Genomic DNA, 288,358 nt, shown 5'->3' with positions numbered 1-288,358 from the left:
GTTTCCCCCCCCCTCTCTTTTCTCCCTCCTCCCCTGTTCTCCCTCCACTCTCAGAGTGATGGGCCCAGGTTTTCCAAGGTAGTGCATTTGTCTGTCAGGAGTCTTGGCTGGCTGGTGTGATTTAGCTGCTGTCAGATGATGCTCGTGTCAGCCGATGATAGCGGCTGCTGGATGGGGGGAAATTTGTTACCTTTAGCTCTGACAGGGAGATAATTGCTGATGGTTAACAGAACGGTGCGGAATCCAAAAGGGTTTGGAGCAGGGAGCAAGTAATGGAATACCCCGCCAAGAGCGGGCTCATCTCTAGCTCTCTTTCTCTCTCTCGCTCTCCCTCTTTTATTTCTCTTCCTCTCCCTTTTTCTATTTCTTTCCACACTCTATCTGTCTCTCTCTCCTCTACCCTCTCTCTCCCTCTACCCCCTCTCTCTCTCTCTTTCCTTTCTCTTTTGGCCCTTCCTCTGCCCCTTTATTGTCACCTCCAAAATGGATCCCTTTCCAAATCTTCCTTCAGCCTCTGGCCCCCTCTGAATGAACCTCCCCACAAGGCCAACGCTGCGCTCTGCGAGTGCTCAGTCCTTAAATGACTCTGTTCAGTGTGTCCACGGGCATGGCCTGCTCAAAGTGTTTTCACACTCGCTGCAGGTGCAATTAGGAAGGAGACAGAGAGAAAGAGAGAGACGGTGCTTCTCCAAAATGACACGCCTCTCCTGCCACCCTTTAGCGGCACTCACCCCCCAACCCTTTCACCCCCCACCCTTTTCACCCCCCCACCCTTTTTTACCCTCCCCAACCCCTTTCACCCGTCCATCCTAATCTCCCCCCACCCGTGTCCCGGCCGTCCTAAGAGATGTCTCCCAGAGGCCCACATCAGGACAGCTGTCTATCAAGCCGTCCAAACTGCCAGCGGCATATCACGTCGGGAGTTAAGGAGGAGGCGGGCCTGCGTGAGCAGCTGTGATAGGTTGACAAGTGCAGATGGACAGGTTAAATCCCGGGTTCATTGTCTTCTCCTCCTCACATTGATCTGGATTAGAAACTGGTTGTAATTTAGGGGGTTGAGATGCAGTGCTGTTTTGGCAAGGTTCTGTTGTGTTTAACATCTTGGTTTTCCTTGCCAGGAACAGTCACAATACTCACAATAACACATTCACATTCTCTGCCTTACTGGTTACAATCAGTCATTCCACGGGAGGATCACGGAATAGTTGAATTAGCAACAGCTTTTCCATCTTTAATCTTGAACGAATGTCTGTTCGTGCGTAGCAATTTCACAGATTCCTTCCATACCTCCATTTTTCGCCTTTTCTGGAAACCTTTGACGTGTTAAGTATGTTCTTGGAAAATGCCATAGCTGCATCATTCGGAACAGCAGTGCCCTGTTTGTGATGGGCTATCTGCATTAATGAGAAGAGTTGATAGTGCCTTAATGCCCTTGCCAATCCCAGTTGACCTCGGCATTAGATTTGTATTTTCTCTCTGACAATGAGAGTAATAGGAAATATTGATTGGCAGCGCAGTTAAGTTGTCAGCTCTGCCATTTAATGTGTCTGGAGAACCAGTTAAATTGTCAAAAAAAATACTTGAAGACGCTCTATCTAAAACGTCCCCCTTGCAGTCATAGTCTGGAATGTTCCAAAAGCTCTCACCTTAACGGAATCCAAATGCATTTTTCTTTTATTTTTCCCCCTATTTTGATAGTACCCTCCCCACAATTGATGAACAATCGCTTAGGATAAAAGTATCTGCTGAACGAGTTCCTTATTAATATTTGTAATAAATTGGCATTAAGAAGATTAATGGTTATTTGTGCAATCATTTGAACCCCCTTACCCCCTCAGGTCGGGTGGGGCGCGTACGACCTGGGTGGAGACCCTGATGATGGTGCTCCGTGGTGGGGTGTGGGTGGCAGGAGGCCTGCTTGTTATGGTCCTCCTACTGGGGAACTCCTGGATGCTGCTAATAGCCACATGAAGCCAAGGAGGGGAACCTGTTGATTGTGATCTGATGATCAGAGCTGAGCCCTGTGAACACCAGTTGGACAGTCGTTTGTATGTTGTTGATGGACTTTTTGTCTCCTGGGGCTATCTTGATGCTATCTTTCAGATAGGGTGCACGATGCAATACATTAGCCTATATGGCAATGCTATTAGAGGAGGTTCATATTTTATTTCATTTTTTATCTGGAAGTATTATTAGAAAGACAGGGCAGAAAATAATAATCTTTTCCTTTCACTTGCATAATCCCAACTGCGAAACACAGCGTGCCATGTATATAAGAAACAAAATTGCATTGTGTTTTGTTTTTGCTGTATCGCAGAAACAATGCGTTCCTGAAGATGGTTAGTAGAGAGTGGGCTCCATTTTGCCCTTGGTGAGGACAGGGCCCATTAGCTAGCAGGCTGCACAGGACAGGCCAGTTACAGAGAGGACAAGTAGCTGCTGCTTGTCTGGCCCACAGACCCAGGACCCAGAGCCAGGGGTTTGGGGAATAGAGCTCCAGAATAGCTGATCCTGGGTCAGGGGATATGTCCCCCCTCTGCACCCATGTGTGTTAACTAACACTCCCCCCAGCACTGGGCTGAGAACACAGCCCACTTCAATAGGTCAAAGGCAGGGAGGAAAAAGGAGGGGGGGGGGCACAAGGGAGATGGAGATAGTAGGACATTGAAAGTGCTGCACTTTGCACTCGCTAACTCACTAAAGATGATATCTCAAAAAGAGCATGAAGTTTCTGTTACATTTTGCTTGACAGTCGCAATTTGCTGGGCGTGAATCCTCCAAGTTGACGTATTTAGCGTCCAAAATGGACGTTTCCTAGACTATTAATGGACACCGCACTCACTCCTGGCCTCAAAGGCTGTGTTGAGAAGGGTTGAGTACCATGACTGTATCTCCCCCCTCCCTCTCATGGCCCATGGCCCCCATCACCTGCTCCCCCACACTTCTGAGAGGCACCTTAAAGGAGCAGGGTGCGGGTGGCGAGGCACCACAGATTAGGTCAGTGGTACGAACTGGCGGGGCTGAGCATGATGGATGAGGGCCAGAATGAGTTTCTGCCGCGGCTGTATTGTGAAATCTTTTCATTGTCACCGACGGGGCCTATGAGGGCCTGATGAATGAGGGAGCAAGTGTCAGAAACGCCCTTCCCTGCTCCCTCCCTCAATGCTTTTAATATCTCCCCAAGCTGCCTGCCCCTTTCTCCCTGCCCTCACGACTGGCCCTGCCAGACAACTGCTGAAGGGTTGATGAAGGTAGCATTTTTTTTTTTTAAATAGCCCAGGTCTAGAAGAACGAGGTAGCTGTGTGTGATGTTGGCGGTGGGATGATTAAACTAGGACTTGTCCTGAAGTACTTTGTACACAAACAATGTAGCCTCTTCCTCTCGTGGGGGGATGAGAGAGAGGGAAGGATAAAAAGTGGGAAGAAGGCTCTGCATCAGTGCTCTCTCTCTCTCTCTCTCTCATATCCCCTCCCCTTCCTACCTCCTTCCCTCCCTTGCTCCCTCTCTCTCCTCCCTTCATGCGGGTGGGTGGACTTCCCGTATCCAGCGAGAGGTAGAGGAGGGAGGCCTCTTTATGGGAAACGTTTGTGACCAGGGTGACAGCTCTGCTTGATGGATGGGCCTTCTCCATCTGGTTGCAGTGCATGTAATAAATATCCATGCTCATGTTTGACCTCTCTCACTTACCAGACACATCTTTCACTTTTGGGACATCCAGGGGGGGGACTCACAATTACGTCGGACGCTGAGCGCTAAGCCTGGCGGAAGGGGGGGGGGGGGGGGCGGGGGGGGGGGGGGGGGGTGGGGGGGGCTGGTGTTTATGGGCCGCAGCCCAAGGGCAAAAGAGTAAAAAAACAAAGATTGCTGTAAACAATGCTTCCGTTGCCAGGCGAATTTTCCTGAATTCAATAACCTTTCACACCTCCTCGACCACGCCCACCCCACCCCCATCTCCCCTCATCTGGCCCCACAATGGCCTTGCGGTGCGCACAGGCTCACACGCAGCCCGCCTCCATGTGTTGATCCCGCGCTTTAGCCGGGTCGTGTGGGGTAGCCTCACAGGTCTGGTTGTCAGTCCCCAAACCCAATCTGTATTTGCAGCTGAGAACTAAGAAACATGCACCCTGTAGGTTGTGTATGAAGACTGAACAGTAGCTGTTTGTGCTGTTTCGTTCTACTCCCAGATTGAGAGTCAACTTGACTTCAAGCGAGATGTCGTTGACCTTGTGCCCTGATCCAAACGCCGACCGACTGTTTACTGTAAACAGCTGACCTCAAAGATCCAGCGGCTTGGGGGTTATATCGAAGCTACAGCACATGCAGTAGATACTGTGCTGCTTGGGGCGTGAGCTGTTTGTGTTCAGCCTAATTGATTCCACCTCTCTTTCTTTCACTCTGCAGGGAGCAGATACAGCCATGTTCTCATAGCTAGCATTGCCCTACCACTGCTCACAAACAGTAGTGGAGTCCCCTCAACAGTGACCCAACACATTATGCCGGTCAGCTCCACAGTAATAGAAATGGATGGGGGACAATTGGATTTTAATAAAGCGGGATAATAATGAGGCTAAAAAGCCGAGTGAATCGCAAAGGGGCAGGCTAATGAAGTGCCTATGTGGGCAGTATGTGCGAAATAACCTATAACCTCTGAAGGAGCAGCCAAGTTAACTCACACTGGCCCGAGTCCTGCACACTGATTGAATTAGCGCACTCTTTAATTACTGTGCATTCACTATGGGAGCTTTGAATCTAATTGAACTTTTTCATGCTCCCTGCTCCCCCAGCCAAACAATTTGTTCGATGGAATAAGCAAAAAAAAAAAAAAAAAAAAAAAAAGAATTAACCACCCTACTGTTTTTTTCTTCTTTTTTTGCACTGGTTATTATAACATTAGGAGTGTCTCAGGAGTTTACAAGCCGTAAAGAAGCAAAATCGCACAGCATTACTCACAATAGCGCATATGTTATAATCGCACAGAGAACTTACTTAAAATTCAATCCACTTTGGCATCATTATCATGTATCAACATAATAAATGAGCCCTTCAGAGCATGGTAATTATAATTTGATAAATCATCAGCAGAAAATTAACTGGATGTCAAAACATTCATTGGAAAGGGTGATGAATGGAGGATGATTGTGGTGATGAATTGTGTTAATCTGCACAGTATGAAGCCAGCGAAATGGCTAAGCAGCCCAAGATGGATGGGCCATGGAAGCTGCAAGGTCAGGACACAGGACTGCAGAACGGAGGGAGGAGAGGAAGAGGCGGGGATGAGAGAGAGGGAGAGATAAAAAGTGGGAAGAAGGCTCTGCATCAGTGCTCTCTCTCTCTCTCTTTGTATTCTCACACACAATCTCTCTCTCTCTATTCTCACACACAATATCTCTCTCTCTCTCTCTCTCTCTCTCTCTCTCTCTCTCTCTCTCTCTCTCTCTCTCGCCCTCTCTCCCTCTCTTCCTGCCCAAGGCCTTATCTCACCTTTATGCAGGGACTCAGGCAAGCACTGTCATGTGACATCCATCTTCTTTCTTTCCTTGTTAAAGGCATTTCTCTTACATGATATTCGCCATACTCTGTTACAGCATGCACACATGGAGAGGACACACGATGAAGGGATGGATATTGTCTGCTGAGTATTTGGGCTTTTATTTTGGTATTCATTGGGGGGCGGGAAAGCCGTTATCAGTCCGTCAGTGACCCCATCAGTAACTTCCTCTCTCCCCCTATTGGAAACTCCCTCGCTGGGTTGGTTAGTGCCATGCCCATGCTTTGTATCAGTCAGCACCTTGCTCACAGTAAAGCTCTCTGGAGCTGCATATCTCGGCTGCTCAGAACCCTCTTTCTCTGACTCGCTCCTAAATGAGACGTCTCGCTGTGCTGGCTTTGACATGACTACTTGTCATTTGTGGCCCAAGCGCTGGAGGGGAGGAAAGCAGGGTGATTTGCGGACGTTTGCCCTTTCACACATGGGGGAACAGGAAACATTGACATCCACTTCCTGTCTTGTGGACATGACGCCAAACCTTCAAATGTGGACTCTCGGGTTCAGCTGCACTGTAGCAGAAATCAAATGTTTTTTAATGGAATTGTTTATTTCTCGTCAGGCATGGCTTAAAGCAGACATCTTAGTTTGTCCACCTTTGGAACAGAGTGGCCCTGGAGATGGTAATGAGGGCTATTTCTACAGATAATGGTAATTACATGTCACTGCCTTTGATATGTGACAAACCAGACATGGTTGCTTTTATTGAATTCATTACAGTTGACAGGCTTCTCATCCCCTCGCTCGTCTTGTATCTGTCACGTCAGGGAGCGGAACGTGCGCCAATCCTGACAAATGCACTTACTGTTGTTGTTGGCGAGGGGACTTTCTCCCATTTGTGCCCGCAGACAAAATGGCTGCCTTGTAACTGCCTCAATCTCCCGGGGCGTGTACTTATCTCAGAACATGGCTGACCCAAGGTGTCTCACAGTCGGTCGGTGATTCACAGGTGTGGCGGTCGCCGCCAGGGCTCCCAGAGATCCGGAATCCTCCCTCCCAGCCCCTCCTGCTCCTGCGGCATCTCCACCGAGGGGGAAGTATTAATCTCATAGAACGGCGCAGACACCTCTTATCACGCTGGCAGGTTGACATGGAAGGGGGGAAGCTTGTCTTGATTCCCACAATGAATGCAGCACATATCGAATGGCCCCCGCTGCATATGGAGGAGGAGAAATCACACCTCTTTTTCCTGTGACGACCCTTTTATGTGGCACTCCCTCTCTCTCTCTCTCTCTCTCTCTCTCTCTCTCTCTCTCTCTCTCTCTCTCTCTCTCTCTCTCTCTCTCTCACTCCCTCTCTCTCTCATACTCCCTCTATCTCTCTCTCTCTGTCTTTTCCTCTCTCTTTCTGTCTCTCTCTTTCTTTCTCGCTCTTCCTCGCTCTGTCTCCTGGAAATTATCACCAGCAGCCCTGTCAGGCGCTCTCTTGGATGGGAGAGGAGAAATGTGTCACCCTGCCTCTTAAGTTTCTGATTGTCTAAATGACACAGAATCTCATCATACAGCTGTCTCCTTTTCTGACACTACAATAACCCACAATTCCCTCTGTCACTCACTGTTTCAAGGTTAGTATTTTCTAGCTTGAATTGAGGGGCGATCACATTTACATTCTGGAGGATACAGAGAAGGGAGTTGGGTATTGTAGAGGATGGAGGTTTTGGGGGGGGGGGGGGGGGGGGGGGGGGTAGTAGAGTTTGTGTCTTATGTCACTTCGGATTTGACCATTTCCACCGTAGTTCTGAAGGAATCCTTTTAGGATTGGTAAAATAAGCTTGTAGGGGGGATCTGTGGTGTTCTTATTGATTCCGAGCCTGCGCCCACATAAGAATGGGAGCACAGTAATCTGGAGAACGGACAGTGAGTGCCGGCCATGAAATTGCAGAGATTTGTATTAAAAAAATATTCACTGTATAATTTTTTTATCGCATTGTGTTTTCCTCTCTGATGGTGCGGCGTGGTAATACGATTTTCAAAATGCAAAATTAATTAATTATTTGGGTGGAAACCGTCGAGGCAGATAGCCTTGTAAGTATACATCAAATATCTTTCAACAACCTCAGGGTTTCAGTGGCCCAACTGTGCGAATGGTCCATATCTTGGCAGTTTTCTTTGACTCTTTCTGCTCCTATCATATTTTCTTATGGCACGGTCTCTGAGTTAAACAGGACATCTTCCCCGGCCCTCTCCCTCATCCTTCCTCTGAACTGTTCTTCAAAGGTATATATATCATAGCAGGCTGACAGGCTTGACACCATAATTGACCTGAAAGCTTCCATCTTCCTCTTTTAAAATTCTCCGTTGTAATGTGTGTCAACTAGATAACATGATTACTGTCTCCACCTTTCTCCCCATTTCCATTTGCAGACCGCTGACTGACTGGCTGGCTGACTGACTGACTGACTGGCTGACTGGCTGGCTGACTGGTTGGCTGACTGACAGGAGCACAATTATCATTCAGTTAGAATGATTCATTCTAACTGATGGTTCCTGGACTACAGATGTAAGAGATTTTATTGTTTGAAAAAAAGGGTGTTCGCTCCTCCTTCCTGTCATTTACATTAGTGAGTCAAACAGTGCTTTTAGAGGGGTTAAATATTCTCTGGTGTACTTGGGCTTTTATCGTCTATAATGTACTTTCCACAGTGAACCCTTCTCCTCTGGATTCATACTGTAATTGTTCTGTCAGATATCAGTGTGTCGGTGTTTCATTTAGGCAAATTAGCTTTAGACTATCATTACCTGTACTAATGACACCCATAATATTCATACCATATTACTAAACTTGAAATCACAGATGTTGTGAACGTCAAATGAATTGGAACCTTTTCCCCCTAGACATCTCTGACGCTCACCGAGAGCCCTAAAGTCACGTTTGTGACACTAATGATTCGCGCGGGTAGCCTCGGAGTGGTGATGGTGGCGGGGAGGGTGTAGGGTATCGTCCTGGAGGATCACTACAGCAGCAGGGTGTTAGCCCTGGTGCCAGTCCTACAGGTTTTCTGCGGCCTCCAAGGTTGCCTTTGTGTCTCTTCTGTTGTATTTGTGGTCACCATGGAAACGACGTGTTCACCGCAAACATCACGTTGTGTCCAGGACACTTGGTTGGACAGGAGCTGAATAGAGAATGCAACAATATGGCTTCTCTCTCCCCCCCCCCCCCCCCCCCCCAAAAAAAAAATAAAATAAGGAAAAAAAAGAAAACAACAATACCTTCAGCATTTTTCTCTAAATAGATCGGCTCTGCTTTCGTGCGCCATGTCATATCACGGAGCTTTAGGAACTCGAGACGTATCCTCATCTCTCCGCTGACTAATTAGAGGCTGCTGAAGTGTGTCTTGACTCCGACTATCATGTTCCCGACATGTGAACGTGCCGCCGTGCCGTCACGAGGCTCCACGTCGTCCCGTCAGCTCTATCTCCAAGCACTTTGTTATTAGATTAATTAACGCTGTATTGACTAACCGTGATGGGGTTGTGTGATCTCCTCTCACCTTCACATCCACTCGCTCTTCTCGCGCCTTCAGTCAGAGCAATAATGTAAAATCTGTTTGAGGCGCGCGCGCGACTGGAGATGGAGAATTAAAGGTTTTTTTTCTTTCTTTCTTCTTTTTTTTTTCTGGTACATACTTTATTTATTAGGTGGTATTTAGCTGAATACCTTTTGTGCGGCTACCCTTATAGATTAGAACTACCTACAATGTGTTGAGCAAATATGAGCCACGTGTTTATTTTACTATTGTGTGTACACAAAGTCGAGGGAGGGCAGGGATGACCGAGTGAAAGGGAGGTTCAGGGAGGAGAAAAAGAACAACCCTTTTCAGGGGGCAAAGCCTTGAGGCTGGAACAAGCTTTACTGAGCATCAAATCTCCCCCTCAAGTTCACTGGTAAGCCTGTTGGACATCCGGCTTTGTTCGTCTTATGGGCTGCTTATCGGGGGGCTGATGCGGTTGTCCTCTCGCATGTTCCTCTTGTACCTCAGCCCAGCCAATTCCGACAGCCTAAGTGCTCAAATTGAGCCATTTTGTCTCACTTTGAAACAAACCGGGGCCTATTATGCGTGATTTTTCATTCATAGCCTCCCCTTCCCCTGTCCATGTTGGCCCCAGCCTCTGTGCCGTTTCACTCCCCCCTGCCTCTCTCTCTGCTCCCCGGTTCGAAGGCCCGGCCTTGTGAGGGGGGAGGGGGGAGGGGGCAGTGTTTCCACTCCGGCAGTGTCAGCTCCAATCTGGACCGATTTGCTGTGAAATGTGCGCCATGGTGTGGTGGGGCCTGCAGGTCAACCCTCCCCCCCCCCCCCCCACCAAGTAATTGATGTTGCTTATTCATCTGCTTTTCCGTGTCTCCTCTCCCTGGCACAGCAGTGCTGTTTTGTTTGTCCAAATGGTTTGAAGATGTACTGTAGGTCTTCGGGCCCTGAGAAGCATCCCTCCCCAGCCCCGTCTCTCTGGCCCCGCCTGGCAGGGGGCTCACCACCACAGGGGGTGGGGGGGGGGCACAATGGCGGCCACACAAAAGGGGCTTTCCCCCCCCATCCCCCCCACACCCGAACACAAGGCCTGGAGGACATCTCATAGCGTGACACTGGACACTGGGGGACACACAATGCCACCGGCACAAAGGGGGCTTCTCTGAAGACAGGACTTGGAAGACATCTCATGGCATGACAAGCAGGCCAGCTCTCAGGATAATTAGCCACGGGGGCCCGTGCGCGACCTGGTGAGGGGAGCCATCGGTAAACACCTCTCTCCTCTGCACACCGAGGGAAAACGCGGCCGTCGGCCAAAGACTGAGGTGGATGTGCAGAAAAAGACACCAAAGCGCTTCCTTCCTGATATCGTACCGATCGTTCCTTGGATGAGAAGGCAGTCTTGGGAGGAAACCGGATATCCTTGCCTTTTCCAGTCCGCAGCTCTGCTCCGTGTGAATAAGAATACCTGCCGGTAGGAGCGCAGGCCCGGGCGGAGCTCCTGTTGTGACAGAACCATGTTTAATCTAGGTTTCTGACATGGCAGCCCTGCTGCGTGGGTGGTATGTCCTCCAGGGCTTTTTAAGAAGGGCGATTTGGGAGAGAGATTTGAGTCATTACACAATAAAGAACACTTCTTCAGTACTCAAGAGGGGCGGGGAAATGACAGTTAATGATGTTGACTGCTATTTTACCACAGAATTATGACTAGGCTTGCCGCCTTTAATGAGCCTAGCTCGGTAAAGGTAATGGCCCAGCGGTGAGAAGGGGGGGGGGGGGGGGATGGAGGGAGCCCAGACGCTCAGGTCTCTTCTTAGAGACTCGGGCCAGCAGATAGCGCCATGGAGATACCGACAATCACACGCCTCTCTTTATGCCAACTGTCAGTGAACCATGAAGGAAGAGGGGGCCATCTTCAAAAGAGAGTGACTGTGTGTGCAGGTAGGGCCACCCTACTGCTTCCGAAGGTGTGTTGAGGGGAGAGTATTAGCTCTCAGCTCACCTCTGAGTCACTGACTGTGCCATGAAGCTTCTGATAGGAATAAACCATTCCAAAGGTTTAAAACGGCAACACGTAAAGTTTTTTATTTGTATTTTTAATGGCCTAGTTAAAAACGATATATATATATATATACACATATAAAGTGTCTTTAGTTGTCCATTGTACTGTTTATTTTTTCTCCACATTGTTTGATTTGAATAAACCTATTTATATAGTTGTGCGAGGACAGAATTTGCCTCGCAGCCTGTTTGCCATGTCTAATCATATGTGTTTATGTGTGAGCTTGTGACAAACGACTTAACTGACAGAGTGACAGTTTACAGTTCTCTCCCCCCCCCTCCTTCATCTGACTGTTTTGTCATCATGTCTGTCCTTGCCTCTGTGAGTCTAACACTGAATGATAAATATGTAAGTCCAAGCCAGGATTCAGTGCCAATTATGCATTCACAGAGATGTCTGTTGGAATGTTGCATTTGCATTAAAAGGACGGCGTTCAACTTCAGGCAGCCTTGTGCAATGACATACCCTATTATCCCAGTACTCGGTGTAAAACTAGACACAAAACAACAGTGATGAAAGGAAGAAATTATCCCAACGGTCAAATCAATATCTCTCTCGTTCGTATCCATTCCTCTTTTGTTCTTTTACAAAAGACCGACGTCGCCGCTCTGCTGTACCGTGCGTCAGTCAGCATGATTACTGACGGGTCGGGTGAAGATCTTTCATTGCTAGTTACTGAACCTTTTTTTTTTTCAAGCATGCCGATGCCCTCATTACTAGACCGGATGACTGTTTATTGTGCAGTAAACAAGCAGTACATAATATCTCTTTGTTGGTTGGTTGGTTGTGGACTCGTCTGATTGAACCGTCCCAGTTTTAGCTCTGAGTTTATTATGCAGTAAATCATTTAAACAGCGGGTCCCTGCTACATTGGAAATGGAGGGCAGGATCAAGGCTTTAATTGGTATGAATACTTGTCTAATTATCACTTCCCTGCCTGGTCCTGATGCTAAGATTATGTAATTATCTTTCTGTAACATTGTGGGAACGATACGTCTTTTTGCGTGTCGTCCCTGAGACGTCTCTGTTCCTGACACTTAGCGGGCTGCTTAATGATATGCTAGAAAGACAGCTAATTATGCCATAATAACAGCTTGATGAAAGGCAGGGCAGACCGACAGAGGACGGCACTGCAGAAGACGCAGCACTTTGTAGTACTGGTGATCTGAGGGGACAATCATCCATGTCATTGCACATACAGCACACTGTGGGTATGAATGTACGCCGGTGTCTACCTTTTTCCCTCAAGATAAGTAACGACAAAACTGAGGACCTCCCCGCGCAAAGGCCCCCGTGCCGTGTTGTACACCATGCTCCCAGCCAGGTGCGCGTTCACAAGCGCCACGCTTAAACTCCCTATTAGAAACTCCACCTGATCCATGTCGTAGCAACGCGGTTACACACGCCATTACACTGACCCCCGCTGAGCCCCGCTTTGTTCAGGAGGTAGAACCACCAGGTGGACCCCTCCCTGGGCTAGCAGGCTGCTACACCCCCCCTCCCCTCCCTCCCTCTCCTCAGTACTCACTATCTAATCTGACGGGTGGAGCCCCACAACTCGGCATCCAACTGGTGTGAACACAGGAACAGGGCTGACATGCATCCTCAGGACACGGGAGGGGGAGGAGGGGAGAGGGAAGGGGGGGGGGGGGGGGGGTTGATGGGTAATCTCACGGAGGGCAGGGCTGAGCGACGGTGCCCCCTCCCCCGACTGCCTCGCAAACTTTTTAATTAGCGCTAATTACCTTTGCCGGGGAAAACGTTGGGGCTTGAAAGGATTGGCGTCAGCAAGGGAGAGATCAAAGATTGTGTTGCGGTGCATTTTAATGGGAGGTGTGAGGAGGAGGAGGGGGAGGAGGGCTGTGCTGTGGAGCCCCAGAGAGCTGCCCAGGTGGCTCTCTACCAGGCCTCGCTCCAGGCCAGGTAGGGACGTCTACCGACCACGCCCTCCCACCCCCCCACCCCCACCCCCAATTTCCAATGTTCAGAGGTTGGGATTGGAAAGCCTGTGTTGCCCATGTCTATGTTTGCGTGGGCGTGCGTGTGCTGCCGGGGCTGAAAGATGAATCGAATGCATGCGTGGACATTGCTGTGTCAGGCTCGTTCGTCAGACGACTTCCATCATTTGCCTTGGAAGTGACGGAACACGTTGTGATTATTTGCTATTAGGTGGAGACTGAGGCGTGCGCATGCTTGCAAGATAACAGTTGGCCCAATGAATGGCTCACTCTCGCAAGGAGACGTCGAACTGGCAAATCAACCAAAGCCAAACCTGTTTTCCGTGTGTTTAAAACATTTCCGTTGGTTCATATTTTCAATATATGTACATCCGTTCCTGTGCATTCTTAACTCTGTTGTGAGTTGTGTGTGTGTGTTTCTTTGTGAGCGAGTGCGAGAGCACACTTTAGCGCAATGATGTACGCACTGACTGAGGTGCCATCTTGGAATTGATTTTCAGCTTAGATTCACTGGAGGGAGAGAGCGTTTGTCATGTGAAGAGACAACTAATCTTTCAATACCAACACTCACAGGAGGCATAGCTGCACTGCCAGCGCAGAGATCAGGCCGAATGAAGAGGAATGTGTCCATGCGGCGCTGGAGGAGCATGCTATTGCTACGTACTGTTGATACGCCTTGCCAGTTCAGCCATCAACCATACGTCCCTGAGAGAATGACATCACCCTTTCTCAACATCCCTCCCGCCCCTCCCTGCTCACCATCGCTTCCACACAGAGGCCCCTCTCCCCTGACAGACAGCCTCCTATCAGGTCAATGTTGAAGCTTAACTTTTTGTCCCGGGCCAGGGAAGGGTCAAACCAGGCTTAGAAGGTCAGAGCTATTGGGCTGTCAGTCAGGTCTTTTTCCTTGTGCCTGTAATCTACATCTGGGCCTGCCTCCGTCTCCGGGCCTGCCTCTGTCTCTGGGCCTGCCTCTCTCTCTGGGCCTGCCTCTGTCTCTGGGCCTGCCTCTCTCTCTTGGCCTGTCTCTGGATCTGCCTTTGTCTCTGGGCCTGCCTTTACCTCGGGACCTGCCTCTACCTCAGGAAGTCCACAATTGCCGAATGACACAAATGAAGGTCTCTTTCTGTTTTGTATATAAAAAAGGGGAAAAAAAGGTCTTTGTTTAGATTTGAAAATGATGTAAACCTCTGCAAAGTTCAGTGTGTCATGCAACGTGTATTTAATGATCCCTCTGTAGTCAGTAACGCTTTCAACATGTGATAAGGGAGACCGGTGTTCAGAGCAGATTAAGCCCACATTGAGGAGTCGCCGCCTGCGGCTCACAACCCCCCCCCACACACACACACACACACATACACCCCCCCCACACACACACACACACACAAACATACACACTCCCCCACCCCCTAATGATTTGCATCACCATTAATAGTAATTTACAGCTGCCAGGGAGAAGAGGCGTGTAAATCCTCTCACGTGTGAATTGACATGCACCCAGGAAGAGACGAAACGAGCGTGTGTGTGTGTCCTAGACGTGTGATCTTTAAATGACTGCCACCTGAGGCCTGGGCGATGTGGAGGGATCCCAGACACCCACACACACACACACACAGAGAGAGAGACGCACACCCGGAGAGCCGAGAAACAGAGAGCTGACAGAGAGGGATAATGACAGGCTAATCCACCACCTCTCCGCCAGCCACCACCATCACACTTTCACAGCCCCCGCGGTCAATGGCCATAGCTGATGGAGGAGGGGGGGGGCAGTGGAGCTGGAGCGAATCAGAAGAATGTGGAGGTGGGGTGTGGGGGCATGAATAACGTTGCTCGGTTCCCCCTCGTTACGGCCCCCTTATGTCCTCACAACAACTCTTTTGTTGTGGTGGCGGTGTTGTTGCACAGACCGCACCTGTTGGAATCACTTCCTTCTCGGTGATATCATCAGTCTGTGACGCCCAACTGACTCTCCATGCTGATAAGGCAGGAGGACAGTGCTTCTGTCTGTCCTTCTATACAAACACCTCCTACCTTCTCTTTTCCCTCTTAGGTTTATTAAAGGCGTTACGGACTCTCACCCCCCCCCCACCCCCACCCGCTCCCATTCGTTATACTCCCCTTTCCTGGCAGGCAATCTGAAGTGGCCGCTGGATAGTCCATTATGCACATATGAAGGCCATCACGGCCCTGGTATTGGCCAATTCATCAAACGTTTATCTGCTGCCCTCTGAGCGGCGTGTCAATTTGCCTGTCAGTCCCCCAGACCCCGGCCTTCCTATTGGAATAAAAGCATTACTCCTCCACCGCGCCACTGACGGGCTCTGAGGTGACACCTAAAGCATACAGACACACACACAGACACACACACACACACACACACACACAGGGGAAATGAACATCCCGGCTGATCACATGAAGTGTTAAAGCATGATAATCTGCTATGCTGGCCTCTGGGAGCACTCTCATTAGTTTGTGCCTTTGTTGGTTGTTTGTGAAAGATGCTATGCTGGAACATAACTTACTCGTGTTGGAAGTCAAGAGGCCTCGTTGACCTCTTAGGGTCAATTCGCCACTCCGAAAATGCCCAAATGTATTTCCCTTTGACGTGTCGAGGCGAACAAAGACACCATGCCACAGAGCGATGTGTGGAGGTGAGATGACTGCCCTGCGTCGCTCGTTAGCTCGGGAAGTTGAAAGAGTGACAGACGTTTCAGCCAATAATCACAGAGGGTTTTTCTCCCAACGCTGTCAGCAATGATTTATCAATCAGTGTGTCTGCGTTCGTATTAGGCTATTGATCCAGCTGTCTGTATTCGGGGTCCGAATATCTGTCCGTTTCTGAGATTCGGGGGTGGTTTGGTGTGTTGGAATACTCAAACCACCATGCAGTTTAATATGGTATATTCTCTACATACTACAATTTATGATATAATGGCTAATGGGATGCACCAACTTTAATTTAATATCCTCAGCTCACCTCCTGGATCTCCTTATCCTGTACATTGTTAAAGGCAGGGTAGGTAATGTTGTTGAGACACACTTTTTGTCATGTCTACTGTCATAAACTTCCCATCCTGATGGCAACCAATACATCTAAAGGTTTGACAGTAAAATGTATTCAATACGATATATGTGGGCGTCGCAAGACTGTAATAAACATGACCAATCATAAAGTTCAGACCGACCTTAGTGATTAGACAGCATTCGGATAGAATGCAATGATTGGCCGGGCTACTTGTCTGTCTATCTACCTTCTGGCAGTCAGGCGTTCATGTGGTTTAAGGGAATGTCTTTGAAGGGACGGGGTGGGATATTATAGTTTGAATCCTGTTAAACGCAAGTAAAGATTGCAAGGTTTGCAAAATGTACCAATCCTGCCTTTAACCATTTATTCTCTCTAGCTCTAAACCAGAGCTTTAATATTACTGATTATCACACATGCGCACACACACACACACACTCACTCACTCACAGTGTACGTGATGTATGGCAATGAGCTAACCCTGGCTAAGTGGTAGGCCTAGTGTAAAGACAGCGAGGGTGAAGTATGAGGTCTGACAATGAGCCTGATCATAATTATCTTAACAAGGAGAGGGATTCATCACTGCACCTCGTTAAAGCTACCGTCTCTCGCTCTATCGCCCTCCCTTTCTCCCTCCCGTGCTCACGCTCTCTCTCTCTCTCTCTCTCTGGCTCGCTGTGTCTCTTTGCCTCTCCCTCCTCCAGCCTCGCGCACTGTAAATCCAATGTAACCGGTGGTATTCCATTTTTGGTTTTCTTTCTGCCTAATCACTTCGGCTATGGGACACAGCTCAATTACACTCATTAGGTTTTCATCAAAACAAGGCACGCCGCTCAGATTTGGACACAACGTAATTTACAGTACTAACCGTGTTGGTTCTCCGAGCACCACTTAAACAAGAGCACACCAAAAACAACCCTTTAAAGTAATGAAACCAAATGCGGGTGTTAGCGAATAGGGAAATATAGAGAGAGTAGCAGACTATTAAATTTCCCCTACTATAGTTAATGCTAGAAGGGACTTTGACTCTCCCCTGGCTGTGAATTTAACTGATTAAATCAGCCGGTGGTGACATGAACACAACAATTAATAAGCTCCAACCACCCCTAGACACCCCCCCCCCCCTCGCCCCCCACCCCAGCCACGAGGCTCCCTTTAACCGAGCAGCCAATAACATAACCCACGGGACTGCAGACCTGACACACGCGCGCACACACACACACGCGTAGGGAGTTTTCAGTCAGATGTGGCTCTGTGCAGAGCGACTGCACCGTGTTTGTATGTCTGTGTGTTGTTTATTCGTTCCGTGGTCTTTGTCCTTCGTGCCCTGTGGTTTGGCTCCTTTGCTGTGGCCAGTGTGTGTGTGTATGGGTTCCCTCTCTGACTCTCCTTCTGACTCACTCACTCACCCACACTCACTCACTCTCTCTGTCACATACCCCCCCCCACACACACACACGCACACACACACACGCGCGCACACACACACACACGCGTATAGACAGAGACACCAGCACTGCTTGCCATCCATTTGCATAAATCATGGTATGTGTTAGAGTTTACATTGTGTGGCTCGGTGTGTGTAAAGACACTATCCAGAGCAGAAGGCCGATCGGTTCACACAGGGCTGAGGTGCTGACTGGTTACATGTACCTGGAGCTTGTCTTGATGGCTACAAACTATTAAGCATTTCATCAGTTGTTTCGCTTACATGGCGGTAAAACAGTTGAACTTACAAGCAAAATGCATCAAACGAGCCTTTTTTTTTTTTTGCAATTAAAGTTCAAACGAGCCTTGTTGAAATACTTCTTTAAAAAAGAAATCCTTTTCGTCAAAGTGGGGTTGTCTGACAAGCTGATCCAGTTCCTTCTCAATGGTCCGTCTCGAGCCAGGTCTTGGCAGATGTAAATGTCAATTAAGTCACCCAGGACACATTAACATGGTGGGGTGACAGCCAGTGGCGTGTGAAGGATTAGACAGCACACATACTGGCTTTGTGCACCTTCAACGGCTTGAACTTTGCAAGGCCCTTACATTACCCTGAACACTCCTCTCCATCATTTTGATGCGCTTGTGTGCGTTAAGGGAGGAGGGGCATTTGAGTAGGAGGGTGCTGCAGTGCTTTATAAAAACAAATGGTGTTGAAGGAAAAAAAAACAAAAACAAACAGCTGATAGTCTTTGGTGTTAGAACCTTAAACTGGCCCCCATCACGGAAGAGTCGCAAAAGTTTCCCTTCGCCGTTCTCCCTGTGATTGTGAGAGCATATTCCGGTTCTGCTGTGAAAATGATGGATGACAAGTTAAATTTGTGTCCGGGGAGTGAAGGTGAACTGTGACAGAGTGATTTGTCTTGGGAATGGAGGGTTAGGGTCAGGCGAAACTGGGCGCCTCAAGGCACGAGACATTGACAAATTCATCCTGCCCGCCGCATTTCTGAAGCCTTTTGTTTTGAATCCTGGCTACTCACAAGTGACCCCCCCATCCCTCATCCTGCCAGCGGCTGAAGGGATGCATCGCCATGCCAGGGGAACACAGCGCCACTAATTCTTGTCATTCACCCCCCCCCCCCCCCCCACCCCACCACCCCCCGCCCCTGACAGGCCCCAAACTCTCCCAGCCAGACGTGGAAAGAAGGAGGCTGAAATATTTATTTCTCCACATAATAGGCTGGTCATATTTAAGGCCATATAATTTTTTTCCTGTTGCCTTATCATTGCAGGTCACTGGCGGGCCTCAAAGCGTTCACTGAGCTGGAAGAGCTGGTCGTCGACAACAATCTGCTTGGAAATGACCTCCGGTTGCCCAGGTTACCCAACCTCCACACCATGACGCTCAATAAGAACCAAATATCCTTCGGAGCAAGGAACTGCTCCCTGACTATCGCTGCCCGTCACCAACTCTCACCCTGATGGAGCACATACATAAGACAACATACTTCCAGTAGTCACTGTGAATTTCATTTGTCCTTTGTTGTATACGAGGCAGGGCTGTTCTGTGACATTTGTTGAGAACTTAAAAGTAAATGGAATAAAGCAGAGAGGTGTTTATCACTGACCGACAGCATCCTCAGCAGACGTTGTTTCTGAGCCACAGGGACCTCTAGTGGAGACAAAGGCAGGAGTTAGTCTTGCGTTCGACATGAGATGTCGTAAAGGCAAGACATGTCATCCATTTTTTATTTATTTTTTACTCTAGGCAGAACGCCAAACTGGCTCACAGTCTAACTGAGACACAAACATTGTTGTTTTTCAAAATCCGGGAGCTGGAACCAGTGAATTGACCCAAAACAATAGATGGTAAAGATTGGGATTCCAGTAAATAATTCTAGAGCAGAAAAACTCTTATTTTCCTTTGTCTCTCATTAGGCCTACTAGTAAACCTTGACCTGAAACCGCCACACACACAATTCAAGACACATCATCAAAATGTGGTGTGGCTGCTTCAGATCAGTCAGGGTAAATGTGAGTGAACTAACTTGAGCGCAAGTTTAACAATGTGTCCTGTATTTTTATTGTTTTCCCTCTGCATGGCTACATCAACACAGGGGCTAATGATGCTGACACTTACCTGCACGGTCGGCATTTAAACCGATACTTCTTGAACGACACGTCAGGGTCTCAAAGCCGAGTTTGGTTGTGAAGTGGTCTGCACATGCTAATAGGCCAATTATGTACATCCTGTCCCGGCGCGGTGCCATTTTAAAACTCAAGCGCTGCATTAGTGCAGTTGTATTTTGACACGTTAGTGCTCCATTTTCCAATGAAGTGAATGTATTAGTGATGAATGTGACTGCTTAGGGGCTGTTTGTTATTTTTTTTCCCCCACATTTCACAAAAAAAGTTTTCCATCGGCGCAACGCTGGGAATCACTGACTGTTTGAACCACAGGGCATCCATCATGTTGTCACTGCTCTGTACTTGGCCACCTATGAAATGAGGGAGAGGGAGAAAGGGAGAATGGGATAGAGAGAGAGAGAGATGGAGGGAGGATGGGATAGAGAGAGAGTGAGGGAGAGAGACAGGGAAAGTAATAGAGGGAGAGAGATGGCGTGTGAGATGCAAAGGGAGAGAGAGTCTAAGAGAAGAATGGGTGTAAAAGAGAATGATAGAGAGGAGGAGAGTTGAGGAACTATACAGTCAAATTCACTCACACCCCCCCCCGTCCCCGTCCCCCCCCCGTCTGTCCACTCAAACAAAGCCCTGGCCTGGGTGGTAAATGTGACAGTGACATGTTTTAGTGTGGGTATAAAGGGGTCGGGTAGCCTATAAGGGAGGGGTTGTGGGGCAGTAAATGCTAATGTAATTAACAGCACCGGATCCTTGACCTCTGACCCCTGACACCTGACTGATATCGAGGCTCTGCTGGAGCACTTGGCCGAGGAGACCCCTGCGCTCGAGTACCTAAGCTTGCTGGGAAACGAAGCCTGCCCCAACGAGCTGGTCAGTCTGGACAAGGATGAGGACGACTACCAGAGATACAGGTCAGTCATTCAGGTGACGTCACACACTGTTGTCAGGATTTTTGCGTGTGTATATATACATATTGTAGTGTTCTTTTATTTGACATTTTTTTTGTTGTAGATTTTTTTACATTAATTGTTTTTGCCTGGAAGATTGTTAAAATATATATTCCAGCGCAGTTCAAACACTTATTTTTCCTGCAAGATTGAGTACTCGACATCTCACGACTAGATTGTAGATGTAACCACGTTGCACTAAAAGCATTGTGAAGCCACCCCACTCTACACTCTGTTTTGCAAAATGGATTTCATGTGTGACTAGTCACTGCCACAAATGAGTGTTTACTGCCCTGCCTTACCAGAGGAGATGATGCATCGCACATCAAGCCACTCTTTCAGCCATGCAATCTGACCACATTTTGTCAGGGTCTTTTACATGAAATGCGATAAGAGGTAAAAAAAAGCATCTGCTCTCTTTTGTCTGTTTGAGCTCTAAGTGCTTGTTTCTGACTCTGTGTTGGGTATGAATCATTTACCACCTAGCTTTTACTTAGAGGGCCTCTCTCTCCCTCCTCCCCCGTCTTTCTCCCTATCTGTATTTCCCTCCCTCCCTCCCTCCCATGCTTGTGTTAGTGCTGAGGCGTTCTGTTTTGACTGACAGCGTCTGTGGCCTGTGATGTAATATTCATAATGTGTCACATAGTAATACATCAATTTGAGCGTGATGCAGATTTCCTGTCTGACAAGGTTAGGCGGCAGGCAGGTCGTGACAGGACTGGCCCAGGGCAATGCATACCCCCAGCCCTCTGCCCTGGGACAGGGGGTTCTCTCAATTACCCGCGGGAAACACACCATCTCTCTCGCTCTCGCTGGCTCAATTAGTCCACTGACACAGATGCAAACGCACACGCAGACAGACACTCTTAATGTGTGTGTGTGTGTGTGTGTCAGGGATAGAAAGAACACCGTCATCACTGTACAGTTTCACTGTGGCGGTAGAGATGAGCCGTATTGTGACACCAGCGTGTCTCTGTGTTGAGGAGGAAGTCTGACCCGTAACCGTGGAATGCCCCGGTAACAAAGCCTATTGTTGGCCTCCGTGTTGACATCTTGCCTCGGCTGACACAATCAGGGTTTCAGATCTCTGGTTCCGGCAATGTATCAAAGAGTTCTGGGATTCACAGTTTCGCCTCAGGGGTTCTAGCCACACAGCACCACCCTCTGCACCCAAGCCACTAGTCACGCAAGCCTATCTGCTCAAACATGATAAATACACACACAAAATAGACTGTATTAATAATAAATCATCCTTCCTAGAATAATGAGCAGCTAATCTCAACAAAGGCTGACTTGTAATCAAGTCATTGACACATTTATTATTTACTATAGTAGCATTTGTGTCACAGGTTGGAATCGAACAGTATTTTTAGTTCAATGTCCTCATGACACAGCAACGGTGCACTCCGGTAAGAATGCTGAAGCCATATTTGTAAGGCTACCCAGATATGTTTTGGAAGCCAACCGGTTCAAAAGCCACACCACTGCATAACAAAGCGGCAACTGGGGTTTTCCTCGTCTTGCAAACGTTCACCTGCAGTCTCGTAAATATAGTGTGTCATACTGTACATTATGTGCCCTGTGGTTGCTCCGCCCCTCCGCCCCGCCCCTCCGCCCTGACCCTCCCCTCCTGTGTGGGCTTCATCATTAATATCCAGAGCAACTGACAGGACCTTGTCACTGGCTGTGCCCCTGTGATGTGGGGTTGACTATGGAGAATGACCTCTCTGCATATCTCCCAAGGGCATGTTCACATCTCATCGGGGTGATGTCATCAACATGAGCCCGAACAGGAAGAGCGATGCAGACGGCACCGGGGAACTACAGTCCATCCAGAACAAAACTAGCTACATGTACCCCCTTATTCTGCCGTATTGTATCAATACACATTTTATATGTTTATATAATATAGATACTTCTTATTATGATTAGTAGTAGTAGTAGCAATCATTATTCATTTCCTGGTGCAATTACACGGTACTGTATCTTCATATAAATGTTTAGGCCCTTTTCCAAATGGGATCACTTAATTCCTTGTAATCCTAGGGTGCTGAAAAACCAATGTCGTTTCAGCATCTGCCCTCCTCTCCATCATAATCGTCCTCATCCTCCTCCTCCTCCTCCTCCTCCTCCTCGTGGTTTGGTCACACAGAGCTTTTCGTGGGACTCGTCTATCCTCGCCCTATCCTCGTCCCTCCTCACCCTCCACTTACGTGCTGTGTGTCTGTTCAGTTGCAGGGTTCTCCCACCCTGCCCTGCTAGTGAAAGGATCTGTTGTCATCTGTGTATTCCAACCATTATCTCCTGTCGTTTTTTTTCCCTCTCTCTCTCTCCCCCCCCCATGAAAGATGGAGAGCGTGAGAGCTTAGAGAGATAGCTGTGATGTTGGCGGAATGACAGTTTTGGCAGATGGGGCGTATCTCCTTTCATTCTATTTATATTTTGTCCTTATTTTTATCCGCTTTGAAGGTTATTACGTACACGGAGATATCATCAACATTAAATCTGTACTTAGTAAACAAGACTGCTTTTCATATGTTTCCCCCGCTGGTGGGTTTTACTAATTGAAATCTCGATCATTTGACTAGCATGACTCCATTTGGAAATTATTCCTATTTCTTGAAGTACAAGAGCGGAAGGGCGACACAATATCCTTTTGTGTTTGTTTGTGTCGACCATTTCTGTACCATAACACCACAGATCGTGTCTGGTGACATAGCGTCTTTCCTTCAGGTACTTTGTTCTACACAAGCTGCCCACGCTGAGGTTCCTGGACAGCAGGAAGGTGACCAAGGGGGAGGTGGATGAGGCCGAGGCTCGAGGAGCTTTCATGAAGGTGGTCAAGCCCAAGTCAGACATGGTGAGTCACCGCTGGGCCATCCGATGCTCTTCTCCAGTCTGTATGTCACTGCCCACCTTCCACTGGCTGTTGGATTGGTAAATGCAGTCACTGTATCCGTCCAAACTGCCATTCAGAAGAGTATCCATTCAGACTAATTGGAGGGAAAGGGGTGGGTTGGGGGGGGGGGGGGGATTTTTCAAGCAATTGACTGTCCTACCCATGTGGATGGGTAGGACAGCTAAGAGGTGGGGTTGCTTACTTTCATCCCCCCTCCCTCCGTCCCTCCCTCCCTCTCTTCTCTCTCTTTCTCTCTCCTTTCTTTTGTTGTACCCTCTTTTCTTACTGTGTATGTTGGTGTCAGTCTCCCCATGCAGGGGCTCTGCACCATAGCCCTTTGAACAGTGGCTCTTACAAGACCCCTCGTCCTTCTCAACCAAGCCTCTCTTGAATAAATCTGCAAGAGTGTGTTTGTCTGTGTGTGTGTGTGTATGTGTGAGACCACGACCTGACCTCATTCCGTATGCATGAGCCCCAGATCAAAGTCGACGGGCGGCTGTCCGGTCGCGGTGGCATCGGCAAGCGTGACAGCGCTGGCCATCGAAGTGACAGCTCACGTACACGCCAGCCACTATCGCTTAATTATCTCTGAACCATGCACTTATTCTGCCCCCAACCCCCAACCCTCGTTTAAGTTCACATGGACTAATTAGAGTTTAGGATTTCATAGAGTCTCAACCTCCTAGACCTCCCTCCCCCCTGGCACCCCCTCCCTCCCTCCCCCCTCCACCATTTGTTCAGGGCCAGGGTCGAGGAACAGCTTTGTAAGATTTGATTACATTTAATTGTAGCGCCGTTAAATATTCAGTCTTTGGGTCAGACGGGAGTTGTTCTCCCATTCCTTAGAGCCGAGGAGTCTGGGAGATGGAGTCTGGGATGTACCCATGGACCCAGAGTGACCGGACAACAAAGAAAAAAAGGGTGCAAGGACATCGTTTTAGACAATCATGCAAAATACTCTTCACTTTGAGCATCAGCTCACTCAAGGGCTTTGTTCTTGATCATTGGTGGCAATGTGGCAAATAAGAAAGTTGAAAAGATTGAAATAATTTAACCCCAGCCTGTCATGTTTGGTAGATGTAGGGAAGCAGAATGAACCCACTGTTCACCCACTGCATGTAAAAAGAAACGACAGCACTTTTAGGATGCATGTTGGCAAGTAGGAGTTACTCGAGAGGAATCTGTTTACAAAGCTTGTCAGCGTTGATGTAAAGATTGTCTCGGTCCCTTCAGATTTACTGTAGATGAAGCTAGGGCGGACTCAGCTGATTGTATTGCATGTTTCTGAATGTTGCACGTGTGGGGGTCACGTGTGTGTGTGCACGTGTGCCCGAGTGTGAGTCGAGAGTTGTTGAGGTTTCTACACAAACGGATCTCGGAAACATTCTCTCCTTCATGTCCATGTGTTTGTAACCCCCTTCAAGAGGTTTGGATGTTTACATCCAGTTGATCTGGGCTGTCCTGCGTCCTGCGTTCTCCAGCTCCGCACTGAGTCAGCGGGGAGGTGGGCGACGTCTCGCGCCCCAGCCTGAGGACGTCACGCCGGCTCCTCTGCTCCGTTTGTTTTGAGTTCGATGAGACGTGATGCGTCAGCCCCAACGGGCTCGACGGGGCGTGCGTTCCCCCCCCCCCGCCTCTAATTGGCTCCATCAGCAGAGCCATTGTGTTCCGACCAATAGTGCGGGTCGCCAATTAACGAGCACCGCCAACAAACGAGGGTGTAAGGAAGGATGATGGCGTAATTAGATATCTGTGTTTGCTTTGATGTGTCGTACGGGCAGGGTGTCGCTCATAACAGTGAAGCGTGGCGTCGGGAGTTAGCTTGGTTACAGCAGCTGATAATTAGCCGTCGCTATGTCTCTCAGGCGACTCCCACAGCCGAAAACAGTGGCAACATCTCTAACAAAGTCACTAACAATGTTTAAATTATAAAAAAAGTGCTGTAACCATAACTGTGTATACAAGAAAAGAGATACATCAAATAATATATAATAGTAGTTTCTTTAATCAAGCCAGACCAATGTGATGCAGTCCTTCACATAAACCACTGGGCTCTCTGTCAATGTGGAGGCAGATACAACTTTGTCTGGCCTTATCGGCCGAGGCCTGTTCACTGCATGTTGAGAACAGGCAGTACATGTTCAGGTTGATGCAAGCCCTCTTGTGGTAGATCAAATCTCGAAAGCTCATATAACGTTCAGTCGTTTCATGCTCTGAGCGTGATGTATCGGAACAGTTAATGGGCACGCTATGAAGGAAGCTGTGTTGAACTTTGGAGACCTTCTTGAGTCACATTAGAATCGAGTGTGACCACATTTTAAACAGCTTTTCAATCATGCCATTACGGCATGGCACCGCAGGACAACACATGGTCCTGATAAAACTGTAATGGGCTTTAATACAATACGAATACCATATCTTTTCATACATTCTTAATCATTACCAAGTCTCACAAATCATATCCAGAGAGCCGCATGCTGTTGTTTTCTGGAAACTCACACAAGTAAGCATTAACAGGCCATTTTTCCGAAAGCTACAAATATTTGTAAGTACGTGTTAAGTTTTTACATCTATTGTTTTGTCGTTCAGGGTGAATAAGGGATGGCCCGCAAGAGGGGAATATCGAGCCTTTCAGTCTAAATGTGCATGCTAAACATGGACAGCCTGGTTAACTGCGGAACAGAGAAGTATTAGCGAGAGAGAAATGGAGAAATGAACAGAGACATTTCCGCATATTGCATGGACAGGTAACCCAACTGGCTTTTTCCATGCTGGTGGGCCTTGGAAGCCTATAATGCTGTAAGTGGTTGCTACAGTAATTGAGCTGTCTCGGTGTTGTTTGTTTTATTGTGTGAACGCCGTCGGCTGTAAGGATTGTTCTCAGCCATAGTTTTATGAGGACAGAAGGATTCTGTCTGTTTCATTCAATTTTGCGAATCTTAAAAGGAGAGAAAGAAAGAGAGAGAGCAGGAGAGTTAAACTATCGAAAGATGCAAAGAGTGTCTGAAATAAACAAAGTGAACTCAGTAAGAGTTATTGATGTTTTCCCCCCCAAACCATGACAGAGGATAGACGTGGTGGAAAAGCCCGGAGCTGTGTCTTGGGAAATTGAGTGTGTTGGAATGTCATAATGTGATAATTCTCTTTGAGGACTTGGGGGTCATGGAATGCAATGGCGTTAAACCACATAGAGCCATTTGGGCCGTCTAAGTGCCGCTTTTGGAAAATACATGTGGCTCTCCGTGGTTTGGTTCTCCAACCTCCCTCAGCCCCGCCACAAAAGCCTTGACATGTTGTTGGAACCATGGGTTTCACTGGCCATGACTATCAAAACGCTTTCCGTTTTCAGGTCCTCTCCATTGGCTTGGTCGTAACCATGTCGGATTTGACCAATATTATAACATTTCAGTCCTTCAAGAACACTTTACATTGGATGAAGTAAGCATTCAGGCCACTCCACTAAACCCAGCCTGGAAGCTACGTCAGCGCGCATAACAGTTCCTCAGATGTCACTTTGATTTCACCCGGGCGGTGAGCTTGACTACGTTTTCTTTCGGCAGGGGACACAAGTTCTGCCCAACCTTTCTTTGCGTGTAATAGAAAGCAGACAGTGTCGCCAGGTGGTTCCAACCAGTCCCAAACTCCCATGAGCCTCTGCTCTCAGGTTAACAGCCATGCGATGGAATTGGGGATGACAGAGCCAGGAAAGTCCTCAAGTGGATCTTTTCACTCCTGTTCTTTTTCCTAACCTGTTTTACTCTGCGGCGGTTCACATTAGGTTTGTCACAGAGGAGAGCCAGCCCCAAAAAGCCAAAGCGTGATCCCAGAGCCGTGGTTGGGAGTTGTGAAACGCAATACTTCACTGGGGAAAAGAGGGAGACGGGCTTCTCTCTTTTCCTACTCCTGGTGCATGCCTGTAAAGTACACCGACACGTTCGTCTTAGCTCTGGAGATGAATGACTTCTCTGAATCTTTAGAACATAGCAAACGGCTTATAGTTCACTGTGATTGTGCCATCAAAAGGTTTTTGGAAACATTTTGCCGGATAAATAGGGAAAGAAATAGTACCATAAAGATTGTTGCAGAAGCAGGTTTATTACCGGTCCCCCCCAACTTCATTGCCAAGTTAAAAAAATTGATACACATGTCTCTTCATCTTTTATAATTTTCTTGTTGCACCTGTCTTGGTGACGTTTGTTTAAGGACAACACAGACTTGTGGCTGGTAGAGGATGTGTAAACGTAATCATCTCTGGTCTGCTTTGACTTCACAGAAATACACACACTGACAGATCTGCAAACACTCATGCATGGTTTTCTGTTTCCAACGTTTAACATCTGGCATTCTGTTGATTGCATCATTCAATATGTTTTTCCTGCCTTTTATTGGAACCAAACTGTCATTGGCGAAAAGCGATGTTCTAAATGTCTTTCAATGAGAGTTTAACAAGATATCTGGAAGTCTTATAACGGCACATTATGTACAAATGTACCAAACGGATCCTTACTCCCATTTAGGGTGTTCTTTCCAGAGAGCATTCGGGTCTGTGTTGGTCCTTCTGACCGTGTGTGGGGATCTGTGGTGATGTATAGATACGGCCTGTTCAGTGTTTGGACCAGGACTGCGGACTAGAGATCTAGCAGCAGCTGGAGTGGAGAGGTCACACGGAGGTCACGGTCCTGGAGAACAACAGCAATTAGAGAGGGAGTGACTCACACTGTCCACATAAATCACACAGGCACCCCACATCATAAACACACTGTAAAACTTTAAAGCACATTTAATTGTAAGTAATAGTGCCAGGGTTGATTTACGACCTTGTTCAAAGCGAGGAGACATGGGGTGCCTGACCCAAGTGTCACGTCACTCTCACGGAAGAATTGATAGATGTATTTTTCCTTTTCGGCCAAATGCATAAAAACAAGCAGATGTTTTTAATAGTTCTTTTACCAGTTGAAGTGGTACATTCGTACTGCCACTTAGAACACGAGTGGAAAACCGTCCGTGGTGAAACATTTGTTGTCTTGATGTCTCTTGTGTTTTGCTATTGAATTTGAAGCCTGTAACAAAACTGACCATGGCTAACCAGTAAAGGAAGTCAAGTCCTTTTATTCTTTTTTAACAATGTTTTCAGAAATGTTGACAATTGCTTTCAATTTTCTTTCTTTACACAGCTATTCTAGCATGATATTAGGCTCTCAGTTTGGATATGTTAAATAGCCTTCTTGCTCTTGGTGAAGTACACGGTCCAGGAATGTTCCAGATATGGTTAAAACCCTCAGAAATGTGCACATTTTTCTCTTCCAAAGCTTCCTTTGGAAACAGGAAAAGTCAGGAAAATTGAATGTTTCCATGTTTTCAAAACCAAACTGTCAGTTAACTCCAGTGTTCGGGACATAAATAGCGGTCCTTCGTCCTCTCTCCTAGACAGACCTCACAGAGCCAGCCCAACCACGCAGACTTTGGTCTTTTAACCAGGACACGGTTGCCTCTCGTCAATTACACTACTTATGAGATGATGCTTCAAGCTATTACGGAGTACAGGCGTGCAAGTCCCACAGCGCAGACACTATCAGTCCAATCACAGCTCATCTTCTTTGCGTGTCTCTGGTGACGCAGAGATGTTGCCAGCCTAATGAGAGACAGCTGGTGGGGTTCTGAAGAACCCACTCTCTCTCGGCAGTGTCTCCGGCAGCCAAGCCAAACTCTGGATCCCTGACAGAGATAGATACCTTATTTATCTGTATCTTTTTTAGTTTACGACAAGCGTGCTCGTTAATCAACAGCTCTGTTCTCCCATTGGGGTTAAAGGGCAGGAGTCGGCTTTGATGTTCGCCATCCCTTGGCTGCATCATCCTAAGACTTCTTCTGATTTGATTAGATAGAGGAGTTGTTGTTTACAGTTTTACAGTTAACATAATGAGCTATTGCTGATAATGATATATATAATTGCAGCTCATAATCCCTATTGATTTCAAAATCTGCTATTACTCTACTCAACTTCAGATGTTTCGTTGCCTGACAAACAGAAGCATATCATTGCCGTTATTATCTATTTCCTTTTTATATCTTTAGGTTCCATTTGCACAAAGTCTTGGAATCCAATTTGCAGATTTGCCAATTGGCATTTTGTCTAATCGTTTGGCCTTTACTTAAATATATTATATATATATATCTCAATTAATCTTTTAGTCATGACACAGTGTAGGTTTCATTGAAACTCTGAGGTCTCAACAGCAGTTGTTGACTCTTTGGAGAGGGAGGGGAGGAGAGGGAGGGGAGGAGAGGGAGGGGAGGAGGTTGTCGAAGGACGCCAGAACTGAGAGTCCTCTTCATTGAAGTTTGTGCTTACACAGGCCCTCTTTGTGGTTTTTAAAGCTTGTCAGACATGTCAGGCACGGCTAGAAAAAGTATATTGTTTCCAGCCTCTTGGATTCCTTTCTCCCCCCCCCCCACCCTCGACATCTGCCACTCTACAGAGATGATAAATTCTTGCCTCATTAAGCGTGGGTGTGGGATTACAGGCTGACAACACATTAATCACTGGGCTGGATGGCAGCAGACCCGCACCAGCTACAGGCATTGTTAACCAAACTTTTCTAATGTGTCACTCTCCCACCCTGACAGCCCATAATCAATCATTCTGATTGGCAGGTCTGATAGATTACACTATTTATACTTTGTGTAATGAAAGATAGCGTTTCCACCCACTGTCATTGCAGAGACGATGATAGGCCCGGCAGCAGAGCTGAATGGGAACACATACAAAAAAAAGAGAGAGAGAGTGAGAGGGAGAGAGAGACTGAGAGAGACTGAGAGAGACAGAGAGAGAGAGAGAGAGAGAGAGAGAGAGAGAGAGAGAGAGAGAGAGAGAGAGAGAGAGAGAACAGACAGACAGACAGACAGACAGACAGACAGACAGAGAGAGAGAGAGAGAGAGAGAGAGAGAGAGAGAGAGGAAAAGGCAGGATAGACAGACAGACCTTGGTGCGGCATTGTGAACTTTTAAGTAGACACTGTTGAGCTCCTTGCTGGGGGAGTTTTCATGTAAGGCAGCATTGTTCAGGAACACGGTATAGCTTTAAGGCAGTCTTCACACAGCCTCTGTGCTATTGTCATCTGTGTCGCTATCAGTGGCAGGTCGTGCTCTGGCAGGTAAAACCAGGCTTTGTGTGCCAGGGGATTCAGTTTCTCTGTGACCCCGTTGGTAAGGTTGGGCTTTTTGTTGTCAAGTTCAGTTTTTCTTTTTTTTGTCTGCAAGTGATTGATTTACACGTGTATGACAACAGAACGACAAGCCACAATGTACCTTATGTGGTTTTCAATACTTGGAGGCTGTCAGAATAACGGATAGCTGTCTTTGCTCATTCACCACTCCCGCAAGTACAGAATGCAACGTTACTTTACTTTACAGTCCCCTGTATGGGTCCATGGGAACTTGTGGATGAAATGACACACGTCTAGTCCTCCCCAGGTAGCTGTCTAACATAATAAGGTTATGTTTCTGGGTTTTTTGTGTCCATTTTCACCAGTGTCTCTTTGTCTAGAATTAGAGACCCTCTCAGCCAACTGCGGGGGATATTGGATATGAGGTTTTTAGTTGAGAGACTGCCAGTTTTCTGAAGAAAAATAGACACCAAATATGCGGTCTATCATGTTTTTGACAGGTAGTAAATTGAGGAGTTTTTCAGGAAGGCAGCACACTGTCAGAAAATTAGTTAACTAGACCATATTATGGAGAGCCAAGTAATTTACCTTCGTAGATGCCATCGCAAATAACTAGCGAGAGCCCACATCCCTGACCTGACATTGCTTTGTGTATAATGCAAAATCTAGTGACATGCTCAATGGGTTCTGTCAGCCGCAGGATTGAATTCTCTGCCTACTGCGTCTCAGTTTGGAGCATGCTGGTCAATTATTTCTGAGGCTGTCAGCGAACGGGGGGAGACACTGTTATTTAGTGTGTGTTAACTTGGCATCGTTAAAACGCTTTCTCGACAGACAATGGCCCACCTGCATGTTATTTATTTCGATTCGGGAGACGAAGGTAACCTTCAAATCCGTTGACCTCTCCCCCCGTTTGGCATGACGTGAAACCCCCGCTCCGCTTTCGCCCCATTAGAAACAGTAGCTGCCGAGACAAAGGGAATCGAATGACTGACTGCCATCTAATCTAACATGCTAGCACTCCAAACAAGCAACACCCATTTGTTTAGACAGATTGCTGTGATCATGTGACAGTGCTGCGCAGTTTTTCTCCACACCATGTAGTCGACAGGCCTGTCCACATGCTATCTCGGTGTACTTTATGAAGCCGCATTATCATGTGTCTCGTCTCCCACGCGAAGAACCGCGCTGCCTCCGGGGCCGACACTCCTTGAGGGATTGTTCAAACTTGACATGTTATCGGTGTTTCTCGTTGAAATGGGTCCTATCTTGTTACCCGTCTGTAATTAGCGTTGTCTGTTTCATCAAAAGCATTTACTATTCTTACTGTGGAGTGCTGAGCTCATCCTAGTCAGTGCCTGTTGCGAGGATCACTCCGCCAATAAATATACCGTCGCTTATTTGAGAGGAGGGTTGACTAATTTGTGTGTGGCCGGCACAGAATTTCATATGAGGAGTTAAATGACTCTGTCTGTGCTTCCATCCCTAGCGAGTGGGGGGCCTTCGGAGCCAGGCTGGGCACGTACTCGGGAGGGAGAGGTGGGGGGGGGGAGAGACTGACAAACGGTTTCAAGTTTAATCTAGGTGAAAAAGAAGAGTTGAAACATTTGCTTTAGCTACCGTGGTGATGAATAGGGAAACCTGAGCGAGTAAAAGCCCCAGACACGTCACAGCACATGGTTAGCAGGTGACAGCCTCTGTAACCACTTCTCTCCATTTCTGTTCTCCTTCTCGCTCGCTCTTTTTACTACCCCTCTCTCTCTCTCTCTCTCTCTCTCTTTCTCTTTCTTTCTCCTTCTCTCAACAAGTCAGACTGTTCTATAATTAATGTCCCCCAGGGGCCATCCGTGGGTCAGGCGCAGAGGGACTGCGGAGAGACATGTAGGGGCCCTGACACCCTCTGCGGGCTGGCTGATGCATGCTCGTGACTGCGGGAGCACGGTGAGGGTACAGGGTGGAGGGGGAAGAAGGGATGGGGAGGAGGGGGGGGGGGGGGGGTCTGAGTACAGGTGGAGGGATTCCAGATATCTCTGTTTTACTTTTCCAACTGAAGAAGCTTTCCAAGAGATGGAGTACAATCGGGTGAATTATGGGTTTAGATTTTAAGGGAGGCCGTCATGTTTTGAGTGACTTTTTGCTGAAGCTCTCTTGACGTGAATTATTGTATGGATTTATCAATCAAATGTCGGTAGGCTCTAAGTTTGTTTGTGTGTGTCCGGGGGGGGGGGGGGAGGGGGGGTTGCTGCGAATGTAAACAATACCACACAGAATTGGTATGGCTGTGCAAGAAACAAAATCATTATTCCATCCAACTGCAACCGATTTGCTTTCCTTTCACCAATCTTTCTTGGCGAGCGGGTAACTGTTTCCCTCACACTTTCAATGGGCTTTCATTCTTTTTTTCTTTTTTTTTTCTCTACTCAAAGTGGTTAGATGCTTTGCAGTGTGTTATTGGTTCCCTGTTGTTGAAAGACTTCAGAAGCCGCCGTGCTGGAGGGCACTCACCTCACACTTCGACTGGATCACCCTGTTCCCCGCACACAGACTCTCCCACACTCCGTCTCCCAACCACACCGGCCCTCCAACACCCTCCATCCCCTCCAACACTCAGCTGCCTGTGGCCCTGCTTCACCTTGCATTCTCTGTGTCATATTCAGCCTGTGAATGGAAAGAACCAGAGAGGGAAGAAAAGAGAGAAATCCATATACACACAGAGCCCCCCCCCCCCCCCCTGCACTCGCACACAAACACTCCGCACCAGTCGGATTTAGGGAAACATATAGAATGCCTATTGCTGTCCCAGCATGCTTGGGAGGAGGGTGTGGAGGGGGAGGAGGGGTCATATTCAGGGCAGAGAGGTCAAGTGACACTCACACTGCATTCATACCCCTCCATTCACTATGGAGGTGGAAGGATGGAGGGGCTAAGAAGGGGTTGTGAAGGAGGGGGGCACAGATGGGCAGTGGAGGACAGGATAGGGAGCCTAAATACCACAGCATTGTTCCAGGGTTTCAAAGGAAGGGTCGGGCTATTTAGAGAATTTACTGTTTTGGCTAATGACAATATGGCTCCCGTGTTTGGTCCCATGTTTGGTCAGGTCATGGGGTTTCACAAAATCTCAGATAGAAGAACACTCAATGCACACTGCACAACTACAACAAAAAACGCTTATTATTTAATTTAAAGGAATACCCTCCGTCTTGTATTAAATGAAATGCATACCTTTGTGGTGGGCAGCTGTGTGCCGATCTCTGACATTAGAGGGACTCTATTAATATCAGCAGTCTAACCTTCTGCAGACTGGCATTGCACAGGAACCTGGCAGATTGATTGTCCCATGAACAGGCCTTTCACATATTGCACTGCAGGGCTTGAATCAGAGCCAAGGGCCCATAAAGACCAGTAATAAGATACCCTGGAAGATGTTAGTCATAATTAGTAACACAAATGTTCTTCCTTCGACATCTCGACCACCGCTGAAAAGGAAATGTTGCCCGGAAAAACATTGAGGCTGCTCAGCTCCTACAGGGTGAGCCAGTAGATGGTTAAAAGCTCTCCAGCATGGTGTGACAGAAAGCGAGGAGTTTCTGAGGAGTTTTCGTCTCTTTCACAGTGCCAGTCCCTTATTATCTCTCTCTGTCTGTCTATCTCTCTCTCTGTCTGCCTCCCTCACCCCGTCACACTGTGTCTATAGAGCAGATCACTGTATCCTTACTATCTAGGTCGACCCGACATGTCTGTCTATAAAACCCGGCCTGCCAAGGAATGTCAACGCTGACCTCGCAACGAAAAGACGTTCCTTTTTCTGGAAGCTTCTTTTTTTTCGGGGCCATGGAGTGAAACCTACAACTGCAACCCAGAACCCTGAAATCCAATCCTATAAAGTATCACTGGTCTGGATCACCTGATATGGCAGTGGCAGGCAGCAGGTAGATGGCAGGCACAATAGGCATCCCACCCCGTCCCATCTCGGTGTCTAGAATGCCAACTGGCAGCGTCCATCAGCAGACGTGTTCAGGGGTAACGTGAGAGGCAGGGCGACCTGCCCGGCCCCCGGACTTACTTTCATCACACCTCAGAGAGAGAGAGAGAGAGAGAGGGGGGAAGAGTGAGAGAGAGGAAGCGAGTCAGCTAAAAGCACAAAGAAGTCCAGTCGGCCTGTAAGAGAAGAGTCGGACGGAAGATCAGGTGCCCTCACATCCTGTCACACTCTTCAGGATCCAGGGCGTTCGAGTGCTTTTTTTTCTTTCTTTCTTTCTTTCTTTCTTTCTTTTCCTCCTTCTTCAACTGCATTCCAGACAACTGCTTTTTAGAAGGGTTAGATCATGTGACCATCAACCCAGCCTTTCCTTAAGGAACAATAGTGTGATTGATACTGTATGTTCACGTACTTCGGAAAGTTAAAACTAATGGAAGAACAGGAAGGGGGAAAGGAAAGATTTGACCCTAATAGGCTGACACTGGTGCTGCAAGTTGACCAACAACTGGCTCTGAATCTGGAAAACATGGGTATTTTTTTATATATATATATATTTTTTAAGAAAATTCTTTACTCCACTGTCTTTTTTTTAAACTTGCCTTCAAGATGGCCTCTGTCAAAGATGTCATCCCTCACTGACACCTGTCTGGCCCTGCCTCTTGTCTTTCTGTCCTGTCTCTTTCTCGGTGGGGTGGACCGTTTGTTTTTTGGGGTTTGTTTTGGGGGAAGGAATATCCCGCTGCTCCCGGCCGGCCGAAGTCTTTCAGCTCATCACAACATAACATGACAGGCCTCCTTCTCTTTGGTGTTGAGATGAGCTCTTATGTCCCCACAGGGAGTGAACATTGCTGCTTCTCTCCTTCCACCCTGAACCACGTCTGGGGTAGATCAATACCGTGCTCGCTCACCCACTCTAGCTGCTTAAGGCAGTGTACACAAAACAGTGTACTTACAGTACTGTGGTAGGAACATCCTTATCTATCCATCGCAACCAACATCATTATATATATAAAAAAAAATAATAATACTCAGGAACGGTATCTTTACAAGCTATTTACAGTTTCGTACATATTTTTACGTCTGGCTGTCTCTCGACCGAGAACGATGAGTGCGCTATCTGTGATGTACAGCATCTGTTATTTGCAGGCCGCAAGAGAAAGTGATTTAGCTTCGGATTGCGACGTACCATCCCTTTCTCCGGGTCTGCTTCAAGACTCTTCATTTGCCCCAGTCTCATAAGATATTATAATCATCCCTATAATCACCTCTCTCTGCCCTAGCCACACAGACTGGTGGTGTCTAATTATCAAAATGAAATTAGATCCTAACTCTGGTAAACAAGTCTGGCCGAGCGACCATGATTGGCTTGGAAGTGGAAACGATATCTGAAATCAGTCGTAGACAAGTTGTACCTTGTAATTACATTTCTCCGACGTGTACCCTCTGTTATTACCATGCTTTGTCTCGCTTCGCTGTGTGTAACACTTAGTGTTGTGTGTAATGTCTGCGTGTGGCGGGCACAAACAAAGCTCATAAGCAGTTGCAGCATGGTTTTGAAACGAATAACAGTGAAATCAATTCCGACTACCTCACCACACCACAGACGGATAATTCAAGGTCGGGGTTTTTTTTTTTTCTTCTCTTTCCTTCAGAAACCCTTTCAACATTCTCCGGGGTCCATATTTTGGAGGGTTTTGATCTACATGCGTAGGTCGTGTGGCATAGAACGTGCCCCGGGTCCTGAATTGATCGTAGTTGCTGTGAAGCACTCTGTAGTCCAGACTCAGCAGTGTGGACGGGCTGGCTGGGGCTGGCTGGGGCTGGCTGGGGCTGGCTGGGGCTGGCTGGGGCTGGCTGGGGCTGGCTGTGGCTGGCGATGCTGTACAGGTGGTTGGTGGTCGGCTGGTGTGGCTTGGGAGTCTCCGCTCCTCCAAGAACACACACGGCAGGCGTGTATTCAGTCAGGGGACATGTCTGCCTCTGAGGGTCTGTGGTGAGGCAGATTCAGCTGCTTTCCATGGATCCTCATGACCAATGGCTAGACAATACATCTGCCTTCCTTGGTCAGGGAAAGCGAGGGAGATGGAAACTACTCCCTCATAGATGCTGGGTGGTCTACCACTGACCTTCCAACCCAGTGGCCTCCATCCCCCTTCCCTCCATCTCTTCCTCCCTCCCTCCCACGCTCCCCCGCCACCCCCCCGCCACCCCCCTCGCTCTCCCTCGCTCTCTCTCGCTCCCTCCTTCCCTTCCGGCCTCTCATTCCCTCCCTCCCTCCCTCCCTCCCTCCCTCCCTCCCTCCCTCCCTCCCTCCCTCCCTCCCTCCCTCCCTCCCTCCCTCCCTCCCTCCCTCCCTCTCTCTCTCTCTCTCTGTCTCTCTCTCTCTCACTCTCTCCCTCTCTCCCCTCCCAGTCACTCTGCCCCACACTCGCTCCTTATGCCCGTCCGTCCCTCCCTTTGTTAACTCTCATTTGAGCGTATCAGCAAACCGGGCGCCCCGGGGTGGAATTCTCAAACCTGGAGAGTGAGAGCTGACTTTGTTCAGGGATGCTACGGTGGCGCTGGATGCTGTTGTTGTTGTTGTTCTTTTAAAGAGGTCTGTTGAGAACAGATCAGCTGTTTACACACTCCAATCTGACATCAGCTTTAATTCATGGGTGCCACACACACACACGCGAGCGCGTGCACGCACACACACACACATGCAAGTACATCACGCATTTGCACACACTCCTCACCTAAAGAGGGGGTTGTGCCTTCAGGGGCCATGTCAGTTACCTGCTGACACGCGGGGTTGTGATTGATGAGACGCCAGGGGCGCTGAAGTCGACTTTGTCAGCTGCTCATAATTTATACATCTTATGTCTGTCAGAAGGAAAAGACGGAATACGCTGCATCGTGTACATGGAGATGAACGTGGCGCTTGTTTAGGCGGAGCCAGCCGTCTAGCTGGGAGGGTGTGCGGCAGATTGCTATCTGCTCGTCCTCTCACTGGTTTCCTTTGTGGTCTGGGGCTCGGTCTCTCGCCGCCCCGTGTGGATTTCTCTCCTTGGTCCGTCTCCCTCGCTCTTTCTCATCTTTTACCTCTCTCTCACTCTCATGTATATCTCTCTCTTCCCCCAGTGCCTGTCATCTTCCAGGGTGGGGCAGACCCAAACTCCTGCTTAAAGAATGAATGCTCCTCTGGCCATTTTGGACGGGGGTGACCAAAAAAGTAGCCGGTGTTCCAAGATGGCCGCCATGTGTCACGACTAATCGGGTCTGCAATAGCTCTGTATGCTTTAGTTTGTAATGCAATTTGGGTCCATGTTCAGCGCTTGAACACGTGCAATTTGGGCCTCAGTCTTTTGTACGGCGTCCATCAGCCCTACCAGAATAGGACTCGTCTTGTCATGTGCACTGAGTGTTGGCCAGTGCCTGGTCGGAAGCGAAAAGAAAGTTTACAAACCCACACAGCTCCATCCTATTCTTTTCCATGTGTTTGTGAGTGTGCTTTGTTCTCCCAGATTGCAGTCTGATGCCTCAGCAGCCTCTGTAACTGCTCCACAAACAAAACAGCTCTGATTCCATAACCTCTTCTCACTATTGATCTATCACGGGAGATGAAAGTTACTCTCTCTCTCACTCTCTCTCTCCCCCTCTCTCGCTCTAGCTCTCTCTCTCTCTCTTTCATATCATGCATTTTTCATTGCGGTATCAATGGGGTTCAATTGAAGCCTGCGCGTTTGGCATCTAGGTTTGCTTTAAGCTATACTTACAAATGCTGTGTGTTTGGCTCTATTGATTCAGCAGGGTTTTTTGCATCTTGGATATTGGAGGGATCAGTCCCTTGGTATCGTTTTACTCTGGCTTTGATCAGAGTGATTGCTGTAAGCAACCGCAGAGAATCAAGTGAATTAGGCTAATGATGGTGTTTTAAGCAAGACGGAGCATTGTGTACTGTATTAAGTATTCAAATGAGATCGTTCTGCATCAATCAGGCGATGCGTGTGCGTGATCTGAAGACAAACACCACACACAGTGTCTTGATTAAAATGATATCTGGGTAGTTTTAAATCATTTCAAACTCAGAATTTGGTATACAAAGGTTGGAAGGCCTGTACTTTAAATCGGATATACTTTTAGGTGGATGTTTCAGCGCATTCTTGCCATGTCACAGCTTTTAAATATTTCTTCCTTATCAAAATCAGTTGGAAACATCTTTCACGTAAACGCGCCTCACCCACGATCAAATATTTGGAAAAATCCCTTTTGTTCCCTTGCGCTCTTTTCTCTAAATCGATGTTGGCATTGTCACAGCACTGTTGTCAGGTGTTAAACAACACTTTGGACCAAGGACAGCCAAATGACAGTGCTCTTCAGGAGAATCTAAAGATATGAAAAGTATAGTGCAGGGAGGCAGGAAGGACTAGTCAAAGAGGTGACCATCAGCCTCTTCGGACTGCCTGCCCGCCCGCCCGCCTGTCCGCCAGCCCGCAAGCCTGCCATGGTGTAATTGGAGAGAAAACATATATGGGAGCAAATAACCCCCCTGTCAGGGGCATTAAAAGGAGCTGTTCTGACGCGTCCGAGGCCTGCCAGCCAGGGAGAGCAAAATGGAAGGGCAGAGAAAGACCCGTCAAATGGAAAAAGCTCCTCCGTAGCTGCGCCACATCCAAATATGCCGGATAATTGTCGACCACTGGCGAAGCCCAGCATCCTTATTGTGTGTGAAACTTTCCCTTAAGAACGTTTCTTTATTTATTTTGGGGGCAGAGGGGGGGGGGGGGGGGGGTCTATTGTTGTTCTTGTCTTTGTTGTCACCCTTTGATGGATTTGACGTGTGGTGTGATATGTGTAATTTGGAAGTGTAACATAAGTGGGGTTGGGGAACAATGGGTCTTCAGCGTGTGGGTGTGAATGTTTGTCTATTCTTGTGGGGACCAGAAATCTGGAAGAAATTGACTTGGGAGGACATTTTCTTTGTCCTTTCTAGGGGGTATAGGAGGGGTTAGGTTTAGAATCAAATGAAGGTTTGAGATTAGGACTTTGGGAGGGTTTTAGCATTAGGGTGAGGAGCTAGGGTTAGGTTTCGGGTTTCGGATTCAGGTTAGGTTTTTGGGTTACGAAAATGATTAAAGTTTAGGGAAAACAAGATTTGAGTCCCACAAGCATACAAAGCGTGTGTGTGTTTGTGTGTGTATGTGTAGGAAGTAGATATCTCCAGAACCATGGTGCTGGGTGTCCTCAGACAAGGAACAATAATCTGATCATTAAAGGAAACATAATAGACCACTTTAATAGCCATTATTATATTATTCTCATAAGAGAAAAAAAAAGAACATACCACATAAATAACCCTGAAGAGTTATGTTGCATGTTCCACTTTTGTAAATATGCTGTGGTGAGACTGAAATGTCCATTTACAGTATTTAACCCCATGGAACAATCCGTCCTGTTTGTGTTTTGATAGGGGCAAATAAACAGAAAGGGTGGGGGCTTCCCAGGGTCTCACTGTGCAGCTGAGGGCCCCTTGCAGAGGCCCCTGTGGTGCCATTTAAAGACCTCCTCAGCCTGTCTTTGTTCAGCTTCTAAATACCTCGGCAACACAAGTCAGCTTTTGGCATGCTTCACAAAGTGGGAAATCTCCAACTCTTCACTGGAGTGATCCTGGGGTCTCTGCTGGTGCTTCCCCTCCTCTCCTCCGCTCCCACGTCTTCCCCGGACAGCGTCGCCCGAAGAATGCGTCTCTGTCTAACCGAAGCTCCCCCGCATTCGCAAACCCGGCTGACCCACCACCATTCATTCAGGCGTGTCAAAATGTTCATTAGGATCCCCCCCGGAGAAGTGCGGGGGTCTCAAATAAAGGCGTCATAAGCCGTCAGGCGAGACGTATGTATTTTATTTCTTTATTTACTTGGCGTGTATGCCACTCTCTCTCGGTTCACAATTTGACTCCTGCACAGGGCTTGTCTTGTGTGGTTTTCTTCTTTATTTTTTTGGGGGGATGTGCAGGCAGCTGTGCGGGCAGTCATTGTCTGGGCCTCAGACTGCAGCTTTAGCTCGGCGGCCCCTCTCATTAATCATCCAGTCAGACTATTTATAACAGCCGAGCGGAGCCGCCACCTCGGTCGCCATTGGCTTTTGTCGCCGTGGCACCCCGTTTGGTGGCAGGAGGAAGCCTAATTATTAACTGTTCGAGTGACAGCCAGCGCTGTTCCGTCAGCGCGGCCGGCTGACAGTCGGGCTGAGGGGAGCGGACTCGGAGAGGCGGCGAGCCCCCCGTTCGTATCCGCGTTCGGTTGTTTGTACACAAGGCCGGCTGCGTGCGCTGCGCGCCCCGCCGGGAGCCCTCCATCACCGTTACAGGTGGGGGGGGGGGTTCCGAACGGCGAGGGATCCCCCTCCGACTGCCGAGGCACAGATGGTGGACGTGCTGCCGCTGGCGAGGGGGAGCGATGGCTCTCCAAGGCCCCGTGGTTCTGTTCTTCACCAGACGCGTGACGGAGGACGCCGACCGTTTGCGACGTGCGCGTCGTTCGATAGGCATCCTGTGAATTCACCTCTGCCGCGAGTTCGTTCTGTGTGTGCGTGTGTGAGGATGTTTGAACATAGACGTGAATGAAAGGATTTTGCGGCACTCCACTTTTGTTTACCATATGTTACTTGTGGATTTATCATGATGAGTGCCAGACATTCAGATTCCCCTTTTAATGTGGAAGCCAGAGAACCACCATGGATACAGATATCGAAACAGGACCAGATACTTCCACCTCAACTCGCTTCCAGGATTCTGGAGAATTCCAAGTGTTTACCAGTTGGAGAGGGAAGTGGACTTGACGAAAGATGTGGTGGAAGATGTGTCTAAGGGATATGTAGACTAGCCTGTAGCTATGTGGGGTGGCGACGAAAAAGAAATAATAAATGTGTGAAATCCCACTCCAGGAGGATGACAGTCTTTGTTATTGTCTTCTGACTTTTTGGCAGACAGCTATCATGAAGAAAGAGAACTCACTGAGCACCGGAAAGACAAAAAAAAAAAAAAATCTGACTGCCCCCCCACTCACACCCCCCTCACTCTCTCTCTCTCTCTCTCTCTCTCTTTTTCTCGTTTCCCCCAAAGCTTGAGATCCCCGAATAATGAAAAGGATCAAGTCCCTGTCACTGTCAGCGAGCAAACATAAACTTTTCTGGCACCTAATAAATAGGCAAGGGTGGCATTGTTCTCAAAGCCAGACAGGTGTGTCTGCTCCAATGCTGATGGATTCCATTATTCTGGATGGGAAGTCTGTTGGCTTTCTTGTCATATGTTGTCACACATCTTTCTCGCTCTCCTCTGGGGAAAGCAAGCTATGAGAGATGGCCAAAAAAAGTAATTACTCAGGCGTTTCCCTTGCACTGTTACAGTGTGCAACCCTGCCCCCCCCCTCCCCCTCCCTTCCCCCCCAACCTCCCCTCAGCTAAATATCAACCAGAACCATATTTAAAGGGATGAACACGTACACCTGTGTTCTTGTGTGCTGCCCCGGTGCTGATTGCTAGATCATTAACCCTTCAGCAGTGTATTTTGGCAGGGGGTGGAGGGGAGGGAAGGGGGAACAGGGCCCGGGGGCCATCCCTCTCATCTCCAGAGCAGAGCACGGCACACGGTGATGACACGGTTTGCACCTGAATGGCAGGTACATCAACATCTCCTTGTAGGCGCAATCAGAAGGCAGACAGTGGCGCCTTTGTTCTCTTCCCGGCCCACTTGGGTTGCTGACAGCGCGCTGATGGATATTATCATTCTTAATGTCAGTAAGTAGTGCCGTGCCAGATAAGGGATCTGTTTCCTCTCCACTCCGAGCCGGAGAGCTCATCTGTCTCTCTCCACTGCGCCTGGCTCTCGCTGGCACATGCCGAAACTGGAGCCGGAAGTCGTCTGCCACTTCACCGAGAGTGGGTAATCTCTCTCTTTATCAATCTTTAGCTCTTGCTGTCTTTCTTTCTTTCTCTCTCGCTCTCTCACTCTCGCACTCACTCGTTCACTCTGACTCGTTTCCTCTCCCTCACTTTCCCTCCGTGTATTTTTTCGGAGTCACTCTTCCTCCCTCTCTCTGTCCTCTCACTGGGTGATTCTGGCCGAGACTGGTCTGAGCAGAGATAGGGTTGTAATCCGTTGGGAGATGTTAGGACGACTCATGATTAGATTCTGTCGGTGAGGCCTCTCCGTGTCGTTCCTGCTCCCTCAAAACCATGTTATCTTCCAACGAACGCTTCCCAAACATGGAGACAATGCACCTATCAGAGCTCAGATAGCCCAAATCAGCGTTTTGGCTCAACATGGAATCCATGCACCTTAACTCGTATCTGTGTCCAACCGAACTAGTTCAGAGACGGTGATATCCCGTTTATACCCTCCCTTACTGGGGGTCATGGTACGTGAAGAAGGCACAATTATGTAAGAAACCCAAGTCCCGGTCGCCCAACATGGTGCCAGCGTAGATGGTAAGCAGCAGCCGCAGCAGTGTGCGACAAGACAATGGCCACCCCAGGTCTGGGCGACTTCACGTTGAAAAGGTTAAACACTGGTCGCAGACAAGCTCGACATGACACGGGTACACAACCTTTCCCCGCACAGCGCAAAGCATGGCATTTGGAAAAATCCAGACGAGTCTAGAGAGCAAACGGCATAATGTTGCAAACTATTTTAAATTGGTTTTATTCATGTTTTCTTTTTCCGAAGGACGGTGGAAGCCGGTGGCAGGCGTTTGGAATACAAAATGGATGTCACTGTTTCCCTCTCCTGTTCTTCTATGGCATTCCTCTCTGTGCATCTCTCTCTCTCTCTTGTGTTTTGCTCCCTCTCTCTCTCTCTCTCTCTCTGTTTCGTTGTTGCTTTGTACAGCGTTTTTTGGTACTCCCATAACACAAATACAGTATACGTCTCTGCCATGTCCGCTAAAGGGAGGGTAAGCACGTCTTTCATTTCATCTGATCTCTGTGATGACTGAGCGTTCAGGTCAGGAGCAGGACTGAGAAGCCGACGGCGTTGACAGCAGGTGATGGCGGACGTAGACACACACACACATCTGAGTGATAGGGTGGGGCAGTGAGAGGGAGATGAGAGGACATGCACAGTAACAAAACGAGGGCGAAATTCACAGGACTCGAGGGTGGTGGTGGTGCCGGGAGCACAAGCTTCCCCAGACAGTTTGGATCGACCGCCTCATTCGGCTATGCAAAGGACCCCCCGCGCCCCCGCTCCCCCCGTCTCCGCTGTTACGATGACAGACAGCACTGATATCCGGGGAGGCGTTGATAAATGCGTCGTATCTCTGAGATGCGTCCCTCGTCCTACGCAGGTGTACAGTGCGGGGCTTACCTCTCCCACCGGGGGGGGGGGGGGGGGGAGAGAGAGAGAGAGAGAGAGACACTTGTGACACCTTTCGTCACTAACCCCCCACACCCTCCCTCCCTCCACCCGGCCTCCCCTCTATCTCCCACCCAGAGATAGCTCTTTGGCATGCGGGCAAAAAAAAAAAATCAAAGGGGACGTCTTTCACATACAATTAGAGGGGAAAATGGAGGCGGTGAAGTGCGATGCACAAAGGCAAGCCGGGGATCAAAAGGCTGCAGTGAAAGGTGATTAGAAATGAGTGCCTGGGTCGAGGCGAAGGCAGATGGAATGACTCATCCGAGGAGGACAGTCTCCACTCTAGACACTAACACATCTCATCCTTATCAGATCTCATTATGACAGACAGACAGACACTGACTGGCAGACAGACATGCAGACAGACACTGACTAGCAGACTGACTGACTGACTGGCTGACTGGCAGTCTAACCGGCAGGCTTTTCACATGGGTAGGGTAAGGTTGGGTCTATGAGATGTGTGTGTGTTTGTGTTGGTGGATCAGTAAGTTTGACTTCCAGGAGGCTGAGGCGAGGTCTTCCTTGCCCTCACACGCCCAAATATACATATATATATATATATGAAGCCTGGTAAACACTCTTGTCAGTTCTTCGGGTAACTCCTGGAAGTTCACGTGAAAGCTTAATGAGTCTCCCCTACATGTGCACTGGCCAGGAAGCCATCCTTTGTCGTTCCCTTCACAACTGTACAGAAAAAGCAAAAAAAAAAAAAAAAAAAAAAAAAAAAAAACATCTCTTCCCTCCTGCTGGGCTGTGAGTGACGGAGTGATGGACGTTTGCCTCTCTCCACTCTGGCTTCGGTGAAGGAGAAGGGATCCCAGGCCTGCAGCGCTATAACCAGCCGTGAGTGGCTGTCAGCCAAGGAGCGGCTCCACTGCTGTGTAATGGGCCTGTCTGTCTGGGTGAGTCGCTCTGGAAGTCCCCTTCAGACACAACTCCACCTGTTCTGGAGTTAACCACCAGGTGTCTACAGGACAGCTCGCTGGGCTTTCAAAGAGGAAAGAGTGTCAGGAGTCAGGAGGAAGTCTTGTTTTGTTGACCGCATCTCTTTGGTTGCATACACCTGAACTTTAGACAGGAAGTTGTGCAGTACAGGAATGTTTGCGTTTTAGGTGGGACCATCAACAAACAAACAAGCAACACAAAAACAATGTTTTAGCGACACAAAACTGACAGTCAATCTCTGGAAAGATTCTCGAGCATCTGGTGAAATGGGTTGCCTGGCAGCCGTAACCAGAAACGGCCCTCAAGACCCATTTGGGTTCGTCATCCACCGGTCTGGGCTCTGAGAGCAAGGTGGGCGGCTTGGAGGGGGCCGGTGGGAGAACGAGAGAGGGTGGGGGGGGGGTGCACTGGAGAGTTTGAACAGTGCTACAGCTAGTACAGAATGTCAGCAAATGTGCTTAATTGGAAATGATTAGGATTCTCCTAAAAGCCGCTGCGCTGAGCGTGGTGGTGGTGGTGGTGGTGGTGGGGGGGGGGGGAGCGTGATTGTCCTGCATAATCCCACTCCGGCGCTGCTTTTTCATCTGGATGAAGAGATCAACAACAACGGGGAAAAAAAAGAAGGGATTTGTAAAGGCCAGACCTCCCTTGTGCAGGACTGACGGAGCTCAGCTCCCTCCCTCCCTCTCCAGCTTTCACTCTTCTTCTACCAGACAGCCTCTCGGCGTTCCTCTCGGCTCTCCTCGGTGTGTCTCCGGAGATGTGCCGTGGCTAGCTCGCTCTTGGGTTGCTAGCTACACGAGGTCAGTGCTCAGTGGTCAGGGCTCGTGTCGGTCGTGCAGGTGAATCGAATTGAAGCCATACGGGTGCCGGACAGACGGGCCACGTCGCAGCCTGCTGTTTGGTGCATCATTGCTGTTTCGACAAGGAGAAGGTGAAGGCAGAGGGACTGACAGGGGATTTACTGATGAACAAGGAGAAATGCAGGGCGTAACACACGCACACACACACGCACAGGAGACAGCTGGGAGCAGAAGAGAAGTGCGTCGGGGCGAATCTGCTGCCCCTTTGCCCTCTCTTTGAAGCGAGGCACAGGCTGTGTGGATGGGCCCTGAGGTGAGGGAAATCGGTACCCGTCCGTGGAGGCTGCAGGAGGCAGGGGGCCCAGTTGAACACAGAGCAAGTCAGGCCAGAGCCAACGATGCTTCCCTCCTCAAGAACCTGCAGACATCACACAGATGTCTCGGTGTCCACAGTTTATCCAACACAGTTTCGCCTTCTGCTGGAAGTCTTTTCGAAAAAAATACACTAGTTGCGTGGACACGTTGACTCGATTTTCCAGAGCAAAACCTTGATGGAGGCAGCTGACTTTATTTCACACACAAGTTGCCCTTTGAAAAGACCCGCAACAGCACAATATTTCCCCAAAGATTAATGCGAAATAAATTCGCACAAACAGCTGGTGACGGATGCGTGTTTAGCCTCGGCGATAACAGTTCCGTGTTTGTCAGCGGATGAAGAAGGATGGCGTCCATTTCCTTTGAGTGCACCGCCGTTTAACAGGGAGGGGGGGGGGGGGGGGGGGGGGGGGGGGGGGGGAGAGAGAGAGGCTTGCCGGCCTTTTTGTGCCAGGGCACCTCTGTGTTAGTGTGAGGTCTTCTCTGGTGTTGGAGGAATGCTGGCTGGAGATAAGGCGGTGCTTGACAAGGAGATCCAGATGCTCCCACGTTCCAGATCGTCACGGCGCGGCCCAGATAAAGCTCTGGAAAGGCCCTGTCGACCCGCAGCTCCACACCACACACAGACACACTCACGGAGGAAGATAAATGTTTACGTGCGCTGTCCAGCCGCCAGCGCGGACATGCCGTGGCCTGTCAGAGCTTTTTGCACATTTGCAGCTGAAATCGAGCGTTATGCGGTGTGTAAACACCGCAAACAAGTGTTTTGGTTAGGAACACAACATATCTGTTCACTGCATAAGCGACGATAGCCTCGAATAAAAGACATGTAGGTCCTACAATGTGACTTTCTTTCAATGTGCAGTTAATGTGACTTTGTTTGACTTCAAGATCTTAATCTGTGGACAACTGCTCAGGGCGGGTTCTGGAGTCATGACCCAGACCTCATGACCCAGACCTCATGACCCAGACCTCATGACCCAGACCTCATGATCCAGACCTCATGACCAAGACCTCATGACCCAGACCTCATGACCCAGACCTCATGACCCAGACCTCATGACCCAGACCTCATGATCCAGACCTCATGACCAAGACCTCATGACCCAGACCTCATGACCCAGACCTCATGACCCAGACCTCATGACCCAGACCTCATGATCCAGACCTCATGACCCAGACCTCATGACCCAGACCTCATGACCCAGACCTCCACAGCTGTACTGTAGTCCTCATTGCCTCGGGGGATCACGTGGGTGTACAAGTGCAGGCCCCTGTGTGTGTGTGTTTATCCACACCTTGACAAGGGGTCAAGGTTTGCCATCTTTCCGAGTGCAAATACGATACAATAAACCCTTCCTAGTTCCATGACCTAAATGCAATGTCTGAGACTGTCGATTCACCACGCTCTTCGAAAACAACTTGTGTAGCGCTCTCCCTGACTGGCACACCTGCTCTTCGGTTTATTGTCCCGAGATGGATTTTTACTGTAGAACAGGAGTTCGACCAATTGGGTCTGAATGTACCCTCTTCACCTGACAACACTCAAGTACTGTAACAGTGACCAGAGACCTATTTAGGCCTCTTCATTTTTATCCGGGGGGGGGGGGGGGGGGGGGGTCATATCTAGCAAGCCATTTCTGATTACATACAGTATTGTGATGGATTTAAGTACTGTAGCAGTGGGAGAAAAACAGGTACGTAGCACATCCTCCCAATCCCTAGTGAAATCTGGGGGGGGTTTATATGGCTGAGCTGTTAGGGAGTCGGGCTATTAATCTGAAGGTTGCCGGTTCGATTCCCGGCCGCGCAAAATGATGTTGTGTCCATAGGCAAGGGACTTCACCCTACTTTCCTCTGGGAAAATGTCCCTGGACTCACTGTAAGTCGCTCTGGATAAGAGCATCTGCTAAATGATTTCATGTAAATGTAAACCTAATGCCGACAAGCCTACAATACAGTACATAGATTTGGTTCCCTCCCAAACTCCATTGAGACTTGACAGCTATTAGATATTGCGTTGTTGTTGATTATTTCTCTGTTAAACCAATCTCCCATTTAGTCTGGCTATCCCTACATTCCCTGGGAGGTAAAGCAGGCTGTTATATTATTCGCAGGAAAACGGTGTCTTTATTTGTCAGGCTTACAGAGTGGGCAGTATTGTGTTTCCTGAAAGGGAATCTTTTTTTCCCCCGCTCAGCCTACTGGGAGCACAGACCAGTGCCTGCTCACTGGTGCGTTTCACATGCAAATGTCACGGTCCCACGTCTATCTGTCACCCCATTAGGTTAACATCATTATGCACTGCGGCCTGTCTCTCCCATTGAACACAACAGAATCATTCCTGTCTAATTTTGAAGCAAATTGTTGGGGGGGGGAATTTTCTTTCTTTTTTTTGTCAGACGGTAGCGGCAGGCCAATCATTTTTGCTTCGCTTCAGGAATGCCAGATGAGGGAGTTACTCTGTGGTGAGACCAGCCGTTGTATTTTTCATTAGCTGGATGATGTAGCGGAGTGTGGTTGGCTAGCAGATAGGTCAGGTGACCCAGACACCTGCTGGAAGATAAGGATGAGGAAGGATGAGTGTGACGTGACGTGTCATACCTGCAAAATCTCTGGAATCATGTCAGCGTAATATTGCATAGGAACGGTCAGATCAGTCCCCCCCCCCCCCCCTCTCCCACACACACACACACACTCTACCTTCTCCATTCAATCAAATCTTCTAATGGTTCATAATCCAGGCAACAAAAACATTAGCCTCTGTATTTCGTTTCCGGCAAATGAGTAAGGTATTGTTCATGTCTACAGTAGGTACATTGTACCTCCCAGCAGAGTCCATGTTCCGGTGGTTCTCCTCTGCGCTGAGGCCTCTCCTGGTGTTGAGGCGTACTAACGACTCGGACACCTGCTAATTGATAAAGTTGTAATCAGCAGATCTGACTGGGGAGACAAGTGGGCCGTCCTCTAATTGCCCTGATGACAGCTTCAGTGGGAAGGGTAGGGTAGAAAAAACTCTTCCCAGTCGACATTTACACAACATAATGAATAGGTTAATAAAATAAAATACTTTAATTATAGCTCAGTTGTCGTATTGTTAATGGTGCCAGTGTAGCTCAATTGAATAATATCGTTTCTGGTATTAATTATCTGCAAGTGAACTTGTTTAAATGATATTTTACAGCCCCTTGATAAAATTACTGCTAGAGGCAATGTAATGATAGACAGACAAAGGCCATGCACAAATTATCATAAACTATTAGCTTGTTTCCAAAGGGTTTTATGTTAATCTTTTAGCGCTTAAGTACCCTGCAATTAACATATCAGGAGGAGCTGCCTTCCAGCTAGGCTTGCAAATTGAAGTGCCTAGATAAAAAAGCTATTGAGATGAAACCCTGAAAGCAAAGAGGAGCTATCGTACTGAAGTACAGGATTTCTTTTCACGTGTGTATTACAAGGAGGAAGACTGTGTGTGTTTGTGTCTGTGTGTGTGTGTGTGCGTGTGTGATTCTGCCAGTGTGTGTCTGAGTGTGCGAATGCTCATGCCTTCGTGTGTGTGTGTGTCTGTGCAATCGACCAAGAGAGGGTGTGTGTGATCAAATACCAATTCTATTATCTCTCTTAGGTGATGACATGAGATGTCTCTTTCAGACCCCCCCCCCTTTGTCTGATGCTAAACTGCAGAGCTATAGAGAGAACCAAATGATGCTCTCTGATTGGCCGAGACCCCATTTTATAGGATTCTTTTACGTATCGGGGCTAGTGGCTTGATATGCAAATGCGCCTTGTTGAAAAGGCTACAGGGAGATATGGTTTCATTGTCAAGTCCTCTCCGTCTGTGTTGCCTTTTATGCTAAACACAATTCTATCCACTTTGTGAGCTTCTTGTAAACCGCCCGCTGCCTTTGCTGAGTTAAACCCACAAAGCAGGCCCCTGTTTTGGAAGACATGCATATTGAAGAGGCTAATTGACGGCTTTGATTTGCTCTTTTCTGTCTTGTCCTGCCACTCACTAGCTAATATTGTTTACATTGGCCATGGGAACAATGCAACACTGCGACAAGATTACTATTGTAGCGCATGACTTTATTCTGTCTATGTTTTCGAAAGGGAATTTTTATCTTGCAACACTACTGTATACTCGCAGAGCATTTCTATTATTTGGCTACTTCATTGTAATGGAGTCAGGTGACTGAGGTGTTAGGGAATCGGGCTAGTAATCTGAAGGTTGCCAGTTCGATTCCCGGCCATGCCAAATGATGTTGTGTCCTTGGGCAAGGCACTTCACCCTACTTGCCTTGGGGGAATGTCCCTGTACTTACTGTAAGTCGCTCTGGATAAGAGTGTCTGCTAAATGTAAATGTAATGCTAAAACTCATAAAACAAGACACTACACAATCTTTGTTTTTGAGTTATATCCAACACTACATAATGGTTGTTTGCTGGATCATTACGCTCCATAATGACCTATAGTATGCATTTAACCATCCCAGGTTTTTGCAGCACATCGATACTACATTACCCATAAAGCACTTTGAGAGCTGTTTCTCTGTGATAGATGATTCTGCTGAGGCCTTAATCTAGTCCATGTTAAAGAGTTGCTGCCCTTCCAGAAGTCAAGGCCAGCATTGAGATGCCTGACCTGATTTATATTCAGTAGCATGTAGAGGAGCCAAGTCCAGGATCTGCACCGGTTGCCCTTGTGTTGGGGGCCTCACATTTGGGCCTTGGATAACACCTCCCCCACCCCTCAGACGTTTATATTCTACACACTGCACTGTAAATACATAGACAAAGAGATGATGTGTGTATCCAAACAGGGAGCTACCACATAGATTTCTACTTCCCTAGTTTAAAATATGGGAGCGCTTGGACACACAGGGCCAGGACAGGCCCCCCCCCCCCCCCCCCCCTCCCAAAAAAATCCCAATGAACACTTTTGTCTTCAAACAAAATTCCTTTCTGTCAGACCCCATAACTTATCAGGCAGAGATTACAAAGCTACCGATATAATAAATTAGGCTGATGGACAGAATTATGCCCTGTGCTTCCTGCTTTCCCCAATGACGCACACTAGCTTAACGCTGGCTGACAATGAGTGTGATTTAGCACCCGGGCGGGGGGGGGGGGGGGGGGGGGGGGGTTGGGGGTGTTGGGGTTGGGGGGGGGGGTGGACAGAAAACATTCACAGGCAGAGTGGTCCTGGCCCCACACTGGCCTCCAGCCTAGTGTATAAAAGCCTGCTTTAATTCACCCACAAACGTGTCGCCATTAAAAGGAAAAGAAAAGAGATCGCAGATCATAAATAAGGCCTGATTTATTAGCTAACAACAGAGTGTATGAGGCCGGCCAGACAGAGGGGGCGGGGGGGGGGGGGGATTGTTTGACAGAGCGTTGTCAAGGAGGAAAGGAGGGAGGAAAAACACACTCACTCACTTTCTTTTTTCTCTCTTTTTCTCTCTCTCTCTCCCACCCACACACATTCTCACTCGCACTCCTTCTTAGACACACTCTTTCTCTAGCTCTGACCAGGGACGTAGCCAAGCCTATCTCGTGCAGTGTCGGAGGAGCAGATGTGTCTGCTCTGCTCTCAACGTGTGACAGACGGAAGAGATAAACAGAGAGAAAAGCAAAGAGAGAGAGAGAGGGAGAGGACAGGGAGGAGGGAACTGGCACGGCAGTGGCTAATTTATCTCACTGAGAGACAGATTAAAGAGAGAGGAGAGTGAAACAAAGTTCCACAGGCTTAATCAGAGGACAGCCTGCTAGGAGTAGACATGATAAATCAAGAGCCTGCTCGCTAGTGGAGAACGCCTGTGCTCTGAGAGAGACCAGACTGGCATTGCCTAGACTGTGGGCACCCAGACTGTGGGTTGGTGAACGGCTTATTATGACGTGCATCTGAGTGTACTTTCGATGAGTCCTTTTTTCTCTCATGTGACGGCAAAGAGAATATCACTTGTTCCACTTTAGCCTAGCAGCTCTGTGTAGCCCTCTCGCTGAAACTTGGTGTTGTGTAAACAGGAAGAAAGGACACGGCAGGGTCTTGCTCCTCTGTCTGAGACGGGCCTTTCTTCAGCCAAGCCTGTGACTGGGGTGGGGGCGCCAACCCAGGAAGAGGAAAAGAGGGCTTGGATATCCTTGTGTCATTAGTTCGACGCGGGGTCACCAGCAGGCCGCTCAGAGCGTGATTACACCTCCTGATTTATACTGCTGCGCAGCCCAAACACAGATATATCTCCCGGCTGATTTCCGATGTGGGATCCTCAGCTTTTGATAAACGACCGGGCCAAATAAATACTCCTGCGGTACTTCATGAATTATTCATTCAGATAGCCAGGCCTCTTAAACATGTACGGTTTATTGTGTGTGGGGGGGGTTTAAACAGCAAAGGTGTTTCTATGATTTCTTTCCCCCCCAGCCCCCCCCAATCCCCACCCCCTTCTCTCGCACATGTCTTTGATGAAACAGAGTCAGGGCTTGGCGGACATTTTGTTTTGTCAGTAATAAACTTTATTTCCTCGCCCCGGCCTTGTCACCCCCTCAGGCGGTTTCCCATAAATGATCTCTTATGCAAATCTGTCAACGGTTTGTCTTCCACACAGCTTCCGTGCAGGTATCGAATCACTGCCTTTTACGGCGAAGTTAAAAACCCGTTTATTGAACAGGTCCTCTGCGGTACATCTCCTTAGCCCCCAAAAAAGAAGCCTGCCGAACATAATCAAGGGTGCATTTTCTAAAACTTAATTAATTGACCATTACTGTTGTCACAAAATTTATGCTGTAGTAATTTGCAGGAAATGGACGCCGTGCACAGGAAATGAGATATCCATCATGGCGCTTGTGCTCCGCCAGCTGCACCGCGGCTAATATGAAAGTATTTCAGCCGGCTCAGACCCCGCTGTTTGCTCAGTCAAGATTATATATACCCACGATCCATTGCCTGCCTCCGAGGCACTCATGGAGGTCTATGATAACAAAGACTTTGTGATTTATGGCCTGCTGTGAAAGCAGAACTTGATGAGATTAAACAATTTCATAGCACAAGTGTTTCTCCGAGGGCCCCCCCCCTGATTTGTGGCAGCGAGGCCGACAGTAAATCAGGTTTATATATCTGAAAGCATGCTCAGCAAAGGAGTGCAATTACTGTTTAAGACAGCTACTTTTTATTTTTATTCTTTTTATTTTTTTTTACCCCTGGTTTGTCTCTTTATTCCCGGCCCTGTCACACGGCCACTCACCTTCATAAGTCCTTCTGAGGGGAGGGGGGAATGCAGGGGAGGGGAGGGCAAGAGGTGTGGAGGGGAGGGGTGAGGGGAAAAAGGAAAGGCGGGGCTGGAGAGCAGAGGGGGAGAGAGGAGGAAGGGTGGGCAGTGCAGGGGCCACCTCCTCCTATCTCTTCCTCTGAGCTTTTAGAGAAAAACGACAACAGCAGCAGCAGCCACCGGCACGGCCACCCTGCACCCTGAGACTAGAGCTCAGCCTTTTGAACGCTGCTTGTTTGTCTGCTGTTCAGTCCCCGTCTGGCTAAACGGAGGAGTTACAGTGTAATTAGAGTGTCGGGCATTGCTCCTTGCCATAAAGATGACGTGGCAGTAATGATACAGCTTACAGGGCACGCTGAGGGCTCTCTCTCTCTCTGTCTCTCTCTCTCTCTCTCTCGGCGGATGTGGCTCGTTCGGCTGTGACTTATGATATGTTGGGAGGCTGATGCTTCTCATGGCTGCATGGAACCTGAGGATTGGGGTGGGGTTACTGTAAGGGGGGGTGGGAGGTGGGGTTACTGTAAGGTGGGGTTCGGGTGGGAGGTGGGGTTACTGTAAGGTGGGTGGAGTGGGAGGTGGGGTTACTGTAAGGTGGGGTTCGGGTGGGAGGTGGGGTAACTGTAAGGTGGGGTTCGGGTGGGAGGTGGGGTTACTGTAAGGTGGGTGGAGTGGGAGGTGGGGTTACTGTAAGGTGGGGTTCGGGTGGGAGGTGAGGTTACTGTAAGGTGGGGTTCGGGTGGGAGTAGGGGTTACTGTAAGGTGGGGTGGGAGGTGAGGTTACTGTAAGGTGGGGTTCGGGTGGGAGGTGGGGTTACTGTAAGGTTGGGGTGGGTGGGGGGGGGCATGGATGACAGTAGAGTTGATTTTATTCTAACAATGTCACAAACATAGATGTGGTTCTATAGTCGTATGCTATTCATTTCAAGTACCCAGTGTGCACATAACTCTGTTTGAACTGTATTTGGAGTATGTGTACATCCATACCGTATGTAATATTTATGTCATGTAGGTCGGCCTCCTCTTTGTGCAGTGCTAGGCTTAATAGTCTGCCGTGTGGCGTGTGTGGTTGATGTGTGTGTGTTTGTGTGTGCCGAGTTGTGCAGTTGTGTGTTTATGTTCCTCCTGTGTGTGTCTATGTCCTTGGGTGTATCTGTGATTTGTGCATCTGTCTGCATCATCTCATATCTTCCCAGAAAACATCAAGAGATCTCATTATTTCGACACGTCTCCGATTCCCCCCCCCCTCCCCCTCCTCCTCCCGTACGCCCTGAGTCAAAATTAGTTTTCATTCCCTCTGTGATCTTCCTGACTGAAGCTCGCTGAAAGTAAAGAAAATCGCAGCCTTCATAGCAGGGCTGAGTCAAATACACGCTTCACATAGGCACAGTCTGAGTTAAGCATTGCTAAGTAACCTTCACATTTCACTCGTGTGAAGAGCTAATTTCCTTTAAGTTCACATGTCACTTTTTCTTTTTTCGTGGCTCTTTTTGTGGGTCCTCTTCAAATGTCTCCCGGCGTCTAATTGCGTAGAAAACATTCCAGACAAGCCAGTGTGACAGGCCCGCTCGGAGACTCTTCAATTATTAAACATCCCACACTCTTGAAAACAGCCCTGACGTTAGCTACAGCCCCTAATCGGAACAGAAAGCCTCATGATATGTCACACTTCTGAGTCTGTTTGTGTGTGTCTGTGTGTTTGTGTGTGCGCGTGTGTGTTTCTGTACTGGGAAGCCATGAAGGATACAGGGAAGTGAAATTCCAAGAGATTCAGAAAAAGGTACATTTTAAATTCAGCAGAACGTGTGGCAGCAAGTATTCTGGAAATGGACTCGTGGTTGTTTTGAATAATGTTTACAATGGTCATGTGAAATTGGGGTACTGGAAAACCCTGTGAGCTTTCAAATGGACTTTAAAAACATGTCAAGATACATATCAAGACTGAGTTATCCTGACACATGATTTTGTAAACAATTTTCTAAATAAAACCACAAACTATTATAATTTGTATAATCTTACAGACTACATATCATATCGACATAGCACAGTGAAATACCATGCAGATCGTCGAAACCAAAGAGGGAAAGGTCACGGCGTGAGCATAACAAAATAAGTACTAGCCTCAAGCTGGCTCTCGTGTACCTGACTGTGTTCTGTACACTGTAATAAGGATTATGTTTCCGGTTTAGATAAGCTTCACGATGCTTATTCTGAGAGCCATTCAAATGAAAGGTCAGGTGGCTTTTTAAAATTCAACTTTAAAAAAAAAGAAAGCTAAACGTGGGCTTATTAACATCTGAAGGCTACGGATACGGGCGATTAACTGCCCAAAGTGCGCAACCTTTTCTTGTCCAACACTGAGCTTGTACACAAAACGGTGGCCTGGGGCTTGCTAGTGCTTCCACCCCCTGCCTCACGCCTCAAGCCAAACCCCAGAACAGTTGCACTTGTGATCTGTGATCATATGATGCATTTACTCAGAGCAAGTTCATCCGAGTAGAACTGGTAAATCATTAAAGGCGCGCTCAGCGTTCTTCCTGCTGAGAGGAGACTGTTTTACTACCCACGAGTGCAGGCACCATCACTTCAAATGTACTCCTCGATGCCATTACCTAAGAAAACAGAATTATTACATGGTAGGCACACAATAGCAATTTAAAACACATTACCATCTTTCCCTACACATAAGAAATGCCATTATGAAGGTCAAAACCATAAACCTTTCTGTTTTTCTATCTCTTAAGTACTTACCGTAGTTGTTCCCACTCCCAGACTTATTTTCACCATTTGAAATGTTCCAGTATAAGTCAAAGTAAATGCACAATAACATGATTTTAAAATCCTGCACGTGCTTCATTTCATCAGCAATGCAATTAGTTACGTTGAGAACAAGATTTAAATAGTATCTTAACATTTACAATTGTTAAAATGCAGTTTGTTGCTATTTTCAACCCTCTTTGCCATACAGACTGCCATAAAAGTTATATGATTAATCAGCTAGTTTTTTCTTCAAATGTAATCTTTGGGTTTTCAATTTAATCTTTGGTGGTTTTTCATTTTTCCTTATTATTATTTGTAACCCCTAACTTTAGATACATGAGGCACAAATTATTTTACAGAAGAAATAAATATGTCAGGGCAGCGTTAAATGTTGACTCAAATAAGTTTACAAGTTTTGTCTACTCTGATCTCTAAAATCATCAGAACGCAACACAAGTGCTCAAAGAGAGACAAGTAGAAGAAGAAAAAAAAGTTTCACACACGCGCACAAAAGAAATATTTTGATATAGACCCAAAGAGAAAACATATCAAAAGAAATCTTTACACATGTCTTTTGCAAGCACACAAAGCAGGAATGGTGTCAAGAGAAAACAAAACAGAGAGCTTGTTTCTTCTAACAATTGCTTTAAGCTACACAAATCTCATAGAGTCCCTAGCCTCCCCTCACTGTCAGCTCTCTCTTTCCCTCTCCCCCCCTCTTTCTCTTTTTCCCTCTTCCCCCCCCCCCCTTCCCTCTTGTCTTTTTCCCCTCTTTGCCCATCTCCCTGTCTACTCCGAGGCAGGACAAGGCCCTCTCTGCACCCTGATAGGTTGCGGGCTGATGCTTAGCAACAACATTCCTGTGCCCTAAGTAGCAGTAAGCCTCTGGCTGAACCCTTTGATGTGGCTGTCAGGCCACATCTATTTCGTTTTAGCACTTTGTCTACTTGTCCAGATGTATAAGGAGATAAAAAAAAAAAAGTGCTGGTGTTTACACTGGTCTCCCTCTGTAGCGCTGCTGTAATTAGATTGTATTGCTGGTCAGTCTTAGGAGGGGGGTGGGGGAAGGGGGTGTGAGGTGAGGGAGGGAGGTAAGGGCCAGCTGGGTCAGGGATGACGGTCTCAGAGCACCACTGGGCCCCCAGACATGGACATACTATGGCTGACTGACCTCCGTGTTGGCTCTCGGTGCGACAGTCCCATTCTGATAGGACTGGTGTGGAACAGCACAATTCTGTACTCTACTCTTAATTGTACCACAGGCCTGTGTCTTCATTTCACCTGAAGTTGCCCCAGACCTGCAGGAAATCGAGTCCAATGTGCCTCCCTCACGTTGGTAGAGGTACATTGTTTGGTCACGCTCTTCCTGTGATCCATCTATCACCTTGTTTTCTCTCCCTCTATACCCGTCTCTCTTCCTTCTCTGTTTCAGAGGCAATAATCACCATTTGCCTTTGGGTTTATCAGCATTTATTCATACAGCCGTGCAGACAGAGAGGAGACAGCCAGTACTGTTGTGATGTACAATCCACTGTGGGAGTCATCTTTCATTATGACATTTAACAGAGCTCCCCTCCATCTTTTTCCCCCCTCTCTCTATCCCTCCCTCCACCACCACCACCCTCCAGTTGTGGAGCTCCTATAGGGAGGAGAGACTCTCGGCTGTCCTCTGTGTAGAGTCATTATCAGAGATTTCAGCCTACTCCCCAGCCTGTAAATTTGTTGGCGCATTATCGTAAGCTGTGGTGATAACTCACATAGCGCAGAGACAATAATGATGTGAACACTCAGCATATGCCCCGGGCCCGGCAAATTAAAACAATACTCGGCTTGATGAGCAGACTTCTCTGGACAGCACAGACGAGAGAGGGGAGATGAAGAGGGAGAGAGAGGGGGAGAGAGAGAGATAGGAGAGAGGGAGGATGTGAGAGGAAGGCTCTAGTTCGATGACACTGCAGCACCCCCCTCTGCTCAGTGTAGGTACCACCACAACAAATGCGGCATGAGAGAAAGGGAAAGACAGACAGACGGACAGAAAGAAACATAGAATAAGACATGGAATGGTACTGGAATACAGTATGTGTCAATTGTTATAAACTAATTGCTGATTGATGTGAATTGAAATGTAAAACTGATGTGTGGAGTTATTGGATCAAACAGGCCTCTTTTACATAGGAAATTAGTACTTCACAATGTATGTATTGCAGCTCACAATGTCACTTTACTTTACAAATATGACATCATTCTTAGTCGCCAAAAATGTCCCTATATTTACTGTAATGACATGCAGTTGGAAATGTGTTTTCGTTGACTTAGCTTCCAATAGTGTTTGTCTGGTAAGGTCTTCTATATAGATTTTAAACTCGGGTCACGATAAATCAGTTTTATCGTGACCCGATGATAGGGAGTCAGTTGGCTGAGCGGTGAGGGAGTCGGGCTAGTAATCTGAAGGTTGCCAGTTCGATTCCCGGTCATGCCAACTGACGTTGTGTCCTTGGGCAAGGCACTTCCCCCTACTTGCCTCGGGGGAATGTCCCTGTACTTACTGTAAGTCGCTCTGGATAAGAGCGTCTGCTAAATGACTAAATGTAAATGTAAATCAATCTTCACCCACTTTGATCCTCTTCTTTATCTCAACATTTCAAATGCGTTCCTTTACTATTCAAGGTATCGTACATCACTGTTCCAGTACATGGAGACAGTAGCTACCACAAGGAAAAAATACATTCTCATTCTCTACAGCTAACCTGTATTTGCAAATGGCGATATTAATGCAGAGTAAACATCGACCCAAATTCCATATGTTAGCAGTGACCCTGCTAAGTGAATGAGTCCACTGCGGGACTAGCAGTCGGCTTTTGATTATGCTTGTGTAAAATCGAAAATGCTTGTGATCAAAGCCTGGGCGCACTTTTCCAGGGGCTGTTTTACACAGATGGAGAAAGAGTGTGGGCGGGAGAGGAAGAGGGAAAGGGAGGGAGGGAGGGAGAGGGAAGGGGTAAAAAAAGGCAGAGAGAAAGAGTGAGAGAGAGAGAGAGAGAGAGAGAGAGAGAGAGAGAGAGAGAGAGAGAGAGAGAGAGAGAGAGAGGACAGAGAAATAGAGAGGGACAGTGAGGGAAACGAAGAAAGATATGAAGGTGGGAGAAGACATGGATAGGGGGAGCGAGAGATGGAGGCAGAAGGAGAAAGAAAAAGACAAAGAGGGGACAGAGGCAGTCAGGGGCAGGGTGACAGGGAGACGGAAATGGAGAGAGGGACAGAGAGAGAGGGGGGGGGGGGGGGGGGCAGAGAATGAGGGAAAGAGAAGGGATAGAAGGCCCTGATAACAGCTGCGATTCAGATTGAGGCTTCCCCGGGTTTGTTTCATAGGCTTTCCCATCAGAGGCCTCGCTGCTCTCTCTCTGTCTCTGGACGGGTCACTGAGAAAAGGGAAAGGAGGGGCTTGGAGAGTGGGTGGATAAGGGGGGAGGGGCCTGGGAAGTGGGCGGAGAGAGGAGAGAGGAAGGAAGTGGAAGATCAGGTTGATTCATGTTCTAGGGCTGGGTTGGGATGGTGGTGGAAGGGGCATCAGGGCGTGGAGGCGGTATTTGACCCCCAAGACATGGTGCTGGCAGGTGAGGTGGAGACACAGGGGGTGGTTTCAGATGTTGACAGCAGGACACTTTTGGGGAGCCTCTGGAATAGACATCCCCCGACAGCCTGTTTTCGGGGTGAGGGAGGTGCGGTCGGAGGGCACAAGCCCTGTGTCCGTAGCCAGCCAACCCTCCAGCCCTGCCCTCTCTCCCCCAGCACCCCCCCCTCCCCCAGTCTGTGGGTGGTGGTGTTAATAATGTGGCAACTGGGAAGATTAATTGTGGACAAGCAGCAGGATTAGGAGGGGCTTTGTGGGGCCAGTGGAGGGCCCAGGCCTCTGATCTCTCAGGCAGGCCAGGAAATGAGTTAGGCTAGGGGCACAGGGGGGGGGGGGGACCCTTCTGAGCCGTACCCCTGGAGAACAACCTCCCCTTCAGATCAACCACCCAGTGCATGGATGACTCCCCTGTGTAGTGGAGTCTGTGCGCTACACTGACTCAACATGTCCTCCTTTGAGAGAGGAGGAGGAGATAGGGGACAATGCTGACACCAGGGAAAGTCAGAGACCCCCACGCTGTCATACTTATTGTGTGACTAAGGATTATTTGTGGGTGGGAAAATAACATGTACTGCATACTGGGACACATTTCCTAAATTGGTTATAGTTCTTCTAAACTTGCATTTCAGTTTGAATCATACTGGCCCAGGATAGCACAGTTTCGAGGCCACATTCCCAAATCACCCTCCAAAGCAGAATTTAAAACATTGTTGCTTCTTTAGAACATATTTTTTCTAGTCATATTTTGTTCTTTGCTCCTTTGGGTTCTTTGTGTAATCCAGCCCAATATGCTGACCCGACTATAATTTATTTCAGCGATGTTATCGGAACACATTATGGGATCATTATCAATTCATTGTGCTCTCTTTGCCAATGAAAAATATGTTTTCACTTAGAGATGTTTTCACTTAGAGAGTGTCCACCACCCCATTTCTCAAGGTTATGCATGGTGCTGTAGAGCAACAACAACAGCAGAAGAGAAGAAATGTAGCTCTAAACCGTCTCTAATATGTATTTGTCAGTTTGGTCTCTTGCTATGATTAAAGGTCCAGTGTATTCCTTCCTGTAGGGGAGGAAAGTATTTCTGCAAAGGCATCAGATATCGCTGTGTCATGATGAACTGCCTGTTCAGGCTGCTAAAAGGCGAAGGAGTAGGAAGGAGGATGTTTTGGTCCTTGAGAGTGCACAAAAGAAAAAAAAAGTGAAAAAAACAACTCATGAGCTGTTTTGAAAGCTACGGCTAAGAGCAGGACTTTCCTCCTCTTGGTCTGTGTCTTCCTGTACTTTTGTCAAGTACAAATGTTCCTTGACCTTTGTGACCTGTTGAAAGTCACGGCTTGGGGCCACATCAATCATTCGGCCCGAATCCATCACTCATTGTTTATCTATCAACACCCCGTATTTGTATAATATAAGGGAAGCAGTCTATGGAAGCCATCTGGAGGGCAGTTAGCAGAGCGGGTGTTTCCTGCCACCTGTTGGCCTGCATCGCCCCACATTAACGCCAGCTAGCAGCAGCGCTAAGGCCTGTTGGAATGAGTGGCGTCTGACCTTGAGGTGACCCTTCCCTTGGGTCATGGCTCGGTGATGCAGGGCCCTCCCCTGACCCCCCCCCCCCCACACACACACACACACACACTCCCCTAAACAGAAGGGCGTTAAAGCCAGGGTCGTAGCTCCGCTCCCAGCTGCCTCCACACAGCGTAATGAAAACCTGCCCTGCCACTCTCCACCATAAAACAGCAATAGTGCTCCAACGCATCCTGTCCCACTCTGGTGGAATTTATGACAATTGGTCATGGCCATGAAATGTACCTCTCTCTCTCTTTCTATCACTCTCTCTCTTTCTTCTTCTGGTTTTGCTTTGGGAGCTATCTGGTAAGAGCTTAACTGATTATGTGTGTTGGTTTGGTCCTCCAGGCCCCAGGAGAGCTTGGTGCAGAGACCACCGCTATGCCATACACACCCCTACCCAGAGGCTCCAGGGATGGCAAGAACCACAAAGGTACTTATTATTAGTTTTTATATATATTTGTATATAATACGGAAACAATGTGCGTCCTCGCTAAGTGATAAGGTGAGTATAATTGAGTGATACAAACCTATACTTCCACAGAAAATGCATGCCAAATTCCTGCATTGAATCATGTTGAGTCCCAGGTGATCGGCGATGATCCAGGAAACTTTGGTATCGCTGCTTGTTACACGGGTGTATCGTGTATGTACATTGTAATGTATCAATATCGCTCCCGTTGCCTTCTAGAACTGACTAAATGAGACAAACAAAATCTAATTTCACCTTTTTACAGGAGAGGTACACACTTCCTCTACAGTTCAAAAGTCATTAACATTTTTAAAGCAGTAAACCCCAAATCTAGCATCCCACAGTAAGTTTAACATTCAGCATAAAACGTGAACTTGCGTCTGAATTTGTGTAGATTGAACATAGACTTTCCATACAGAAGGACAAGAGAGAGAGAGTTGTGTGGAGTTGAGATAATAATTGTGTTTCTGTATTGATCTTGTTTTATCTCATGGATACGCTTACACATGCCAAAGTACATCTGAGTAATCTAGGTTTGACTTTAGTTTTTGATATTGATTTGAATATATGAGTGGGAGTGTCTTTAGAAGAAACCTCCATGATCTGTTGATACCAGCCATTGATTAGGCCTGTTTTAATCCACCAAAGAAGAAATTACATCTAGTAATTTATTTTGTATTTGCATTTTGAATCCATAGACCACAAAGAGGAATTAAATCAGATTTGATCTTTGATCTAAAGCTTACTTAGTTACTCTGTTACAAGAGAAAAGTATTGTTAAACTAAAATCGTACTTATTTAACGGCCATACAGTTGTATTTACAGTAGGAGCACATAGGCGGCAGTCAAACAGTGCTATCATTTCTACGTGTCTTTACATTTAGTCATTTAGCAGACGCTCTTATCCAGAGCGACTTACAGTAAGTACAGGGACATTCCCCCCAAGGCAAGTAGGGTGAAGTGCCTTGCCCAAGGACACAACGTCATTTGGCACAGCCGGGAATCGATCCGGTAACCTTCAGATTACTAGCCCGACTCCCTAACCTCTCAGCCACCTGACTCCCCTCTCTAGTTAGCTTAGTGGGTCTGTAACCGTCAAATGGGACTGGATGTGCGTATATGTTGCTCCGTCTTGCGGGTAGTCCCGAGGCGACGACCCCAAACTATGCACCAAACAGAGGGATTCTTCTGGATCGCTTCAGCTCCATCTGTGAGACAAAGAGCACGGTTGAGACATTAACCGTGCTCTTTGTCTCTCCGATGCTAAACAGTGCGTGTGCGATGTGCTGGCCTGCTCTCTGCAGTGGAGCTGAAGCGATCCATTTCATGCATCCCAACCTCCCACATCCCCACTCCCCTGTGCCAAGGACAGATCTATTTCACAAAGGGTTGACCAGCAGATTTCACGTGACGTAGGCAGTGAGACAAGCCCCCGTGCTTCGTCAAAATCAAGCTGGAGCAGAGAACAGTCCATTAAAAGGTCAGCGGACCTGACACGCCAAATATTCCCCCCCCCCCCCCCCCCCCTCTTAGATCTGGGTGCCGGTGACAGTCGCCATTTGTTATTTTTACGGTGCGGGCGCTGCAGCCTTAGATAACACTGCGCTCATCTTCGCCCTTCACCTCCTCTTTATGTCTCCGCCTCTAGCCTACACAGCGACGCGCGCTTATTTATCTACGCGCTCCAAGCCTACTCTATTTGCTGAACGTGTGGGAGCCTTTCACATACTGTATAACGCCCCTGTGTTCGTCTCCACGGTGACACGCCACAGCAAGCCAAACAATTTTGTTGCCCACTGCCTATATAATATATATATATATATATAGTGCCACAAAGCACTACTGTGTACATGTCTAACACTGAACAATTACACAAGTCATATGATAATTGTTCAGTGTTAGACATGTACAGAGTAGTGCTTTGCGGCACTGGTGTTTTAGGTGCAGTAACTGGTAACTTCCAGTCAGTTTTGGATAGGGGGCAGTAGCAGGTCTGACAGCACACAGTCGCTCCTCTCTCTGGTCCCCCCTCCTCGATATCACCTATGTGGAGGCCCCGGAGCCCAGGTGTGCCTGTTAATTACAGCAGCCTGGAGCTCCCTGTCAGGGCCCTGTCCAGGGGGAGACAGGATGGCTGGACCGCAGGGTTCAGCAGATAGAGGGTGAGGGGGGGTGGGAGAAGGCACGGTCTGAAAAGAGGAGCACGCAAAGGGAAAGAGAGAGAGAGAGCGCCCTGGTCTCCCAGCAACCCTCGTGAAGGAAACGGTGGTTAGAAGGCGAGACGGCGAGATCCAGGTCGCAGGAAGGCCCGCGCTGGAACTGGAGGGGGAGAGGGAGAGAAGGGATGGAGGGGGGTTTCCAACGTGTCCTGGAGAGGATGTGACACAGAGTGGAGTTGTGTCACCGGTCTGGCAGGAAGGCCTGAGGACCTCACCAGTACTGTCCTCTCCAGTTGAACTCTCAGCCCGGGTTTAACTGTCAGCTCAGGTTTAAATCCAGAATCTAGCATCCCACGGAAGGTTTGCTCCGTACAGACTGCCCTAAAACTGAGCCCGGCTTTACTGTACTGTACATCCTACAGTCGTGACATTTACTTATTAGACTGCAGGGAATTGTCACTCATCACGCGCAATTATATTTAATAGTATGTCGCCAACGTGACATGTTATGATTGTCCGCCTGTATTTTAATACATATGATCCGCTAGGACGTATTAGACACCAGCCAGCGCTATTACAGGATTAGTGTGTTGATGTGGCCATTCATCAGTAGTGACAGGGACTGAATGGAGGGGGGATCCCTCCATGCAACAGAGTCAACAGAGAGGCAACAAAGCTCTGTGTCTGTCTCACATGAGCCGTGAGGCCCCCGTTTGACGTTGTCGTTCTGGGAGCTCCTCCAGCTGCTTTGTATGTATGCATTTGAAATGGCGCACAACTGTTCTCCAAACCCCTCCGGAGAGAAGCTGCAGCCTTCAAAGGCCCAGGTCCGCGCCAAGGACGCCCCCGGGACGCCGTCTCTGCGTTCACCTTGCAGCGTGCTTTCCCCCTGCTACGCGTCGGGGAGCGATCCTGCTCCGTGATGTGGCCTCCTCCCCCCCCCCCCCCCAACCTTCCGCACCCGCCTCTTTCTCCTTAACCTCCTCCTCCTCCCACCAACTCCCACCCCCCCACACCCCACCGATCCCCCCCCCCCCCCCCCCCCCCCAAAAGAGGGAGAACGGGAAGAGATCCAAAAGTACAAGTAAACTGGTTTACTCGCTGCACAACAAATAAACAAACATCTGGAAGCGTTGGGAGCGCGCTATTAGAGGGGCTGTTTTTTTTTTGTTTTGTTCTTTCCTTTTCCGCCAGCGCGGGGCCAAACGATGAGGAATGTGCTGTCGGGGTGGGGGTGGGGGGGGCCGGAGGGGGCCTCGCCAGAAACCGGGGAGAGGCCAGCTGACGGAGCTCTGGGTGCTAAGCACCGCCTTTTAGAGCTCAGCTGGGCTCACGGAGAGACACACCTGCTGGTATCACGCTCCTCCTCCGCCCCCAGACATCTGGATGGGGTGGATGACTAATGGATGACTAAACTGGTGGTGGGGGACTGCAGGGGTAGAGGGGGGGGGGGGGGATGCGTGTGGGTGTTGGTACTTTGTATGACATATAGACACTCCCAAGACACTGAGGATGGCGGTGTGAGACGAGTCGATTAGTATGAACCATATAGTGTAGTACTTTAGGAAACAGGAGAATGACACTTTATTCACCTCTACCGATGAATGGCTACCTATTGAACATAGTAACAGGATCCATGAATATTTATTTATTTTTTTTGTAAAGTTGTGATTTTCATGTGCCAAGTACACGATGTACTTGTACGTAAACATATAACACATAGTCAATTTACGATAGCCTAGTAGCTCTAACATGAAGCTAGGATCGACCAGCTCAGCTCAGACCTTCAGTTCTGTCTGATGTTAGTCTCTCAACCTAAAATACAACCCCCCTAACAAAAAGCCCCCTTCTCCTCCATCAATAATGTTTCCCTTTATCTCTGGCGTTGCCTCGGAACGTTTTGTGTTATTTTTTTTCCCCCCTCAGAGTATGGAAATGTTAGCGGTGCAACTCCAGTGAGAGAAGACAGAGCGCTCCCTGGCAGCGCCCATTAAAGAGGGCGTACGTGCTCCCAGAGACATTTCACTCGGTCTCATAATGGTTCTACCAGCGAGATCTCTCCCCCGATAAACATCACTCTCAAACGCCTCGACAAACCCCAGTTACCTCTGCCGAGGCCCCTCTAAGTCTGTTATTAAAGCAAGACGCATGCAGCAAGCGGGCCGTGCCATTCCTCTTCGTCCCTCTTTCTGCCTTTTTCCCTCGTCCGTTATCACATTTCTGTCAGGCCCTTGTATACTCGAGTACGCACGCTTGGCGTCTGAGGTTTGGACGGACGGTTTTTTCGACGGTTTGTCATCCGTCCGTTGCAGACACAGTGTGGGTTACACACTCACCTAATTATTATTCTTTTTTTTTTACAGTGAAGCGCCTGGGAAACTGAAGCTTGTGTTTAAGTGCCTGGTCGAAAACACCCTGTAAGATCTTTTATGTTCGAAATCGCACGACCTCTGTTGTTTGTAGATGAGGTTCTGTCTGTTGGTTACCCTGGGAGACACGCTGATTATACAAAGACACATGGCTTTAATCCCAAGATATGAGTCCATAAAAATGTCTCACACGTACTTGTCACTGCGCCAGGGTTTTTTTGATGGGGTGTTTGCCGTTTTGTGAGCTGATGGGGCTTTTCAGATTCATCTCTAACAACAGTTTTGTTTGTTTGTTCCCTCCCCCCCCCCCCCCCCCCCATTGAAGATATTCATATAAAAGGTTTCTAAAACTTTGACTCTTTGTCATAATGAGCTCTCATAAAACTGACAAAAGAAGTACGTGTGGATCTTGCATAGTTGTTCCTCCAGGCTCTGCTTTAACATTGTGGCAGAATGTGCAGTAGGTGGACTGGAAGAATTCTCAAAAACATTTAATAGGGTGTATAAGACGCTCGTGTTTTTGGATTCCCAGTATGTCGTTCGGCCATTTGGGATGCACACTTTGACGGTTCTTAACAATTTAGCTCTGAGTGGTGGGGGATATTTGTGGTGCAAAATTGTATTGCACGTACCAAAATGTGTACGTACAATACAATCAACAGTACAGCGCACAGTAAAAGGCCGACTTGATTGAAAAAATATCATGCATATCACATGAGCCGTAAAGCAGACTACTTTGGGTTAAAACGCAGGGAAGGTGTTCTAGGTTTGGATTGAATGTGGATCTCTGGCATATCTCTCCCTCAGCACCCGACAGGCGGTGTATGTCTGTGCCCCCCCCCCCCCCCCCCCCCCCCCCACCAGCCTCCTGAGGACAGGCTCTGGTTCCTTTATCGGAGGCAGATGATGTGGTATTATTCCTCCCAGGAGTGGATTGGCTCAGCAACATGAATATCCATTAGAGCCGGGCTATGGAGATGGATGAGGGAACCGAGGGGAGAGGCTAACTGGGCCGGCTATCCCTCACCGCACCACGGCGGCTCCGAGCCCTGTCCTCCCCGTGATGAGGGCTCATTGTGGAGGCAGAAGCTGTCCCTGCTGTTACGAGGGACTAGCACTCTGTGGCCGTTCTTCCTCTCTCCGTTTTCTAATTCTCTTTCTTCCGCTCTCTCTCTCCCTCCATCTCTCTCTCTCTCTCTGTCCTCGCTCCCTTTCTCTTTCTCTGTCCTTTTCTCTCTGGCTAGATTAAAATACCAGGGAAGCCTCGATAACTTCCCTGACAGTTCTCGACTGCTACGCCAGCTCTAAACTGCCTTTGAGATGGCTGTCTTCTACCAAGTGTCATTATCTCTCCCTTATCGGGTTAGGTTCTCTGTCTCTCTATGTCTCTCTCTCTCTTATATTCTCTCTCTATGTCTCTCTCTTTCTTATATTCTCTCTCTCTTTCTTTCTCTCTCTCTCTCTCTTTTATTCTCTCTCTCTGTCTTTCTCTTATCCTCTACCCTTTCTCCAACTCTTGTCTCTCTCCCTGTCTGAATAATTCTGTTTGTGCTTTGGGGGAAATGTCACTGACACTATTGTTTTTACCTTCCTGTTAGATGTGCGTACTCTCCTGAGAGTCTGGAGTTCTTAAACTGACGTTGGAAGTCTACAGCCGGAACTTCAAGAGGAGAAATGACACTGTCAAGTTCTGTGTCAGGACTATTCTTGATTTCATTTAAGATATTTGTTGTTTTATTTGTGCAAACCTTCCTTAGAGCGTTAAAGTAAATATTTCTCTTTTTGATTTTGCCTTAATATGGCTTGCGAGTCAAGTAGAAAATGTGCTGAATTTGTTATGACTAAAGAACTATAAAGATTCTGATAACCGTGCCACTTAAGTTTTGTAGATGAAATGAATATTTTATTTCAGAAATTGCTGCGTATCAACAAAATGTTCAGGTTGCGGAAAGTCCTTAATCTCTCTGCCAGGGTATGATGTTGTATCATTGCGTAAAACTTTTTCAGAAACTCATAAACACTTTCATGTGTTTTAGTGTCTCAGATTGAGATCTCTTACTCAACTGTCGACCATCTTGGAATGATAGAAGTCATACGAAACGTGAACTCTTCCTTTTGAGCGATGGTAAAATGACTGTCTATACTTTCCATGACCATAAGCTACACGCTCATATTATTTATGAAGGCAGTAAGTGTCGTGGCCTCACACGCTCATATTATTTATGAAGGCAGTAAGTGTCGTGGCCTCACCAATTTAGACTTACACATGCGTGGCGCACTAAGTGTGAAGCGACACGTTGGCCTCTACAGAGACAGTGTCAGGGAGACGGACAAGGACACGAGCTCTCGCCAAATCCGGACCAGTTGCGCCGGTCAGTCTCAGGAAAACGACAGAGCGTAAATCAGGCCCAACTGGCGATCTTTGATTGCCCTCTGAGAAGCGGTGCTAATGCGGTCGTGCCATCATTCATGTGGTGGCCGTGATTTGTAGATGCAGTTCAGGACACCGGAGATGCGTTCTAGTGTTTCCAGTGGAACTTTGAGTCCTGTCAGACGCCAGAGAAGGATTCTGCAGCACTCCTGCTCCTCACACCAAGGGAGGCCATCATGGTAATTTATGACAGAAGCTGGGCGTCCAGGAGGTATGGATATTTTTACAGCAAGATCGATGCTGGGTCCTCCTGTGCCCCCCTCCCCTCTCCCCCTCGACCCAGATGGGGAGTCTGTGTGATGGGCCTCCTCGTGCTGATGAAGGGGTATTAATGGTTTGGCGGATGCGCTGCTATTTATCTTCCTGAGGGGACCGCAGACCACAATGAATCCTGTCATTACCATCCATAAGTGGAGATGTGTCTCCAGCTATGCATTCCTGATAGAAACGGAACTGTGGCAGCGATAACAATGCAAGTCATGAACGCTTGTTTATGTTAGCTGTGTTTCCCGGGGGGCCTTGATGACGTGCTTCTTTAATCAGCCCGGATCAGAATAGATGATCGCAATGCCGTAATTGAGGAACCCTTGTCAATGTTCCTGTCCTAATCAGCCAAGATGAAAACGGGCCGTAACAGCAGTCAGGTGATCGTGTCTGCCCGACGAGAATGTAATCCAGCTGGCTGCGTCGCCGTTCATCATACCGGCCGACAACCCTGATCCACACGACTTAATGACGCCACTACATCACCCGTCCCTTTGTTACGCTTGCTTGTGACACGCGCCAAGCAATGGCAGTGTCATCAGAGCGGTGAGGGTGGGGGTCGGGGGCGCACGCATGGTTAATTTACTCAGCAACATGAAAGATGGAGTCCGGACGCCGTTAGGAGACGGACGGCGTCTGTAAGTGACATATCAGGCTCGACGTCCTTTCGTGAACACGCACACACGGACAGGTTCACATATCTTATGCACGGCAAAAGCATTGCAAACACACACACACACACACACACATTTGCCGTATAGTCTCAACGCTCCAAAGCTATTGTGGCGGAAGAAGCTGAGCTCATCTGTCAATTACGTTAAGCTCCATTGGGCTGTTGTCTAAACAGTTTTTCTCGCTCGCTGCTGAGTCCAGTGATTTATTGTCAACTGGCTCCACATCAATATACAATCAGCAAGACACTAAGCCATGATGTCTGAACACCAACTATTGTCTTGAGTATCAGCATAGCTCACATTAACTCCCATTTAGATTATTCACTGCATCGGGGCCGTCTGGAATGCTGGGCTTGGATCAGCCGCATGTAGGGAACTGAGAGCCACTATCCCTCCAATGCAAAGAAACCAAACCTGTTTCGAGGCAGAATCGGAGCATTGCGTCTGCGAAGCTCTCCGACTGAAGGAGCTAGCTGGAGTACCGCCGGTTTGAGTAGGCCGGCATTTACGCCGAGGGTCGTTGTTTGCAGGGAAAACGTTGCCGTGAGCAACACCAGGCTAGCTGCTCAGAAGTGATGTGCCTGTTGTGTTGAAATGTCTTGTGGGTTATGTGTCCCGTGAATCTAAACGGTTCCTTGAGTTTCAGGAAATAGCAGGTCTTTTATAGTCTGCTCCTACACTAATATTGCAGCCCCGCCAGACGCAAAAAGAGAGCGGAGAGTTCATTGACATAAATGCTTGGGAGTTCAAAACAACCTTTTAATCTGTCACAAGGATTCCCAGGTGATGTCACTTTAAAGAGAAAAAAGGGTTTTCTTCTTCACATTGATAAGAGAGGACGAGTTGTTTTGCTGGGATCATTTGTCATTTTTGACATGCTGTGTCAAAAATATTGGCTAAAAAATTTGCCGTTTAGGTTGACTGAATAATGTAATCCATGAGTTTTAAATGATTATCTCCCCTCCCCCAGGACAGTATTCTTTACAAGTAGAACTCCTGAACAGCCCTGAGGCTGTAGTCAGTAGATGGTATCTGTCTAGCACTGCAGAGATGTGTGGGGAATTTGAACCTAGAATAACTGCCACAACTTATCTTTTAGTTAGTCATATAAAAGGCCATTTTAAATGTGATTATATGCAGTATAATGCATTGTAGCACGCTACCAAATTTCAGAAAAACAAATATGACCTTTTGTTTAAATGCTTAAAAAAAAAAAAAGAAAAAAAAAAGCCTTTTTGAAAAGCCTCTGAAAATAGCTAAAATATGTCTCCCTACTTGACACCATTAGCTGGTGCTAACATGCCAGCCCTGGGAGCTCATCCCAGCAGCCCCTGCAGTGGAGCTTTTCCAACGTAGCAGGCATCATCTGGGGGAACACACATGAGCATAGGAACACAGGCCAGCAAGAAAGCGGCCTATGGAATGAGATGAACCGAAGTGAACACGCCAGCATGTCTAGCGGTGCTGTATGCTGTTTACATGCCATGACCCTGAGATACAACGTTATGGGCGTGACTCTGGGCGTGTTATATCAGGGGGACTACAGTAGCTAAGCGCCTGTCTTTGGATGCCTTTTGGCACCAGCAGCGTCTCAGTTTAAAAGGGAGAAAAACAGACTTTTTTTTTTTTTTGACAAAGTAGCATAAAAAAAATACTGTTTATTTCGGGCCAACGTATTTAGTACTGAGCAGACACCTACAGCAGGAGATGATTTGCGGCATTATCTTTCCCCCTTCTGTGTAGCAGGCTGTACTGTAGATCCTAATGGCCAGCCAGAGAGGAGGATATGAAGATAACCTTGGGAGAGTAGAGATAACACAGCCAGTGGGCCTGCCTCCCACCATCACTAACCAGCACTGACACATGGGCCGAGGAGGGGCTCCAACAACAGCTCCTATCTGCTGGACTTGAAACACTACTTACAGCACTTCTTCCGGGATTAGTTGTTGTCCAGTTTTCGATCCGGACACGCGTCGCCGTTATCGTGTTGTCCGCTATTTGGCTCCGGCTGCCAGTCGTTCAGGGCCTCGGAGACGCGAATGAACCGATCAAAGGCATTAGTCCTGTGATGCGCGGTCGACAGTATTTGGCTTCATTAATTCCCATGCCCTGAGATGACATCCAGCACCTATTACCGCAGGTTGGCGATCTCATCCCCTTCCCCTCCATACCTCAGCTGCGTTCAGCCATGCAGCCAAGCACATAATACCCTGTGAGCTCTGAAACATGTACCATTCTATTAGCTTTGTCAGGTCCTAGCCCCTACAAGCTTCATGCAGATAATATGATAATATGTCTTCATAACCGGCTGACCTTCCATGCTCAATATTTCTCCCCCTTATGAAGATTACATGTCAATAAAGTAATTGAGTCCTGGGGTATGTGGCAAGTGAAGATTTAGGTTATTGGACTTTCAGGGCGGTGATGTACGAGCGTTATTATAGCGCCTGTCAGGAGATGTGCAGAGGGCTGGGGACAGTCCGAGGGTGGAGGGCAGGGGAACTGTGGAGAGACAGAGGAGAGACAGAGGAGAGGGGGGAGGAAGAATGAAAAGGAATATGAGGGGGGGGGGAGAGAGACCGGGCGCCGCTAGACAGAAATGAAAGGAAAGAGCGACAAATGAAGAAGCGAGACCAACATGAAGAAAAGACAGAAGAACAAAGGGTGGGTGGAAGGGGGGGGGGGGGGGGGGGGGGGTACTAGGATGCAAAGGAGGAAGAGGCAGGGAGGGGGAACCATCCCTCATGGGGAGGGACAGGCACGCTGTTAGTCATCCCTCCCCTCCTTGCATGTGGAGGAAGGATGTGTCATATTAATTAAGAGGAGTAGAGTTACAGTAAGGCCATCTGTCTGACTCGCCACAGTCAAGGCCAGGGGGAACGAAGCACTCCACATGAGCCAGGCCTTTTATCACCTCGGCCTCTCAGCTGATTGGGTAGCGCTCGGATCATCTGTTTAAATTCGGTCGGTTGTGTGGCATAATGGGATTTCACACTCAATTCAGGGTCTCGGGTGTCATGTGACGTCACTGGGACGTCATGGATTATCGGCCATCTCAGTTTACTGTATCTCATACTGTATTTCAGTTAAATGTGTCACAATACACAACATGCATCAAACCTGATAACGATTCATGTAAATAGTGTATCTGCAGCATTCATGTAAATGAGTATCTCCGTTCATCTCCAATGATTGTAGTAAATGTAATTCAGTCATAGTAAATTGTAATAATGATGGTAAATAAATTGCTAGTTGCGGTTCGCCCTCAGCCGCATTGTTTGATTGTGAGTGCTGGAGACAGAAGAAATGGGATGTGAAAGTGAGAGTGTGGTCAATGGATCCCTGACAGTTATGGTTACTGATGAAGCCGAACAAAAAGAGAGACAGTGAGAGGGAGAAGAAAGACAGGAGAGGAGGCCACTGTGAAAGTATAGTTTGCCGTGTCCTTTTGTATTAGACCGTGAGATTGATATCTCCCAGTCAGATGAAGGGCTGATGTGAGCCATCCAAACCCTCCATCATTGTGACACAGCGCTTTCGGCTAACATTCATCTGTGTTGATGGGCACACCCTGCACCACGAGGGCTCTGGCCAACCTACCCACCCAGCATCCCTACCTCTCTCCCACTGTCTCTACTCTCTCTCTCTCTCTCTCTCTCTTCCCCCCTCTCTGTCTCCCCTCCTCTCTTTCTCTCTCTCTCTCTCTCTCTCTCTCTCTCTCTCCTCATCTCCCTCTCTGCTATCCCTTGTTCTTTTGTTACCCCCCCACATCCCCCTTTCCGATGTTTTCTGTCACCATGTCATGTCAAATCACCATCCGGCCGGCCGGGCGGCCAGGCGCACAGCCCCAGGTAGCAAGCTGCCTAGCAGGCGTCAGGATCCATGCTGAAACCAGTCTAATAACAGGCTCCCGGAGTGCTGCAGACAGGCCAGTCACTTAGCAGGGCCAGGATGTGGAGTAATAAGTGTTGTGTTTGCTGTCTGCAGGGGGAGGTGGTGGGGAGGGCAGAGAGCCCCCCCCCCCCCCCCTTTGGCCAGGCAGGTGCAGCCAGCCAGCCTTGCGTAGGGGACAGCTACAGTGCCAGACGTCAGATTACTATTGATATGTGTCACTCCGGAGGTTGCCAGAGCGCTTGTTTTAAGAGAGGGTTCAGGGCAGCTCTGGACAAGTGGTAATTGATGTCTCGGAGAGGAGGAGTTAGTTGTACGGAAGGATGTTTACGCGGTGCGAGGCAGGAAAAGTGCCAAACAGGAATTGTACTGCTGTGTCGCAATATCGCGTGTGTGGGTAAAGTTTTGTAAAGGTTTATGAATGTATTTTTCTGTGTCCTCTGGTCCTCTGCAGTTTGATGAGAATCCAATATGACAGGTGCTGAGGTGCCATTACGCTCTTGATGCGTGAAGTATTTTATTGTCTTTTGGATAAAAGCTCCTAAATGACTAACGTTTGACAACCACAAAGCTTTCAGCTGCTCTTCTTAACGTAACCCTCCTGTAGCTTCACCCTTAACGGTAATGCTAAAACCGTTTTTATGAACAGATACTTGACCTGAATCATCTGTTTTGATGATAATGTCACTATTGTCCTTCCCTACATGGCCGTCTAGTAACTACTGTCTGGTCTTTGAACAGTTGATGCGGTTGTAATTGACCTGACAATGGGCTTCATTACCTAGTCCCTTTCATGCTGTTTTGCCTGATAATTATTATTTAATGTGTTCGTATTGAGAGCATCATTAATTCATCCTTCCCTCCAATGTCACACAGATGAGAAGTAAAGTTATCACTCTCCTGTGATTAATAGAACGCTCTTTTGTTATTGAATCCTGTCCTAGTGATTAAACTGTAAATGAGTGACTCCACGTCCATTCTTGCTAACGGCGCCATTACCGCGAGCAGCTAAATCGCTAATTGCAGTTTTCACTTCTTTCGTTTGGAGGTTTATACCACTTATCTCGGCTTTTCTTTTAATTAGAAACCCGGGATGTAATGAAGAACAAGATCAATCAGTGTCCAGCCAAGCTGTGTGGTGGTGATTTGTAGCCTGCGCATTGATGGGACTAATGACGGTGCGCTGTATGATTACCGGTATCATTTGTGGTTGTATAAGGATCGGTTGTATAAGGATCCTCAAGGGCAGACAAGCTTTTTTTTTTATATATATATATCAACAGTAATACCCACTTCAAAATTATTGCGCTGACATTTGTCTTTTTCACTGTTTATTTTTGAAGTACACTATCAATATTATAGTCAGTGCTGTTGTAAGTCTCTTGTAAGATAGTCCAGGTCTTCAGGATGGATTTCCAAAGGGGATTAAGATTCAAACGACTCCCCTCTTATCTTCAGACTGCAGAGCTACTTCATCCAGTGTATGTCCGTGTCTTCATGTAAAATAAATGTCTGTAGAATTAATTTCACCCGTTTTTCATTAGGCTTGCCCCCACGGCTGTAATCGGCTTCTTCAGTCAAAATTTATGTCCCCAGGAATTCAATTTCCCCCTCGTCCTCTTAAGTTGGGAGCTAAGAGTGATAGGCATTTATCAAGCCGTAACTCTAATTCATCCATCAATGAATAATACCACTCTCCATTGACTAGGTTTGGTTCTTATCTAGTGAGCTAATACAAACGGGTCATTGCTTTCCAAGGGTGACTCGAAGCTACTAAGGTGAACACGGCACACTTTTTACGTACAAAGACAATAGACTCTCTGAACCGTGGTGCACTTGATTTGAACACCGAGACAGCCCATTGATCTCGTACAACCCAAAGGGAAAGTCCCGTCCTGAAACACCACACAGTGTGCCAGGGATCTGTAAATAGACCTGTGGTGTTTTTTTTCTCTGTAAGGAATATCACGTCAACCTGGTATTGATCAGAGCTGCTGAGTCATGACCTGGCAACCTCTCTCCGACAGCCTATCAGAGCAGGGCCAGGGCAAAAGCAAATCCCTCAACTCCCCCCCCCCCCCCCCCCCCCCCACACACACACACCTCCTCCCCCCTTTTCATCGTTCTTGGCTTCCTGTGCACATTTTTATCTGAGTCATGCACACAGCTCCTAAATCCATCTCCGTCTCTCTTTCGTCTTGGAATTTGGAATCTTCGACCCTAATAAAAATAATTTGTAATCTCAATGAAAGTCAAAATATGACAATAAAATCGAAACAAACTGCCAGGAAGCCGCAGTGCTTCAGATGTATCGCACGTCACAGCAAATGAAACATTCAGGATGTGTTCAAAGGAGAAGGATGAAGGTGCACTATGATTTGACTGAGGACTGCTGATGTACTAACCACCGACTAACTGGCACAGGCCGCACCAGAGCTTGTATACCAGAGCTGAACCAACCTGGTTCAGTCTGACAGCACAGGGCAGGGCAGTGAGGATGAACATGGTGAATCATCTCTCTGTGATGTTCCATGCGGCAAGATACATGTACATACAGTAGGGTCCAAAACGCTGAGGCCAGTAGTCAGGATGCTTACATTTTTACATTTGGTTTGAATGTAATAAAGACAAATAATATCAGCTTAACAATTTGAGTGAAAAGTTGACTCTTTGCAAGAATGTACATGAATTTCTGAATATCTTACTATTTGGCATGTCCCCTTTTTTGCTTTCATAACAGCGTGTATAGGCATGCTTTTATCCCAGCTGGGTTTGACAATGTTCCAAGAGTGAAATTGTGATGACAAGAATGCTTGACTTTCTCAGTCTTCAAATCTCCCATCAAATGTTCAGTGTGGTCTCAGACCTTTGACCCATATATCATTATTTTACTTATGTTTTCTGGTATGTGTGAGAGGGTTTTAATCACAGGATTATCACATATAATTGAAATAAAAGAATGCACCTTGATACTCATCTATCCATACTAATACTGTTTTTCTACAGCAACTGTGTTAAGAACGAACACTCTAGTGTGCCTTGTGTGACGAACCGTATAACTGTTGAGAAAGTCATTGTAAATGGAATTTAGCCACGCTACTATTACTACAGTACCGTGTACCTTGAGGGATCCTGTAGGCCATGTGGGAGTGGACTGCTTGCTCTTGAGTGCTTGATTTGTATTCAGGATAACCACCTCCCCTTCCTTCCTCCTCTCTCTCCCCTCCTCTCGTCTGCTCTCTTTCCCCGCTCCCCTGCCTCTCTGCCTGGGTGAAAAATGGGGTGCATTTCCCTGATAGCCTGTGTGGATGTGGGGAGTATAAATGGCTAATGAATTACAGATGAACATTGACGCAAATTAATCACCCTGATGTCCCCGGGTTATATGGCAGCCATTTAAAAGTTTAATCAATGCGCTGAAGTTGAGAACATGCAGGCGTTGCAGTTGTATGGCTGCAGTAAACAGCGTTCGGGGGAACAGGGAAGGCCTCGCACCAGGGCATGCATCATAATGACAGCTGTTTATGTTTAATAGACTAAATATATTATCTTTTTTTATTGGAAGAGGACAAATGTCAGTTTAAGTCTGTAAGTTACGCACTGGGCATCTCCCTTGGGAGGCCAGAGAGAGAGGGGTGACACCATGGATGTTGACATTCTGTCGACTAATGGATAGGGTCGAGTTAGGAGCCCATTCTCTACCAATCTGTCATGGCAGGCCTGCTAACTCGCAATAATATTTGTTTTTAAGAGAATCCTTCTTTGATTTGTCTTACAACGCTTGCCGATTCTGGTACTCTGCGTGCCATGTGCCTAGTTCATAATGTCGACAATGTCATAACAGGATTAAAGTCTATTGCTCGATTGTCCTTAGAACAACCCAGGTAGTGCTGTTTGACAGTAAACAGATGTGTTGTCTAAGCCCATGCTTGGCCTGGTGTCATGAGCTGTCAGTAGTTTGTGGTTCGGCATTAGCTTGGGGCTCAGGCCTGGTCTACACAAGACAAGCTAGCACATGGGAACCTGCTATTTGATCTGTAGCTGCACACAACACCGCTCGAAACACACAGACACACGTGCATGCAATACACAATGCCCACGTTTGATTTAATAAATGACAAAATCCAGGGAGTGTGGTTTTGTACACTCAGTATTCACCCCCTCCCTCTTTTCCTATCTCGATCTCTCCCTCCCTCGCTCCCTCTCTCTTCCCTCACTCTTTCTGGGAAGAATAGGGGAAGGGGATGTATGCCAATGTATTCTCTGTGGAAAGTTATACGGTTCTGTAATCTCTGGCTCAAACACACACTGCAGGAACCGCCTCTCCATAAAATCTGACATACACAAAGAATCGCTTACAAATCAATAATGCTCCATATGTTCCGTGAGCCCATACACACATTTAGTGTGCTTGATACACTCCCCTCTCAGTCACCCGAATATTATTTCAATGTTTTCCCCCTCAGGTGCTTTTGTGTCAAACGATGAGTGGGGTCTGACTAGCTACCCAGCCGCTGTTTGTTTGCGAGACACTCTGTGGCTTTACTGTAGGTGTTGGTCTTCCCTTATGGCTTGGAAGGGAGGGGGGGGTCATCAAATGAGCTTGTGTGGGGACTGATAAAAGGCAGCCAAGATGGATAGCGTTCACAATAATAAGCCAGGCTCACAGTAGCCTGCACCCAGGCCGGTAACTCACCGTCACACGGAACCTGAGAGGCCCCAGCTCCTCTCTCTCTCTCTCTCTCTCTCTCTCTCTCTCTCTCTCTCTCTCTCTCTCTCGCTCTGTTTCTCTCTCTCTTCCTGCTCCAGTTTATTTCAACCCTTTGAGAGACTACTGGAAATGTTATAGCATTGTTAATTGATTACCCTGATGGATGACCGCTCTGATGGAACAGGTGGGGGGAGGGGGAAAGGAAAGGTGATGAGAGGAAGAGGTGAAAGGAGGAAGAGAGTAGGGGAGTGACTGGAGCAGGGAAGGCAGACTCGAACAGGGCCTGGAGGGAGCAGATGAGATCTGGGGCTTGGCGTGGGAGAGAGAACCTCGACGAGAGAGCCACGTCCCTCAGATCCGCGTCTTCCTGACATATCGATGGCCCTCCGACAGCTGATTGTATGCAGGGAGCAATCATTAAACCCTCTCCAGCCCATCCATCTGTGTCTCTCTCTTTTGCTGCAGGTCCTTGTCACTATCTTTGGCTGTGGCCGTTTCTCTCTTAAATCCTCTCAGCACATTTTGTAGAGACAGTCATTTACTATATATTTATGTATGTATAAATTCACTCTGTTGGAGCAAGTAGTGAAAATGTGTCACTTCAAGCGTAGTTCATAAAAGAAAATATATATACTCGTACCACATGACACGGGTTTTTAAATGTAAATGGGTTTCATCTGGCTTCACAACGTGGGTTCTGCAGAGCCCTCTTCCCTGGTAGTGCTGCCATCAAGCCCCTGTGGGGAGGACACATGTTCTGTGTAATCTGGTCTCGGCAGCGCCGCTGGCATGCACAGGGGCCCGCATCCAACGCGCCTACTGCGCTCCTTCAGCACAGACGGGAGAAGGGCTCCCCTTGAAGAACGACAAGGTGCTGCGTGACACGCAGGGCAGGAGGCCTGACTGTTGCTCTGCCAGGGGGGCACCGTGGAAAACATTAGCTTCCAGATCCACTTCATATAATGTGTCACTTGATGTGCCGCGCTCTGTTCTCAGCAAGGCTGTGTGTGTTGGTGTTTGGGGTGTGGAAAGAGAGAGACAGAGAGAAGGATGGAGAGAGAGAGAGACAGAGAGAAGGATGGAGAGAGAGAGAGAGAAAGAAGGATGGAGAGAGAGAGAGAGAGATAATGGGTCAGGCCTGGGATGTGGGAGAGGCCATCGCTGACGCCAGGAAATGGTGCGCAACCGTTTGTTATTAAGTATCAGATCACCAAGCCGCTCCCCTGTGCCTGGGCAGGTCTCTCAGGGTGTTATGTAAGAACGACCGTGGCTGCTCCTTCTCCTCCCCACCCCCCCCCACCCCTCCCTGGAGGATACACTGGACTGCTTAACTAGATGAAACAGACACACCCCTCCTTCCACCAGTCTCCAGGGAGGAAATCAGACCCCATCTTTTGGTTTTCCGCCGCTCTCTTCGTCTCCTCTGATTGTCTCCTGTCCTTCGTTCCCAGGTGTCTCTGTAAGGGCACTCTGGCAGAGTCTCAGCTCCCTGATTGGTGCTATCGAACCTCGGGAATGTGTAAGTGACCTATCACACGGCGCTCCCTGGGGTTGTGGTCAGCAGAGTGTGAAGTAAGAAGGGCCTCTAGCCTGGCTGGAGGTTTTGTCTTTGAAGGGCGCCAGCCCCACCCCCCCGGGGATCAAGTCTTTTGTCTCTGCACGAGGGAAGGGAGGGGGGGGGGGGGGGCGGCTCCCAGCCCCAGTGTCTGGTTGGGGGGGGGGGGGGGGGGGCTTGGGTTTGTGAGGGAGCCGGCGCTCCTGTGATCAGACCTCTGTGAGACGACCGGTGCCGTGTGGCGTGGAGCCCAGCTCTCCAGCCCGAGACACCTATGTCCCCAGGCGAAGTGCGGCAGCTGGAGTTCATTCTCCTCTCGCTGCCAGAGTCATCCTGAACCACTGCTCACAAACTCTCTCTCTCTCTCTCGCACCCAGACTCACACACACACGGACAGACATGCACACAGTCACACACCGGGGAGCAAGCAGGCATGAAGCTAGTCTGGGATTTTTATCTGAGGTGACAGCTCCTCACACTTCAGTGTTTGGATCACCTCAAGTCGCCGGGCTGTGAGAGGAAATGAGCGCTCCTCTACTACAAAGTCCAGATTTAGATTGACTGAGCTTGTCCCCGGGCCTGTGAGTCGCAGCACAGCCTCTCCCCAACCCTGACACAACAGCCTCCCCATCGCTGTAAGGGAGCCGCGCAGACATCAGGAGAGGAAAAAGAAAAAAAAGTGTGTGTGTGTGCGCGAGAGTGAGTGAGTCTGTGACTTAGCCGAGGCTACTTTGAAGGGAGAGGGGAAGGAGGGAGGGAGGAAGGAGAGAGAGAGAGAGACGTGTCAGGTTGGGTTAGAATCGAGGGTGGCATCGGAATATGCCTGGCACTAATATGGCACCGGTATCTTCTTGCCCTTCTCTGCTTCCTGTCACGACGTGCCATCCGAGGGGCCCGTCTCCCTCCCTTCCCTCGTGACGACGTCCCCTTGGATTATGTGACTGGCTGTGGGGCTCGCGGCACCCCCCTCACACTCCCGTGTGACACCCCTCGTCCCGTCCTGGGTCTCTGCCCTCCTGACTAATGCTCTTGATGTCTGTTAAGAAAAATGGAACAAAAAATGGCGGGCGGGGCGAGAGCGCGTATCTGTTCCTCTGTCAAGAGGATCATTGGACGACGCTAATGCCACTTGTCCTTGCCTCATTTGCCGAGCGGCGACACCTGGCTGCAGCCTGCCACGTTCATGGAGTGGCACTCTGAGCGCTGTGCCATCAGAGCCAGCTACGGCCCGGAGTTAACCCATAGAGTCCTGAACGTCTCCCTGGGCTAGCAAGTTAGACACACACACACATACATGCTCTATAGTAATTGCCCGCAATATGTTGTCCCTGTTCGCCTGTCTGTCTGTCTCTGCGATGGTGGAGGTAGGGCTGTAGCTTCATTACTGTCTAGACAGCGCCCTGGGGCCAAACACTGTTCCCCCACTGCCCTACCTCACCAGGAAGACACTCAGCCCCCCCCCCCCAGACGGTTCAATAGCAAATTATATCGAAAGAGGGACTGAATGTGGCAGAACCGTGGTCTATCTACTTGATGGTTAATAACTTTTTAATTGTTATGATAATGTCTCTCTCTCTTTGCTGTTGTCTGTCTTCTCCAGGTGTATTTGCTAAGTGTCGCTACGTCTACTACGGAAAACACTCCGAGGGCAACCGGTTCATCCGCAACGACCAGCTCTGATGGACTGTTGGACTATTGGACGGACGGGCAGACAGACAGACCGAGTAACCGACCGATTCCTTATTTATAAACGATGAACTATGTCATTCCCCTATCTTCGATTCACCTTATCGGCCCTGTTAGGTCGAGGTTTAATTGAAACAGGAAAACTGTTTTGAAACAGTCCCCCCCCCCCCCAAGCCCCTGGCGCCCCCCCGAGCCAGCCCCCTTGTCACGGTGGCATGTGTAGGCAGCTAAAGCCAGGCCTGTGGTGCCCCCCCTCTGCTGAAGCTGCCTCTGCTGTCTGCTCCACTCTCCACTCCCAGAGTGAGCGCTGACACTCAGATTGACATGATTACCTCTACGCACAGGCAACCTTGCTACTCTCTCTCTCCCTGTCTCTCTCTCCCTCCCTCCCTCACATACACACAAACACACACCCGCCAAAGTCACCACGGTGACAGACACATCCAGCCAAGCTCCTGCTCTGACAGCCGCGGCGCCCATGATGGATCACCCGTCCCCTACCGCCAGTCAGCAGGGGTGAAAGGTCACACCTGAGCCCTATCTGGGCGTGCGCAGAGCGGAGCGCTGGAGGGGGGCAGACACAGAGATGGCGATGAAGAGAGAAAGGGCAGATAGGGATGGATAGGACAAAGCTCCACGTAATAGGTTCAGTCCTCGGAAGGATGTCTTTTTTATAACATCATTTCGGGTTTTATATTCCTCATCTGCAGTCTTGAGCCAAATCTGATATACGTCCTATTTTACAGTGTTTAATTTTGGGTAGGAACCACTTTGGAATCATAGTTTTCAGGAATTGTTTTAAAGTTCAGGGTTCAAGGTTTTAAAAAGACAACGTTCCAAAATGGATAGGAACTAAAGACTAGTTTATGTGATAACTAACCATATCTAGCTCCTTCCAGATATTCTTATAATATATAATCAAGGTAATATCAGTATCATAATAATGTGCTGTATTATATTGAAACTGATGCAATTCCTATTTGTGTTCCCTCTTTTGTGCATATTTTGGATTGCTTTCATGCTTTCACCTATATTTAAATTGATGTGTTACCAAATCATATCCTGTGTTTTTATATAAATAATTTGTAACTTGTATAAAACATTGTTAGATTGGATGTGCGTAGAAGGAAGGACAAAAGCATCGGCAAAATAATCAAATGTAAAATTGGCACATGGAAATTAAGAAATTACGTTTTTTAATACTCGCCTTTAAAATTCATCCTTCGTTTATTAATTAAAAAACTGTTTACGCAAGCACTGTCTGTTTCATGTATTGGTCTACATATCAATGGTTTCCTAAAACACATATGCTTGTTAAATATTAGTGGAGGTATTCTATTTGTATTCCTTTGCCATCATAAACATTTGCACCTTCATTAGATTCAAACATTTTGAATCTCCATCAACATCCACCATGTACTGTATGCAGCAAAAACCACCGTCTCTCTTAAGCATGACTCACACCTAACTTTAAACTGAAGGTTGAAGTGATTGTAGAACTGATGCATCTTTTTTTTCACCACCCATTTTGACCAATAAAAAACCTGTTCCTAAGTGCTGTTAGGCATCTGTCCATCCACAATCAGTCCTTGGGTGAGGGGGAGGACCTGTGTGCTGAGGATGGGTGGGACCACGTGGAGCTCATCCAGTCCAGCACATCAATCATACACAGACAGATGACGGAAAGGTCATAGATAGCCCCATGCCGTGTTTGCTATGTGTGTGTTTGTCTATGTACAGTATATGTGTGTACTTGTTTGACAGAGGGAGGGAGAGAGAGAGAGTGTGTGTGTGTGTGCGTGCCACAACGCTGTGCCACTTGTCCTCCTAGGAGACCATGTGGCCATATCCCTCCTGACACACCGTTCGGTCGCCTGGTCACCAGAACCAGCATTTCAAAATGACAAGGTTTATTTGTCCGTGTTTTGATATGTTCAGAGGAAACCAGGACTGACAGCTGGAGGAGGCAGGAAGAGGGGGAGCCACAACAAGTCCTCCCCCCCGCGCGCGACACAAAATGTCATCCTTCCCCTGGCTGCCGCGCGAGCCCAGCCATCCTGCTGAAAAGAGCAGACATTTAAAACTTTGTGACATGTGTCACAGGCACTGCCATTGAGCCAGTGCCGCTGACGGAGCCGGAATTGACAGGCCCGGAGCCACTGGAGCCGGCTGGGGGACACACCGAGTTTGGTGGGTGTCACTTCCCATCCTCGTCAGCGACGCATCCCGAGCAGCCGCTCAAACACAACCTGCATTATGGGATGGGGCGTGGAGAGCTGGAACGGGTAGACATATGCCTGCCGTGTGTGTGTGTGTGTGTGTGTGTGTAGGCGGGCGGGCAGGCAGGCGGGCGGGGGACAGTCACACTGGCATCACGGTAGTGCAGACTAATTAAGGTATGAGGATGGAGGAACCTGTGGGCGAAGACCTGTTTGACCCTCAGCTGAAGTGCCTCTTGCGAAGTTCCTGGGTGGGCAAATGGCATGCTGTCTTATCAGAGCAGATCAGTGACATTCTGCTATACTTGCCCTGCAGGCTCCAGTGTCTGCCTGTTTGTGTGTGTGGTATGTGTGTGCATGCTCGTATGTCTTGTATACTCCTGTAGGTAGCACATATGTAGTTGGTTACCTCATACAATTACACAACTAATATAGATTGTGGATGTGATTCTACATCGATCGCCCTTTTACATTTATTGGCATTTCGGTGCTGCAATCGAGTCCCAAAATGGCGGACAGGAAAAAGCTCTGAGGTCTGTCTCAGCGACAGGACATCCTTCAACCTCATCTCCCCAAAAGGCACGGTGGAGAGTGACTGTCAGAGGGACTTAGGACAAATCATCACCAGTCATCAGATATCAGTCCTCAGCCTTCTGATTGATTGACACAAGCTAATGCAAATGTACAGAGAGGGAGAGAGAGTGAAGGGGATAACTGGAGCATTATTCGTGAGTGACAGTTGGACACTGATAGTAGACAAGCCAGAAGGTCCAAAAGATGGGGTGAGATTTAGAGCTGGTATTCAACCTCTTTTCTCTCTCATTCTTTCTCCCCCTTCTCTCTCTCTTTCTCTCCCCATCTTTTCTCCTCTCTCTCTCTCTATCTCTCTCTCTATCTCTCTCTCTTTTCTCTCACTCTCTGACTTTATACAGTACGACAGAGAAGGGAGAAATGGTTGTATTTCCGGCCCGGTTTCAGATGAGTAGCATTTGTCATTTAGGGGCTGAGAGGGGAGGAGGGGTGATGTAGTAATTAGCTTGTCAGTGTGCTTGAGGCTGAGCTGGCCCGCTCTCTCTCTCTTTCTGCTAAGAAAGATGGACAAAGTGACACCAGAGCCGACAGGCAGTCGATAATGTGGCAATTAATGTCATAAATAATTCCACTGCCAATTACATCAAAATGGACTCTGTGCTTTAAAAGAGAATAGTACTCTGTTATCATTTCCTCTAGCGGAGAGAACAACTGTCACCTTTCCCCTGTAATTACGTCCCTTTTTATATGGTAATAGAATATGGCCTGCTCTCCTCACGTATGTCTTCAGGGCAGAAAGGTGGAACAATAGAGACAAAGTAGACTGTGACAGTAAATGCACGTTAATGGATGTATGTTTTGCATTCCTATCCTCTGTGAGGTCAGGAAGGAGGAGGGTGGGCCGTTTTTTGAAATGTCATTGACATGCACTCGCTGGAATAGGAAAGCAATTCAATTTGATCAAATGCTGACAATTATAGAAGAGAAATCAATAAGGAGTGATATTCTAAAGGTTGCTAAAGATTAGCCAACATTGAGAATATTGATCTAGCCGTCTTATCGTTCTGTGGGAAAATACATTCTATTCAGTTCTATTGTAGTACTGCAGAATACAGGTCAATCAATTTTGTCAGGATAGCAGATTTTCCTTTTTCAAGTCCTTGACTTGGAAGGAAATGCCAATTAACCATCCATTGCAAAATGCATGTCTTTTTTCTGTTCATTTGTCAGTTTCAGCGAAATAGCACATTTTCTGCTGATAATTATCTTTGTGTGAGTGGCATTAAAGTATTCTTGTGTCTATGAGCAAATAGTGATCTCAGCACTGTTAAAGCTCTGCTAATGTACTGTAAAATAGCCTTAAACACATCACATGTATCTCCAGGAATTAAGAAGGTTGTTGCACAGGTAATATATCGTCCACTCCAGGATGTCTCAAGGTCGCTTCGGACTCGCCTACATAATGCATGAATGCCCCCCCATACAACGCCTCCGCCCCCCTCCAATCGTGCCTTGCAAGCCTTGAGACGAACATTTTACTAAGTAAATCAGCTGGCTTGCTGGCATTTCTATTACCCTGCTATGTGCGACTGACAGAGAAGATGAATAATGCTAAATAATAACACATGCCTGTAAATCACATTTACGACTTTAAATGAACAAGGTGCTCAGGATGCAGCAGTGTGTTCCATAGTTTCTGTGATGATTTCAAATGGGTGTTGTGTGTTTTGGCCTGTGTGTGTGTGTGTATGTGTGTGTGTGTTTGTAAAGTAGTCGTGTTACTTCCTGGTTATGCCAGACAGCCAACTCCCTACCCTTCCATAACACTTGTCACTGTCTTTTTGTTAGATTGTGTGTGTAATTATTGTGCCATTTATTGCACAAGATTCACTTGCTTTAAATAAAGTATTTAAATGACCCTGTTAGCATAATTAATGTACCCATCCTGAGGGGGTACATAGCTACCGTCTTATGAATAACATTAATTACTGTCAGTGTCAGTGTTGAACCTCTTTGGCAACAGTGCTGCATCTAGTTTATGTATTATTAAATCTCCCTTAATCTGATTACATCACATTTGTTGTTGTTTACTCATTGGTTTGTGTTATCTAGCAAGTGACATCAAGTTAAAGCGTGCCACCTCCCTTTAAGGTTGTTGCAAATACGTTTGCCAGGTCAAGTTCCTATCATGAGGATAATATGTTTTGAGAGCATGTTCATGCCATAAACCGTAATGTAGTGAGTGGGTCCTTGATGTTTCGAAAAACAAATCAGATATATGTATGCATCGTCTGCATAATTTAAACAATAATCTCTTTAATATTTGGCAGAGAGCAAGATTGTGTAGTGTACAATTTGGCACATAACGGATACTTGGTGTTTGCCTCTGAACGCTCCTGCTCGAGGCCCCAGTTCTGCTCTACATTCCAAAGGGCCTCGGGCATCAATTTAACATGCTTGACTTGACAATCAAACATTTCAAAGGAAAATGCTGGAAATATTGGCATTTACTCACATTCTCAAACAGGTCCCAGGGGGTGGGCAGTGAGGGAGGTTGTACCTGACAGAGGAACATGAGCACAAACCAACCCTAACCTCCCCCCCCCCCCCCCCCCCCCCCCAGGAGATGTGGGTATCTCTGAGGGATTTCACAGTTTGGATGATTCTGTATGACATATCTAACATTGAAAATTATGAAGAAATTCAGCAAAATATGACAGAGAATTTGAATGCATTGTACATATAGAGTTATTTGCTGTTAAACAGGGTGAGGCATGTATAACATGAGAATCTTGGAAAAATTGATAATTCTGTGCCCATGATGGCCAGCTATCACAAACCTAAATGTCTGTGAACTGTAAACATTGGACTGCGCACGTTAGCCCTCTCCGTGGGCGCAGCCTGAGGCAGCTCTGCTGTGTTGTCCGTCAGTTTGGTGGTATTTCTAGAGGGCACACCCAATAGCGGGGTCGTCCTGGCCTTGTCTGATGACAATGACATAAACGTGGACTGTAGGAGCTGTGGATTTCTGACACGCGGTTTCACAACTAACTGGGTGTGGGGCATGTTTGAAGACATGTACAGGGCAGTGGCAGTGGGCAATGACCCCCAGGGCATTTGCTCTTTGCTCTGCTCAAATGAAATAATTTAATCACGAATACCCCAAAAAATATGCACCCAATCATATTGATGGCAGTAATATTGTCGTAAAGCACACGTTCTGTTTTCGAGTGTGTTTTTCTACCTTTATGAGGAGAATGGGTTAATGTAAATGTGTCTTCTATCTGGGTGTTCAAGATGGACGTTTGGCTGGTTGTGAAAATCTGAAATTAATATAAAGCACAGTATTGTGGTCAAGGGAAAAAAATGACTGTTCCCCTCTTTGTAGATCTTCTATCTGTGTCCACAGCTAGATAATGAATGGCTTGTTGCACTAGGACAGATAATCAGATACAGGTACACGCTTCACACATTTAGTTACAAATTGTCTTTTGTGTTTCTTGAACACTTCATACTCCATTCCATCCAACTTAGTTGTGAATTTATGTACTACGTGCACACAAAAATATAATTGGGAAGACTACAGGTTGATGATGTATTTAGCTTTGAAAAGGCATGGAGGGAATATTTGTTCAATTGAATAATACATATACAGAATACACAAATTCCAATTACAGTTTCCTTTATCCCTTCTTCGATGTACCTTACAGGCACGGAGATATCTTTACCAAACTCATTATCAGCCAGTAACTTTTTGGAATTAGAATGACTTCATCAACACGCTGACATTAGCATCTCCATTAATTGACCCAATCAGACATGATGATGATTGCTAGCATGGGAACCATGCCCTACAGGTACCTGTCTTGTGAGTAGATGGGAAGCCTGTTCACACAGCTCTCACATCCCCCACATTTTGTATCATATTACAAACATGGTGATTTACCGCCAATAGCATAAATTATTGATCTGCATACTGAGGTCAGTGTGAATGTCACAAGGCTAAATGTTTATTGGTTGGTCTTGCTGTGTGGGTAAAATATTGCCATGAACCGTAGTATCAGGGTATTACTTATTGTGTTTCTCATAGATGCTGAGGAACCTAACCTTGTCTTACTTTTTAAACGTATTGATTAGGTTGTGAGAACTGGGAGAAAATACAATACAACCGTAGGCATCCTAATATCACAGGTTCAACTTGATAGGATTCAGTTTCCAATTATTTCAAGGCAGAAATTACATCAAGAAAGAGTTCTGCTGAGTTATAACCAACATGGCACCAAATAAACGTAACAGTGACTTTTGTCTGAAATGCTAGCTACATAACCTTTTTCTTTTTGACTTTTGTTTAACTTTTTACTTTTGTTGTGCTTAACTGGACTATCAACAATGTTACAACAAAATCTGCTATTACAGCTGCTATACAATATGCTTTTAAAGCTTGTTTTATGCAAGCTTAAAGACAAAAACCCAAAGGTTGCATTGAAAACGTGGTTGTTATTTGCACAACTGAACTGCACAAATGAATAGACAATAGGTTTTTAAACTAGACCTGTTTTCTCTCAAGGATTTATGAGACTCTGGTTATTTGTGTCAGATACCAGATCAAACACTTAACAAGACTGCCAACGTGAGAGAGAAAACATCCACCAACTTTTCAGGGGTGGACATTAAAAACTAATTGCAGATGGCATCAGAAAGAAAATCGGGGGAAAAATAGTCCAGACCCTGTGCCTTTGTTGTTCTCCTTTAATTCTGTTAATCGCCCCTAGGTAAAGATTAACTGCTCTTGCCAATTTAATTCAGCCTCAAATGATGCTGCTACAAGGTCACTTTTTTCCTTCTCTCTCTTTCTGTCTTTCTTTCTGTCTGCCTTCCTCCCCTTTCCTCTCTTGCTCTGTGAGCTGGATTGAGTTGTCATGTAGTTCTAATAGGCAGCCCAGGGAATCATTAGTCCACCTCAGCCTCCTGACTGATGGCTATTTCACTCCAATCATCTAAGCTAAGGGGGGTGCTTAACCCCCCCCCCCCACACACACACACACACATACGCACACACATATACACACACTCACAACACTCACAAATGTACCCACCCCCCCTCGGGTCCATTCTGGCCTGCCATTATTGACACGGTGCTAGAGCTGAGGGGGGATGGTTTAATCAAGGCTGACACTCTCTGCATTGATTTGACAAGCTGCTGTAATGACCTCTTTGTTTTGGTGAAGTATCACTGTTTATTTGGTCTAGCCCTGACACTGAGCATGCCTCATCGTCATGGAAACCTCTATCACAATGGAGCTCGATTACTAGATCACTACCATCTACCAGTGGTTTACTTGTGATGTGGCTAGAGATGTGCGTGTGTGTGTGTGTTCTCTGTCATAGAACACCTGCTGATTTGATAGCGTAAAATGGAAATTATGTAATGGATGTTAACACCACTATTTCTGTCATGGAAATTCGGTCATAACCGTAGGAGATGGATCATATATATCAAATCAATATGAGCATACACATATAATATAGATTTGTCTGATGTGGATTGACTAAACCGATGAGGCTATTTATATTTACACTAACACTAACCACCATCAGTAGATGTCGATGAGTCTTGTAGAAATATTAAGTCAAAGCAGAGGCATGTAAAATGGAAGTCCGCTTCAAATGTTTAAGTAGTGTTTGAGTTTGAGTAGTATTGTATCTGTATCTGTTGAAAATATTGGACTTCAGACGGTGTGTAGATTGACTTGATACAGAGTAATTGACCTTGTGAACAATTCATCCGGAAAGTAATTTTGAATGTTACATATTGATTTACCTAGTGGCCGTGACTTCTCAAATGCTCTTTTTACTCACAACAGCAAATTAAAAGAGGAAAAAAAAGCAACCTCTTCGATGTTGTTGTTCGTTTGATATTATTCTCCTGTTTGATATTATTCTCCTGCTTGATTCGAGTTCAAAGCAGGTGTTAAGGGCTCGCAGGAACAGCTTTCTTGGGCCACTCATGGCAGCTGTGGATTTAGTAGAATAACACCTCGCTTTGTTTGCATTACAGCCTGAAGACATAAAGTTAAGTGCATAGAAACACGCACACACACAAACACACCTGCCACATGCCATTGCCTGGTTCGTAGCCACAGGCGTCCAGGCCACAGAAGACACACCATTCTGCTGAGTTTATTTGCAGGGATCTCAGGCTCAGGAGGCTGTCAGGTTCTGTCAGGGCAATCACAGCGGCCCCTGGCCTTCCCTGAACAGCCCACACAGCAAACAGTAAATATTATTGGCATCCTGACACCCTCTCCCAGCGACTGGCTGTGTAAAATCGTTAATAAGAGACAGGATGGGGGACGGCCAGTACATGCCGGGGTGTGAATGGACAGGCCTGCTCTCATCAGCCATTATCCGGAGGGCTGGATGAGGTGTCGCTGAGTCTGTCTAAGGACGGTTGATTTGTGGGCTCAGTCAGACGGTGAAGGGCTTTGTTTGGGCTGATGGGAAAGGATCACAGACTCTCCCAAGAGCCATTGCACATAGAGATATCACAATAAATATGGTACAACACCTCTATAGACCTGTAGAGGCTTAATTTTTTTTACTTATATTGTAATATTGTAAGAGATTGGAGATGGGTGTTTTTTTCCACTCGTAAGTCCACTTTGAGGCATACTGTTCTGCAAAAATGACACTTGTTGTTTGGTCCATACATATCCACAGAGGTGCATCATTGTTTGCTACATTTCCACAGTGCCATTTAAGAGGTGGAAGTACCCTTAACCTTTGCTTAGCTATACTAGTGGATGCTTTGTGTCAGTTCAAATGTGTTTGTGCCTTAACATTATTTAGTTTTGCCTATGAAAATGAAAGGTAAGGTTATCGTTTTTTTGTCCTGCAAAGAATAGGTAAGAAAATGTGTGTTATTTTTTTATTTTTTTACTTTCTCGAAGTCACAGAAGGACATGTAGATAGGAGAATAAAGTACACAATCATAAATGTTTACACAGGCTCCTCTCGCTGTATGATTACATTTTTACGGTTCATATTCTGATAGCGTCTGGTTTTGTAGCCACCTGAGTAATAGCACGAGCCTGAGAGGTGGTGCTTCTCTTGTTTTATTGAGAGGAGCAGAGGGAGAGGGGTGCCGCGTCGCTTCATTCAGTAAACACACTGCCAAGCTAAATGGCTGATCAATCAATTTCAGTGGGATCGATCTGCATCAGTTCTGCCTGCGTGCACACACCCGGAGCCACTTTATTGTAAATCAATCATTTTGAAAACATCTCACAAAGGGGGCCCATCCTCACTAACAAGCCATCAATCCCAGCTGCCTGCGTGCCACCCTTATCAGGCAACAAATCAACAGCACATCTAACATCTGCTCCAGCTCCATCTCTCTCCGGCTCCTCTTCGCTCTCGTTTCTCCCTTTGTCTTTTCCCATTGTCGTTTTGGCTTCTTGGTGTGTTTTGATGGTGAAGCTGGAGAGTTTCCGAGGTGGGAGGGAGAATCTTCGCCATACACCACTTGAGATAACCCAAGGGTAAGAGTTTCTGCACGTCGGAGGGACATGGGGCCAGAATGGCCAAAACTGCTCATGCATTCGCCTTCTGTCTGACTGTTTGACGTTGGGAGTGTAAAATTGCACACTTCAGCTGAGAGGGCGTGGAGGAGGAGACAGAGCACCTCTGGAGACGTATGATATCCTCTCTGACCGCAGGTTGTGAGAGAGAAAGCACCGTTGGAGAAGTGCTCCTTTCTTCCCAGAACATTGTTGTTGTTGACGTTTTGTCTGCAAGGGTATTGTAAAAGTGCAGTGCAAAATAGAATATGGCGATATGGCGTGTACTTGGGTCGACGGGGTGTGAAACGTCGGCAGAAAAGGATCTGTGTGACATCTCCTCAGCTCCCAGACACGCAGGATTCCACTTTTCGTCCGACATCGTGGTGATGCACACTGAGTGCATAAAACAGTAGAACACCCTCCTAATGCTGAGTTCCACCCATTTTTACGCTCAGAACAGCCTCATTTTGTCAGGACATGGACCGTCAAGTGTTCCCACAGGGATGCTGGTCTATGTTGACACAAATGCTTCCCACAGTTGTCAAGTTGGGTGGCTGTGGACCTCTGCTTTGAATAGCTTGTGTACAGTAGCTTGGATTGAGATCCGGTGACTGGGCAGGCCTCTGCAGTAAGGTGAATTCAGTGTCATGTCCGTGGAACCATTCCTGGACAAGCATAGTCTTGTAGTCTGGGACATGATCCTGCTGAAAAAAACGAATGAGCAAATGGGTGGCATTGATGTTTAGATATCCCATGGTATTCAAGTGTTGCTGAACCTTCATCAATGGGCCCATTGTGTCCCATATAACCCCCCCTCACCACCAGTAGAAGCATGTAGACATGCAGCATGATGGATGGATGTATTCACGTTGCTCCATACCCTAGTCCTCCCATCAGCGGGAAACGGCAGCAAACTGATTTCATCAAACTCGGGCAATGTTTTTCTAATCCTCCAGCGTCCAATGCTTAATTGGTATTTTGGTGTACTAGATTGTCGCATGGTTGACTGTAGTCCGCATGTTGCTCTACACAGTCTCCTTTGACCGACCCATTTTCAACCACTGGCCTGCCGTAGGCTGGATGAATCCACATGGGAAACTGGCTAGTGTGAAAAGTTCACCAGCTAAGGCACTCATTTTAGTCTTCATCATGTCCTCTTCCTCTTCAAACCACCCGTGACCACCCTTCAGAGGGTGTGAAGAGGGAATTCGAGTCAGTGAATTTGCTTCTGCTAATTTAGCCCTACAGAAGCCTTGTGTCTATTTCCTGTAAACAGCACGGGTACTAATGTTTTGGACACATAAGTATATGCAGTGTATAGCCTGAGCACAGGCCAATGAGGGTTGAGTGTGGTTTGGGTTTTAGTCTCGCCGTGAATTATTTTTGATTGACAGCCTGACAGGAGTTAAGTGATAGAGCAGGTAATAACATGTCACTAAAGGTAAATCAAGACTAATACCAGTGTGACGTTTCAGCTGCAGGGATCAGGGGACTGGTGACTTGGAGCTCCTGGGTCATCGACCCCTCTACAGGCTCGGGATTGAGAATGTGTTATAGACATTCATCTTCTCCCCTGGTGAGACTCAAGGTCAGACACAGGGTGGATGGGATTCTTTACCCCTCTTGTGTCACCTGTAGCGTGATTTCGATTTTGATACGTGATATAAGTTCAAGACAGTCGCTTATTGGTTTAAAGAGTGGCATATCGGAAAAAAAGAACTGTGCAGTGTTTGAATGAAGTCAAAGGAGCCGTTTCAGTTTTAGAACACAAATACATCCATTTTAATTTGAGAAAATACAAAAAGAAACCATGTACAATTTATGTACAAACTTTTTGTACAAGACAGTATATTTATCAGCAGATTATAATTGACAGAGTCAGGTAGATCAACTCAGCACCATCAAGTTCTCCATTTATCCATTACTGCGTCAACAAATCCAAACAAATAGACTGCGATGTCAAACTCAAGTTTTCTGACGATGTGCCAAAGAATCCGATATGTGAGGAGAGAGAACAATGTCCTGAATTCTTTCTAAACTTATATGCAGCCTAAAAAAAGTCTGCATTTTCCATTTTTCTCAAAATCAACATGAGAAATTGCCAAAAACAATTTCAACTTGTTAAGACTTAACACCCCCCCCCCCACACACACACACACCCCTGCTCCAAAATATTATATATTCTATTACATCTAGTACAGTTTCCAGCAAATAAGTTATTATATCCATCCTTTACAGCAAGAAACTAGATCAACAAAAAAAAGTGACATACTGAAACAGTAACAAGTGAAGCTTCATATTCTTCACCTTAAGTGGACAAGAACATCAGAGTACATGGACACGTGATCACGCACTCATGAAACAGCATGTCTATGTGCTCTGCGGGCATCTTTCAGTCATTCTTATCGAACCACACACACACACACACGTAACATGGTTCAGTAACCTTCCCTGCACAAATGTACTAACAGACAAGTACGACAAGCGTGTATGATCTTGTGTTGTATCTCAACAGCTAAAACACCTGTGTTTAAAGTATCCTAAATGCCACTTCTCGCAGTAGTGGGCCATCAACCGGGTCCTCCTTCTGGACTTTGAGCACTGCCTGGCACTCTACTGGCATGGAGGCATTGGAGGCTTGGATGTTCTCCATGACAGTATAAGACGCCGTTTCTGTACGTCCATTTCTGAGGAACTCAGACGCCACTCATTCTGAGCCTGTGAATGACTGAACGATGCTTGTTCAACAAAACTTCTCATGGCACTTCAAAACACTCTAAAACTTTAGAGGCATACATTGCAATGACTTAAAACATCTAATACAAACGTATGATATGGTAATCAGCAGTATCTTAACATTGCAGAGTGTTTGTGCTGTAAAGGGAGAAATATGAAAACCTCAACATGAAGGAGCATGTTTTTTCCCAATGGGGTCAAAATGTTCAAATCAAATTTGTTGCACAATTTGGGATACTGAAAGAAAAGAACATTCAAAAACAATGAAATGTCTTGAACTATTTTGAAAAAGTGTATGTTACTATGAGACCCATCTAATATATGAGTATTGTAGTTTAAGAAAAAAAACTGTAAACAAATAAGCAGTTGTGACAGTCTTTAACAAACCATGAATATCATTATGGTAACATAAAATGACAAGAGCTGACAAAATGGAATGTAAACCCTGATACAAAATATTTTTACAAGAACACTAAGTTAAGGATGTTCTGTCTTTTGATAAACCTTGCTGAATTGGTGCTACCGTGTGTCTCCTTCCTTGTAATGGTTGATAAACCAGGTGAAATTACTCCTGTGTTTGTCTTATATCCTTAAAATATGAATCCTCAAAGAGGATTGTGAATCTTTTTTTAGTTTTTTTTACCACAAAAGCAAAACAATTTGTCAATTCTATTCATAGTGTCATTGCAGTATCAAATATTAAATTCTTATTGTTGAGCTAGCAAGTTTGTCATTAACAACCCAATTATACATACATTTTACTCACATTGTTTTGTAAAATAAAACTACTTGCTACAAAGTGTGTCAACAATGTAATCACAATTCAAAAGTTCACTTTAGGACGATGTCTATGAGGCTTCAGTATAGTCTCACCATACCCAAAAAGACAAGACATTAAAGCTCAGATCAGTTTGCTTGAAGAAGAAATGTGGTCTATGGGCTGAATTTACACATTAACATATTTAGCACAATATATGTACTTTTTCCCCTTCTAATAACATTACTTCATCAATACATTTTCTTTAGTGTTCATAATATCATGGCTAAAAACTCCAAACACCCCCACTGCAAAGAAGTAGTATCACTTTCATACATTGTTCAAAAGGACAGTTTAAAGGATTGTTTTGAATGTTACAGTATGCACATTGTATACATCAGTGTCTTCTCCCTCTGTACAATACCTAATTTAGGTCAAACATTGGTAATGAAGTTATCAGTTTCACTGTCAGAACCAAAGGAGTGGCTAGGTGCCTTAATACACTGATGTTGTGCTCTTTGTCCTATAATTACTTGGCATTCCCTCAAAGTCTTACTTAAATCTGATGTGAAAAGTGTAACTCATTGCAGTGTTTCATTAGCATGGCCACAGATAATCAGAACATCTATAACTTTGGGTTAGTTCAGTCATGTCCGACACGGTAGTCTAAACCACTATTCTTTATCATCTGCGAGTTGGAAAAAGGGTTGAACACTAACATGTCTGAAGTGCTAAAGTTTATTCACGTAGACAACAAATCCTCATACTGCATACTAATCTGCAATTGTTTATTATGATGGATTGCTTTACTGTAGCGCTTTTGAGTAGGTCACTATGTATAAAAATAAGTACAAAATGATTATGCTTATGGATATAAAATAAACATATTCATGTAGAAATCCAACACATTTGGAGCAACATTTCGTTTCTTGAGAAACCTTTGCAAGGCCATACCCCATCATCCCAAGCCTACTGTCACTGCCATGGTCGTTGTTGGATCAACTCAAGCATTGCCTTTGGCAAAATACACCGTCATGCCAAACAGTACGACGCGAGCCCAGACAATGTCAACCAGTGCTTCCCATAGTTAACGTGAGGCAAAGGTTGTGTTCTAACAAGCTATGATTGAACTCAACTCCTGTAGCTGAACTCCTGAGAGTTTGAGAGATTTGTGACATCTGGATTGGCAGCGGGGAACATCCAAGCTATATTCTGCCCCCTTGCCAACCCTGTGCCAGGCAGTGGCTTTGACCAGAGGAGGACCCATAGATGCCCACTTCATGCAATTGGTGGCATTTCTTCCTACAACAGATAGACGGACAGAACATGTTTTTCTTCTTCAATCCCAATCTTGCCATACTAGGATATTGTGGCAAGAAAGTTTTTAATGAATGCATCCGCTATTTAGGAGATACTGAAATTCACATTAATACGGCTCAATCATAGCTGGTTCTTAGTCTAGTTCTTGGACTCAAAAGGTACATTTCGAAGGCATGTTAAGGGACGTTTCGTGAGTTGATCCACAACCCTACGACAGATCTGGTTTCTCAACTAGGACTTTCATGTGTGACCTTTTGATCCCACATGATGTTCCCTCAAAGGTTGCAGCCTCTCTCTCTCTCACACACACACACACACACACACACAACACACACATACCTTGATGGAGGGATGACTAAGCTCATGAGTGCGTCTTCAAAGCTACCATGTACACACATGGCGTGGACTAGACACTGTACTCCTGAACACAAGAGGACTGGGCAGTTTGCTCCTTTTCCACTCATTTGTTCAGGCCAAGTTGATCAACCACACTACTGTTATAGAAGGACTCAGGCACATAACATGCGATATAGGAGCTTGGAACCGAGTCACAGACATCCTGATCCATTATGAGACGTCACCAGGACAGATGTAGGTGCGCTACAATCTGTTAGGCCATTTTATACCAACGCTGTGTCACTCTGTTGAACAGATGACAAACTTACTATTTAAATTCAGTCTGCTGTACTGATGCACTCTTTACGATGACTATTCAGTGGTGTGATGTACAGTGGTGTAACCTTAAGCAGTGACAGAGCAGACATTTCCAGGTGAACACAACAGAGTACCATGACTCCAAAGCCAGACATTTTTCTTCCTTCAGCAGATTTTGGGGAAGGAGAGAGGGACGGGGGGAGGGGGGAGGGGGGGGGGGGGGGTTGACACTTTCTGAGATGTTGAGGGGAAACTCAATGTTTCAAGTTGAATTGTTGAATGTAACACAGTCAGTTTTAGTGCAAATAGAACAGAAGCAGACAGGAGAGGTGAAACAGTAAGCCAGTTGGGTCGAGATGACACGTCTCAGTGAATCTTTGGGAGATGAATATGATGAGCTTACAGACGCGACCCTCATCCTACAAAACCAGTTACCTCAGCCATGGAGCCTGGTCACACGAAGAGGTGAACTATTGCAAAGAATTACAGGAAGTACTTTTTTCCATCGCTCGACTCTTAAAATAATTTCAAAAAGTGCTATGGGCGCTGTACAATCCTTAGTTGATTGTCATTATGTACATCTCTATGGATACATGAATAAATTAAACATTGTTTAAGAGCATGGAAGTAACATTAAAGGTATACACATAGAAGGTCCCTTCCAGTTTCTGTGTTCATCTTAAACCTTTGATCTGAAACGTGTGAGAAAGAATGACCTGTCATCTGCACCATCATCTTGTCATAAATCCTGTCGTTCCCTGGTCGTCATCTTCCAAATAGGTTCCAGACTTCTCACTTCTCATAAGTCATCAAAGGTTTTTTTTTTTTTTTTTTTTTTTTTTTCAGCATTCATCTTCAACTTCTCTGATTGGTGGAATCAGACTGCTAGTGGATTTGTATTGGTTGACTTGGTTGGCCATGTGAGTGCTCATGGGCTTGATCTGAATGTTCCGTGGGTAGGCATTTTCTGGTTCATCTGTAAACCATTTCTTTTCTGAAGAGGAACAACAAAAGAAAAAGATCAAATGTTAGCATTAGGGCAATTAGTTCAATGTGTTCTTGTTATATCGGGTTGCTGCCAATGCATGCATGTTTCTTTGTCAAATTAATCTACCGTATACTCGATTCCCAGAACAGAATGTACACTATCTGGCCACAAGTATGGACACCTGCTTGTCAAACATCCAAAATTCCAAAATCATGAGCATTAATGGAACTGGTCCCCGCTTAGCTTCTAACTACCTTTACTCTTCTGGGAAGATTTTCCAAAAGATGTAAGAACATTGGGAACAAATTGTGCATCATTCAGCCACACCCCATAGCCTCACCCCATAGTGAGGTTGGGTAACTTAGGCATTTTTATGGTATTGAGGACAGAGATCTGAGCAGGCCAGTCAGATTGCTCCACACAAAACTTCATAAAACATTTCTGTATGTGCACAGGGGCATTAACAATGGGGGCTGTTTTTCCAATCTGGTATCAAGCATTTTGATGCTCATATACACATTTTTTTAAATAAATGAGTCGTGTCCCAGGGCACGATTGTCCAACCTATCATGTGCGACACAGAACAAAAATTAAACTCATGCATTTGTGGAGCATGGATGTCCGATGTAAAATCAAAATTCAATAGATAGGTTGATTGACCAAGCCCCCACCTTACTAAAGGAAATCTCAATGCATATAGAATTATTTGCTTCAAACTTTGTGGAAACAATCAGGAATTTACTTGTGACTGAATAGAGGCAAATCCTGCAAAAAAAAATCCCAAATGCAAAGCCTTCCCAAAACAGTGGAAGCAGTTATAGATGCTTAGTGGAATCAATTTCATCACAATGTCCATGATTTTGGAATGAGAGGTTTGACAAGCAGGTGTCCATGTAGTGTACATAGAGAATGTCTATGCAGTAGTAAAGTGGGCATGGGGGACTGTATGCCAACTGTCAGAAGTTTGTCGACTCCTTTCCCTTCCCTTCCACATCCATCTAGAATGTCATTTTCTTTCGAGGTGTAGCCGTAATCCGAACTTGCAAATTCCGGGCACACCTGTATGTGTGTATGTGTGTGTGCCAGCAAGCTTCAGGCTGCTGGATGGTGTGTTACAAGATGTGCGTTTGATGTGTAGAATTGTGCCTGAGGTGAAGCAAGATGTCTGCCATCGCTCTCTGTTCCCCTGAGTTTTACTGGTGATAGTTAGTGATGTCGCCTGAAACCACCTTATCAGGGCACAGAGTTGGGAACGTACCCACTCATATCCCCCCTTCAATTTAGACTTTACATTTGTCACACCAGCCACTGTGACGGATAGGGAAGGGAGGGCCTACTTTCTCAAAGTTTTATGAAAAACTGTGGAATTTGGTAACATGAGAGGGTTGGGAGAAAACTTGACCTAGTTGAGGAATTATATATGGGACCTCAAATGCCTTTTTATGAGATATAGCAATGCCATGAAACGTTGATGCCTGCTGATACTGAACGTAGACAATACTCAGAACATTCATACACAGTAGGAACATCGGACAGCTCTGGTGCAGTCATCAGATTACATTCAAGGAAAGATGATGTACAACACTCCAGTCGCTCACACAATGCAAACCATCTCAACTCAAAATGTAGAAATCGGTGATGAATGAAACAGATGAGGAAATGATCAAAATGGACTAAATGCAAAGGAAGAGAGAATTGTAGAGTGAACCAAGATACAAAGCACAGGATAGGGTAAAACTCAACCTCATGCATGGAGAGATGATCCTGAGCATGGCAGGGAGCGGCCAGTTTGCTTTTTGCACAAAAGCAACACTTGCATAAACTGCAGCGTGACTTGAACCCCCCCCCCCCCCCCCCCCCCCCCAAAAAAAAGAAGGAAAATATGAAACAATTCCCCCTTATTCATAACAATCTCCACAGATGACAGAGTTATGATTGAATCCCCACGTAAAGGTTGCTAAGACATGCAGAATCAGTAACTTGCATACCTTGGCCCATTCTATTCATCCTTGTTGCACTTCAGAAAGAGAGGTAATTAATCTATTGTACGTGAATCTTTACAGTCTATAAATTACATCTCTTTACAATACAGCATACAGTTAGCACTGATTTGACCCTGTAGCATGTAACACTATGGCCTGCATTTCCCATGAATTATATAAATATTGTAAATGTACAATATTTCTAAAACATAAATTATTTAAATCTAGGTCCAATTGCTAACTTCATGCAAGTATCTTCTGTCTTTTATAAATATTGTGTAGGCAAATATGTGCTATAGTACTTTGCAATAAATATGTATGCTTATCTGAATTTATTGCAAATTAAAATATAAATATGTAAATAAAATGCAACTGATTTCTTATCAATTTAAACATAACTGAAAAAGCATTTGAGATCATGGACTTGGAACATGGACATGCGAGAATCAGCACTGCACACACCATAAACAGACACATATCAACACTGTTGATGGTCATATGAAGTTTTGTATGTCCAGGGGAAACGTCTAAGAACTCATCATCTTAATATTTATAATTATGTAACAGGATGTATACACCAATATCATAACAATACTCATATGAGCTACTTGTAACCAGTTAAGTATGTTTATGGTTGCTTCTGTGTACAGTTCATCTAAGATGGATTAATATGCCTGCCAGTTTATACATTATTCATTTAACCCAAGTGTTCAACCCTTCCATTAAAACAGCTATAAAATATGACTTAGCCAGTCCTAACCATAAGGTGGATCTATAGATGTTGTTCTACGATGAGGTTAAATGCGTATGGCTGCTATGGTAGCTGTAATGTAAGAGCAGGATCCCCATGCAGATGAATGTGACATAAACACATAACATGGCACAAAATCACACAAACAAATCACATCCAGTGATACTGTAACACATCAAAACTAACTTAGCAGCTCTGCTATGACTGACTCCAACAGTGCCACACAAAACAAAACATTCTCACACATTTCTAACCTATCAGACACACACACACACACACACGGTCCTACACGTGTAGACACAACCCACACAACGGCACATAGCAAAACCAACACTGGACGTAAGTGAACACCCACATGCTTAAGGCCAACGCGAGTCACTGTTCTCCGAGCGGCGGCACCTACTTCTGTTTGGCCTCCCTGGCCTTGCTGCTGCGGTTCTGCCGGTTGGTGGTGGGGATGGAGTGGACGGACGAGCTCTTTTTGCTGGAGGAATGGGAGGAGTGGGAGGAGTGGGACAGGCTGGTCCTGGACTGGCCCGCGTTGTGATCAAACTGCATCAGGCAGAAGATCAGGTCTGTGGGCACCAGCTCAAACTCGTACGGCGGATTGGTGATGACATACCTGCCGACAGGACACGGAGAAGGGACCGGAGGTGTCAGGAGAGCGGTGACAAAGCACTGCCAGGGAGGTGCTTTCTTTTCACATGATATTTGACACGTTTTATATGATGTCATTTTGTATGTTTTGTATTGCGCCTGTCATTACGGATGTAACAGTACAATCCATCCCGCTTCCCCCGATCGTTACGGCATCTGTATGTGGTATTATGGTCTAGTTCAGGCAGTTTGTTTCTGTTCGGTGCGAGCCTGTTGTGTGATGGTGCCTGGTCACATCAAGCAGAGTGCTAGTGGAGGGACTCTCACCGCTTGGTGCACGGGCTCGGTATGGTGAGGTGAGCGTCTCTCAATCTGTAGATCCCGAAGCACAGCATGTTGTACGTCTTCAGTGCTTTACAGAATAAATCCCCATAGCAACCACCGTCCTGAAAAACCCCAAAAAAGAGAAGGCAACATCAGGATGGGTTGAATTATTTGTGGAAACCGTAAAAGGAAAACAAGGGTTACTAAGATGTTGAACATTCAAATAAAGATATTTTGATGGATATTTTATGGTGCCTGAAAAATGATCAAATGCCCTGTGAAAACTACTGTACAAACAAGGAAACAGAAATCAATATATGCCATTTTAGATAAACCCAGGGTGGCGAAAAACAAAAAGACATTAACCAAACAAATACAGGTTTTCTCCACACAGAGCCGAGCTAGCTTCGAATGACCTCCGTTCTTCACATCTCGTCGGCTTCGCTTCCACATCTACTCACCCCCAAGTCTGCGAAGGGCCCGTCGTAGAGGGCCAGCTGGGCCACGCGACACCTGTCTCTGTTGGCCAGCGTCTGGGGGGTGCTGTAACCCCCTTGCAGGGCATTCTCCTCTGCTAGCAGGGCCTCCAGCTCCGGTGTGGCCCCCCCTGTGACCAGGGTCCGGATCAGGGTGAGGATGTTATCATTGAAGTATGTCTGTGGAGATAGAGAGAGAGAGAGAGGGGGGGGGGGGGGTGCATAAGCAAACACTATTTGATTCACTGGTGAAGAGAGAGATAGCGAGGAGGTGGATGAGGAGAGATGGCAGCGCCCCGGTTATCTACAGCTCCTGGCGTTTTTCTCCACAAAGCCCTGAATAGGAGGTGAGGAGACACCACAGAGCGATTATTGAACGGTCCTTTTTGTTTGTGTGCCACCGCCGTGACATACATTGGATTCAACAAGTGAGTCCTTTAAGCTGCTCTTAGACTAATTCTGTAGTCCAGAACTGTTTGTATAACGACACAACGAGCAATAGTATATGCACGATTGCATTTTCACGATTGCTTGTATCGTGTGTTATCGGTTCCCTGTGAAACAGCGATTGGACTTTGTTCCGGATGTCAGGTTGTGTTATTCCTGCAGCCTGTCAGTCCTCGTGTTCTCTCCGTGCAGAGACAGACTGTGTCACTCTGGAACCGGGCCTGACTGGCAGCTCCCCTCCCCGGGCTCCTGACCGCCCCAGCCAGCCGGATGATGGATGAGTGCTGTCTATTAGCGGCCTCACCTCTGACCGGCAGCAGAACGCAGCCGGCGCCCCGCTCTACTCTCCCTCGCTCTCAGTTCTGCTCTCAGCCCAGCCTCACTGACTGACTGAATGACTGACTGACTGGGTGAGCTGCTGGAATTAAGCCATCACAATGCCAGTGGTTGAAGAGAGAGGAGAAAGGTAGTGCAGGAGTGGGGGGGGAGGATATTAGCACCACCCCCCCATCCACCCCCCGCATCTTCAGATCAGTAACAGGGATGACATTGTCAGAAGATGAAAGTGTTTTTTTTTTTTTTTTTTTTTTTTTTTTTTGGGGGGGGGGGGGGGGCACCTTTGTGGCCCACCTTGTATGTCAAATGTGCCGTTGGGTAGAACTTCAGCGCTTACCTTGTTAAATGATCTAATAAGGCCCTTGAACGTTTGATTTGTGACACTTTATATGAGGAGTGGCGACATCGACTTCCCTTTTGATGTCAGTGGAGCTGGCAGGGCTGTCTGATCAGGTTGGCATTTCATTTACAGACTTCTGCCGACTCATAATGCTGGAGCTAGGCATCGAAGACTACGATACCCTTTAAGTGCCCCCTTTACTACGCTGGGAACGTGTTGCCTCATATATCAACTGCAGGGATTCACGACTACCTCTACGCACACAGGGGCAATGATTCTTCCCAAAACACATAATGGAGAGACAGCCAGTAAATGAGAATAGTGAGAGGACTGCATGCAAGCAGTGAATGCTGGTTTGCAGTGTTCTGGGTGTTGTCCCCCAGTTTGCCTTAAGAACAATGTGTTTACTCAGACTCTATCTTTCAAGTGTCCCACTTTCTTGCCCTTGCCGATGCTGCTACTGCAACAACATGCAACTCTTAACCCACAGGGCTCAAATATGGCGTCTTCGACAGTCAGCAAAGGCCTACAGCCTAAATCAAAAAGGGAAGTTTTGAGGGTTAGCCCCAAAAGAGATGTGGTAGTATACTCACTGCACTCATGAGGGAGTCGAGTACACTGACAGCGAAGGCAGTTCCACAGGCAAATGGCTGTGTCAGGTACAGCTCTGTGTCCGGGTCGTCGTCATCATCTTGGTCCAAGAACTGAACATTGGAGTCGTTCACTGGGAGAGGAAAGTGCATTCCAGTCAGAGACATGCGCCACTAGGTCAGCGGGCATCAAACAGCCAGAAACACACCACGACACCTGAGAATGCCAGAAACTATATCTGTACTGATTTTCTTTTGACTAAGTGATTAACCCACAATATGTTTTTATTGACCCCTGCAACTTGCATGATCTCAGGTATAGAGGCACTGAGTGGTGTTTGAACTTGAAAATGATGCATTTGGCAAAGTGACACAGCAGATGCACAGTACATTCTGAAATTAATCAAATGAAAAGCTTGCAGATTGAATCTCAATGTGTTGTGTTACAGATTTGCCCCTGATGTAATATTTAAAAATGGATCTGTGTCAAATTTAAATGTTGTATTTTAGTTAAATGTGGGAGAATACGGGTATAATCAATATTTCTATAGATAATATAAGAAATATCAAAGAAAATATTGTGCATATATTATGAAAATGTCATGCACATGCATCCTGTAGTTTTTTTTTGATATCTCAGATTTGGCAATGTGTGTCACATCATCAACTGAGATATGCATCCACAGTATGTATTTACCTGCACCTGAAAGTCAAATTATTTACCAAAGAACATATTAAAATACACATCCACAACCGTGTCCATGTGAATGGAATAAATATTTGGAAATGTTAAAACATAAAATAATCCAATAGCAGTTGTTTATTTAACATGGGATTTAACCGTAAAGAAATGAACATAACACTAAACAATATGAAAACTAAATTGTTTAAACCACTTTGTAATGATTTAGATTTTACTAGAACATTCTGTCCTTTGCTTAACATGTTATTGTTTTCTTTCTGGCGTCAATGGACAGTTATTTAAGGGAATGGTCTGAGATCCAACTATTTGAAAATCATTCAAGTCTTTGTTGGACTTCTTCAAAATCTATGCTTCAGAGATTAGGTCGTGACAAAAAAAAAAATGGGGGGAGGAGACCCCCTCAAAAATAAATAAATAAAATAAACAGCTTAAAGGGAAGTTTGATCTTGAGTTTCTGTTTTTGAAATGTGATTTCTTCCCAGGCTTCCTGTGCGCTGTGGAACAGGAATGTCAGTCAAAGAGACAAGAGGCTGATGCAAACGGGCCTGGGCCAAAGGAGCGAACCAGGGTTGAGAGGGGGGAGTGGGGGGTGTGGTGCTATGAAAACAGCCACAAGGACAGACTGAGCATGATCAAAGGCCAAGCAATGCTCTGAGAACGCAACGGGGGGGGGGGGGGGGGGGGGGGGGGGGGGGGGGGAGGGGGAGAGAAAAAAGAGGGGCGGGGGTAAAGAAAGGCAACAACAAAAAATCCTTAAAAAAAGGGCCAAAACGTCCTATACACAAACCCAGTCAATTTCAACCAGAGCCGAGAGAAGAAAAAACAAAAAACAAAGATGTGTTCAAAGTGAAGCCATGGATGCAGAAAGGACCTAGACTGCAGCCAGATAAATCAAGGAAAGCTGATGAGGGAGAGTGAACGGCGCAACGAGGGAGCAAACGAACGGCAGTGACGGCAGCAACAGAGGACAAAGGCTCGGCTTACCCAGCTCTGTTATCATTTGTATGTTGGTTCCACTGTTTTTTTCCTGATTCAGTGAAACCAGTGGCAGTAGTTTGCCAGGTTTAGCTAATGGCAATGAGGTGGTGTGGAGAGGAGGAGAGATTGCGTCGTTATTCAAACATCTTCAAAGAGAGGAAGAAAGGCATGTCTGTCTTGTGATTTCTCGTGTCAATGCAAGGATTAGGACCAGCACTAAAGGTATTCATGGATGCCCCTTGAAATATATACCGTAGTTCCTGAGACCAGAGATTACAGAAAACTGTGTGAAAAAGGTATGAACATATGTCACTGGATCTGTTACCACTGTGGCATCCTATAAAACCTTTAAAGAGAGTTTAAACGCTATGGCATATTCATAAACACACCCGGTCTTTTGTGGCTCCAAAATTGATCACGCAACGTAGACAAGCTTGCCCTTTTTTGTGTCCCAATTAAATCTAATCTCAGCCTGGCATGTTGGACCGACGACTCTGTCACTGCAATTGCAGTATATGGTTCCAGCGAGAACTGTGAAGGTCTCCTCTGTGCTCTGCATTCATCTACTTATTTTTTAAGAGGAGGAGGAAGTATTGAAAAAACAACGACAAAAAAGAAAAACATTAGCGAGGAGACGGATGCTGAGCTACAGGAGATGCGTTAGAACTGAAGCCAGACAGACTCTGCGGGGGTAGAACTCCGTAACGATTTGGAAATCCTATGAAACCTGTAGGACTGAACTAACAGAAGACTTAACTTCTCCAACAGCATACAAAAAAAAGCGCAAGTACAGTGTTTTTTTTTTTTGGGGTTGGTGATTACACATGCAGCAAGCGCCGTAATGGGTGTGATGGGAAAGCCGAGAGGCCCTTCTCTGTAGATATCGCCTGGGCCTAGACCTCTCTTAACAGGTCTCACGGTCCAGTGCTCTCTAATTGGGTCAGGGGAGATAGAGTGGCTGGTCTCTAGTGCTTTAGAAGGGTCCTCAGAGATATGAAACTTTCATGAGCCTCTTTCCAGTGGGAATAAAGCCACCACCATTGTTATTAATGAATGGGCCCATTTTGCGACGATGGCATTTTCTTTTCCTTGCCTAACCCCTCTCTTTCACTTTCTCGCAGTCTCCATCAGGCTGTGGTTTTCTCTGTGCATTAGTGGACCTATTGGACGAGAAGGGAGTGTATACCTTATAAGGCTGGTCAGATAGCCCAGGTGAGGGTTACACAAACAAACATCCAGACATCCGGGATTGTAGCCCCGTTTGGTAGACTTAGAAACACAGACCTCAGCCCCAAAAAGGATAGGCTGCCCTCTGTTGATAACAAGTCAGTCAGAGCAATAGGTGCAGACAGTAAGGCAAACCACCCAAACTCATCAAATCTCATAACTGAGAATGGATGGAGGTTTGCCAGGCTGCCTCCACTGGAGGCTCTTCACTGAGTCAAGCTGGCGTCTTGTCTCACCTAGCTCAGTGATGATGGGGATGTTGGAGCCTGTGGTCACGGAGGCCTGGCGCACTAGGCCATGTACTGGGCTGCTGTCTGGAGATGACCTGTCCATTCCAGGTGGCGTGAAACCTGCGGGCATTCATAGAAACACAGGGCGACCATGAGCCTTCGTTGTGGTTACAAAACACAAAGTGCCACAGAGGGCTGTCATTTTTGGAGACTTAACACAAAGCCAACCACGATGTGTCGTAACGACTTAGGTTGTAATCTGTTTGATGATGAATTGATCAGATAAGGATCAAGTAGAAGTGTGTAGTACTGTAGGTATCATCAAAGAGAACACAGTCACTTAGCACCTTTGACCTCACTAATAGCACCTGGTTAAGAGGGGGACCTGACAGGGTGCTTGTGCACTAGGTTACTGTGTGCTACAGTGCATAAACGCATGACAAACCACTCTGCGCGGCGCTCGAGTTGTTGATGTGCTTTTTTTGTGTCATTCGGAATTGCAGATTGACAGAAAAAAAGGTGGAGGAGAGGTGGGGGTGAAGGGGAGTTATAAACCAGACGACAAAAAATTGCTATATGGATATTGTGCTTTTAGGGGTCAGCTGAGACATATTTAGCATTTTCAACCTTCCATCAAGGGAAGGATATAAATTTTATATGTTGTTCATTTTGTTACCGTAAAATTGGTGAAGTGGATCCTGGGAAACCTTTTATCGGGAATAGCACAATTCCCGAGCATGAAATACAAGTGACAGGAGTATGAATTCACATGACTTCACATTTTTGCATTTCCTCAAAGTGACAAGTAAACAGCTTAAATCTGTAATGCTGTATGTATAATGCATCAGCCGTGTTTTGACATCCATCATTTAGTGCTGACTAAAGCAAAAAAAAACACCATCTTATAGTTTCACTGTCACCAAACATAATGCAATGAATATATTCAGGTCACAAAGTTTCTGAAGGTTTGCAAATTCGAGACAAGATGGTGGGTGTTGGGGGGGGCAGTTTTTGTCAAGATATTCATGGGGCTGTTTACGGTACACAAGATGGCCTGTGCAACAGAGGAGACACTAACAGTTCAGCACTCAACTTAAAGTAGCTGAACTGAGGTCTTGAAGAGAGACTCTTGTTATGCCAATTATGGGAACTTGGGGTTAGCCGTGGTTTGACACCCTGCTACAAGCAGGGACAGCTACATCCTTCACAGCAACGCATGATTTTGTCGAAGGGTATAAAATATGAAATTTACTCCACTGGAAAATGACAGCCAGTTTTTAATATTTCCCCTAAAAACACTCCTCGTAGAGTATCAGAGTAAACAAGGATGTGGGCACGCAGTATATCTTGTGAAAGTTCCACCCAGTACAGTTTACATTTCTGAAAGTGATGTGAACGTGTAAGAAGGAGATATCGAAATCTGTTGGGCGGAAGGCAGCCAAATGTTACATATGTAACAGTATGCCACCTGGAAAGCTATACAAACCATATTCTTGGATTTAACATTCTAATGTTTTGACTGTGGATCAAGTAAAATAGGTTTTACTTCCAGCACTACAATATAACATATACAAATATGTAAATAAATAATTGTGCATATTATCGATTTGTACGGTATTTTTTAAGGCTCTCATTGAGACTAGCAAGCCCGCCCGCCCCCCCCATCCCCACCCCCCGACACGCCCGAGTCCTGTAGCCCCCCCGGGCACAGCTTAGCTCTGTGCCTCACTGCATGCTCGAGCAGCCGTGAGAATCTCTCCCACAAGAAACAAGCTTGTTTACTTATTCATTTGCACCTTCTTGTTTCGTTTTTTAAAATTGTATTATTATTCTACACTCGCCATCTTGAAGCCTGCTTAAAGAGAAGAAGCCTAAAGCAATACAGTAGGATGCAGTACTTCTATAGAGTGTGTGTGTGTGTGTATCATGCCTCGGTTTGTATACAGTGAGCGGGTGTGAATTAAATATCAGTGGAATGGGTAGGTGATGTAAGACATAATCATTCATAACAATAGGTCCCATCCATCGACCAGGGTGAAGATATAGAGTGGGGGGCCTCTGTGTTGAAGGGGCTGTCTGTTAATAGTGATCCCCTGAGAGGGGCGTTCTCACATGGACCCTGCATTGTGCATCTGTGGCGCTCCCATCGACGGGTCGTCACTCTCTCTCTGAGCAGGAGAAATAGCATCATTGGCATTCTGCTAAAACATGTACCAGTGCATGTAATGACATAACTGGCACTTGTATGTAGAAGTTGTATATATTTAATACATGGGTGATGTCTTTTGAACTGTGTAAACAAATTATATTAATAGTAAAAAATGTAAATACATTGTAAATATAAATGCGTGGAGTGTATAATGAGGTAAAGGAAGTCTGGCTGGTGGTGTGTACTAGCTGGTTAATGATGATGATGATGCCTGATGGGATTACGGGTTCTGAGTCTACGAACATTAGCATCTGTTCCTCTTTATCTGCCAACTGACAATCAAATCAGGGAGAACAACATCAAGTGGCACAGTCATATTTATGACATCATTAAAAAGTATTACCAGGGAGGTTTAGGATTAATTATCAATGTGGAAAAGAGTGATTGGATTTTAACCAAATAAATATAATAAATAAATTATTCTTTTATATTTCGTACATAAATAAATGGACTTTGGTCTCGCATCACACGCACGCACACACTTTCATCTCATCTCTAAGTGAGTGATGTCCTTTCTGCCAGAGCATGTCTCTTATGGGCTGTAGTGCAGTTCAGTGCAGTCTAATAGGAAACACCTTACCTTGGGAATTAGCCTGCAAGACCCCGATGCTGTCATCAAACTGCATAGACTTGATGTTGAGTGACGCCAAGATGCATTCTTTATCTTGCAGAGAGGCGTCGTCGATATTGTTCTGATTGGCTGACAGTATAACGCACATGTCACAGAGGTTGATGTTGACAGCTCTCAAATCTGCCCGACTTAATGGTGTACCCTTCGGGGTGGAGAAAAAAGAGAGAGGGAGAGAGAGAGGGAGGAGGCAGCGACAGAAAAACAAATTAAAGGCCGAGTGAGTGTAGCTTTGGGAAATTAGCTAACAAGTATTCTTGTTTCAAGGCAGTGACATTCAGCTGATCAAACTGGGCATCGGGGAGTTGTAGAAGTGCTGTAAAGTAAAGGCTAGTCTGTGCTGAGGGCAGCATTGTGTGTTGAGGGGGTGAATCCCACTTTGATAGGCAGTCAAGCCAGCCCTAACAAGCTCTGAGGCAAGCCAGGCAGGCGTGCCAGTATCTTCTAGATCCAGCTACAGTACAGCTCTGTTCAACTCCATACGGACATGGCAAAGTGTCACTTCTCTGAATCACAAGAAGGACATCCAGGGATGGATGGACGAAGGCTACATGGGCTAAGGATAAGGCTACACAGACAGTATTCTAGATTGAAGTCAGTAGTGCCCAGTGGCGATGCACGCTAGTGGAGTGACCACTCTCGCTCACGAGATCCATGGCTCCATCGCTTAGTGCAGTTTAACATGGCGGCGAACAAGTTTTAATATTCAGGCTGTATTTATGGCGCCGGAACGCGAACCTCTCATCCAAACACGCGGCACTATACGCCCTTGGGTCTTGAGCAATACACCGACTGAGCAATAACCCCCCCCCCTAACAAAGTATCTACTCTCTACGCTACTATATCGCACAATACAAAGTGAGATATCTGTCAAGAGCAGAGTTAAGGAGTTCTCTCCCTGGTGGGCTGGAGTGTGTACTGCAGGTGTACTCACAGGCAGGATGGAGACCTTGGGGAAGTTGTGTAGAGTTTCCCACTCTCTTCTCAGGTACTCCAGCGAGCCCACAAACACTATGGGCTTCAACTCATGGTAATGGAAGTTGCTGGCTCTTAAAGGCATCACCAAGTTTCGCAGCCCCACCAAAGCGGACGTGACATCTCCAAATATACAGACCACTACATGACCGCTGAGGACCGTCATGGATGCCTCGCTCCGGGTCTGAGAGGGAAGACAGGGGGAGGGGAGGCAGAGAGAGGCAGAGAGACCGGGTAAGACACACAGAGAAAGACCTTGGGAGGGAAAGCGGGGTCAAAAACAGAACATGACAACATGAGAGAAAAAGAGAGCGTGAAAAAGAGAGGGAGAGCAATAAACAGAGGCGAGAGGACTAAGACAAACACACGGTGAGAGAAAAGAGTGCGTGTGCCAGAGATGCAGGTTGTGATGCTTCCAATTAAATAAGGATGGCACTGAAAACTTTTGTTTCCACACCCATGCTTGGTGCTTTCATGTTCGAAATCCACAAGCCCCGCAAGGGTACAAAGAAAACGAACAACTCACCTTGTTACAACAGAGAGCAATTGAGAGAAATGTAGATATACATTAGCATGGGGTTTGAATGCTATGTGAGGGAATGACTGGCTCCAAAAGCAATAACATACTGTACTTCTGTAACTTTCCAAAACGTAGGTACATTATGCTAGGGTCATTTACCGCGTACCGTGCGGTAATGTTGGTGTACCCACGCATTTGGAGGATATCGCTGGAATGTACTGTAACCTGGGAGAAAGGGGGGAGGTGGGACGGGGAGAAGAGGGAGGTGAGAGGGGGAGGGAAGGAGTGGCAGAGAGGACCTCACTTACCAGGATGACCTTCTCAATCTCTTTGGAGGGACACCAGTGAAACATTCCTGTGGAATCGTACTTCTTCACATTCATGTCCATGTTCTCGATCTGTTCATTTCCCGGAATGAGCAAGGGGTCATGTCTGCTGGAGAGATCGGGGAAGGGAAAGCAGAGAGACACGCGCTTCAGACACGTTTGACTTTTGTCGGGGGATCTGTCACACGATGATCGATAAACCAGTCAGGTCACAGTTGGAGATGTGTCCCACTTTGAATCTGGGGGGGGGGGGGGGGGCATCCTCTGGCATCCTCTGATGCCAGAGAAGCCCAATTATTAGGTAGGAGGGGCTGGAGCTAGCTGGAAAGAGCTGAGTGCCATGACAACAGAGAAACCATAGCTTTCCCTCCTCGCCCCGCTCGCGTTTAAAAAGCCCCTAACAGCAACACACTTTAAATATTTCAGGAATTAGCTCCCGATCAAATGTTACTTCCCCCCCGACTGACGGCCATGAATGTTTCAGCAGTGTGTCACAGGGCCCCGGCCGTGCTAATCCATCGTGGCGCCCAGCTGAGTTTGACGGGCAAGAACGCTGGGCCACGGAAGTGCTTCTGTCACTCCGCGGAGGCGCCTCTTGCCTCGTTTGCACTGACTCTACAAGACGTGATCTCAAAGTATCTCCGAGAGCCTTCCACAAGACTCACGGCTGGAGTAGCCACTTTGATCGAGATTGTTTTAGTCAATTAGAAAGTAGAACAGTGAAACGTCCACGGTCTCGACAGTCACAACACTTCTGTCTGAAGCCCCTGTGTTTATTTCCAAAACGCCATACTCCGATATAATTATTTCGTTGAATAGGGAACTAATATTACTAATGCTACGTTCATTGGAGGCAGAGCACAAAGACTGGCATATTGTGTGGTAGTACATTCCAGAGGGTTTTTCTTTGACGTCTCTTTCAATCTCCTTGCCTCCCCATCATCACTGTCACTCGGAGACAAGGCTTCGATGTTGCCTCCTCCTCCCTCCCTCCACTCTGCATTTTGGTTCTCCCCCCCACGAGAAAATCAGAAAACCCGTCAATTAACCTCCTTATCTCTTTTTCTCACTCCTCGCTATCCATCAACTTCTCCCTTTCTTAACCCCCTCCCCCTTAGTCTCTCAGTATGTAGATGAAATCAACCACGACAGGTGCTAATAACACTGACAGCATTTAGTGTTTCTACACCCGGGATGAATATTTCATTTCCGCGTGTTATGCCACTCACTCCGTGAGGCCCCTGTCACTTCAATAACCCGCCCAATGCACAGGCGTTGGCTGTGTGTGTGTGTGTGTGTGGTGGGGAAATGGATGGAAAGTGCAGTCAGCCTGGCACACGACTTTTCTCTATTCTACCCAGACAGCGATCTTTCACAAGGCTGTCCGTGGCGTGACTGCCTGCCTGTCAGGAGCTGTGCACACCTCGCACTCCCGATACTCAGACTCATACATACGTCCCGATACAACGCATGTATCTGCGTCGCCACCTCAGTTCCCAGGAAACAGGCTACCTACGACGACTGCACCCTGACGGATGCTAAATTAGAGGTGTCTTGTAACGCATCGAAAAGGTCAGTGTTATTATGGTTGGTTCCAGAAAACGTGCCGTGCCCCCCTGGAGTCTCGCTGTCACCATTAAAAAAGGAACACATATTGACACAGCGCGTCGTCGCTAGAACCCTGTTGTGCTTTGCTAATTGAAATCCACAGTAGGCTTGTTGCGACAGTATAGTTTAGTGGCAATTATGAACAATTCTGTGTCCCTCTCGGTTGGGTTATTGGTAATCATTAAAGCAGAAAGCACAATTTACAGTTTACACATTTGGATAGTCTATACCGGAATATTAAGAAATGGTGTAAATGTAATGCAGCTACTAGAATGAGTAACTAATGTACATGTGAAGGGCAGACATCTCTATGAAGTCTTTCTCTGTCTAAATTCTTCTGTCGGTCTTTGTCTTTGTCTATCTCTCCCTTGAAGCTTCCCTGTCTCTCTCTCTCTCTCTCTCTCTCTCTCTCTCACTCTTTCCCTCTCTCCATATTTCTCCCCCTCAGTGTATATTTCAAACAGAGTTTAGTTATTCTAGCGAATCACTCGGCAGTCGCTGACTTGGGATGGGCGTGCTCCCCCAATCCCTCTTCGCCAGGCTATGAAGGCAGCCTCGTGCTTTGAACATTTTCCCCATCATGCAAACTGACAAAGGCATGCTTTTCAAAAACCCACAGCCAATCTGTTGATCATTATTTATTTACAAAGGCCTTCAGGCAGCAAGTCCTGTAAAAACCATACTTGATATGGTATACGCTCGCTTGCTAGCTGTCTGCTGTTATTTCCCCCCCCTCCCTGCTTGTAGAATAAAGTATCCCTAAGGCTACCTCAAACAATCACTTTTCATTGCGCATAAAATCCACCTTGTAAAAGCACAAGTATTTAATATATACTGTATGGCGTTATATATTGACAGGGGGCAGCTGTGGAGGGGTGCTGTGGACTGGGCTAGGTAATTTGATGTTTTGCTGTGGGCTATGACTTGAAAAAGGCTACACCTCGAACAGAGGACCTGTCATCCCAGTACCCAAGAGCCAACAGAATACAGAAGCAACCCTACAGCAGAGAAAACTTTGACACTGCTTTGAAGCGTTTTCAAAACCGAGTAAATAACTCCCAAGAATTATTATCACTGCGAGATCAAAGCCGAGATGCATATATTACATGGCAAACGGAGACCATCTCCGAGGCAAAAGAGAGAGAGAAAAAAAAGAAGTGGTTTGGTGCTTTAAGTTGAGAAACAAAACTAAACACCCCTCTAAAACTAGCAGTTAGCTGGAAGTATGCCAATTTCTCTTTTGTGACACTTTGCTCTTTGAAAAAAACAAACAAGGGCATGTCGACGGTTGGTCTGTTGCAGGCTCGACTGAAGGGTCGAGTACGACTCCATGTACTGCTAATGGTTTGGAATGTGCGAGGGCTCGTCTAATTGCTGTTTTTTTGAGGGAGAACTGAGCGTGTTTAGTGGACACACTGTACACACAGTTCAGTACACTCTGCTCTGAATGACTTTCGTTTGGTTCCTGCTGGAAGGTGGCCTGAGGGAGACTCGTGTTAACGAGACTGGCTTTGTCTTACAAAGCACACCAAAAGGAACAGTTGGAGTTGAGAAAATAGCATTCGGTACACAGGCAGAGGAGGATGAAACGAACAACAATGTAAAGCTACTACACAGTGCTTAACTGAGTGTTGCCACTTTTCTTGAAAACAAGTAATGTTTCATTTGGCTTTATTTGTGTTAAGTGGTTCCTAGTTTTATTCAACCGTTAGTTTTTTCTTCTATTTTTCAAACTAACACCACAAATATATACCAAAAAATCTGCAGTGTTTCTACACAGGATTGGAACTTAATGTTGGGAAAAAAAAGTGCCTGACTGTACATTCATTAAGCACATCAGCCATAACAATTCCTGTCACTTCAGGGAGAGGCAAATTTGCTGTGTCCCTGTGCTTTTTCCATAACTGCCAGAGCACCTTCCCTTTGCTGCTTCAGTCAGGCACATCCTGACCTACCCTCACTGCATTTTACATCGCATTCCAACATTGTTTCACGGTCATGGGTGCGCCAAACCTAGCCCTTTTATCTTTCAAAATCAATTAACTGCAATTTGATTCCAAAGGACAGGATAAAAGGAAGGTAATATCTAAATTCAGATATGATTGTGATGATACATCTCGCATATGGCCTTAAGTACCAGAAACGGTACCCAAGGGGGTTCCCACAACACAGGAAGAGCCTGAGGGCAGAGTAACCAGGCAGATCGCTCTGATTGGCTGCTGGTGTCATTAGTGCCAGCGTTGTTTAAGAAGTACATGTGGACGAGACTGGAGGGGGTTGACAGCTGAGACTTTAAAGGCCCGGCATTTTTCAAACGGCTCCTCGCAGCCTCTTTCATGACAGAAATATTATTTCGGCTGTGTCATTAACCGCTGACAGCACGCCAGCCTAAACACCCCACCACCAATATCCATCTCCTAACAGGACTCCTTCCACATACTTTCGCACTTTCCCCATTCCACCCCCCCCCCCCCCCCCCCCCCCACCCACCCACACACGCCATCCCACCACCGGTAGCAATTTCATCCGCCCATCTCTGCCTGCACTAGCACATCTCCCTCCCCTCCTTCCCAGCCTTCACTCTCAACCCTCTCCCCCTCTGCGTGAGTGCTGGAAGTGCTGGCATTGAAACAATGTCTTACCTCATCATCTTGGGCGAGTTGTTGGGCGAGTTTCGCATGCCTCCGTTGCGCTGCTTTTTTTTGGGCGACAGAGTCGACGGGTGCTCGTCTTCAACTGCAAACACACGCACAGGGTGTCAGGGCACAGGCGAAGGGCAGCGGTCAGTGTGTGTGTGTTGGAACTGACATACCAAAGAACACAAACACACTCAACATTCAATCAATAATAATCCCATAAAGGAAGAAAAAAATTCAAAAGAACACAACGTCAAAGAGAAAGAGAAGACCTCCAAAAAAGTAGAAAGAGTTAGTGAGGGACAGAGTTAAACAGGAGAAAACCACGGAGAACAATCAATTAAGACCTGTCTGACTTCAACATATAAAGCCTCACTATTTTTCCCAAAGCCCCTTTTAGTTTGGTTTGGATCCACTGGCTGGGTTCTGGTTCACGGGTCACCGTGCTGATGGGCCTACGTGGATGAGCTCTATGTGGGTTGGACCTCTAGCAGTCTGCATCAGAGTGACCATGCATCCCGATGCCAATAGGTGCCATATGAATAAAACAGACTGTCATTAGTCAGCAGGGCATGGGGTCTAAAGCAATGACTGAGGGGGATGATCCTATGGTGGTGTTGTAATGAATGGCTACAAAGCTGACCCCCGACCCCATCATTCCAGCTCTCACTATGGTGCATGATGGCTCTTGTACAGGTCTAACTCCATGCCATGAGAACCCTTTAGGACTCAACAAGCGTCCCCCAAGTGTCACATGCCAAAACAGCACTCCAGCAGGACATGGCTTGAGAAGCCTGGGAATAACAAGCATTTAGAGCGCACACACCATCCAGCAGTAGATGAAGGTCAAGACACCCCATTAAAACGGCACATAGGGGAAAAGAAAACCACGTTTCATGCCCTGAGATACGACACATTGACTCGTTCGCTGGTCTTTCAGGGTATCGCAGGCTTACTGCTCTGTGATCATGTTGCCCTGTAAACTTTTCGATGAGTTTGATCACATTTTCCTGTCAACTAGGCGGTTTACTCTGTTGAAGACTCTGTCACCAGCCCTGCGGCGGAGACGACTAGAAAGACCCACCCAGGCCCCGTGTGTACACTCGAGTCTAGTTCACAGTAGTCTGATCTTCTCTACTGTCTCAGTTCCAGGGGCTTTCAGACCGGCACACAGACTAACCCCTCCACTCTTCCTCCCCCCCCCCTCCCCCTCCCCCCCCCCCCCCCCCCCCCCCCAAGCATATATACAATGTCCACTGTCACTTCAAACCCATATTAGTCCTTTGGTTAGAAATCAATACCACACAACATGATATTAGTGCAAATCAATGTGTGTGCTGCAAGCGGTGACTGCTCGAAGCACATGGAATTTCATTATTATCCGAGTACCCATCCTAGACTGTCACCTAATTGCACTAATAAAAGATAAAACATACAGCTCTTCCTCCTAATAAAATGCCATTCTCTGACATTTCCATTCAGCCATTGGACGGTCTGAATAGCTAATATTACAAGCCGTACCCACTTTGGAAATACATTTCCCTCTAATCTACTTTGAAAATATCACAGTTTAAAATATTCCTTCCCTGTGTTAGCCTATAGTTCAAAGTGAACTTATGGACACAAAACCCTTCTATTGCAGGTCCTCTCCTTGGCCTCTGAAAAGTTCAGACAATCTTATACAAAATATCTCCTTCAGACTAGCAACAATAACGTCCTCTGCAGTCAATGGGGACATAGCTTGTGTGTGACAGTCGAAAACAAATAAACAGGCATAAAAAAAATAAAAACAGTATCAAATTCTATATCAAATTCTATATCAGCTTGGCAGTCACATGTACAGCGGTGGATGTCGCGTTAGTGATCCCATGACAGCAGCATCCATGCAAAGCAGTGGCAGTGTCTAGCAGTAGGGGGGCTGAGAGTGTGGTAAACTCTCATGCAGACAGCACAGTGTGGCAAAACAGGACAGGACAAGGGGGGGAGGGGGGGGGGGGTTACTGACTGATGCATCCCGCTAAGGGGGGCAACCTACGGGGCCTGCTGCGGCCTAGCAGCGGCGCGTTACTGGGATGGTAGCGGTATTTCACCGGCAGGCTGCGGGCCCGGTTCAGCCGGCTCTCGGCCAGGCCTCGGCCCAGCCCGTTCCCTGGGCCGGAAATACTGAGGCGCAGCAGCGAGGGATTGGCCCTAGGCCCCGGCCCCAGGGGCAGCAGGCTTCCTTTACGGTTATTAACGAGGGGGATGGACGCTGAGCACGCGGGGGCCGGGGGGTCCTGGTGGGGGTGCGGCGCGTTGGGGTGGTGCGTGTTGGAGGTGAGGGAGGTGGAGTTGGTGATTTTAATCGATCGGTTTTGAATTGGCGGTCTACCTTCATCCTTTACTGTCGAACAATGGAGAATAAAAGCAATGAGAAAGAGCAGTGAGCTTCAAGGACATTGGCATAGTACAGTATAATACAATTTTTTGTCTATTATACATTTAAAATATATTAGTTTAAATGAATACATTATTCTTCTTTTGTCACATGCCCACTTGCAGAATACAATAGTGAGACAAAAACATTACTTTCAAATATTAGTTATTCTATTTTTAGGATTATTGCTATTATTAGTAGTGTTATTAATATTATGATTATTATTACTATTATTATGGTTGTGTCAAAATACATATTGTTAAGAGAGCAAATTATCAGATCTGTTTCAGAATATATTTTCATCAATGGACATTTGATGACCTTTTGATCTTGTGTCACCATGTGTGTTATTATAAGCAGATGTAATTGTTTTAACACATTATAAAACAAATCCCTTTTCTATTGCTGATGAATATGAATTAATTAATATGAATTAAAAAATGCACCAGTGCTCCTCTCTGTTCTGTTTCCATGCCTAATGGAACAACACAGAAAGAGAGAAACCACATGAAACCAGGAAGAACAAATGTACTTCAGTGCTGTCTACGCATTCAACGTACAGGTAACAATGCAAAATTTAGGATTATTTGAAACAGGTTCAAATGTATTTCAGTCTATCTATTTCATTCATGCCCAAATATCTATTTCAGTCACTGCCCAATTCCTGATTTGGATTTAAAAGGAATAGTATTATGTTACATGGAACGATACAGTAATTATTTCACAGAGGAATAAGCTGCCATCTCCTACAATATTTCTATATCATTCTGCTATCACTTTGTCCTCATGACATAGTGAGCGTATTATCCATTTAATTAAACCGGGACTCTACATCACTCTCTCCCTCTTGCTCTCAGCCCTGCGAGCATGTATGGGTCTCCAAGCAAAAGAAGGGGATAGATAGAACAAGAGAAAAGAAGGTGTAGCCGAGGAGCCGTTTCCTCCTGCTTGGTGGCCGGAGTTGTTGCATGGTCGGGTGGTATGTCGGTAGGGACTACAGAGCGCGTGGTCGGGTGGCCGCGAGCGATAAACAGACGCTTATCCCTGCCGTCAGCTGCCTCCTTGATTTACGGAGCGCCACCGATAGCTCCTGGATTCATCTGGCCCTTGTCAAACAAGCCCAGCGTTACGGCGCCATCACACGCCCTGGCAGCTCCACTGTGCACTCCGAACAACCCAGACGGCAACTGTCCCTTCGTGAAATGCTAATCACATGACGAGGCCGTACCGAATGCAGGTCCCCATCAAGCCCAGGCCCAATGAGAGGATGAGACCAGAGAGAACCATATAGATAAGGGTCGTGCTGGACTTTGTGAGCTCAATATGTTTTGTAAATACCAACACTCCCGTACATCAGTGTGGTACTGTTGTGTTCATATATTTTTAACCGTCTTGTTAATGTTGGATTATTTTTGGTCACTATGGTTATGCTTGTTCATCGCAAGGCATTGTATTTTCCTAACACATTTAGTATTTCTTGAATCATTCCAATGAAGTATAAACATCAACAATAACGTTACCGTTGGATGAAAACAAATTGTAATGTTATCATAGCAGAATAATAGCATTTCAGAACTTACATTCACTTACAGTTAGAAGTTGGAGAGAAGAGACATGTCACAATTCTATACTTTACACTGAAAAATTTACCTAAATTGCAATCTGCTTTGAACCGAACACCAGCCTCTTTTTGAGATCCACTTTTCCCTGGTGTTGTAGCGCCATCTGCTGCTAGAGGCAGCACAATACAAACAAAATATTGCGTACAACTGAACAGTCAAAAAGAGCATTTTTCCTTAAATGAACTTTAAAGTGCTTTAAGAGACAATTTCTTTCTTTTTTTTTTTTTTTTACTGAATTAGTGCATTCATTGTCAGATGCATGTCATCCTATCAAAAGACCATTTTGTGAAATAAAGTATGATAATCAATTAGATCTATACATCAGTAAAAAGTGGTTTAAGGACTCTGTTATTATGTCATTGCCAACCCTGTGTATCAGTTCAAATCAATTAATCAGTGAGAGACTAAGATGGTAGCTTTGCATTCTACTAGTAAAGCAAAAACTAGACCAAACCAAGCATCAGTGTTACTTGGAGGTGACATGGTTCTGGGACTATACAGGTCTACACACAGGGAGTGCTGAAGCTGGATGGGGAGGGACAGAGAAACACACTTACGTGATCTGACATATCCATTATACTTATATTTGGCTGAGGAAAGTGCAAAGACAAATGACAGGTTACATGTAGGAAAAGAGGATGACGATCATGAGACAGACATTTAGACAGATATCTACACTGACAGAGATGTAGACGGACATGTAGACCAGCGGGTTAGGAAATGTATCAAGTGAAATGGGATATTGAAAAAAGAAAGACAAGTCCAAAGTCTCGGAGCATGATGACTCGGCTCTAAATTTGCGATGGCACAAATGGGAGACCGATGGTAACAATATAACACGATGAGATGAAGAGGTAGACAGGATGGATTTTATGGCCACGGAGAGCGAAGACAGTGAGGAAGCCGGGCTTTTGGAAAGTGAAAACCAAACTGTGGTGTGACATTTTTAAAAGCGTGTTCCATGATGGAGAATCATTTTTCAAAAGAGCTGAATGGACTCGCATGCTCTCATTGGCTCGGAAATGTTCAAAATCATCCAATTAAAATATTTACGTTAATAATAATTTTGGAATCAAATATGAAGGTTGACTAAATCAAGCTGGTTGGAGGAAAACTTTCATTGCAAAGGTGTATTCAATTAAAAAATGATCCTGAGTGTTGGAAAAGACACACAGAAACATGTGACCCCAGACTGCAGACAGGACAGAGGCAGACCCACCCTGAGAGACACAGACACATCCACCCCAACATGGCCTCCAGAAATCCCCACAGTACAAACAGAAAACAAAGCCGACAGTATCATCACTAAAGAATCTCAAAATATAGCTAAAAATGCTTTAAATGTGTACTCATTAGAAAAATAGCATATACGCTGCAGGATTTTAGATGTAGGAAATCTGACTAAGAAATTCAAAAATTGCAAAACTTTAAATTATCATTCTAGCGAGTGAATGAGAGCAATGTGAACCATTACATGCAGTATGTTATCGTCATACCTCACTTGTATCCTCTAGAATGGCAGTGTACAACCCTCGCTTATACCATCTACAACTCTGGCTTATGCTTTCTGATCTACAATTGCAGTCCAAACCAATCAAAACATCATAAGGACAGTCCTAAAGGCCCAGTTAAAACACCCACTCTCCTAAGATTCCACAGATCTAACAGGACTGGATGTGTCTGTGTCTTCACCACAAAACTGTAACCTATCCAACAACTGTATGTCAGAACCAGAGACCCCCCCCCCCCCCCCCCCCCCCATCGTATCACTGACGTTACAAGGACATGAGGAGAGCAGTGAGTATTGGAAGTCAGATCAAGACATGGAGTCTGAGCTCCCTGTTCCTTTTTCGAGAGACTCTCTCTTTCTCTCCCTGTGGTAAAGGTCACGGGGAGGGCCACAGGGCAGGCCAATGACACTGGCCCTCAAACAGGGACCCGCGCTGACCCTGGCATCTGTCGCTTTTGATTTGCCCATGCCCACATAGGCAGCAAGCTAACCGGCTAGCATGTGGGACTTAGCGCAAAGGGGAGAGGGAGGAACCAAGGCTGCCTGGTGGACAGGAGCTGTCGGGGCAGGTTTGGTGACGGACTAGCAGGGCTAGGGAAATGATAATGCAAACATAATTTCCATGTCAGAGTGAATAAGGGACCCTGCCCTGACAAACACACACACACACACACACACACACACCAGAATAGACCCATGGGCCTTTCCCCAGCCTCTGGCTACCTTTCCTTGTCTCCAACCCCTGGCCCAGCCTTGATCCAAGCTCTCGCTTCATATATAGAAAACAAAGAAAACCACTACCCAAGCAATCAATGTGGCTATTCAAACAGGAAATCTAGTTTGTGTGCTCAGAAGTATACTGGATTAAGTCATCATACTGAAGTTAGCAATGTCTGACTCACTTTGGTCAGGAAGACACAGAGGAACTGAGAAAGAAAATCCAACAATCGTTCCCTGACAATACCCACTTAGTTCAGAGAAAGGTCAATCCAAGACATAGTTTCTTCTCCAATCCAACAATGAGGCCGAGGGGGAATAGAGATCAGTAACAATGTAATGGCCGGTAATTGGTACAGAAGGATTTCAACGCCAACCCAACTGCACAAGGTATAGCCGGAGTCATCACGTTGAGTCGGAAACTGAGGCAAAGGCTTCAGATTAGTCAAGAGTACTGTATGCTACCGCTGGAAAGGAAATCGGATACATGCAACTGTACTTTGGTATTCAGGCCTACAGCTGCTATACACCCAACCTCAGCTCTTTGGATCCCCCCCACAGGAGGGGAGGGAGAGCAGGGCTGTCCATGCCCATGCCACTGTTATCCACACAAGCTAGCTAAGAATTCACAAGCCGCCTATCTCCAACAAGCCAAAAAAACACTTCCGTAGACTACCAGACTTTACACTCTCCTTTGTTTTGTGCTTCCCCTGTGCTCTCTCTCTTGACCTCTCCTTTCACTCATTCTCTACTCCTCTCTTCCTTTCCATCTGCTTTGAACCTAGCCAGCCATACTGGACACCACACAGCTGAGTGAGAGCTGATGGATGTGAGGAGGATTAAGTCTGTAAAAGAGACAGGGATGGATTTGGCAAAGTCACAGTTGCTGAAAATGAGTTCCATCGTAATTAATTTTTCTCTTTGGTTATATAGTCATTTAGCATATTAATAGCATAGCAAATCTACGTGACACTCAAATGAAGATTTAGTCTCATCCTCAAATTGTGATCAAGAGCCTCGCAATGAGAAGGTAATATTAGATAAATGACACTGTATTTTACACGTTAGCATCATTATTGCTCCTGGATAAAGGTTAGTTCTATGAGCTTAAATTAAATTGGCAAAAACAAAACAGAGTTGTTGCAGCTTCTCCCAAACGTTTCAGAAAGATTAAAAAAAGATAAAAGAAAATAATTGAAATAATCATCTTCATCTGCATACAGTCAACAATCTCTTTAAACATTCAGGGACATTTCAATTATCTTATTTATAACAATTCAATACACATCAAACACCAAGTGTCCAATAATAGCACTGTCACCACACCACTGCTTTACTGATATGCAGCATGCCACAATAGCTAGCCACAAAGCTAACAGCTAGAGTTGAGCAGCACCACAGAGCAACACCACTACCCACCACATAAATACTACTACTAACAATAATAATAAAAAAAAAAAAAATGAATGAATAATATATGATAATAATATTAATAATATTAATAATAATGTATTATTGTTAATAGTATTAGTATAATAGTATCAGTATTATTTTCATCATAGTCATAATTTACATAGAGATAAGCCACAGCTATATGCCAACTATGGGGTCACGGTACACAAAACACGCCATGTTGACAACACTTAACACACACACACACACACACACACACACACACACACACACACACATACCCTCAGTACACCTACACACATTCACACACACCACAGACATGTAACAGCATGTGTTGGGCGGTGTAACTTACAGGCACGTAAAGTGGTTGCGCAATCATGAACAGAGACAGAGGAAAGTGGGTAGGCCCTCTGAAGGGTGTCCATGTTACTATGTACACTGCCTGACATGCAAGAGCAGTCTCGCTCTGAGCGGCCGCAATCAAAACAACATGCCAGTTTCATTCGTTTGTAGACGGACATCTTGGCTACAGTCATGTTTTGGGATGAGAGGAAGAGGAAAAGCAGCAGGTTAATGGCAAGAGGAGAAATAGACATCCAGGGGAGGTTGGAAGGTCACTTCATAGGAGATAATAAATGCACGCCTTAGCTGCCAGCTGCCCACAGACTTGACCCCAACACTAGACCAGCCATTCAGGCACAAATGTGCCATAATCAACCGTTAATATCAAAACATTTCCCATTTAGTCATGGTTGAGTAGCACGCTGTGGACGATTTTGACCAAATGATAGGGATACTAATTCCCTTACTTTTGTCTTTGTTGCTGAATTTTGAAGTTTATGCTTGGGATTATATATTTTTTCTTCTAATGGGTTAGGTTTCAGGGGTCAAGCTGTGTCCTAAGGCTTGATTATGCCATAACAGGTCAAATAGGCAAAATATGACAGTGGGGGCAAAGGGAAAGAGGGGTGGGGGGGGGGGGGAGAGGGAAAGGAGGGCATTCAAGGAAAGGAAGAGAGGCATGGGCAATGTCGTCAGCAGCAAACCTTTAAAAAGTGTTTCATACAGAACATCACTCGATGTGGCGGCTAAAGGCGTGGATCACGTACCTGTATCCCATCATGCAGCTGGAGCAGCCTGTCTATGACGTTACACTATTCTAAAGGCTAGGCTGGTCAATTCATGCTCGGCCAGGACTACAACTACTTCTACTACTACAACGCTCCCCCCAGCTGGCTTCACTTCGGCTAGCACGTATGACAGAGTGTGCGTGCAGGTTTAGAGAAAATAGCATCATTTAATGCATGCACTCGTCATAGGATTATGTGCCCATTGATAGTAGTAGTAGTAGTAGTAGTAGTAGTAGTCTGTGTGTGTGTGTGTGTGTGTGTGTGAAGCCTTTGACCCCAGAAAGAGTGGTAGTGAAGGCCCCCTGAGCAGCGCCACTAGGTCACTTGGGACCCCTGGTCCCCAATCTCCCACCGCCCAGGAGCCTCACAAGAGGAGCCGTCACTGACTGGTGTTCTGGTCCACGTCGATGGACCGATGCCCAAACGAGAAAGCCAATATCCCGGGTCTGAGACAGGGGGAGACTGGGGAGCACGAGGCCCAGAGCCCCCTCTGTGCAGGGCCATCAAGAGCTGCTGACTTCTGTTCAGAGCATGCAAAGTGCTTTCTAAGCATTCATCTGCATGCATCAATGCTGATCTGAGGGGTTTGGGAGGGAGTAACTGTTTACAGGGCAGAAACAGTTAGGGTGATAGACGCGAGCAGTGAGGCTGTCCTTTCATGCTGAGACCCTGTGTTCAGAGTTCTGGGCTGGGCTTTCAGAAGAACAGAGTCCATGTATGTTTGCACATTTCCGTGAGATGTTGGAGGGTATGTGTGTGCGTGGAGGGGGTGGTGGGGGAGATGGAAAATACAAGACACGATGACATGTTTGACTCATGACTTCACACACGCCGACATCCTGAGCCACGGCTCGGCCGTGTCCCAAGTTAAGACAGACTTCACAGAACCCCTCCACGTGAACTTTGGCCTGATGAACTACCAGTGTTTTCTTAAGCTTTGCACATGGCAGAACAGACACACTGTAGTCCATCAAGACAATGCCGTTGAACATGGCTCGTGTGAAGAAGGCCTTATAGGTCCCGAAATAGACACTGTTCATCTGGGTCCTCTCTCACTAAAAACAAATCTATTCAGCCAGAATGCCATAAGCAATGTTGACTCGCATGACTTCTGAAACTCAGAATGAAACTTCAAATGATCTGATAAAAAAATGTTAAACATGGGAAATCCATGGAAACCAAACAACACAAACACACCATCTTTAACTTTAGTTACTGTACGATGTCACAACACACAAAATTAAGCTAGAAAAGAATACAACACAAGGAAGCCTTGTATGTGTAGAATGTGTATACAATACAGTATGCACATTCTTTGCCAAAATGCAGGGTGATAAAATCATCAAACACCATAAACCAAGAGACAAAGTGTTGCACAATTGTATACCAATTGTGTTTATATTGTAAATGTAACATAACCATAGATGGAGACACATAGTTCAGTTCAGTTTGCTCATAGCATTCTAGCGAAATAGGTTGCAGATACCTCAGTGTCAATTCTCTCCTCTACAGACATGAATCTGGCACAACGCCATCATCTAGTGGCCATCTAGTGGTATGGCAGTTCGCCCTGCAGTAACCAGGTCATATGAACTGCGGCTTTCACGATAAAAAGGCCCAACGACTGTCTAGAATTGAAATGCGCTCGGCAGGGGTGATTGCATTTCAATTCCTGAAAGTGCAGGTGACCTCTGGATCCTCGACAGGAGTTGTTGAGGACCCAGAGGGGTGGGCAGTGGGTAAGAACACAGGGGAAGGGGCTGGGACCAGACTGTTTTGACTGGGATTTTGCAAAGCTTGTTAAAGCTTAAAAGAAAATCAAGAACTACCACTAGAACACTTTCCTCTATCTATTTTCTTTTTGTTGGTCTTGGCTCAATTAAAACCATTACTATTGTTATTATGTATGAATTTCTGACTGTTGCCACATTAATCGGTGGGCAGGACATTTTGGATGGGGGCTCACAGGACTAGAGCTGGTTCCTTTCAGGTCAGCTTGGTTTACTTGGATGAAGAAAGGAAAGGAACTGGCTTTTTGTCAGTCGTTTTTGTTTAGAAAAGCTCTCCTCATAAAGTATTTCTAAGAAGGTTGTCAGTTGAGATAAGCAAAGTCTGGACCGACTGTCTGAGGAGTCTAATGTTGTGGTGAGTTTGGGTTTTGCTGACTGCATGGGTTCTGGTCTGGCCTGACAAAGAGTGTTGAGATGAGAGGCGGGGAGAGGGATGCAGAAGCTACACTGGTGCATGCAACATAGATACAGTCTACTATTGGCTGAGGAGAAAAAAATAACACTCGCACTGCACTCTGGGTAATGGGGAACCCGTTTTTGTTTTACTCACAATAAATCACTACCAGTGAGAGGTTAAAATAAAGTGGCATTTTCCAACGGCAGCAAGGGAGGAAATACATCAAAAGTGTGTCAATGGTCATAAAGAAACATGAAAAACAACTAAACAGAAAGAAAGAAAGCAACAACAATAACAGAAGAAGGAAAAAAACGAAAACAGATGACAAACTCCCGTTGCAGAAATGGAAATGTAATTTCGAAATGCAACTCTCCTGTTGGCAAAAACTGTGATGAAAGAAGCTAATGGGATAAACTAGTTTGTCTCTGTAAGCTAAATAGTGACACCATGAAACCTGCAGAGTCAAGAGAGGTTTGTGGTCCTAGCTAGCGCCTAGACCAAGCCTTGTTTGAATAATTGAGATGACACAGACAAAGGGAGGAGATGGTGGGTATCCATTTTAATGTCTGTGTTTGTTTGGGCGTGGGCTGCTTGTTGTAATTGTCACTGACCTTTCTAGAGCCACTGAAATTTCATCTGAATTATTTATCCAGCCGCTAACATGGTTAGACAAGTGACTATATAGGTCAGGTAACAGCCATGGATTGTTTCTGGACAATCTTTAATGCCACATCAACTGAGACACAGTTGGATGCAGACAAGAACGGGCAAGTATTCGCTGCTACTTATTGTAATCAATTAAACTTACTCCTGGCACTCACAGTGCAGACAATATCTCGTTATAAAGATATCCAGTATTTTGTGACGCATTTATTTACATTTAGTCATTTAGTCAATTTATCCTAGCCAATAGGGTGTCAGGTCTTATTGGCCCTTAGCAGGGGTCACCCATCGGTGCTTTGCCATTCTTCCGCCTGACTAAGGTCATTACCTCCGCCTGTGTCACTGAGTTTCTATGGTGACCTGACAGCCTCCCTCTTCTGCTCAGCTAATCATGTCGGTCCCCCTCTCCGTCTGTCACTCTCATTGCTGCACTGACGTATGGCTCTCCTTTTTATCTTTCCATCTTGACCTCTCTCTTTCTGAGGTAGAGGTGTCTTTCTCCATTTGGTTCTCTCCTTTGAGTAAATCTAGACCTCCTCGTCCTCCCTGTCAGTAACCCTCCCAAATAAACCAACTGTGAAATGAGTAAATCAAATGAATGATGTAACATGTTGCACTTGCACCTTTGTCACAAAATAAAAATGAACATATTGATTGCGGATAACACCTTGATGAAGAACTGGGGTTATGGTGGAACGTATTTTAACAGTGATTTCTATCATTTAATGGGACATTCATTTTCAATAGGATATTATGGCAAGCACATCAGTATCACTGTGAGTGGCCTGTCCTTTGAGAAACAGGGAGAGATATTACACAGTATCAGGATGCAGTCATCTTAAGTACTGTCCATTCAGAAAGAGATACATGAAGTGAGGTGTTGGGGGCGGGAGGTGGGAGGAGTTGGGGGGGGGGGGGGGCACGGAGCGTACTCACGTCGTTTACAGCCACACTTTTTGATGCGTTTTGGGTCTGTGATGTCATCATGACAAGCTTTGCAGTAGAAAAATGCTCTGAAGGGCAAAGGAAAAGCGTTAACTTTCACCCTCCTTGTTTGCGGTGTCATCACCTCCCGTTACACTTTCAGTCACTGTCTCGTAACCGGCTTCGGACACTTTGCGGAGCCCACCGAGGTAGCAGCACAATCCTATCGGCCACACGGTCTGTATAAACACTGGTCTTCTACCAGAACATCACAGGAAGTTCTCTTTCATTTACCTGTCGTTGTCTTTCCTTACCTCTTGACTTCTTTGGCGTCGCTGGCGATAAAGAACCCCAGAGTTCCTTCCTGCATCTTGACGTGGTTCCCCGGGTTGATGAGGATGCTGGGTATTCAGGGAGACACACGCCACAGCGCTTGTTAAAACACTGGCCCGCCACCGACTCCCACTCAAGACGTGCTAATCAAGAGGAATGGTACACACACATCGTCGGGAACCTTTCTCTAAAGCTACCGGAGCCAGTGGGTTGAAATGGGCGGATCTGATTGGTCACTGGCATTACAGTGTGTTTTGTGGTTGAGTGGGGTGAACTTGGTGTGGTGTGAGGTCACCGTATGAGTAGTTAGTCTTTACAAAACGAAAAAACAGTTTCTCCCTGGTCACTCCTCAGACTACTCACACAGATGGGGGGAAAAAAAATCATGACTGTTTGGTCAATTTTAATTCTTTACTTTGGTTTTGCGATGGTTCTGATTGAATCAGAGAGGGGAGGAGAAAGAATTAAAATTGTCATCATGGAGCTGCATTCAAATCCAATCATTTCTAACAGATGTTGTGGTATTACTGGGACAGTGTTGAGGTACTGTAGGATGTTCCGCGGGTTAGGAGTACTCAACAGTGGAATGCAAGGGAATGAACAGCTCTCTGACTACTTTAAACATGTACTGACATGTCAAATACTACAGTAGTTTAGCTAAAAAAAACATTGATCTTCCATTTTTTTTTATGACCAGAATGTATAGTATGTACTTTATCTATAACATGCTGTTGCCTCTAGTGATGTATGTTTAGTAGCGCCATATCCTATAGGGTTAAGAAGGTTTTACTACTAACAGATGCGGCAGCAGATTTACTGAACTGAATAAATGAGTGATGTACACGCTATGTAGCTTTCGAATAACGATATTGAATTCCATAAGGTGTTCTTCTGTACAGTAGACTATCCACTATAAAGACTGACTTGGTGTTTTGGTTGTGGCAAGGAGCTTGGGAACTTAAAGACTGGCTGTATCATTCCCCGTTAATTAGACTAGGACACGAGTGAAACGGCACACACACACCCTGCTCATTAATGGTTACCTGTAGGTAGGAATCATCAATGATAGGAGTGCAAACTTAGAGACTGAAACATTAAACACACCTGGAAACACACAGAACGTTTGGCCCAAGGAGCCCAGATGAAAGAGAAGGGAAACCCGTGCTGTATTTAATTACACACACATTTACCTTAACTAACTCTGGTATTTTCTGATCATTTTTACACTAGTCATGACTGTTGGTCTCTGAACTGAACTAATGAGGAGCGTACTGTGAAACTGTAGCAGTAAACCCCAAACTCTAGTAAACTGCTACGTCCTGGACTGGGTCTGGGCAAAATACATCTTTCCTCTGGGCTCTAAAATAACAGATTATGTTGAAAAGAAAAGTCAGTCAGAGGGCAATTGGATCTACTATAAAGCATTAGTAAGTTATGAAAATTTTGCTTGACTTCATAAAATGTGCGATTTAGGATTAGACACATTTTAATACTGCTTGGCTTTATGTTAGATTGAATGCCCCACCCCCTCCCATTTTAAACAACATACATGCTTTTCAATGCATCATACAAGAAATGATAAAGCACAAATCCACACACATTGCTGCCCAAATCTGAGATTTTACAGGTTTACCAGTTTCTTGTAGATTGATCAGAAAACTTGATCAATCTTGATATGGTCCAATCATGTCTAACTCTACCTGAATCCCAACCTCAAATTATGAGCAACAAGGCAAGCTTTACTCCGTTCAAGTGATAGACCAGCACTGCATGCAGTCACCAAACAGCATGAGTAAGACAATAGTTAGACAGAAAGGTGTTGCCACTGGCTACAGGTAAAGGGACAAATACGTAGATGCAAACTGTTGCAGTAACTTCTGTGCAGTTGGACTGTTTCTTAAACACCAAACTGACAGGAAGTGACCTCACTTAAGAACATCTACTCAGAGACACATTGATATGGAGTACATGGTGACTGACACGCGCACACACACTCGCGCACACACACGCTTGCGCACACAGACACACACACAGAATGAAACCCACAAACGCACGCATCCACACAAATACATAGACATGGACACACAGCACGAAGGAAAAGATGAAATGCAAAAATATTTTCATCACTCGTATGACATGGAGCATTATTAACCTCCTTCATCATTGGATATAATTTAAGTTATCCAAAGTTTACAACACCATGCCTTAATGTAACATTGGAGGACAAAATGCTTTTGGTACCATTAAATTGGTAAGACATGCTAGTGCATCAATCACTGCCCACTAGAACAGTAAATTATCCAGATTCCACATTTTGGCCAAAATGCACCAAAACCAGGGGTTAATACATTTACCTCAAAACATATCTGGGTGAAAGCATACTGTATGTAAACAATCTTGAGTAATGTATCCCTTAATTCAGATTTGTGAACAAAAAACTGCTATTAACTTGAAACATCTATAAAAAGTTAATAAGAATTGTTTTGATGATGAAAAAGCACCAGGGATAAAATAATTAGTTTTGGCCAAGCTGACACAGGGGAACAACTGAAACACTGAAATAGAACAGAGAAGAAAAAAGAAAATTAAGTGGAAAACAGAGGACACTGAGACAAAAAATAACTGAAATGAAAGAAGGAAATATAGAGATGGAAAAGGTGAGGGTTAGCCTTAGAACAACCGACAACACGGAAGACAAAGAAACAAGTAAACAAACATGTCAAATTGAACTATCCTCTCTGCCTGCAAAGAAGTTAGTGCATTAGGCACAAGGAACACCATGAGAAAAAGAGTCAGAAATTGGCCTGTTGTTGTGATATAGAGTTTTGGGAAAATGTCCTTATGAAAAACTCCCAAATTCAGAGGCTCTAAAGTGGAAGAGAGAGGGCGGAACTTTGGAAGTAAGGTAAAGTAGAGGGGCATACCGCTTTCGGCTTCTGCAAACAACAAGAAAAAACTCAAATCAAACAGTTGTTATGAACATAAAAGGAGATAAAAAATTATGATGAAGTAAAATATCATAGTCCCTTCATGACTAAGCTAAGGATGTACTTTGTTGTGATATTTGGATAACATATTGTATAAGCCATCATTCATTTCAAGATCTTGGTATCTTAAATGCCAATCCTTGTCACAGCATAACACTTTTCACTTATCACGTTTTTTGATAGTAGGAAAGAAAGCATGTACTATATAAATGTAGTTCATTTTCATCTAATGAACATTCCAAATGCCGCTTATTTATCAAGTGTTCTATGTAATATGACAGCATATTGTATGAATATTTTGTGAATAATAGTGTGTAAAAAATGGACTAAAGAACTGCTGAACTGCGCTACAACGTATACAGTAAACTGCGGTCATATCAATAGGGCATCTGAGGGAAGATCTGATTAAATCACATCGACGTTTCAAGTTAATATTCAGCATTTGAAGTCGAGGGTGTCCTTTTCTTAATATAAAAACAAATGTATTAGTTCAGCCCTAGTCAGTGTACAAAAATAAAGATGATGAAGGAAGGGGTGGGTGGGTGGGATTTGGCAAATAGAAGTAACGGAAATAATATAAATCCATTGTTAATTGTTATTTACATAGAAATATGTACATGTATGTATATATTTTAGTAAGCTACAGTGGCACAGTATATTAGTATATCCCATTAGCGGTTATAAAAGGATGCAAATGAACTGTCTTAAAATGGGGTAACATGATTAAGGACCATATTATAGAGATTTTTTAATCTAAACAATAACCTCTTTAAATCAGGGGGAACAAAAATGCAAGAGACGTCTTCATTGTATTGTGTCATCAGTCAAAACACTTTCATTCATAAGGGAACAAATACATAACATAAAGTAGAACCATGAGTTTTCTGAATAATAAACTGTTTCAGTCGGACTAAATCTTGATATATGTTTCAGAGAAGGTGTGTGTCAGGTGAGAGGAGGTCGGCAGGGAAGGAGAGGAAAACGTAGCGCCACAAACCTGCTCTCTCTCTGCTCGGACTTGTACTCAATGGCGATGAGCAGCAGCTTCAGCTTGACGTAGCACAGCCTGTTAGAACACACAGAAACCATCACAAGGTTACAATGGACCCGAGGTGCCGTTTTGCTACTCTGGTGCATATTACAGTATCTTGTCCCACATGGATTCAACAGAGAGTACAGTACTGTTCTCTACATTCCAACATTGGTTCTGCCATCTTACTTCTGGGGGCTTGTTGGGTTTTTGGAAAGGGATACTTACTCAGAGACGGTAGGGAAGGAGAGACCAATGAAGTGATACTTACTCACAGATCGTAGGGAAGGAGAGACCAACGAAGGCACTGGACAAATACTCGGTGTACATTTCGTTAGCTACTCCCTCCAAGTAGTACTTCTGCCACGTGTCCTCTTCGATCTGTAGGCCAGAAAAAAAAAGAAGCTGCCTTTGAACACTGTTCTTAGCCAGGTTAGGTTTTTTTATAGTTTATTTTTTGATTAGAAAAGTAAGGCCTATTAATCAGCAGGCACACCCTTCCCGAATGACAGAATTCCCTTTTCCTGAAAGTGATGGGCATTACTAATGAGATCTGGAACCATTTCTCTCCATTGCTAATAGACACTTGCATGCCATTGGATATTCCTCTAGCTCACCCGTACAGTACACTGGCATAGAAGCAATTGCATTTTTTGGGGGCTTTTCAGAATGTGGCTTCTTATGTGGTCCTAGAGAAATACCAATCTGGGTGTGAGATGGGTGTAAATGGACATGTGCGTGTCCCCTGCCCGGCCACAATGATTCCCCCCTCTGATTCTTCTGAATAGCTTCATGCTAATCTCTGCTCCTACAGAAGAGCTCTCTTGTTGAGCAAGCACTTATCAAACAGAGCTAGGTGCCGAGGAAAACATGCATGTCTAAAAATATGTGTACTCTCTCACCATTTACATTTAGTCATTTAGCAGACCATTTCTGTAGAAACAGGTTTAGGTGCGATAGGAAAGAGCAATTATTTAAAAAATTATATATACTGTATTGTGAACTTCCAGTTTAGGCTGCTGTCATTGGGTGTGGGCATGATTGGATATAAGTTGTCTCTGTCATGGACTGTTATCACCTCTAGCAGACTTGTTGGGTCTTCAACCTCCCAACTGTCCAGCTGACCATATTATATATTTTCCCTGCTTCAACACTATGCTTGACGATCGGTACACAAAAACAAAACAATGACAAGGCTATGCTCCCAACATGTTGCATCACCAAAACACATGTTAAGCTTTTCCCCTCTTTCTGGATGTTTATGCAGGTTATTTAGAGTTGGGACTCGGAAATGTGGGTTACATTATAACCGAGGGCTGTAATTACACTTTCGTTGACATTCTGACTGAAACACAGTGGATAGTCTAGATCATAGACTAGACGCTGTAGCTTCATAATCATTCCATGCCAATCTGCGATTCATTTCGATAATGACTTTCTATGGCCAAACAGTTATAATAAATACCATATGCAATCGTTGCGCTGAAAACAAATGACGGTATGGTTTGAGCATCCCGTTATTATTATTTTGTTTGTTTGTTCAGTAAATCACCAGTTGGCCACAGTAAATTGGGTACAAGCTGCATCAATGAGCTCAGCCCAGTTTTGTGTTTGACTGCAAACAAACTAACAAACACTAGAATTAATGCGTACTTAATATATAGTTTTTTATTTGTATTTATTTAAATTTATCGTAATCCATTACCATTTTTCATAGACATGTACATCCCCTGTAGTGGGCAGTCTTAAAAAGTTAAAAAAATGATATGTTAGACAGCATCTAGTCATTCTTATGTTGGATGTTTAAGTGTTTCATGTCCGTAGTTATACACAGGCTGTCCATTTTTTTTTGCTCTTTCTCTGGTAGAGCTCAAAATGTGGGCTGCAGATGTTCCCCTAACAGCCCATTAGTCTGGTCATTATAAACCTATCCATCATTTTTATGACATGCGAGCAGTTCTTTCATGTAACCAATCACTTTTTTTGTGTTGGGTGCCAAGAATATATCAGATACCATTGGAAAGGCCTGGCAGCCAGTCATCCACCTGTCTAATAGATGACTTACTGTACTTCTACTCCAGACATGAGTTTAAAAACGTCCATCTTCAATAAAACTAACCCGTGTCTCAATGTCTTTATACTGTATGACGAAGCATTGTGGCCGTTAGGTTTGCGGTAGAGGGACTATTTTGTGGTAGTTCCAGGGTTACCTCGATGAAGGATCTCATTGAGAAGAGATTGGCCAGCATAGTGGACAAGCCCTGTGCCAAGCAGCTCTGGGCAATGAAGCCAGCCTTCAACTCTGCCAAGCAGATCGCATCGTCACCCTCCTTCCAGTTCCAGCTCGGAATGTTTAACAGGTGAGCCTGGAGCACACACACACACACACAGGGAACCCACAATATTCAAAACTTTCCAAACAATACCATCATCACTGGGTTCTTCATTAGTACACAAGACAAGCCTTTTAAGATAGTATATTCATAGTTACATTCTTGCATTTGATATACATCCTACCTTGTTGTGGTATTGTAACATTTGAGTAATGATCCGAATCTTTGGGGAATAGTTCTTGATGGATATAACCCTGAAAGAGCAGAAACGGGGTGGGTGAGTAGGTCTGGAAAGTCGATCATGTAACAAGTCTGAACGATAAAACCGGCCAAACAATAAAACATGTTGTGTCCGCAGCAACCTTGATGGATTTACTGAGGGACAGCAGAGTGATAGAGGTATGAACCGGTTCCCTTTTAGAGCGAATAAAGTACCTCATGATGTTGGAGGCATCTTCTGCGTCGGGATCTGGACAATATTTATTGGCCAGGATGAGACAGGCGTCTGCAGACTCAATCTACACGAGGAGTGGAAGAACAAAATACAGAGAAAAAAAACGCATGGTACAAAAAACACCTTTCAGTTGCGAAGGTGACTGGGATTGCTAAACCCATAACAGTGGACATCACAAAGCAACATCCTGACATTTAATGCTGACATGGTTGTTCCAACCATTCAAAGTATACTGTGGACAGTACCTTCACTCTGGCTAGATCGTGAGGATTGAGAACAGATCCCTGGTAGAATTCCACTTGGGTAAAGTGGCGTTTGAACAAGGCTTCCAGCTCAAGATTAGGGGAAATACTAGCATACAGACAGGGGAGAAAGAGAGTCAATGCACACTAACAACACGGTCTATATGTCCATCATTTCATAGTGATCATTATTTTGCATCCTAGCCACATTTGCTGTGCGGTGGAGGAAGCTGAAGAACGGAAAAATGCACTTACTTATGGAGAAAAACAATTTCTACATTGACATCATCCCTGTCCTTGTGTAGGAAGTCTTTGAGGAAGTTGGAGACACTTTCGAGAGTAATATGACCACAGACCACAATGTGCCTAGAAGGGGGAGGGCGGGAGAAATTATCTTGAGTGGGTAACATAAATCACTCTGGCAAGCTCCAAGAAGAGAAAATTCAGACGAAAGCACGCTCACGGAAAACAACTATTTACATGTCAGAAAGGTTTCTTTGGAAAACAACAACTGGCTTCCTTCTTTCATCGCTTTTCCATGAAAGTGAAGATTTTTGTCTACATTGTAATGAAAATGGTTTCAAGTCTGCTCGACATGTCCAATCAAACGCTGAGATTTGAACCAGTGAGGAAATGTAATCATACAGCGCACACTAGCTTTGATTGTCATCAATTCTAAAAGGAGAACTGTCCCGTTCGCCAAACCACTTCTCTCTGAGTTAAATACAGATTGACATACACATCAACAGACACTCTCTGCTATGCAGAACAGTTACTAAAAGTGATCTGGGTCTGTGGCTGATGGTCTTGTAAATAGAATTGAAGGCTGCTGGACGCTTCTTTGGCAGGATGGTGGGTTTCTAGAAGGCTGGATATCGTGAGCTTTCGAGGGGACATCATGTCCTTGTCTGTCCCTTGGTTCCCGGTGTCGGGTGGCGACGAAAAAGAGAGGAAGAAACTGGACAGAAGGACTAACTGGACCTGGACAGTTCAGGTTAGTTGATTCAAGTTGACAAACGTCTTTAAACAGTTTCTACAATGTTTTCCACATTTGCAATGTTACAACTGTGAGTACTGAAGGTAGCTGGCATCTGCATTAACAGATCATTACATTTAAACCTACACTTGACGGAAGCTGGGAGACCATTTAGAGTCTGGATAAGCAATGACCCGTGTCATCATCCACCCATGTATGTTAAGTACATCTTACGCCAACACTACACTTTCATCCCACTAACCCAGAAAGACCTAGCTGGTTAATCTTACATTTTTCCTGTGGTTGGCTTAACAACCAATCAGGTATTCAACTGTGTCACTGAGCCATGTGAAACCCAGTGAGAAACCCAGACATACTCCATCAATCAAGTTCTTTAGTCTACCCAGGTTCGTAAGACTATTTGCATATTGACAATGTCTTCATCCTACACCTAAAAGATACGTAACTAAAAGGGGGCTCCAGTACTTATAGTAACAATGTTTAGTTTCAGCCTCCCAAACGTCTGTCGTTGTGTCCGATCACCATTTAAGACCTTATCATGTGGCAATAGCTGTTCTTACAAGTCCCTCCTCCCGCCCAAAAACGATGTTGTCATCCTGGGGATAGATGAACATTTCAACTGCTGCTGTGGAAATCTTGGGAATTCTCGGATGGCGTGAGGGGTGAGACACAAGTCTATATCTGTTGAGGATGACGTCCAAAGTCCAGATCGTTTATCGCTCTGCCAAGAACCAGCAGGCTGAGGTGGACTGAAGTGGACTTGGTGAGGTGAGGCTGTTGCTATGGGCTGGGGATGGATGTGAAAGGGCATGGTTGCTGTCAAACAAAATGGTCGTCAAAGATGTCGTCTCCATCCTTAAAGCTTCCAACGAGCGGTGGTGATTGGATGGCTGACGCAGGCGGTCCTGAGATGAACAAACCGCGGGTTCACTTGATGAGCTGTGGTCTTAGTGGAAAGCCAGCGACTATTGGCAAAAGATGCCTCTCATTTGACGAGACAAAAACATCATTCATGTTTTCCTACTCCCCAATCTCCAGATGTCATCGTTAGATATCAAGAGTGAGAAAAGGGGGATTTGTGTGGCATAGTTTGGTTTCTTGTGGCTTTGCATTAAGGCAGCATAGCAGACACACCCACACACTCTCACACACACACACACAAACACTTATCTGAGACTTCATGTCTCCACGTGGATGATATACCAACATAGCTTGACAGTGCCACAAACAGTCTTTATTCCTGTGACCCTTAACGCCACTCGTGAAACTATCATTGAGTGTGCAGTGCAGCCTCAGATAACTTTAAGATGGATGCATTTTAACTGTGTGCCAGGCCATCTACAAAACAACAGCATATTGTAGTACCATTACGGAAATCTAATGGCTTGGCTGGATTAAATACAATTACTATTTGCGTTCCAAAAAATAAGTGAATTCCTGTTTGTTTGTTTTTCCAACTGTAGGCAGAAAACAATGTAATACCAAAGTGAATAAGGTACAGTGGTACAAAATACAAAAGAAAAAAGAAAATTTCACAAACACCACAGCTCTCACCACTAGGTGCCGAGAATCACACTGGAGTGCATAGGTGGTGTCATACAGCATGCATCACAGAACATGCAGTGAGTCAACACGGCATGTCACTGGGTCAGGTCAGGTCAGGGAACATTCCGGAACACACACACACACAACAGAAGAGACGGACAGCTCAGACAGCAACAGAGGTCACACACCAGCCATACTGCTCTAATCCTTACAACCAGTGGCAGTGACATACTGTGGACATCAAGGTTCAAGTCCTTGTTTGAGTCATCCTGGCCAGACCAGCCAGAGTGTCCAGTACAGTGCTTTGGAAACATGGAAATAACCTAAATACAGTCCTGGAGAACCACGTTTCAGATAGCAAACCTTAAAAACATTTCTGTACCAAGAACGACAGGCTGAAGTACTGTTACAAGATGACTGTGTCCACATTTTACTGTGGACCTTTATTACTGAGGACATTTCGATTAGTCTAGACCCAATAGACACATTAGAAGCCACGTTTTAGGTTTAAGGGTGGTTTTGCGCAATAGCTCCAATCAGATCCAATCTTGAGTCCTCACTGGAAATGTTTTATTCATATGCATTCTTATATATTCAGTTAGAACTATCAGTTTGATAGTTATACCATCAAAGATCACTTTTACTTGGTCCTCTATCCCAAACATGTGTGGGCCCGTCTCCAGAGCACGCCAGAGGCGACAGAACACCGCGTGTTATCTGTTTAGGATTATCTACCAGATTAGACTGAGAGTCCACAGGTCTCCACACCTCAGGAAGACTCATGTCCTCCTGGGCCGGCACAGGGCTCACACACAGGAGGTGTGCGCCAGGGGTTCAGCCAGGGTCTACGGCAGTCTCCACGCCAGCCTCTCCGTTCCACTCGGGGCTAATGGAAACCATGGAGCAGTAATGGAAACCACGGGGCCAACGGAGAGCTTACAGTACGCTTGTCTTTGTGCCATCAGCGAACGCGGTCCAGAGTTCTGCCACGGTGTTGGCGAGCGCACGCTACACTGAGCAGAGCAACAAAAAAAAAACTGCCAAACTAGCATGACTCAGACGGCCGCCTCTCACGTCCAACAACCCACAGAGGCAATGGGTCCGTTCCTTTCAAAGTGCCATGAAGTAATAAGTAAATTACGAGTTCCTAACATGTCCCCTTTGTTTGTAAATATCCAGAAATAATTTCAGTATTGGTAATGTAATTTCATTATATATCTTTTTCTTTCTTTTTCTCTCTCTCCAGGACATCTGTTTGTGATGACAACGGCGTAAACCATGTACCAGACATGCGAGACTTAAATAAACCATCATGACTAACGTGTTTGTGTACAGTAGTGTCAGGATCTGGTACGCGGGCTGAACATTTAGAACAGGCGGCATATTTCGACGGTAATGCAAAGAACGTGGTACCGCTTCGTGACCTGTGAGGCAGGTTAACTGGATGCTGTTAACCTCTAAATGCTACCACATGTACTGCATGAGCTCTATGTACGGCCCGGGCACGGGGGGACGGGGGGACGTGGGGGAGTCGAGAGGGGGAGGCTGTCTGCAGTTTTGACAAACCCTTCTCTCAACACCAGGCACGGGGAGGCGGCCGCCAAACATAACATTTCATCAATCTTGTCTCGCCGACAGCGCGGAACAATGGAGGTTTTCACTCTGGCCTTTCACTCTTCGCTCCGCCTCGGACTCGGAGGATCTGGCCTCCGACTGGGACACTGACAGCTGGGGAAATGGACAGGCGGGGGAAACGATATCGAGAGGGAGAGCGATGGACGGAAAGGCCGAGAGGGGAAGAGAGACGTGGGGAGAGCCAGGGAGACGGAGGGAGGGAAGGCTACACTGAGCTGGATCCACTGTGCTAGGTCGGTTTTCTGATGACCAGTAGGGTTTGAGCCACAGGGACAGAGCACAGAGGTGTACTGAGCAGTCCTGTAGGAACACACACACACACACACACAACACAACACACACACACGGCTGCATTCAGGACATACTCTGTCTGGGAGCCCACTCAAACAGGTCATAGCCTCTGAAGACAACCACTACTGCCACACAAACAGTTAGAAACCAGGCGGGCACCAAGAACCAAGCGGGCGATGCAAGCCAAAAGCAAATCGAGAGCCTCCAATGGGAGCGAGGCGTCCAGCATTCAGGGTGTGGGAGCTGACTGAAGATCAGGGCCAGAGTCATGTCAAGCAGTGATGATGCTAGCTGTCAGAGCCAAGTCACATAGTGATGATGCAATGGGCTGGCAGTGACAGAAAACCAGAAAGCTGGTTTTCCTCAGGGTAACCATAGAATCCATGGATGGAGAAAGAGCCAGCGGATCTCAGGCCTGAGAGAGCATGCCAGAGATGATGCCACATGAAGAAAACAAAAAGCATGACATGCAAACGGACTCAAGCAAAATGAAACAAGAAAAGAAATTGTATCCTGCAACGGTCATTGAGATTGATGATGCTTTTGAGACCACCAATAATAATGCACTTGCGGATTTAGTCTTCTTTCAACTTTCTTGTGGAGCTTAAAAACATTTTTTTTTTTTTCATCTGAGTAAATAGTAGGGATTTCATGACTAGTTCATTTGCAATTATGCATCGTGATGCAAATTCATCCTTAGAAAAGCGAGTACAATTTGTGCAGGGGCTCGATCACTGGATGGTCTGAATTGGCTATGGGCACATTAAGCAATAGACACAACAGACTGTAGATGGCTATATACACTTAAAGATGATCACCCACCACAGAGAAATATATGTCCGCTAAATATATACAGTATAATGTAGTCATGAAAGCTCTAGTTTCGAGAGGAAAATCAAAATGCAGCACATAGGATGTGTCAAAGAAAATAAGGGAAACAGAACAGCACACAAATGACTTCAGGTAAGCACTGAGAGAGAGAGAAAGAAAGAGAGAGAGAGAGAGAGAGAGAGAGAGAGAGAGAGAGAAAGAAAGAAAGAGGAAAGACATAGCGCAAGAGGGAGAGTGAAGCGTGAAGGAGCAAGTGGGGCAGAGAGAAAAGAAGAGAGAAGGGAGGAGAGATTGTAGAGGGATGGAGCAAGAAGGAGAGAGAGAGGGAAGGGAGAAAAGACGGAAAGAGGAAGAGGATGGGAGAAGACAGGAGAGAGTGTGAGGGAGGAGAGAGAGAGAGAGAGAGAGAGAGAGAGAGAGAGAGAGAGAGAGAGAGAGAGAGAGAAGGAAGGAAGGAAAGAAAGAAAGAGAAAGAAAGAGTAAAGGGGCATGGACATGTGTCCAAATGGCCAAGGTCTCCAGTCACGCAGTGTGACTTCCCATTTTACTTTAATATTCTACACAGCATTGTGTACCGACTCCCCCTCCAACACTAAACCTGAGGGGGGCGTACTTGAGTCACATAACCACACCTTGTCTGGATTTGGACTTACTTTCTGCCTCGTGTCGAGTTATAACTCCCTCCGTATTTCTTCCGATTAAGGATGAGAGCAGCAATTTCTGGCACGTAGCGAGCAAACATGGCCTACATGCATGGAACAGAAACAAGAAAAGGGCATGCAGAGAGGGTTCTACCGTGGACAGGAAACAGCAGAACCATCAGGAATACTTACTTTCTCCCATTAACCGCACTATAGGAACCACCATATTTCTTGCGGTTTCCTATTAACTCTATGATTTCAGGGACGTAGCTGGCAAACATGGCCTAAGGAGAAGATAGGAGACAGAAGAAAAGACTAAAGAAGAGACTAAGCCATTGAGAGGGTGGAAGGGGAGCTGGCGCTTAAATCCAAACAGATTTCTGAGGGAGATAAAAAGAAATTGATTTTAACCATACCAAATAAATATGCAAATGTGGAAGAAAAAAACTGGGGGGTGAAAGTGCCAAAAAACCTCTCTCAAAGTTCCCAGACCTTACAGTTAACAACGAGAACCAAAGGAGAGATTGACATATCTACGTTCCAAATTGTAATCACTAAAAGAAAAATCCTAATTTCGGGGGAGGAAAAAAAAGTAGAAATGTCTTTCTTAAGGAAAAACAACCCCAGTTTTTAAGGGTCATGGGTTTGGGGGGGAAAAAGGAAAGCATAAAAATTGCCACAGCTGACAAACAGTCAATCTGTGCTAGCACCCAAGGCATCTTGGTTTAGCGGAGAAATGGGTAAAAATACCTATGTGCCATGTTTTGTCCAACAAACACAAATTATGTGGCAGGTTGATGTGAATAGGCCAACCTGATGGTCCACAGCTGCAAAACACATTAAGACTCATTTGAAGGGCTAGAAAATGAGCTGGATGCATTTTGCAGAGATTAGCAGCCTGTTCTCCTGACAAGAGGTACTGTTTAACTTCTGTCTAAAGTCAAAGGGGGTGGGGCTGGGTTCTAATAATCATATATATCTTACTGTATGTATCCAATTTTATGCCATCTGCTTAGCTATTTTCTTGTCAAATTATTGGAAATCATACACGCACACATCTGCAATTTACATGGCTATGCTATGATATAAACTACAGTTACTCTGGCTGTACTTAGATGCCTCTCCCTTTAGGAGGTGTCTGAGGTGGGTGACAGAAAGCAACTAGTTGTGGAAGGGGTGGAGGCTGCCGTTGCCATGGTAACGTTCAGGCTGGCCTTGGCCTCATCTTCCTGCCACAGTGTTTGTTGGAATTGTGGGGAGGGACACGAGAGGAGGGGGAGAGTGTGTCCTGAAACCGCAAAAACTGCTTTCAAGAGAACGGCAACAATATTATCAAACTATAGCACACAATACTTTACTTATACTACTGTTCTACCTCTTTAACACAATGCATATCATATTGAGGGCAAGGGGACATGGGAGTACAGTACCTACATACTACAGTACACAGATACAACACAGTGGGCCAATTTAAGCACTGTATCATACAGTACCATAATACAAGGAAACATTTCTAAACAGTTCTTTGTAATATTTATTTATAATATATATAACCACAAGAAGTTTGACGTTTCTTTATATGGCATCTATTTGACAATGGGATATATACGGTGAAGATAGGATCAGGCAGGACACGGGAGGGGGGAGGGAAAAGGAGAAGGGGGCAGAAAAAGGTGTTTTCTTTTACCAAACCACCGAGGATGAAGAAGACCATGAACAGGCGTCCCAGAGTGGTTTTGGCATAGACGTCTCCATATCCTACTGTGGACATAGTGACCATCAGCAAGTAGACACATTCCCAATATGAAAGCGACTGGGAATTTTGGAAGTTTTCCCAAGGATCCCCTGAGTTTTCCACCTAGAATGAGGAGGAAAGGGGGGTGGGGGTATTTTTGATGGGGTACAAGTCAGATACACGTCAGATAAAACCGGTCTTTGGTGCACATTCCACGCACGCACTTTCTTAGATTCCGCCATTCACGCACGCACACACTACCGGCAGCCTTTGGTATACTACAATTAGTGCATAAGAAAGTGCTACTGAGGTACAGGTTAGATTGAATCCAGGCCTTAGTCTTCATGCTTTTATTCTGAGATGACAGGAAGCACTAGAGTCGATCTTGGGGTTATGCTACCCTCTAGTGGTACTACTGTTCTCCTGCATGCTAAGATGCTGTACTGGTTCGTTCTGTGGAGCCATTGACATAAATGTACTGGTACTCTGAGCCGGCAGTTGGCAGAAACAGAAAGAGGACAGATGTTGATCTGCGTTTTATGTCAAAGAAAAAGAAAAGGAAAGAAAAGCAAAGAAAGAGCACCTATGTCTTCACCATCACATGGAAACACCCTTTTACTACCTAGTCCAAAGACAATCCCCAGCACCCCTCCCCTTAGGTGCCAGCACACCAGAACCAGGATGTGGGGGGCGGGAGGGGGGTGATCAGATCGCCACACCCTCTTTCCCCAGTCCTTCCAAAGGCCTTTTCCGATCCACCCACATCCAAGGAGACAAGGGGAGCTGGAGGTTGTGTTGGGACCAGATTTAGGAGTTCTCCTCCTTTTCACTTTGCCCAATTAACACCACCCCGGACCCCTCCCCACCTCCACCCACCTCCCATAACCCTTTCCCGCCCGGCAACTTACCAAATGTATGAATCCGGCAGCTGTTAGCCATGTGCTTATGAAGATGGAACACAGGTTCACCAGCTTGATGGAATTGCTGGGTAGAATAAGAACCATAAAACTCTCTCAAAGAGATCCAGACCAGTGGAACAGAAAGAAAATGTAAATGGTTGGGTGATCTAATCTACAAGGTGACTTTATTATTGTTTTTATTACAACTTTTGTTATTATTATTATCTTTAATTATTGAATCCCACATGGCCTTAAGAGGGCTCAGAAGGTACTTAGTCTAAGCCAGGCAAATGTGGGACGAGACTTTTAAAAGGGAGAACAAAACAAACAAAAGGGTTTTATGAAAACAAAGATGAAGATAAAAAACTAGTGACAGCTGGGGTTGCGGGGGGAGGGGTCTAGTGGATTTCTAAGACGTACATTATGTCATGACAGGCATTGAAGAATGGCATTTTCAGCACCCTAACCATCACCTGAGTCTGTATTGCGTTTGTCAGGGCTGCCTTTGTGGTAACTGAACTCTGCTTATCACAGTCTCTTTTTCTGCTCTGTATCCTTCCTTCCTTCTTTCCATCTCTCTGTCTCTCTCTCACTCACTCACTCTCACTCTCTCGCCATCGCACAAAGCTGTAAGCCCTGTCCCTGTAGATGCGGACCAGTGACCAGGTCCTGCTCGGTCCTGGTGTGTTGACAAGGCTGCCTGGGTAACACTTTAGTTTACAGTCCACTGCTACCCTGCTGGTAGATATCAATGGTACAGCAATTAGATAGCTATAACAAGTCATGCTAAAGACTGATCCGTATAACTATGAGCCGTTGTGTACCATTGGAATCACCTCGAGTCTGTGGAAGAGGCGGGCTCTACCGGGTTTGACACTATAAATTAAAGTGTTATGGCAGCCCTTCGGACCGAGAGCAAACCTGAGACCGAGCCTCTATGTGCGCTGAGTTCTGTGGTGCTGTAGCTCTGTGGTAGTGGGTGGTGGAGGTGGTGGAGGAGGAGGTGGTGGTAGTCGTAGTGGCGGATGGATGAAAGCACAATACTTACCTCGTTTTTAAGATATTCAAAAACTGTAAAATTTCTGAGAACTGTATCAATCTCAGTGCTCTCAGGAATCTTAAACCTGCGAAAGAGGGGAGACGACAAGAGAAGTGAAGAGAAGAAAAAAGAACAGAGAAGAAAATAAATCAATGAGATCAATCAAGAATTGAATTTGCTGTTGATGCTGAAACAACCGTTTTCCGTAAGTACGTCAAATGTTTTCTAATCAGAAGTCTGAATATAATGTAGTCTGAACCCATGCCTGGATCACTGACACCTGAATCACTGACACCTGAATCACTGACACCTGAATCACTGACACCTGAATCACTGTAGTCAAGAACAAAAAGAATCTGAACATAGTCTGAACATATTGAAAGCTAAGCACACTGAATCTGAATTGAACACACACTAGGTCTAGACACACAGTGGCTCAGCTGCAAAATTCCAGAAATGAACCAGGACCAGAACATCATGCTGAACAATGCCACCTGTCAGAGAGAAATACATGTAAGAGTGTCTGAACACGTCCCAATTCAACTGAATTGTCTTGTTGTGACTAAACTGGAGTGGAAATACGGTTTGGCCTACATGCAATACATGTGTTCCTGTCTGGTTCCAAAATGAGCTCACCCAGGGATTATAGAACAATGCAACATTTTACATAATACTATGTGCTGATCCTGTGTGTGTGTGTGTGTGTGTGTGTGCGCGCGTGTGGTTCCTATGGTGCGCAGTCACTCTAGAAAAACTAGTAACAAGGGTTCATAGGACGGGATCATGTTGATAAGATTAACTTCACCTCTAATTACTTTTTGTCTGAGAAAGATTGCACAGAGTTTTAACCTTCACATGACATGATATAGTGCCATTGCTTGCCAACATTAAAAAGCACATCTTAACATCACAATAAAACACAACGAGAAGCCAATATTTGACCAGGCAGTTGAACCTGGGTCCGCTTCACTTCCTGGTTGCCAATCATAATTCTCCCTTCAGACAGAGAGCCCTGACCCACGACAACCCAGTGGAGCCCAACACAGATCCAAGTACAGTAAGAGTGACATCCGGACCCTCCACCTCCACACACAGTCGAGAAAGTATCCCCCAGACCGGGTTTTCTTACCCCAGCTGGCCAGTACTCGCATGCAGGACCAGAGAGACCGGTGGAAGCCCGTCTGTCTCTCCTTGGGGCCCAGCCCCGGTCTGTGGTGCACCTGTCTCACCCTGTACCCGTTCTGAAAGAGCTCGCCACATGACTTCTTACGCCTCCAGGCGTCCTTGAGTACGTCGGCGCGAGGGGCTCCCCTCAGACCTCGGTACATGAGAATCTTACTGGATATCATGCTGTACATCAAGGTCACACCCACTGGAGCAGACTGGTGTCTCCTCTACACTAGAACTTAAAAAAAATACGTTGGAGTTGTAAGTATACAAAGTATACGCCGGTATATCCTGATGTTTGGTTTCAGACAAGAGATGCCCTTTGTTCTCAGGAAAATTTTGCGATTTAGGGGCTTGTTTCCTCACAGTGATCTCTCTCACCGTCTCTGCTCGATGAGCGATGCGTAAAAAAAAACCGAAATCAAATCAGATACACTGAAAACCCTACGCCACAGCAGATACTGAAGAACAACCGTCGCCCTATCAGAAAAGGACGTCTGCGGAAGCCAGTGCCCTTCGGTCCGAATGCAGTGGCAGAGAATCGCTTGCGCATCCGACAGACAGGAACCTGTTATAAGCCTGCGTGTGTGTCGGCTAGAACAAACCCAGACCATGTCTGTCATAAGCTGAGAGGTGCTGTACAATGGGAGGGCAGCTTGATTGCTCTTAATCTCCTAGGTACCTCCGGGGAATCATGTGAGGTCACCCCACCAATACCACAGCCCATGCAGGGCTCCAGAGGTCCAAAGGTGAGGCGTGGGGGTTTAGATGGAATCAGAATGATAACAAAGAGAGGAAAAAAAGGAGATTGCGGTTGGCAACAATAATCCAGTGAAAACTAGGGCTATGGCCTCACAGAATGCCTTAGCCTGGTCTGGGGCAATACTGCTTAATGTTATAAACATAATACTATTTATTTAATGCAGTTATTTACATTTAGTCATTTAGCAGACGCTCTTATCCAGAGCGACTTACAGTAAGTACAGGGACATTCCCCCTGAGGCAAGTAGGGTGAAGTGCCGTGCCCAAGGACATCCATCTGACCCCCCCAGTTATCTTACTACAGAAATGTTATAATATATTTCATATACCTATATTTATTATAACATACTGTAATATATAGTCTAACACAGTGGTCTTCAACCCTCGTCTTCAGGGACAACTGGCCTGTATGTTTTATGTGTTTGCCCGCTACAACACGCCTGATTCAAATAGATGGACGTTATCAGGCTTCTGCAGAGCTTCATAAAGACGCATTCATTTGAATCAGGTCTGTTGGAGCAGGTAAACATCTAAACATACAGGGCAGTGGGCCCTGAGGACAACTGGTCAAATGTATGGCTATATTAAATATAACTTGCAATAAATACTTCTCATAATCACAGGAAAGCTTCAAGGTCAAATGGGTGTTATCTTGTTGATTGTCACAGTTGAGCTACAGATTATTATGCAAGTGTACTTTTGGCATCCCAAAACCATCTTTCCATTGACAGAATTACATCAGAACTGAGGGAGGACTGAGAGTGTGTGTGTGTGTGTGTGTGTGTGCGCGCGCACATGTCAGCAGGAAGCACAGATGCTGGGAAATTGTGAATGAGTTTCTGGCCTGTTGACACATGCATACTTTTATTTGCGAGAAGAGAAAATCTCTTCTCCATAACATGCCAAGGCACACACACTATACACACACACACGCACACCAGATGTTGATTTAGAGAGTCTCCCTGGTGTGTGTAATGGTTATTTCATTGAGAATCTGGAAGTAGAGGCCAAGCCCGCTGTCACGTGTACTGGCAGGCCAGTCATCCCAACTGGGATGATTCTATCAATCAGCTGTCTGGGGAGGATTCTGCAGGTCTAACTCCCACAGTCAACACTGCCAGGATTACATATCCACCCACCCACCCACACAAACACACACACACACAAACGCGCGCGCACACACACACACACACACGCACACACACACTCATAGTAAGAAGTACATCCACCCAAAATACATGAGCCATGTACATTAAAACAGCTAAATTGGACAAAGACACGTGAGGCTCCGCCACAGTAAAGAGGCTTAAAGCTTCAGAAATTCCGATTCCCTTCACCCTCTGTAGACAGAAAGCCTTCTGCCGGCCTGAAAAGGCCCGTATGAGGAGGATGCACACATGGTACAAGCATGCCAGCTTCTGTAAGCCTCTTTGAGTATCCAAAACCAAGCAGCAGAGGGAAAAAGCATGCAGTAAATTTCACTTCCACTAGGTGGCAGTAGTATTGTTTAAATGTGTGTACTGTTTGAAAATGCAGCAGTCTCCTGTCCCTTCCTACATAACTATCATTCTATGGAGGATTTAAACTTGACAACTGCTATAATGCTGCTTATACCACAAAGATAGCATGTATGTTGGGTTTATCTGTCAAACTCTAGCCCTGCAAATGCAAAACATGTCTGATCAGATATTGAAAAAAAAAAAAAAAAAAAAGGCTTAGGAAATAGCCAAAATAGATTTCATAGTTGGTTCTAATAGGTTTTTAAATGGCGTTCTTCAAAGCTACACCCGTCTTCTACCCATCATCCCAGTCTACCTCTGGGTCCTTGGAAGGGAGGCTTAATTGCCAGAGCAGGAGAGCACCCGGGCTTACTGGTAGCTTCAAACGGGCGTATGCTAATCCACCACAGCCAGGGTATATCTCTCAGGAGAAACTCTCACTTCAAGGAGTAGTTTAATACTATTCATTTCTATTCCCCGGGAGCAACTGTGGTGTGCCCTTGTACATTCGCTGCGTACATTCCTCAAACCTCTTAATCAGTGTCAAATTTGCCAAAAGCACACAGGAGAATATAACTGGGGAGGTACGTCGTTCCTCAGGCGTAGAGAGAGTGGGACTTCCATAGGTGGAAGGTGACGAGGTGATTGATGGATCAGGAGTTCTGCTAGTTCTGATGGGTTGTTCCCGCTCCGGCAAAGTCAAGTGGAGCTTTGCCGGTGCAGAACTGGGAGTCCTTCTACTCAATTACCAGGTGGAACCGCGTGGCCTGACACACGTGTGTTACCCGGTCGTTTAGCCCCGCTGGGAGAGAAGCGAATACATTAGCCCGCAGGGAGGGGGGGTAGGGGGCGGGGGCGGGTTGGGTTCTAACAAACTCATTTCTTCTTTCTGAAAGACCCCAGTAACTAAAAAAGATTTGAGAGAGAGATAGAGAGAGAAAGAGATGTTGTATCAACAACAGTCAGTGACCGTGGGCCCGTCTCGACTGATTACCTTGAAAGCCTGATTAACGGTGGTTTCGACCTCCTTCCAGCAGAGCCTGGAACGTGATGGCAGAGAAACCGTTTGTCTTCAGGAGCACAAACACGTCTGCCGCATGTCAAGCGCAGAGTCAAAGACATCCCCTTCGATTAATACTGGCCTGGTAAGAGGCTGTGTTCATCAATCTGATAAGAGTTACGAGATACATGACTTCTCACTCCCAACATCATTCTTCATGTTGTCAATCAGTCATTACTCCCCAACGTGACCATGTTATTTACCGAGAAAGGCATGTGTACTCTATATAAATGAGTACACACTGTATCGTACGTATGTCCACTTTGGGTGAAGTACTTTTCTCACAATTTGAATGCTGTGTTTACTGTACGAGGTCTTGGGGCGAGGGGGTTACACACAAATACTCCACCCAAGTCTCTCTCTTCAGGGAGATATTGCTTGCACCCTCCCCCATATTTCAAACACTGTTTACACCCCCTCCTCTTCTAGGGTTGTAGTAGTTTTAGTTTTCAAATTAAAAAAAACTTTCTACACACACTTGCCATGCCATCACGTACTGATGAACACATCATGTCATGTAGACTTGCTGCAGGTATTAGGTTTTACACATGCTCCATAAGCAAACTACCACACCATTAAAGACTTTTCCACAACCAAATACCAGATGACAAAGTCTGAGGGTATTAACTTCATCTGCTGTTCCTGTGAGGAGACTGGGTTTGTCTCATTAGCATGCCCTGTTTGAACAAAGGGATGATGAAAACAGCAAGAGAAAAATAAAGAAAATACATGACAATGGATTGGAGGAGGTGGGGGGGGAGAACAAAATTAAAACTAGGACATCTCTAAACAATAGTTCAACAGCTCCAATTTCAACACGTCCAAAAATAAGGACACCTCCCCATTCTCTGCTGCAGTCGATATCCATCTCCTCTGTGCCTGTGTTTACAGAGAGCACCGCACAGCTAATTATTCACTGCAGCATGACGCCGACTAAAAGCACCATTTCGGTCTCTTACATCATCTCCATTCACACCCATGAGTGGGAGACGAGGGGAGCAGGCGACCCGAAAGCACCTTCATGTGCAACGCGGAGATAGCTAACGCTAACCGCTAGCAACTGACAGAAACCACAAGTCACTGACGCTTCAGGGGGAACAACCTCAAGGGACGAGCTTTATGGAGATAAAATATTGAGAAAGCGGGGAAAGAAATTGCCACAAAGCAACCAGATATCCATGGCTGTGTTGATTTTCCGTGTCCTTCGACAGCAGAGTTGGAGACAGCCGAGATAACAAGTCGATAATAGGACGGTTCCTCCCTTGCGACCGGTGTCGGGGGTCATCTATAATTCTCTACACCATGTGTTGTAGTCCATCTGAACAGATTGTCTGCTGCGTTATGCTATCAGTATCGTGACAGGCAGAGCAGATGGCTCTCCTCTCTCCATATTAATATATATATATATACACTGTAAATATATATATATAGATTTCCATTACAGTTGGGACAGATTGCCCACTCAATTGCCCGGTGACAGACGTGGTGACCCTTTCCTGTGCCAAGCAAAGGGCCTGGATGGTGGAAATGTTCTGTACTCTGACCAGCAGGTGGGGAAAGAAGGGGGACAAACAGCTAACTGCAGTATCTTTATCATCAATGCCCCCACCTTGTTTTTTTTGTTGTTTTTTTACATCAAGTCTGTCTCCAACTTGTCTTTGACATCAAGTCGCTCCGTTCCCTCCCCACACGCCACCGCCATCACTTCCGGGCGCCTCGACATATGCCTGCCGAAGATCCTTCCTGACTGGCCGTCACTGCAGTCATATGACCACCGATAAATAATTCACAGCGACTGAATGTGACGATGACGTACGGCTGCCTGTGCGTGACGACAATGCCATCAAGACACCAAAGTGTTCTGGGAAAACAATTGGAGCTGCTTCTCTTCATCGAGAGGTTGGTGCGATTTAGGCCAACACCCCGAAATGCACTTGCGAAAGTAGGCCGGCGAACAATCCAGGCCAAGGGTGTTTTCCTGGCTGATTCTACCAGGGAGAGTTTGTTCCTAAGTATGGGTTGCTCATTGGATGGCAGTTCTGAGGGTCGAGGGTTAGGGTACCCCAGGTTCTGCTGTCCACCTCAGCAGAGTCATGACATTCCTGCTTTGTCCTCTCCTATTGCTGAGTCTATGGTTGGCCTGGCCGTGCCTGGGTCTAAGGCCTGAGTCATCTCCAGCCCTGTGTCACTTTCACTCCAATGTGTGTGTGTGTTTGTGTGTTTCCTGAAACAACAGAGGAGCAGAGCCCTGTCACTTTCAATGACGAGCGAAAGTTGATTCCTGCCCCAGGCCAAGCCAGCTCAGCTCATAGAGGGCATGCAGAGAGAGAGAGAGAGGGGGGGGGGGGGTTGAAAGAGAGCGAGAAAGAGAAGTAGTGTGAGAGAGACAGTGAGAAAGATGGAGGTGAATAATTGAGAAAAGGAAGGCAGAGTGAAACAGCGAGAGTGAGAGAAACAAGGAGAGGGGAAAAAGAGACTTACCAAGCCAGCTTCTGTTCAGGTACACAGACACAAACACCGGAGGAACAGTGAAGAAGTCAACCACAGAATTGACCTCCAGCCAGAACCATAGCTTGTCATTGGCTGCTATGAACTGTGGTAAAAAAAAACAACAACAACAACATTAAATATCATCAAAATCCTACTGGCCCACAGAAACACAAAAATAGCACAGAAAATCAGTGTTTATAGTTTTCCTGACATGACATATTTGTGAATTACTGTCAGTGTTTGGAGTCACGTGGACGCCAAGGAGCGCTAAGCAGCTTATGAGTTTATTTATTCATTGAGGATTTTCTGTGGTTAGGTTTTACAAATGGAGTGCTGCTCTGGCATCACATTATGTCAGCATTATAACAGTAGAATCAACATGAGAAGATCAGATGTAGGTACTGTGTGTGTGTGTGTATGTTTATGTGCACGCGCATGTGTGCATGCAGGCTAATGTGCTTACCCGCAGACCAAAGTAGAGGAGGAAGAACACGTTGAACGCCATGTCGATCTGTAGCGTGAAATCTTTGTAGAAATTCTGACAGGATTCTATAGGGCTGTGGAGAGACAGCAGAGAAACATTGTTAGCGATGCTTTCATGTTGCCGTGCTGTCAACGAACGATAAGAGAACGCTGAACGTCTGTTTCGATTTCAGAATACAGATATCGCCATTGAGTGAAATATAATTAGTTCAATTCGTTTATTAGTGCATTGAAAACCTACATTAACCTAAAAAAATCCTACAGCATAGTGGAGTAGCTAAAATGGTGCCCCTAAGAAAAGACAAGAGATGGAGACGGCTATAATATGCTCCCTTATATAATAATAATCTATCTTTAAGTCTGACCTGGGATTCATTATTAGAGGAAACGGATGCATTTAACAATGTGATAATGTATGCAAAGTACTGTGTCGTTCTTCATCCAGCTCCACTGTGTGTCTGCGTTCCAAATTAGACAAATGAATGTGTTCTGGTCCAATGAACAGCTCATATGGTAGGAATATTCAGTGGAGGAGTGTGTGGAGGAGGGGGACCTATTGGAATGTATAGACTGTAGACTGCCAGCTGTCCATGAAGTCAGTCAACAGTGAAAATGTGCCCCTATTCGCCATGAAAAACACACTTAAGCATAAAACACTTTGACAGCTACATTTGACATGTATGATGGGGGTACGTTAAAGCTCCCATAGGACCAACTACAGGCCATAATCCTCCTGCTGTGGATGTACTATGAAGCGCCTTAATGGAGACTGGTGCTGTGGGAATGATTTAATGGATTAGCAAATGGGAGATCCAGTAGAAAACTGATCGGCTGTGGTGTGATCACTAGATCTGTTGGACTTGACTGATGGTGCCCAGGGACTTGTCTTGGACAGTAGTGTGTGTGTGTGTGTCTGTGTGTGTGTGTGTGGGGGGGGGGTCATTATAAACATGTGAATCCTGGCACCTGCCCAGGCAAATCAAAATGGATCTGTTTATACAATACAAAAAACTGTGAGTGATTGAATTAGGTTAAAAGGCAATTCCTCATGAAGTACTATCAGACTCTTGACAGAGGTTAATTTGCTACTGACCCTTCCAAGCATTTTACATTGATCTGGCCTCATTTATTTACCAGTCACTGACCCTCCTGTTTTATCAAATAAACACAAGCTCTTCTCCTGTCTGGCCCCCCAATGGCGGAATCAACTCCCCACCTCCATCAGAGACACTGACTGTCTCCCCACTTTCAAGAATAGGCTCAAGACGCACTTGTTCCGGGAGTACAACGGCACTTAGGAATGCTTGGCTGGACCTGATGTTTCAGGATCACAATGACTCTTATTGAGAGTCTTGTTGCTCTTGTTAGGTAGTTGTAACTGACTTAAAACTATTGTACTTGCTGTGTAATATATTTGTGTTGCTTACTTTTTTCCCACAGGTACACCCTTGCACTTTTGAGGTTCATGTTGTTAAATTGTTTAATTGTAACTTGTTCAACTACATGCTCTTGTGGTTTTTCCCTTTGGGACTTATTTAGTTTTCACAATGTATGCTTCATGTTTTTACCCGCAATGTTTGGGTTGTTATGATCGGTGACCTATGCACCTTTGTAAAACTCTCTTTTGGAAGTCGCTCTGGATAAAGTGTCTGCTAACTGCATAAATGTAAATGTAAACAGCTTTAAGAACAAAAATAAATAAATGATAGCCTTCTGTGAATCACATGAAATGCATATACTTGTTGTTGATTAAATGTCATAGTTATTCACCACGTGTTGTTGGTTAGTCTCTTAATCAGAGATATAAAAACATGCTGTGTCACCAGAAGCCCCACTGAGGTTGTTACCCTGTGATAAACACCACACACACACACACACACACACACACACACTTCAGACACGCTGAACATAACATGTTGCCGGGTGGGCAAATTGACAACTTTCAGGAACTGCTCTGCCCTCATTCTGTGGTGGAACTGACTGGCTGTCATTTGACCTGAAAGATGTTCAACACAGGAAGAGCTCTGAGACAGTAGCACATTCTAGTAGTGTAAACAGTGAGACAGCCATGAGGGGCTGAAAATTCACTCAAACCGGCCTCAAACCGGCCTGACACAGTACGGTTCTGTCCCCAAATCCAACAGCAGTCAACTCTCCTGTCTCTATACACACTGGCAATGGCTTTGGTGATGAAGCTGACAAGTAACGCTTGGCCAAACTAAACAACAAAATGGCAATTTGGCATTTGTTTCGTTTTTGGAGCGTTCAGCTCATCTGTGTGTGAGTGAGTGTGAGTGAGTGAGTGAGAGAGAGAGACAGACAGTGTGTCTGTGTGTGTGTGTGTGTGTGTGTGTGTGCGTGTGTGTGTGTGTGAACGCTATGTGTAAGACCTCACTTCCACAGTGTGGATTTGAAGGCCTGACTCCTGGTCTCAATGTCACTTCACACTCTGAAATCACATGGGATCCACGAGCCACATGCTGCCAGTGCCCTAGCAGAAAATAGATCTGCCCACTGAGGTTCTTATTACCCAATAGCAGCCTTCTTAAGCCTAGGCTTGGCCTGGGGCACACTGTTGTCCTCAGCAGTGACAGAGAGAGGCAGGAGGGAGGGCAAGAGAAAAAAAAAGAGAAAAAGACTCTAGAGAAAGAGCAATATGAGGAGAGATGAGTCAGGGGGTGAAGGTGACAGAAAGAAAAAGGAGAAATAGAGAGAGAAAGAAAGAAAGAGAGAGGGAATGAGAAATATGGCTTGAGAGACGGTAGTCAGTGTGAAGGAGGGAAGAGGGAGGGATGGAGAGAAGTGGGGGAAGGGAGAACGAAAGGACTCCCCGGGGCATTAGACCATTTTTGAGACACAATCTTCCCCGGCTGTATATAGCACACAAGGCCTGTTCTAGGCCAGATGGAAATTGCCTGGAGATTCTGGTGCCTCAGGTTTGAACTCTGGTCATCTTGTATTTGAGTTGGCGAGGCGCTTCGGTGCACTAGTTCCAATAATGTTGACAAACTCACACACGCGCGCGCACACACACACACACGTGCATGCACATACACGACACCAGCCTGAGGGGCAGCTGTAGAGCCAGGGGAGGTGGGGAGGTTCTATTTCAGGACAGAAATCTGTCCTCACATTAACATCCTCAGCCTGTGAGGGATAGCTTCTTCTTCCAGGAAGCTTACAGTGGAGGTGATGACAGCGTATAAATAGCTCCACACCTTCAGTCAGCAAGCAGTAAGCAACCTAGCACTACGCCATAGCCCGCCACTGACCTTCGTTCCATCCTGGAGACACACCAAGGTTGTTCTCACAACAACATCAACATCAACAACCAACCACCACCTGCTACGCTAATACTGCCCACTTCATTGCCAGCTCCTGTGTATTATGGTTGTGTGAGTGTGTGTGGGAAAGAGTCCTGCCAGTACTGTACTGTGGGAGTACACACTTGTCTGTGACCTCTCAGTGCCCCCTCTCCCCCAAAAGTGTAATGGGCAGGGGAGGAAGGGTGGAGGAGATCTGAGAGAGGGGCAGGTTAGTGCACCAGTGATTGATTTAGGTCAAGACACCATTACTAAAATAAAAGTGATTTAGCACCGGCAAGGGCACCAGACAAATAAAAACCTTCCCAGTGGAACTAAAAATAGCTCCTCCATTTTGACGTCCCCTAAGTACAGCGCTGAACAAGCGTCACCCGCGGGGCTGACAATTGTAGCCACTTATCCGCCCTGGTTCTCCCAGAGCAGGGTTCCGTGGGCTCTCGCGGGGCCACGGTTGAACGTACAGGATCCTGCTACTTTAGGAGCACACGTCCCTCATTCGTACAATACAAGCAGCGCTAAGGGACCGCGAGGTGGACGGCAGCAACAAACGCCAGCAGCATTTCCGATTTTCGACGCTAGAGTGAACGTCCTCAGAAAGTTCCGAACCACATACTTTGAAATGTTATTTTAGGAGGCACTGCAGCTGTATAATGTCATCCTGGCGCTTGTGGAATATTTGCACTATAACTGGCCAAACTCATTCTTTATCTGACATCCTAAATAGTGTGGTAGTATGAGTATGGAGCGAACTGCAAAATATACTCAGCTGAAATGTAGTTAAGACGCCACGAGGCACAACTACATGCAGTGCCTCATTTCCCTTTGAACACAAAACCAGTTAAGGAGATAAAGATCCGTGCATATGTACCGGTGTGAGCAAAAAAAAAAAATGTAAGTGGGCCTTTCTTATCGGAAAGTTGATTAAAGTCTTCAAGCAAATGAAGTCTGGCTTCGAAAAAACGCTCTCTTTACTTTGTTCAGGCAATGTCGAGCCTACATTTAGATTAACTCTGAAGAGGAGCCGGGCCCAATTCGCCACGCTTCTCAATAAGGAACCAGCGCCTCCGTCTGGAGGGGGTTTTGGGGTGGGGGGGGGCGGGGGGAGCGTTGCACAGCCACTTCCCCAGTGTGAATAATTGAGGAAGTACTGAAGCTCGCTCTGCAGGGAGCTGGAGGGGAATTCAGGGTGGGGGGGAGGACGGAGGGGTGCCCAACATAAAATCAGCCCGGCGTGCCCGACAACACTTGAAGGGTCACGCAAAATCCCGTCAAGACTGTGCTTCAAACTGTCCATGCTCAAGACTGTGCTTCAAACTGTCCATGCTCAAGACTGTGCTTCAAACTGTCCATGCTCAAGACTGTGCTTCAAACTGTCCATGCTCAAGACTGTGCTTCAAACTGTCCATGCTCAAGACTCTTCATTTACAGCGCGGGGATTCAAGAGACATAGGAAATATGAGAAATGCATCGTTAAATCCCGACTGCTAGCTTATTATTTAGAGTAATTAGTGTGATGAACTACGGTAGTCAGTCCTACTAATTCCACACAAATTGGCTAGTTAACTTCCATCCCACATATTCCATGTTTCATACACCTAATTCTAAGCTATTGGTAGAGCCCGCAGTAGTGCACGTTAATCACAGCCTGATTAGCTTGGTGGTTAGCCGGGCTAACCCCGGCTAACCACCACTCTGCTCCTGGTAGCCCAGGAGCAGAGTGTGTCGGGGCCTCCTTCAGACCCTGCCTCCTCTCAGACGAGGCCCGGGTATTAATAGCAATTAAAACCTTCATCACTGTCAGAGGGAGCAGGGGAATACTCCCGTCACAAGGCCCCACTATCAGGTTCCTCCTATCCGAAATAGGCAAAGTCTGGCATAACAGTGGAATGGGATTCTTTTTAAACCTGCCCAGGGACCGGGGAATACAATCTGATGCGTTCTACTGGCTGGAACAATATCAGGGGAGGCTTATAAGGGAACTGTTAACAGGCATTTTAATAGACAAGGTGGGCTCATCAGCAGGGGTGTAGTTTTGGGGGTCTCCGTCTTTACACCCCGGCACCGTAGACACCGCACACACACACGCAAGCGGACACACACGCACACTCAATTTAGCCTATCCTTCACCACCACAAGGTCTGCCCTGCCAGCCTCCCAAGTCGGCCATATTTCTCACCTTACCCCATTAATAAGTCATTAGCACTGTTTCTTTTTCACTGCTGTCATTGATCGCTCGAAAGACTCTAATGACTGTCAGAGGCAGGCACCATCCTGCTCGAGCCCTGGCCAATCACACAGCCATCTCATCCCCCATAAAGTTTGTGTCTGTGCGTGTGTGTGTGTGCATGTGGGTTGTGTTGTCTGTGTGTGTGTGTTTGTGCATCTACGAGTATGGGGCGTATTGCATGCCACCGGTTTATCTCCAAAGGGCTCACTAGCGCCTGCACCCGCCTGGGCGATATCAAACCTCTGTGAGTGTATGGAAATTGCTCGCGCGCGTTACACGCGTCACGTGGGTGTCCACTCATGTCAGTGTGAATAGATCACTGTGCACAAGTCTGTGTGTGTGTGTGTTTGGTGTGTGCAAGTGGGGTCATGTGTGTGCGGTTATGTGTGTGTATGCGCAGAGGATGCGTGCACAGCGTGTGCGTGTAGCGTACACACCACGTGACGTACGCCACAAATTAGCAACACTTACGCCACTTGAGCACTACGTCTAACTACATTTACATTTAGTCATTTAGCAGACTAAATGTAAGTCGCTCTGGATAAGAGCGACTTACATTTACAGTAAGTACAGGGACATTCTCCCGAGGCAAGTAGGGTGAAGTGCCTTGCCCAAGGACACAACGTCAGTTGGCATGACCGGGAATCGAACTGGCAACCTTCGGATTACTAGCCCGATTCCCTCACCGCTAAGCCACCTGACTCCCTGTTTGATATGTACACAGGCAGGTGTTATTCGTGCTCCGCATGTTATTAGGCTACGCAGCACAACAACACCTGTGCACACCTGCCCGCCCAGCGGAAAAGAGAACAACATGATCTGGGTAGTCCTTAGTCGCTTGCCTTGTCTGGTGTTAGGCTACTGCCAACTAAAGAACACAGCGCAGACCCTTATCTTCCAACATCATAACATCATTCGTATAGGCTAGGTTACCCGCAATTGGCCACAACTAGAAGATGCAAGACGCAAATAAGAACATGGTGGATGCGAGTCCAGCCATGGCTTGTTTGTTTGAGGCTGTTCATCCGAGCGATTGGAAACACGTCATGGCACAAAACACATTTCGGACCAGCGATCCCTTGATGTAGCCTAAATAGCTTATGCGTCGAGACGTGCAGGTGCTTGCAGGGCTTTCTTTGCTGTGCCGGCATGTCACCTATGCGCAGCACCAATAACGCCCGCCTATACGCACGCCTTATCAAATGTAATATGCGCCAATTAAGCCTGCCTATAAGCACGGCTCGTTAGCCATCAAACTGTCAGGTGTGGTGTTGATGTGACGTTTGCTACAACTCGCCAGAGTACGCGCACTTCCCCCGTAGCGGGGACGCGGCGAATGCACCGCGTGCATGCCACGGAATACGACCCATAGTATGCAAGTGGGGTGTGCGTATGTGTGTGTGCACATCTGTGAGTGTGCGCGCGCGTGCGTGTGAGCAGGAGCCCATGGAAAAGAGAAGTAGAGCAGTAACAAGGGCATCCCTTAAAGGAGGGCCTGCTAAGTTGCTGTCCTACATACGGCCCATCGTCATTTGTTTTAAAGCCGCAGAAAAGAGAGGGATGAGAGGAGGTATTAAAACAGACCAGGATTTGGGAGGAGGAGGGGGGGGGGACGACGACACACGCACAGTATGCTCCAAATAAAAATAGGACCCAAAATAGCATCAGCTTTGCGACACATTTTGGATCGCAGAATAATACCAAATAAAACAAATACAAAAGAAAAGAGATAAACGGGGATTATCACATTTTCCGCTGTACGCGTCGTCGTCGTCTCTGGGAATCTGACCAGCTGCTAAACCTCCACTTCTCAACTCATGCTTCCCTCAGTATGTTTGAAACGTCCTACATCCTACTACCGTACGATTCCTTCAACACCAAGTGGACACCGCAAGTGCGCCACTGTGGGAAGCGCATGGGAATTCCATCCGTCTACAGAGAGAAATGGATTAGGGATTCACCCCACCTGGTCCGGCCGTGTGTTTCTGAAGCAGAGGAATCGAAACACCCCGCTCGTTAAAAGAAAACACCCACCTGGTGCAAACCTGGAGAGAACAGCTGGAGGAAGGCTGTTGGTTGGCCATCACTGAGGAATAGTTTTTCTTCTTTTTCCTGCTTAGCCCCTCTGATCTTTGTGTTTGTGTGTGTGTGTGTGTGTATGTGTGTTTATGTGTGTAGACCTTCCCCTGGGGACTAGTCTTCTCTACTGATGCATACATAAAAGCCCATCTTGGAGGATCTCCAGCCTCCTGTGCAGCCCATCTCCCCACCCGCCAGCCTGTCTCCCCCGCCCAAGCGCACACAAGCAGGCACGTTCTTATTGACCGCTTGCCACCCTTCGCATTACCGCAGGGAACGGACGGCTAACGGGGCGGCTAACATCGCCGTTTGGATGTCTTTGACGGCTTTTCCCTAGCCGGCCTTGAGGCCGAGCGGGTCCGGCCCCTCCACATGCCTGCCGCGCGTTCATATCTCCTCGAGCAAACGACTGCAGCCCCGCGCTCAAACGCGTCACGTCGATGAAGAGCAAAGCACTGAGGAAAGCGCAAGCGGGAATACGCGAGGACGCCCGTAAAGGCCTCCACATTCGCTGCAGTAATGGCCGGCCATTAACAGGTGACCCCCCTAGATCCGCTTTGATCGATGTCCTCGATCGTTAACATTTCCCCCTCCGCATACAGAGGAAAAGGTCATTTGAAGAGCCTTTGCGCCGTTCAAACAGGGGAGGGGGTTGGGAATGGGTGTGTTGTTCGCACGTACGCGCACACACACACAGTTCAGTGGAGGTGTGAGGGATGTAAGAGAGGATGGGAGAGGCTCCAGCTGTTGTAGTGGAAGTACGGCTGTAACTTGATTGGCTCCCTGTTGTGGGGGGGGGGGGGGGGGGGGTGAAAAGCCCTTTATGTGGGAAGTGAACCAGCTCTGGCGGGGGGGGCATGTTTTGCGGGGGGAATGATAACACAAGAACAAGAATGACAGAAATCCTACTGTAGAGTGAATGGCCCATTGCAGTCTAGGAAGACCACATACCCATGGAAACAGGAAACCTTGTACATGCAGATACATACATTATACACCCACACTTCCATAGAGTATCACATCAAAAGGATGTCGGGAGGAATGTTGATGGCCAGCCCATTGTGTTTACGTGTTCATGACAGCATAATGGATCCTAAACACAGCTGCTCTCAGTGCTACAGTATGACAGTCACATTGATCCGCCCCTCTGCTTATTGATTGGCTCCATGCCCACTCAATCACTGCTGTGTCACCTTGCAGGTGTCAGCCCAGGTGTCAAAACAGAGCTGTCACTCAAGTCAAGGTTGCTAAGGTGCCACAGCGAGGGTGTCAGTGAGTACTGATGCCTGCTGACCTCAGACAAGCTGTGGTACAGGTACTGCAGGGTTATTCCCCAACTCCCCTGACCCACACGTTCTAAGGGATTTACAAACGTTCATGTTGGAAAGACCTTCCACTCCCACATTACTTTTTGTCAGAAATACGCCATGTCAGGTTGTCAGAAAGAGGGGGAAAGTGGGAAGCAAAGAGGCAGGTGAGAGAGGTAGAAAAAGGAACAATTCAACGTGTGTAAAAAAGAGAAAAATTCAAGAATTCCTACAAGGGCACATCCACACCGCCCAGTAACCCAGTCCAACAAAGACACCAAAAGTGTGTTGAAAAAATTGCCTAAAACCACTGGTCTAAAACCAAACATATTTTTTATACCATACTCGTATAAAGTAAATGTATACACACTCATTTTCCATTTCAAGAGCTCCTGTAGTCTGCTCTCTGAGCACGTGGGTGTGGGTCTGTAGGCGTGGCTGTGGTTGTGGGGGTGGACATGCAGTGCTACGGCTGGGTGAGAGCCAAACGCCGCAGGAGGGGAGGTTGACGGAGCCCCCTCACACAATGCACTGACAGCTCGCCAGGCTTGGTTACCATAGAAACAAACACGTATCCATTGACAACATCAGCCAAAGTGTGTGTGTGTGCGTGTGTGTGAACGTGGGTAAAACAACAGTTACGATACTTACTCAGAAGAGTCTATAAAGTATATTCCAAGGGCCCCAATGCTGAGCGCAAATACTAGCACCACCTGGAGAGAGAGAGAGAGAAAGAGAGAGAGAGAGAGAGAGAGAGAGAGAGAGAGAGAGAGAGAGAGAGAGAGAGAGAGAGAGAGAAAGAAAGAGAGAGAGAAAGAGAGAGAGGGGGGAGAAAAAAAAAACTGTAAGTTTCATAAACGCACATTAACATAAGAACATGAACATGACATGACATTCATACGTGGTTAGCTAAATAGGCCAACACTGCTCCTGTGGAAAACAGGAGTGCATTAACCATGAGGTTGTACTGAGACTCGACCTGTGTGTGGCCACGGTAGGGGGGCCAAGGCTAGCTCGAGCACATTACCGGCAGTCTGTAGTCACCTGTAATCAACCAGTCCCTGGCCTTACAGGCACAAAAAAAATTAAAGCCCAGGCTAAATAATGGATGCTGGACCTCATGTCAGTTAATATGTCCGAGTGAATGCACACATTGTAAGTAAAGTCGAGCACCGTACATAGAAAACGGAAAGAAAAAACACACATTTGTAAACCAAGCTGCGCTCGGAGAGGAGTGATTGCACATGCGATTGTAACCCAGGGTAACTAAGGGCTTGTTGTGTCAGCATAGATATCGAGTGTTAAAGTCTCACTGTTTAAGGACGAGTCAGGGGTTAAGTTAAGGTACAGGGTTTGTCTTTACCAAACAATCAGGTCCATCCACATGGTGTAACATATGAAATGCTGAGAATTTACTATAATTGTGAGTCAAGTTATTTCAAGAAATGCAGGAGATTATTACAAACTTAATCCATATGTGGAACACATGATACTCAAGTAACATACTGAATAACAATCACACATTTTCAACCTGATTTATTAATAACATCTCCTAAATGTCATCAAAAAATCAGGTAGAAAATTTGTGATTGTTATTCAGTATGTTACTTGAGTATCATGTGTTCCACATATGGATTAAGTTTGTCCAGGCAACCATATTGAATTGGAACCCTGTCATGAATTATGTGTGTGTGTGTGGGGGGGGGGGGAGGTAAAAATCATATCAAAGTTCTGGTCAAGTAAACCCCATAATCCATAATACTTTCTAATCCCAAACAAACCTTGATTTACATTTTGCCCAGTCAAAAAACTAAGACTTTCACATATAAAAAGGAACTCCATGATCTCCACAGAACAAAGTATAGATGTACATATTGTCGTAACCCTAACCCGCCTTGGCAGAACAGTCTCAATCAAACTGGATTTATACAACGTTTCACCTGACACAGCCGTCAAACAGATTCTGCCTGACCCTCCTGGAGAGACTTCATCTCAGCTAGGGAAAGGAATACACGATAGTTTCCCCTTGCAAGTCTTTATCTTATTCAGCCTTCCAAGACAATGATCATCCTCTCCCAAGCCTGGTCGTACTATTCATTATAAATGACACAGGCCTGCTATTTTCATGCTCGACTCCTTTAGATTGATCAGCTGCATTGTAGTTTAGCTAATGAGAAAACACCTCCATGCATTTTTAATGGTTGGTATTTGTGGATGATGGGGGGGGATGCAGGAAGTATTGTAAGAGGCTAAGGAAGATAGACTAGCATAGAGACCAGGAGACCTAAAGCTTCTGGCTTGAGTAACCTCAAGACAAAAAGGGTGAAGAGAGCTGAATTTAATCAGTGGTACTTGGATAACATCAGACTTTGTGAATGTAGGACGTTCTAATGTTCTGAAAAGATGATAGGTAACTGGATGATCATGGGCTTTCATCTGAATCAACTACCGTCAGAAAAAGCCCTTACTCCATCCCCAGAAGGCTCCAGTTTGTGTTTTACCCCCACAAGAGGGCACAGTTAGCTTGTTGGGAGTTCTGTGGGTACACAGTCAGTATAGTAGACATTCACATTAGGGCCACATTTTTTAAAAGCTACCTTCACATACACAACAAACAAGGCATTGCATCAGGGAGACAGATGGAAACAGTTTCCAAACAAACAGAGAATGAAGGTAGGAACTGAGCCAGCGTCAGACTGTACAAGGATGCCAGCTCAAGTTTGCAGAGCAAGTGCTCCGAAAAGCATGGACCCGTAAATACATAAGTAACCAAAACACACGCGTGCGTGCACACGCTGACATTTCCTGGAGGCTAATCTACATCTCTCTCGTCAGTTAGGGCAGATAGTGGGGAGAGAGAGACACACACAAAGAGAGAGAGAGAGAAGGGGATAGCTTGAGGGGGAGAAGGAGAGACAGAGAAAGAGAAGGAGGAGTAAGGGAAGAGAGCTTCAGGGAGAGAGAGAGAGAGCGAGAGAGGGAGAAAGAAGAACAAAACTAGGGATGGGAGAGAGGGAGAGAGAGAGAGAGAGAGAGAGAGATGGAAAACCAAAGACGGTGAGGGAGACATGGTAAGAGGAAGATAAATAAAAAGTGAGGAGATGATACTGTACGGGGAGGTGGTGGTGGAGGGAAGGGGGGGGGGGAGAAAGTGGTAGGTTGCCGAGTAGTGAACCCTGAGCACCCACAGATAAGCTAAGGAGACATCTCAAACTGACCCAGTTATTCAGCTGTGAAAGTCGGTCGATCTCCCGGCTAACCCTAACGAGTGCTTGCCGTCCATTTCAAAGCCACGATCCTCAAAACACTATCACTGTAAATCATGACAACAATTACTACAGTCTGGGGACATCTCCAGGAAATAGAAATTGCAGGGGTATCCCCGCCGCCTGCAAAAATACATAAATACTGATGCAGTAGTTATGCCGGGGAGGGTGAGCAGAGCAAAGGCCTCTGGGAGAGGTAGTTTGGAGTCTTCCTTTTGAAGGTGTTGCTGTTGCTGCAACCCTAAAAGGGATTGAATATCGTATCCCATTGCAGGAGTAGAGGAATATGTATGACATAAGACTACCTGCATTCATGAATTAAATAAAACCCAGAATATGATCCTTAATATTTCCAGGAAACAAATCTTCAACCTATGAAGTTATTCTCTGAATTACACATTCCATTTATGGATCTGTTTCTATATTTACTGTGTGGCGCTAAGTCTGTTGGTGTGGTGTTGTTTTCCGGTCCTATAACTGGGGTAGTCGAGGCATAAAAGAAGTGTTGTCAAATTCTCTGTCTGTGTGCAGCATGTGTGTGTCTAGAGTGCTGGCATAAGGTTTCAGGTTCCAGTACTGCATGCAGGCCTAGTAGATCAGCTCTCAGGTGACATACAGTCGTAAACACACTATAACACTTCTCCATAAACACACACACAAGCACGCACACAGACGTACACCAAACACACACAGAAGCATCCAGCGCGCTTCAAAATAACTCATACTTTACCGCACTCGCATACCTGCGTAAGATCCCAATACACAAGAACGAGTGAGCGATAGTGTGCCGAGACAACACGTCCGAATCTAACCCAACGTGTGGCTCTAAAGAGCCACTTCAGCTTCAACTGCCTCAGCCGCCGTCCAACATGGCTCCTCATGGCTATTAAACATTTACATTTACATTTAGTCATTTAGCAGACGCTCTTATCCAGAGCGACTTACAGTAAGTACAGGGACATTCCCCCCGCAGCAAGTAGGGTGCAGTGCCTTCCCAAGGACACAACATCATTTGGCACGGCTGGGAATCGAACTAGCAACCTTCAGATTACTAGCCCGACTCCCTCACTGCTCAGCCATCTGACTCAAAACCTTCCAGAGGAGCTTCCGTTCGCACGCATGTTCCTCCAAGCAGAGGGAGAAGTTGCCTTTGAGCTCGGATGTTTCCCCCTCCGCTCCCTTCTCCTCCCTTAAGTGCTTTCCCTGGCAAACAGCGTTCCCTGACAGGTGATGCAGGCTGACGTGCGGAATCATCGCTTCCTATGAGGCCGTGAATCCAGGCTGACAGGCTGGGGGGAAATCAAAGCCCTCCCGCTCTACAGTTCAGTTCAAAGCTCCTAACATCGCTCTGCTCCAAGCCAGTGGAGATAATGTACTCTTGACGACACAGGTGTGTGCCTGTGTGTGTGTGTGTGTGTATGCATCTGCTGCATACACACACACACACATACGGTGGCTCGGAGGTGGATCAATGAATACAGACTCCAGTTTACATAGCGTTCTTTCATTGTTATTCGGTTCATTCGTGGCACCCACTCTCCCACATTCTCTCCCACATTTGCGCTCCCTTTTCCCCCCTCTCTCCCTCCCTCTCTCCCTCCCCCTCTCTCCCCCCCTCTCTCCCTCTTTCTCTCCCTCCCCCTCTCTCCCTCCCTCTCTCCCTCTTTCTCTCCCTCCCCCTCTCTCCCTCCCTCTCTCCCTCCCCCTCTCTCCCTCCCCCTCTCCCCCTTTCTCTCTCTCCCTCCCTCCCTCCCCCTCTCTCTCTCTCTCTCTGTTACTCCATTCGGTCTGTAAATATTTGCTTTATGCTCTGGCTTATCTAACAAACTCGGTAAGCTTCTGCTCCATAAAAAAAAAAAAAACAACATGGTGGTGTTAGCGTTGCTCCAAGAAGTGGTGTCTCTTTGATAAGGAGCCCTGCATCGTTTCACAAAACCATTCACCTTACATAACGACAGATCTGCATGGGAAGACAGAGGGAAATGTGGATTTAGCATAATAACAGTAAAAAAGCAAAGCAATAAACATTGAAAATGTCCCTGTCTGAAGGCTGGGTGTTTTTCATGAAAATCCCCAAAAGCTAACGAGGCAGCCCGTTTTTTAATTTATTTTTTGTTTCTGTCTGAAAATTAGCATGATATTGTTCCAGAGCATTTAGAGGTCAACTTCAAAGGCAGAAATACAAACACCCTTCGGGCTAGGGCGGCAAACTCTACTCAGCAACAGAGTAGCGAGAGGAAAACCAATTAACGACAGGCGGGGTGGTAGCCCTTGCCTGAGCAGGTGGATGAGGGATTTTCCTTCTCTGAATATTCACAGTGTTCCTTTTAACCGTCATTACGAAGGCTTCACAAATGAACCCGATGCCACTGCAAATCTAGACTTGCCATCCTTCTTGGCAGTCCTCCGGCCTGGCTAGCTGGGTGTACGTGGGGTTTTGTGCACCGCAGAGAAGCCAGATGGATTACAGAGGTGAACAGCCAGGACTGGGAGGAGACTAATTCAATCTGGTCTCTCTCATTCTATTCCCCTCTGAATCCATGTAGCCATATGTATCCCTGTTGGAAAAGGGTTGACACCAATTGCAGCTAGCTCTTTCAAACTGAGTCACAATTTTTGACCTTAGAAGACCACAAGATGACGACAGGCTTCGAACACATCGCAGAGCCAAGCCTGGTTTTAAACCGAATTAGAGAAGGAGGGAAGGAGATGACATCATTGGGCCACTCGAGCAAACAAGCTAACGAGACACACTGGGAGGATATCAACAAACCAGACTTCTATTCCAGTTCAATCGTCTACATCCATTCATTCCTCACCCGAGCACCACTCTTTCCTGACACTGACAGGAGAGCATGTTGGTATGACAGGCTGGCTACGATTCAGCTCGACACTCTTTGTATCCCGTGCCACTTCTGTGGACTCACTCATATAGCGAGGTTTCAACTGCAGGGGCAGCACAAGCATGCGTAATTCCCAACACTACTACACACTCCCTTTCTTAGTATGAAATGGATCGGAAACCCATATTCAGAAGCAGACATCATTAACGTCTGTTTGCTCACTGGATGAGTGGCCTTGCGCAATAACCGAGTCTTCAGCCTAACATCGCACCATTCAATTGACACTGGGATTTCCGTCTCTGCTAAACTGCATCAAAACACGGGTGCTTAATCAGCCGGCTTTTGACCACTTATTTGGTCTGAGCCAAATAAACAGCTGTAACGCAGAGTCACAGCTAGGCTTGTTTCTTGGACAGGTTCTGAGGTCAGGGACTTGAGGGTTAGGGTTAGCCTACGTAGGTCAATCTCTGGGCCAGGGGTTAATCCTGCCAGGCTATCAGAGTACTGGAACCCAAGCTGGCCAGACACTGACGAAGACTGGAGATGACTGGGAGGATTGTCTCAATGACCGACCAGACTATAGAGGATCAATCACAGCGTTGACGTATAACTGGACAACATCAGTGCCAGTCCACACCAGTGGATATCCCGAATGGAAACCCAGCTACAATTTAAAACAGAATATATGCTTTATAAATAGGCTGCCTGACTATAAACTTGAAACTTCATAAACGCAAACGTATCTGATAAAAGTATCAGATACGTGTATTTGTTAGTATTTCGATTCGATTTCGATTTTAGACAGTGTTTGTTTGTTGCCATCTTGCTCTAATCCATGGTTTGGATTAAAGCCTTTGGCTTCCTAAATCTGCTCAGGGGTGGTAACAGAAGTGCTCTTCAGTCCAGCCTCATTAGTGGGCACAACGTGAGCCTCCATTACAGTCACTAAAACATCTTGGTTATCGGTACAGGGCTTCAACAGTCACATGATCGTACTTGACATTATTTGACAGGATGAGAGCAGGAAGAGAGAGCCTCTGAACAGCATATGGAACGGGTGTATTGATCAAGAGACTAACCTTGGCACAGCAATGTGGACAAACACGCCAACAGAGCCTAATACACTTTCCCACACTGAGCTGAAGACATACGCACACATGTACGCACACACACTTCTGAAACTCATCACCATGGTAACTGAGGAAAAGTAAGATGCTCTATGTCGTCTACCATACTGCATGACAATATTTTCTCGTGCGTGACTTTGATGAAGCGCACCCATTTAGGGTCATTGCAGGACTATGAGATGTTTCATTTGAACTGAGTCAATAAACAATTACACGTTTTAATCAAGTCCTATTTCCCCTGCGCTATACCATGTTGCCACATAAAAAACATCCTATTTCAAGGAAAGAGGATTATTTTGTTATCTGATTTCTTTCCCCTAATAGAACGGTGTCAGGAGGAGGGCACCGAGGCTTTCCAGCTCATTCCCAAAGTATCTGTTTATCTCTCCATCTCTCCCTATCTCCCCCCCCCCCCCCCAGCTCCCTCTCGACACATGCCACTCAAGGGGAAAAATGATATATATATACTGTATATATATATATAGAAATAACTGGCTATAAATTCCCACTGGATAGAAGGTCAACCCCCGTTTGGATTCTTGACTCGACAAAATCGTTGAAGCACAACACTAAACCAAAACAAATCAATCAAAAAATAATCATGTTTACCAGAGAATGTAATTATGTCCAAGGTGTTTAACCACATCCTCCAGGCCCTCAGCTAACAGAGTTAGTCTGTCAATCCATGGTCTGCCTAGCAACCTCTACAACCACCATTGGAAAGTCTGACTGCTGACAAAGACAAGTTGACTTTTATTGTCAAGGTTGTCACTGATCTAATGACTCCTGAGAGCTGTGAGTGATAGGACCCCCCCCCCCCCACCACCCACACACACACACACACACAAGTGCACGCACACCCCCCAACCCCCTCTGCTCATCTTCCTCCAAGGTAACCCCGCTGACTTCCTGTCTCCCTCATCCTGTTCCTGTTATCTGGGGTGAGTGCCACAGAAGGAGTTTGTGTTCGGTGTGTGTGTGTCTGACAGACAGACTATATCCTGAATGAGGGATGGGGTGTATGGATGGAGTTCTGGGGTGGGAAGATGTGAGGGCATCGGACAAGATAAACAGCCTAAGATCTGTCAGTGTAACTGACGGAAACATCTGGAACGTGGTCCTCTGGCGCGTCCATCTGCCTTCAAATGTTACCACTAAGACGCCCCGGTGTCCGGGTCCCATCACGATCCTGTCAGCCTCGCTCAACCTCTGGAGCTGGCCTGTGACCATTAGAATGGACTTCAAAATGCCAGCATCAGAGATCACCCCCAAATCAAGCTCTCTACCAAATCAGTACCCCACTCCCTCTCTCCCAACAGCGCACGTAGCCCCCAGTGCTGACTACAACAATGCACCAGGAGAACCCTACTAGCCCCTTATCCCAAATACAACTTGCAATATTCATCCCCCAGAGATACCATGACATACCGTTGGTCTGATGGATGAGGAGTCGAGCGTGCACACGTGCTTACAACATCGCTATTCACCTTACCCAGCCAGTCCAAACACCCCTCTCCCCCAGGCGGGCTGTTTATCCATCTACAGTACGTGTGATGTCTAATAATAGCTTTAATCACATCCTTCCCATTGGATCTGGTGATGTACGACCTTTATGATGGGCTCCATTTAACCTGAGTGTCTTTTCTGAGGCAGCCATCCAGAGAGCTCGGCCAGGCAGCCAGGCAGAGTGACAGGTGGAAAGTATATGACAGAATGACACTCTCTAAAAGGAGCTTCTGTCAGCTCGAGATGGGTGTCGAGGCAAGCTTGGTGGGGGAAGACTGGCGGGAGCACTTAAAGGACAGCAGTTGTCCACTCTTATGCACGCTATGAGGATGCTAATGAAGTAAGATGGAACCGTGATCCAGAGGCACATATGGTTCCATGTGATGGAGCGAACAATGCATAATGCGGGAAGACTTCTCTCACACATGGAGAATTATCCCAGCTAAGAAATGTTGATGATTTTTCCAATCTGGAGATCTTCACCGCACCGATAGTGCTTTTCAGATTAGAAACAGGGCTTATCTATGTCTGGGAAATCTGCCCCACAATGTATTGCGCAGTCTATACTGTCTCAGTTCTACATTGTTCCTGTTCCAGAAGGACAGAGCGACCTCAATGTGATGTCAGTTAGTCCCAGAGAGCCTTGACCACTACACAGGAAAACACTGACAGAAACAGAGGTGAAGGAGAGAGAGGGGAGATGTAAAGAGGAGATGAAGGGAAAGCTAGACTATTAGAAAGAATGTCCTCTGGTAACTCAAAGGTTGAAGAGATGGCTGGTAGAGAGATGGCTGGCAGACAGAGACAGTGAGACAGAGAGAGACAGAGACAGAGACAGAGAGAGAGAGAGAGAGAGAGAGAGAGAGAGAGAGAGAGAGAGAGAGAGAGAGAGAGAGAGAGAGAGAGAGAGAGAGAGAGAGAGAGAGAGAGAGAGAGAGGAAGGTGTAGAGAATATTAGAGAACGTCCTCTAAGGCACACTCAAATGCCACTGTGTGTGTGCAAGGGCGTGTTTGTGAGTATGTCAGTGTGTGTGTGTCTGTCTTTCTGCTTTAGCATCTCTGTGATTTTCTGTGTGTGTGTGTGTGGCAAAGGGGAGGTTCCCTGCTGTTCTTTTTCAAGTCCATAGATGATGAGCGAGTGCATGTGACCAGACTGTGAAGTACCAGTAACAGTGTTGGAGGAGAATATTTCTTCTACAACATCCACTTACTGGATCCTTTACTGACTGGTTCTTTACAGACTAGCCTATTTTTGGACTATTCTTTAGAAGAGGTCAAATCTGTTTTCCTCTAAGCCGGTAAAGGTTTAGTTCAGTCGTAGATAACTGACAGCCTGTTTGTCAGAACTGGTCTGCCAAAAATATTATATGACCGCCCCCCAGCCCTTTTTACCATCAATGTCACAAAGGGCTTTACAGATGGCCATAGAACTGTCTAATAAGATATACTTTTTAGAATGCATAACTAACAGGTAAACAATAGGTTTAATAAAAGCACCTGACCATTTTCTGAAATAGCATGTGGGTGTGTTCAACACATTGGGGTGTATTCACAGCAACCCAATGAACAGGGCTGTTCTTTTGTTCTTCTTATGATGACAATTCCGCAACAACATGTCTTCCCGCAGGTTTTAATAAGACTGGCCAGGCTGTTCAGAAGCCCCTGAGGTTGTGCTCCACACAAGCCATGTGTTGAGGAAATTAAACTAAACAGATTTGGAACGCAACCCTGGGCTTCAACAGACACTTACTCCAAGGAGAAGTATCAAATCACCCATTACAGAATCCTGTTTCATGGCAAAAAGATTATACAAGGTAGATGAACTATGATAGAAAGATTCTGCATTTTGTCCAGGGAGATAAAACAATGTATCTAAACACAGTAGGCTACAGTGTATAATACTATTGACTTCCACAACAATGTGCCAAACTAGGCAAAACAAGTAAGACAGACTACACTTCTTCACAATCATCTTGTTAATACACTGTTTTCATATATTATCAAGTATTATGAAACTTATAACTTTCACTTATGAAACATTAAAATGTTTCATAAGTGAAACCCAAGAAGGAAAAATCTTAACTTTCCTGAAGTTCAACGCTAACTTTCTTTAGCTACTGTTTTACACTGTCTATTGAGATCATTGTTCATTTCACCTTATGATAAACCTTCAGTGAAGAATAATTGCTGAAATCAGCAACTTTTCCGTAGAGAAACGTGACAATTAACCTCGCTGACAAATAGGCCGTTTAGTGTCGCTCTGCTTGGGGCATCAAGAGAAAAATGCATGACTTTCACTATTTCAATTAATCTATTTGCCCTTAACATGTCTAAAGGTGAGAGAACACATCAACGGTTGGCGATGGTGTGAAAAACATCACTAAATGTGGTATCCCGGTACGCCTGGACGGGTTTGAGTCATCTTATGACCGATTAGGGTCAAATAGTGTCCAAGAAACATTGTTACAACTCAAGGAGTCAGTTCTTCTCTGTGTTTATATACAGACACAGCACTAGCTAATGGCTTTTAAATCTGAGGGGTTTAAAGCCATCTCTGGTTTCCTACGGAGGAACGCAGGACTGTGAGTAACTGTCATTAGTGATCACGCCAGAGGCCCCTGAGATTCAGTGTTCACCATTGACAAAAGCTAGTGTGTGTGTGAGAGAATATTGTGCCGTGTGAAGTTCTGTTTATATTTAGGTGTGTGTGGAGCTGAGGAGTTTAAGCGTTTGTGTGAAAGGATGTATGAAAACCCTGTGGAGAGGGAAGACAAACATTTCTGTACATTCTTTACTTAAGCTGTCTTAACCCCACATTTCAAGTCAACCACCTGACTATATTTCAGGCCATTCAAACCTCGACACCTTCAGCTAGCTAACAAAGGCCACGCCCCTTCAGAACCCTACACCCGGTAAGATTCCACATAGCATAGATCTGCAGAAAAATGCAACTGGAATAAGGACGTTCATTAGAAGTGAGTGGTGTATTGAGCTGACTAATGAGAGCATGCTAAGTGGTCTTATTGTTGTCTCAGTCCGGTGTGTGTGGTGTGATGTATGCAGGTCTCTACGCCTCGTCCGGGAGCAAGCCACCGCCATCCGATTCCATTATGTCGGTTTAATCATAGCATAAATCATACCTGTCGTAGTTAATCATGTCAAAACTTCATCACGCCAATGCGGTTTGCATGAGAATGCACTCCAATTACTTTGTCCGGTGCCCATTTCGAAATGCAGGCGAACCTTTCATCTTCGGCTGAAAAATGGTGGCTGACTATTTGTCTGGGAGAAGGCAAGATGGACTCCCGTGCCAAATATGGAATTAAAAACTTCTGTTTCCCTACCAATGAGAATAATGGATGGGGCGGCTCTGTGAACACATTTAGACAAAACAATATGGACGCTTTTGGCAGCAACACCGGCATTCTGTTGAGATGTCATTCTGGTAGTTTCTACCCCAACTTCTGTTCCAACAACCACACCCGTTCCCACCGGTCCCAGGCGCACGTAGGGAGCTGTCAGCTCAAAGGAACAGTGGCGGAGGTTGTGACATGATTCTTAACCAGACTAAATCAGGGTTCCCTATTGCTTCCCTCAAGGTTAATGAGAAGTTTTGCCGTCTCTCCCCGGCGACTTGTCGAGCTTGTTAACCAATCAGTTTCTCTGCGTATGCTGCGCACTGATAAAGAGCCCTGCTTCACAACGAGATGAGAGATGTGAGGGGTTTTGCCCAAGGAATACAATTAGTATTCCGTCTGGGTGTGTTCATATAGACTGTGTGTGTGCGTGTGTGATTGCAGGGCATGCTATCATTATGCTGGAGAGCTAAAGCACCAGAGTTTATCCAGAACAGTCTCTGTTGGCCACACCTGTGCCCATCTACTAAGTACAGCATACCAGCCAGATGAATGACTGGGTCCTCAGAGGGATCGTCCAGGAAACGACACATCTTAATCTGAACCCTGTCCACCTCTCGCTCCAGAGAGGGACCAGCTGGCTGAATCCCAATGAGCGCACGTCTCCCGTGTACTCGCGCGATCAACCTGAGCTGTGTGATATCAGCAGAACGGAGGAACAACAGGGCCCTCCAAACAACTGAATCACAACTAAACCCGAAAACCCTTCCCGAAATTCACCAGAGCGTGGTATTAGCTTCCCAATTAGACAACACTTTATGGCAAAGGGGCATTTTTACACGAAGACACTCATTAAAATGGTTCAGTTGCTTTCTTCTATTGTTATGCATATTCTCCATTCAATATGAAAATTGTTCATCCAGCACAGGCTAATGAATTGTCTTTGAACAAAACTCAACAAGAGCCTTCATACAAAGTCCCGGATGGTCTTTCCATTCGAGGAAGACTTAGCTGAATAACACAAAAAGAAAGCGTGGTCGACAACGCATCGCGGTTCCACTGTTGAACCTCAACATTGACGTGTTGGCAGTGCACGGTATCATGAACATATTCAGGACGAAACAAGAATCAATGAGTAATGTGGTCTTTGGCTCAGCCTTGACCCCTATTAAAACAGACATCTGCCCCGATCTTTCCATCGTTATCAGCCCACCCTCGCACTTCAATCAAGTGCACCTCTAACCTTTCTACCGGCGACTACCTGTTCGCCTGACTGATTGTCGAACACCTCCCGACACCCATATCAATATTCAAAATCAGTTCTGAGTGGCGTCTGTGAAAAGTTCACCTGCTCACCGCCCTCCGGGAAACTGTGTCTGTCTGCACAGCCTTTCCTCCCGAGACGAAGGATTTTATGGTTTAATATCTGCAACTAGCCTTTTACAACCCCCCGCCCCCCCATCCCCAGACTCCTTCAGTCTCCAGCGGGATTGAAAGTGGCACATAAAGCCGTTATATACAATCACATCGCAGGCCGCTTGTGTTTACAATTACTTCCCCAGTGCCGACTGTCGAAGGAGCAATCTAGGCCGGGTCGGAGGCGGGACTCGGGAGCTGTCAATCAATCAGTCCTGCAGGAAACCATGACTCAGAGAACTCGTTCCTCTAAAGGATCTTTACCCTGTTCTGCTCTGTTTCCATTTAAGAACTCTGACCTGGGGGAAAGAGATTGAAGTGAGAGAGAGGGAGAGTGTGATAAAGAAAAAAGATATTGAGAGGAGAGTGAGCAAGATTGAGTAAGAGAGCAAGGGAGAAAGTGCGTGAGAAAGGGAGAGAGCGCAAGGGAGAGAAAAAGAACAAGTCAGAGCGAGCGACGGAGAACATTTTTTAAGAAGGAGAGAAGCTCTTAAGGCACCCTCGTGTTTGCATGAGAGATGCGAAAGCTGCGGGGGTGATATCCTACTCGTGGAGAAGCGTGTGAACGGCAGTCTGCCGGTGTGAACAGGGAAGATGCTGCTGTATGTGGGAACAACAATCTCTCCCGGCCCCACACACCCACACTGTACTTCTCCATAGGGTCCCCCCCTGTCACGGGGAGATCTACGCCTTCATTACTTCATTTAAGTATCTCAGTGATGAACCTCGGAGTCTCCCTTGCCCTCTGTTTACGGTCCATCTATCAGTGGAAGGGTTTAAAATGGCGACACTAAAAGAGAACGGAGGAGATAGATGTTGTCATTTCACATAACGCTTTCGAGGGACGATTTTTATCATGCGGGTCCGTGATTGATCTGGCAGTTGGCTATACCGTCGGGTGTGACTGGAGAAAGGGGGGGGGGGGGGCTGGGGGGGTTTGGCAGAGAAGGTGCTATCCACTCACAGTCACCAACATACATGAAACTGGAAACGCTAAGCGTGTCCCCGACCTTCACTCACCATGTGTTAAACATGCCACCGTGTGACACCTAACACAGGAGCTGGAAGGGAAGTTCACTATAGCTACTGGAGTCTAAATGAGGCAAACAGGCTCACAACACGGTGTTAGGCCGAGTCTCAGTTTCCAGTTTTTCCTTTTTTAATTCGTTTATTTGGCTTATGATGAGTCAACAGTTTGAAATTGCATTAGTATCGATTTCCCCCTAAGTGGAATCACTCCCCAAGTTGTTTTGACATTGGGTTTGATTGCAATCTCAAGAACAGCAAATGTAAACTCCTCTGAAAGTGGGCACACGTACACCCCCCCCAACAAAAAAAGCATGCACAGCTGTGTCCTTGACTGGCCGGATCATTAATAAAAATTAACACTCTCAAGTTAGGTGTTCTGCTGAGCTGTCGTAATGTGGCCTGTCAGTCAGTCTAATGTCACGAGGAGAGAATCCCTCTCTCAAACCACTCCTACATGAATACATTAAGGCTTTTGAAGTCGATACTGATACAATTTGAAGCCACGGGCAACAGTACACCTACAGAGCATTTAATTATCACCCTGCAATGACTGTTTTCACAGGAGGCCATCAATAAAAGACCTTCAATGTTTCCACCATGTCCCAACTGACAGCCGGTGAGGCTAAATGTCCTTCGGAAATAATAATTCGTTTAGAATGTGACCTAATGGTCACAGGGGGGGGGCGGGCTTTAGGGTGATTTGTCTGTCTCGATTACAGACGTGATAGGGCGATGAAATAATTGTCTTTGAAATCAATGTTTTGGGGGTCTATCTGGCCGCTCGATCCTTATACGGTTACCTCGGTCTTTCCTTTTCCACTTGATCACCCGTTCACGTCATCCCCAGGCTCCTTCTCTCTGTCTTACCCGTCGCCCGTCCTCCCTGTTCCGTCTCCTCCTCTGTCTTCACCTCCCCCATCTGCTCTCGGTCATTACCTCCATCATACGTATCATCTCCTCCTCCCTCTCCCTCGCAAGGACTCTCTGATGCGAGCGCCGCTCCTCCACCCACATGACCTCATGGAAAATGGTGAGGCGCCGGGCCGAGGCGCCTCACCATCAGTCATGGGATTTTTGAGGGGGCACCTTGCCGCCTTCTCAACCCAGGGAACTGAATCTCCGTGGGGGTAAACGGATCCGAGGACCTGGCTTAGCAGAGTGCCCACTCTGCTGACTCCTGTGATCACCAATTAGAGGCGTGAATATGACCCGGGTGATAGCAGCACATCCTGGATGAACCTGAGACCACATCTAGGACTGGGTTACGATACAGAATGCCTAGCGCAGAGGTCGATAAACTGGTGGTGAGATATAAAATATGTACATTTAGTCATTTAGCAGACGCTCTTATCCAGAGCGACTTACAGTAAGTACACACACACACACACACCCCCACGAGTGAGCTAACACCATACTATACAACTCCAGTGAGGCCAGAGTGGGCAGCAGGTTCATATCGATATAAAACAGCTCTAAAACAGCTCTACGACAGTCCGTTTTTTTGTTGCCTCTTAGTTCAATTTTAAAAGGGTGGTGCCGCCATCATCCATCTTCCTGCAGCCACACTGCTGCAATAACAACCTGTCCGCCCTGCGAAGCCCAAGGTACAGCTTTAGTCAGTCCCAGCTCCTGTCTTCCTCTTACTCCCACTCTCTCTGTGACTCAGCCGTGCTGATGTATGGATGGAGGTGGGGTGGGGGTAGAGGGGAGTTGAGAAATGGGATAAAAAAATAAAAGAAAATGAAAACTTTCGCGCAGGTACTGCTCTGTGTGGAGTATTTACGCACTGCCTGAAAAGATGTGTACAACCCACAGACGCGTATGTGTGCATCGGGAGTTAGGATGCTATGAAATGTATGCATTTCTGAATCAATATGCCAAATGAGTGTGGTGTATATCACTGATTTAGCGATGGGGGGGGGAATCGATGATGATTTCAACATGGGAGTCCATATTGCCGGAGGGTGTAATATGATGGTATCTTTCCTCCCCTGTGTGTGTGTGTGTGTGTCATGTTGAGCAAGGTTTCCCGCCCCCGCTGACGATTTTGGATCAATGTTGCTGCGCCGGTTCTGATCCGTTGGCCATGCTTCATCCCTGAGGCTGTGAGTCACCACCACTGCGTCACCACCACTGCGTCAACACAGCGTCGAGGGGGACGAGGGGGGCATGGGTGGGACTTATTGTTAGGGATATCTTCCAAACATGCTGCGGAAATCCTGACAAAAGAGACGTGTGCACAAGAAAAAACACACAATGCCGGAACTTTCCGCACACATTTTCAATAGACCTCATTGGGGACCAGTCCTTCATTTTGTTGGGCACCTTGGATGTACTTACATTTACATGTATTCATTTAGCAGACGCTTTTATCCAAAGCGACTTCCAAGAGAGAGCTTTACAAAGTGCATAGGTCACTGATCATAACAACAAGATAGCCAAAAAACATCGCGAGTAGCCAAAATATGAAGCACACATTGTGAACAACCAAAGTAAGTGCCAAAGGGAAGAACCATAAGAGCATGTAGTTAAACAAGTTACAATTAAACAACATGAACAGCTATAAGTGCAAGTGTACCTGTGGAAAAAAAAAGCAAGCAACAGTAATAAAACAATATATCACAGCGAGAACAAAAGTTTAAATCAGTTACCACTAACCACAAGAGCAACAAGTCTCTAAGCAAGAGTCATTGTGATCCTTGAGGAAACTAACATCGGGTCAAGCGAACCGTTCCTAAGTACCGTTGTACTCCCGGAACAAGTGCGTCTTGAGCCTTTTCTTGAAGGTGGAGAGACAGTCAGTGTCTCTGATGGAGGTGGGGAGTTGATTCCACCACTGGGGGGCCAGACAGGAGAAGAGCTTGTGTTGGGACCGGGCGGTCTTGAGCGGTGGGACCACCAGGCGGTTGTCTGAAGAAGACCTTAGGTGACGGGTGGGGGTGTAAGGCTGCAGGAGAGACTTGATGTAGACGGGTGTAGTCCCGTTCACTGCTCGGAAGGTCAATACCAGGGTCTTGAATCTGATACGGGCCATGATAGGTAGCCAGTGGAGAGAGATGAGGAGCGGGGTAACATGGGAGCGTCTGGGAAGATTGTAGACCAGGCGGTCCCTTTAAGAGGCCGGCGCGGACAATGAAAGGAGGAAACGTGAGGATCCCACCGTGTCTGAGCCGCATGGCTTCCTCAGTCACGGTTGACTTTGATCCTACGAGGCCGCTCTGGCTAGCTGGAGGACACTCAGCCGGAGGAGGCCTGGTTCCCCTGACCTCTGAGGCCGAACCGAGGGAGAGAGGAGGCCGCAGGGCCGCTGGAGGGGTGGGGGGGGGGGGTAAAAGAGAGCTGGTGAGCCTCTGTCGGAGAGCCTGTCATTACCACAGGCCTTCGAGTGGACTGCAGGGGGAGGGTGGGGGGTGGGCGGCAGGGTAAGTCTCTTCTATCTGCTGGGGAATATGAGACCAAATTGAAGAGCGCTCCCGTTTTAAAGTCCTAAATCCTCGCCTGATGTGCTGGGATTGCTATGCTCTGCGCGGCAGCCGTCTCTCATACGGGCCGTCGAGGTGCCGTCTGCTCCCGCGCTGCGGAGAGGGCTTCCCGTCATTCAGGGGCACCAGACCGTGGTCAACGGAGGGCGGGGAAGGGGGAGCGAGGTACCTTAATGTGTGCAGGTCAGTTGGCCCTCAAGTCAGTCAGCCAGTCCTCCAAAGGTCTGTGACTTGCACGCTCCTGCAGGCACCACGCCCTTCCACGTCTCTCCCTCTCTCTCTCTCTCTGTCTCTCTCTCTCGCCCGTCCCTCCTCTCCCTCCCACTGCGGCGTGCCCCCCCGGGTCCCTCCAGGATAAACAGCCATTCATCAAACGGCGCGAGGCAGGAGTCAATGGCAATTGGATTGCCATCGATTGCGCTGATAAATTATGGCAAATGACAAATGAATGCGCCCGAGCTAAGTCTGCTACGCCGGGGGCCGAGGCACCCGGAGGAGAGACGCGCCGAGACCCAATAAGGCTCCGCCTCAGAAGCCGACTGGGTCCAAATTGAGTTTCATTATGGGAGGATGCTCTCCAGGCAAAGCGTGACGAGGCCAGCTGTGGGGATGAAGAAACAAGAAGCTGATGGGCTGTTGTGCTACGCCGCTATTCATTTAGAAAGTAAATTGACACCAAAAAAAGGTTTGGAAATGGGGTGGTTGTTGTCTTTCTGTGAGACCGGTCTCGGCTCCGCCCCATGGGACTTGCCACCGGGGCGCAGACAGTCTGTCCTAACATCAGCTTTCGGTCGATTTTTACCATCATGAATGTGAATCTGTGTGTGTGTGTGTGAGAGAGAGTGTGAGCGAGCGTGAGAGAGATAAAGAGAGAGACAGAGAGAGAGCGAGCTAAAGTAGGGAAGAGAATACCCACATTTTCTCAAAAGAAGTATAACCCCCCTCCCCCCCCCCCCACCTCCATTAAACACACCACAAAGAGAAGCACCCGTCTCACTGACTGCACCGTAACACACACACACACACACACACACACTCCTTGTCCCTGCGTGAAAGTTTTCATTTTATTTTATTTTTTTATCCCATTTCTCAACTCCCCTCTACCCCCACCCCACCTCCATCCATACATCAGCACGGCTATTTGATAAATATTTGATAGGGCCATAATGTAGAGGTGAGTCTAGGGAGTCAGGTGGCTGAGCGGTTAGGGAATCGGGCTAGTAATCCGAAGGTCGCTGGTTCGATTCCCGGCTGTGCAAAATGACGTTGTGTCCTTGGGCAAGGCACTTCACCCTACTTGCCTCGGGGAGAATGTCCCTATACTTATTATAATATACCTATACTTACTGTAAGTCGCTCTGGATAAGAGCGTCTGCTAAATGACTAAATGTCTAAATGTTGTATGCACTGGACTTTGACCTCAGTCATTGTGGTTGGTTTCGGGAGTGCGTGACTGCTTCAGTGATGACAGCTGTGCTCCTGTTGATGACTTCACTGACAGCAGCAGATTAGCATCCACAGTAGCAACACACTCCATGGGAGAGGCTAATTAGCCCAAACTCGACGCAGCCCCTGCCAGAACCCGGCGCTGGGAAACCCTGTGCAGCACGCCGGGCTGTGTTCGCAGAGGGAGCTGCGGGGCCCGTTCACTCTCGCATGTGCACACACACACACACACAAACACACACAAAGCTACACATGCAGGCCTCCACGCGCACACTTTCCACATTCACAACAGAAGAACCCCATGTCTCATAACACAACCAAGGGCCCCACCCAACCGTGCCTTACCCGTATGTGCACACCTACTGAGCGACATTGAAAACAGAAACACCGTGTGGCAAGGTGGCGGGTCGCCGCACTCCAGGCTTGCTGGCAGGGGCCGAGAGAGAGCAGGAGAACACAGCCTCACTTATTTTCACCTCCGCGGGACATTCGGGGGACGCACGAATCCACGCAGCTCACACACTGCCTGCAGCCGAACCCACAGCCTGTGTGTGTGTGTCAGTAACAGACTACCATAGAGAGGTTTCTGAAAAGCCGAGGGAGAGAATAGAACCGGGCTACACGGACAAGGCTCGTGACGGGGAAGGCACCACGTTCAGATCGTCCCTGGTTCCCACTTCCATTAAGAAAAACGGCCGACCCGATTCTCCTTGTTGATGGTCCTGCACTCAAAAATCATGGACATGTAGTCATACTGCACTGTTTGGGTAAACAAACCCCCACAAAGGCATGAATTGATCTACCTTTACCTCTACAAGCTAATTACACGCCACACCGTCAATCCACAACCTTGAGCTGTCACACGCCTGTCCAGAGGTTGTCTTCTAGCCAGCCTGCCTCCCCTTCACCTCGAGGGCCCACATCTCTGGATGCTGCCAGCTGTCTCTCGGTGAATCGTCCTCTGATAACCACACCACACTTCCTGTTTCTAGCTGCTTCCTCGCTGGCTTGTCAGCCGTCACTCTCGTCCTCCGGGCATCGGATAGCTATGATGTCTCCCTCGTCACCCTCCGGGGACGGCCAGAGAGAAAAAGATAGAGAGAGAGATAGATAGATAGAGAGAGAGAGAGAGAGAGAGAGAGAGAGAGAGAGAGAGAAGAGAAGTAGAGAGAGAGAGAGAAAGAGAAGTAGAGAAAGAGAGAGAGAGAGAGAGAGAGAGAGAGAGAGAGAGAAAGAAAGAGAAGTAGAGAGAGAGAGAGAGAGAGAGAGAGAGAGAGAGAGAGAGAGAGAGAGAGAAAGAAAGAAAGAAAGAGAAGTAGAGAGAGAGAGAGAGAGAGAGAGAGAGAGAGAGAGAAAGAAAGAGAAGTAGAGAGAGAGAGAGAGAGAGAGAGAGAGAGAGAGAGAGAGAGAGAGAGAGAAAGAAAGAAAGAAAGAGAAGTAGAGAGAGAGAGACAGGGAGTGGCAGAGACAGAGAAGACACATTGGCAGGTGTGTGTGTGTGTGTCCTCCCCACCCACCCACCCACCCACCTCTCCGTTCGGTCGCCGATGCATGTCCGATGTGGACTCTGCTGATCTTATTTGGCGAAGCTGCAGCCAGCTGACCCGGCCCTCCTCTTCGTTTCTCCCAGGGTTACCAGTTAACAAAAGCAGTCCTCACGGTGGCACAGCCTGTGTGAATGGACTGGTAAATATTTGATAGGGCCATAATGTAGAGGTGATGGCTATGAACACAAAGGCCTCACTATAAAGCCTGTGATGGCGCACTGTGGGCCTGCAATACACTATCTATCATTTGCCCTGACTTTTATACCGAGCACAAGGTGAAAGCGACCTTAATTGAAAAGGGGTAATCTGTGTGTGTGTGCGCGCGTGCATGTGTGTGTGTGCAACCTTTCCTGAAAAGGGGTAACGTGTGTGTGTGTGTGTGTGAGTACAACCTTATTTGAAAAGGTGTAAACTTTGTGTGAGTCTGTGTGTGTGTGTGTGTGTGTGTGTGTGTGTGCCCCTTAGTCTTTACAACAAGGGTGGCGATAATACATCATTTTATGACTCGTCGTTTGTCAAATGTCTTTGGGTCCTAGTGATCTTAACCTCCCCTTCTCCATCTTTCCTTTCACACTCACACTCACGCCCGCACACACACACACACACACACACAGGTCAGAGCACCTGCTCTCCGTTGAAATGTATTTCTCCGTGCACACGGAGGGCCTTAATGGCTGCTTGTGATGCAAGGTGTTGCCTCCTTCGTTCCCTACCTCCCTCTTTCTCTCCCTCCCTCCCTCCCTCTTTCCCTCCCTCCCTCCCCCCCCCTCCCTCCCAGCCAGCCGGCCGTCGTCTGACACGAGGTACTTCTCATGCAGCGCATGGCCCCGTGTGCAGGCAGCGCCGTGTGGACGGATATGGGTCCACTTAAGCCCCGCATCCCCGAAGACCCGGACCCCTTTAGGGCCGTCCCATTAGGCCCCCGGGGGCCTCGTTGTCGCTCGTGTCGTCGGGAGGCCCCCGCGCGGTGGTGGCGAGCTCCACCCGGACGGGAGGCGCTGCCGCCGCCGCGCCGCCGCCGCCGATTCATCGGCTAATTGAAGAAGCCTCCGGGTGCCGCACCCACAGCTATCCATCTTTATTGTTGTTTTCGCCGCGGGATGTTACCGGGTCTACGGCGTGATGTAGCCCCACCTGTCGGTGTTTGTGTGTCTGTCTGTCTGTGTGTGTGTGTTTGAACCCCTGCTGCTCAGGCTGACAGTCAGATGACTGAGCGCCTGCCACACGGCAGTTGCCATGGTAACCCAAGCCAGGCTCGGCGTATGTGGAAGCTTTTCCCAATTTGGTGCATGATGGGAGGGCAGGAGACCCACGGATCCGCCTCCACACACACGCGCGCGCGCGCGCACACACACACAACTGTACACCTCACATGAATGTCCTGTATGTATGCACCACACATACATTCACAAATGCTTAAAATACACCCACATACTGTAGGCACACTCTCATTCACCTACACAAAACACTCCATGGCATTGGAGCGCATAACATTACACTAGCAGGGAGCAGGTATAGGCACTGGAATATGAGTCTTCTCTGAAATAGCACAAATCACAGTAGGTGATGCTCTCAGGCCAAGCTAGAAACGGGTGCCTGGAAACAGCTTCAACGCTGTAGGTCTTCTCAATGCCAGACAGTTTTCTTTGGGCATATACGCATGTATAACCCACACACACACACACACACACACACACGCAAACACACACACACACAGGGTTTGAAACGGTTCACCAGAGAATGAAAGGCAGAGGGCGTGGTGCCCGCCGTGGCTTTAAGTGAGAGTCATCTAGCAGACTGACATCTCCCATCAGGATACTCTCTCCCTCTCTCCCTCTCTGTCCCTCTCTCTCACCGTCCCTGCCCCTCGCTCCTCCTCCCTGCTACTCTCTCTCCATCTCTCTCTCCCTCTCTATGCCACTTCCCCTCCCTTTGTACCTCCCTGCCACTCTCTCTCCTTCTCTCTCTCTCTGTTTCCTCCTCTCTTTCTTTCTCTCATCGCAGCCCAAACAACCCTCTCTCCTGATAAGTACGCCTGTAAATCGGTCCAATTTAGGCAAATATGATAGTTGACGTTAAAACATTTGTTTGGTTTTTCTTTTCTGCCTGCTCCATCTCCCAGGGCACGTTTCATCCAGCCTCCAGTGTTTTCTTCAAAACGTCCAACAGAGAGTTCTACACAAATGAAGATCGACCCATGCACAAAGACGTGCGTGGAACAACAACAGGGTGGTCGTATTGCACTCAAGGAATTAAAAATGTCTGTCTGAATGCTGGTTGTTCTTCTAACCAAACAACAGTGACATTTGGTCTTGAGATTTGATCCCTCCCTCCCTCTCTCCCCACCCAGACTGTCTAGACGGGAGTTTCGGGGTCAACCAAAGTGACCACCACCTCTAATCTGACACCATGAAGTCTCATCCTAATCTAACAGAGTAGCAAGCAGCATGCGGTTTCCCTGCAACATGTCAATCACACTGGGGCGGAGGACATCCCGCAAAGCTGAAGAGGAAGAAACGGCTGCAATCATGACGGCTTAGTCTCAGTCCACTGCCCTGACAAACTACAAGCTTGCTTTGGATAAAAGCGTCTGTGCAACGAATAATTGTTTGGAACTCATTCCAAAAGAAGAAAGCTAGTTAAGAATTGAACTTAAAAGCAGGTCCATCAAACCTCACATAGCCCAGCCCCCCCCCCCCCACCCTTCGGACATTCCGTGTGGATTGTTGGAGCCCAGTCGGATGAGGTCCTCGGCTCAGAGGAAATAGGGGCGTGGGGGTGTGTTTGGGGGGGTGGGGGTGAGAGAGAAACAGAGAGTGAGGGTAAGAGTGTTTGGACTCATACCAGAGCAAAAGCCAAAGTCACGGTGACATCTTCCCTACTGCTAAAACACTATGTGCCTCCCCGTTTTTTCAATGCAGAAATCTCTCCCCCTCTCTCTCTCAACACACACACAGACACACAGACACACAGACACACACAGACACACACAGACACACACACACACAGGTCACATTATCTGGCTGAGCCACTGCAGAGTGAGTTAATGTGCTGCATTGAATGCACTGCAGCAGAGCAGGTGGTCATCTGCAGCCTAAAGCTCCACAGCCAGGCAGCTTCGGGCGGTCCGAACCGGACTAGACCACTTCCAGAGACCTCCTCATGTAAATAATACAACAGTTCCACTCATATAACAACGAGAACTTAGTTTGGTTTGTGAAGGCAGCGTGTGGTTTACAGACTAGGCATGAGATGAGTGGCGGTTGGGATGACTCACCAGGACTCGTCCGGTGAGCGTCTGGGCTGAGATCATGACCCCGGCCCAGTCTTTGACGGAGGTCATCCAGCCCACCTCGCTGAGCGGGACCTCCTCCTTCTCGTCGGCCCCCTTTGCTGCTCCATCTGCTGCCTGGCTGTTGGCAGGGTTGTTCACTTTCTCCTGGAAAGAGAACAGACACACACACACACGGTCAGTCAACTGCGTACAGAGTGATGGAGCACAAGATGAATTGTGCAGCACGTCTTCACTGACACAGGTTGATTGGGTTCACCGCGATATAAATGATGTCGATCCTGGCCGTTCGAATCTCTCACCACCTCGCTGATACCATAAACTGGCTTCTGCACGTTTGTGTGTCTGTGCGTGTGTGTGTGTGTGTGCACGCGTGTGAGGCTGTGCAGTCGCTCTATTGGGTTTGGCACATATGGCTCTGGAAGTTCACCTCAGGGTATGAGGTGGAAGACTAATGTTCTCATGCAGGCCTTTCAACCCTCCATGTTGTGTCTGTGTGAGCAGGGTCCGAATCATGGGGGGTCTTGGAGGGGTTTGACCCCCCTAATTAAAACTTGGACCCCCCCAAAAGAGGCAAAAACAACAGGTCGAGGGGGGTCGATACACGCCCTGGAGAAGAAGTTGACCCCCCCGATTGTCATTGTATAAATCGCACTCTGTGTGTGAGTGAACACGGTCGCATTGGAAACGCCGCATGCACTTCCAGGCTCTCATTGTATTTTTCCTTGACATCATTTCCTTTTCCACTTAAGTGAGAGAGGCTACACGCTATCACAGGAAGTCACAATGTTACAGGAAGTAGAGAAAGACAGCTCGACATGGCCATCCTAAGTTTGGCGTGACAAAAAAAGCGGGAAAAGAAAAAGTAGCGATAGCGTACACAACGCAAACAAATGCAGTAAACATACACACGTGTGCGCAGACTCAGTAAATGGCATCGCAGACAATCCCTGGCACTCCAATAACGTTCAGACCTCTCGTCGGAGGCCATCCCTCCCTTCCAAAGAACACTCGGGTTACTACAGGGTACACATGCTGTAGTTCATTGTTTATTACATGCTGATACTTCACCTCTACCAAGAGGACAGCTCCCCACTGCCAAATACATTTTACTCTACTGAATGACTGAAAAAAAACGGACATGAACACAGGGAATGTTTGTTTATACAACCTGAAAGTGTTTTGAAATAGAACTATGCCAACATTGTTGCTCAGCTTGTGTGTACGCGTGCGTGCATGCGTGTTTTCCCATAACAGGAACCACTGATTTCACATAATTACAGAAACTGAGAGGGCAGAAACATTCCAAAGGACCCAACCAGACCACGAGGGCGACCGATACGTTGCCTGAATGTAATGTACTCGCAGCAGCCACAGGGCACGGTATATCAGCCAGCTTAAACAGCAGACACAACCGCACAAGAGCCGGGGAGAGCACACGGTCTGTTTAAAGAGGATTGTCCAGTGAAATTGGATTACATTTCTTAATGATACGGCATGGACACAGCTGCCATTTTCCTAATTAGATTCCCCCATGTAACAATGCCAAGAAACCAGGCCTAAAAAGCCCCGACTTAGTCATCAGATAACTATCTGCTCCTGCTTAGGGGACCCTGAGAACTGAAAGCCAGACGACAGGCTAGAGGCCACCATTATGAAAACAGAGCCTGAATGTCCAGCCTGCGTCTAATGCTTTTGTTATGAAGAGAGTCAAGCAGGACCATAATAGACACCATTCCAATTGACTTGACTCCCCTCGTACTTCCAAGCATGTGTTATCCAGCTGAATCATGGTTAGGATTGTAATTGTGTGTGTGTGTGTGTGTGCTGGTATGTCTTTCTCTTACCTCCCAACCCAGCACCTTTAGGCCACCCCCCACCCCATCATGTGGTACAAAATCTGTGTGTGTGTGTGTGTTCACACACAGGCCAGCTAGGGTTTCGCTCTGATTGGACGTCCGCCTGCTTCCAAGCATTCCAGGCATGTTGCGGTGGTAACATGTGCTGTGGCCGGGGCTGGGCCGGGGCATCAATCTTGGGAGTTGGGCCTGAAGGTGGACAGGGCCAGGGCGAGCACAAAGGGCACCGAAGAGGATCCACACACACGATCCACACGGCACGCGGGTCTCGTAACTCACGTTTGGGAAGGGAACCAGGGAGACCCCGTTTGAGCCTCGCACATATCCCCGTGTTTCCGTAAAGGTGTAGGTGCCGGACACGAGGAGAAACATTCGCTCACCTGTCACATCCTTTTCAATATCTAGCACTGAAGCAGTACATACACAGCTGTCTGGTGGGGAGTCTGGTGAACAGTGGACATGGCGTGTGTGTGCGTGTGTGTACACGTGTGTGGTGGACTGGGGACACGTGAATAATGAATGCGGGTTCAAAACGATTCTTGAACTGGCCGAGTGTGTGTTTTTTGCCTCGTTTCAGCCGAGCAGACCGTCCAGACGGCAGTCTCACCGTGATAGTGGAGAACTGAAACAGCTCAGCCGGGGAGAATCCATCTGCTATATATACACACCTGTGATGTCAAACTGAGGGAGGGAGGGAGAGATGGAGAGAGCAGACAGACACAGAGAGAGAGAGAGAGAGAGAGAGAGAGAGAGACATAGAGAGAGAATATAAGAGAGAGAGAGAGAGAGAGGGAGAGAGACAGAGAGAGAGACAGAGAGAGAGAGGCTCTGGCAATAATCGTAGAAGAGTATTTCAGGGAAATAAAGCTATTTGAATCTGAGACGGCCAGGGAGACAAAGATGACAAGAGGGACGGCGAGAAGGAGAGGGGAAGTGGTGTGTGTGTGTGTGGGGGGGGGGGTTGCGGGGGCATTGAGGATGCTGGTGCCGTAGTGCTGGGGCGAGGTAAGGGCTGTGGACACAGGGCCATAAACCGCTCGTCTTAACGCAGCTCTCTTCTCTAAATAGACTCATTAAGTTTGGGGTCAATAAAATAATTTGTCCCTAAACGATTGTCATTGCCGATTATAGTCTCATTTTGGCTGCTCGTAATGATGTACCACGAAACAGCTAGACTACACACAGACACATAGAAATACAGTATGCACATCCAGAGAGAGATGCAGAGACACAGTGTAAAGGCCAAGACATGGACACAGAACACAATATTAAACCTGAATAAAAGACAGAGGTAGCTACAGTAGAAAGAATAGGAGACACTCTCTCTGTCTCTCTCACTCACTCCAACAGCGTGAGGGGGAGGGTGGTGGGGGAGGGGGAGAGAGAGGGATAGAGAGACAGACAGAGACAGAGAGAGAAAAAGAGCGCACGAGAGAGAGAGAGAGAGACACACCCCCATGTGACCGTGCTGATCTAACAGGACTTGGCTTTAACGCAGCTGTTCCTCCGGCTTTGGTCCGCATCGCTGGGGAAAACTCTATTCCAGTGTGAGGAGCTATTTATAACCTCACCCAGGGAGACGCGAAACGAGTGAATCTCATAACATGCTCTGTTCCCCCCCCGTTTGCTATTTTAGTACCGGTACAGTTACCCCATGTCCCTGGGTCAGCGGCCTCCACTGGGTCAGGGCGAAGGGAGAGATGGGGGAAAAGAGAAGCAGCAGAGGAGAGTAAGGATCTTCCTCAGGGACCGAGAGTCCACACACAGAGAGGAGAGGTGAAGTCCCAGAATGCCATGCGCTTGAGGAGGCAGTTTATTAGTGTCTTAGGGGTCAGGCCCACTGCACTGGTACCTCTGGGGATGAGATGCTCGACATTAATGTTGTCTTGTCGTCAGAGCAGCAACGACCAAAAAACACGAGACACCAATAGGTACACCAACAATGGCTAAACTGCCAAAAAACATGGAACTACAAAACGGTGACTTGCTAAAACGTAGTGCCTCTCAGCAGAAACTGGCTGCTTTGCGACAAGCTTAGCTTCGCGTAGCGTCGCACCAGGAAGATCCAAGCAGTTTCTCAGGATCCCTGCCCATGGGTGCCCAGCTCAGGACCATCGGGGTGATGCCATGTGTTAGATTGCCTGCCATGTGTGACCATGTGCAGGATTACACAGGTATGGGCCTGAACCTAATCTTCTCTTTTCATGCCTCAAATGTCTGACTATTCACACTCAATTCCAGAGGAGGATTCAGAAATAAGCAGAAAGCTACTATAATACAGAGGGGAGCATGCCTGGGGAGACACACCACTCCCCCCTGTGGTTTTGGGAGGGGGGGGGGGTGATATAGGTTATCTGCAATCCAACTCCTAGCAAATGGTACATCAGGAGGTCAGCCATAGTCTCATCAAGGGTGACAAAGCTATCAATGTCGCGCAAAGGACGCCCATCTCTTGAATCACATTAGCTCTCCGGTGCCCTTCTGCGCCAGCTATTTTGAGTGCCATGGGTCTAAAGAGGATTAGACGATTTGTGCACACTGAACTAAATAGGTGCCATCCTCAACGTCAGCAAGCAAGGTAGACAAGCAAAATGTTTTAGGCCCTGTGTTAATAGTTTGGGTGGTACTATAATCTGCAGAAACAGACTTCTGGAAAAACTGTTTCGTATGTCTCCACTAGAACAGTGTGGCTATCAGTTTGTAGGTTTATAAGTATTAGACAGCTGACTGGACAGAGAGTTTAATAAACATAAAAATGACCAGTTCAGACACACAGCAGTACTAGCAAAGTCTCTCTGAGGCATCTGTCAGCGGACAGAAGTTATAATAGAAAGGGGAAATAAAGTTAACATACAGGCAAAGTTAACATACAGGCAACAGGTGTAACTGTTAACCCTAACCTTAACCCCACCAACAGGTGTTCCGTTATTCAATCGGGCGGATACTACATCAACGACCCGGGACTGTCATCAGAACACAAAATAGGTTACAGTAGGAATCCATATATATGAATGAATAATAAGATTGGATACATGAACAGAAAATAAAGCAATAGGGGATCCACTGACTGTGATTAACAGAAGCATGTAAGAAATCCTTGAATTCTCCCACAGACTCTTCGAAGTGGCCAGAACTGTCTGGCATTCTAGAATGCTTTCATCCCAGTTTCTAGAAAGGCAGCGAGTGATGTTATTCTCTACGGCATAAGAGACGGAAAAAAAGACGACGAGATGAAATGGCATACTTTATTGGGGCACGCCGTCTAAGACGAAACCGCCTTTCATGTCCTCGTCCTCAGACAAAAGGAGGGATGAATGAAGACACATTTGCATTAGTGCTACTCCACCTTAACTTGGGGGGGGAACTGAATATAGCACTCTGCTCGAAGAGCAAGGTCAAATCCAATTCATAAGCCTGTACTGTACTCCTCCCATTGATACGGGATTTCAAGCCCCAGTGGTCGAGGATAAAAATAGAGCGCACTGTAACCTTATTTGAGTCTCAAAGGTCAAGGAGGTCATCCGGTGTCCTAGAGGTTTTTATCGTCTCCACGTGGCCACTTTAAGGACAGCCAGCGGTCTGAATGAAGGCATTTTGCACTTTACGCTTTGAAAGGGCCGACGCGTGGATTTCTATCAGATAATTTGCCGTAGAATGAGTGAGTCTATGCAGTAGGTCTGGACTCTGGAGGGCAGGTTTGACATACAAGCAGACATCCCATGTGTCAGCTACTACTCGTGGTATGGTACACTAGTTTTGTGGTCGAGGACCCAGTGGGGAGAAATGGTGCATAGCAGCCATCCTTCGACCACTTTAAACCACATTCCATGTTCAGGAGTCTTTTCTCTGTCTGTAGCCAAATCAAAAAGTAACCACACACCTCAGAAATACTACAGGGCAACAAAAACATCTCAATGACTTAAATGCAGTGCTACAATAACTTATTTACAGTAGCTAGCTAATTCATGTATGGTGGAAAAGTTATAATATTACCATTCAAAAATTCAATGCAATTCCTCAACTAGTCTCATAATAATGTTTCAATGACAGTCGTGCACAGAAGTGGAGGAAAAAACGACATGTAAGCTCATAATGTTTCAACTATGATGAACTGGTTAAGTTAGCTAACTCTTTGGACAGTTTCCTACACTAGAAAGTTGTAATTATGAGTGTTGGTTCGTGGACACTGCTTCCCATTGACAAGTGATGAAGTGGACTGTCTTTGTACACCCCTGGAATCTTTGACAGTCTCCTTGTTACACTATAATCGATGACAGTGTCCAATAGGATGTAACAAGAAGTCAAGCATATAGCCACTTCCTTATTCCCATCAAGCACAGATAATTGGCCCCTTAATCAAAGTAAGTAATTGGACACAGTAGATTTAACGGTCCCAAACACAAACAACAACAAAAATTGTATTTGGGGAGTCAGGTGGCTGAGCGGTTAGGGAAGCGGGCTAGTAATCTGAAGGTTGCCAGTTCGATTCCCCGCCAACCAAATGACGTTGTGTCCTTGGGCAAGGCACTTCACCCCTGCTTGCCTCAGGGAGAATGTCCCTGTACTTACTGTAAGTCGCTCTGGATAAGAGTGTCTGCTAAATGACTAAATGTAAATGTAATGTAAATGTATTGTAACAACATACCTCATTATTTTACAGTCAATGGGCCAATGTACCTTTAACAGTTAAATCTCTGGGTAAACTAAGGATGTTTAAATGCCATTACCCACTAAACACACCTTACACACACTCAATTATCAGCCATATAATTCTAAACGGGATGTTGAATCGATTTTCTGACCACTCTGAACATGGCTTGTTTCTATGGTGATGCACCAAGGCTAACTTTCCTGGGGAATCATTCGCTCCCTTGTGTTCTATGCAAATTAAGTCAAGCTTGTAAAGGGCCGCTTCCAAATAACAGTCCTTTCATAAAACGCCAATAAACCAACCCTCACCAACCCTCAACATAAAGGCTGACCAAAATGTGAGAAAATGTTTTAGGACATTTAAACATAATCTGAAAGCCAGTAGGAATACAGTATGCCATTTCCTTGTTAATGCTAGATTTAGGAGATAAAGTTCAAGTTAAATGCACATTTGAAGATTAGATGTGTGATTAACAATTACATTAAACATAAAAAAAAAAGGTTTAGTGGTAGCTTTACAACAGCCATCCGTGACATGACTACCTATAGACTAGTTTCCACCATTTTATCTGGCTGTAGGATACATGCTCTGTTTGTTAATAAGGGTTCATAGTAAGAGCAACATTCACCACAAGTGCCCTTCAGATGACTCAATCAGCTTCAGCTACAACCCCTTAACTAGCTATACGTAGAACCCAACATTACCCTTCCCTGGCAGCATACCGTTCCTTGGAATATTGTTATCTTGTCTTTTGGTGTCTCAGAAGCTTTTTCCACACACAAACCCTATCCATTCAGCTATCCTGAAGGTTGACTCTATTTTCTATTATGGATATAACAAATAGGGTTCCCATTGAAGGACACAGCTAAACAAACGTGTGTGAATGTGTGTTTTTTATATGTAGCTTTATTGTGTGTGTGTGTGAGAGTGCGGATTGAGAGCAATATTAGATTTATTTTGTTTCATCTGGGGCTGCGCATGTGTCGACATTGGTTACTTCACCCATGAATCAGTAGGTAATGGTACGCCTCTGGCCTCAGAGGCTGTCAGCCCTGCTAACCATGGAGCCTCCAGCCAGACTCCCATCTCCACACGTACACACACCTCTCCCTCCAAAGCCTCGGAGAGTGGCTTACAGCAGGCAACACAAGGGCTTACCCACATCCCATTAAGTGCATATTAATATGCAGAGCCTGCAATGATTAATCACAATACGACCGCACGCACACACAAACTTTGCAGCTGCGTGAGTAAAAGATATGGCTACCCAGATGCAGACCATTGTCCCGGTCTCAGAGCCAGCTGTGAAGCAGCTTTTTTGGAAAAGGCTTTTGGAAGGCTAGCCAAAAAGGCTAACATTAGCCTTGGAGCTAGTGCTTGACAAGATATCATCTAATTTCAGCATCCTGGGTGCTAGGCTGTTAAGCTGTTTGTGTTGCCGTTTAAAACAGTGTCTTAAGACCTCACAACTTCCTGAAGGTGCTACTGGAAGTCTGTGAGATAGGAATGTAGTGTCTGGGCTACTTGCCTACAAGTAGCACTTCCCAAACTATCCTATCTCAACTGCATGTTAGATGCAAGGTAGGCTAAATGTCAGGCAATTTTGTTCCTTTAACTGCATGCTTGTTTTTTTAGGACGTGATGTAGTGTTGTAATGGGACTTGTTTTCCCAGTTGCAGAATTTGGCTCAAAGCTAACAAAACAATTGGGTTAAAGCCAGCAGCGGCTGATGGTTTGAGGGTAACAGACAGCCTTAGCTATGTCCATATTCAGCCCCAAAAGAGATTGTGGAGTGCAAAGTGAGTCCTGCCAAAAGCTCAACATATCTCCTCCAGGTCTTTATTAGGAAACCCTTTTTTGTACAACAATATTAGAAAGAAATTGGAAAGAGACAAAGCTCTCTTTGGCTTAACAGTGTCTGTTGTAATTACATGAGTGTGTCAGATCGTCTTCCATGCTCCTGTTTTATCCTGGCCCTCACTTAACAACAACAACAGTTTCATCCTCCATTCAGACATCTTGGCCTTGATCCTGTATCATCCCAGGGCTTCACTAATGAGCTTCTGTTCTAAATGTTGACAGTTAACCCTTGTGCTGCCTTCGGGTCACATGACCCAAAGGTTCACAACGAACCAACCTTTGTGTTGCCGTTTAAAACAGTGTCTTAAGACCTCACAACTTCCTGAAGGTGCTACTGGAAGTCTGTGAGATAGGAATGTAGTGTCTGGGCTACTTGCCTACAAGTAGCACTTCCCAAACTATCCTATCTCAACTGCATGTTAGATGCAAGGTAGGCTAAATGTCAGGCAATTTTGTTCCTTTAACTGCATGCCTGTTTTTTTAGGACGTGATGTAGTGTTGTAATGGGACTTGTTTTCCCAGTTGCAGAATTTGGCTCAAAGCTAACAAAACAATTGGGTTAAAGCCAGCAGCGGCTGATGGTTTGAGGGTAACAGACAGCCTTAGCTATGTCCATATTCAGCCCCAAAAGAGATTGTGGAGTGCAAAGTGAGTCCTGCCAAAAGCTCAACATATCTCCTCCAGGTCTTTATTAGGAAACCCTTTTTTGTACAACAATATTAGAAAGAAATTGGAAAGAGACAAAGCTCTCTTTGGCTTAACAGTGTCTGTTGTAATTACATGAGTGTGTCAGATCGTCTTCCATGCTCCTGTTTTATCCTGGCCCTCACTTAACAACAACAACAGTTTCATCCTCCATTCAGACATCTTGGCCTTGATCCTGTATCATCCCAGGGCTTCACTAATGAGCTTCTGTTCTAAATGTTGACAGTTAACCCTTGTGCTGCCTTCGGGTCACATGACCCAAAGGTTCACAACGAACCAACCTTTGTGTTGCCGTTTAAAACAGTGTCTTAAGACCTCACAACTTCCTGAAGGTGCTACTGGAAGTCTGTGAGATAGGAATGTAGTGTCTGGGCTACTTGCCTACAAGTAGCACTTCCCAACCTATCCTATCTCAACTGCATGTTAGATGCAAGGTAGGCTAAATGTCAGGCAATTTTGTTCCTTTAACAGCATGCCTGTTTTTTTAGGACGTGATGTAGTGTTGTAATGGGACTTGTTTTCCCAGTTGCAGAATTTGGCTCAAAGCTAACAAAACAATTGGGTTAAAGCCAGCAGCGGCTGATGGTTTGAGGGTAATAGACAGCCTTAGCTATGTCCATATTCAGCCCCAAAAGAGATTGTGGAGTGCAAAGTGAGTCCTGCCAAAAGCTCAACATATCTCCTCCAGGTCTTTTGTGGAAGAAATTGGGATTTCCTGTGTGCTTACATTAATCACTAATCAATAGAACTAGTCATTGGATACTAGTTAGTACATTTATCATGTAAGCTTGCTATTAATAACAGTAGATTGTGTCTATGTGTCAGGGTTAATAGATGTTCGTGATCAGGAGAAAGTACTGGGTAAACGTCCTTTGTCATGACTACAAGGAGAGCGCCAACTATGATCTCTCTAGTCTGAGTGGTCATGTGTTGGGAGCTGTGAATCTCTTCCTCTGAGACTGTTGTAACGTCATTACTGCCTGACTGTCACTATCTATGTTTACATTCCTGTGCCCTATAAAAGATGGTCCTCCGGCTTTCGGAGCTGAGAGAGACCTGGTTGAGACCTAAGCTTGGTGTTGAGTTGTCATTTATGGTCAGAAGACTGGTTTTCTCTCCCAATCTGCAGATTGATAAATACGTATTAAAATCCAGAACTCAACTGAACTTAGTCACTCCGTTTATGAAGAGACGGACAAAACACTTTCTTCATCACTTTATTAGGAAACCCTTTTTTGTACAACAATATTAGAAAAAAATTGGAAAGAAACAAAGCTCTCTTTGGCTTAACAGTGTCTGTTGTAATTACATGAGTGTGTCAGATCGTCTTCCATGCTCCTGTTTTATCCTGGCCCTCACTTAACAACAACAACAGTTTCATCCTCCATTCAGACATCTTGGCCTTGATCCTGTATCAACCCAGGGCTTCACTAATGAGCTTCTGTTCTAAATGTTGACAGTTAAGAGACCTGGAGAGAGCACTGAGGACCAATGCTCAGGTAACACAGGTAAAAAAAGAGCACACTGCAAAATTGGATTCAGCCAATGGTCTACAGGTCTCTGTAGCACTAACCATCTTTGGAGGAAGGGATCCCTCACTGAGTTACTCCTCCCAACGCTTCTTCAGTTTCTTACCTCGGGGTTTTCCTCTGAGTATTTCCTTGTCTTCTTTGAGGGTTTTAGGTCGGTGTAGGTGCAGTTTTCAGAATCAGAATTCGGTTTATTCGCCATGTATGTTATACAAACACGGAATTTACTGTGGCAGGGAGGTGCAAACACTAAACATATACGAATCTTAAATTAAGTAAACGGCATATGTAAGCCCTCTGTGACATTCCTTGTGAAAAGGGGCACCCCTGCCCTGCATGTCTTAGATGTTTCCTTCTTCCAACACAAGCTCAGCAGAAGCCTGATAACGACCCCTTCATTTGAATCAGGTGTGTTGGAAGAGGGAAACGTCTCAAACATGTAAGAGCGGGGGTTCCCCCAGGACCAGGGTTGAGAAACACTGAGCTAATACAGACCGAGTGTGATTTGAGTTCAAAAAGGAAAGGTAAGATGGCGGCTACAGTCAGTGGCCTAATTGGCTTCCTGCTGCCCAAACTGTGCTGATCAATGATCTTGATCTATAAAGAGAAATTCCCAGAAACTTGCAGACACTTTTTTTTTACATTGTAAAGTGGGTAGCAGAGATGAACAACCCTCAAGGATATCCTACTCAGCAACTACCGCAATCACTATCCAGGTGCGACCCAGATAATGAGGACTTACTGAGGATCAAAAGGTAGAAAATGTCTGGGTTTGGAAGCATCGTGCATCCGCTTGAGCCGGAGCGTTCCTTGCCCTGCAGATCTGTGCTCCGACGCTCCGCCATCTTCTGAAAACAGACGTCCGTTGCGCTCCAGTCGCTTCGCAGGACGGTGTTTCAAAAGCAGGCCATCTGCTCGCCGGCAGTTCATTCATTAGCGAAGTGCGTCGGAATCATTTCAAGTTTAGCCAACCAAACAGCTTATGGTCATTCAAAGCATCCACAGCCACGCCAGGTAACGTCTTAGCAGATGTGTAAAAGCGAAGCACGAGAAGCACTTTTTGTAGTTTCCTTTCTCACGGAGCAGACTACTATCAAAGGTTCAGCAGTGAGTGTGCATGTCGAGGACTCCAACATTTTTGTTCTTGCTTACTTATTATTGCATAATGAAATCCTTCTGGTTAAATAAATACAATGAAATGTCAGATTTTTATCCCTCACCTTGTGTACAGACCTCAATGATGTACATCATCTGTACAGACTGAAAATAAACGTTTGGGTTTCCTTCACATTGCACAAGCTTCACATATTGTCGTAAATACTACATCAAAGCTGTGCGTATGCTGTTGCAGGCAGTATGCGTTGAATACAACCTGCTTGACATACCATTTTGTCATTTCGCTGCAGAGACAGGTTCGTATTGGCCTGTTATTGCACTAGTGTGTCTGTGGTGGATGTCCCTGGTAGCCATTTGAAACACAGGGTCAGTCTCTTTACCCCCTCTAAAACACACACACACAGACATCCATACACACCAGTAAAATATGATCTCATTCGATGTGCCTACCCCTCCCCATCCATCAACCAGTCACCCGAGTCTCTTATCCCTGTTTACTGTTGGCCCACTATAAATCAACGGTCCTGAGTTGGAGAGGCAAGACATTCTACAAGCCTGGCAGGGGGTCTGGACAGAGAGACAGACAGACAGGCACACAGAAAGACAGGCAGGCAGGCAAGCCTGGCAGGGGGTCTGGACAGAGAGACAGACAGACAGGCACACAGAAAGACAGGCAGGCAGGCAAGCCTGGCAGGGGGGTCTGGACAGAGAGACAGACAGACAGGCACACAGAAAGACAGGCAGGCAGGCAAGCCTGGCAGGGGGGTCTGGACAGAGAGACAGACAGACAGGCACACAGAAAGACAGGCAGGCAGGCAAGCCTGGCAGGGGGGTCTGGACAGAGAGACAGACAGACAGGCACACAGAAAGAGTGTGGGAGTCAGGTGGCTGAGCGGTTAGGGAAGCGGGCTAGTAATCTGAAGGTTGCCAGTTCGATTCCCGGCTGTGCCAAATGACGCTGTGTCCTTGGGCAAGGCACTTCACCCTACTTGCCTCGGGGAGAATGTCCCTGTACTTACTGTAAGTCGCTCTGGATAAGAGCGTCTGCTAAATGACTAAAATGTAAATGTAAAATGTAAAGACAGGCAGGCAGGCAAGCAGGCAGGAAATTATCTATTCTCTGGCTAGGAGACAGGCTTCATTCCCTTTATCTGTTGCTCATGTAATAATACTGTGGCAGCACTGTCGGATGCTGCAGCTCAGATGCAGAGGAGCGAGTGAGCTTACGATACAGGATAGCTCAGGTCAAATGGTAGATGTGGGGAAGAGCCAGGGCTGTATTGGCTTGGATTCTTATCAGCAGTAAATACATACACTGTACAGTCTCTGTTGATAAGGAAACAAATTATCTTAGTCTATTGCTATGTGCATGGCCTGTCAAGATAGTTTCCAGTGGGTAAATAAAATACAAATGATGTATACCAATGATTCTGATGTTGTTTTATACGTGGATGTCCTTAAGGCCATGACGTTTTTAACATTAAAGGGGAGATGAGTGTGTGATTTTCCAAATGGCGTTGCTCTGTAATCAAGTGTTTACAACGTATAGAAAAAGCAGACAGCTGCAACTAAGGAACAGACTTGCCCTGATTTGCACACTGTGCAGTCAAACAAACAAAAGTGCAAACGACTTCTAACTGCAGGCTCATGCAATCATATTCTATTTAGATCTCGAGGTTCCCAAGGGGGGAACTAAATCAGCTTTCTTCATACAGAATCTGCATGTTTCGCCCCTCCAGTGAAAAACAGAAGAAAGGCAGAGACAAAAAGAGTTTGTCATGGTTTGTGTTTCCTCAGTCTATCCCCTGGCCCACGTGTTCCCTCTGGCTGCAACGGGGAGGCCCTGTGACCCAGCAGAGAGCAGCAGCCTGGCTAACTACACTCATGGGCAGAGGGGGGGTGGGGCAGAGAGAGGGGGGGGGGGGGGGTTGTACAGTTGAACTGCACACAGAACACAGAGAATTACAACAATTATGCAGGATGGCGAAGCAGAAAGTGCATCTGTGTGTTGTGGTAAAGGTCATTGGCCATTAGCAAGACTGGAGCCCATTCCAGCGCATTAGGCTTCTGTGGGACGTCAAGAGTAAACTGGGCTGCTGGGGAGGACTGAGGCCCACTCCTCGGGGGGGGGGGGGGGGGGGGGGGGGGAACTTGGCTCTGGTTTCTCCTGCGTTCAGACAGCCTGGTGTCAGGAGCCAACTTGGCCTTTGTGGAGCGGACCGAAAGCATTGTGGGATAGCCTGTGTCCTGGGGGGAGGAGGGGGGGGGGGGGAGGGGGGCGGTGGGGCTTTCCCTGTGACGTTTTAGTGGAAGGGACAGTGGCTTGAGGGAGGATGGCATCGATTCAGTGCCATAGAGAGAGCCACCCCCAACCTCCCCACCTCTCACATACCTCCGCCTGCCCTTGATACTGAAATGAAGAACTCTGAAATGAAGAAATGAAGTTCAGCACAAACGACAAAAAGGGCTGTATGCCTGTCACCGAGTACACCGCACGCAGATGGCGACAGCCTTCACATGGGAGAGCGATGCAAACAAAGCATCGGGCCGTGTGCACTTCATGTCACCGCGGCGACGACACAGGGGTGAGTTATGACTCGTGGAATGTACTATGCCCGCGGCTTGCTGAGGTGGGTTACCTTGTACCAACACACACAACAAAGGGACGCTTTCTGTGTCCTGAACACCTAACAACAGCTATGCATGGCAGCCACTGTGGGGGAGCTCGGATGATGTCATGCCCGACTAGGAACTTTGCGCATGTGGACAAGAACAACGACTGTGAAGCTATGGAGGCAGTCCTCCGGCAGCAGGGTCCTACAGGGAACCTCTGGAGGCTTGAGGACGCAGTAGGAACACCTGATTAGGGCAGACGCAAGAGGCTCCCTTGGTCTTGTTAAGGGTACTCGAAGCCATATAGAGAATATTCCAAACCAGTGGATGGAGGAACTGAATAGGTAGATGGGATCGATAGGACAGAGAGATAGGACAGACAGACAGACAGACAGAACTACAGGTGCCAGCAGAAATACAGAACCCGTGTTCAACCCTCGGTGTGGATTCACCAGAGATACAGCTGGCTCGGTCATGGTTGGGTTCTAGTCTAGTTTAGAGCTTCCATCTAGCTTCAGTAATCCACTGGCCTATAGGATCGAAGTAACCTCTGTACTGTACTGTTCCGAGCGTTCCATCTTCAAACACGGCAGTGATGGAATCCGCATGACTAATCCCCAGACTTATAGGGCTCTTATTAAACAGGCTTCCGGACGACCGGTGAAGGTTTACTTTAAGCATGTCTTCTTCACTCTCCACCAGTTAATAGCCACATTTAATCAATACTGGGGGTAAGTGCTCTTTAGTGCTCGCTCCCGCATTCATTTGTAAAAATAAAAGCTTCCTGGGCTCATGGGACCAATCAAAAAGGATAAAGGAACAGGCCCCCGATTTGCCTGTTGGTCCTGTGACTAAGCCAGACAGGGGAGATGGTTAGCAGCAGTTCAGACTTGCCCTCCATTTCCTTTTCTGAGCAAGGTTCATTTCAAATTCCACAACAACTGAATCCCACAGGTTCTAATGAAGGGGAAGCCTTCCTCGAGGAAAGAAAGAATTCCTCACAGGAAGATAGCATCAAAGTGTGTGCGCGTGTGTACGCTCGTGTGTGTTTGTGTGGGGGATGAGATCATGGTGGACAAACGTCGCTCTCATAAGAGCAGTCCATCCCTCTGTGCCTGTCGCCTAGCAACAGAGACCTGGCAGGCAGACAGTACTGTAGGTGTGTGAGACAGAGTGTGTGGGAGGGGAGGAGGAGGAGGAGAGGGACAGAAACAGAGCAACACGGAGGTGAAGGGAGAGAGAGAGAGAGAGAGAGAGAGAGAGAGAGAGAGAGAGAGAGAGAGAGAGAGAGAGAGAGAGAGAGAGAGAGAGAGAGAGAGAGACACAGGATGTGTGTGCTTAAGGCCCGGGAAAAAAAAATCTTACGAGTCAAATGAACTGCATTAGTTCTACGTTCTTGAGAATTCATCTTTAGCATCAGACATTAATTTGGGATTGAAACATGGTCCATCTACCAAACATTGCAATGTGATTTATCGTGAGATTCAGCTTCTTGGAGAAAAGCAAGGTTTCTTGACATCAGGCAAGGGGGAAACAAGGTTGCCATATCAGGATAATCACCTTTCCTGGCCTTCACTTTTAATTAAGCAAACACAGACTGTGCTATAAGCAGAAGCTCTAACCGGGGCATTCTAGCCAGAGGTAACATCTGGCAACGCTAATTACACCACCCACAAAACAACGCAAGTCTGAATGAAAACCACACAACTGATACACCATACAAAGGACCCATCCAAACCCACTCCCCGTCCAAAGCCCTGTTGTGGGTGCACCGGTGTCTAAGAGAAGGTTGTTCTAATAACGCGGATGGCAGAATTCCAAAATACCGTCACTTTATTTTTGGCACCCAGGCGGGGAGAGGAACCCAGCAAGTAAAACCTTGTTACACACTCAAGCCCGCAGGCCGGACTTTACAAGACCTATCCCCTGTGATGTCACATGCCACGGCTAGGTCTTAGGGAAATGTCAGCGACGAGGATTGAGACGCGTTGAGGAAACTCAAGAAGATCCCAACGGCTCGCAGTTCGCTTCAGTATGTCCTGGCACAAGGTAGCCTGGTTTTGCTCAATCACAGGCCGCCTGGCCTTTGGTCCGCTGGAGCAAAATGCAGTTGGACAGACAGGCCAACAGACCAGGCGTTTGCAGTGTGTATATGCGAGACATCATTCAAGCGTCCCCCTCAGGTCATGAGTTAGATATGTTAGCGGTTGCTAAATGTCATTCAGCAATATTATTTGTCAATCGATCCTCATAGGTAATGAGACAGACACCAAAGGAAACATTGTAACAGGATCCAGTCTCCTGACTTACTTGCCTATGGAAAGTATCCAGGGACCTCTATAATGGAGTGGATTGACAGCGCCCCAGTCAGGTCACGTGTGTCACACTTGCAACTAAGCTGCCTTCAAATATCCATGTCTATTTAAAACCCGTTTCAACAATGACATTGCATGAAGACTCTGGCGTGCCTGGAAAAAAAACATTATGCAGAAGTAAAGTAACTACACACCCTGTAGCGTGTGTTTTTGTTTTTGTGTGCCAACATTCATAACCACAGACACAGAGACACAGTTAAGTCAGTTATATGTATATATATATATACATACATGTATATGTATATTGATTCAGCTTGTTTCAGGAAGTAATTCCCTACTCTTTCACTCTCTGTCCAATCACACAGTGTGAGAGGCAAGCGAGGAACGAGCCTGAATGGGTGGATGATTACATGGGAGGAGGACAAACTGTGAGGTATTAAGCGCTCTCCTCCTAATTAGACCATGTCCTGCAGCTGGTGCTCACTATCACAGCAGGATTAGTGCTAACTGGACACTGGGTTCTTCCAGGAGATCCTCCTTAGCGGACGCCCCTCCAGAGTAGGTTATGGGTCGTGGGACCGGGATCTGACAGACAACTGAACTCCAGCCAAGGCTAGTGGATAAAGGCACCTCGGTGGTCTGTTTTCCCCCAAAATATCAGAATGAGACCTGAACTTTTTTAATCCCACCTTAAGACCCATCTTTTTTCTTTAGCAGTTGAGTCTGCAATGGGGTAGGATTTTTTGTTTATGTTTGTCATGTCCTATAAATATGTCTAGTCGGTTATATGATTTGACTTTACAGCACTTTGGTCGACATAAGTTGTTTTTAAATGTGTTTCATAAATACATTTGACTTGACTTGAACAGAGACACGGACCAAGTCCATTCAATCCAGCTAATGGATTATCTGTTCGTATCTGCACACACAGCAGTAAAGGTTTTTCCGAATAGAAAAATATACTCCTATAAACTCCAATGACTGCTTCTGATGGACAAACAATGCACTGTGTGTGTATAGATTGAATTCTCTCACGCCCTTTTTCCCAGAGGAGCCAAGCAAGTGGTTTTGAGCCGCAGACACACACACACACATCATCCGATTCATTTCTGTTCCCATAGAAGTCGGGGGCCTCATTAATAATGCGGCTGCAGTATTGGTGTCCATAAAACATATCAACACACTGGCTTCTCCATTATTCATGATCTGAGGATTCCACCTGTAGTGCATCTGGCTACTCCTCCCATTAGAATTCAATATGTGTCTCAGACAGCCACAGTAGCAGGTCTGGTAGCAGCCATTAATATCACTCCACAGCATAGAGTTGAAATGTGAGTGCCATATTAACCACAAAATTGAGCGAGGAGAATTGCATTTGAACATCACACAGACACAAATGCACTGAAAGACTATAACTTCACCCTGATTTGCTGGCTGGCAGTCCAGATGAGTCAACATTAAAAACAGCTCCAACTGATTTTATTTATCACTCCAGAAACATAGATGTGCGACTCGGGAGGTAATTGGAATGACAAAATAACAAAGTACAATTACCCCCCCCCCCAAACAGAAACGTATCTTCAGAGATAAGAGTCAGAACAGTCAGCCATTGCCATCACGAGGACAATCTTAATGAATTGCTTGTTGCTATTCGCTCTCTCACGCACACACTCTCTCGCTCAGGCCCCCCCTACCCCACCCCACTTACACAGTAATGCTCTCTGACTCTCTGGCCCCCACCCACTCACCCACTCACTCCTTCACCCCACCCCCACTTCCTCTGGTAAGTTATATACACTTCAAATGGTGACTGGTTTAAACTAGGCGGTTTGAGAATATTTTGCCATATCAAAAAACTAAAACTTGAGAAACAGCTTACTGTAAAACGTAACGAAAGAGTTGAACTTGATCAATGGAGGGGTGCAATTTCTTTTATGAGGTAATACCCCCTTTCCTACAGTGAATTAATATAAGTCATTACCTCAAACAGGATACAAGCTAGGTCATACAATTATGTCTCAGAGAAAGACCTTAATCCTAAAACCAACCTCATCTTCATAGTCAGGCAAACAACCACACAAAGCGATTGACAGTTAGCAAGAGTACCAACTGTGTGCGTGTATGGCTGTATGTGTGCATACTTGTATGTAGTCCATTAGTAGCATTATGTCAGTTTAGTTTGACACACAGCTACTGTATGACCTGAGGTAACTCTGGTTAAATGTGGCGTGCTGACTGTGAAGGTAGATCTCCATCAATGCACCCCCTGACCCGTTATGTCAGTCCCTGCTCTTGACCTGTCTCTCTGAGGCTGCGTCAGTCTTCATCCATGCCTGCCTGCTGTGTCTCATGGGCAGGCCACAGTGACACAGCTACTCTAACCCACATGGATTACATACACCGGCTAAGCGTCAGCTTCCTAATACACATATCAGTGTGCCTGTGTGTGTGTGTGTGTGTATGTGTGTGTGTGTGTGTGTGTGTGTGTGAGAGAGACAGAGAGAGACACAGGGCCAAGGCTGGTCCTGCGACACAGCAGTAAATCACTTCATGCATGGCTATCTCAATATATCACAGCCTTCAGACTAGATCCTATTGTACCAACTGCTCTCTGCACACAATTCACTGTCCTAGCAAGGAACTTGGGAAAAAGACATGTAGATAAAACAACTGGCCTCATATCAAAATGTAAAATTGCCTTTCTCAGTTTATGTCATGACGAATAGCCACAAATTGAGGAAACCGCTCTTTGACATTGAATGACAAAGCAAGTTTTTTTTTTTTTTTAACTAGTGTAAGTTGAGCAGTGTGGCAACAGGTCTTCTGACCAGATTCTGTGAGAGCAGACAAGGCTACGATGAATCCTCTTTATCTATATATAATGAGGAGATGTTTCTCACCTGGCATTAGTGTCTCCACTCTTATCTCTTCACATGCATTTTTAAACTGCATAAACTAGGGGACAACACACAAGTTCACACACGCCTCTCAGGAATGTGTTGGGTTGATGGACAGGGAGCATGACTGTGACGACCAGGGCACCGATGTCTTTGTAATCACAGAGAGGCACTGCTAGCAGGCTGGGGCCTGGTCCAGGAAGGAAAAAGGAAAGAAAATGGTCTCTGGCTCCATGGTCCAGCTCGAGTTACACCCCCAAAATCCCTGCCTCTGCCCTGTTTACTGGCTGTCATTTGAGAGCACACAGACGGCTAATTTCTCCTGTGACACTTGTCAACTTTGACCCCAGGGTGGGTGAAAGGCTGTGACTTTGGGGACTAGCGACTCGCTGCTTTCCATTTCTGGAACCCAACAGGGGTCATTTCCTTAAAGGGGCACACAGCGCCGGGATTGGATACGCAGGGGATAGGGAAATCAATGATGTCATGAATACTAACCGTCCCTAACATACGAGTATGGGTTCTTGCACTAGGACACAGGTCTTGTTTTAGCACAAAATCATTCGCTGGTTAGCCTCCCCACTCCCTCACTTCATCCGCATTATTAAAAGAGACCGGGTTGGTCGGTGATTACTGCTTTGCAAGCGTTTTCCTTTTGTCATCCGTGACATCATCCGTGTCCTGCCCTCCTGGATTTCCTACTGCGTGGGTCCTCCAGGGCAGAGGGCCAAATGGAGAGAGCCACTCGCCCAGCGGAGAGCAGCCCAAGGTGGACACCATGAAGGAGAACCTGAAGGTCAACGACAGAATGGGGATGCTCCTGGGAGATAGGCAGGAAGAAAGGGAAAGAGACAGGGAGGGGAAATAGACAGGGAGACAAACTGCTCGCAAAAAAAGATTCAAAAGATCCAAAATAAAGTGTCGACATATGAAAGGAAGAGAGACGGCGAGAGAAAGAAAAAGAGCGTGAGAGAGAGAGAGATAGAGAGGGAGAGAGGGAGAGGAAAGCCTGTGGCTTTTGAAAGAGTGCCAGGACACATCTTCTCTTAGTTGTGTTCGCTGCAGACAATGTTCAGTAGAGCAGCTGCAGAGCTCATGTTTCTCCCTGACCAGAGAGCACACCACAGTACAGCAGGGCAGCTTACAGCAGTCCCCTGCCCTCGGCTCTCTTCATCATCCCACAGTCGGACCCAATACAGCGAGAGAGAGAGAGAGAGAGAGAGAGAGAGAGAGAGAGAGAGAGAGAGAGAGAGAGAGAGAGAGAGAGAGAGATAAGGGCAGGACAAGAGGGAGAGAGACAGAGGGAGAAAGAGAGATAGGTCATAACCCTATCCCTCAGAAAACAACACACCAAGTGATTGTAGCAAACTCATAAACGAGTATAACAGTGGGGAGGAAAACACCACCAAAGGAGGGAGGAAAGTAAAAAAAAATATGAAAAAATGATGCAGTACCATCACTACAGAGAATCATGTGATACACGTGAAATATGTACATGTATGAACACAATGGGTAATGAAAGGGAGGTCCAAGGAAGGAGGCCAATTATGAAAAGGTCAGTTTAAGTGACAGAGAAAGTAAGGATAGAGAGAGAGAGAGAGAGAGAGAGAGACAGAGAGAGAGAGAGAGAGAGAGAGAGAGAGAGAGAGAGAGACAGAGAGAGTTGAGAGGCCAGGCTTTGATCTCAAACCAGTCTTCCACAAGCTGTTCCAATGTAATCTCGTCCTGTGCCACTTGTTTCAACGAGAGGGTTATTGTCTATTTCATTCTCGGTCGCCTCACTTCATCGCTCTCTGCCAGTATCAGTATCAGCCTCACGTTCCACTTGGTTTCAATGCAACCAATTAGACGCCGGGTTTGCAGAGCAAGGCCTCCGAATTATGGTGAATTCCCAAGGGCGTTAGTTATGCAGCAGCTGCAAGCTCTCCTTCTAGATGATGAACGGTTCTGGCTCATCAGGAGAGTCCAACCTTTGATCAAAGTTTTCAGACACAACAATGACAACCAAATGAATAAACTCTTCGAAAGAGATCAACTTATTTTTTCCTGCTGGTCCACTCCCACGAGTGAGAATACATATGTTACAGATCTAAAAAGCCGCACACGAACGCCAAACAGCGGAGAGGCCGCAATGATTTAGGATGAGTGGGCTTGTGGTGGCCGCGTCGGTGACATTGTTCTAAAACATCTGGAGGATGAGGAGCTGGCTTTGGCTACCTCCCTGAGCTCTCCATGGTGCTGAAAATCTCCACTGGAGCACAAAAGCTAAGGCCCGCGGTCAGCATGTTTTATGCACCCTACCATAAACACTGAGATTCAACACCAGAGTTTCAGCGTGGCCAATGGATTCTGAATCGAGATGAGCTGCAGACCACGCAGCCTGAATCTTAACCACCCCCTGCTGATACACAGCCTTGAACCCTGATCAATGAACTACAGGCGTTAACAGTACCCAGTCTGGCACCAGAATACTAAAGCCATATCTACAACAACAACACTTCCAGGTTCCTATCTGAGGGGAGAGAAACAAACAGGGAAGCCATTCGTCTTTGAAAATGTAACGTTCCACAAGACGTACTGTAGAGTATAGTTACTGGGGAGCTTTACTCGTGGTGCAAGGTGGTTTCATAAAAACAATCCCTGACAATTAGGCTTCATTCCCCATACTGATAAGAAAACTCATTGTTACAGTTGGAAATGATTTCACCATTTAGTGATTTCATGTAGGATTTGGGGGAAGTTGGGGGGATTTTAAAGGAGCCTCTAATACGGTAGTCGTTTGCATGCTATATAACAAACTCAATAGAATGTTCATCTACTGTGCTTAGCTAAAGGGCATTTTTCAGACTGATGGGCCACATATGGACTGTGTACTATTTTGAGTACCAGCAACTCATGTCTATATTAATTCACATGCAAATTATGTCAAGCACGATTTGCTGTGCAATGAAGGCCTGTGTCCCTTTGTCATGCTCTTTCTAAGAGCACTGTGTTCCGTTTCAACCAAGCAGGTTGCTGCTTGGTTGAAACGGTCCTAAAACGTTCTAGAACATGGATTGCTCTTCATTTGAAAAGGAGAAGGAGTGGCATGCATCATACATTCTTGTTATGTAAGTTTATCTGTACAGCCTAGCGTAAAGATACAAAGCTATGAGACATTACAATCAATATTGAGATCATTCTAGTATGCTAATAATAAAGATTTGTATTCTCCATTCAGGATTATGGTCACAACAGATAGCCATTAGTAAATTAGTCAAAGGACCTTGTGAAGAACCGGGTAAAATACATAATAAAAGGATAAAAAGGATCTCAGTCGGCAATATAACTATGTAGCTGGATGTTCACGTTGAGCGTGTATGCAGTGCAGCTACAGAACCTGTCAGGTCTTTCTGCTTCATCACTCAGCCCACCCAATGGGCCTCGAGTGTTGTGCTTAACTCTGAAAAGTTCCTAACATGCATTATATGCAAAAGCCCAAAATAGCTGCCATTCCCTGGTTGAGCTCCAAGCAGTTATCCAACGTACAAAAAAACACTATCCTTACTCCACAGGGTTTGCTGGAGGGCAGCTGTGCAACTTAATAGCATGCGACTATTGACCGATAAATCTTTTGTCTTCACTCAATAGCATTAGCTGTCAGTGGACAACGCAACTCTGCATAATCATCAATCATTAATGAGATGTGGGCCGTGAACCTAAGCGAGCCGTACAGCATCTGTACATGATGTCTACACACGCTGTCAATCCTGTCTCAGCACCGCTAGCATCAACTTACAAAGCCCTCTGTCACTCTTCGGAAATTGCATTGGTCTGGAAACATCTCGGTGCCTCAGTGCATCTTGGGCAAGCTGAACCTAGAGAGGTAGGACTCTTGAGGGATTTCTCTTCTGCAGGCACCAAACAAGGCCTTAATTGACAGTTGGGGTGTTCAGCGTGTTAGCTGCTTTGGAAAATGTCAAAGGAAGTCAAGAGGTAAATCGGTGTCGGTGTGAGGAGGTTTACATCGTCTAAGCAAGGCTTCACTGGGGAGCTGTCCTTCACTGTCAGTTACCTGAGCCTCAGCCTCCCTGTAACAAACAGTATATTACCAGGCGCTGTTCTTCACTTAGCTTACACAGTGGCATGTTGCCAAACATGTTATTAGCATTTTAGCTTTGCAGCTAAGCTAAGCGTAGGTGATCAATACTTGTTTTTCCTATGGTAGCGCTGGTAAATATGTCACCTTTGGACCATATATATATATATTGGTACCCAAGATTATACTATTATATACTTTGGTGTGCAGAGTGAGATGTTGGAGTATGTCTCCTGCTATTTTATTAGAATCCTAGCTTAGCTTCCTTCTGCTATTTTTCTGTCCACAGGAAGTTAGCAATGATTCTGTTCACGCCGTTACCATCCTCAATGACTTTTAGCTTGATAGCCCAGCCTGCATGTTCCCAAAGACAGTCTGGCTAACTTGGCCATGTTGGTCACTAACATCGAGCTCTGGTCTCTCAGCAGACAACAGAAGCACCACAGTGATCCCTGAAGGTCACAGCCATGTCCTCTACACATTGTTAAGTCTCCGTCTCTCTCTCTCTCTCCCCCCCCCTCTCTCTTCTCCTCCCTCTCTGCATCGCTGCACACGGCTCAAAGCACCAATTATGACGTAAAACGCGTTTTGATGTCGGCAGATCAACGCTCCGTTGGCTTCCCGGGGACGGTGGGGGGAGACCGTGAGGGAGGACAGGCAGGGGGGGGACAAGGGTGATGGCTTGCTGTGCCTGGTAATCAGCACCACATAAAGAGCTGCCCCATCTTCCCTGGGCTGTGCGTGTGCCAGCAGTGTCCAGACCCTCTGATTCCGTGCCTGGAGGAATAAAGGAGAGGGACATGGGGCATCTCCATAGGCTCTTCATTACAAGAACCCACAATGGTTCCGTAAAGCATAACATGTTCAGAAACACACTACGCCATCTCTCTCGCCGCAGCTCCCGCAGAGAAAAAAACGGTGGTTTATAGTATTAGCCTTAACAGATCATTCAGAGTTTTCGATTTAAGGGCAGGGCTCTTAAGCCACCGCCCATGCAATAAATCAAATCACACAACAATATTATTTTCTCCATTCCATTTCAAAGGAATCCAACTAACTCAACAACCTTGAGTAGGGGCGACAAATGCCGCAGAAAGCCTGTGCCATGGCAGGAAAACATTTCCATAAGTAGAACCCCTCACGTCAATCTCTTTAAGGACAACAACAGCTGAGGCTGGGGGCCTGCCTGGCTGGCTAGATGAGGAGCCCTCAGGCACCAATGATCTCACAGACTAGCCCAGGCTCTATCTCCATCCTGCAGGCCTCCCTAGGCAGGCCTGCTCTGTTCAGCTTAGCTACGCCAGGAGAGCCATATGCTAATGGTTTTTTCGCTGCCAGTTTGGCTAGGCCGGGATCAGGTGGTGTAGCCCCCACTGAATGTTCCCAACCTCGGGAATGCCTCTCCGGCGCTTTTCCCGGAGCTAGTTATACCTTCCTGTCTGACTCTTGACCCTTGGAATACTTCCTGGGAAGGGGAGGTCCTTTTAATAGTCCGGTGACAAGCAAAAGAAGACATAACAGTAGGGTACCAGTGTGGCGGGGAAAGGGTGCTGGGCCCCCACCTCATGGTACACATAGTTTGGGTTGATATATGGGCAGTGTGGATTAGCATACATCAGGGGTACAGACTAGCACTCTCCCTAGATGGCTACCAAGTTGGTCCTTAAGAAAAAGGATTAGAACAAGTAGGAGGATCTGGGGTTATAAATACCTTTTGAGCTACTCATTCATTCATTTCAAACAAATGTTGTGGCCAATGCCTTCTATTTATCCGGGGTTAAATAGTCTGAACTAAAAGTAACCCGAAAACTTGGATTCTGTCGTTTGCTTCATTTCTGGAGTGGAGCTATGTCAGATAGCGTGGTTCTTCCTATTTAGAATGAGAGGCTGAGGGAGGACAGCATGTGTGGCAGTGGAAACTAGTCACGCTTTGCCCTGGGACGGCTCTAAAGGCACGCTCACTCTTAGCCAGTATCAACAACACATGACAAGATGTGTGGAAGTCAACCCCTGGACAGCCGCAGAAGCGTTCCCATACAAACAAAGTCGGGCACCAAGCCCATTGAAAGCCACAGAGATAAATTCCCGTGCAGACAATAGTGACTCAGGCCCTCAAATCGTTTAAATGAGCCCTTAAATAAACCGAACACACGGTAGAAGCAGACTTTATGTAAGACGAGAGAAACAGGAGTACAGTGGGCATCAATGGTGTTAACCGTTTGTGTCATAGTGCTACTGTAGGTGGGAGTGAGCTGAACTACTCTGTGAGTAGTTTTGAACTAGGCTGTGGTGGTGAGCTGGGCTAGATTAGGCTGGACAAGGCTTGGTTAACCTCAGTTGAATTGGCCTGAGCTGCGTTAGGTTTAGTGAGAGCGACAGCTGATTGCAGGGTGTGTGCTCTCTGCTGCTCGAGCAAAATTCAACCGGCTGGTTGCCAAGCACAAGGGGATACACAACAGTTCCTCCCCACAGGCACCTCTGCAATCCTCTCGCAATATCAGATACACAATAAGTGGACCATTTGTCCAAATGTTCCAAGACACAGCATTTACACACTGCACACACAGGGGCATTGCAGTAGGGCAGCTTTGGTGGCTGTAGCCGGAAGATTCTTAGTGCATTTGTCAGCATTGGCTTGGGTCTGAACTGATTACCATAGAAATAGTTGATAACAATTTAGAATTCATTATTGATCCTCAAATTAACTTACAGTTTTGTAAAGGCTCACTTTCACTAAAAGGTTAATGCAGAGAGAGAGAGGAGAGAGACAGAGAGGGGGGGGGGGGGGGGGGGGGGGGCGGACCAAACTTGACAGTCCACATCACAAAATGCAGTCTGGCCTTGCATGTGAGGAACCAGGACATCATCTCATTAGACAACCACACACACAACAGTGAGCCAGCACCAGGAACTGCAACTCAGCAGGACTGCAACCATGGGGAGAGAAAATAGGACAGGCATATACTAACAAGCCTTGCAGCAAGACACCCTTTCCTCTGTACTGCATCGCCAAGGACTTGTTGGTTGGCAGCAGTAGCTACTAGCTCCTTTAAATTGAAATATTCTCTCTACCATTCTGTTTAGGTTATGCAATTTCATTTGGTTGAGAAACTACCTGGGTAAGGTTTGAGTGAGGGCACCTCATGTTCGATTTCAACACGTTTCCTTAATCCTCTCCTTATCTACTTTCTTCTTGAATATGTGTGCACTGCGTGGAGGGTCCAACTGGGAACTCTCACCTGCCAGTGATTACGATGGAGAGGAGATTTTGAAAGGGTGCCGTTTCAGAGGATTTGAACACAGCTGTGGGTGGTGGCAAGGAACATGCAATGCAACACAGCCCGTTTCCATACCCTCCATTTCCACATCCCTGATACCCATTTCCCAGTATCACAAGCGTAAGCCCACGCCACCTGGGCGAAGCATCCCATTACTAGCACCATGCCAACCTTGCTAGCTTCACCAGTCAGCTGAACACATATCCGGTGTCTCGACTTAATGCTTCTAACAAGCCTGTTCCCTCCAAGACCAAGTGTCAAGCCCCCTCCCAAAGTCACCCCTGGGAGTAGGACTGCCTCCCCCCCCCCCTTAGGAACCTCCCCTCAGGAACACAGAATGAACATGGATGCCCTGGACTGGGGAGCCCTTTCAATCACCATTCCCCCTTGTGCTGGACATGTACTGATACACACCAGCAGACACAAGATGGATGCCCAATTATTGTTCAGGGTTTAATCATCTGGTTTTCAGCAGGACACAGAAGGACGAGTGGCATATGGTACAGCGACATTTCTTATTTACTGGCCGATGAGCGTGATAAATGACTGTGTGCTGACAGCCTCATAACAAACTAAATGGCATTTGCAAAAACGAATGGAAAGGAATGATCTGTCTCTCAATCATGTACATTCATTACAGACTGAAATCATTTCCTGGTAGGATGCAGATGTCCACTCAACGCTGATGAAGAACGTGTTTGTCTCTTCATTAACGGAGTGACAAAGTTCAGTTGAGTTCTGGGTTTTCACACTGCGTTTTGACTGTGAGGAGGAGGGAGCAGGCCGTTGGGTGTGCCTGCAAGCCTGTTTTGATGGAGGTAATTAAAATGTAATGAGGAGTGGAGACTCCAGAAAGCTCATCATTAACCCCTTAATGTCTGCTATCCGACTCCTGACTACCAAGGTGTGACAGAAAATGCAAATTCTTGCATCGAAAATATCAATCTTGCCTTTTCCCACCAAGACAGGACACAGCCTTAAAAGTACAACAAGCGAAGTCCCGTCATAAAGACAAATACAAAAGACAACAAAATACTAATGCTCAGTTTCACATCCCCCCATTTTTTTGGAGGTGAACAATCTGAAAACGAGCATGAGAATCCAGCTCGGTTCGTCTCTAAAATGAATCAGCCGAGGGTGCCCTACTTCTGCACCCTTCTCTCAGCTCATCTGGTGCCCGTGTCACCATGCCTGGCAGAACTTGGTCCAAATGGCACTCTGATGCAAACAGGACATTGTAGCATGAAAGCAGGGATAATAATATGACTCAATCCTTAAGGCATCATGGGTGAATATGGTATCTCTCTCGCCCCAATCTCTACATAATCTTTTCAGTGAGCATGTAAAATGAATACAGCATCATAGGCAACAATGAATCTACTTGTCACAGACTCACACTTGTCCTTTTCACTGTGCTCCAAACACTACCAAAGAAAACATGCTCATCAGTCTAGCCAAGTCTACATGGAATTAGATGTTTTATATTTGCAAACATGTTAAAGTAAATTGTACAATCAGCATTTGTGTGTATCGCAAATGTTGATATTTGTACATGTTGTTTTATATTTCTATAATATATTCTTTATCTCTTTCTATCTTAAAGTTGTATAGAACAGTGAGTTTTTCATCAAGCCACATATGACTCAAATGTTTCAACCATAATGTGGGCCACCCCAAGCAAAGCAATGAGCTGATGACCTTTCATCTTAATGCAAATAACCTTTATCAAAGCAGCTATGGTCATTCCATGAAGGAAAATACTGAAAACAAAACGATGAGTATTGACCTGTCCAGTGGAAGTAGGGAATTCCGAAGATAATCTGAAGGACATGGTAGAGCAAGGACTTTGGCAGGGAGGCATGTTGTTGACATATAGCATGGGGATTCTCCTTACAATGTTTCTTAGATGGGAAAAACATGATCAGGTTTTTCTCTCTGCACTGCCCTCCCAAAAGTGCAGGCCTTTTATTGCAGATGGATGACAGTTCTGCTAGCTGAAGCATTGCTCCTCATAAGTAGGCTACTGTAATGGTGAGTCACTTACACAGTGAGGGCTAATGCAACAGACCATGCACTGTTTTCATGTCAATATGACACTGTTGATTACCTCTCCGTGGTCATATTTGAATATGACTTGACGGAGACGTGAATTACACATTAAACATAATTACAAATTCTACTGTTTTATGTAAACTTTGTGATTCATCGGAAATTACGCACAAGGAATTATGTATGATCGATAGCTAAAGCCTGTTGACTGTAATGGGAATTACCTTGTTTTTGATGTTGCAATGACAGCAAACCGTCCACAGATATGTGAGGGTCCTCCACAAGAGAATGATGAAGAGACCTCCGAAAAACGTCACCATGGAGGAGGCGAGGAATGCCCACCACATGCGCTGTCCATTATTGTCGCAGGGCACGTCCGGCGAGAACGGGATGACCAAGTTCATCTTGGATATATAGATCGAGGAGTCCGGATTTATATTATTATTGATCTTATTAGTCATCATAGAGCTGCCGCTGCCATGGAGAACGGGGGCATCCGCCTCAGCTAGCATTTAGGTGCCTTGGAGAGCCTATGCCAGCGTCCCCAGCCCCACTCACCAGCCATATTGCTTAAAAAATATACCTCTGCACACTAAACTGTTCACCCACCTAAATTGTCTGTTGTCTATGTTTCAATACGAAGGAATGTCCGCAATAGATGAAAACGTCTCACACGCAGACTGTTCCAAAATAACAGGTCTGTGTCCCCTTACGAGAGGCATCTAAATCCGCAATAATGACGACCGTTGAGCGCTTTTCATTTGGAGGGGTTTTCCGAGTCTTTCAAAGCCATGGCAAAGAATGTCTCAATTTGCCGCCGTCGTGTCTACCAATGTAACGTCGGAAAATTAGAAACACCTCGATATGGAAAATGTCTATTCTTCAGTTTTTGTCCGACCTCTCTAGCCGTCTTCCATCTAAAGATCCTGGCTATTAATGACAGAGAATCGATTTGAGTTCCACGAAAACCAATTGAATCGATACCCTTCGGCTGGATAAAGATATTGCAAGTTTACAACTGTTCAATTTAATAAGAAAACGCCATCATATAACAGTAATCTTCCTTGAAAAAACCGTGTACAATGACAAGTGCTCGGGTGAATGTCGCCGTCTCCGTCTTCATTCGTCCCCCCCTGCAGCCGTCGCACAGAGCGGCCAGCTGATATCGCCTGTCAGATCCGCTCCAGAGAACGCTAGGGAGATTTACAGGTATGGGGGCGGAGCATGGCTCTAATAATAAAGATGGACAGAGCGCAATAATATCGTGAGGATGTTTAGCTTATACCAAGTGCCTTGCAATCCAGTCTTTGCTTTATGAAGCTTACTTACATGCGTAGGCTAGGTTACTGCTGCATCTTTATGCTTTTTGTGTTAGAAATGACGCATGTTGCTGTTCTGTAGCCTCTACGTGACTGTGGTAGGGCTTGCTCAGTTAACTTCCAGTCAATTCCGATTTAGTTTACCAACCAGGCACACTGCTATGTGGGCTTAATATTTTTCTTTATTCTTTATTAGATTGGTCACGTGTGACTCCATTCGACACAATGTCCCCATTTTCGTTCTAAGAGCGGAACATGATAGCTAAAGACTGTTTGCATAGACTGGCCTATACTGTTACTGATGGACACCGTATTTTCTTCCTCAGTGGCTGTAACTTGCCTTCATTCGAAGGAGGTATTTTAAAATCAGGTGTAGTCTGTCTCCAAAACGAACCCCTCTGACATTCAGATTCAGATTTGGCAGAGACAGGTGTGACTAATGAGTAGCAACAGATCCTGGATACAGTGCTGCTGCAGTGTGGTGAGGAATGATCCATTGGCCCGGTCGTATAATAGTCAAAAGCAGTAAGTTGTCTCGCACCCAATTCCATTATTATTTCACCCTATTTTAGAGTTAAGGTATAGGCCTACCTACTCATAAATTCAACCCAGTTTGACCCAGTTTTACAGTTAAAAGAAGTCAAAAACGAAATCATCAAAGATCAGTGTGCGCTGTAGCCTAAAGCAGAATCATAATCCAATTTGTGTATCAGGGTGCTATATCACACAGTTTCATATTTTGACACAAGATATTGTGGTCTGGCAATTTCAAAAGCAAACACACATGCAGTTGAAATGAGGTGTAAAGAAGATATATTGACTTGTGTGTGCTATATGGAGGTGATTTATCGCCTAAGGAATATTATGCTTCTACGGAAATAGCTGTCGTAACAAAATCTTCAGTCTGGGGGATGGGTTGTAAAACGCTGGAGACAAGCCTATTGGTAAAATATATTTCTGTGAAGTATTAAATGTCTGTGCAAGCATTTAGATTTCCAATGAAACAGTTTTGTTGCAAATCAACATAAACGACCTAAAACATTATATTGAACTTGAATATCTGGTAGCCTAAAGGCAAGAGGACTTTTCACTGTTCACTCACAGCAATCAGCTTTTTCTCATTGGAATGTTTCTAAACATATACATGTGCAAGAAAACTCACAAATAGTTTTATAATACAGTTTTGATTTATTGTTAATATCTGTGCAGTTTCATTGGATATTGTGTTTTTACCATAAGAAAAAAGTTTGGGTGAGAAAGGAGAAAGGTGATGAATAGCCTAATCTAAGTCAGTCAATAATAATAAATACATAAAAATATATATGTAAGAGCAGAAATATTTAGGTAAAAGCAGAGCTGTGTGTTAAAGAGCAGACTGTGCATGCACTAATAATCTGAAGATTGAAAACCCCTTATCTGGTAAAAGAATGACGGATCCAGCTCTCATCGCTGATGGAATAAATATAGCCTGCAGGGTGCTTCTCATTCAGAAGATATGCTGCCATCCACCACTCTTCTCCCTGATCTCCATCTTGGAAGGTTGCTCCTTTCAGAGCCAACACTCACATAGCTAGAGACCAGCATTCTTGAATGGACTGAAACAAAAATACTTTTATTTTATTTGAACCTGCATTTTAGGTGAATTGCTGTGTGTGTTGAGCAAAATGTCAATAATAATTTCCAGTGAGGGAGATTTACCGAATGAGCTGTCCTGATAACCCTCAACCTAACCGTACTACATGTTCAACAGTTAACATTCAGTATCAAACTGGTGAGAAAGTGGGCATTGGCATTGAGTATCTCTTCTCCATCATCATAGCAAATCATCAGTGGTGTTTATTGATGGCTAATCAACAAGATCCAGGACTGATCATATTCTAGAAAAAGCCAGCTGTTGGAGTGGTTCCTGACCGTGGACCCAGAGAGCAAAGCAAGATCAGCCCAGCGCTGACAGATGAGGAGCTTAACATGAGATCAGAGGTGGTAATCCCAGGGGCCATTTTGAGTTGGGGGAGGTAACATGCTGTGGGACCTGGGGCAGGCAGAGAAGACGGGGCAAGGCCTGTTTGGGGGGGGGGGGGGGGGGGGAACAGGAAGAAAAACATTCCTCTCACCATGGTAACAAGTCTTGAGCTAAGCTGAGAAAGGCTGTGGCTTGCCTGGGCCTACTACAAAGATTTCTTGCTGTCAGACTGGAGTCTTCTCAAGTTCAGATGAGCTGTCAGCAGCTGTCTTGAAACAGACACCCAGCAGACAGGCAAACAGGCGGCCAGGAGACCTTACCCTTTTCTAAAACCGTCAGGGGGGGACTTGGAGGACATGAGTTATTGGGACATGCCAACGTTGGTATATTACAGTTTGGCAAAGTAATTTAAGTGAAAAAGACCATCGTTTTTTCCACAGTTTTCAGAGGGTCCAATATGGTTGCGGTTGGAAAACATGTATCTCCGGCCCCAGCACCCAGCTTCTGGGTGACAGCTGAGTTGGATGGTTGTGAGAAATATTTGCTGCACCGGATGCTCGCCTCGCCTGGCCAGGCAGAGAAGGTAGCTGGAGGCATTTATCTCCAGTGACAACACAGATGAAGGACCATGTAACCTTGGTAACAGTGCTTGAAGGTAGTAGTGACCTCGAGCATTGGACATCCAATAAACCAGTAAGGTCTGGCATAGCTAGAGGCTGCCTAGAAGGATGTGAATGGTAGTCATTCAACATTACAAAATGTGCTCATCAGCATTTTACTGCACACACTAAAGATGACACCAGCTAATTCAATACTTTTATTTGATGTATTCTACTAGAATAACTAATACTAGAGGGTTTTTTGCATGGAAAAGCTTTGTGTCAAATTTGAGGTCAAACCAGTTTTTCCTTTGAGCAGCCTTGACTAGAACAAAGCTGTTCAGCAAATGCTACGAAGGCCATCCCATATATTTTTTTGTTTTTTACTTAACTACGGTTGAAGGATGGCTAGACAGATCAACTTGTTATCTGTATAATATGTGGGTACTTGGGAGCCAACACATGAAAGATAAACGGCTCCAAAACGCCATCTTGGTCGAGGACGTTGAAATTCTGAGGAACGTGGAGCCGCATTGTCAAGTCTGAAGCAAGACCACATATCTCTCCGACACAACCTGAGGTATCGTCGGGGTGATCTTTCTTCCCACATAAATTGATGGCCGTTTCATCTGTCATTTTTTTCTGCTGCTTTCAGCAAAATGTTTTTTTCTTTCATTACAGACCCTCTGAAGGCCAGAAGCTTTTTTTCTTTTTAAGTACCAGTTAATTTCTGAACATCCATAGAACAGCTATCCTTGAACAGAGCCTGTCATTTTCTACACCTGCCATGCAGTGGTGACAATAAACTGATCAAATGATAGCAGCCCAAAGACCGACACACTTAAGAATTGATTGCCAACTGTCTTTTTTTGGGCTTCTTCTTACATTCACCCAGACTTATTATGTAATTGAGGATCTTTTGGAGAATATTATGAGTAGGTACATTAGTGGAACATCCAATCCACTTCCCCAGGCCATGTTGTGATACAGAAAATGACTTTTATTTTCATGTTAATGTCTTGGAACATTTCATACAAATCACATTCTTTTTAATAAAGAAAACCGCAATCAGAACAGTACCTGGAAGCTAGTCTTTCCTCCTTAAAATACAACCATGTCCAGTTGCATCCCTCACATTTTAAATCATAGTCTACCCACTCTGAAAAAAGTGTTACATTAAAATGTACTTATATCCAATTTACTTAAACCCAATAGTCAAAATTCAGGACCAATTTTCCTTTGAAAAACTGTGCAAGAAGAAATCCCTTTTTCTGTAAGAATTCAAAGTATGAGGAGCAATCTTTTGTTTCCTAATTAAAAATTAAAGGCCATTGATGAAATGTAAGGAACTGGTGTGATACAATTAAATGTGAATTAGTTACAGTGAAAATTATAGTACCTATTTATGAAGTCTTCTGGAAACCTAGGAACACTTAATTTGTTTAAAGGTTCACAGATTAACAAGTGCAAAACAGAAATAAAAAAGGACTCAATTGCCATACAGGATTTTGGCACAACAAAAGGAGGCAGGATATGGTTAACAGGGAACAGGTAAGGGACAATATCAATATTGTTTGAATCTTCATTAAAAAGAAATAAAATAAAGTAAATAACAATGGGAGGGAAATATCCTTTACATTTGAACAGATTCAAGGAAAATGCTTAAAGATATTACCCTGCAAAATGTGCTCCATAGTGTCTCTTTTTTAGTAGGCTACATTGAAAAGTGACTGACAACCAAACACGAAAATAAAACGGGAAAAATAAAAAAATTAAACATGCCAATTCCTGCTAAGACATGTCTTGAGAGCTGAACTTCCCTAGGCCTGTAGCTTGGTAAAATACATGAAATATATATACGCTTTCATATGCATTTTGCATACAGTACACACAGTGCATACAGGTACAGTACTGCTGTGCCTGTGCTGTGGTATGCACACCCTTATATTTGTTATACTCTATATTGTCATTAAATATGTGACAGAGAGATAATGTGATAGATACACAGTGGTCTGTCTAGCCCTGGAGTGCATTATGTGGAGTTCACCCGTTAGCTGGCCTCTGCAGCCTATAGCCTCAAAACCTCACCATTGTCATACGCGCTTATCCTGACCTGGTCCCTAACCCAAACTCTTGGTCCACTTTCCAACCTCCTATCTTTCTAGCCCTTATCCCACTCGCCGGTGCTCCCATCCCCGGACCCAGCCCTCCTGCGCACTTCATGCATCCATCCAGCCATCCATCTCTTCCCTCTGTGCATATAACAGTCTAGCTGAGTGTCTAGGGCAGAGCAGAGATCAGGCTTCTACGTCTACGAAGGCACTTCAGAAAGGCCCGTAAACGTGCCGTCCTAAACCACAGGAACACTAAATGTATCATCTTAGCCTTCGCTTTTGCTATAGGGAGGGGGGTGGTTTGGAAGTCCATTTAGGCAATACACTTTTGCACAAACAGAGACTGGGTGCAAAAACAAGCTTAAGATACACAGTGGACCACCGCTTGCTTGGTGATGTCTGTCCTTCAAATTCCGTTTCCATGGTGTCAACTTGATACCAACACAATGAACCGTGATTCGATCAGACTACATTAGTCATTACAATGAAATCAACAAAATTGCTCGCTGTCATCAAACACACAAAGGACACACACACACACTCACAGACACAATTATCATGACACAGCGTTAGTTGTCAGTCATCACATGGGTGTGTATAAAAGGGGGATACACAAATGTCATTTTGGTACACAGGTCTGTGATGAGAGGGCTGTTTCTGGGGACAGGGTGCTTGACTTGGTTTGGGTCGAGGGTTGGCTCGGGGGGGGGGGGGGGGGGGGGGGCTAAACACATTCAAGCAAACATCTAACACCTATACTCAGACTCATCTTATACTGTAAACGGATGCTTACAACGCAGCAACAAGACGCCACCATAGACCCTTAGGGAAGACCGAATAAACTGTTAAAACATCAACATTCAGTGCTACCAAACCTGCTTCAGAATACACGAGAATAATAGTAGTAGGCTCTGATAAAAAAATAGCATAACAAGATAACAAAAATATTACTAGTTTACATGTGTAGCTCGCTGTGGTGTACCTATTGGTATAGTGAGGAAGTTTGCTTTTCATGTTTGCAAGTGGAGGTGAGGCGCAACTGGGAGTGCAGTGGTGCCCTCTGTCCTCTAGGGGCAGCCATGGGGAGTCCACAGGACTTTACTCTGTTCCTGATCCACAATAGTCATGATCTGAGTGCAAATGTAGGGTAGGGTGCCGCCCTGGACAATACCTGCAACAGCAAGGAAAAGGGAGGGTTAAAAATCGGTCCATGAGTATCAAGAGGGAAAAGGTGCCGTCATGGCAAAATACCGACCTGTAAAGAATTTGCTATACTCTTGCTCTATCTTCTGTGCAACCTCAAACTGCTCCTTGGAATGTTTTTGAGAGACCTTGTCCCGCAGATACACTGGGTCTTTTTGCTCCCTGTCAGAAAAGGACAGAGAAGAAAGTCAAGACCAAGTCATCATCGCAATGTTACTCATAAGGTTAAAGTTTTAAATAAAAACGGCTGAAAAAACATCAGATTTCTTCCTTTAAAAAACTGTCATTGATAAAAAAAACTAAGGTGGGGATAGAACAGTAGAAAGTATTACGACACGGATACAAACAGAGATTCTTCCAGTAAATTGGCACAGAGTCCTAGATTATTACATAAAAGGTGCAGCCAAGAGGCTCTGGTGATATAACCAGAGAAGATGTGCTGAGGGTGAGTGGCTTCCACCAAATAATCTACATAAAAAAATGGGAGAGCTTCTCCAGCTGTTTGGGATTATGCAAGTGTCTGTGTCTGTGTGTGCGCGTGTCTGTGTGTGTGCCCCAGAAGTGCTGGTGGTGAGGAGTGTGAAGACAGAAGCTGGGATAATCCTGCTGCATCAAGCACACATATACATGTGTGTACACACACACACACACACACACACACACACACACACACACACTCACTGTGTTGAGGTTAGTAGGAACACAAAGGGTGGATACGACATACAGACCCACACTGTCTACTGTAGCCTACAGTTGAGCATGTAGCAAACTAAAGGCCGGACAAGACATCGAGTCACTTACTTAATTTGCTTGGCGTTTTTGTAGCGGATGAAAACCACTATGGGGTAGATGTGAACGCTGTGGAGCCTCTCGATGGCGTACGGGGCGATGTCCAGCAGACAGTGACAGTCCTTCCAGAGGGAGGGAGGGAGGGAGGGAGGGAGGGAGGGAGGGAGGGAGGGAGGGAGGGAGGGAGGGAGGGAGGGAGGGAGGGAGGGAGGGAGGGAGGGAGGGAGGGAGGGAGGGAGGGAGGGAGGGAGGGAGGGAGGGAGGGAGGGAGGGAGGGAGGGAGGGAGGGAGGGAGGGAGGGAACCACAAATGACTTGGCATATCAGATACCGACATTCCTCCTCAGCAGTGATGAATACACAGACAACAACAGATAGCAATGAATTGACTCCAGATAGAGGTGCACAATGACTCAGCAGTGCTAGGGTTGTGTGGAACTAATCGCTAATCAGAATCTGCATCTCATCTCGCGAACAATACACCTCGTCTCCCACCAACTTTGAAATCAAAGCCCAAATTTTATTTATTTATTAAAAGACACTTAAATCGAGTCCGACACATGACGACGGAGATCAGAGCTTCCAAAGTACCTTCTCTGCGGTCTCCTTGATGGAGGCCACCGTGGTCACGTCAAAATGGCCGCTCCTGCGCTTGTAGTCGATGAAGAGGCAGTCTTTGACGCCGCGTTCGATGGCCTGCTGGGAGGCCTTCATCACCTCTGGAAGAGACCGAGCAGGTGAGAGAGGAGCGCCATTAGGGAGCAGAAACAGAAAATACACTTTTGTCGTCTCTCTAATCACCCCAAAATATCTTTCACACATTTCAAAGCACACTGCGTATTCCATTCAATTAGTCTGACCTCGAAATACTGATAAGTGAAATAAAACACTTTAACACTTCTAGCAAAGGAGTGCAACAAGTTGGTTAAGTACCAAAGCTCTGATTGGACGATCCCTTAAACTAGCTTTAGGGTTCGCCTCAAGCACCAGAAGCAGAGTACAAGAGCCCAGCCCAGAGATACTGGGGCTGGTCTGGGGCAGTATGACAGCTCAGGTGCTGGAAGGAAGACAACAAGGCCTTTAACACCAAAAACAGCGACACTCACAGGCCGCTGACGGGGGGGGACGGGGGGGGGGGGGGACGGGGGGGGGGGGTATTGTTAGAACTAGCCGGTGGATGGACAGGTGAAGGCCTCGCGAAACATACTGTCAACCGAGGAAGTATTTTGTATTTTTTGGTCAAACCCTTTTTGGGCTAATAAACTTGGGCTTAGTGTTTAAATCCTGCCTCTGCTTTGTAGTCCCTCTCTGCTGGTGGTTGCCACAGTATACACGAATGGAACGTGTTTATTTTAGGCACATAGGTGAGCAGGCAAGATGATCTGTGACTTGGATACTTCTGGAGTTCAAAGCCCTTACAGAAGTAAATGTGGTGGAAGTGAAGCGAGTTGGGATATCCGTTGTGCCCTTTGGGATGTTGCGTCTGACGAGGGGCACGACGTATGTCGCATGTCTGCACATGTCCGGACTCACCCAGCACACATCTGCAGAACTTCCCCGGGGAGTCCTTGACCAGCATGTCCTTGACGGGGTCCGTGAGCGGGCCGAGGACCAGGACAGGTCTGGGGGAGGGGCACTCCACCTTCTGGACCCGCTGGTACGCCAGGCTCACACAGTCTAAACACACACACACACAAATTACAATCCAGGGCTCCGCTTTATGGAATGTCTCCGTTCCCAGGTGTGCGTGCCGGTTTCCAACCCCCCCTCACCTTCCAGGAAGGGGATGGAGTCGGTGCTGATGGCGTCCAGGGCCACCTGCTCCTTGCCCTCCTTGGAGCTGCTCCTCTTGTGCTTCTGCTTCCTCCTGAAGAAGGAGCGGCGGGCCGCCGCCGACAGGGTCTTACTGGAGCCCCCGTCCTCCTTCATCTCCGTCATGCTGTGTCTGCGGTAGAACTCCTGGTCCATCCTACGCACACGTGCGAGAGTTACTTGTCGGCTCGATGGACGAGCCCATGGCTGTGGGATTACTGGGAAATACCTGTGTGTGCGTGTGTGTGTGTGTGAGCGCGTCTCACATGTATTTGCTGGGGATCTGGCCTCGCTGGATCTTCTGCGCGTTCTCGTCCAGTTGCCAGGCCATCCAGGTGCCGAAGCAGCCCTTTGGCAGAGAGTCGTCCACGTACAGGATGTCGTCCTTCTTGAAACTCAGGTCCAGCTGTGCCTCGGCCACACGCTCATAAAGTGCTCTGGGGAGAGAGGGGGGGGATGGGGGAGAGAGTGTGAACGTGCGCGAGAACGATAGAGGAAGGGGGGGGGGGGTTGTTGATAGGGATGATTCAATAAGGGAGGTGGGGAAAGCGGGCCGAGGGAGATGGAACAGACGGGGGGGGGGGGGGGGGGTGGTAAGCGACAGGAAGTGGGGAGATGGAATACGACAGGAAGGGAGAAACAAGGTGGACGGGAGAAAACGGAGGGAGAAAAGAGGGGCCAGTGAAAGTGCAACCCAGGGAGAGAAAATGCGAGCGCGCGTGAGCTAATCCGGCCACAGTGTTGCCCCGGGGTTGGGTTGGAGTCTCGTAAATCTTCCCAGGGCACCGTATCCGTGACGGCCCAGTCGCGCATGTGTATTTACCGCGGGTGACATCACAAAGAGCCCGGCCTGTATGACAAGTGACTGCCGCACACAGAGTCCGGGCTACAACAAACAGGCTTATTTTAGACCCTTCGTCCATTCGGCTTCCTCAGTGCGTCTAGGGAACAACGGAGAGAGCGAGAGACGGCGCGTGTCCACGAAGCCGATCAATCTAGCCTGGGTTGAGATAGCCCTTTGATTGGTTGAGGCAGTCCATCCTGTCCTCCATCTATGGCATACATGATTGCTTAGATTCAAAGATGGTTTTGTTTCCAGTGGTGGGGCTATATATAGTGGATGCAAGAGTGTAGAGGGAGACACTGGGGGGCGGGGGGGGGGGGGGGGGGGGGGGGGGGGGGGGGGGGGGGACTACAAAATAACTTTTATGGAGCCGAGAGAAGCCGCCTGTCGGAAGAGCTGTTGCATGCATGTCAAGTTATCTGGGTGTTAGAACAATGCACGAGTGTGTGTGTGTGTGTGTGTGTGTGTGCGTGTCGACCGCTCCCCATACCGGATGTAGAAGCCGTCCCCTGGAGAGTCCTTCAGCAGGTTGAAGTCGTCCGGCCGATGCTGCACCCGGAGTGTGACCGTCTCTGAAGGCTTCAGCATCTCCACATACACCTCCTCCGCAGTCTTGTTCTTCATGCTCACAGAGTTGTACTGAGAAAGAGAGAGTGTGTGAGAGAGTCGATGGAGACAACCGAACACCAAATGCAACCACAGTCACAAGCTGAAGAAGCACATTTCAACTCGGAGAGATTGAGTGCGCCAAATGAAACGAGAGGAAAGTGACCGCTGTTGGAACTGTTCAGACTGGTATGGAAATTCATTTCGAATTCCTAGTCTTGGCCGGGCCGAGACAGTACACAGCAACATTTCCTTTGGGCTCTCAGCTATATTAAGTGTCCCTGCCATCGATCTGAGCTGAGGGTGGGGGGGGGGGGGGGGGGGGGTGGCTGGAGGGATGGAAGGGGACAGTTACACTGTGTGTCGAGATGACAAAGCTCTACAGCTGCCTTGCAGAGAGCCGTCCTTTGTGGCTGGAGCGCTAAATGGGAGCATGCCAGGAATGGCTTATTACGAGTTAGCCATGAGCTGGATAGATTGCTTGTGGACAAAAGAAGGGTGGAGGGGGGGGGGGGGAGGCGGAGAGACAGAGAGAAAGACGAGAGCAATCAATGAAGAACAAAAGGCAGGCGGGGAAAATGGCAATGGCTTCTGGCACCGCTGTCGAGGGTGCGTCCAGAATAACAATGACTTTCAACTTGAAATTGTTTTCGAGCGGGTAACAGTGTCTGAAGGTGCCCAATTTCACTCTGGGTTCTGAGGGACGGTTGTATAGGAGTGCTCAGAGACAGGCTGCTTTTCCACGGTGGATCAACAGTCAGAGAGTGTGTGTGTGTTTCCATACCTCCAGTATGAGGTCTCCTGGCAGCAGGCCATCAGCCCCCCAGGCTGGGCTGTCCTCCTCCAGGCTCTCGATGTAGACTCCCCGGAGATTCCCCCCACACAGGGTGACCCCCACCTCCGCCCCCGCCCTGCGCACCGTCACCAGGCGCGCCTCCGCCACCTTCCGGCTGCCCTCCAACGGCATCCTGGGGGGAGGGAGACTCTCGGTCAAGGCCGTAGCTTGCTTTTCCCAGTCGACATTTTTAGACTAGGCTCCCCACAATGACAGGCTTAGCACAATGAACCCAAGACTCGGTCTCTTCGTCTGTGATTGGTTAACTCTCGGGTGGGTCCTGGTTTGTGGTGGCCGCAGAAGCGTGTCTACCCCCAAAATCAGCTTGTTATCCCCCACCTAAATCTCCCCGTTTCCCATCCGTTTCCATCCCCGTCGCCTCCACCCCCGGGCCCAACGAGAGCGCGTGTCACCTGATGAAGCTGTTGGGGCTGGTGGTGGGGGTCGTCTGTTTGGAGGAGGGGGTGAGCGTGCCCTCGTCCTGCTCGCTCAGGGTGTCGATGTTGGAGTGGTTGTCGGGCGTGGTGGCGCCGCTCCCCTGGGGCGTGGACTGGCCGCTGACCGGCTCCAGGCGAGAGCTGGGCGGTCAGGGGGACAGAAATGACGGCGTGAGTGACAAAGAGATGGAAGATTTTTTATTTATTTTTTGGGGAATATGACGGAATGGGGCCGATCTGAGCTGGTTTGTGGGCGGGTCCCTCTGTCCTACCTGGAGCGTGAGTGGTTCCCCAGCTGGTACATGTGGGGGTTGTACTGGGCCATGATGGTGATGGTGTCACACTGCTGTCCGATGATGAGACGGGCCTGCTGCTCTGTGGCGTTGCGCAGGTTGATGCCATTATACTGTGGGAGGGGGGGGAGGGGGGGGAGATAAGAGAGGATTTAATAGAGCAGAGAGTAGAGAAGAGATGCCCTTCATGGATCCCTGGATGCTGGAAGGAGGGAGGGATCCAGGAGTCCATGAAGTCCATCCCTAGTATATTCTGTTCTCATTAAATCCTCTCTCATTCGCTGTAACAGGAACACGCGTATCTATATGAAATATATTTTTGTTGCTTGCTTTTTTTTTCTCCACAGGTACACCCTTGCATTGAGGTACATGTTGTTTAACTGTAACTTGTTTAACTACATGCTCTTATGGTTCTTCCCTTTGGGACTTATTTAGTGTTCACAGTGTATGTTTCATGTTTTGGCTACCCGCAATGTTTGGGGCTATCTCGTTGTTATGATCAGTGACCTATGCACTTTTGTAAAGCTCTCTTTTGGAAGTCGCTTTGGATAAAAGCGTCTGCTAAATTCATAAATGTAAATAAAAAAAATATGTCTAGCTTTTAAATCTACAAAATACAGTTGTGCAAATACTGGTAGTCTTTAGCATGCTTAAGGAGTGCAAATCTCTGGTATGGGTCGGATATGTTACAGTGGAACTGGATGCATTGTCTAGATGGTCAGGAAATATCCCTTTAAACTATCCCCCCCCCCCATACATGTTTCATTCGTTGCAGCCGTATTCATGACTGTAATTGACCGGACCAAAACAGGAAGTGGTGTACCTCCAGGAGCTGGTCGCCGTACTCCAGCCCAGCCTGGTGAGCGATGCTGCCTCCCGTCACCTTGGAGACAAAGATCCCCCCGTTCTCCCCGCCCACAATGGAGATGCCCAGAGGCTCCGCCCCCTTGTGGACGATCACGTTGCGAGGCTCCTCCAGGTACGGTCTGGCGAAGAGGGGGGAGATGAGAAGACGGTGATGAGATAGAAGGAAGGACGTTCGTGTTGGGGGAGGAGGGGGAGGGGGGAATATGAGGTCCCAGCTGTGCTCAACACCTTAATCCTAGACAGCAACAAGCCTCTAGGCGTTCTAGACGAGCCGTCAAGGAAACCCTGGACGACGGAAAAGCATGCAAATCCAAAGTTTGACAGCACCAGTTTGGGTTTTTGGGGTGTACAGAATATGACCCTGGAGTATGAATATGACATTACAGTGACAGGGTCATCGCATTTTCATGCAGGCCAGTGACATTTATGAAGCCATTTGTTGAGATAAATATCCCTTGAGACAGGACATCGCAACGGGTCTTGTGATGTCATTGCAAGGCATTGGAGCCCAGGCCACCGGTAGCGACAGGGAGAAAACGGGAAAGCGTGCTACCCAACCAGACTAGCTGGAGGTCCAGGGGTTCAGGTAGACAGAACGTTTACCTGGAGGCGCGGGAAGGTGACCAGGACACACACACACATACGGAGCACCATGCTGTTGTGAACATGCAACTGATTCACTCACTTATATCTAGAGCGTGAATCATTTCAGTTCCCTTAACACAAATGCATTTCAGAAAACAGGGATGAGAGTGACTTATTTCCTAACCAAACTACAACAGAGTCAAACAAGGGATAAACTGTCAGTTAGGAACAAGCCTATATACTGTACCAGAGCTAGGATACATAGAACTATTTCACCTACAAACCGACTGGGGAAAAAACAGGGGTATGGGGGAAATGGGGGTGGTGCTTGGTGGACCAATCACACGACAGCCTCACATTCTGGGAGGACCAGGGAACACATCTACGGTCTACATCTAGAGGGACGTCGGCAGAGGCGCCAGTGGGAACACAAGCAGGTGAGGAGAGGTGGGCCCGGACGGGCGTGGCCCTGGTGGAGGGGTGAACAGACAAACCTGAGGCTCCTGAGAGAGGAGAACCTCGGTCGAGCGGCCAGGGGGATCCTCAGATAGGATCGGTTACGGCACAGAGATCTGGAAGGGGGGGGGAGGGGGGGGGGGGTCGCGCGGCAGCAGGGAGAGAAGGAACAGAGGGGTTGGCGGAGAAGAGGATCAAGAAGACGGAAGAGGAGAGAAAGAGAGGAGAGACAAACAGACCACACAGTAGTGTGAGGCCAGCAAGGTGTGCAAGTGATGACAAGACAACACCAAAAAAATCCATAATAAAAAGAGCGAGAAGAGGCAAGAGGAGAAAAAAGGAGATAACAGGCAATACACAACAGGAAATACACAGGAGACCTGACAACAGAATGCTTATTATCGGGTTAGGGGGAAAAAAAGACATCACATGAAACATCTACAAGAGAGTTAGGTATCGAGTCACCACCCCGACCTTGAGCATACAGGCGGTAGAGGCGCTTTAAAAAGTTGATCACATGTCCGAGCAAGATTAGATGCCTGCAGCCCATAACCGAGATGGACCTGTTGCCTGGCAACCCCATTGAAAGTGGGCTGAGCGGCGCCCAGAAGGCAGAGAAGCCCAATGTCATACCTGGCTGTCTCCACATCTCCCATCACCAGAACTCAAAACACAAGGGCGAGGCCACACCATAACGCTATCAATATCCCATCTGCTGTCTGTACCTGTCTTTCCTTCGTTCCCCCATTGGCAGGGGGCTGACTGATATCCTGGGCAGGGTGGAGATGGAGCCCTGCGATTGGCTGCTGGCGAAGGAGGACGTCTCGAGGTTGAGAGGCGATTGGGGGGGCGTGATGAGGCTGGGGCTGCTGCATTCCGAGTGAGAGAGAGAGCCTGGTGGCGTGGGGGGGGGGGGGAGAGAGAGAGAGAGAGAGGGGGCTGCGTGTTATTGGAGGTTTCTAGTGTTAAGCAGGAACTACGCAGCCAGAAACAAGGTTAGAGACATGCTAACCCCTGAGACAGGCAATCAATAAAGGTTAACCAAGTGCTTCCTCCGCGTGACCATGTCTTTAGCGGTTCCCTCGACGACAACGGTTTTTCCCGTTCCCCCCCCCCCCCCCCCAAACAATCAATGACAATTACTGAGGCGTAACGCTTCCCGTTTCCCAAAAACAGACTGATAGGCAGTCTTGTTTCACTGCATGGGTGAAATCAGCTTCCCCCTCAGGGCTGAAGGGGGCACGTGAGTGGGAAGGAGGGGAGGCCGGCCAGGGGTGGAGGTCTGGTGTTGGGGGGGGGGGGGGGGGGGTTACCTCGGTCGGAGCCCAGCATGGAGCGAGGGTAGCGTGGGGTGGTGGGGATCTTGATCCTCTCTGTGCGGTACTGGACGTTATTGGATGACACTGCCGTGACGCGTGAGGGAAGAAAGGCTCGGTCAAGATAAGTAGGGGAGACCTGGGCAATGCTTTTCAGTTACATGGTGATCTCCTTCCTTTAGAGTATTAGATCAGTATTAAATATTAGAATACCCATTCAATCATTGATTGAACAGCACTTTGGTTTAAAAATTTATAAAAATTATTCTTGCATAAAGTTATTACTAATTCAATACGCTTTGATAAGTATTAACGACGGGGCAGGTTGCCTCATTTCCCATTTCCATTTGAGGTATCTCAGGCATTCTTCAGCACGTTGCTATGAACATTTTCAGAGGATTTTTACATTGCTAACGCTCCACCCTGGCAAAGGGCTAAGTGGCTAGCGGCTGTGTGCGTCAGCGTGCGTCAGACTCACCGAGGCGTGCGCTGGAGGGCAGCGAGTTGGTTCCGTGGGAGGCTCTGCTGCTGCGCGACGAGGAGGACGACTCGGGGTAGTCTCCCGCCCGCTTCTGGCTCAGGTCCAGACTCAGGCGGCCCTGGTGCTGCGGACTGCACACAACGCACTCTCTCTCAGAACGCTGGTAAGGGTGTGGCGCACACACTGACACATGCACACGGCCACGTTCGAACGACACGCGCCTAAATAGGATGGTTGAGGGGGATACAATCGTGGTGTGGCGGAGCTGAATCAGGGAATTTAAAACATATTGGTATCCTCAGTTGCGTAGTCTACTGCAGCCGTGCTACCTGGTGTGTTTGTGTGTGTTGACAGAGGAGGCTAATAGAGGTACCTGGTGTGTGTGTGTGTGTATGTGTAAACAAATGAGGGGGGCTGCTCCCGGTACCTGGTGTGTGTGTGCTGGTGGCAGATCTGGGAGGCTACGGAGGGACAGTTGCTGGTGTGAACTCTGTGACTGCGCACTGTGTAGACCGGGTTCCTCATCACAGCGGTCACCGCCGGGCATGGAGCCAGCCCCCGGTGGACAGAGTCTGGCAAGACACACACACACACACACACACACACAGACAAGCTTAGAGAAGAATGATTGACTGATGTGTATGTCTAGTATTATTCACTTTGCCAGTCTGTTCCTGTGTGTGTGTGTGTGTGTGTGTGTGTGTGTGTGTGTGTGTGTGTGTGTGTGTGTGGGACATGGGGAAACTCACTAGGAGGCAGGGTGCCATTGTATACTGTAGGGACAAAGCCCACACTGTGCCTGTGAGAGCGGTTGGGGGAAGAGCGAAGCATCTCTCTGGGTTCTGGGGAATGATCGTCGTTGGAGTAGCTCTGGAGATAAACAAAACCCCAAAAGAAAACAATATTTCTCTATCACATTTACAATAACATTTCAATCCCAATCCTCGCACAACTTCTCACTAAGTAGAAGATGGTATACATTTCTCAACAACTAAGACAGAAGCCTGTGGAGATTTTCCAGTTCTGGAAGGCACTATGAGGTGTGGGGTGGAGGGGACGGCTGGGGCTGTGGCCCTGACTCAGCATTCTGGCCTGGGTGGGTTGGCAGAGCCATCAATCACCCTGTGACAGGCTGGCTCAGTGACAGACAGTGGGGCAGGGCCCCGGACAGGGCTGTAAATCCTCACACAAAATGGCTGCTGCGTTTCTCCATCTAAAAGCCTTGGAGACCGGTTGAATAATCCTTTCATTTGTCTTTTGAGAAACCGCTGGGTGTGATACAACTGGGTCTTTATCAGCTGGATGGAGGGTGGGTGGACACATACAGACATTTGTTTGGCCATACAGGTTAGATTGGAGATCTATACAGAGGGCAGTCTGACTGGCTGGAGTGTGGACTCACCTGGAATGTTGGGAGGGGAATGGATTGGGGGGTCATCCTTCGCCGGAGAGCGGGGGCCGATTTGGGGCGGGGCCGCTTCACCTCTGGCTCCTCCCCCCTGGTGCGCCCGATGTCCTCGTCACATGATTTCCTCGACGTCAGGACCTTACCGTCCAGGAAATAATGGTTCCCGTTCCTGTCCTCGCCCCGCTCGCGACCCTCCCCCGTGGCCATGGCAACGGCGGATTCCCCCTTGCCGTTCCCGTCCGAGGTGACGGTGCAGTCGGAGGCGGAGCTGCTTTGCTGCTTGTGCTTGAATTTGAACGAATCGCTGCGTGTGGGCGGGGTCGGAGGGGTGGGCGTGGACGAGGAGGAGAGCGATTCGGTCTTGGAGGACTGCGGGGAGTGCGTCGCGGTGATCTGATTGGCCGAGAGGTACTCCATCTTGGACGATGGCGTTTCGGGCCGTTTGAAGGTGTCCGCGTCGAAGATGGACTTCCTCTGCTTCGGCGACTTGAAGATGGAGAGCTGGGCCGGGCCGCTGGTGTCGGCCGCCACAGACATCCCCCCCACCATCATCTTAGGCCAGGTTCCTCCGCTGTGCTTCTTCTCCAGGGTGGTTTCCACGGTGACACAGTCAGACGGGGAGGCGGGGTCGTAGTTCATGGGGGGCGGAGGCTTGGCGTACGAGCAGCACTCCTGGAAGGCGCTGGGGCCGTAGCGGCCCGGGCCCAGGTCGGAGGCCGGCCGGAGGCTGGTGGGGTGGAGGGAGCCCGTGGAGAAGGGCTTCCTGGTTTCGCTGTACACACCCGCCTCCTCCGGGTCTCCCCGGACCTTCCTCCTCTCTCCGGGCGCGCTCGCCGTGCTGCTGCCTCCTCCTCCTCCTCCGTCTGGACAGTAGATGTCCGTCTGCGTGGAGCTGTTGTGTTTGAGGTTGCGGCTGTTGCGCGAGTGGATCTCAGACGGGTGGGCGCGGCCGTTGGACTTCTCTGACAAGTCCCGCAGGCTCTCGAAAATGTTCTGGCCCGACGTGCTGTGAGGGAAGAACTGGAGAGACGAACACACACAGATACGTTTTTACCAAATGACAGGATAGAAGTTCATGTTTTTATGACCAGTACTAGTGCCATAAAGTATTTTTGTATATATTATAGTATTTATTCAAGGATTACGGAGGCACCACGTCAAGCTAATGGGAAGATAACAGGAGCTCCGGGCTAGTGAGCTCAGTGCCAACTAGGTGAAGCTAGCTGTTGAGAAGCTAGCTGGAGTGAAGATAACTTTGGTCCAGCTAGCTAAGATTGATCTAACTGAAGTAAAGTGGACTTAGGGGAAAGCTAGCTGAGATGGAGCAAACTAAAGTGAAGTTGACTGAGGTCAAGCCAACTTGTGATGTTGGGAGACCGGCGCTTTAAATCTGGGGCTGAGGAACATCAAAGGAAGTCCTTGCCTCGAGGTAGAGGCTCAGTACACAGTAAGAGGAAGAAGAGGAGGAGACTGTGGTTCACCTTCATGAGAGACAGGCTAAGAGAGTCTCTGCAGTTCCTCAGCAGAGTCTCACATTCTGTCACTGATTTGTTATCCAGAGCAATGCCGTTGATCTACAGCAGTAGAGGGAGAGGGGGAGGGAGAAAGTGAGAGAAAAGACAAAAGGAAATGTCAGGTCTTGATTTTTAGGGTTAAAGTTTCAAGTTTGGTGAAAAATTAGCCCCATATGTCTGGAACTGGAGTCTGTCTTTGATGGAATACAATGGAATGGAAATCTAGGCCAGCACAGATCAAAATGGAGTAACCTCACACATCCCAATCCCCACATTACCATGACAATAGGTTTGCCTTGAGATAGATTTAAAAAATACTAAGACAGGGAGATGGACCAGGGAAAAAAGGCAAAGGTAGGTTAAAAGAAAGCAGTCCAACTTGTGAACTTTCCTCATACTTGACTGAATTTAGCACAAAACCAAGGACTGTTGGTAATCAAGAACTTTTTGTATTCAATTCAACAGTTTGGATCTTGTCTTTCTTTTAACATCATTAAAAATCTCAAATGCCAAATAAAAACCTAAGTAACTCAGTAAGTGATTAACAAGCACAAGGGCATGATATAAGACGATGCACAGTGATTAAGATATGTTCTTGCTGTAGCTTGGTACTAAAGCTGAGCTATCGTTTGGCGTATCAGTTTGCCTGACTTAACTGGCAGGCGTCGTGATTAAAGGTGAGTGAATGAGATACTTAAGTCCTGCGGTTACATTAGGGTGAGCTAAATTCAAATCAGAGGGGATGGGGAGTCACCATTTTGGCTGATGTTGGTGGGTTTTGAAACGGAGCAACACTCACGACTGATGGGCTGGTCCCATTTCCGTTTTTTTTTTTTATCCGCTACGCCTTTGGAATACTTCTCATGTAAGCGCTGTGTGTAGTTGGCATAATTAGCTGTTTCTAGTCTCTTTCAGAGTAGTTGAAATTGTCTTTCCACATGTAACTTAAAAAAATAAAATAAATACAATCTTCTCTAAGTGTCCTGATATGGAGTGGCAGGCATTCATATTGAGGAGGAGGAGAAAGTGGAGGAGACGGGTGCTGTTTGAACTCACAGCGATCAGTCTGTCTCCGACAGTCAGGGAGCCCTCCCTGGCGGCAGGACTGCCCTGGACTATGGCCGCCACGTAAACGCCACTCTCCAGACCTATACCGCTGTCTGGAACACAGACACACACACACACACACAGAGTCACGGAGAGACAACAAAAAGATGGACATTCATTCAGCGTTAACCAGCTATCCCATTCAAAACGATAGAGATACTGGAGGGAACAGATCAATGTCCGGGCCGGCTAGATTGAATTAGCTATTAGCAGGCATAGTGAAAACCATCCGTCTTTACTGTGTTTCTCTCATTGACAAGCCCCTTACCTTTGTGTCCAATTAGATTAATGTGGACAGGGGTGACCAGCCTCCCTCCCAAGGACTTCCTCCTGCGTACCACCATATTGATCAGCCCGCCTCCGTTTAGCACCGCCTTCACGACCTGCTTCCTGTCCTTATTGGTCAAGTCCACGTCATTTATCTTCAGCAGCCAGTCATTCACTCTGTATACAACGGGGAAGATTGTGTGTGATAACGGATGAACCGTGTGGCTGTTTTGAGAGGATAAAAGGGGGGTGTTGTGGCACATGTACTGGCTCTTACCTTAACCTTCCTTCGGCAACACTTCCTCTGTCCACCTTGGTCACGAAAATCCCACAATCCCCTGGTAAATAAGGATCGTTTACCCCCTCTGCGATGTCAAACCCAAGTGCCTTCAAATCCATGTCATCCTGTGTGAGAGGAAGAGAAGGCGCTACATGGGTGGCTGAGCGGTTAGGGAATCGGGCTAGTAATCTGAAGGTTGCTGGGTCGATTCCCGGCCGTGGCAAAGGACGTTGTGTCCTTGGGCAAGGCACTTCACCCTGCTTGCCTCGGGGGGAATGTCCCTGTAATTACTGTAAGTCGCTCTGGATAAGAGTGTCTGCTAAATGACTAAAATGTAAAAAAAAACATTAGCACACGTCGCCATGCGTTATTGTTCAAGTTCCGACGGCTCGGAACCAATCGTTTCAGCACAGTAGCAGGTAACAGCCCGCCGGCCGGCTACCGTGACGTGGCATCCTCACCCTGTCCTTCTCAAACTCCACCACCTCGGTCTCCCACTCCAGAGATTCGGTGTCGATGGCCGAGTCGTGGGAGCTGTGGGCCATCAGCTGACAGAACCTGGCTTCCTTCTCCAGCTGGCTTTCCATCTTCTCCCTGAAAGCACAGGAGGGCAAAGGCCAAAGGTCAAACTGTCAGCTAGAGAGCACTTATGGAGGCTGGAGGATTCCACTGTGTGTTGAGCACAGGTAAAACGGGAATATCTTTGTGTGTTTTTGAATTTATTTTTTCCCCCATAAAAAAATACAATAAAAATAGGAGTTCAAGTTCATTCTCTGAGTCATCTTTAAGAAGAGAAAATGGGTTTTTATAGGATAGTGGCAAAGTCACATTCATACATAGATAAGGGAAGATAAAGGTGCACAGTGCCAAGCTGTCATTAAGATGCATTGTGCCCTTCAGAGAAAGGCCCAGAGGATGATACTGACATTAAAACCCACATCTTACACTATTCTTAGTGAGAAAACCTCTCAAAGTCAATATTAGCCAACAGGACTCCAATGCACCAGTAGAGGGAGCTTTAGTCAACAGTATGTGGATGTTTGTGTGTGTGGATGTGTGTGCGTGTGTGTGTTTGTGATTATGTGTGGGTATGTGGCCAAAACACAGTTGCTTTTTGGGATTACACTTTTAATCTTGACAAACCGAAACACTGCCAGACCAACAAATGAGCTCTGAAAGGTCCAAAGAGACAGGAACAGAGGGAGGGTGCGAGAGAATGGAACAGCTTACCGCTTATGCAGTCAGACAGTGAAGCAAAGCGCACACACACACAAAATCATAGGCGCGCGCACAAGCCGAGAGGGAAAAAAAGAGTTGGATTAAAAGACGGCGTCGGCGAGGGATCCGCGTCGTTGCCAGACTCACCTGAGCTCCTTGAGCTCTCGCGAGGAGTCGTTCTTCTGCTTCCTCATGTCGTCCAGGTTCCTCAAGGCGTCCGCCAGGTCGCTGACCGCCCGGTCTCTCTCCCTCCGCAGGTTATCGCACAGAGTCCTGAAGGAAAGGGAGCCGGGGGAAGACGAGTCAAGAGAAGAAAAGACAGGATGGGAAGATAACAGAAGCGGCGAGGCTATGCTGTCTTCCTTTCCACCCGGCTAACACACACACACACACACGCACTCTGGCTTTCGGCCTCTACGGTCCTCACCGAATGCTCTCCCTCTCGGCCACTATTTTGTCCCTCTCCTGGAAGGCCCAGTCCCGCCGGCACTTGGCCACCTCGGCCTCCTGTGTGGCCTCCTTCAGCTCCTGGGACATGGCCTCGTACTGCTTCCTCAGCATCTCTATCTCTTTGTTGGCCCGCTCCATGTCCATGGTGGCCGAGTCTTGTTTCTGTCGTACAGGAGCACACATAGCCGTGATTGCATATGTGATGCGAGTCTGGTGTTTAATGTGGCCAAATAAAAAAAAAGGAATCGTTAACAAAGCATTGATGAACTCGCTGACAAGGTTTTCCGAAACATTTTCGTGAGGCGGAGGTCAGTCAATTTGCCGTTAACCGCGGAGAGGGGGCCATCTAGTGGTGAAGGTAGGGGTCTGCAGTGCTGTGGTCCAGGTTAGATCTGCATTAAGGTCATCCCCTTTGACTTAATCCGAGGGCTGACATCTGATCCCATTGTCTAAACCAGCTCTTCTCAATCCTGGTCCTTGGGACTTGATAACAACCCATTCCAATCAGGTTTGTTGGAAAACAGAATCATCTAAAACATGCAAGGCAGGGCCCCCCGAGGACCAGGATGGAGAGAGGCTGCTCTAAACCTCTTTATCGTGTGTGGAGCATTTGGTTTGTCTGTATCATCATACAGACAGAAGCCTCAAATTGGCCGCTAAGTAAGCGAAAAGCTCAAATGGGACCGACAATGTGGCAGGACACGTTTTCAGTGCGTATGCTAACAGTTAACCTTGATAGTTGTGTTGTTCAGTTCCTGGTACTACCCGTCTGGCCTGGCATTACTGCTGCTATAGGTGGGTATGTGTGTTTTACCTGTCTGACATGGTAGTACTAGAGTTACAGGTGGGTATGTGCGTGTTACCTGTCTGGCCTGGTAGTACTCTCGGAGCAGCTGGTCTCTCTGGATGATGGCCTCGGTCCTCTCCTTGCGGGCGACGTCTCTCTCCTCGCGGACTGTCTCGATGTCCTTGCAGGCCTGGCTCAGCTCCTTCTGGGCCTCGGCCTTGTCCTTCACCTCGTGGCAGTACTTCTCCAGCAGCTCGTTCCGCTCACAGATCGCCCGGTCGCGGTCCACCAGCGACGAGTTCAACTCCTGTAGCCCAACCCCCAAGCAGAGTGACGTTTGGATGTTTCGGAGCTCACGCTCTGAGGCGTTTAGGTGTGTTTTGGAACTTCCTAACAAGATCCTAACCTACAGTGCGGGATTCGAAGGGTAGGAGTTAGCCGAGGGGGATTTGGGTTACACATACACGTCCCACGCGCCGAAAAAAGGCCGTGGCTCTCGGCTCGTCGGCCGACGGGGCCGCTCACCTGTCTGAGAGCCTCCATCTCCTCACCGGCCACCATCCTCTCCGACGAGGTGTTCTTGAGGCGCGCCTCGGCCGCCTCCAGCTCCGTCTGCAGCTTGTCCAGCTCCTTGATCATCTGGTCCCGCTCGCTCATGACCAGGCGGTACTCGTTGAACACAGAGTCCCGCTCCTCCTTGTACTTGTCGCAGTCCTTGGCCGCCTTCAGCTGGAAGTTCTTGTGGCGCGTCACCTCCGCCTGTAGGCGCTCCATCTCCCTCTGCAGCTCCTTGTTCTGGGCCGAGGACTTGTTCAGCTCCTGCTGCACCGAGTCGAACCTGGAGGGGGGGTGGGGGGGGATGGATGTGGAGTGAGGGGGGGTGAGGAGGCGGTGTGTGTATGTGTGTGCGCGTGCTCGCAGAAATGGGGAACGCGGGGAATGCCGCGAGGGGAACGCGTGTCACCTCCTCATGGACGTCGAACACTGTTGCTGGTAGTGTATGGCCGAGTCGCGCTGCTTCAGCAGGGTGTCCATCTGCTTCTGCAGCCGCCGGTTCTCCTCCTCGGCCTGCTCCAGGCGGCTCAGGTCCGTGTCGTGGCTGGCCACCCGCTCGCTGTAGCGCTTGCTCAGGGCGTCGTACTCCTTCTTCGTGCCCTCCAGCTTGTCCATGGCCGTGTCGTAGAGCTTGTTGAGCACCTCCGACGAGCCGTTCTCCCTCATGACCTGAACCGACTGGCGTGCGTCAGGGGACACAAAGCGTCACGTGGCCGTTAGTCAACCAAACCCCTTGCGGCGGCGTTCTGCATGTGTGCATGTTTGTCTTTTTTTTTTTATTATTATTTAAGCTAGAGAGCACTTGGGTGACCGGCTCTGCAGATTGGGATCTGATTATTCCAGCGTGCGTTTCTATTTTTACAGCAGTCCAGCACCAGATGGCATCCACGGACAGCTGTGCATGGTCTTCGTATGAACAGACGCTAAGCTAAGCCAACACTGTTTGGCTTGACAGCGGGAAGTTGACTGGTCAGACTAGTTAGACTGTCTGTCAGAGAGCCAAGTATAGGAAGTGCAACTTCATGCTATTGAAAGGGCTTGTGATATATGGCTGGTAAGAGGAGGTACCACAGTGTTAGTGGTTTGTCATTTACAGCAATGTGACTGTTGGGTGGTGTCTAAACAATGCCTGGTTACAATGAATGTTTACCGTGGTAGCGTTGATCATGTTAAACGTAAAAGCGTTGTGTAGTGTGATGGCTTGGAAGCTGGAGTCAACCTGAGGGCTTTATCGACCCAAGCAGGGGTTATGTATGTGACTGTGTGTCTGAGTGTGGGAGTGAGTGTGTGTGTGTGTGTGTGTGTGTGTGTGTGTGTGTGGGGGGGTGGGGGGTGTTCTCTCTCCCAGTGTCAGCATGCCTTTATATAATCCAGAGCCATAACTCTCAGTATGCATCTGTGCTGTTCTCCCCTGGGACGTGTGACAGCAGCACGGCAGTGACCTCCCCAGGTCACTGCAACATCAACACCACAGCACACACCCGCTACTGTTCTACCCTTACAGCTAGCACCCAGCAGCACACACCAACCTCCTCTACTGGTCTACCACCACAGACAGCTAGCACATACTAACCGCTTCTTCTGGTCTACCACCACAGCTAGCACCAACTAACCTCTTCTCCTGGTCTACCAACACAGCTAGCACATACTAACCTCTTCTCCTGGTCTACCACCACAGCTAACACATACTAACCTCTTCTCCTGGTCTACGACCACAGCTAGCACATGCTATCCTCTTCTCCTGGTCTACCACCACAGCTAGCACATACTAATCTCTTTTCCTGGTCTACCACCACATACTAACCTCTTCTCCTGGTCTACCACCACAGCTAGCACATGCTAACCTCTTCTCCTGGTCTACCACCACAGCTAGCACATACTAACCTCTTCTCCTGGTATACTACCACAGCTAGCACATGCTAATCTCTTCTCCTGGTCTACCACAACAGCTAGCACATACTAACCTCTTCTCCTGGTCTACCACCACAGCTAGCACATACTAATCTCTTTTCCTGGTCTACCACCACATACTAACCTCTTCTCCTGGTCTACCACCACAACTAGCACATGCTAACCTCTTCTCCTGGTCTACCACCACAGCTAGCACATACTAACCCCCCCCCCCCCCCCAGCCTCTGCGCCCTCTGCTGTGCAACTAGCGTGTCCCATAGCAACGTTTGCGAGAGTTTTGGTGCGTTTACAGTAGCATATTATTGGCGGGCGAGGCTGTGATTGGAATACGGGACTGGAGCTGTCCCGGACGGGACAAATCAAAATCACCCATAATTCGGGATGTCCCGGACAAATCGGGACGGTTGGCAACCCTAACCACCACAGCTAGCATACAGCAGAACACACTAACCTCCTCTACGGGTCTACCACCACAGCTAGCTTAGAGCTTGGACTTAGGAGTGGGGATGTAATGTTTCATGCTTGTGTTCACAAAGTGTCCCCCAAAGAAAACCACACCTGTTGTTGCTGCAGCCGAAGGTCGGCCACCTCTTTCTGGTCCTCGCTGTGCAGCCTCTGAACCTCTTCGTAGCTCTGCTTGAGATGGTTGTGCTCTCGGACCAGCTGGGAATTCTCTCTCCTCAGAGCCTCCATCTCCTCCTTCAGCTGGGTCTGCTCCCCCAGCACCCGGCTGTGTAGCATACTGGACAGACGCGTGAGCACACACACACACACACACACACACAAACAGAAACACACACGTGATTCAATATACCAAGGCTTCATGGATTTCATTTCACTACAGTTTGTGGTCATTGTATACAGCAGTACAGATTTCAGACATGTCAACGACCAAGGCAAGAACAGATTGATAAAGGAACAGTGGGAGATAAAGTCAGTTTTCTTTCAAAATATTAAAATCGAAACACAGACATGTGCACATACATGGAGGCAGAAGCTTAGCTTGGCACCACGGCCAACAATGAGGAGGAGATTGAATTGTGAAGGGTCAAGGCAGGACTAAAACCTAATTTTCCTACACATCCGATGAGTTCTGTCAGGAGCGAAGGCCTCTCTCTGCTCGGCCCACCCCGCATGTCAACCACTATGGAGAGCACAGGGGTCGTGCTTAACCCATCCCGTTTGATTGCTTTCCTGGACAGCCTAGCTTACACACAATCAGAGACTCAGGGGACAAACTAACATGTAACGGTAATCCCCATTTGTTCTCTCACCCTACATCCCCCTGTAGATTCAAGGCAACCACAATGCCCACACACACACACACACGAGATTTAATGCCTGGGATTAATACATCTAGTCTGTATTGAATAAAGCAAAGCTCCAGAGGCACGGTTGAACTCCTGACAGACTTTTTTACAGCGAGTAAACAGATTTACTCGCTGGTAAAAAGTACTTGAAACCTGGAATACACCTTTGTGACTTGTCCCACAGGATAATAAAAAGTAATAAGAATGAAAAAAAACACTGATACAACTATATTCTACTGGACCTGGCCAAACAATCATAAACAAAAATGTTTTTCTTACATTAATTATTCATGCACCGAAGCCTAAGTAAGACCGGGCGCATGGTGCACATTTACGTAATTCCTCTCTAATAAGAAAAGACCATTATGCCCAGGGATGTTCTGTTCATTTGCGCAATTGCAAGAGCAGGCAATTATCTCGTTCACGTCCAAGTGAAACAATGTCATAAAACGGCTAATTATTTCTCCTCTCATTAAAAGCCGTGTTGGAGACCGCAGCAGATGGTGCTCGACAAAATGTCCACCTTTCACACCGGCTCCTGTGGCTCGGCGGGCAGAGAGTGGGACGCCAGAACGCCGTGACGCGGGGATACGGCTGGAGACCGGATCCAGGCAGCTTAGCCAGCTAAAGAAACGTAGACACGGCACCACTGACATTAAGACCGTTTAAACCAACTGACACCGGAAGGCTGTTAAATCCACTGGCACGACAGGAGGCACATTGTCAATCAAACGTCAGCCACGCTTGTTTGCTCTGCTGACTCGGAGCTGCATGCCATCTACTCTGGGTCAGGGAACAGAGGAAGGGTGTGAAAATGGTCATGGTCTTTTTCATCTTGGCTGGTGAGTCCCACTTAGCCCAATGACACTGTTGTACTTAAGCTGACTTTGGTGCAGCAGAGATACTTAAATGATCAAGGAGTGGATGAGTTGGCACTATAATTAGGTCATCTAAATGCGAAACATTTCTAAAACCTCCCAACCGGAGCTGGCAGACATTAGGATTGGACTCACTGGTAGAAGTCAGCCTCTTTGACGGCCTCCTCGCACCTCTTCAGGGTCTTGGTGTGCTGGTTCTGGAGGGACTGCAGCTCCGCCATGGCCCTCATACACTGGCTCTTAAGGTCATCGTAGTAGTCGCTTTGGAGTTTGGCCTTTGGGAGACTAACGGCATGGTGTCCTGTAGCAGTCGCTTTGGAGTTTGGCCTTAGGGAGCAAAAACCGACACGCCATCAGCACATACACTTAACCTGAGACCTCGCCAGTAAAGGCGGGGCCCTGATATTGGCCTGGATGTGACTGGGTGGGGGTGGGCTGGGTGAGGGTGGGGGTGGGGGGTAAAGACATTTGTGACCTCACTTTGCAGAAAATGAAGCAACGTTCGGGACAGCGCCTCGCGTCAACCCCAATGCCCTTCATTTTGGCAGAGAACACATTCAGCTCCACGGAAAAACATTCAAGCTTGTTGGGGCATGGTGCCTAAAGTCATTAACCGATTTAGTCAACATACTGGATAGCTTTGCGCATCTGTTTTTCCTCACAGTCAAACGGTACACGGGTTCACCTCTCCCTATGCTGATAACTACAGGGAAGACGGAACATAGAGACCATTTAACACCTGTTCAGGATCGTTACCAATTAACCTTCGTCCACAAGCTGGTCGTAAACCTAAGCAGTCCTAAGAAGGAACTAAAATGTAGTCAGTATTTTACATGCAACCAGCAATGCTTACGTTTCATAATTCAAATACACATTAAAATCAGTAAATAACAATTAAATACATTCATTATAGATTTGATTGCTAGCACAGGTAGGTCTTTTTTGGAAAACCGTGTTATTTACCGAATGGGAGACGGCCTTGAAGAGAGCCATTGGCTTCATATAAACTTGTGTCAACAGTGCTGATCGTAAACCTGTGCCTTAAGGCCCTTGTCCTCAAAATAACCTTGACTACACAGACGCATGCCTGGATTTGTCAGCTTCACTTGCACACAAAAAAACATGGAGACAATCAGAGCAGGCGAACATGAAATTGTCTCGTTTAGCCTCTTTGATGACTTGAAGACAGAAGGATAGGAAGAGAGAGATGGAGATAGAAAGAGAGAGAGAGATTGAAAGAGAGAGAGAGTGTCTATACCTGCAGTCGTCGAAGGTGGTGCCAGGTGAGGCCAACGCCAAGCGCTTGCGGAGCTCGTCTCTGTCGCGCGTCACCTTCCGTAGCTGGAACAGGACCGTGTCCAGGTTGTCGCCAGCAGGCCGGTTGTCGTTCATGGTGGGGGGCGGGGACGAGGCTGTACCGTTGACGGGTGAACCTGCAACCATGAGCGTGTCACTAGAGGCAAACACCGTACACCGCCACACACCATTCATGGCCTACATATGACCTTGTTTCAGACGATGCGTGATAACTGGACACAACACGACACGTGATTTCTGAGACAAAGGCAGTTGCAGAGCATCCTCCAGCAGCATTGCAAACACAAGGTTAAAACAGGTTACGCACTGGCCTCAACATTCAGAACACATTATGCCGTAATACTGGTGAAGGGCAACAACCGTCTGATATTAAATTCCATTCTAATCTTCTGTTCTTTTCCATTACAATCCGATGGACTTTTTTCCCCCCCAGAGAACCACCTAGGATTACAGCACTCCGATGTCCGTAATCCCCCACAGAATAATGAAAAACAGCAGCGTATTGCAGATGGGATTTAGATTTGAGAACATATTCTGAAGAGGTCTGTTAACAGCAGGCCCAGCGCTGGGAGTATGGTATAATATTTAATCACTTGTGCAGACAGTCATTTAGAAACCCAAAGAGTAAATTGAGGTCTTGGTAAAAGATTAATGCCCTGCGCTGCAATTATTCATTTCCACAGATTGGAGCTCATTTCCGCATTCATCCATTCCTCCTGTCCTGAAGGAGAGCCTGCTTCCTTCTCTTCCTAGCTGAAGAATCACGACAGCAAGTCGTTCCCTTGTAAGCCGAGCTTCCCTGGTGCGCTAGTGTGGAGTGGCTTCTAACCAGGGAAGGACGTGTCCTGTCCTAGGGTCCTCCGCGGGGTGGAGGGGAGGGGGCAGCAGGTGTTGGGGCCAGGAGCATGGAGGGGATTATGTGCATCCTTGGCTCCGCGTTTGGCCCTTGGGACGTTTACGTAACGCCGATGAGTCATTTGGAGTGCTCGTTTGGTCAGCACTCTGGCAGCAGTGTGTACGTGTGCGCAAAAAAAAAAGAGTGAATGTGGCCAACTTCCTTCGGGACTAATAAAACAAATAAAAAATAAAAGGAACGAAAGACAGATTGTATTGTACTCCAAGGCATTTCAACACAAGAGTTCCTATCTGAGCTCGAATGAGAAGGATCACTCATACTCGTGTCTTCTCTTTATCTCGCTGCTGCGACGCAGTGTTCTTAGCGTACGACTACATCGGCGTGACTTTTACCCAGCGGAGACAGGGATGTCCCCGGAGCTGGAGTGAGTGACAGGAACGTGATTACCATACTGGAGCGGTTACGTACCCACACTACTCAGGGAGCTGCTGCTTTCAGAGTCGGAAGGCATGGTGGAGAGAACGCTGTAGGTGGAGCCTGGAGAGAGAGAGAGAGAAAGAGAGAGAGAGAGAGAGAGAGAGAGAGAGAGAGAGAGAGAGAGAGAGAGAGAGAGAGAGAGAGAGAGAGAGAGAGAGAGAGAGAGCGAAAAGAGTGGGAGAAACAAAGAGAGAGAGAAGTTTGACATGATGAATGAGGACGATATCTTGTCTGGATACATTATCAAGTCATTCTGAAACGGACATGTTTAATCAATCCATGATAAATGGAACAAACAAAAAACGAACAATGGGACTACTTCCATGTACCCCTCATACACCATACATGTAGCTGTTCCACAGTGTTATAAGGCTTACATAGCTTTCCTCTCTCTCTATTTGCTTTTTGTGATTCGTGTATTCCATATGGGAGTCAGATGGCTGAGCGGTGAGGGAGTCGGGCTAGTAATCTGAAGGTTGCCAGTTCGATTCCCTGCCGTGTCAAGTGACGTTGTGTCCTTGGGCAAGGCACTTCACCCTACTTGCTTCGGGGGGAATGTCCCTGTACTTACTGTAAGTCGCTCTGGATAAGAGCGTCTGCTAAATGACTAAATGTAAATGTATATGGGACGATTTTGGCAAGTGTCTAGTCTTAGCAGTTCCTTGGCATTCCCCAATGCAATACCGTTACTCAACTGTGCACTTCTTATGCTTGATTATCTGCTGCACTCACTGTATAGACGTTTTGTGTGCGGCTTTGGAGAAATGAAAAATGCAAGAGGGAATATGTAAATGTGAATTTCAGGGTTTTGCTCTGGACTCCCACTGCCACTAGTCATGGCTTCTCTCTCTGTGCATCCAGTACTGCTTTGATGCATATTCCTCATATGTTACCGCCACGCAGGCACAATGTCATGGTTGAAATTGGATTTACTCTTTATGACAAGCATAGAGAAGCCTGAGGAAGGCTGGTGAATAGCACTTTTACAGTGCCATGGCGGAGGCACGTCACATATAGAGAAATCCATAGGGGTACGTCGTTGTGTGCCGGGCAGAATACGGGTTTTATGGCGAGGCGGCTGAATGGCTCACAAAGGGCACCGTCGAATAAGAGTTCGAGCCTTCGCTGGGAGAGCTCGCGAGATTCTACCTTTTGGCGATGTCCCCCTGCCTTCGGAGGTGCGTTTTTGTGACGTGCAGTCTAATGGACACTGCCCCCGAATTGGTTGTGACACACCAGAAGACTCGCTAGCAGCTAACAACAAATCACCCGATCTCCATCGGTGCCCTTGGTTCCCTGCTGTGTTAGGCAACTCTAGGTCTGGTCGATCTGACAAGGCCGAGTCTAATTAGCTGTGAGCTTGATGAGACTGAGACTCTTATCTCTGGCCCTGCGGAGGGAAGGAGAGAGAGAAGGGAAGGAGAGGACCGAGTCTAGAGAGGAGAATAATCTGACATGAAGAAGAAGGAAGTGAATAAGCATAAGGGGGTGGGGGTGAGCGTTGTTGAACGATGAACAGACGCAAGGAAGGTGTAGTTCAAAAGAGAGAACAGAAGGGAGACAGAGAGAGAGAGACTTTTAATCTGCTTTCATACTCCCTGAAGCTGGACACGTTCCTGTGAGAAGTAGAGCTTTGATTTCACATTGTTCTACCAGACTTGAGCTACACTCCGAAGGCTGCATTACATCATGTGTTTTCCCACTCCACACACACACACACACACACACACACTCGTATTTCTCCAGATGGAAATGAGAGCTCACTCCACATTGCTCCCTTAAGTAGAGCAGCTAACTTAAATCCTGTGGAGAGAAGACACACACTGGTTCAGTGTCTAAAGCTACCAATGAATGTAGTATAGATTGCATATTAGATAAAACGAAGCCCAACTCGTGTTCCCAGGGTCGACAGCATTAGCCTTTCGTAACTGGCCTTTAATCATCGATAGTAATTATGGATAGCCTCGTTCAGCGAAGCCCATCATTTGTAAACAAGCTGACTACATCAATAAAGGCTGTATTCATTAGTGCTGGGTATGGATACGGGTAGCTTTAGGATGCACCCTTCCTTGCACCCCTGCCAGTCAGCCAGCTAGCCAACCAGTCTGTCAACCAGCCAGTCAGATAAATCATGAACAATCCCCTCTGACACCCACACACCATTTTCACAGATCCTTTCTGACACACGTGGCATTTTCTACAGTCGAAACAACTCGGATCCAAGCCAAGGAGCACATCATCTACTGCCCTTAGACATGCCAATAAGGACCATTGGCAAAACTTTGGGGTTACTTAGAGGTGAATTGTGCACTGTTCTAACTGTTCACAAATAAACAGTGACACATATTTAAAAGGAGGGAGACCTGATCGTGTGAAGCTATGCAGCTTTACAACAAAGGCCTGGCTTCATGGCTTTAAATAGGTCAGGGGAGCCCTTGGTCTGCCTTGGGGGCTCCGTGGGTCTCCTCCCCTCCCTCACCAATGCTCCAGGACCAATAGTTGCTCCAGAACACCAGCTTTACCCCCCCCCCCCCCCCCAGCACAGAAAAGGGGGGGATGGCACGCGTTGCCATGGTGAATCTGGACTGGAGGACTAGTACATTTCGCAGCTTGGCAAAAAAATTGGGATGGCAGTTGGAGATGGAACCTATTCCCGTTCCAACAATCAAAGAGACGCTAGTCTAGCACCCCGTCAAGTGTGACTACATAATTCATGAGTTCTGGAAAAGTCTTTAATCTAAAAATGAAACCCCAAAAACATAAATGTGAATATATCTGTGGTTATCTGAAAGACCTGGTGCTGCTGCTTTCAAACGCTTTTATCCCAGGATCTTGACAAGCCCGAAACTAAGGATCTGACACAGACACTCTCTTCCCGAGGAGAAAGGAAAACTTCGGGGGGCACTTGGGGAAAGAACATAATTTGCATTCTATCAAAAAAACACGAACGTCTGCTGTTGTGTGTTAGACTCTTGTCAGCTCTTCTTACTGTCTGGTGAGTTTCCCTGATGCAAAAGACCATCACGCCACACTGGCTAACAAATAGAAGAAGACAAGAAAAAAAGCGAAAGAGAAAAAGGAGGGTTCAAATCCCTCCGTCATGACCTTCAAGAGAAAGGACGGATCACAACAACATGGTGGACACCTATCCGGTTCTTTACCAGATCTGCAGTGCCCAGAGGGCGTTGGGGGTGGGGGAGTACTTTCGACACGGCCAGGGGCTGACAAACTGCTCTGTTTACCCTCATCCCGGGGCTCTAAATCAGCTGCAGCTTTTGGCGGAGCTCCCCAGCTCATGGGGAGGGGGCTATGGTGCTAGACACCGCTGTTTGACTCGGCCTGAAGGAAGCCTCGTCTGACTGCCCCCGTCCTTCTGCACCAACACCCCCCCCCCAGCCCCCAACACACACACACACACACACACACACACAGCTGCTCTCTCTATGCTCCTACCCTCAGGAGGGTAGACACACTGGCACACAGGGTGAGATGAGAAGGAAGAGGGGAAGGAAGAAGAAGGAGAAGAGGGAACGGATAACAAGGGTCATAAGGCTTTGCACAAACTTGTTGGCTCCACGCACGCTGTCATCAAAGCAAAAATGGGGGACATGCCAAGTAAGACATTGAGAAATGCAATGTACATTTCAAATACAAACTTTCCACTGAAATTGTTGTCGTTTTACTTTCCAAACAAATCCAAAATAATCATTAAACGCAATCTAACTAGTGTCAGGACTGGGTCTAGGGTCCATTATGTACCTATACTGTGGCGCCCCACTGCAGGAGAGCAGAACTCTCTGGGGTGAGGTAATTAACAAGCAGCACTTCCACCTGTGCTCCCTTGCCACATGGCCTCTACCCCAGCTGTATCTAACATGGATAGAATTCCCCATTAGGATGGACAGCTCATGGAGAGAGATAACCAGAAGCATCCTCGACTGGAGAGCAGTTTAGCCAAGAAGACACTGGCCCCCCACCAACAAAAGAGTCAGCAACCACTGGCAGGGAAGTAGGCCTACTGGAACATCCAGAAAAACCTCTAACCCGCTCTCGTTGGCTCCCTTCATTTCTGAAAATTGAGGACTATCAGACAAAGATGCCTCGGTCAGAGAAGCTTTTTTTGTTCAAAGTACTCTTCTTCCACCCAAAACCCCTTTTTTCACCTTGTCAAAATAAAATATTGTACCAACAAGCATTCCTCTCTGGTCATCCATTTGATTGGAACCCCTTCTCCCTCCTACCCCAGCCATGCCACAACAAATAAGCCGAGAGGATGTGGTCATGTGGGTCCATACAGGGGGGATGACCCTAAAGCGCCTGTCTAAGCTCACAGGTCCTAGCCTGATGTTCATTCAGGCCATGCGGGTGTTCAGCAGCACGTCCTGAGAAAGGAGGTCGTCACCACTTGGGTGGTTCAAACTAACGTAAAACACATCTGGTGTGATGCCATACATTTTGACCTCTCGGTAGTAACTCTCAGTAGTGTCCTTGGACCTCCGGAGCGACGAAAAGAACTTCCTATAATGCACGGACACAGGACGAACATGCCAACTCATCTTGGTTCCTTAGTCAGTCGTTCCGTTGAATCTGTGATTCAGGGAGGACCTCGGTACGGTGCCCTTGGCCTTCGCCCTCGGCTGGCAGGTCCGTCAAAAGTGCTGAACAGTCCAGAAGCGCCCCGGCGTGCACCACGGCGCAGCCCATTATCACAGTAGCGCACGGTTCCCCCTCGCCGTGAAGAACACTAACTCAGCATAATAGAGACATTAAGCGCCTTCTGAACAGTTTGCCCGTGCCAGAGGTTGAGGCATTAAGGTGAACTAAACAAAACGTGAAGATGACTGCAATAACTCCAGAAAGCTGCGAGCGAAAAGAAGAAGAAGAAAAATTTTTTTTACAACCGCATCAGACCATTGGAGAATGCTACTTTTTACACAGCGAAAGCACGCTCGGGTAATCCGAGCCGCTCTTTGAAAACAGAGACGTGACAGATTGTGTCACCTGTCTGCAGGTAGCAGGCAGAGCTCCCGTACTCTGCATCTCAGTTTTATATGTGACAAAGGTTTCTCCTGAATTAGATGCCCTAGTTATGGGCTAACAATAAAAAGAAACTGCTACGCTAACACAGCAGTTGGGGTAAGATGAAAATCCGTCATAAGGGTAGTGGGGGGGGGGGGGGGGGGGGGAGAAAAGAGCTCTGTTTATTTCCATGACCTCACTTCGTCAGCAATGTTTAAACTGTGGCATTTCCTCAGCTTTCCAGGGTCATTAGCAAGCAGAGGAAACATGTCTAAATGTTAACGAAGTCCTGTTCTGCTTCTCCTCCCTGCTGGGCTAGCTGTGAATGTCACTGCTGGAGGGGAGAGGTCTGGTGAGTCTGATACCCATGTATCGCCCCTACAAAACCAGTTTGCTGTGGAAAGCATGATGTGATTCACACACCAGTTGGGCTATCAGAGATCAATAGACTCAAACCGGGACAATGACATCCACGACCCTGAGATAACACAAAGGTTAACGTCTCGTTTGCTCATGCAGGCTTGATCCAATGATTTAATTGATCGCTACATTAGTAACAACTGAGCCATTAACAAAGACTTAAAAGTTGCATACAACACAATCTTGGACTTTCCATTGAAAAAGATTGAGTTCTTAGTCTGTATAGACACTGAAGTCTTGCCATCCCGGACTCTACCCCACAGCAATGCGATAAAATCCACTATGACATGCAGTATAAAATAAGCTATGAAATATTATCAATCACATCCCGCGACTAGACCAGGGATGGATTGATGGCCCCATCGACAGTGTACACACAGAGAGAGAAACAGGGCACCGGACAGAGACAGAAAGACGAAATAAAAAGAAACAGAGAAAAGAAGATGAAGAGAGACGATACGAGGAAAGAGGAAGGAGGAGAGAGAGAACCTGTAGAACCGATTGAGAAAGGGAGTGGAGATGGATGCAAGCTTGGCCCAAGACGGGTCTTTAAGAGCGGTGAAAGTGACCCAGTGTCAGGACATTAGTCATCTTGTCTGTTTGTCCCTGTAGTTTATGGACTGGGAGAGGAGCCCTGGTCGAAACAGTCCCACTGGTCCTGGGCTCCTCCCTCTCTCCCTCTCTCCCTCTCTCCCTCTCTCCCTCTCTCTCACACACACTATCACACACACTCTCACACACACTCTCACACACACTCTCACACACACTCTCACACACACTCTCACACACACACACTCACACACACTCTCACACACACAGCTGACTGGGCACTTTAGGTCTGCTCAACTTATAAACAAAAGGCCTGTTGTCTCCCTTCCTCTCTCTCTCTCCCTATCCCTCTCTTTCCCACTCTCTGTCCGCTCCGAGTATCTAGCCAGCTCTTCCATTTAATGCCATGGAGAATAAAACCACTCCAAAGAGTGCGTTTGTGTATTTGTTTATGAGGTGTGTGAGAATGAGAGAAAATGAGTGAGTGAGTCTGTGTGTAAGAGAGAGAGAGACAGAGAGAGAGACAGACAGCGAGAATGAGAAAGAGAGAGTGTGAGAGAGAGAGAGTGTGAGAGAGAGAGAGTGAGAGACAGAAACCGACAGAGACAGAGACTGCACGTGTGCGCGAGACAGAACACATGAAGAGACTAGCAGAAGATGTGGACGCTGCACCCTGTCAGGGACCATTGCATCAAACTCCTCTCTGCGTGCATTTAAATCAATGTCACAGTCAGCAGAGAGGGGTGGTGCTGTATACCTGCTCTATAGGTGACACAGTGGTGATGCCCTGCTGCAGGGGAAGAGAGCAATTTCAAGTATAAAATGTGCTTTCGTTGCTGCTTTAGAGCTGTGAAACAAGCACAGAAGTCTGTGGTATACTAGGCTGAACCGAAATGTACTTTTTAAACAGCCTTTATTATTGATCTGGGAAATTATGTATTTATTTTAAAGTATTGTGAGACAAGTATAGTGTCGATGTATGAAACGTGTCCTGCAGGCTAGGGTTGGGGGAAGCACACCAGGTTGCTTGGAACAATCCCTTCTCTTCCTCCTCCACTGCTATGACAGAGGTTGTTTATCAATCCACCTTTTTTCCGTTCTTGCGAACTCGTTTGACGTCATCTTTCATTGCCCAAGTACGGTTCCAATCCAAAGAACACAAGTTACCAAGAACGCCCAAAATACCCGGAAATGTTCTTGATCCGCCCCTTTTATCGAGGATGCATCGGATGGTGACGTGGTCAGCGAGAACGCATCTGTTTTCCCAGAAGTCAGTGCAAGAACACATCTCAAATCGTTCCCCGTCCTCGCGGTCTTGCGAGACCATTCTCGCAAGACGCCTGGCAATAAAGTTCTTCTCAAGAACACAAGTATGTCTTAGCGTTCTTCGGATTGATAAACAGCCAGAACGTGGTTCAGCAGACAGTTTGCGTGTGTCTTAGGACAGAAAGTTGAACTGAAAAAAAACCTCAGGACAGCAGCACAAAGGGCCGGCAAAGACAAGTGTCATGAGAGGATGACTTGAGAGCTGCCTGCTATCAGAGAGGCTCATCAGACATTCACACTCACTTTCTGTCTCGCACATACACACACACACACACACACACACACACACACACACACACACACACACACACACACACACACACACACACACACACACACACACACACACACACACACACACACACACACACACACACACACACACACACACACACACACACACACACACAGCGGGGCTCAGACATTTCCATCCCCCTCTGTCTTTCCACCTGCCTGAAGGGTCTTTGAGCTCCGTCTCCAGTCTTTACCAACGCAGTTAAACACCGTAATTGCGTCAGTTGGAAAGCTGCACTAAAGATAATGAAAAGCATAAAAAAACTGCCCTCAACTGGAGTCTGAGGCAGCCAAGAGCACCCAAACCAGTACAGAGGGCTGCAGAGGCATGATAATGTGAGTCTACCTGAAAGAGCTTACAACAGGGAGAAGACAGCTAATCCTCTGATGAATAACACAGGCCGACTAGGCAACGTTCAGAGCTGCCGCTGCTCATATTGGCAACACTGAGGGAGCGTTCAGGGTCCTGGTGGAAGTGTTCTGTTGAGGCTCTGCTGAGGTAACTTGGAACGGGGGGAGGTAATGTGGGAACTGAGCTCAGGTTGTGGTAGCTCAACACCTCTTCCCCTGTTTGTCCACAGGCGTTGGTGAGGATGAATCTATACATGCTTGAGTCTGATTGACAAGACAAGAGAGGGTGACCAAACCTCATCCTGTAACCTCCATTGTATGTCAAAGACATGCAGCATAAAACTGTTGTGATTCATTCAAATAGCAAAATCTGAAGCCAAACCTTTCAATGTGCACTGACAATAACTGGGCTTGTACCGTACATAGCAAGATTGACTGTCACCATGTTATGGATTTAGAAGCATGGGCGTAAGCACGCACAGGTCGATATGGAACAGCACATCAGCGCCAAGCATGTTGCCATGGAAACAAGTCAGGCCATCTCATCTACAGAAAATAAATCACTTGATTTGGTCATATAAATGCAAATTGCATATTAATGCCAGTCATTGATAATATTTGGATGGGGTTGGTTCTAACACAAATCCTCTTCAAAATCCTCTAATAAAAATGAATGATTTTTGCTAAGGTAATCTGACAGTAGCTGGTTATGCTTTCTCAAGTGGAAACAATTACTAACAAACAGAGAATCTTGAAACTAAATGAAACCAATTTGGGGCTTTTAACCTAAAAAAGTACCATCATGTAATTCTCACCTCAACCTAAAATCATGTGTTCACAAATGATACACTGTCATGGTGCGCTGAGATTAGTGGAGGTTAACATTTCAACTGGTAATTGTAGCTCATCAGACCAAACCTGTGCAAAAGAGGGTTGTGCATTACGCAGCAGCACACCAGATCTGAATTCCTATGAGTTATTGCATGCATGAACGATCATAGTACATTCTCAAATAAATGTCAACCTGAGCTAATATGTCTTAATAATGTCTAATCCTATTCTGGTGTGCAGGGTGTAGGATATGTGATGGTACATTACAGTGTTTGTAACTCTGATCTGTAACCTGTTAATGATACAATGTTGAATGTTACAGTTGCATGGGCTACAATTGCGACCACCATAGTTGTAAGCACAACACTGTTGTTCAAGGGACCACCCAGCCAGGTTGAGGCCAGAGAATTGAGAGAGGGACTTGGGTAACCGCGCGTTGTTCACGCACTCATCTCATTGATAAATATGGGCTATTAGATTGACTAGGGTTATGTAGGTGTGCATGCACGGTGTCTTACCCGACGAGTGATCCACTGGTCCGCCACCGTTGATAAACAGGGCAGAATACAGGTCAGGGTACGCCTTTTCCAAGGCCACACACAGGTCTAGGAAATGGTCGCTCTCCTTGTTCATCAGCATCTTCAAAAGCTGGTCTACTTTCTCCGCGCAGGATGAACAGTTCTGATCTAATTCGAATCGATCGAGCTCACTTAAGGTACCAGACACTATCAGCAGTTCTATCAGCCGGTCCGCATCTGTTATGGACTCCAATAAGTTCTGGTGGCATTGGTCTAATAACTCTTTGTGCTTTGGCTCCATTGCTATTCTCTGTAGTTCCGTAGCTCACGAGCTAACTGACAGGCTGTTTTTTCCTCCGCTCCACTTCTTAGAATGAGCCCAGATACGCGAAGAAGGGTCTTGCTTCACTTGTAGGATTTCGGCAGAATAACCATGGCATGGGATGGCATGGGACACCAATTTTCATAGCAAATAGAAAAAGGCACAAGAAGCCATATTTGTTGCCTAAGGCTGTTGACTGCACTAAACAGCGATGCATTTTTCCAGCTTACTTACGTCTTCTAACCTCGTCCATTTCTCCTTTGTTTCCTTCGAAAACCTACCCGAACATCTATGCGTTTTCCGATGAGTCATTTACAGCGCAAGATGCCCTTTCAACTGCTATGAAAACTATCGTAACTCTGTCGCCGTTTCTCAGTTACACTGTATCTTCCGCCATGTCCAGGCAGTTTAGCAGCTGCTGCCTGGTGTCAATCAACTTTCCATACAATGACCATGTAAGGTGAAACAGGGCGGGTTTTTTGAAAGACACACCCAACAGTTCAATGGGCGTGCCAATGGGGCGTGAACGCAACACCCCGTAGTACGTCGAAAATCCCAAGTGGAAAAATGAGAATGGATGTAGGCAATTTGCGTGACAATGTTTTTTTTGTGCTACATTTTAAAAGAGAGACAGGTGGATAATGGAATAGTGTAGCCTACTATTTACATTTCATAATAGTGATTTTGTGATGATGCTATTTAAATTATAGTAGACCTGAGACCTCTTATGTAATGTTATTTTGATACTGCCCATTTCAGTTAATGCATTCAAATGTCTTTCTTTTTGCATCACAGCTCTTTTTTTCAAAAGAAATTCTATGATTTTTGTTAAAATGCTACATGGCGACTGGGGAGATGGGGGGGGGAATCTAGCTGGTGATAAGGTTGTACAGGATCATGATGGATGTAGCCTGGTCCTTCTCGCTCAGCCCCCAGTTAAATCAAGACTGCGGCCACAGAGGCAGGCAGTAGCTTCTCCAGCCGTGACCTTATTCATGCAGATAGCACCTCATTTCCATAGTGACACCATGAGTACTCACTGCTTAGTTCCATGCTGGCTCTACGTCTTTTGCAGCCATGTGCTTGCCTCGTTGCATGAAAAATTCATGCAATTCATTCATATAAAGGGAAAGAGGGCTTCTCTCTACCGTCAGGGTTCCGGAAGGATAGAGAAGCTGACTTTAGTCTGCTTACAAGGACAGCCATTTGAGGATGTTCCATGAAAGCTATGTGCTCTTTTTATGGGTGTATAATTTATCTGTGCTTAGCAGTGGCACAGGTTTTGTATCTGGGAGATGCCCGGAAGCACCATTCAACTGAATTGTTTATTAGACAACCCAGACAAGAGGACAAATTGAGTCCCAGTTGTTTTATAATGCACAGAGTCTGCATATCCATCACATAATTTATAAAAGGGAAAATGACTGCCATTCTTTACAGATGCATTTTATTCCCGTCTGAAAAAAGAAGTGTAAAATTGAGTGGCCAGCGTCAATGGTGAGGGTTGTTTGACATTAATATATATTTTTATCCACACACACAAAGGTACATCATTTTTATTTATTTACACAGAAATGGCTTACTCATAACTCCAAATAGTGCATCCTTTTTATACTTGTCAGTATAAATATATGACCTTGATGTTATTTCTGTTCAAAAGGCTTTAAAGGAGCAACTATAGGCAATAACGGTATCATAAAATAGCACAGCATAAAAAAATACTGACATCTACTCCCACAATCCCCACACAGCATCTCAATACCTACAACCACTAAATGAAAACAACCCATATGTCCTTTAGGACGAATGCTGCTCTATTTCTAAAGCACTTGACTGTATAGTAGGGTGGGAAGTTCAGGGAACGTTGATGGTCTTCCATTGGATTAATACATTTCATTATACATCCACAATGCAGTTTAGGCCTAATCCCTGGTTTGTGTATCTGATATGATCAGACAGGATGTTTGTGATTTACAGTCAAGCCTAGCTCAAAGCGTTCATATTAATAAGGACGTTGGTGGATTAAAAGGCCTAAAACCAGGCACATAAAATACGACAAAAAGGAAAAACAATAGAGGCTCGAATTATGATCAGAATGGGATTCAGTCGGAAAGCTTTGGCCATAAATTTCCTATGGTGCACCAAGGCACATATAACTTTAATACACTTCTTAATACACTGCTCTCTTAAGACCAAGGCTCCAAGCCTTCTGCCCCCTTCCACCCCTTACTTTCTCCCCAGCCAATCCTAAATAATGTGATATAATCCAAAGTGATTTCCCCCAACATGGCTGTCATCCAATGATAAGTCGCACCAAGGTCCCTGAGCTCTCTGACAGCAGGGCAGACATGGCAGACATGTTTAATGTGGCCCAGGCAGCTTTATGAATGCCATCAATCCATCCCAGAGGCTTCCCTGAGTCCCCCCTGCCTTGTCTCCCAGAGTTATTGATCATAGCGCGGTAAACACACACTACCATAACTACTGGATCATAGCGCAGCGCTCGACACGTCGATAGTCGACGCCTGCAACATTTAAAGTCAAGAAAAAGGAGGTTTACAGACCCCCTGTAAAATGAAAGCTGAATTCTGCAACACAGGCGAATCTTCACAAAGCATCAATTTCTATCTAGGTTCAACGTATGAGGGTAGATAGTCAGTTAATAAGTGTGGAAGCATGCTCAATGTTTTCACTTTTCATTTAGAAGAGTAGGCCACTGTACATCAATTGTATTGGTTTATTTTGAATGAGCGAGGATTTTTTTTTAACACAATTATATAGTTGCTGTTCAATAGTAGGTTTTCATAACATAGCCGGATTACTAACAGTAGCTTGTACACTTCTGCAACAAAAAGGCTTTACTGCCCTCCAGAGGAGCGAGTGAATTCAGCACAAACAGAGTGTGATATCTGTATGTACTGTAACCTCCTCAAGGTTTTACTATGATTTGATTACTGATCTTTAAAATCTCTAGGCATCCATGCACACCTTAGAGTTGAAATCTCAAGGGCACAAGGGCAACAGATTCAAGAAAGGGAAGCATTCATGAGTATGATAAAATAGGTACTGATCAAATTAGCAAAGATTCGAAACCTCAGTATTTATTTTGAGATCATCACAGACACATTTTCACTGAAATGTATGCTGCGAGGTTTACTTTTGAGTTATGCAGACACAAATTAAAGGTAGAATAATGCAATTAGCAAAGACAGGACAAAATCAAGGTAAAAAAACACCGAAAAAATATACTCTATATTAACAGAATATATAAACAGAAATATAAACTTACCACTTTGGTATTTAGCTGAAGAATTCTGATCTGTTTTTTTGCTAGATTCGTATTTGGCACCGACTATTAAATATGTTTTTTTTTTGTGTGTCTAAAATATACAGGTATATATCTCTTTATTACCAAATCCAATCTAAATGGTTTTTGAAATATCCTTCCTCATGCTATGCTAATATGGTTTTTGAAATATCCTTCCTCATGCTATGCTAATTAGAAATATATACTTTATTGCTTTGAAAAACCAAATCAGCATACCCCAATAAGAAGTTTGATAAAAAAGGATTGCATTGATAACAGCACGGCATGCAATAATGCTGAGTGTGATGCATAGATAAGATACAGCGATTCTGTAAACATGTGTAAGCATGTAGGGTACGGCATGCAGAGCCCCCTTCTGGGAGATCCTTTGTGTGGAGGCTTCAGTCGCTCCCTCCACACAGCTTCAACAGCAGTTTCTTATAGTCCCCAGAGGTGTCCCCCTGTCCATGGACAAAGCACAAAACATTAGCCGACAAAATAACCAACGGTCAATATTACCAATCATTTTTAGAATTATTTTCTGTTTCTCAGTCATGTAGTAGTATCATAGCACAGGATAACACACAAACAGGCAAGTTCCTGTGTGTATGTGTGTGTGTACACAGCGGTGATACTTACAGAGATGTGTGTGTACAGCGACTTTCCGTACATCCTCATGTACTCTTGGCGGATGTCCAGCATGTCGACTTCAGAACGAGTGACCATGATCCGAATCAGGGTTGTGTCCTTAGTCCCAGCACCCTGAGAATGAGCACACACACACACACGCAACACACACGTGAGGACTCAACAAATCCGACAAGGCATATTCTAACAATGCTGAAAGATCCCATGGTTCGGCATGGCAGAATGCTCTCTGGCTCAGTGTCTCACCTTCATGGCTTTGTAGAGTCTCTCAGCAAAGTAGACAGTGGTATTCTTAATACACTTGACTGGAGCGCAGAGAGAAAAAGGGTTTATTACACCAGGCAGGAGCAACTAATCACCTTCCTGCACCACACACACCATCAGCAGCCATATAACAGGAGGGGCAGCTCAAGGATGGAACTTCAAACACAAACACTTCAAGTCAGATAAAAGGAGAAAGACCCTTACGGTTGAACATTAACCAACTCAATCAATCAATGTATAGTGCATTTGTTTCCTTAAACACTACACATATGATATGGTATTGTATAGTTGACGTACTGTATATGTTCCCGAGAATTTGGGGCTGAGATCACATGCAACAGTAAAGAATGTTATCAAAAATAATTACAAATCGAAACTGAATTATGAAATAAATGACTAAACATGCGTCGTGAAGACGACAGACACTGCAAACCACAGCACGGTGAAATGTGTTTCGAGAGAGGATTCCAACTGACACACAGACAGAAATATTTGATGAATATGTCAAACCAGAAGCATGTTACTATACCATAACTCTGAGCAATGAAAGCAAAGGGAAGAACAAGAAAGTTTTAAAAACACAGGACCTTCACTTGTTGCTACAACAGATGTCAACAAAACAAACAAGATTGAGTTAAAAATAGAAAGCAGCTCATTCATCTTTCGGAAAATGGCTTTTGTTACGTCATGGTAAATCCTTTGTACGTGCATATAGCGTAGAGGATGTGATTGAGTAAGAATGGGTGTGATTCAGGGAAGACCTGTATGGGTGTGGGAGCTTTATCACGTGTGTGTGTGTGTCACGTCCAGAGGTGTGTGTGTGTCACGTCCAGAGGTGTGTGTGTGTCACGTCCAGAGGTGTGTGTGTGTCACGTCCAGAGGTGTGTGTGTGTCACGTCCAGAGGTGTGTGTGTGTCACGTCCAGAGGTGTTTCTTACCCACTGCTAGCATGCCACCCTCTAGATTTCCAGACATCTCCCTCTCAATGCTCTTCTCGATGTCTCTGCCACTCATCTGCTGGTACTCGTGGAAAACTGCGCACACACACACACACACACATTACAAAACACCGTAAGGGTTGGCTTTGTGTGGACTGGCAGCTTCATGCAGAATCTGAGACTCAGACAGGTGTAGTGTGTGACCCAGTCTGTGGGAGCTACCTGCTCGGAGGTGAGGTTTGCTCCTGGCGCACAAAATGGCGTTGAATTTGGACTCATCAGTTCCCAGCTTGTTTTCCCCTGCAGCATAGAGGGCCTGCAGAAGGAAGTCATAAGGTACCTTACAGTGACTGGTATACAAATGTTTCCTAAGTTTTTATTTCAGGCAGAGAGGTTGAAAAATGTATACATTTTTAAAAGGGGTGTAGACTTCCTATAGGGACTATATACTGTATATGAGGTTAATAATTATTGCAAAAGAATCAAGGAATTACCTGGGCATCTTGTTTGGCAATGGAAATGTCCACAGTTTCTCTCTCATCCCGATTACCCTGTTGTCACAAACAGTCAGTTGTACATGTCAATTACACCCGTCTACACTGTGCAGGTACCACATATCCAAGATAACTAAAGCTCAGGAGCCGTTCAGAGATGTTGAGACAAACTGAGTCATGGTTTATCAAGGTGTTGTTTCTCATTTAAGATAAAAGTCTGTGAGCCACACCTGGGCAAGGGAGATTAGAAGTCTGCGGAAGTGTCCGGAGGTATCTCCACTGATGGAGTCTTCCAGTTTCTTCTTATACTCTGAAACAAGACATAACTGTCACAGAAAGCCTTCAGAACTCACCTACTGTCACGCTACTGAGGCATTCAAACCAGCTGTGATCGGTTGCAAGGTAAAGGCCGAATTATACTACTCCGACTCCGGACGGATTCGTTGAATTTATAGTACTCCGAAGGCTGTGGGTGCTGAAAACAATTCACCGCCAGAACAATAGGTAGAGCCATGTTTTTGAACCTTAGAGAAGAACAATGTAAGCACTTTAAGAAATTCCTAAATCCTAAATTTCCCTCTGGATTAATAAAGTATCCATCTATCTATCAAGAACAGGCAGTTGCTCTGTTAGCAATATGAAAATTGCACTCATACAACTACACGTACTTACTAGGCCTACCTATATATGCAGATTATTTAATTTAATATTCCTCACTTCTCCCTGTAAACTGCTGCTAGCCGTCAATTTAAATGTAAATTGTTGTTACTATGTTATATGTGCTTTAAAAAATATATGTTATGCCCGTCTACTGCGTAGATGTTGCCTGCCAGGTCATAAGAATTTCACTGTTGGTGCATCATTCATTCTGGTTGGTTGCATCATTCATTCTGGTTGGCGTCTACATGCCTCCGCAGGCTAGCGTCAACGAGGCTCAACGTGTGCTCGCCAGCCAGATACTGAGTGTGGAGCATGAAAATCCGTATTCCTTGGTTATTGTGCTAGGCGACTTTAACAAAGGCAATCTCACTCAAGAACTCCCAAAATATAGACAATTCATCAAATGCCCTACCAGAGAAGGAAACACCTTGGAGCACTGCTACTCTACAATCAGCAAAGCATACCATGCGGTCCCCCGAGCAGCACTGGGTCACTCTGACCACGCCATGGTCCACCTGATTCCTGCATACAGGCAGAAGCTAAAGCGCTGTAAGCCTGCTGTGAGGACATCAAAACAGTGGACCAGTGAAGCTATGGAGGATCTGCGGGCGTGCTTGGACTGCACTGACTGGGACATGTTCACGACTGCTACCAATAGTCTGGATGAGCTCACAGAGGCTGTGACATCATACATCAGCTTCTGTGAGGACTGCTGTATACCAACACGCACCAGGGTAAGCTACAACAACGACAAACCCTGGTTTACAGCTAAACTCAGAAGGTTGAGGTCAGAGAAAGAGGCCACGTTTAGGAGTGGGGACAAAGACAGTTTCAAGGAGTCGAAGAACAGGTTTAGCAAGGCGGTGAGGGAGGCTAAACGACTGTACTCAGAGAGACTAAAACACCAATTCTCTGCAAACGACTCTGCTTCTGTCTGGAGAGGGCTCAGGCAGATTACCAACTACAAGCCCAGAGCCCCCCACTCCACTAACGACTCCCGCCTGGCCAACGACCTGAATGAGTTCTACTGCAGATTTGAAAGACAATTGGACAGTCCTGAACTACCCCTTCCCACCCAGGAGGCCTCCCACCTCCCCCCCTCTACAGTGACGACTCTCTCCATTCAGGAGGGTGAAGTTGACAGACTTTTCAAGAGGCAGAATCCCCGCAAAGCAGCTGGGCCGGACTCTGTCTCTCCAGCCACCCTCAAGCACTGCGCTGACCAGCTGTCTCCGGTGTTTACCTACATCTTTAACACCTCCCTTGAGACATGCCATGTGCCAGCCTGTCTCAAGTCCTCCACCATCATCCCTGTGCCCAAAAAGCCAAGGCCAACAGGACATAATGACTACAGACCCGTCGCCCTGACCTCTGTGGTAATGAAGTCTTTCGAGCGCCTGGTGCTGGCACACCTTAAATCCATCACTGACCCTCTACTGGACCCCCTGCAGTTTGCCTACAGAGCCAACAGGTCTGTGGACGATGCAGTTAACATGGCCCTCCACTTCAGCCTACAGCACCTGGACTCCCCAGCATCCTATGCCAGGATCCTGTTTGTGGACTTCAGCTCTGCCTTCAATACCATCATCCCCGCCCTGCTTCAGGACAAGCTCTCCCAGCTGAACGTGCCTGATTCCACCTGCAGGTGGATCACAGACTTCCTGTCTGACAGGAAGCAGTGCGTTAAGCTGGGAACACAAGTCTCTGACTCCCGGTCCATCAGCACCGGATCACCTCAGGGCTGCGTCCTTTCTCCTCTGCTCTTCTCCCTGTACACCAACAGTTGCACCTCCAGTCATCCGTCCGTCAAACTCCTGAAGTTTGCGGACGACACTACCCTTATTGGGCTCATCTCTGGTGGAGACGAGTCTGATTATAGGTGTGAAGCGGCCAACCTGGTGACCTGGTGCAGCCAGAACAACTTAGAGCTCAATGCTCTTAAGACAGTGGAGATGGTTGTGGACTTCAGGAGGAACACAGCCCCACTCACCCCCATCACCCTGTGTGACTCCCCAGTCAACACTGTGGAGTCCTTCCGCTTCCTGGGCACTATCCTCTCCCAGGACCTCAAGTGGGAACTGAACATCAGCTCCCTCATCAAGAAAGCACAACAGAGGATGTACTTCCTTCGGCAGCTGAAGAAGTTCAACCTGCCAAAGACAATGATGGTGCACTTCTACTCAGCCATCATTGAGTCCATCCTCACCTCCTCCATCACCGTCTGGTACGCTGCTGCCACTGCCAAGGACAAGAGCAGACTGCAGCGTATCATCCGCACTGCTGAGAAGGTGATTGGCTGCAATCTGCCTACCCTCGAGGACCTGCACACCTCGAGGACCCTGAGGCGAGCGAGGAAGATTGTGGCCGACTCCTCCCACCCTGGACACTCCCTGTTTCAGTCACTCCCCTCCGGCAGAAGGCTGCGGTCCATCAGGACCAATACCTCACGCCACAAAAACAGTTTCTTCCCTTCCGCTGTTGGCCTCTTCAACAAGGCCAAGGGACCACACTGACTCTAATGACTTCTTGCTTAAAACACCCTGCTTTTTGCACTGCATTACAATAATGGTATCTTGTACATTTGTATTTTTTGTAATATTTGTATTTTTGTATTTTTATATTGTAATTTACGGCAACTTATATTTTATTTTATTGTATATTTAATTATATTCTAATCCCACTTAGTACTGCTAGTTTATGTACCCTTAGTATAGATAGTCCACATATTTAAATTTTAGGTATATGTTTATTGTATGCACCTTCCTGCCAAAGCAAATTCCTTGTCTGTGCAAACTTCCATGGCGAATAAATCCCATTCTGATTCTGATGACGCTCTGATGACGCTAAGCTACTTTGACGTTAGCGGACCAATCACAGCCAAGGGGTATCCGTAAAATGACGGACGGACGGATAGTCAGGAAAATCAGGAGGTGCACGTACAGCTCTCCGAGGGGCTCGGAGAGGGCGTTCCACATCGGAGAGGGCGTTCCCTGTGTCCGTCTCCGTGAAAACGGAGTAGTATATATTTTGGCCTTAAGCAGTATTATTTTTCTAGAGGAACAGATTTAACCACACATGAACTCATTTTCCCCAGAAATAATATTTCCCCAGTGTTGCGCGGTGCGGGGAACATACCTGTTTTGTAGATCTGGTTTATCTCTTTGATTTCAGCATTAGAGCGAGAGGACAGGATCTCTATGAGACAGGCTTCATCTGTGCCTGCTCCCTGTTAGGGTTCCAAGCAAGAACCATGTCAGTTAGCTGAACGTACAGTACAACTAGCATAAGGCTCCAGTCTGCATATGTGACATTCTACATGTTCCAGTCTGAGTCCTGATTTGGAGAAAACAAACCTTTATGGCAGTGTAAAGTTCATATGCATCAAACTGGGCTGGAGTCTTCAGCATGGCCAGCACCAGTTTTTCAAAGTTTCCAGAAAGTTCTGACTTCAGGTCCTTAACAAGATCCTGTTAGGGTAGGAGGATACACGGTTGGAGTGACTAAATTCCACATTCAACTGGTGCTCCAAAAAAGCTTCAGAGCATAGCTATTACTGGCCTGGAGGACACCCTACCCTCACCCCAATTACTGGAAGTTATAGCAGCTGTTGTTTGGACATGTCTAGCTAGCACCCACCCTGGGACTAGATAAAATACCCTAGAAAGTCATGGTGCTGTATACCTTATCCTGAATCTAATGCTAAATCTGAGCAGATCGTTTTGGGGTAGTAACCAACACAGCTAGACACCTGGTGCTCAGTGGTCATCAGTTGTTAAACCTTCAATGGTGAGGCTGATAATGCAGGAGCTGGTGATAGATAGATGACTGCAATGTTTACCTTTCCATAGGAGGTTTTATAGGCCATGAGCAAAGGTACACGTTGCTTATTGGACCGACTCCCAAGCAACTCGATAATGGCTTGTTCATCGGTGCCTGTACAGACAAGCAAACTATGTCAAACCACATATCAAGTCAAAAGAAGTTTGGGTTATTTCCTTGTGGAGCTCTTTCAATGCTTACTAATATAATTGCTGTCAAGTATTCATTGAGAACATTGGAACTTCCTGATGCAAGACAATTATAACCGACTCACCAAAACCCTTCATGGCTTTCCTCAAAACCTCCACATCCCTCAGGGGGTCTGCTCCTGGGAAGGTCTGGATCGTACCCCTGAAACCTCTCTGAAAGGACAATGAGGGGATTTCCTTAATATGGCCTAAAATCAGGGTCGGTAGGCAGATTCACTTCACATTTGGATAACCCGTGAACATCTATCAGGGACAGTCTCTTACATTGATGGCAGGAGCTACAGGCATGGCTCCTCCTCCGTAGCCTGGCATGGATGGGTTGGGTGATGGGGCCCGCGGGTACGCCGGCATGGACGGATTAGGTGCTGGTCCTCCTCCATAGCCGGGCATGGGAGGGTTGGGTGATGGTGCCCGCGGGTAGCCAGGCATGGGCTGCTGGCCTGGGTAACCCATCCCTGGCCCTCCAGGCTGCGGGTACAGGCCATGGTTAGGGGAAGGGGCCCCATAGCCCCCAGACTGGGGGGCAGAGGGGTACCCTCCAGGGGTTTGGGGGAACATGGATGGGTTTGGATTAAATCCTCCCATGGAAGCTGAGATCTGATTAGCCTGTGGTTAGAAGGAAAAATGGCATCCCATAAAAAGAGCACAGAACCAAATTGTTGGCATTAAATTAGCAAGCAAAGCGGATTACAGACAGCAATTATCAGATTTGTTTGTTGGAGAGAAAAGAAAACACTGTTTCGCACATTGTTCAACACGTAGACTGGGAATTATGACAGGAAAGAGAAGAAAGTTGTGCATGCTTTTGAAGTACTGACTGAACAAATCATGTGCATGATTATATATTTCCATGCAAGAGGATTGAGAGGAAAGTTAACATGAAAGCTTTAGGATTTAAAAAAACGCTGACTCGGAAAAGTCTTACCGTTAAATAACTGGATGAGATTTCCAGTATAGGCTGTGTAAAGCTAACTGGAATATTCAGTGCAACCATCCAGTGAATTGTTTATTGAATTATGTGAGGTAGGATTTTATGTGTGTGAGCTCTGGAGTGAATTTTTTGCCAGACTTACCATGGCTGGAAGATTGGCTGGATTGAAACCGGGGTTCTGCAGATTGTCAAGACCTACGGTGGGAAACCCAGCGCCACCACCCCAACTGCCTACAACAGATACACACAAGACCAGATGTCATTTAAATCTAGCATCTATGAGAAACTACTGACACATTGTTTTTAAAAAAATACTCAAGAGTTCAGATCAGAGAGCATTCAATAACTAGAGAGGGTACAATTTCTGGGGAAATTGTAGGGTGTGCTTGCGTCGGTTGCACAGGGGTCCGTTTTTGAATGATATTTTTACAACTGATATTTCTGTATATTTTATATAAAAATGCATACTTATTATTTATAAAGATTACATAGATTTAAAAGCATTTTTTTTTTTGCTGCTCATTTACAACTGAAAATACGAGTGAAGTGTAGAATGAAATAGATCTCTTCTCATTTCCCCTGCAAGAGGCAGCCTCATCGTTGAATCAAAACGAATAAATTTGGCAGACCGGTGTAAAAATTGACCTAATCTCTATGACTTAAACGTCCTTTTAAGTTTTTTCCTTCTCGTGATATTTTAAGGCATTTAGCCTACTCATATTGCATTCATTCATGAATAAAGAACCCCCTTGAAGATTATTCTACGACATTACCGGCAGTAGAAGATGGAATCGCGATTCAAACAGTACCATCTGCTAACTGAAAATATGCCCCCAATCGCTCATTCATAAAAAGCTCACTGGTAGCGATCATTGTCAGTAACAACGCAAAATGCGATATAGCCCTGTGTGGAGAAGCTGCCCCGGTAAATTCTACTACTAAGTACTAGACTACTGCTGTGTTCGTCTTGGTAGCGATTGCGTTGGTTGAATTCGATTAAACGTTCCGTTGTACGGTTTAGGCTGAAATTAATTATTTTCATGAACAGATTGACAAAGTTTAGGCTGTGGCAATGAAGTTCAGGTTAGTAGTCAGATAGTTTCACCTATTGAAAGACTTTTGATTTAAGTAAGGGGAGTGCTGAACATGTTCTGTCGCCGTTTGACTTCCTAAACAGCTGTGTAAATTAGATGTTTTTGTCGTGTGTCTCGCGTAGGCTACAGCTTGCAATGAGCAACACTGGTTTGAAACCACAGGTAATGATAATTTCACCAACAAATCGTTTACTTGTAATGTAATGTCATAGTAAATCCTACAAAGAAAACAAATGTATTTGTGAGGAATGTTTATTTTAACGATTGAAAACAGATGCATCATAGACCACTGTGGTATGTGTTGCCCGGGCAACAGAGGCTAATATCATGCTAATGCTTCAGTGAAATAGTAGACTACCGTTTCCGAAAGTAGATGTGGGCCTACTTCCTTAATAATATCAGCTAATATTGTACATTACATTTCATAATTGTGTTTCACATCACAAAGTAAAATGAGTAAATAGTTATCACCCTGGCCTCTTTGCTTGTGGCGTTTCTGCAGCTGCCTTGCAGTAAAGCTATAGTTAGCCTAGCTATCCCCCAAGTTAACAGATGCAAAACGAATGTTCTGCTACAGGTAGTCACGCGTGTTTTCGTGACGTTAGTGACGTAGTGACGTTAGTAACGTCAGTGACTGTGGCTAGCAAATTAGCCACCGTTAGCTTCACTTTTCACCACAAAAACGCAATTTCTACTTAAACCATGCAACGGAACGTAAATAAAAATACAACCTACGCAATCGCTAACAAGACGAACCTTTTGACACCGCCGTTGTGTATGTAGTCCAAATATTGACTGATCCTTAGGGGGGCGAAAATAAATAATAACTAGAGAGGGTACAATTTCTGGGGAAATTGTAGGGTGTGCTTGCTTGCGTCGGTTGCACAGGGGTCCGTTTTTGAATGACATTTTTACAACTGATATTTCTGTATATTTTATATAAAAATGCATACTTATTATTTATAAAGATGACATAGATTTAAAAGCATTTTTTTTTTGCTGCTCATTTACAACTGAAAATACGAGTGAAGTGTAGAATGAAATAGATGTCTTCTCATTTACCCTGCAAGAGGCAGCCTCATCGTTGAAACAAAACGAATAAATTGGGCAGACCGGTGTAAAAATTGACCTAGTCTCTATGACTTAAACGTCATTTTAAGTTTTTCCCTTCTCATGATATTTTCAGGCATTTAGCCTACTCATTGCATTCATTCATTAATAAAGAACCCCCTTTGAAGATTATTCTACGACGTTACCCGGCAGTAGAAGATGGAATCGCGATTCAAACAGTACAGTACCATCTGCTAACTGAAAATATGCCCCCCAAAACGTAAATAAGCTTGACATTTATTTAGTGGAAAATCGCTCATTCATAAAAAGCTCAGTGGTAGCGATCATTGTCAGTAACAACGCAAAATGCGATATAGCCCTGTGTGGAGAAGCTGCCCCGGTAAATTGTACTACTACGGTACAGTACTAGACTACTGCTGTGTTCGTCTTGGTAGCGATTGCGTTGGTTGAATTGGATTTAACGTTCCGTTGTACGGTTTAAACTGAAATTAATTATTTTCATGAACAGATTGACAACGTTTAGGCTGTGGCAATGAAGTTCAGGTTAGTAGTTAGATACACTTTTGATTTAACCTTTTGCTGCCTAAGCCAACATTCCAAACATTCCATATGCTGTTGAAATATGATATTCATATTAATATGCAAATTTTATGAATTTTCATATTAAATCATACACCTTAACTGTTGACACCATATTGAAGAACAGAACTAGGGGATTTTTATGATGTGAATAAATATATGATTACTTAAGGCAAATCATATTTTATCAAGGTGATTTCAGGCAGCCATTTTTTACAAAAACTTCTCCATCCACCATACCTCATCAGACAACTTCATTTTTAACCACTTTAATTACAAGATGGAGGAAAACTTTGAGCAGGTGGAATATCCACACATCTGTGGGCAATGTGGAACAGAAGACAGATTAGAAATATCATATTTTGATTAAAAGTTATGACCATTCTAGTGACTACATGGAAACACGTGGAAACATGGGGGAAACCTACATTTCTCTGCCCCAAAAGTAGCTAGCGCTATGGCTGGATACTCCTCTCGATAACTAAAAAACGTTGGAGTTTCTTCCACAATCGACCGAATTGGCCAAACAAGGCATGTACATTTAGCTTACAGTGTATATAATCTAGCTAGTTAATGTTGTTTTTCTAAGTTTTTTAGAAATCTGCTCAAATCGAGGCTAAACAGTGCTACTAACGTCATTACTGCCTGTCCTGCCGGACACGGCAGAACGCGAGTTTTTTTCTGGAAAAAACTCGCATCACTCCCACAAACAAATTCTTCGTATGTAAAAAGTTTAGACTTTTAATTGACAATATTGACAACACATATTAATAAACTTGTCTTTACTCAGAATATCGTCTCAGATTTCAATTCGAAGCTGTAAATCTAACACTGTAGGCAATCTCCCATGGTCTCCGCTCTGGCTCCGCCTCGAAAAACAATGGCTGCCGTTGCAGACGATACATTTATTTCCCCCTCCCAGTAACCCCTTAACCAATGATATGTACTTTGAGCTTAACTTGTCATGAGTATCTGGCAGTTTTCAGAAATAAAATCGGTGATTGGACGGCAAAGATATTAAGGCGGGTCTTATGGGTCTTTTTTGACCCATATTTGAATGGGCCGGCTAGATAGGGTTAAGTAAGGGGAGTACCGAACATGTTCTGTCGCCGTTTGACTTCCTAAACAGCTGTTTAGTGTAGATGTTTTTGTACAGTAGTGTGTCTGCGTAAGCTACAGCGTTGCAGTGAGGTACACTGGTTTGAAACCACAGGTAATGGTAATTTCACCAACAAATCGTTTTCTAATGTCAGAATAAATCCTACAACGAAAATGTATATGTGAGGAATGTTTATTTTAACGATTGAAAACAGATAACGCTACATTATAGACCACTGTAGTATGTGTTGCCCGGGCAACACAGGCTAATGTCATGATGCTAATACTTCAGTGAAATAGTAGACTACTGTTTCCGAAAGTAGATGTACTTCCTTAATAATATCAGCTTATATTGTACATTACACATCACAATTGTGTGTCATATCACAAAGTAAAATGAGTAAATAGTTATCACCCTGGCCTCTTTTCTTGTGGCGTTTCTGCAGCTGCCTTGCAGTAAAGCTATAGTTAGCCTAGCTAAACCCCAAGTTAACAGATGCGAAACGAATGTTCTGCCAAAGGTAGTCACGCGTGTTTTCGTGACGTTAGTGACGCAGTGACGTTAGTAACGTCAGTGACTGTGGCTAGCAAATTAGCCACCGTTAGCTTCACTTTTCGCCACAAAAACTTAACTTAAGCCTAAACCATGCAACAGAACGTAAATTCCAATAGAAGCAACTCAATCGCTACCAAGACAAAACTTTTGACACCTACGTTGTCTATGTAGGCCACATATTGACTGAGTTTTAGGGGGGCAAAAAAATAAAATAAAAAATTATAATAATATATATGTGAGAGAACAAAGGTTGTGCTCTCGCCGAAGGCTTGAGCACACCCAATAATATATATGTGAGAGAACAAAGGTTGTGCCCTTGCCGAAGGCAAAGCACACCCAATTAGTAAATAGTTATCACCCTGGCCTCTTTGCTTGTGGCGTTTCTGCAGCTGCCTTGCAGTAAAGCAGTTAGCTTAGCTATCTCCCAGAAGTTAACGAGCTGCTAAACTAATGTTCTGCTAGAGGTAGTCACGCGAGTTTTTGTGACGTTAGTGACGTAAGTAGCGTCATTGACTGTGGCTAGCAAGTTAGCCACCGTTAGCTTCACTTTTCGCCACAAAAACTTAATTTCCACTTAAACCATGCAACGGAACGTAAATCCCAATAGAAGCAACTCAATCGCTACCAAGACGAAACCTTTGACACCTAGGTTGTCTATGTAGGCCAAATATTGACTGAGTTTTAGGGGGGCAAAAAGAAATAAAATGTAAAAAAATAATATATATATGTGAGAGAACAAAGGTTGTGCCCTTGCCGAAGGCAAAGCGCACCCAATAAGGAAGTTAAAAATAGAAGCTGGGAAGCAACCAAGGAACGAACCATCCTTATAGGCATAGAATAGTTCACAATTACCTGCTAGTCAACAGACAGAGTTTCAGCCATTCTGAATGGGGGGAATGTGATACAAAACACAAGCTGGACTGTGAGTGGTGAGTCTAACAGAGGACTATTTGAACAGACACACCCAAAGTTAAAGCTTAATCTAAACCTCATGATGTCGCAGTGTGACTCATTCTGAGAGCAACATGAACATGGTGTAAACAAGAAACCCCCCTCTCAACTAACATGTCTAATGTGACTTCCTCCCTACACCACATTCAGTAGATCATCCATGACTCCTATGAGTGCATCTGAGGTCTTACCTGCAGGGGGCATGGATGGGAAACCTCCAGCCTGAGGAGGAGGATAGCCACCAGGACCGGCCTGAGGGGGGTAGCCACCAGCCTGAGGGGGATAACCACCGGCCTGAGGGGGGTATCCACCGGCTTGGGGTGGGTATCCTCCGGCTTGGGGTGGGTATCCTCCAGCTTGGGGGGGATAGCCACCAGCCTGAGGGGGGTAGCCTCCTGCCTGGGAAGGATAGCCCCCAGCCTGTGGGGGGTAGCCTCCTGCCTGGGGAGGGTATCCAACAGCCTGAGGGTATCCAGGATAGCTCATGTTCTCAGACTGTGAGAAGAGACGAGGAAAGGGAGTCAGAAAGATAGCACACCTCTGTTGGTTACAAAACAAGCAACACCACATGCTGCACCTTGAACCCTGGAATTTTACTTCACAGAAAGGAACAATTGTTAAATCCAAAAATGTTAGGGTTGGGTTATTTTGTGTAAAAAAGAAGACAATAATTTACCCTTAAATTCTGACTGTCCTATCTGAGGCATTGTATAGGCTAGGCTATATAAAATATGAATTAGAGATGCACAATATTAGTTGGATTACCAGCATGAAATGTTGACAACGAAACACTAATACTGCAGGTTATTTCACTATTATTCTCCATGAGAGGAAGATAGAATGTGTGGATTAGGCTACATAGAAATTACTTGGTTCCTCATCATAATCCAATGGGAGTCTTGTTCTATATTTGTATTTTAATGACACTGGAAAGTCTGATAGGCTGTCGGGGTGATGTTTTTGACTAAGAAAATTATGTTAAGGAGTGCCGCCCACTGGAATACAATGTCCCCTTTTATGACAATGCAATAGGCCTACATGTCTAAGCCGTTCAGACAGTAACAATCCTTACTCCATGCTTGGGTATTAAAAATAATAGGTATACTGGGATGGTATTTAGAAAAAACGGAACGGTACTTAGAAAAAACGGAACTTTAACGTTCTGGACTTTCTGGTCTAATGAACGTTTGCAGTGGTTTTGGCAAATATATATTCTGTGAAAACGAAAAATGTCAAATGTGCACGTTTCAGGAAGTCATGGTGAACTAGTTTATAGTTTAATTATATGTTGTAGGGTAGCCTAAATCAGCCATTTGCTTATATTTGGGAAACAAGACATCGCAGCTATTTCAAAGACAAGGTTTATGGAGGGCTAAATTCTTAATCTGGTTCTAAACTCTGAGTAACAACACCAACCCACCAAAAATCCGATCTCCTAACCTACACTTGTGCAAATTGATCGAAACAGACACTTCCTTGTCCGTAACTAAGAAAAGTCCGTCTTTCTAAACAAACACTTTAAGTCATGGTGCATACGGTGTCATACTAAAACTTCCCTGGGCGCGCCGCTAGGCCTAAACCTAATCGACCATCTGCAGTAGCCTAGGTCTAAATGTGGTAGCCAAGATCACAGCATGGTCGATATAAATCTTTAAATTTCTACTGTAGAACACAGAGATGAATAAATTGTGGTCATTATTAATGTGTAGCATTAAATGTCTTGTTGGCCTGCGTACGGAAGTCAGCTAGCTGCGCAAAGCTAACTGGAAATTATGGTAGGTTAAAACATTTGAAACGATAGAATGTCTTAGCGACGGATTGAGGAAACTCATCATCCCAAGAAACATACTCAATCTATGCTTTAACAATGTTGCTATTTATCATGTAAATAAATATTATTCGACACTTACTTTGTTAGGCAGAATATTCTTCCTACAGCGCGTATTCCTTCTGTAGTCCTGGTCTTGGAGTTATGTTTTAAGGTGGGTGGGACTCATACTTTCCATGCGCTGTGAATATCCAACACCCACTGACAGAAGCGGTTCACAGGCCACGCAGTGGTAACTTTTACTTACACATCAACACACATACAGGACAATAGACTCAACTGCCTCGTGTAAAATATTACTAAATTAATATGAATATTACCTTTCATCCCGACAGTTTTAACAGCGTATAGGTCTAGTGGTTGAAAGTAGAATATAACCTACCATGCATTTGGCATCTAGGTTATGCTACCATTCATTTGACCATTTCATAATAAGTAATAGGCCTAAGCCAACTTGTGACAAATGTGTAAAAAATCATAAAAAATATGAGTAGCCTATTTAAATGTACCCTTCTGAAGTTTATTTAACCTTAACATCTGCATTGTGAGTGCCCAAAAACACCACAAGAGGGAGCACGACTGAAGCTTAACGAATTTGATACAGACTTGAAGACTATACAGGGATTTGAGGAAACAGATTCGTTTTCTTTTCTTCTTTTGTACCTTATGTTCTTCTGCTAGAACAGCTATTAAAGAGTTGCAACTGCTATAGGCGATTGTATTAGGCCTATGTGTTATGTCTATCATCAACTATAATAGGACTGAAATCATTTACAGTTTTAATTGCAGGCCTATAGTCTGTTGAAGTAAGAATGAGAACGTTTTGCTAGGCAATATAAAAGAAAGCAAAAAGTAAAACGATTGTTTCATTTGATAAACTATCAAACTGCAGAAAATAGCATACTGGGTATAGAGACTACACGATTGGTAGATTGTTATTTCCCAGATTAACCAATCATTTGAAGACGAAGTTCATTCATATTCACACACATTATATACATAATTCCCATTCGTCTGCGTGATCCATGACGTAAACCAATACCAATTGCATATGCAATGAGGTTTTCGTTGCCCCACTGCAAATAAAGGGAGATAACGGGCCATGGGGATCGGGTGAAAACTTTTTATATTGACATGTTAGAGCAATGACTTTTGAATAACTGTAAAACTGGGGGTAGGCTCCCAGCGAGAGGAGAAGAGGGTCCTTACGGGAAGATAAAAAGGAACGATTGCAGTTGCTGGGTCTGGAAACGAAAACTGAACGGCTAAAAAGAAGCATTGGAGCAAGATTCCCGAAATTGAGAACAATCCAAGAAACAGTGGTGGAATAACCAGTTTATCCATTTGAAAGATGAGCTTGTTGTCTGCCATAGACACGAGTGCCTCCGTGTACCAGCCAGCACAACTTCTCAACTGGGTTTATCTGTCTTTACAAGACACTCACCAGACCAGCGCATTTGACGCTTTCAGACCTGAACCCAACTCATCCCACCCGGATCTCAACTACACCAAGACTCCCGCGGCTGATTTGGGCTCTTCCCTGAACTCAAACTATCTCAACAACTTCTTTCAGCTCCAGAGGAATGAGGTGAGTCCTATCCTACTTTACTCTAATTGGCATAAAGCAAATAATCAAATGCCGTGAACTAATTGACTTGTACTGGTAGCCTAGGCCTATAGCCTTGCTGAGACATGATTGGCAGTGATTTTCAAAATGGAAAGCGTGTTTAATCGTGTGCTATGTTTAATAATGCTTTATTAGGCTATTAAAATAAACTTGATAGAAAAATGTCAATTACATTCAGTTGTAGTTTTTTTTTCATCTCTTCATCACATTTTTGCAACCCCCTATAACTTATAGCCTATATCGCAGCATAATGTTTCAATTTTGTGGAACAGACCATATCTGCTTAGGTCTTTAATTGTCATGCGCCTGTTGATCGAGGGTGTCTGTGATATTTTTGACACTTATTAACACTGACTCATTTTAAAGTGCTTTATTAAAACTCGTAGAATCTTGTAACTTTTTCAAAATAAGATAAATTTCATCAATTGCTAATTGTGCACCTTCTGGAGAACAAGATTTACGTTTTTTTTGTTTAGACTCTTGGGATATAAAGCGCAGCCAGACTCGGAACGTGCTCCACGTTTAGGAGGAGTGTGACGCGACAGGGTCTGCTGTCTGCATGCTGATGAGGCAGAGGTCTCCCTGAGAGCGGCGTCCTGAAATACAAATGGCACACCAGATTATCCCCGCAAATGTTTCCTGCATAGATCATTGCATCCCCTTTTGAGCACGTGCACGGACGCGTATAACCTTGATTTTACCTTAGTATTAAAGTTTACTCTAACTTATCTGTCAACGTTTTACTTCATTAGGAGAAACATTCAAAGAAATAGTCAAGATCGTGTCCTTGTACTGGTCCTTTTGGTAATGGAGGCATCATTAACAAAAGTTAAAACCCATGGAAGCCTCTCAAACTGTTGCTTTAACTGCAAATAATCACATTTGCTTTTACGTGAATCTCTGTGATCTCACGTTGAAACAAAACCCCAAAGCATTTAGGAATGACAGGAAAAGCTTGTTGATATATAGCACCAGATTGTGAAAGGGACTAGGACGGAAATCATAGAAGCAACATTTAACATTAAACATGTGTCTGAAACATGGGTGTGTGCTTTATACATTAAAACGTATTATGTAATGACGCACAAGTGTTTGAAAACGGAAAGCGCCCACACGTACACACAGCCAGTTTTTGTTGCCAAAATCCTTTGACAGTTTATTTTAATTAAGCAAAATAGGAGAAGTAATTAAGGATTTTATTGATCGAATGGGAATGGGTTGAAGTGGTTGTGAGCTCATATGACTGGCATTCAATGGATTCGAAGACTTTTTCTTTGGCTGGTGGTGACACACTTCATTTCTGGTTCAACCACATAAATGGAACTAACCAGGAGATTATATAACACTTCATCATTGGAGAGTTTCACTTATATGTTTACACACTGTACGCAGACAACTATGCAATTATTCACTTAGTATGGACCCGACCAAAGTGTTCGTCTCGTTTTGCTTCAACAGTGCATCAGGTGCATCAAAACATTGACCTTCTAATAATTCTACCCAGGAGAGTCTGGCGTCCTTGTTGGAACACAGCGGGGGTAGCGTTCCCTGAGGTGTGGGACCTCATCTGTGTACCTGTGAAGACAGTCCATCCTCAGAGGAGATGAGCTGAGACGAGCGCCAGAGTTCAGTCTTCATTTCCGATATACAAATTGTATACAAACTCACTAAAAAAGACACACACATTATTAGTTCAGTGTCCTTTTTTCCTTTTGACACCACAGTGGCTTGCCTTTGTTGATTTTCCAAAAGTGATCATCATATCTTTAATTCAACTGTTAATATGCTTATGACTAGAAAACTCTATAATGGAGAAACCATAGCAGAGAACCACAAGTGAGAGGATGAAAAGAATGACAGATGGAGAACCTTGGAGAAGCATATCTGATATTTGATTCATGTGGCCTCAATATAATAAATGAGTGTGTGATATGTGAGAGTGGGATCTGGGATTGGTTGAAGGCTGATGCCTCACAGCCTGGTTAGGTAAAGTTATGGACCATAGCTGTGATGCTGTTGCCAATTGTAAGATCGATATGCTATGCAACATTAGACATCAACAATAACTTGACTTCCCAAACCATGAGTGTGTCTCCCAGGGCAAGGTATCACTCTCAGTCTAGTAGATTTACAGATTATTCTAGTCGACAGAGCATACTGACTCTAATGGATGCTCCACAGGCTTGAAAGGGAACAAGCCTCATCTCTTGTATAGGGTGAGTCATCCTCTATAAAGGCCTGTCCTCCATTGTGGAAATCCTCAGTACTTTTCCAGCTCATAAGCATAGCTGGGCTTCCCGCCAGATGTGCCGAATTTCTTGAGGGAAGGGATCTTTTCTTTTGGGGGGGGGGGGGGCTAAACTCAGATGAAGTTAGATGAAATAAAATACAGGTCTTTTTGGTGTTCTTAATGTCTGATTTGTTCATGGCTGTTCTATACACAAATAGTATTTCAGAGGCTAGTTAGTGCCAAGGAACGGTCTATGATTTTACCACAGTGCAACAATAACATCAATTACACGAATACAGATGCTGCTGATGACACTGAAGATGTATGAAGTTCCGTACTAGAAAACTGAGAAACAGTTTGATAATCTGTTTAGATTATCTGTGAGTCCTTTTCTTGTGTGACCATGTCCTGAACAACATGAAACAAAAGCTCATGTTTCACTATTTAATTCTGTTCCAGGCCCTTAACAACAGTGTGTACAAGAACGTATCTCCCTATGGATCCCTTAACAACATTGTGGACGGGCTCAACTCCCTGACGGACCACTTCTCAGACCTCTCCCTCTCCTCTGAACCCCGCAAGCCCAGCAAGAGACCTCCTCCCAACTACCTGTGCCACCTGTGCTTCAACAAGGGCCACTACATCAAGGACTGCCCTCAGGTGAGATATACAGGTACCACAGTACCTCATATGCCATCATAATAACGCCTAGGCTTTTCGTTTAGAATTGTGAAAAGTCTTTACAGTTGGTGTAGCCGTGCTCTCCTTTCCACGCTTCCGGCCGCCGGCGTGTCCATGTGCCACGAGAAGGGGGGGAAAGACACCCCTGCGTGTTCAGTTTCCAAAGTGACACATCTGTTGAGTCATGTGGCCACTTCTCAGCCAATCATGTCAGCTTGTTTGACTTGCAGGCCAAGCGCTCTCTTTTCTCCCCTCTCTCTTTCTCTGTGGCTCTGGTCTGACCTACTTGTCAGACAGGCAGTGCTCTGTCTTCTAGTCATGTGTGTTAATTGGGACTGCTGTATAAAATTGGAGAAGAACTACGAGAACATGTTTCAAACTGTTATGCCTTCTCATAGAATATATGTTTTGATGTGACTTTTTGGATCACCACATTGTACTCTCCTACTGTGGGGATAGGACTGTTCACAGGGGAGCTCTTAAGGCCAACACCGGTTAGATGAATGTCGTAGGTCACAAAGAAAATGACCGTTAACTCCTTTTTATAATGAATCATGATGTTGCTGCCAGTGTCTTGCGTCTTCTGAAATTGTGCAGATACTGTCATAGATCTCACAGTGTGATTGTGTTGCTGCAAGGAATCTTCTGGAATGCTGTGCAAAATGTAAACAAATAGAATAGTTTGAATATTTTCCTTGCGATGGTCTTTTTTATGGTTTTTGAAATAAGAACTCATCTTAAACTTCAGAAATGAGTTTGTTATGCGATGGCACGACACTTTAGTCCTGTACATGATATGACTTGGAATAACTCACAAACAATTCAAGTCTTTTTTGTCTGTCTGAGTGATTTCCACCTTTGTGTGGATAAAGAAATAAGGATGATCGTGAAAAAAAAATGCAATAATTTGTATTTTATTTGATAGATATGGTTCATATTTTCCTTTTCATGTCTCCAATTGGAGTCTGTCATGAAGCAAGTCTTTCTGTGAGGCAAACAAGCATAAGCATCACGAATCAGCAGCGAGCTCCAGTTGTGAGGTCACATGCAATCTGAAGTGTGACCAATGGGATCAGACCTCTACAGTACAGTACTTCCTAATGAATTCAAGAATCTACCATGATCACCAGATTGATAGGATGACACAGGTCATGTGATGATCACATGATCTGTATGTGGGTTTTCTTTATTGAAATTACCTTGTATACGGAGCCTACAGTACCGTGTAATGTGTGATGCAAATGGTTCTTATCCCTGTAAGGGACAGATTGTTGTATAAGACACATGGTCGTAGCTGGATATTGATATGTTTCACATTATAACAGTATCAAAATGTTATTTGGACAGCTAAAGTAAGATGTATAGGAATTGACTGCAAAATTGCATTGTGGTTCTCACATAGAGCTTTTTCAAGAACTACTGTTTTATAGGATCTTATAAAAGTAAACTGCCCTGTCTGGGTTGAGGTTTGAAAACAGAACGCATGAACTTCAAACAGGGATACAATATCAGTTCTCCCTATGTTCTGGTGAAGACTTGTTTTTCTTTGGACAGTCTGGGAAGGACAGTCCCCTCCCTCTCTCCTTTCTCTTTCTCTCTTGGAGGTGCTGGTGTAGCTCCAGCCTTGAGTCACTGTGCTGCATAGAATGGTAATGAACAGCAGATGTGGGGTTGAAGTGCTATAACTCCCTTTATAACAGATGATGACAGGTCCCTGGGGGTCTGTAAAAGATCTGTCCACAGATGAAATATCTCCTCCCCGGTTCCAAAAGCCCCATGTGTGGGAATTAGATCATGTATTGACAATTCAAGCGGGAGGAAGAAGTTGTGGTGTAACTTTTGAGCTTTTATGTTTAGATAGCTTACATTGTGTCGAATATGTCACACTCTTCGCGTTGTTATGTATGTCATGGAGTTTCTTTGTCTGATATGCATGAAATCAATCTCTCTGTAGAGTTGCAAGCACACAGGGGTGTAACTCGAATCACATCCAAGCCTCTCCTGGTTTATATTTCAGCTGTTCGTTAAACTGCCAACGGAAACAGAAAAACCAGCGCCCCCCCCTCCACACACACACACACCTACGCTGTTCTGGTCTGCCTCCATTTTTTATCCCTCTCCTGGGTTTCAGCCATGGATATATACCTTCCATTTTATGGATCACACACTGCCTCTTAGAACACCCTTAACTGGGTGCTTGGCCCACAGGACGTGCAGCACACTGGCAAGGGCGGGGGTCGCTCGGGGCGCAGCTGGGCCTTGTGGCCAATGAAAACAGAGGCATCTCACTTCAGAGAGCTCTGTTGAGTCTGTGATCCGGGACTTGCATGGAGAATCCCACTCTCATGACATGCTGGGTCCCCTCTCTCCTTACTGCTGGGCTGTATTCTTAGGCAAGTGTTCTGTTGTAGTTGGTCCTCATCTACCCCCCCCCCCCCCTCACCCCACCCCTCTTTTCTCTCACTGTCTCTCAGTCTCTGCCTCGCATTGTCTTTCTCTCTGCCAGTCTCTATCGTTCTCTTTCCCTCTTCCTCTTGTTCTCTCTCTCTCTCTCTTTTTCTCTCTCTGTTTCCCTCCACCCTATCTCAAGTCAGCCTCGGTACAGTTCATGCAGTAGTTCAAAGGGCATGGCCTTTAGGAAGGTAGATAACAGGGTTGGATTAGAGAAAGCTAAGCAGGGTGACAGAAAGGGCCAGGAAAGGACTGTGCGATGGGCCTTCCCGTGTTCTGTGTATGTTTGTGTGTAGTGCAGCTCCATGTCGGTGTGTTTAGGGGTAATGGAAATGCTGGTAGATATGTCGGAAGGCTGGTCCTGAGGGAATTCTTGTTAGCCAAGCGAAGGCCACAGGCCATGCAGCAGCTGCCCAACCTCCACAGTCAGAGAGACAGAGGTGTTATGTAAACTGGACTTCACTTGGAAAATGAGGTTGCCGCCACCCAGTTATGACCAGAATGCACCTCGCTGCCATGCCCTGGAATTGAGCCAAAATGGCTTCCACTTGCACTCATAATTTAGTTTTGTTGCCTCTATCAACAGTGCAGTGAAGCCTCTTGTCTTTCCAAATGAAAACGAGCTATGGATTGATTTCCTGTCATCATGCTTCCCCCATCAAAGGCTTAACTGATGGAAAATATGTTTGTGGGAATGCCCATTTGTGAGGCTCTGAGTTTGTGTGTGGATGAGACAGAGAGACCTAGAAGAAAGACAGACAGACAGACAGAGAGAGAGAGGGAGAGACCGAGAAGAGAGAGGGTGAGAGAGACAGAGAGAGAGAGCAAAAGAAAGAGGGAACTGCAGCAGGGGAAAGATGGCTGAGTCACCATTCCCCTCCATTACATACACTCCTCTCATCTCCGTGCCAGTGCCCTGATTTGTGCCCTGCTCCGTTGGTTGGCATCAGCCTCCCCAAATTCTATCGGCGTGATGATTATGTTAAAGCTGCCCCACAAAGATGGCAAACGTTTTGAGTGGAGACAAAGCACTGCTTCTATAAACCCGAATCATGTTTAATGGGCTTTAGTGCTCCTCTGGGTTGGTATGCCACACTGGTCTTTCTGTCTTTGCTGTTGATGGCCATGAAAACTTCACTAAACGGAATAAAGTATGCCCTTAAAAAGAGGGATGTGAACGACATTGACGGGCAGGGCAGATACGGCAGAAGAGCAGGGCCAGGGCGTCCATCCCAGCTTCACTGTGTTGATCAAAAACACATGAAGCCCATTGATCCTCATACAGACCACTCTTTATCCTCTAGGGATAATATACCTTTTGTTCAAATTGGAATCATGGCCGTGGAATGCATGTGTGTGTGTGTATATATAGCGCTGTTTCAAACAGCGCTGTTTTCTCCCACTGAGTTCTCCAGCAGTTTGGGGCGTATCGTTAGCCGCAGTTGCTTCTGGAAATAGCCGGCTGCAGATAGGGCATTGTTTACAGCTGATAGCTGTGAGCTGGAGCTAATAGGCCGGAATGGACGACGGGGACTTAACGCCTTGCTTCTGTTGAGCTAGTCAGGCTCCTGGAGCTCAATGTACCTATGACCATATGTCACCAAATGCTCGAGATCACTCACAATGTGCGCCACAGACTTTGAACAGTTTTTACAGGTCTGAGCAAACAGCTAAGGTACTAGCCCAAATCTCCTGTCACAGTGGGCTAAACCAATATTATTCAGGTAAAGGCTTGTTAAGCCTCGCCACTTTTCTTCACACCTCTAATGTTGATCTGGACACAACCATATGCTGCTTCTCAGGTTGAGAGCCCACACACACACACACACACTCACAAACACACACTCTCACACACCTCTTTGCAGTTAAAAGGTAGTTTATTCAGCCGTAGTCATGGTATTGTGACAAATGGTGAGTTTAATCTCCCAAACCAGAAACAACAAAGAGCCTTAGGGCCATGGCTGTGAAGTGAAGAACTCATTACCCATGAGTCAGATGGGTCTTTAAGCACCATAATATGTTGCTCTGACAAACTGTTTGCTCTGCCTTTGGTTCTGCTGATAACCCTTTAATGACTTAATGCTCTCACTATTGGCAAGCATGTTTATGTACCATGGCAAACTCTAGGGTTGTGTAAACTTGGGAGGGGGGGGGGGGGCAGCTGGGGTGCAAAAATGCTTCAATTACACATTTTAGCTTTTGACAAAGCAGCAAACGCCAAGCCTGATGCAAAAGGTCATTTTTGTTAAATGCCAGTGTGATTATTGATTTGACTCTTAGTTTTAAGGATTCAGCATGTTGTGTCACTGGAGGAGGTGGGAGGGAAAGGGGCCTGTATGCCTTGTCATCAAACTGTGTGATTGCACGCAGTTTGTACTCTGCAGTGTTTTAAATATCAGCGTTTGCCCCACAGCTTAAAAACAATTAATCCCTCTTTAGTAGGGGCGCACCCAATTTCCCGGAGTGTGTGTGGCTCTAATAATAACTGCTCAAATTGAATGTGGCCTCGGCCTTCTCTGTTGACATAACCTTCCACATCAACATATAGCTCCAGCGACTCTACCTAGGTCTGCTTTGTCATGGTTATTGTACTCAAACTTCATGTGTTGAGTTTGTTTTGCGACTCCTTTTGACAATGCAACCGATACTTGGCTAAAGCAGGAGAGGACTGGCTCCATGAAGTCTTGCTGTGACATAACTCTAGCCTACCCTCAGCCCCAGCCCACTCTTGGTTATCCTCTCAGGGAGGACATGCAGTATGAAGAGAAGGAATGTATAAATACGCTGGTGATCCCAGATAGCCAGTGTTCCTGTTAGATGCATGTATATATGGTACAGTATGATTACCAGAGAGAGGCCCTTCAATTGGAGCTCTGCCGTCCCCCATTTAGACGCTGCTCCAATTCACTGAAACACGTCTAAATATAAAAGAGCATAATCATCTGTTTACATTCCCCTGTATGCCCGCCAGCTGTTTTTTGTTCTATATAGAGAATTGCTCTTTCACAATTGCAGTCTGTCCTTCTCATTTTCTCTATCTATTTCCTTTCCCTCCATCCCTCCTTCAAAATACTACCGCGTATGACTTATTAACTGGCTTCAAATCTCTTTGCATAAAAGTTCAGTTCATGATATAATGTCAGATTGACTTTTGACCAGTTTAGTGTGTTTCATGTCCAATTGATACATTGGCACAATAGCCCCTCTTCAGTATCCTTGTATTTGGACAAGAAGGCAGATTATTATTGTGGCAATTTCAGTGTTTCATTCCCATGCTGAGAAGCAGTATTGGATTTAGTTTGTCTGGCAGAGACGCATAGCTAGGGCGTAGTCTCAGAGGCAGAGATAGCTGCCCCGAGCTGGGGTAAGAGACAGAGAGAGTCCAGTGCAAGCACTTCCTCCGAAAGGAAATCAAACTTAAAAGAATTATAAAAGTAGGTTTTCCTGCCAGCTGGTTTGTGTTTTGTACAGGAATCCCATTCTTCCTCTGGCTTTTGCTGAGACAACAGTCTCCTCACTTCCTGTTGTCATAGCCATGACTCCTACCTCAACCCCCCCCCCCCCCCCCCCCCACCCCCCCCCCCACCCCCATGTGTCAAGGATCTTATGTCATCTAACAGGGAAGGGTCAGCCATTGCTGCTAAAACATAGTCAGAACAGTATGTGACACCCTGCGGTTTGTTGTCTGGGGGTCCCAGCTGTGTAGTTCTACTGAAGAACAGTTTTTTTTTTTTTTATAAAGCACATGGATCACAAGTCAAATGTCCACAAGGCATACACACTGGATGCAGCATGAATAACTCTCTCTCCAACAGATGATGTCAAATCCCTCCAGGTTGGTCCCATGGTCCAATTTAATGCACCAGCTTGCATCACTCCCCCGCTGTAGAATACCTCAGGAATCCACCGAATTTGCGCTAGAACTGTCCGAGATCTGCTTGGTCCTGCACCCTGATCCTCAGCAAGCCGGCTGATTTTAAACGGCAATTACATACTTTATGATTTTTGCATTAACTTGTATTCGGCGATGGTTTCACATGGATGTGAATTCCCCCTGTGCCAAGTTTGCTGAGCCGGCAGGACTGTGGGAGGGCAGGAGTTAATAAAAACCAACAAACAAAGGTGAGCCAGAGCCGACTCGTATAACTCGTGTAATTCTCTAGATACTAGAAACAGCGGGGAAGCAGGTCTGTGGTTCTTTCCAATTAGTGTGTTTTATTAGCAGGTTTATATACTGTGCTAACTTACCAGGGTGTCCTATCTGGATGGTGTTAGTGTCTAATTGTTTAATATTGGGTCTGACACAGGCTCCCCTGTGTTGCTCAGTCTTGTCCTCCTGCATGGGCAGCTAACTGAACCATTGGTAAACAGAACAGTACAGATCTATGGAGATGGGTTGTGTTGCGAAGGGGGGTTCAAATGGTGACAAAAGCCCCAGTGACCTGTTGACACACTAGGGACAAGGACAGGGGAACACACAACAAAGCTCCTTCACACCTCTGGTAGACGTTCCCTCTAACCTCGCATCCAGGAACATAGAATGCTGCTTTTATCCACCATGAGAAAGGAGAAAAAATAGATTCTCCATTGCTATTATTTAACAGTACATTAAGGATGGATAAAACCAAAACAAAGATGCCGGCCAACTGGCTGTGCATTCTCACAGATGAGTGATATGTCATAAAATCTCTCAACCTCTAACCACATATGATACGCAGGGAGATAGAGGTGCAGGCAGACCGAGAGACAGAATTGCAGACAGACAGACAGAGGTGCAGGCAAGAAGACAGGCAGGCAGACAGGCAAACAGACAGAGGTGCAGCCCTGGCATAGAGACGGCTCGGTGTCACAGTGTCGAGAATGACACTGCGGTCTTTGTGTGCCGGCCTTGAATTGGCATCATTGGAGAGGCAGTAGTCTGAATGGGCACCATTGGGGAAAGCCCTAGCAGTGGGAATGGAAAGTGGTAAATTAAAGCCATTGTGTGTGTGTGTGTATGTATGGATCTCCAGACAGAGGTCAGGAAGGCAGCCTTACATTGTTCGGTTAGTAGGCCTCTGGCTGTTGCTTGGTGGTATGGCTGACAACTGAATTGGGTATATATATGTTACCTATAAATGGCCTCATTCCATTTCTGTTGGCACGTTAGATGACTAGCATTGGTATTCTAGGCTATTTGTGAAAGGAACTGTGATGTCATCAAGGATATATTATACTGCACCAACCCCTACTCAGAAATATGTTGAACATATCATTAAAGTAAATTAAACACCGCTTGTGGTTAATGTGTGAAGACACTGGGGAGCAGTTTCTGTGCATGTGTGTGTGTGTGGGGGTGTATGTATATGCATGTGCGTGTTGGTGTGTGTATGTGTGCGTGTGTGAGAGAGAGAGAAATAGAGAGATAAGTCACAAGCTGGAGCTGCCCAAGTTTCAGTCTAAAAAGCCAATGCCGTACAGTATTTGTGTAGGTATAGTAAGTGACCAATGTTAGCACTTAATGTACGGAAAATCTTTCCTCTTTCCTCTACTCTCTTTGCCTCTTTCTTCAAAGTGTATCTCCTGTACCCAGTTTGAACATGTGCTGAGGGTGGTGCGGGAAAACTGCTGGCAGAGAGCAGACCTGGGGGAGGTGCACCATGGGAATGTTTTTACAGGGTGACCCATGACCTTCCTTCCAGTGGCTGTGAAGGCTCTGTATCTGCTTCTGCACTGACACACACTTAGTCAGGTTACCCAACGAGAGGGAGAGGTAGAGGCTTAAGAGAAGACCGTGACAGAGTATGAGGGTTTCGTACATACTGTAGATAAGGCTTGTAGGAAGTGACAGACATCCGTTCTCTTTTAAAGAGACAACCATCAACTAGGTGTAAGGTGTTTACTTGAGTGTTTATGTTGTTATTGGTATTTATAGATGTACTTTACATAGATATTAGGCAATAGCTAGTATTGGGCAAAACGTACACACACTCCTCCTAGCATGTGCTCTGAAACAAGATGAATGTTTGTGAACCGCTGTCTGTCTCAGTCATGCAACCTGCTCTTGTCATTCACTGGTCTGGTAACCCAACCCTTCACTACAGCTGCAGAGCTCATTTGGGTTACCGTGGCGACAATGAGGACTGAGGAGAACTCGTTAGAAGGTACCACCCAAGCATTACCGTACAGCTCTGGCGGATCCTACAAAAGTGGGCATGTGTGTGTGTACGTTTGAGAAATGTGTATATTGATTGGACTAGCTTAGATGTAGCATTTTAGCCTTTGTTGTGTCATTACTCCCTGTTCAAGTTCAATCCACACTCGTGATTATGGTACTAAAAGTACATTATTGTGTTAGAGCAAAAAAACTGGAATATGTCTCTCAAATCCACTATGGGTGAATGGAAGCCACTGGCAAGCATGACTCACGGCAGGACCTGTGAGATAATTAAGGACACTGGGAGTTTCGGGAGAGACTTTGGCAAACAGGGAGCTGGCAGTAAGACTCCCCACTGCAGCTGTCGTGAAGAGGAATGACAGGGGCTTGTTACTAAGGAGAAAAGCATGGTACTTAACACACACGTAAGCACACATAGACATACAGACACACACGGTGTGGTGGAACAACATTAGCGAGAAGCCTTACTATGGTTAGGAAAACATAACTTTAAATTCTCTGCACATTCAGCCACTAGCCTATTTCTGCAATGCTTTTTTGGGCTTGTTGTTGATCACCACAGTGTGTCAGACCACTAGAGTTAGACAATACTTTTACTGTGTTAAGAATCTCTGCAGGGTTAAATGGAACACATTCCAGAATTTCTCCTAAATGTGAAAAGTCAAGAAAACACTGTCCTGCCTCGGTCATGTTTATCCCATAAAAACACAGATAACAAACACAATCAGTTTTGATATGAGTATACCGTTATTATTAAGGAGGAATTAAAGAGGATTTATCAGTAATCTACACTAACATATAATATTGGTCTCCCAACCTCTACCCCCCCCC

General features: G+C 46.4%; 5 protein-coding genes across 16 annotated transcripts in view; 2 read left to right on the top strand and 3 right to left on the bottom strand.

Annotated features, from left to right (window-relative positions):
• The window catches only part of lrmda (leucine rich melanocyte differentiation associated), a 185,271-nt gene extending 102,487 nt beyond the window's left edge, over positions 1-82,784 (top strand). Inside the window, exons 3-7 of the mRNA XM_067236656.1 lie at positions 18,775-18,901; positions 20,396-20,535; positions 23,305-23,431; positions 61,707-61,791; positions 81,485-82,784. Coding sequence (XP_067092757.1) covers positions 18,775-18,901; positions 20,396-20,535; positions 23,305-23,431; positions 61,707-61,791; positions 81,485-81,564 — 559 coding nt within the window. The 3' untranslated portion in view covers positions 81,565-82,784. The remainder of the gene's footprint in view (positions 1-18,774; positions 18,902-20,395; positions 20,536-23,304; positions 23,432-61,706; positions 61,792-81,484) is intronic.
• A 10,945-nt stretch (positions 82,785-93,729) lies between these two features.
• LOC136943397 (calcium-activated potassium channel subunit alpha-1a) lies at positions 93,730-215,912 on the bottom strand. Of its 9 annotated transcripts, XM_067236694.1 has the most exons (32): positions 215,676-215,891; positions 210,236-210,244; positions 186,487-186,645; positions 162,843-162,904; positions 153,236-153,329; positions 152,764-152,875; positions 145,804-145,879; positions 144,765-144,840; positions 143,809-143,979; positions 142,314-142,405; positions 136,437-136,547; positions 136,185-136,290; positions 135,921-136,003; positions 135,670-135,739; positions 135,363-135,518; positions 133,424-133,533; positions 133,120-133,188; positions 132,060-132,071; positions 129,117-129,203; positions 128,815-128,891; positions 127,369-127,377; positions 116,227-116,320; positions 111,959-112,082; positions 111,090-111,314; positions 110,108-110,300; positions 107,325-107,438; positions 105,868-105,951; positions 104,184-104,314; positions 102,453-102,647; positions 101,995-102,113; positions 101,474-101,692; positions 98,238-98,343 (listed from the first exon to the last, which is right to left on the bottom strand). In XM_067236694.1, the coding sequence occupies exons 1-32, from the start codon at positions 215,853-215,855 to the stop codon at positions 98,322-98,324; spliced, it is 3,441 nt and encodes a 1,146-aa protein (XP_067092795.1). In that variant the 5' UTR covers positions 215,856-215,891; the 3' UTR covers positions 98,238-98,321. The 9 variants fall into 9 exon arrangements, with proteins under 9 accessions (XP_067092789.1, XP_067092787.1, XP_067092788.1 ...); XM_067236688.1 differs by lacking the exons at positions 105,868-105,951; positions 132,060-132,071 and adding an exon at positions 100,326-100,354 and having other exon boundaries at positions 93,730-98,343; positions 215,676-215,912; XM_067236686.1 differs by lacking the exons at positions 105,868-105,951; positions 127,369-127,377; positions 132,060-132,071 and adding exons at positions 100,326-100,354; positions 124,251-124,424 and having other exon boundaries at positions 93,730-98,343; positions 215,676-215,912.
• Positions 215,913-220,319: 4,407 nt separating this feature from the next.
• Positions 220,320-256,296, bottom strand: dlg5a (discs, large homolog 5a (Drosophila)). 2 transcript variants are annotated; one of them, XM_067236683.1, is made up of 33 exons: positions 255,613-256,296; positions 246,296-246,364; positions 244,913-245,087; positions 243,790-243,981; positions 242,025-242,208; positions 239,965-240,233; positions 239,526-239,838; positions 239,077-239,307; positions 238,191-238,375; positions 237,911-238,036; positions 237,007-237,139; positions 236,543-236,670; positions 236,267-236,442; positions 235,948-236,051; positions 234,859-234,951; positions 233,372-234,397; positions 232,719-232,839; positions 232,397-232,541; positions 231,967-232,190; positions 231,486-231,575; positions 230,898-231,066; positions 229,088-229,250; positions 228,244-228,377; positions 227,948-228,112; positions 227,484-227,667; positions 226,584-226,732; positions 225,516-225,686; positions 225,210-225,406; positions 224,971-225,114; positions 224,029-224,156; positions 223,451-223,560; positions 222,702-222,811; positions 220,320-222,617 (listed from the first exon to the last, which is right to left on the bottom strand). In XM_067236683.1, the coding sequence occupies exons 1-33, from the start codon at positions 255,911-255,913 to the stop codon at positions 222,514-222,516; spliced, it is 6,213 nt and encodes a 2,070-aa protein (XP_067092784.1). In that variant the 5' UTR covers positions 255,914-256,296; the 3' UTR covers positions 220,320-222,513. The 2 variants fall into 2 exon arrangements, with proteins under 2 accessions (XP_067092784.1, XP_067092785.1); XM_067236684.1 differs by having other exon boundaries at positions 231,967-232,100.
• A 1,184-nt stretch (positions 256,297-257,480) lies between these two features.
• anxa11a (annexin A11a) lies at positions 257,481-274,575 on the bottom strand. 2 transcript variants are annotated; one of them, XM_067235913.1, is made up of 15 exons: positions 274,464-274,575; positions 272,745-273,048; positions 267,347-267,435; positions 266,538-266,879; positions 266,339-266,426; positions 266,084-266,178; positions 265,599-265,712; positions 265,381-265,471; positions 261,816-261,895; positions 261,586-261,642; positions 261,314-261,407; positions 261,092-261,187; positions 260,136-260,194; positions 259,881-260,003; positions 257,481-259,702 (listed from the first exon to the last, which is right to left on the bottom strand). In XM_067235913.1, exons 2-15 carry the CDS (start codon positions 273,037-273,039, stop codon positions 259,643-259,645), a joined length of 1,683 nt encoding a protein of 560 aa, XP_067092014.1. In that variant the 5' UTR covers positions 273,040-273,048; positions 274,464-274,575; the 3' UTR covers positions 257,481-259,642. The 2 variants fall into 2 exon arrangements, with proteins under 2 accessions (XP_067092014.1, XP_067092015.1); XM_067235914.1 differs by having other exon boundaries at positions 266,538-266,741.
• A 985-nt stretch (positions 274,576-275,560) lies between these two features.
• zcchc24 (zinc finger, CCHC domain containing 24) overlaps positions 275,561-288,358 on the top strand; it is a 28,898-nt gene continuing 16,100 nt past the window's right edge. For both annotated transcript variants that reach the window (XM_067236843.1, XM_067236844.1), the window contains exons 1-2: positions 275,561-275,969; positions 278,698-278,898. In XM_067236843.1, coding sequence (XP_067092944.1) covers positions 275,733-275,969; positions 278,698-278,898 — 438 coding nt within the window. In that variant the 5' untranslated portion in view covers positions 275,561-275,732. The remainder of the gene's footprint in view (positions 275,970-278,697; positions 278,899-288,358) is intronic.

The sequence above is a fragment of the Osmerus mordax genome, chromosome 5 (assembly GCF_038355195.1).
Source record: "Osmerus mordax isolate fOsmMor3 chromosome 5, fOsmMor3.pri, whole genome shotgun sequence".
Lineage (NCBI taxonomy): Eukaryota > Metazoa > Chordata > Actinopteri > Osmeriformes > Osmeridae > Osmerus > Osmerus mordax.
The sequence above is the reverse complement of the archived record's forward strand: the minus strand, read 5'-3'. Positions and strand labels throughout refer to the sequence as shown.

What these genes read in the sequence shown, in the direction of transcription:
- dlg5a (XM_067236683.1), bottom strand. Translation starts at nt 255,913, where the DNA reads ATGGAGCCAAAGCACAAAGAGTTATTAGACCAATGCCACCAGAACTTA. An exon ending in CAGGAGACCTCATACTGGAG is followed by an intron (nt 226,733 to 227,483) that starts GTATGGAAACAC and finishes TCTCTTTCTCAG; the next exon opens with TACAACTCTGTGAGCATGAA. An exon ending in CTCCATCCCCTTCCTGGAAG is followed by an intron (nt 225,115 to 225,209) that starts GTGAGGGGGGGT and finishes GTGTGTGTTTAG; the next exon opens with ACTGTGTGAGCCTGGCGTAC.
- LOC136943397 (XM_067236686.1), bottom strand. Translation starts at nt 215,912, where the DNA reads ATGACTAATAAGATCAATAATAATATAAATCCGGACTCCTCGATCTAT. An exon ending in TCTTCATCCTCGGTGGTTTG is followed by an intron (nt 142,406 to 143,808) that starts GTAAAAGAAAAC and finishes TCTTCTCCTTAG; the next exon opens with GCCATGTTTGCCAGCTACGT. An exon ending in CTTGCAGGCTAATTCCCAAG is followed by an intron (nt 107,439 to 110,107) that starts GTAAGGTGTTTC and finishes GAATGCCCGCAG; the next exon opens with GTTTCACGCCACCTGGAATG.
- anxa11a (XM_067235913.1), bottom strand. Translation starts at nt 273,039, where the DNA reads ATGAGCTATCCTGGATACCCTCAGGCTGTTGGATACCCTCCCCAGGCA. An exon ending in AAACCAGATCTACAAAACAG is followed by an intron (nt 261,896 to 265,380) that starts GTATGTTCCCCG and finishes GTCTTGTTTCAG; the next exon opens with AGTATAAGAAGAAACTGGAA. An exon ending in GGGTGGCATGCTAGCAGTGG is followed by an intron (nt 260,195 to 261,091) that starts GTAAGAAACACC and finishes TCTGCGCTCCAG; the next exon opens with TCAAGTGTATTAAGAATACC.